The 288,358-nt window shown below is 45.9% G+C and overlaps 2 protein-coding genes across 8 annotated transcripts; both read left to right on the top strand.

Moving 5' to 3' along the window:
* Nucleotides 1-2,310: 2,310 nt before the first annotated feature.
* Nucleotides 2,311-19,327, top strand: SALL3 (spalt like transcription factor 3). The gene is made up of 3 exons (XM_060121107.1): nucleotides 2,311-2,392; nucleotides 14,328-17,806; nucleotides 18,896-19,327. The coding sequence occupies exons 1-3, from the start codon at nucleotides 2,311-2,313 to the stop codon at nucleotides 19,325-19,327; spliced, it is 3,993 nt and encodes a 1,330-aa protein (XP_059977090.1).
* A 35,623-nt stretch (nucleotides 19,328-54,950) lies between these two features.
* Nucleotides 54,951-279,120, top strand: ATP9B (ATPase phospholipid transporting 9B (putative)). Of its 7 annotated transcripts, none has more exons than XM_060121781.1 (29): nucleotides 54,951-55,080; nucleotides 69,962-70,135; nucleotides 77,558-77,708; nucleotides 80,197-80,310; nucleotides 91,459-91,567; nucleotides 107,538-107,596; nucleotides 122,684-122,735; nucleotides 136,987-137,081; nucleotides 148,029-148,109; nucleotides 156,599-156,674; nucleotides 167,132-167,208; nucleotides 201,106-201,266; nucleotides 219,638-219,780; nucleotides 232,190-232,302; nucleotides 235,549-235,794; nucleotides 251,322-251,483; nucleotides 252,169-252,261; nucleotides 253,749-253,832; nucleotides 253,940-254,110; nucleotides 256,714-256,812; nucleotides 258,766-258,855; nucleotides 261,379-261,523; nucleotides 261,710-261,774; nucleotides 262,335-262,490; nucleotides 262,591-262,655; nucleotides 268,057-268,165; nucleotides 275,383-275,440; nucleotides 276,105-276,308; nucleotides 278,581-279,120. In XM_060121781.1, the coding sequence occupies exons 1-29, from the start codon at nucleotides 54,965-54,967 to the stop codon at nucleotides 278,715-278,717; spliced, it is 3,405 nt and encodes a 1,134-aa protein (XP_059977764.1). In that variant the 5' UTR covers nucleotides 54,951-54,964; the 3' UTR covers nucleotides 278,718-279,120. The 7 variants fall into 7 exon arrangements, with proteins under 7 accessions (XP_059977764.1, XP_059977765.1, XP_059977768.1 ...); XM_060121783.1 differs by lacking the exon at nucleotides 54,951-55,080 and adding an exon at nucleotides 55,331-55,349; XM_060121782.1 differs by lacking the exons at nucleotides 107,538-107,596; nucleotides 122,684-122,735.
* Nucleotides 279,121-288,358: the final 9,238 nt, after the last annotated feature.

Raw genomic sequence — 288,358 nt, 5'->3', positions numbered from 1 at the left:
CCCTTCCTCTTCCCTCCTCCTCTCTTTGCCACTCTTTTGCCAGGAGAGTTCCTGGCCCGCTCGCCCCACAACCCTGGCTGCGAACTTTTCACTGCCGAGCGCCTCTGCGCCGGATGCGAGAGCGTCCCCAAAATGCTTGCAGCATTTGCCAAAGTTGACAGCGCACTAGCGATACAGACCTTTCTCCCCACAGCTTAACTATAAAAGCCCTACCGTGGTGTGTGTGTGTGGGGGGGGTAACTCTAGATTTCGAACATCTTTCAGATGTCATTTTTTTCTTTTCAAAAACAAAATTTCCTAAATGAATACGCCTGCCACCAAACAGCAAAGCAAAACCGACCTTCAGGGATTGGTTGGGAGGAGGGTGGCAAAAGTGGTGGCGGGGTCTCTTTGGAGATGATTCCAACCTGTGCACTTCCTTCCTCTGTATGATTTTCCTGCGCTTTTCCTGGAGCCCAAAGCTGTTGCTTCGTGAAACTTACACAATTAGAGGCGCGCGGGAGAACCGCGGCTGGGTAGCGGGAAGATTCTAGAACGGAAAAGCAGCCCTTGGAGAGCCGGGCGAGCGGCGCGGGGCCGGGGTCCAGCCGGGACGGGGGATCCCCACTAGTCAGAGCCCCGCGCCCAGCCACGCAGGGAGATCGCAGCCCTCTGGGCGCCCGGGGCTGTGTGCTCGCCGGCTGTTCCCCGCCAGCACGCGACCCTGGGGGAAGCGCCGGGAGGCCATCTGTGCCAAAGCTTCGTACCAGACAGGGCCACTTGTGAGGACAAAAATTATAAATTTAGGAAATGAAAAAAGACACGCTGGGGCGAGGGCACAGGCGCAGGCTCTGCGGCCACGGGGCCTGGAGCACATCCCAGCAGCCGCTCGCGATGGAGGACACGCGCGGGAATGAGCGCGCGGGAGTGGGCGACGGCGCGTGTGCACGTCTGCGGTGGGTTGCGCGCGCGGGGGCGAGGGCGCGTGCCTGACAACCCGCGAAGGTTGGGTGCGCGTGCGGGAAGCGCGCGGCGCCGGCTGCCCGGGGATGCTGGGCCGGTCCGAATGTGCGCTCCCCCTCACCTGCCCTCCCCCCACGTCGCCCCCGACAGTCCTAGAACACGGGGGGCCGCGCGCAGGACTTTTGTGGACTTGGAACTTTCAGTAACGCGGTCTCGGGGCACCCTGCGCCCCCTGCCCACGCCACAGGCGCCCCAGGACTGCACCCATCGGGCAAGGGAACTGGTGGGGGGGACACCGGAGCCCTGTCATCCCCTCCCTTCCCCTGGATTTAAGGAGCCGCTGGCGGCGGGGAGGCCCGGCGGGCGGGCGAAGGGCTGAGGCGGCCCCGGTGGCGGCGGCGGGCGGGGCGGGCGCTCAGGAGTCAAGGGGCCCGGGGGTGGGGGGGCGGGGAGACGGGGGTGGGAGCGGAGGGGAGGGAGGACGAGGGGAGGGGAGGGGAGGAGCCGCTCGGCCCGCGCAGCTTCCGAACCGGAAAGTTGGTCTTGCCGAAGTCCCGCCACCCCGGCGTGCGCACTCCGCTCCGCTCCGGCCGCGAGCCTCCGGGCCGGGCCGGCCGCCGGGGGAGCCCGCGGAGGGGACACGAGCCCGGAGAGAAGGTCCGGAGAGAGGGGACACCAGAGCCTGAGCGGGGCCGGCGCGCCGAGAGCCGCCGCGGACGAGTGGAGGCGACCGGCCGGCCCTCCGCGCGCGGAGCGCAGGAGGCTCGGCGCCCGAGCAGCCCGGCGAGACAAAGGCGCCGGCCGGAGCCCTGCCCGCGGCCGCCCGCTCCGGGAGGGGCGGCGGGCGGTGGCGGGGGGGGGGGCGCGGCGCGGGGCGCGGGCGGCGGTGCAGACACTCTATAAAGGGGCGAGCCCGGCGCGCCGGCGGAGAGGCGCCGCGCGGACGCCGCCAAAGTTTGCTGCCTGTGCCCGGGGCCAGGCGGCCGCCGCGGCCCGCGCCGCTCCCGGCCCGCCGGGCCGCACCGGGCGCCGAGGAGAGCGGAGCCCGCGATGTGAGGCGGCGCCGGCCGCGCGCCCGGGTCCCGCAGGCGCCGGCCCCTCCTCGCCGCGCGGCCGCTAATTGCGAGCGCGGCCTCATTTGCATAGGCCGCCCGAGTCCGCTGGAGGCCGGCCAATCGGCGCGGCCCTCCACTAATGGCCATGCATTATTCACCAGCCTAATTGCTCAGCCCCATGCGCGGCCCGCGCAACCGCCGCCGCCGCCGCCCGCGCCCCGCGCCCCGCGCCCGCCCGGCCGCCCCGCGCCGTCCCCGCTGGCCGCCCCGCTGATGCCGCTTCCCCGCGCGGGGCCCGCGCGCCGCTAGCAGCATGTCTCGGCGCAAGCAGGCCAAGCCCCAGCACCTCAAGTCGGACGAGGAGCTGCCGCCGCCGGACGGGGCTCCCGAGCACGGTGAGGGCCCGCGGACCGCGGCGGCGCCTGGGGGCCTGGGGGGAGCGCGGGCGGCGGGCGCCGCGCACCGGGGAAGTTCCCCGGCTCCTGCGAGCCAGTGTCTGCCGCGCGGCGCTCGGCCCGGGCGGGCCTGCCCGGGGACCCGGTCCTCCACTGGAGCGCGCGGCGCGGGAGTGCGGGAGAAGTAAACTTGGCTCGGCCGCCCGGAGTTGAGCTGCGCACGGAGGCGCCACGGCTCTGGGACCGCTCGGAGTCCGCGCTGCCCGGCGGAGGCCGGCGGGCCGAGCCGGGCGCTGGCGGGAGGGGCCGCGCCGCCGCCTCCGCGCCGCCCCTCGGGCTCCCCGCGCCCGGACGCTGGGGCCGGCCTCGGCGATCGCGGCGTCCCCAGGGCGGTCGCGGCGGCGGGGACGCGTCCGGGGCTCACCCACCACCGGACGCGGGCCGGGGAGGCCGCTGCCGGGACAGCTTTGTTAGGCGCCCGGCGCCCTGGCCGGTGCGCGCTCGGAGCGGGTCTGCCGCCCTGACCCCGGCTGGCCAGCGGCCGCCCTGTGTGCCCGAGGGCCGCGGAGCCCGCGGTTCCGGGCGAGCCGACAAACCAGTGATCCCATTCCGAGGACAGTAGGAAGTCGGTGTCGCCTGGCCTTTCCTAATGGCCGCCTTGGGAATTAACCCCGGGGTGAGCTGCGCAGCGGCGCGGGGGGGTGGTCCTTGCACGCGGTAGGACCCCGGCACGTTTCTGGTGCCTCTCGGTTTTCTGGGGCCTCTTCCTGTTCTTTTGGAGGCGCCGCGGGGAACTCTGCAGCCAGCTGGCGGGTAGGAACTTCCTGCCCATCCAGGAGGGAAGGTAGGAGCCACGAAAGTTAGCGCTCGGCGAGGAGCCGGCTGGCCGTGGCCGCGCCCCAGCCCGGGAAGTTAGGGCCCCGGCCGCTCCGGCCTCCCGCTGCCCGCGGATCCCCAGGGGGCGGGAGGGGCGGCCGCGGCGCGATCGCGGGACGCAGGGAGACCCTCCACTGCCCCGGAGCCCGGGCATCGAGTAGTTTGTTCCCTACAAAATAGGCCGGCCAACTTTTTAGATTAACCTATTCTAAGTGGTTTAGAGCAGATACGCGTCTTTTCGCTTTGAGAATTAGCCTGCAGAAAATAAAAAGTTGAAGAGTTTAGCGTGCGATGTCGTAAAGTTTGCAAAAGCCGGTATACGTCCGCATCGGAATGGAGAACGGGAGTAAAGACTTCTTACGCGGCTGGGAATTCAGGAATTAAACAAAATTTGAGAACTCGTGAGGGTCTTTTTGTCGCAGCGGAGGTAAGGGAGTCTTATCTGTGTCGCCTGGTCACCCAAGATTAGAACGGGAGATATGCTAAAAAGAAACGCTTGCATATGGTGGGTAGATTAAGGACAAAGAATCTTTTTGTCATGGAAATGGATTTTTTTTTTGTTTTGTTTACTTCATCACATAGAATTTCTCACACTTGGTTTGTTTTCTATTGCCCTCAATGACTACATGATCAAATGAATGGATTTATTTCTGCCGAATGAGAAAGACAGTCTTTCCTTCAAAAGAACTACATTGCATCCCAGCGAGGAATTTTAAAGCTTTATTATTGTGGCTTCTGAATAGCTTAAAGTCGGCTTTCACAGCCGCCCCAAAATGCAACAATGTAGATACTGCTCAGCTTCGTAGGGTCGCTATCGAAATGTGCAATGTCTCCTTTTATTAAAGCATATTTTAATTAATAGAGTAAAACCCCTTGTATTTAACAATTAACAAGCTGAGGCACTGCTATTCATTTTTAATTTCACTTCAGAAATGAGAGCGTGGTGAACCTCCTAGTGTAAGCGTGTGGAGGGGTCCAGAGCCCTTATTTGAAAACCTAAGATGGAGTAAATTATTCACAAGTTCTCTTTTGAATTCCCCTTGTTGTTACTGAATTTATTTAGGGGTGAAACACATTCAGGTTTTTTTTACCCACCGTGGGATTAAAGTTTCTGTCAGCCTGTGTTTTTCACAATCATTCAGGGTTGTAATCAAGATATTGCCACAGTTCCTGATCGTATTTTGCAACAGGCCAGAAATAGCCTGTCTGGGGCTGAGCCTTAGTCAAGTAGTGTGTTCCCTCGATTGTTCGGGCGAACTGTTTAAAAAATAGTTCTTTCTGATTTAATTATTCTGAAGCTGATTGTTCATGGAGCATAAAAGATAGTCTGTTCTCTCTTCACTTAAGGCACGTTCGCGTATAGATTGCTCTGTTGTACTGACCGTCATCAGGAGGAGAACTAAGTAAAATATTTTTTTAAAGCTAAATGGTTGTGAAAACTAAATTACTCCAACGTGAATCAGATATTCTCCAAATTATATTCTGTTAAATGCAGTGGAAATCAACAGACTATGCATGAAGTTATAAGCGACCTAAGTTAGGTTACAGTGTTTTAGAAACGAAGTAAATAATTCCTTTGTATTCCTTTGGATGTTACATGTTAATTAAAGCAGTAGATGCCCGCAATAAAATGGAAGGTTCTTGATAATGATATGAAACACAAATATTCTATGCAAAAATTTTAGTATAATGTGGGGGGAGGCAGTCACATTAATTTACAGTAGAAGACTTTATTTCTTTAAAAAAAAAGAAATCTGACTATTATCTTTCAGGCTTTGGTTTTTAGGCAAGCAGTGAAAAGATAGCTGTCCAAAAATGCTTCAGTGCTCTCCAAACCTTATTGCAGGAATGAAATATGATGACATATGTAGAATGAGAAAAAGTGATAAAGATTTACGTTAAAGTTCTAAAGTTATCCTGTTGTAAAAATGTGTTTTAAGGATGACTGGGACTAAACTTACATTCCCACTAGGTACTATCTTTTAAAATTGCAAATTGTTTCATTCCTGTTTCCGAAAATTTAGAAATAAATGGGATGCAGCTTTAGGATTCAGTTAATTAAATGTATGCCACAATAATGAAATCTTTTGAGCCAGACGAATATTTTTGTTCTAAGAAAAATTAATTAAAACTTCTAATGACGGAACAGCACTTACACTCCTACTAAGAGCTTTAAAAGGTGTTTGTTGCTGTCCTTCACTGGATAAAATACAGCTTAGGAAAGATACATTTTACTGCCCTTAGAAGGAAAGTATGTATTTAAGGAGAAACAAAAGGATATTATAATTTAGAGCAGTTTGCCATCCTGTATTTTGTTTGTTTTTATTTTCTGCCAACTCACAGTTATATGGCTATCTTAAAAATCCTTTTAAATGATCCTGTGATTTAAGACTTTACCAGTGGTGTTCATAGACCGTGTTTGAATTAAGGGGAAGAAGGCCCCCAGCCCTGGGTGAAGAGATCTTTTCTCTTTTATCTGTCTGTGCATGCTTTGCCTTCAGAGCTCTGGGCACTCACTCACACACTTACAATTCAGCATTCCAAAAGGAAACAATACAGAAGCCACTTTCTGACATCCCTAGGCAGACTGTTTTCTCTGAAACATGAAAGGTAAGGAGTAAGTTAAGCAGGGAGGGAAAGGAAAAGAAGAATTTGCGAACGTTTATTTTTTAAATGACATTTAAAATCCTAACCTATTTAAAAATGCATAATTTTGTGGCCAATAAAAAGCATGCCAATTAATTCTCACCTTACAGAGAAAGAGCTGATTATGTTACAGTTAAGGGGTTGTTTTTTTTTTAGGCACAATTTAAACTTCCACAGTCTACTCATAATGCAATATTTTTTGATCTGTTTAGAGCCAGAAAATGAAGAAGGTGTGGACCAACAGCAGGAATTACTTACCAAGCTGATTATGTTTTGTGTACAAGATGATGGCAAAAGGAGGCCAAAGTGGGTCAGATTTCATTTTCAAGTACAATCTCTAAGAGGCTTTGCCATTCACCCCGAGATAGCTCCAAGAACGTTTTCTTTTGGGGGGAATTCAGTAAAGGTACAACCAAGGTTTCCGTTCTGTGTACTGACCACCAGTTAGAATTTAGCATTCTTAAATGTAAGTATTTTATTTACATGAAATAAAAACCTTCTTAACTGTCAGTGAGGTCATGCCCCATCCTTCAATGCTGCATATAGTTTCAAGAAGGATAATTTTTAAATAATACTTATAATAGGAAGAGGTTTTGTTAGTTTTCATTTTCCTTCATGATTTCTTGACCAGTTGCTAGGATACGAACAGCATATCTTAGTCTTGTGAAGATGAGGGCTAATTCTACCACTTGTGGGACAGGTTTGTAGTTACAGCATATGTGAAGTTGCCACACACTTCATATAAAATCAGGCATAAGTAAAGTCTGTGTAGAAATTGAATGTTTTACTATTACCTTACATAAACTTTTACATTTGAAAAAAAGAGCCCGGTCCTTAGATTTTTTTCTCTTGTTAAGTTGAACACCTTTATGACCTAAAGTGCAGTTAACTGTGTGATTCCCAAGCAAATAAGGCGAGTCATATCGCAGAAAGTGAGATATTAATTGAAATAATAAAATAATGTAATGGGCTCTATTTATGTTAGAGGTTAGGATTTGATCTGTTTGTTGAAGGCAAGAGTTCTCTGGGCTGAACCATTGCCCACCAAAGAGACCTGAGGCTGCCAGGGTGGCGTCCAACTCCGCGGTGCCCTCCGTGGGCCTGTCTTTTCCGGTCATCCCAGATTCGTTATGCTAACCATCGGGGACCCCTCCCCTCCTAATTCCCGGGAAGCCTTGGGGCCCACACAGCGTCCAGCCTTGGTGGCCTGGGGTCTGTGGGAAGGAGGGCGTGCAGAGGGCTGGCAGCTTCCCACCCATCTCCGCGAAGGTGGGTGGTTCAGGGTGCTGCTGCGACAGACCTGCTGACTTAACCTTTGCCTGCTTTGCCCTGCCGGGGGTGGCCACTAGATGTCAAGCTCATAATACAATGAGTGCATCTGTGCTGTTGACCTTGGCAACAGGACTCACCAGTGTTCTGTTAAGTGTTAACACTGGCTCCGAGTGCGGACTGGGGACCCACGAGTTTGCTCTGTGCTGCTCGGTTTATCAAATGCCCATCTAGTGCAGCACAAGTGTTTATAGTGCTCAAAGAGGGAGAGAGAACCGTTTTCTTTTGTGTGGCTGTTACATCTTGAACTGTTTAATTAACCCTGCAGGTGCCGTGGCGCTTGGTCTTCATTCGCCGGCGTTCTCGGTCCTCTTTTCCAGAGTGCCCTCTTCACAGCACCGTTTGGTAATTGAGTTAGGGCTCTGCACTGCAGAGCCGCTAGCTTCAACCCCCCAGGGCAGGGCTTTTCCTGGATGATTTTTCGCATGTGTGTAAACTTCGCCCGTAGAAATGGAACAGTGCGGTGAGGTGATGACAAATCATGGAAATGATTTAATGACCTAACCCCGAGTGCAAGCAGTCCGAGGGTTACAGTTGATCGGCGCCTTGTTCCCGGACACCGTGTAGTTCCTGCTGCTCTGGGGCTGTTTAGACCCAGGTGTTTATACGTCTAAGTGGCTTTGCTTATTTATGTGTTTTTATGCGCGGTGGATTTGAAAAGTAACGTGTCGAGGCCCGTAGGCGCTTCCGCAGAGGGGTGTCGTGGAGCAGCACGTTTAATTTCATGTGTGAGGTTAAACCTCCGCCTCTGAACCGAAGGTGACCCTGCACAGACCTTGTTTTTCCCCCTCCCCGAGCTTTGATGGAAATTGTTTGCATTTGCCGCCGTATTCCAGGTTTGGGCGTTCTCGGTGAGGCACAGTGATACCCGTGTATTCATCGTAAGCAAGATTACAGCGTAACATGTGAGTGAAAGAACTATTGTGCAACCTTAAAGTGTAACAAACATCTTATTATTTGATGCAGCAGATAGTTAACACAAGTGAACGTTGTGGCCGCTTTCCATCTGCGTGTGTCCATAAAGGAAACAGTGTTTCCCCTCCCTGGTGCATCACCCCACAGATGAAAAACCGCAAATGTTTTAAACAGAAGACGTTTGGCGCCTGTGCCACAGGTGGTCCTTACTTAACAAATTTGAGGCGTGGGCCGCTGAGTCGGCGGAAGCGGCCTGCGGGTCAGTGCGGCTTGGGCGAGGCACGAGCGCCCTCCGCTGTTCCGCTCCGAGCTCACACGCTTGGAGGTCTAGGAAAAGGACAAAATTTTTCTGTTGCGTCTGGAATTTCTTCTACATTGTTAAACACGGTAGGGGTCTCTATTTGTCTCCTCCTGCTTCACAGCTTGGGCTCAGTATGTGATAATTCATCTTTCTTTATGGGATTCAAAGCTATCATAAGGAGTTAAAAAGAATTAATTTGCAAGAAAATAGTGTCTCCTAACAATTTGGGAAAACTTGAAAAATGCTTCCTAGATTTTTAAGGGATGGAAAAGGCATAGGAGAAAGTAAGGTTTCCTCTCCTAGAGACCCACGTGGCATTTTCAAGTTACTGATTAAAGTGGAGAAGTTAACATTCCTTTTCCCGGTAAGGAACGTTTGCTTCTCTTTTCGTTAATTGTAAGGGATTTAAAATGCGTAGCAAAAGGGTGGCAGAATAAAGGTGAGAGTTTGGGCTTGATCAGCAAAATTGTCAAACACCTGTTTACTGCCCTTTGTAATTCGGTTACTGATTTGCAAGGCCCAGCCTCCTGGAAGGAGAGAATAAGAAAGCCTTGCTGAGAACCGCAGTTTGAATTTTCTAAAGAAAGCATCTGGTCTCAAATATGCTTATCTGTGTTTCAGGCACGCTTTTAACTCGTGGCTTTAAAGATCATCGTGAGTGTAAACGTTCTGTCCGTCTTCCACCGCGTCGTTTTTATTTGGGAGGCCGCATATGCTTTTGCAGGCAGCGAAGACATGATCCTTGTGTAACATGATGCTTGTGTATTGTATAGCAGACCAGGAATCGGAGCTGAGAGAGCAATGGGAAGGGGATCCTTTCACACCCAGAGTTGTCCTAAGAATAGGGACATTTTTGCTAAACGTTTTCTGCATTTTTTATCAGTGAGAAGGAAAAAAATCATGTCATTTTAAGACTGCTGTTGGAGCTGTTTTTTGGTTGGAGGCCTCTCTGAAAGGCGGTGGCACCCTTTCCCCCTCCTGCAGCCCCCAGAGGTGGCACGCTTACTCAAGAACGTTTGAACGGTGAGGCTTAGAAACGCTGGAAATCTCAGGCATAAATAGCAAGCGTGGGGCTAGCTGTAGAAACTAATTGCACGTTTCCTCTCCACCTGAAACAGCTTCCTCTTCTAGCCTCCGTGCTTTTCGCTCCTCCTGACTGCGTTCAGGAAGACAGACCCGGCGTTACGTGCAGACACCCGGCTCACAGCCATGGCTGGTACATCCTTGGTGTTAGCAAAGTAGAGAGCTCTTTCCGATACGTCTTCTTCCTCGCATTGGTAGCCCGCGGATACAGCAAAACTGGGTGGTACTTTCAGAAAGTAACCTCAACCAAATATTCCCGTTAACCAAGAAGGGAAGACTTCTTGGCTAAGTTCTGTTCCTGGGTGCATTCATTGGTTGGCATTTTTCTTCACTAGTTCTAAGAGAACCCTGGTGCACTGTAAGGCCCCTGCCTATTTACAGTTTGAAGTCTCTTAGTTATTGAGGAGCCAGTATGCAAAAAGTAAATTATTTCGACATTAATGATAATGTTAACAGTGCTTGTTTTTCAGTTCCCCCTTAAAGGAAGAAAGAATTTTCCCATTGCATTGGAAGTAAATTTCTCAAACCTTGTACTGTTGTTGCAGTGGCTTTGACGTGGTTTCACCTTGAAACAAACTTTTTTGAGCCATGTCAACAAATGGATATAATAACTTCTATTTTTAGAATGAAAAGCCAGTTACACATGTAAATTTAATTGAAAGGTAGTTGGATACATTCGAATCCGACCTAATACTGGCTTAAAACAATGGCAGGATTAAGGGCTTTGGAAGTTGCATGATAAAATTTGGAGCTGCTGTCAGATCTCTCCTATATGGGTTTTCTAGTTATATAGACAGCATTTTTTTAAAGATAACTGCTTCCAGATGAGCACATCTACACTGTAACACGATGCACATAATCACTGTAACGGAACTGCCATCGAAGCAAGTTACAACAACTTACTTTGCATCTCGCTCTCCTGAATGTGGCGGAAGGCCGCTGCTTTCACTCTGGACTCAACTGCAGTCTTGCTGCTTCTGAAGAGCTGTGTCCCTAGTGAAACAGGCTCGTTTTGGTTCTCCCCTACCAACCAATTCAGTTGAAGTGCTTGTTGTTGTTTGAAAACATTCTTAAAATATGCACCCAAAATTTCAATTGCACACATGACGTATTAGAGGCTTTTCATTTGCATTCATTGTACTCAAGACTGTCTTGTGAAATTTGTGCTTCTCTGTAACTTTTATGGAATGCTAATCCTACTGAGATTTTGATCGTGAAACAAGTGGAAATAACAGTTGAAGTGATCACGTTATGGTACTTCATACAGACCCCAGTAAGAAAAATTACAGGTGGTGATTCTAAATTATTTGCTCCCGATAAAAAATCTGAATTGTATTGAAGAATGTTTTTCCCTCGCTTATTGTAGTTTTTAAAATATGTTTTCGTTAAAAGGCAAATTTATTATGAAACTTGGGTTATAAAATCCAACAATTATTTGTTTTGTTAGGTTCACTAACATAACGAACTAACAGGTCCCAAATGCCATTTTCACCCTATTTCCTCCCTTCGGTTTTGCTTTCCTTCTTCAATTTTAGAGGAATACAGTGGAGGCTTATATTACTTTGACAAGAATGTCTTCACTGTGTTTAGGTAACTATCAATTTGCGTTAAACAAAATGGCTTATTATTTGGTAAATAGTACTTAAATATTATTCTATGCACAGTTTCTACAATGGAGAAATAATTGTAATTTTGCTAACCTGCCAATGGGAGAAGAAGAAAATTACCTTCCCAACTTCCATGAGTTTGGAGGTGAACCCAAAATACTTAACACATGGAAAAAACCAATAGAAATGTAAAAATTTATCTTTAAAGTAAATAGAGATTTCTTTGGGCTGCTTAAGACCTGTGAGAAAAGTACAGTGTAAAATAAAAGTCCTGTTTCTCTATTTCACACGCCACAGTTGTTACAAAGAAAATCTGGGAAATGTTCCTCTGTAAAGATATAATTTATTTATAATTAGTTAATTCTTCCAACAGTCAACGCACTTTACCAGAAATCAGCCTAATTTTTAAGCATTTTCTCAGTGAATTGTCCCTAAGCACATATTCCATGTGAAAAAAAAAGTATTCTTTTATAGCACAGGGAACTATATGCAATATCTTGTAATAATCTATAATGGAAAAGGATCTGAAAAAGAATATATATATAAAACATATATATACATATATAAATTAACTGAATCATTTTGCTATATACCTGAAACTAACACAACATTGTAAATCAACTGTACTTCAATAATAATTTTTAGGAAAAAGAATTCTTTGGACACAGTATACACTGTGTTTGTGTCAAATTTTAAATGTATGTACCATGTGAATGCTTTTGTATACCATGTAAGTTATACATTTTTCTTCTCTAAGGAATAAATGTAAAAAACATTTCAAGAAATTAGCAATATTTAATTTCTTGGTGTTTTTCTTTTTAAAAAGTATTAAAATTAAAAAGCTCTGTGAAGAGTACGGCAGGCCTTCTGTATCATAGCTTTAAAGTGGTAGTGTTCAGTTATGATTAATAATTACACTAGTTCATCATGTACCGTAACACGGCTTCCAGCTTGAGTGCTTGGTGCAGAGGAACTTTTTTTTAAGGGCCACTTACGTTTTTAATATGTGGGTCCACAGGAGAACATCCCACTATTGTAAAGAAATTTAAAAGCAGAGATTCTTTGCACTGTGTGATAATGTTTAAACTACATAACTAAAATTTGAGATAGCCCCCGTTTTCTTATCAGTCATTAAGAAATTATTTACCTGAAGAGTTGAGGGGTTTTTCCTGCCCTGTTCCATAACCTTTGCAGGTTTCAGATGAGTTTTTGCATACATTGAACAAAGTTAAGTACTCCGAGTATTTATTTTGTTAACGCTCCTATCTGCAGTATCAATCAGCTGTGTCTTTGCTTCCAGCTACACTCAACCTCATTACAGACACCTATTACATTCCTCCCTCATACGGTAATGAGACTTCTTGCAGTCTGAGCTTCAGCACCGAATTCAGTTTAAAAGTCTAGCAGGTCCTTATGGGCTGCAAGCTCTAACTTCTTTTCCCCTTCAAATGGTTGAGCCAGTTGAGAAAATGCTAATTGAACACTGCTAATCATTTTTTAAAGGCAAGTATAAATTACCTGGAAATAGCAACCTCATGGAGAGCAGCCTGCTAGCCTCAAAGAATAGTTTGACCTTCTTTTCCAGTAGAGGGACTACATATTCTTACAGGATGTTTTTTTACAAATCAGATTTCTCTACTGAGATCAGTGCCGAATCCTTCTCCTAAAACTCTAAAAGAGAAAACCTGGAGCCTTCTTAGCAAATCCATTTGTCGATGTTTCAATAGTAAACGATTTCCGGGGACGCAAACTTGAGGATGTGTGGCTCTCACACTCAACTATGCACGACAACAAAGGGCCGATTTGCAGCTGTCATTTGTCTCCGTTCAAGCTGATTTGTTGCTGTCACTCCATCCACAAGTTGACAAAAAGCAGTCGCAAGGCAGTGCTACCCAGGCCGGCATGTGGAGCCTGAGGAATCGTTGAACGCTGCCTGTCACCCCAACGTCCCAAAAAAATAGGAGCTGGGAATGTCATCGGATGTTGATTTCTTGTTCCCGTATAGCTATTTATTTGATCAGGTGTGAATGAGAATTGTTGATTAAACAGGGCTGTTATTCGGCAGAAGAGGGTATAGGAGTCAGGAAGTCGCTGCCTACAACAGTAATTAAACATGTGTAACCAATTAGAGGGTTTCCACTATGGCACAAGTATATAATTTGCTATGTCTTTCTATGAGAATAGATGAAAATAGGTACAAAAAGTGTGACTACAACATTCTCATGTTAAACATGTCAGCATAAATGAACTTTAAATATATAATTTCTAGTTTGTTAGCAATCTGCAGAACACGATTGACCAGTAACAATAACATGTAATTTTGGTTCATTTAGCCAAGAAATATTGCATCTGACAGAGCCAATTAATTGTATTAAACGTGATTAATTTTAGGCCCAGACTATATTGATGGTATTCATTTGGCAAATCCTGAAATGTAGAAATGTACCCTCTCTGGAGGAAAGTATGATGGCCGAAAAGATACAGGATTGATCTGTTGATCAAACTACAAGTTGGAGAGATTGTTTTTCTGAGCAGAGATGTAAGAAGTGCTTATATATTCTTTGTTATATTTACAAATGCAAGTATTTAGCTGAAATTTCCTCCATGAAATAAATGCCCATTGATCTGAAAGCTTCTGCAGAATTACATTAAATCTCTAATGTCTCGGCGCGGCATAAAGATAATAAATCTTCGTGGTGCAAGCCCGGGAGAGTGGCAGCGGCCGGCTCTCCTGTCAGGTGCTGACGTGAGTTTGAAAGGTTACAGATTAGTTTAGCAATGTTAAGTGAACTGGCAAAGGCATCTCTAATTTTGCTGGAAATGAGGAAGCCCAGTGATCGGGGGAGTCCTAATGAGCCCATCGAAAGCTGGCTTTGTACCCAGCAGACAGGGTGGTTGCAGATTGTATGAAAATATTGGAAATCAATGGCGTCTATGGAATTTCATTAAGAAGCGGTATCCACAATTGATAGAGCCTCATAATTCGATGGATGGTGCTAAGAAAATGATTAGCTAGCTAGAAAGAGTCATAGGATACGCGTGCCGGGACGTCAGAAATGTTGAAGTGGGGTAATTTGTACAAAATAAAAAATATTGATTTTACTTATGTGCAGAATTTTGAGATGGAGGGCAGGCTGTCTCGCAAGGCCCTGGCTGATGTAATGTCTTGCTTTTCCAGCGGCCCCCGGGGAGGGCGCCGAGGACGGGGACAGCGGGAACGAGAGCCGGAGTGGAAGCGAGGAGACACACGTCTGTGATAAGTGCTGCGCCGAGTTCTTCAAGTGGACGGACCTCCTGGAGCACAAGAAGGCCTGCACCAAGAACCCCCTGGTGCTGATCGTCAGCGAAGATGAGCCGGCCCCGCCCTCTGAAGAGTTTCCAGAACCTTCTCCGGCCAGCTCTCCCAGCGAGCACACGGAGAGTGAGGCTGCCGAGGAGACGGCCCCCACAGAGGGCGGGGAGGGCGGGGAGGTGAGGGCCCCCGAGAAGGAGGACGAGCCCATGGAAGTGGGCCCCTCCGTGGACAAGAGCTTCCAGAGCCCGGGCCCCACGCACGCAGGGAAGCCGCCTCTACCTCAGGTCCCCGAACCGGCCCCCGTGGCCGCCTACAGCATGCCAAACACCAACGTGACGCTGGAGACCCTCCTGAGCACCAAGGTGGCCGTGGCACAGTTCTCCCAGAACACGAGGGCTGCAGGAGCCGTGGGATCCAGCGGCGGGGTGGCGGCCGTGGCCATCCCCGTGATCCTGGAGCAGCTCATGGCCCTGCAGCAACAGCAGATCCACCAGCTGCAGCTCATCGAGCAGATCCGCAGCCAGGTGGCCATGATGAACCACCAGCCGCTGCGGCCACCGCTGAACCCCAGAGCGGCCACGGGGGCCCAGAGCGCCCCGCTGCCCACCTCCGGCCAGCTCCCGGGGCTGGCCGCGCACTCGGCCCTGCAGCTCTCAGCCGGGGCCGCCCCCGGCCCCACGGCACCCGGCCCTGCCACCCAGCCGGCCGCCTACGAGGGCCCCCAACACCTGGCCCAGCCGGCGTCCGGAGCCAGCACTCCGCACGTCCCGGGCGGGGGCCCCTCCGGCCCCGAGCCCGGCGCCCCGGCGTCCTCCGGCGCGGCCCCGGCCTCCACTGCCCCGGCCCCGGCGGTCAGCGCCTCCGGCGCCCCCTGCCGGCCGCAGAACGCTTCCACGCCCCCCGCCCTGGGGCCCGGGCCCCTCCTCAGCTCGGCGCCCAGCCTGCCAAGCCCACTTCTACCTCAGACCTCCGCCGGCAGTGTCATCTTCCCCAACCCGCTGGTCAGCATCGCAGCCACGGCCAGCGCGCTGGACCCCCTGTCGGCCCTCATGAAGCACCGCAAGGGCAAGCCCCCCAATGTGTCGGTGTTCGAGCCCAAGGCCAACGCCGAGGACCCCTTCTTCAAGCACAAGTGCAGGTTCTGTGCCAAGGTGTTTGGGAGCGACAGCGCCCTGCAGATCCACCTGCGCTCCCACACGGGCGAGCGGCCCTTCAAGTGCAACATCTGCGGCAACCGCTTCTCCACCAAGGGCAACCTGAAGGTCCACTTCCAGAGGCACAAGGAGAAGTACCCCCACATCCAGATGAACCCCTACCCCGTCCCCGAGTACCTGGACAGCGTGCCCACCTGCTCCGGGATCCCCTACGGGATGTCACTGCCCCCGGAGAAGCCGGCCACCACCTGGCTGGACAGCAAGCCCGTGCTGCCCACGGTGCCCACGTCGGTCGGGATGCAGCTCCCGCCCACCCTCCCCGGCGTCAGCCTCGGCAGCTATGCCGACTCCCCCAGCCTCACCCCCGCCAGCCGCTCCCCGCAGCGGCCCTCGCCGGCGTCCAGCGAGTGCCCCTCTCTGTCCCCAGGCCTGACCAGCTCCGAGGTGGTGACCGCCGAGTCCCCGCAGCCGGCAGCCGGCGGGTCTTCCCTGCCCAAGACCGAGCCCATGAGCCTGCCTTGCACAAACGCCAGGGCGGGGGACGTCCCCGCCACTGGGCAGGTGTCTGCCGTGTCCGCCCTCGCGGACAGCAGCCTGTCCCCCGGCCTCTGCAGCCCGGTCCTCCCGGCCGGCGCCGAGCAGTTCAAGGCCAAGTTTCCCTTCGGAGGGCTGCTTGACTCTATGCAAACGTCCGAAACCTCCAAGCTGCAGCAGCTGGTGGAGAACATCGACAAGAAGGTGACGGACCCCAACCAGTGCGCCATCTGCCACCGCGTGCTGAGCTGCCAGAGCGCCCTGAAGATGCACTACCGGACGCACACGGGCGAGCGGCCCTTCAAGTGCAAGATCTGCGGGCGCGCCTTCACCACCAAGGGCAACCTGAAGACGCACTTCGGGGTCCACCGCGCCAAGCCGCCCCTGCGCGTGCAGCACTCCTGCCCCATCTGCCAGAAGAAGTTCACCAACGCCGTGGTCCTGCAGCAGCACATTCGCATGCACATGGGGGGGCAGATCCCCAACACGCCACTGCCCGAGGGCTTCCAGGACGCCATGGACGCCGAGCTGCCCTACGACGAGAAGGCCACGGACGCCCTGAGCGGCTACGACGATGACATGGACGAGAACTCCCTGGAGGAGGACGCCGAGCTGAAGGACACGGCTGGCGACCCATCCAAGCCGCTGCTGGCCTTCTCAAGCTCCTGCCCGCCCTCCCCGCCGTCCGTCATCTCCAGCATCGCCGCCCTGGAGAACCAGATGAAGATGATGGACTCGGTCATGAGCTGCCCCCAGATGACCGCCCTCAAGTCCCTGGAGAACGGGTCCGGGGAGAGCGACCGTCTGAGCAACGACTCCTCGTCAGCTGTGGGCGACCTGGAGAGCCGGAGCGCGGGCAGCCCGGCCCTGTCCGAGTCATCCTCCTTGCAGGCCCTGTCGCCCGGCAACAGTAACAGCGAGAGCCTGCCTTCTAAGTCCCCGGGCCTCGGCACCCAGGAGGAGCCGCCGGAGCCGCCGCTGAAGACGGAGAGGCAGGACAGCCCGCCCCCCGGGCCCGAGAACGGAGGGGCGCTGGACCTGACGGCCCCCCACCCCGGCCGGCCGGCCATCAAGGAGGAGGCGCCCTGTAGCCTGCTGTTCCTGAGCCGAGATCGGGGTAAGTGTGCGAGCACCGCGTGTCGTGTCTGTGCGAAGCCTTTTGCTTGCAGGAGCGCGCTGCAGGTCCACCTCCGCAGACACACCAAGGAGCAGCCGTTCGTCTGCGCGGCCTGCGGGCGCGGCTGCTCCACCCTGGGTAACTTAAAGCAGCACTTGCTGACCCACAGGTTGCGCGAGGCGCTTCCCCAGTTGCTTGACCCCAGCTTTGCTCTAGGTCCCGGCCAGGGCACCCCGAGCCTGGGTCCCGGCTCCGCGCCCGCCACGATCAAAACGGAAGTGAACGGGCACAGCAAGGCCGGCCCCTTGGCCGAGGGCCCGCCGCTGCCGGCTCCCATCCAGGTGCCTGCGGGGCCCCCGACGGTGATGAGCCCCGGCCTCGCGCCCATGCTGGCCCCCCCGCCGCGCCGGACGCCCAAGCAGCACAACTGCCAGTCGTGCGGGAAGACCTTCTCCTCGGCCAGCGCCCTGCAGATCCACGAGCGCACCCACACCGGGGAGAAGCCCTTCGGCTGCACCATCTGCGGGAGAGCGTTCACCACCAAGGGCAACCTCAAGGTGAGGGCCGCCCGGGAAGCCCCTGCGTCCACCTCCCGTGGTCCTGGCCAGGGGCACGGCTGCTGCCGAGCCCCCAAGAGACAGCGTGGCGTGTGGTGCGAGCGCGCTTGTGTGTCATGGGTGAGTCTGCACCGTGTGTGCTTGCGTGTGCGCGTTGCCTGCGGTGCTCCCACGCGTGTCCGGTGGCAGCGAGGAGCTTGCCTTCCACGCGGGCCCGGCCTCCCCTTGAGGGCTGGTGCTGCCTGCGTGGCTGCAGGGCGTCGGGGTGACGCTCGCTGGCTGACAGGGCAGGCCCAGGGCCGGCGCTGCCCGGAGGCCAGTGGGACGCTGACACCAAGAGACCCGGGCCTGTAGATGCTCGCAGGTGACGCCAGTGATGCAAGGCCCGCCCCGAGGCCAGGGGTCAGATCTGTGGTTCTGGCCACTTGGCTGCCACGAGGGCCCAGCGGGCACCTGGGAGAAGCTTCCCAGCCTGAGGGCCGGGGGAGGGGAGGACGGTACAGCGACGTCACGACGTCACGTTTGCGTCTGAGGTACGGCCACGCCGCCCGTTTTCCCCGGAGGTGTGGAGTGTGTGGCCGGGCACCGAGGACCCGTCCAGGGCCGTGCCCACACCCTCAGGGGAGTGTGCCGCTTTGCAGCCCACGTTAGGCGCCTGCGTGGGTCTCAGTGAGCCCTCGGGGACCTGTGGCCTCCGCTTGCTGGTAGCGTGAAAGCCGCCTGAGGGCTCTGCTGACCACAGGTGCCCAGACGGGAGAAAACCAGGCACGGGCACAGTGAAGCCAGGGGTTCTGGGGGGCGGGGCAGGAGCTTCGGGACCCTCCGGGTGGCCCGTGGGTCTGACGCCTTAGGGGGGAAATGATTCCATCCAGCTGTGCAGCTCTGTGTACTTGACAGAAGGAAACGTTGCAGGTTCAAATATAAGATGCTCAGGAAAGCTCACCTAACAAGTTTGTTGTCCCAAAGGAATGCTTAGGCTGGGGAAGAGGGCAAGGAAAGGAGCTGGAGGGAGTCCCCAGGTCCCCGGGCGTCTCTGTGACCCCAGGGCTGGGTGCACTCACGCCCAGGTGTGTCTCGTGTCCCCCGCAGGTGCACATGGGCACCCACATGTGGAACAACGCCCCTGCCAGGCGCGGCCGCCGCCTGTCAGTGGAGAACCCCATGGCCCTGCTGGGTGGTGACGCCCTGAAGTTCTCCGAGATGTTCCAGAAGGATCTGGCTGCACGGGCCATGAACGTGGACCCCAGCTTTTGGAACCAGTACGCCGCAGCCATCACCAACGGGCTGGCCATGAAGAACAATGAGATCTCCGTCATCCAGAACGGAGGCCTCCCCCAGCTCCCAGTAAGTCTCGGGGGAAGCGCGCTCCCCTCCCTGGGCTCCCTGGCTGCCGGGCTGGACAAGGCGCGGCCTGGCAGCAGCCCGCCCATCGCAGGGCTGGACAAAGCCAAGTCGGACGCGGGAGCCAGCCGGCCGTTCACGCGGTTCATTGAGGATAACAAGGAGATCGGGATTAACTAGCCACGTCCCTGCCCTGTGGGTCCCCTTCCCCATTCACCCAGAGCAGGAAAGACGTCACCGGGTGGCTGCCCGAGGTGGCCTCACCCGCTGCCCGGTGCGCCTTTCGCCGTGAGCTTGACCGTCCTCGAGAACTCGGCAACCTTTGAAATAGATTTAAGTCAAAAAGAGACGTCCTCGGAGAGCCACCTTGGGAACAGAAGGGGCTCAGAGCACATCCATTCCGTCCCTCCAAAGCCCAGCAGTGCCCAGAGGGGGCTCCCCGCCCTATTCCAGGAAACTCATTCAGTGGTTTTGTTCGAATTAGTTAGAAACTTGAACTCTGTCCTTAGAACTCTTATCTCGAAGACGTGGTCTAGTGCTCCCGGCGCCGTGTAGCATGGCAGTACCTTCGTCTGTGGTATTTATGATGTTAAGATGATGCGGGTAACAGACAATACAGCCCCACTTTAACGGAAGCTTCTGTACTGCAGAATACATCTGGCTGTGTGATTTTTGTTTTTTAAAGCAAGATTTGTTTTACTATAAATAAGTGGGTTATTTCCATGCAGGCAAAATTGTGAAGTTCTGTTAGGAAAGAGCATGCTTTTCGTGTGCAAGCACCTGTCAGTAACAAGCCTTTTTTTTTTTTTTTTTTTTTTAATTTAAATGTTTGTAGCTGCTATGTGGATATAGTGTTCTCTAGTGTGGTGTGTAGCCCAGCAGTTGGGAACAAGTTACAGACAGACACCACCGTGAATTATTCACAACGTTATAGCAGTTGTGAGTACATATCTCGCATTATCAAACCTGTACAATAAAAAGGTAATGTTTGTATAATGTGGTTGAAAACTCTTAATTTATACTCTTGCACTTTTAGTATTTTGTATTAGGGAGGTTTGTCTATAATTGGAAAATTTTAAAAGATGTAAAGTATTTTATAAATAGTACTTTGATTGAAGGAAAATGAAGAGGAAAAAGAAAAAAAAAAGCTGTTACAGTCTTAGGTCAGACGGTATGAGAAATCTGTGCTCCTTAACCGGAAAAGCCTCCAAGACTTGTCAGTTCCTCAATAAACTAGGGCCTGCTGTTTCTTAAATTAAATGATTTAACTTTTCTACGAAGCCCATTTAAAAACTTGACCACCCTAAGAAAACTTTGATGAATTCATCTTAGGACCGTGACACCAGTACACGCCAGGAAGTGAGCCAGAGAGCGCTGCGTAGGCACGGCGCTCCTGTAGCCTCTGCTCTCTTTCTCGCACGCCCCCCGAACGAGAGTTTGACTGCCTGCGAGGCCTGCTTTTGTGCTCAATAAACTGCAGAGAGGTGTCGGGTGTCAGGCAGTATAATCAGTCATAACTGGGACGTTTTTCTGAGTTCCTGATTTATTTATTATCTTCTCAGATGAAAACAAAGCACACTGTCATCTGATCAAAGCACAGTCTCGTGCTGGTGATTCTGCCCATTGCCCCGTGTCAGGAAAGGGCCCTGGGCAGGTGCTGGGCGGCGGGGCTGAGCCAGGCCCACACAGAAGTGTTGTGTGCTCTACCTCATTTTGTGCGTTGCAAGCATGCTGGAGTCTGAGACCGTGAACTTCCTCTGGCAGTGCTGTCCTAGGTCGTCGTGGGTGGCCGGGTGACAGTGCGAGGGGCTGAGTCCCCGAGGAAGCAGTCGAGCCTTCTCAGTTGAAACCGAGACATAGGACCATCTTTCCAACACAGCCACAGCAACAAGTCACATCGTGTCACTGAACAGAGTTTCAAAGACTCACAGATAAGCAGACCTAGCCGTGATCTCTGTCGGAAACGAACCCTGAACTCTCCAGCTCTGTTTCCCACGCAGGTGGGATGGCGTGTGCCCGGGGTACCCTCTCCTCTCACGGGATGGGTCGGGGGGTCCCAGCGTCGGGAAGAGAAAACAGGTGCTTGGTGTCGCTGTGTTTCAGCAGTGAATGTTCTTATTATTTATGTGTCCTTTTTGCTGTGATTTTTTTTTTTCCTTTTTGGTTAGTATTTGGTACCATGTAGTGTTCTTTCCTCGCAAAAGGGTGTGTATATAACGTAAGAAAAGAGAAATGTAAAGTGCTGTAAATAAGATGGCCCATGACGGGACAGTGAGACTGTCCCCACCCTGTGCTCAGGGCGAGGCTGTCCCTCTCCGCATGGTGAAGAGACACTATTTTTCTATTGCAACACCGTGTAGGGCCAGGGGCCTCCCTGAACCAGTGGAGAATTGTTACCCAGATCCAATATTTTTTATGATGAAATCTGTGGCTTGACACATCTACTGATTGAAATGGATGTCTTAGTCTAGGTTCCTATTTTTGTCATACGGAATTGAATAAAATGCAGGATGTAATATTATTTCTGAATGGCGTTCCTTGATTATTCTAATGGAGAAAGTGGAATTTGAGGTTACGGTCATTGATGGTGGACGTATATTCGTGGTGTTTCTCCAAGGAAAGTCACTGGGTTCTGAGAGCTTAGATCTATTAAGCCATATCTAAGCGTGTCTTGATTGGTCTCGAAATTTTCATGTTTCACCTTTTTCTAAAATAAAAGTGCAGCCTCCTAACTGTGGATTTTTTTTTTAATTTACATCTTTGATGGAAGAAGATGTAGTAGCAAATGCTTAATTATTCGAGACTATTGGCAGTGTCCAAAAACGACTACACTCTGAATTACCATCCCCTTGTCGGCATTGAGGGAAAATAACGGCTCTTCGGGTCCCTTGAAAACTAAATCGCTGTGCCTCTAGTGACAATTTGGGAGGGAGGTGCAGGGAGCACAGTGTGGCCGCTGTCGGCACCCTGCGCCTGCGAGCTCCAGGTGGAGGACGCCCTTCACTTGAAAAGAAGCTTTACCTTGCCGATAACATTTGAGAAGACTTAAAACTTTAAATCATTTAATAGCTCCTGGATTACAAGATATACAATCCATTTCTTCTTTTTAAAAAATAGCTACTGATACCTGGAAGCCACAGTAAACTTCACCTGGGAAATGCTGGGTAATTTTGAAGGCGCGATAAGGTACTAACACTAAACTAACTGCCCAGCCTCCCGGCAGGTATCGTATAATCATAAGCCTTAGGAATTAAACCCTGTGGATTGCCGAGCTAGAGAGAAATCAGGAGATACAAACCTCAGATAGTAAAGTGACTTTTTTTTACAGACGGTAAGGAAATAGCGAAGATTTCTACAATCATTTAAAGTAATTAATATAAGTTAAGATGCAAGGGAAAACAAAAGAGATTTACTTCTTATTTCAAAAACGTTTCCAACATAAAAGCAGAGGTGTTCGGGCTTCACGAGCCTGGGTATTTACTTCTTTCTGACATCAATTCTGGCTGCTCAGACCATATATCAAAGAATCATAAATGCCAACAGTCCCTAAAAATTATTTGTTTAAATATATATCTATTCTGAGTTCATTACAGGAACCGTTAACATTTCAGACTAATTAAAAAGTATCGCTTAAGGGCTAAGAAGCAATTGTTTTTAAACGCTCACTGTTTAATTTTGTCCCCGTGGAAGCTTGAAGGCAGCCTGGGTTCCCTGCCTGCCTTTCCTCTGTGCTTGGCAGACAGCGCCCAGCTCCTGCTTCGGCTTTAAGGAGCTGCAGCAAACATCAGGGGTGTTTCTTTATTACCGGGCTGCACGGACGTTTCCAGCCCAACCGCCTTCAACTCACTGTATTTATTTTGGCCGTCTGTCTAAACCGCGCAAGTCCAAACCCCTCATTTCTTTCCTCTGGTGCATGCTTGCAGTGGATAATAATGTCACATACGTGTAATTCTGTGTCCTGCCTGTCACCTTGCGAGCATGCCTGCCAACCTGTGGGCCTCGGAGTTCAGTCTTTGTGTTTAAAATCCCGTGCTCATTTGCTAATTACCGGCACTGAGGCACTCGTTCATTCCTTCAAGAAGTTTTTTAGGGACACAGTGCTTCTTTGAAAAACAGAGGCTGTGAAACGTTTCTATCAGCAGCAGGTCTCTTGGCCGATTTTTAGCTACAGGAAGAATTCATCTACAAGATATTCAATACAAAACTAGGAAAAAAATTAAGTCCCCCTTTTCTTTTGCACTTAAGTGGGAAATACTGCGTATTGTTTCAGCATTTTTTATGAAGGGAAAACTTTAAAATGAAATCACCATAGAAACATTGTCCTGCCGTTCTCCTGTCCACAGTTTTGTGCCAAGTCACCAGGCGTGAGCGTGTGGGCATCGCCCCGAGTGGCCCAGGTTGGCTGCTCCGCAGTGAGGCTCGGGCAGGGGACAGGTGGGGACAGGGCCAGGCTGCCCCCTTGCCTGGCTGTGCCCTGTGAAAGCTGCAGCCTTCCCTCCTCACTCTGCTTCCTGATCTGTAACAACGGGGGAGAATTTGATCCTTAAAATTTCCTCTTCTAAGAGCCGGTGTTTTTTTTTTTTTTTGAAAGAACTACTACTAATGTACATCTTTCTTCCCCCCGCCCCCCAAATTCACTAGACAGACTAATTGACGGTATTTGTACAGAGAGAAAATACAAATGATTACCTAAGAATATAAATATTGAAAAATCTATTACAAATGACTTTGCTAAAGAAAATATGTGGAATCATAGTTGGACCATGAAAAATGTGTTGGTATCTTTGATTTTTTTGATCATTAAATTTATTGAAGCTTTTTAAAATGCAACTATATTTAAGGTAAAATAAAGTCAATCTCTGTGAACATTATGCTGACTGCACTTTCTATCAGAAAAGAGACTTTTTTTAATGGTTTGGTTTTTGTCCTGTGCACTGTACACCTCACATGCAGCGCCTCATTGAGGTAATTAATATACGTCTATCTATACATCAATATATTCAAAAGAGGATGCAGTTAAAAGCAGGTGTTATCTCTCGTTCTTTTAGCGAAAGATTGAGAACCTAACTATTAACATCGGGTGTGCTGCCCTGATTTATAACCGCATCGGCGGTCTGTGGTCTGACTTCTTTGGAAGCCTTAGAGATTGTACTTGGGGGCCTCTACCTCACCGCCTTATGGCTGACTTCAGGGTTGCACTGAGCGCCGCACCCAAGCCAGTGGGAGATGACCAGAAAGTTGGCGAGGCAGGAAAGAGAGGAAAGGGGTGTCATCGATGTAAGAGTACATTCGTGTTCTGTTCTATCAAAGGTTCTCTACGCCACTAAATGGAAAACATGATTCGTAAGCCCGCCCTGAAGTAAAGGGATCTGTGCGTATCCATGTGAATCACTCACTGTATCTGATTCAAACGTGGAAATAAACGTCTGACTACCGTAGTCCCAAATGTGCTTATTTGTGAACACGGGAATTTTGCAAATTCCCCCAAACACTTTCTAAGCTGGTCTGTTGTGCGTATTTTTAAATCACAGTATTATCTATAAATTAGGAAAGTTGCAGAAGTGTGAGTTCCTTCACGTTCCATCTGGTACTTTCAGTGCTCTCTGATTCCATTTATTAATTTTCTTTCTGGCTTAACCTCCAGGACACCTGAATTTTCATAACTTTTTACAAGTAGAGACACAAATATTTAAATGACCAAAGTTGTCACATTTCTTTTATAACTGGCGTATCTCTTGATTATATACATGTTATAAAGCATTTCTGTTTCATTTCACTTTTTCTATTTACGGTGTCAAGGACAGCTTAGGAAAAGCTCTCGTTATGACCTAAACTTACCCAGAGGAAGAAATATGTCACACCTGCCCACAAACACCACCGCCGAGGAAAAACAGGCAGGCTTAGAAAAACTATTTTCCACCCTTCGGATGGTGAAAGTTTTAGGGATACGCAGTAGGAAAAGCATACAGAAACTTCCCCGCGCATTCAAATAATTGAGAGATAAGTTAGATTTTTGAATTCGTTTTCCTTGACTAATAAGCCTAGAGTTGTTTGGGTTTTTTCCCCCTAGGAAATCGGCTGGTCTAGGAGCAGTTCTTGGGGTAATGACTGTGCTTGAGAGCAAGAAGCACGAACACCTCCTTTAGGTTTTGTCTTTCGGCATTTCCATCCTTTATTTGGTTTCTTGTTTGGGGCTGTTTGTTCTGCTCTGTTTCTGATGTTTAGTAACAGAGCTTTAGGTGCTGCCCCTAAACGCAGAGGCGGTACGGGTAGGGCTTTGGGGTCACCGAGAAAAGGGTTCTGGAACCCAGATGTTTCCTATTTGGGACTTTAAAAAATTGTAGGTAATTGAAAAGAGGTAGGTGCTGTGAAGGCATTCTCTTCTAAAGGTGAACAATTCTCTTACGTGCCATCGTCTGCAGACACTTGGGCTGAATAAGTCACCCAGCCAGTGGATAATTTCACCCCCAAAATGACTAGAGCTCTTTATTTACTACATATGGAGAAAAGACCACCAACTTATAAAAGAAGCCAGTCTTGAAACTGTACCAGCAGTGGAAAAAAACACTAACAGAGACATAAAGAATATAACACTCACCAACATCTCAGAGAGTTTTATAGCTGCATTAACCTCATAGATTTTCAATTAAGAGCTATAGGCAATTTAGGAAAATGAAGTTGATCAATAAATATTGGTAAATGATTAGCTTTTCCTGAGGACAACTACACATTTTTCATAACCTCAGGACATTTTATAGGACTTGAACAAATCCTGGCGTATTGTTTAAGGTAATGAGTCTCCCAACTCATTTGTTACAATGAACTCCTTCCTCATCCGCTGAAAGACCCTTCCTTCATGTTTCTCCCTTTGCATTGCCGTCCCTTATCCAGAGTTTATCTCCTGGCTTCTTGTTCCTGTTTTTTCAATTTATGTTTTAACCTTGATTGTGCCACTTTTGTCAACTGTTTTGCTGGGAAACAGTAGGAGAGCAAGTTATAAATTAAAAATCATAATTCGGGGGAGTTCCCTGGTGGTCCAATGGTTAGGATTCAGCGCTTTCACTGCCGTGGCCCGGGTTCAATCCCTGGTCGGGGAACTGAGATCCCACAAGCCACGCGGTGCGGCCAAAAACTAAATAAAAATGAAAATAAAAATCATAACTTGGTTATTTTCAAGGCTGGTCCCTGAGGCTAAGCTCTGAGCCCGGTCATCTTTCTCTTCCACTGGGCTGAGTTACTCAGTTTTAGAAATATAGACTCTGTCTTCGAAGACATGAAAATCGTGGCTGGACTTGGTTATTAACTGAAGACAAATTCAAAGTTTCCTCCCAAGTCCTGAAAAGGGAAACTCGGAGATGAGTTAGCGTCCTGACACCCTCCCTTGTCTGCGGGCTTCACTTAGGCTCAAATAAAGCATCCTCTGTGGTGCTGAGGACTTACCTGGTGAGCCCCGTGGAGCCAGCTGAGAAATGCGTCTGCACGTCTCTGCAGGGAGGGGGTGAGAGATAGACAGAGGCCCGTGCGCCGCAGGGCCCATGCGTCTGCTGCCTGGAGACCCAGCCTCTTGCTCCCGCAGGACTGATACGATCCTGAAGACGACAGTGAACCGTGACCCAGTAGTTCACTTTGCCTTTCTTGTGTGGTTGATGGTATCCGACTTGATTCGCTTTGGGTGCATGCAGGGAATAAGTGTAGGCTATTTAAAATTATACGTGCATTAAAATAGTACTTGTAATCGCAGGAAAAAAAGTACCGCCATACCCCAAATCAAGCCTTAGTGAATGAACTACAAAGAGAACGTAAGTACAAGATCTTGAAGAAAAAATGGCATTGCCTGGCCCTTGATAAAGCTCACTTTTGAAAATATTCTTAAACCCCGATGTTCATCTCAGTCAGTGATAAGAACTAATTGAAGTTGTTTTGATCTTCACTATTTTGTAGAAATGTCTACTTCATTGATAATCTGTATGTGCCTGAAAACGCAGCCCTTTAAGAATCAGCTTTCTAAGGACATGCACTTAATTCAGCTTAGCAAACACCTGTTTGTCCAGAATAACAAGTTGAGCTTTTTGAGCAGAAAATAAAGCTGAGCTTAATTATTTTATTGCTGCACACTCCCTGAGGTGAGGGAACGCGAGTTTCTCTAAACTTCGTGGGCAGAGAAAACAGTCGGCGTATGTTTGCAAGGGCAGCTTGGTTGTTATGTTGGAAAATATTGTGTCTCACATGCGCTTTAAAATTGCGTATTCGGGGCTTCCCTGGTGGCGCCGTGGTTGAGTCCGCCTGCCGATGCAGGGGACGCGGGTTCGTGCCCCGGTCCGGGAAGATCCCACATGCCGCGGAGCGGCTGGGCCCGTGAGCCATGGCCGCTGAGCCTGCGCGTCCGGAGCCTGTGCTCCGCAACGGGAGAGGCCGCAACAGTGAGAGGCCCGCGTACCGCAAAAAAATAAAAATTAAAGAAATCGCATATTCGGTATGATTTGTATTTACCCTGCTTTTGTAATTAAAGAGATAGGAGCTTTTCTTTGGGTGCGTGGGAATTACGTTAGCAGGGCGTTGGGTGTGAATACAGCCTCCTCTTGCTTCCAGACGAGGCCCTGTTACACAGACGTGTAGGAACCTTCTTTTTCCCCAGCAGTGACATCACGTCCCCACCTGCTGCTTCTCTAGGAGCTGCTGGGGGTTACTTTCCATCCGTGCGCTTACTGTAGCCCGGGATCTTTAAGGTAGAGTCTGTTTCCTTTAGAAAAGTGAAACCAATCTTGAAACACTGCAACCTTTCCAAACATATAAAGGACAACACTTTCCAAAATTAACAATAAAATGGGATGCAACACAAGTCCTCTGGCCCTTGGACGCAAGGATGCCCCCGGGGTACCTGACCCTGCAGGGATGGAGCTGGAGCGCGGGTGCCCTCCTGGCTTCCGGCGGCTCCGCTCTGCCCCGCACTCCCGTGCCACGGTCCTGGCCGGGGGAGACCAGCCTCACGGCTCCTCCAAGAATCCCCCGCGCCCCGGGTTCTGCCCCCAAAGCGCTGTGTCGTCGTCGGGCGTCGGCCCCTGTGGACGGGCCGGGCCCGTCCCTGCGGGAAGAGCCCAGGCAGCCCGAGCGTCCCCAGCTGCGGGGTCGCACAGACTTGCCTTGTGTGGGCATTCGGGGCGCCCTCAGCGCCCGTCCCCGGGTGCGCACGGCGCGTTAGAACTCGGGACAGCAGAGGGTGGTGGGCAGGGCGGCCCTGAACGCGCAGGAAGCCGCACACCCACCAGCTGCCCGGAAGCGACTCGGGGCCCAAGGTCGGGCGGCCCCAGCGGCGGCCCAGGAGCCGCAGGCTCCACCTCGCCCGCGGGGTGTCCTCCCGCAGGTGCCGGGCCGGCGCCGCCGCCTCCCAGGGCTGCTGCCCAGTGGCGTCCCGCGGGTAGGAGGGTGCTCCCTGGCGCCTGGGAGCCCCGCCGTCTCGGGCAGGGGCCTCTGTCTCCGCAGGGGTGACCTGAGCCCATCTCTTGGGCAGTTTCCCGTCTCCTGGCCTACGGAGATCCTGCCACAAAGCCCACCGGTGAGCGTGCGGGGACGGCGTGGGCTCGGTGAGGCCTCTGCGGGCTGGGGGGTCCCGGGGGCCCCGCAGGCCTGGCCGTGTCCAGGCTGAGATCGTGGAATGAGCCGTGGACACGGTGAGACCTCGGCGGGGCGGCTGTGCCGCCTGCACACTGAGATTCCCGAAGGTCCATCCCCTTCGGGGATGCTCTGCCCATCCCCATCCCACAGGGCAGGGGGCTTCCCCGGGGTGGCCTTTACGAAGTGGGAACCGACAGTGCTTCCTCTTCCCGCTTCCTGATCTGGCGTCTGCTCACTAATGAGCCACACTAGTTAGCTCTGGTCACTGAACAGGATTAACCTACAAAATAAGGGCAAATTATAATACACGTACGCACAGCATAGAGGGCGGGACTCGAGCAAGAAAAGTCTGTGCCTGGGACACATAAGGGTGGTAGATACAACCAACATCTGTTCAAGCCTGTAACAGTCCTGACTGCATTCAGGAGATGAGAGGTAGGTAATAGGTAGGTAGGTGGATGGATGGATGGATGGTAGATGGATAGATGATGGCAGATGGATGCTGGACGGAGGGACAGTTGATGGACGGATGGACGATGGCTGTTTCCTGTACTGTTGGAAGGAGTAGAAGATGAATGAAATTCACTTCCTGCCCTCCAGAAGCGGCATTTAGGCAAGAGACACCCCCTGCTCGGACCACGCTGATGCCCCCCCCCGCGCCGTGTTGTTTCACCCTCAACCTTTCACACCTCCCCCTCTTTTCAGTGAGTGTTCTGTCAAGCTCAGCAGTGGCCCTGGAGCTGGGGTGCGCGTCGGAATCACCTGGGAGCTGGTTACTCCGCAGATCCCTGCGCCCACCCCGGAGGCTCTGATTCACCAGGTCTGGTATGAGTGTGGAGACTTTGCGTTTCTAATGGGTTCCCAGGTGATGTGCAGGTCCAGGGACCACACCTCGTGAAACCGCTGATGTAGTCACCAGAGCAGGGCTCTCAGCCCTAGCCGCTCATCAGAGTCACCGTGGAGATTTCCAAACCCAGCCAGCCTCTCTCCTGACCGAGTGAATCGGAACCACCGAGGGTAAAGCCCAGGATTCAAAACGGCCCCAGGCTTTGCAAAAGGATAACACCCAGCCCACCTGGGGAATCTTGTTAAAATGCAGATCCTGACTTGATGTGTCTGGGGTGGGGCCTGGGATGCTGCATTTCTGCCAGCATCCCAGGGGAGGCGGCTGCTGCTGGTCCTGAGACCGCGCTCAGCAACGACAGAGGAAAAGGAAGCTTCGAATGCTGCTTCAAGGCGGAAGCTCAGCACCACCTGGGCACCCAGAGTCCAAGTTTTCCTGAGAACTTTCTATCAGTTAAGTTTGCATTTGGCCACAAATAACAGACACCCCATCTAACAGCTTCAGTAGAGGTTTACTCTTCTCATAGAACCCAAAGGCCAGAACTGGGCAGTTGCAGGGGATGATTCGCTCGCCCATTGGTGCTCCCAGAGGCACTAATGCGTTGGTTTGTCCTCGTGCTGCTCCCTCATGACCACAAGATGGCTGCTGCTGCTCCAGGTATCGCATTCACGCTCACACGTGTGGCGTCCACGTCAGAGGCCTTCTCGTGGCCCGCAGCCAGTCACCCACCCTGGCACCTGCTGAGTGCCAGAGCCACACTGTGAGCAGACACGAAGGCGCTCGCCCTGTGTGTAGCGGCTGGTTCTGCGGGTGATGGTAACCGCAGACGTAATCTCACATTCACGAGAGGCACATTCCCGATTCTGGCTGTCACCTTCATGGCCGAGCTCAGAGTCCTGCACGTAGTCCTAGCCCAATAAATACGTGTTGGTGCACTGAAGCCAGCGTTATATGTGCAGAAAATCCTCAGAACTTTGACGAAGTTTGGGTGAACCAGGAGGAAAGCAAATCTGCCGAAGAACTTTAATATTTTCTGCGTCTCCCCCTCCCCGTGTCTCAGCAGTGATTGCTGACGGGCAATGCTGAATGGCTTTTCTGCGGTCACGTCTCTGTGTTCAGCTTAATGATATGGGAACTGCGGATGGAGGTGAGGATAACTTGAAAAGAAAAGGGTATTATTGGTAAATGTGCTGGAAATCTTGCAAATGTGAGAGGATAAATGGAAATTTTACAGGACTAATGAGTTTTTGAAAACTGTTAGCCAAGCTTGTCCAAACTGTTCTCTCCCTATTTAGATTTTCTAAATTAGAAACTCAGAAATTTTGTAGCTGTTTTAGTCCTGGAATAAATAAACAGCCAAAGTAGATGGTGTGTTTCCATTTATTAAGGTTACATTGTCTCTTGCTTCCATTATAACCTATGTGTTATTTTTATTGCAGTTGATGTGTTCAGAGCACTTGCTTTGTTGAGTCCAAATGCAAGTACTTTGTAACCATCACTGGGCTCAGCTGTCAAAAAGAAGTGAATTCTAGGCACCTTCCCACTGAATTTTTTAAAATATACTGTGGGGTCCTGGGACATTTTCACATAAGCCTAAAATTAAATTTTGAGGCAAATGCACCATAATTCTGAAATTGTTGGTTAAAAATGTTTATAACCCAGTGGTTAAAACCTTGAATTTGATTCTTGGGCTTAAGTCTTAGTGTCAAATTTGAATTACATGCATCACTGAAAACTGTTATGGACCTACAAAGAGTCACATTTATATATTTGAATCCAAAAGTCTTGCTGTAAGGGGTGAGCCTCTCATACACTTTGAACTGCACAAGTAACCTTTATTTTTATTACAGTTATCAACTGTTTCATCTGATACCACTGTCAATTGGCTTAAATACAGTTTGCCTCAATGTTGTTAATTTGATGCCCTGGGAAATTACCCCCATTCATCGGTTGAGAGATTGTATTTTACTTTGCATTTATGTGCTTCTATTATGTAACATGTAGTTGAATGTGAGGAAAATGCTAAACGTCCTTAAACATCATTTTCTTCCTAAGCAGATCATCTGAGATTATTTTGTCTTTTGAAAAAAGAAGTTATCTGTGAAATATTTTAACTCTGTTGCCCAGAAGTGTCTCAGATGTAATACAGATACATCAAAAACTGAGTTGCTCACAGTTATTGTAGTGACCATAATTTGAGAAATAATTATAAATTCTAAGTTGTGCAGGTTTGTTTGTTTATTTGTTGCCCAGGTAAAAAATATAACATAGGCATTTTGTTCTCATGAATCTTTCAGAATTTAAGTTTAATGCATTCTGTCATTTCATACTGACTCGAATGCTAGAATAGTGGATTCTGACATTTTTACCTGTCATCTTCAGGAGAAGCACTCTATACAGACGTCCCTCCTTTGCAAACTGAAACTGCGTATGCATTCCGTTACCTTTGTGTTAAAAGCGCTTTAAGAGCTTCGGCCTGAGTGCTGTAGTCTTCCAAGTGTGAGTCTTAACCCATTTGTGGGTCATGAAATCAATTTAGTGGCTCTAAACCAGCATTTGTTTTTAATGAAAGAAAATAATAGAAAGCGTTAGACTGCATGGCACAGCAAGGTGAAATGGTGAGTCCCAATTTATATCCATATATGTGTGTAGACAGGCTCGCCACGCGAAGTGGTCACGATCAAAACATTTAAAAATCATTGCCGTATGGATACATCTTTTCCTTTTTCTCTGTTCCTTTCCTCTCTCCCTCCCTCCCTCCCTCCCTCCCTTCCTTCCTTTCCTTCTTTCATCATTGTTCACTTAATAAGGATTAAAGTCTAAGGCTATAAAATCTGAAGTCTGTCAAGTTTCACATTCAGGCTCCATCATTTACTCTCTATGTAATTGCAGGCAAGTTACATACCTTTATGCCTGTTTCCTCAACTGTAAAATGGGCATAAAAATAGCACCTGTTTCATAGGCTCATTATAAAGTTATGTGAGTTCATACATGTCTTTGTAAAGAGCTTAGACCAGTGCTTGGCATATGATGAGTACCACATAAGCATTAGCTAGAGCTATTGCCAACTCTTGAGTGCAGTCTTTTGCTCTAATATTCACAAAGTAGCTTTTTTCATTGTTACTAGTTTTCCATATGCTACATCCTTGTATATTATTATTTCAACATTTCTAGATGGTGATATGTATCCCTTTATACTAGAATTTTTTTAATATTACTTAAATCTTTTGCATTTCCTGAGACAGGAACTTTATTAGATATTAAAATGAGTAATTCCTATTTGAATTTAAATATATTGAAATAAATGTAATGAGGTTTTCAATTATGGGAATCAGTCACTGAATGCATGCATTACTGGCATAATGGTGAAGGATTTTAATGACATTGGTTTTGGATTATGAATATACATGGGAAAGGTCATTAGCTACTTGGTAACAAAATGATGAAATGCAACAATTTTTAAGGCAAGATACACTTAAGAATGAAAACTAGGATCTTTTCTTGAAGTTTTTGGAAGATTATTTGTAATTCATACAGGAAATTAAGAAGAGTGGGTCTAGCTATACCAAAGAAATGGAAAGGCAAGATATAACTGTCCAACCAGAGCTGGTACAAGATTCGGAAATAAATCACAGATTTTAAGAAAGCTAAAATAAAAGAGAGGATTTTTACTTATAGTAGTTCTGTCCTGCAAAAATGTTTAAACTTTCAGTAGATAAAAACCATCAGAATCTTAACTTTATAGCTTTACCCAAAGCAGATCCTGGGAAGACTGTATTTGGTACTAATAGGCAAGGATTCCATCCTGATAAATGACTCCTCTGACTTCTGAAATTACGCTTTTCTAGACATGAAAGAAGGAAGGTAGCATAATCTGGTGACCAAAGAATTATAAAAATAAAACTCAGAAGGAGATACAAAATTGATTAATGACCTTAACTATACAAAGCTTGGCCCCGAACCAAACAATTGTCTTGGCAAATACATACTTTCTATTTTCCTGACAATCTAAGAGAAACGTTAACTTTTTGTGAATTAGAAAGAATGTGTGTGCTCACTGCTATACAAGTGAAATTTTCCACCCAAAGCTCTCTTTCCTTTGGTGCCGTAAATCTAACCCAACGGTGGAAAAGTAGCCTAAAAAGCAATCCAATATCTTCAGCAAAATGGGCACAATCAGTTGTGGAGAAAAACATATTGTGAGTTTTGTTGAGAAAAATATATTATGTTTGCATCATTGAAGCATTTAGACATGTTCTGGACTACAGAAATAACAGAAGCAAAATCCTCTTCACACAGGTAAAGTTTGTTTTAAATTCTGAAGTAAACTGATGTGGTCCCAACAGCAAAGATGAATCTTCCCAGCCTGTGGGACCCGCTGCAGGAATATGAAACTGCACCGAGGAAAAAGAGTTTAGACAAAAAGGAATGCATTTCCTAGGTAGCCACACAGAAGGGTCTTTATATTGGAAGTAAAGATTCAAAGAAGCACCAGGACAGCGTTTGCCAAACCCTGCGTTATCCAGAGAGCTCCCTCCTGGGGTGGATGTGAGTGACAGGTACCATTTCAGGGGTCTTTTGCTCAGAGGTCTCTTTAGAAAGGGAATGTCACTGATGTGGTTTGGATCCCCCTCCGAACCAAGCATGCTGTGTCAGAGGGTACATCATAGTTCCCCAGTTTCTACTTTTCAAATTGTTCCGAACCATCAGATCTTTGGTCATTCAAGAAACGACTACATCTCCTCATCTGTTGGTTTCAGGGTGAAAGATCTGTGCCTTCCGAGTGGTTGCTGGTACCACTTTCAGTGCCAAGCCTGCTTTGAAAAGAGCTTTGTCTTGGTACCGACTCCTCCTTACACCCGGATTTCAGTCTAAACCGTAGCTGGGTTGCTGCGGTCCACGGTCAGAGCCTAGATGACTTTGTATTAGATATTCCTTAAATTCGAGGGCAAAATCAACAGAGTGGTATTTCCCAAAGCAATCCTTGGCCAACTTTGAATTTCAGTGTTGGACCATTTAATTTTTAGTTTGTTTTGACCCATAGTCACAATCTCCAGGTGAAGCACCCTCCAGCTTAAGTTCTTGCTCTGATTGCTCCCCCGGGTAATTCACATCTAGAAAGAATGTGTTGGTCAAGTAGAGAAGGAAGCACAGGCAAGGGCGTGGGCCTGGGAATTATTTAGGGGAACACTTGGGGAAGTTCAGCTGCGTTTCTGCGCTGCAGGACTTGTCAGAGCCTTGAATGAGCTAAGGAGCCTCGTGCCTCTCCTGGAGAGGAGTGTAGTCTGTGTGATTCGCCGATGTGGACCACAGAACCGAGTTTAGGAAACCCTGAACTCCACACCATGGCTCTGGCGACAACCGCCATGTCCTAATGTGGACGCCCATCCCCCAAACTCACCAGCCAAAATACTCCAGACACTTGCAATGGGTCAGATCTGCCCCAGGGCTGCCAGTTCCTCTTCTCCTCTCGTCACCTCATTTGTGCTTCGTTCGCAGGCCCCGGTCTGTAGGCCAGGCTGCAGTCCCACCACCCCGGATGGGATCCTAGGGCTGGAAAACAAAGGACCACAAAACTGGCTAAAAATGAGAGAAACTCATTCTCTCACACAGCAGTAAGGCGTTGCAGGGCCAGGCTCCCAGGGGGATCTTTGTCTCCTCCAGGCTCTGGTGGCTGGCCTGTCCCTGTCCCTGCCTGCTGTGTAGACGTGTGTGTCAAGGGCACCCTGTTGCAGGGCACCATGGCCCAGTCACTGGTGTGTCCGTGGCTCGGGTGGCTCCACTTCCCACTGCACGAGTCTCACATCCACGGAAGCCCCGCGACCGAGCTCCCAGCTCTCTGGGCCGCAGTCTGGGAGCTGCCCGGGCCTCACGGTGTGACCTGTGGTCTGAGGCCACCTCTGAGGGTCACCCGCATGGGGGAGGGGGGTGTGTCCTGGCACTGCTCATCCCAACATCTGTCCTGGCAGCAGCCACGTTAACATCAAAGCATTCGCCTCGACCTTGGTTCTCTGCTTTGATTTCCATGCTTATCTTGTGGTCACCAACAGCAGAGAAATCTGCCCAACCCAAGTGGGCTTGGAAGGGCTGGGCTTCCAGGCTGGAAGGCAGGCGACCCTCAGCACCAGAGCACGCGACTCCCCAGAAACCCTCAGCACCAGAGCACGCGACTCCCCAGAAACCAGAGCGCGGGGCCCCTGAGTCAGCAGGGTCTGTCTGGTGACAAGGGCCCCTGGAAACAGCAGAGCCACCTGCCCTGGTCAGGAAGTCACAGGGACACGTGTTGTGTGAGTTCCCAGGCAGAGCCAGGCCAGAGGGAACTGCCCGGGGACCCACCCGGCCCGCACACAACCCCTTCTCATCCCCACTGTCCTGTGGCCACTCAGTAATGTCCCCTCAGCCTGAGCTGGACGCCCTCACCTCCGTCCACCCTGAGCTGCGTCCTTCGTGTCCCCCCTTCATTTCACATGCACATTCCCTCTGCGTCTCCTGGGAGCTCGTCACAGGACAGAGAGGGTGAGGGAGGCCACCTGCTGTGGCCTTCGGGTCGTTGTCGACCTTGCTGAACCAGGTTTCCCATCTGGACGAAGGGGGAAGACCACTGAGGTTGTACACGTTGTAAACAGCATCGGGGTGTTTTGTAGTTTAAATGCATGACGTTTGTGCCTAGAACTTGGTAGGTCCTGTCACGAGCTCTGACGCATCAAGGCGTCCACATGCCCACAAGCTCACACGCTGCCCGGGACAGGCTCCGGGGTTCCGGGCGCCAGTAGGAGACACATGCTCCCCGGTCAGAGATGGAGAACAGCTCATCATTTGCACCAATGGCCAGCGGCCCAGCCTTTGGCCCCAGGTCTCCAAGCCCCGTCCCCACAGGCGACACCCGCACACACAGGAGAGGTACCCTGAGCTAGGGCACCCGAATCTCTTAGGACGGGCAGGGAGCCGGCCTGCCCCTTCCCCGGGGTGGACGCCCTTCACGCCCAGGCTGCAGACATTCTTGAAAAGCTGGTCTAGAGCACAGGGCACCCAGCACTCCACCCACAGGATGGGTGGAAACAGGAGAAATCCACTGAGAACTGTCTCCCAGCACTAACTCAGCCTGGTCCATGGACGGCTTCATCTCAGGGAGAGACGCGAGCCCCTGCTAAAAATGGGTGTTTGCACAGCATTTCCAACACTGTCAGATGGTTTATAGGTATCCAGATTCTGACTCTTATTAGAGAGAGAGGTGTTGGCCTTATGCCTAAAAATCTGAAGAAACGCCCAGATGTATGACGCCTCTTCCCTAGTAGGTGAACCAAATACGGTCTTCAGACCCATTTTCTCCTTTTGATTTTCTGTCATGAAACATAACGTAGAAAATAAAACGAAAGCAATGCAGTCACCTCAATCTTGTGGCGAGATTGGCTAAAACTGATACAATGACGACATTAAGAGTATTTCTCACAATTGTCATTGCCTAATTCACCTTCCCAGAATGACATTGAGGGAAAATTCCTTTCAAATGGATGACTTTTTATGCTGAATCCACTTGGTTGTAAGAAACAGAAATGAAATTCGATAGCTGGATGAAGCAGGGAAGCATTTCCAACAGTGTCACTGTGTAGAAAATGTTTCTCCCTGTTGCGCTCATTCCTATTATTAAGAAACATTTCTGCCCAAAGATGCGTTTCTTTGGGAGTTATGCTGACTGAATAAATCATAGGAAAAACCAGCTGGACTTGTTGCTGCATCCAGAGTGCCCACAGGCTTGAGGCCCCTCAGCGCTGCCAGGGCTTGGGCCCAGGGAGGCGTCCGGTCCGGCTGCTCCAGCCCCACCCCCCGCTGCCCAGAGGGAGCCTCAGCCCAGCCTCAGGAGCTGCCCTGAAGGCAAAGGCAAAGGTGCCATGCTTGCTTCAAGGGTACCTTCAACCTGTGGTTACCCCTAATCACCCACCTAGCACAGTCCCACCAAATGAAATCACTGAGTGGTTATTAATTATTTTTTGAATTTTATTTTATTTTATTTTTATACAGCAGGTCCTTATTAGTCATCAGCTTTATACACATCAGTGTCTACATGTCAATCCCAATCTCCCAATTCATCCCACCATCACCCCCCACCACCACTTTCCCCCCTTGGTGTCCGTACGTTTGTTCTCTGCATCTGTGTCTCTATTTCTGCCCTGCAAACTGGTTCATCCGTACCATTTTTCTAGGTTCCACATGTATGCGTTAATATACGGTATTTGTTTTTCTCTTTCTGACTTACTTCACTCTGTATGACAGTCTCTAGATCCATCCACGTCTCTACGGATGAACCAATTTCGTTCCTTTTTATGGCTGAGTAATATTCCATTGTATATAGGTAACTAAGCGGTTATTAATTATTAAATAACTAATAATTGTAATAATAATTATATGGTTTTGCTGTTAAACACAAGTTTCTATGATTAAACTTTCTGATTTTAAGCCAACTTCTGAGCGAGGCTCTGTGAACCCCAGCATGCTGGGCGCACGGGAAAGGCAGTGCAGCCCCAGCCCTCAGAGCTCCCTAGCGTGTGCCCACACCAGTCACACCTGCGTCCTCAGCAAGGAGGCCGGGCACGGGGAGGCCAGGGAGAAGCAGGATTTGAACTTGGGCCCCAGTACACAGATTTGCACATCATCCTTTTGTAAGACGGGAACAGAGGAGGATTCTCTGTTATAAAGAAACTGAGTGGAAGACACCTGTCTCTAATGAGCATAATGAAAGAATGAAGCCAGATGGTCCCTCGCTGGGCATCCTGGGGACCTTGAGAAGTCTCTGACTCCCTGAGCTCACGGTCTGAGGGATGATGAAATAAGCACAAACAGTAACGCACTGGGAATCCTGGCATTTGCCTCTTTTGCTGCCTCATGGTCTAGTCTGCCTTCTCTAATCGAGCCCCCGTCAGTAGATGCTTGAGACATAGACATGATCTTAAGATGCTGGTACTCCGAATCCTGGAACAGAGGAAAAGGCTCTAACCTGCCTGATGACTAAGTGTAATGTGGGGTCCCGAGCAGGAAAAGGACCTCAGAGGAAAACTAAAATATAAAGCACGCACTTCAGTTCATATCAGTTGTATCAGTATTGGCTCATTAGTTGCAACAAGTGTGTCAAACCAATACAGAGTGTTACTAATAAAGGAAACCGGATGTGGGATGTATGGGGATTGCTTGTACTATCTTTGCAATTTTTCTATAAATCTAAAACTGTTCTAAAATAAACCTTTATCTAAAAATAAACCAATTAAGGGGCTTCCCTGGTGGCGCAGTGGTTGAGAGTCCGCCTGCCGATGCAGGGGACGCGGGTTCGTGCCCCGGTCCGGGAAGATCCCACATGCCACGGAGCGGCTGGGCCCGTGAGCCATGGCCACTGAGCCTGCGCGTCCGAAGCCTGCGCGTCCGAAGCCTGCGCGTCCGAAGCCTGTGCTCCGCAATGGGAGAGAACGCAACAGTAAGAGGCCCGCGTACCGCAAAACAAAAAATAAATAAATAAAACTAAAAATAAACCAATTAAAAGAATGGACTGAACTGAGTCATGTCCGACGTTATGGGTCGTGACAAAAGGTGTTGAATCTCTCTCAGAAATGCGGAAACGATGCACACGCGGAAGACTACGGATCAGAAATACGGCAACGATGCACACGCGGAAGACTATGGATCAGAAATGCGGCCACGATGCACATGCGGAAGACTATGGATCAGAAATGCGGACACGATGCACATGCGGAAGACTATGGCTATTTGTTGGCGGAGGCGTTGCATAACCTCAGGTCACAAACCCTTTCCTGCATGAACAGGAGGCAGTACGTGCGCCTCGGGACGCCAGACAGCAGCAAGATATAAACAGAGCTGGGACGTGCTCTGCATCCCGTTTCCAGAGCCCGAGTGGCTTTCACAGAATTCTGTCATAGGGGATAGCACCCACATGTGTGTCCACACAGGGCCCATGAACCAGCCCGTTCAGCTAGAAAACCATCCAAGCTGGTTGCTCGAAACCTCTGGTTAAAAACCATCAGCTGCTTCCAGGTCACCTGTGGTTAATTTCTACAACTGACCTTGCGTTGGAGGAAGCTACCTGCAACGTCTCTACTGGATGACAAGTACATTAAAATTTCAAAAGAGCGGCCTCTGATCCCGTCTCCTGGGAATGTTTTCAGAGCCTTCCGGAACCAGTTGAATGGGATTGATTGTCTAAAAGGCATATTATCCTCCGGCTGCTGTTCTTAATGGTGCTTTAAATATATATTTACATCAAAAAATCTTTCTTCTTACGTAAACTCATTCCTGTTTTTAGGAAACATGGACATAATATATTAGTCCACTCACTTCTTATGACCTGCAAGCGTATCTAATAAAACTACAGATGGAAATTACAACAAACACCCATAATCACGTGACTCTATAGGAATATTTTAAACCATCTGTATGTGTGCATCGTGATGTTTTAAATATACACATTGATACATACATTATTCATAAGCATAGAAGATACCACTTTGCAAAACTCCGTAAGCAGAGCGCATGACATAAAATCGCACTAGTTCCAGACACAGACCGTGAACCACTTGCAAAGGAAGCGCCCTGGGGCAGAGCTGTGCCCTGCGTCTGCACGGCAGCCATTATCTTTTCTCACAATTTAACCCGCTCTATAAACAGACACTTCCCTGATTGTGACAAAGACGTTGTTATAACGGCAAATACCACAACCTTGGGATCTTGAAGTACCTGTTGACCATCAAAAGACTGATTTACCCACGTCGTCCAAAGAAAGCCGCTCTATATTCAAAAGCAAAGGTCGACATGAGTGCTGCCACCTTGTCTGACTCTGAATGAAAGGGTCGTCGAGAGACGTTACAGGAAACCAAGGCACTAGTGGTCCACTCACCCCAGCACCGCGAGGTGTGGTCACTTCCCAGGAGCACGATGCCACTTCCTGCTGCGCCCACCGGAAAGTTCTTAAACACAGACGTACCTGACGCCCTGGGTGGCATTTCCATTTTCCACAAACTCCCTGCAGCATATGAAGATCTTTGTAAATGGAGGGAGGAAAATAACTTCAGAGAGAGAAGTCACCAACCCGTGGAGTGTCCCCAGATGGTGTCACTGTGCAGAGTAACACACATGGGCTCCCCCCCAACCAGGGATGAGCATGGCGGTTCCTCATGGTAGGAGGTCTGCTGTCCCCTCATCAGCTTGGGCTCCACCTTCACAACTGGACTCAAGCTTAGCATGCCATCCCGACCCTGTCTGGCACCGGCAACCCTGATTCACATCAGGCTCAGACACACCCCTGGGAAAAGGCGTCAGAGTCCTGGGTCTGGGGCCCTCCCCTCACCAAGGCTCCCTAAGGAGGCCTGGAGGGCTGCCTTTGTCATCTCTTGAGCCAGAGCTTGCAGCAGGAGTGCGCCCGGGGCTCGGGCCACCCCAGATCTACAGGATCTGAGTAACAGGAGCTCTTACCAAGAGCGCCGTGACAGGCCCCTGCCTTCTCCTCCAGCTACATAACTGCCCTCCTGTAAAGAGATTCTAGAACTGCCCGCCTGCGAGGACAATTCAGCTATACTCAGTTGTTCTGACCTGTCCCCCCAAAGATCCCCAGTTGGTACCTGGGGGGTCTGTGTGTGGAACCATCATCTTAAGTATGGTTCCAGGCAATCTGGCAAAGGTGGACCGTTCTTTGAAAACCTGAGACCCAGAGCCACCTAAAGATGGATTCTGGAGTCGAGAACACCGGGTAGTAACAGTTGGGATCTAAATCGTCAAGACGCTCTGCATAAGGAAGCTGCTGGCCCAGGCTCTGACGGGGATTCCAGGCTAAGACACACCATTAAGCCGGGAAGTAGATACGGACACCAAAACACTCGGAGAATCTAGAAAAACCTCATGTCCTGATGTCTCCAAAAATTATCTTTAGGATGTGGTCCTTGAATATGAGTTTGGATTTAATCTAAACCTAAATATCATTCAGTAGTTTACTAACAAGAAGCTTGAATAAGCTTAAAATTACAAAAGATATAAAGGACCATTAGCTTAGGAATATTCTCTCTGTGGCCAAGGACAGAAACAAACGATGTGGGAAGCACAGGTACCGGGATGAAGCCAGGGAAGCACAATGAGACGTCAGTGAGGGGGGATCTGGACAGGAAGCTCAGCCTATAGGGTCAGTGTTTCTACGGATTTCTCCCTTAACAGCTCCTGGGGTTATTGGTGGAAGCCAAATTATCCGGCCCAACTTTCGTGTGTTCCCGGAAAAGTCCTGCTAAGGACTAACCGGCTGCCTGCCTCTCCCTTGGTACGGGCTGTTGTGTTCCAGAATTGTCTCTATGAAAAATAAAATACTTAAGGTCTCAAGAGCTGCTTTTAATTAAGTCGCCGAGTTTCCCATTGGGGGTTATCTGCAAATTATGCTGCTTTCTTTTTTTGTGTAAAATGATCATCGTTCAGTGGGAAATGCCGTGAAACCCGGGTCTGTGTCCCAGCCTGCCTGGAAGGGTGTGGACAAGTGAATCACACTGACACGCTCACAGACCGCCAGAGGAAGGGGGTCTGCTGTGACGGAGTGACAGTTACGGAGACATGTCCCCGTAGGTGCAAAGTGCAGGCCCCTCCCAATGCAGGTCGGGAAATCTGAAATGCTCTGAAAACCAGGAGTGGTTCTGTTATTTAATGGATGGTGACCCTGACCCGAACTAAAGTGAAGTCATTTACAGGAGGTGTGTGTGTGTGTGTGTGTGTGTGTGTGTGTGTGTGTGTGTGTTGTACACATGTGTATGTGGCTCTGCATATTCTCTGGTTGTGCATGTTCATGTCTCACTGCAGACGTGTATGACTGACTGGCTGTAGGACTCTTACCTCCCTAGATGCCACTGGAGGTGTAGGTAGTGCATGTGTTACTTTTCTCAAATCCAAAAAATCTTGAATTCCAAAGTGAAAGATCTCAGTAAATGGAGGGATGTTCCATGTTAGTGGACGGCAAAGATGCCCATTTCTCTCAAAATCGATCTGTAGATTCAGGACACACCCAATCAAAATCCAGCACTATTTTATAGAAGTTGGTGAACAGATTCTAAAATGGAGACGAAAGAGGGACTTCCCTGGTGGCACAGTATTTAAGAATATGCCTGCCAATGCAGGGGACCTGGGTTCGAGCCCTGGTCCCGGAAGATCCCACATGCCGCGGAGCAACTAAGCCCGTGCGTCACAACTACTGAAGCCCGCGTGCCACAACTACTGAAGACCGTGTGCCTAGAGCCCGTGCTCTGCAACAAGAGAAGCCACCGCAATGAGAAGCCTGCGCACCACAACAAAGAGTAGCCCCTGCTCACTGCAACTAGAGAAAGCCCTCGTGCAGCAACGAAGACCCAGAGCAGCCAAAAATCAATCAATCAATCAATCAGTTTAAACAGTAAAATTGAGACGCAAGAGTAAAGGGCCAAGAGCAGCCAAGATGACCTTGAAGAAGAACAAAGTTTGCAGACTTGTTACTGGATTTCAAGACATGTTACAAAGCTTGGCTGACCACACGGTGTGGTCTCAGACAGCAGAACAGAAAGTCCAGACACGTCCAGGTAATTGTAGATGGACGATCACTGTATGACAGAGTGGCAGTGCGGAACAGCAGGAAGGATGTCCTTTTCAGTAAAGACGGGGGTTCGTGTGTACACCCATATGAAACTTGACCTCTGCAACCCCACACCAAACCAAACAAAAAAACTCCAGGTGAATTATAGACCTAAACGTGAAAAGTAAAATAATAAAGCTTCTAGAAAATTACATAAGATAAAATACCATTATGGGCTAAGAGATTTTTCAAAACAGAACATAATAATGACTAAAAAAATTGGTCAAAATCAAGAATTTGCATGAATCAGAAGATGAAAGAGACAAAAACGTCAAGCTACAGGTGAGAGGACATTAGACCACATAATTGCGCTTGTGTTTCTGGGAGGAGGAGTAGACGTGCTTTTCCTGTTTCCTCTTGCTAAGGACAACAAAAACCATGGATGTTACACGTAAAGCAAACAGGGGAGACTGAAAGGGGGAAGAGGGCAGAGGGGCCGGGGCCTCAGCCTGGAGGGGCAGCGAGCTGCTGGCTGCCTTGGGTTTCCCCAGACTCAGGGCTAAATTGTCCGCCACCCAGAAGCACCAACGGGCAGAGACTAAAAGTGCCCAAAGGAGCTGCTCCCTCCAGACGAGTACCAGGAAGGGGCACCTGGCAGGACAACGTTTAGACCCCCGTACTCCAGCCCCCCAACCATGCCAGCAAAGGGCGAGTGGGGACCCGGATGCTCACCGTCTCGAGGCTGTCACAGCACCCCAGGGTGGCCTCAGAGCATGTGCAGTGGGGGGCAAGGCCCCCCTCCTTCCCAGCCAGAAACCCTCGCAGCGTCAGGGCCTGGAGCCCACCCACCCGCAGCGCCCGCGAGGCGCCCGACTCTTATGGACCCTTCCACGTACCAGCGGCGACCGCGGGAGCTGGAGTCCCCACGGCTTTCCCGGCGGATGTTAGGGACAGCGGTAAGGGGTCTACTCTTCGGCTGAGCCGGTGAAAGGCTGCCGTGGGCTGCGATGGCCACCTGTGTATGAAGTGATACCCAGAACGATCACTGGCAAAGCTGCACAAGGAAACGCCCTCAAAACACCACGGGGAGGGCCTCCCTGTGGCGCAGTGGTGGAGAGCCCGCCTGCCGATGCAGGGGACGCGGGTTCGTGCCCCGGTCCGGGAGGATCCCACGTGCCGCGGAGCGGCTGGGCCCGGGAGCCATGGCCGCTGAGCCTGCGCGTCCGGAGCCTGTGCTCCGCAACGGGAGAGGCCACAACAGTGAGAGGCCCGCGTACCGCAAAAAAAAACTAAACAAAACAAAACAAAAAACACCACGGGGAGAGGGCAGTTCTTTCTTGATAGTGTCCTTTGTAGCACAGAAGTTTTTACTTTGATATAATCCAACTTTTCTATCAAAATCATACCTCTTGACTCTCTCTCGTGTTCTTTCTTTCCGATCCCGCAGGTCCATCACCTGCTAGTAAAGACCCCTGAAGAAGAAAACCGGGACTTAGAACAATTCAGAAAGATGAGCTGCATGGCCAGGAGTTTCTCTGGTCCTGACGCTGACCTCCACGTCGGGGAGCGGGGTCCCGGGTGGGCTGTGGGAGAGACGGGGTGTCCCCGAGTGCCCCTCTTCTGACAGTGCTGGTCTGGGAACAAACGCGAGGAGCACGTGCAGATACGTCGATGTGGCCAGCCCTTGCCCGGCCCCAGGGTCTGGGGCAAAAGCTTGCCATTTCAGTGACAGTTGATCACTGCCCCCCTCACTTCACACCTCCGCTTACTTCGTTATTAAAAACTTATTTTAGGGAGCTAAAAAATGAGACGCGTAAGAGGGTGAGTTCCTCTGCTACGAACACGGAAGCCTCTAAGGACTTAAGGCCACGGAAGTAATCCTCACTTTACTGATCCCAGATTCCCCTGTGAACCTGCAGGCGCCTGAGTCGCCAGGATGCTGACACGCGCACTTTTTATATTCCTGAACGGTGGTCACTGACATCCTAGCACGAGGCCAACATTAGTATTTTCATCAGGTCAACGTGAGCAAGGTTACCAGACCCTGGTCTCATCGTTACTTGATTATTAACCGTCACACATTTAATTCTGTGCAGGGAACCACGTGAAACAGAATGAGTGGACAGAGGACAAATCCGTGTTTCCACATGGTCCAAATTCCATCTTGGCCACAGGTTTGACAAAGGCCCACATTTCTGTCTCAGGCAAACACCGTTTTCTGTGAACCTGTATCTCCGCTCTGTCCCGAAACACTTGGTGGGTGAGGGCCTGTGCCCGCCCTGCGGCCCCTTCCCCCACCGGAGAGGACCCTGTTCCTCCTTGCTCTGTGGTCTCTTTACAGTAAGTACATCTCCTCCAAGGGTTTCTGCATTTTCCATTTTATTCTTTTTCTTTTTTGCGGTACGTGGGCCTCTCAATGCTGTGGCCTCTCCTGTTGCGGAGCACAGGCTCCGGACTCACAGGCTCAGCGGCTGTGGCTCACAGGCCCAGCCGCTCTGCGGCACGTGGGATCTTCCCGGACCGGGGCACGAACTGGCGTCCCCTGCATCGGCAGGTGGACTCTCAACCACTGTGCCACCATGGAAGCCCTCATTTTATTCTTAACAATGAAATTTAGAAGAAAAATTTCTCTGCAATGAAATTTCTCTTTTACAAGTTTTTTCCTTCCAATTTCTCTGTTATTCCGGTTCATTGTAGAAAATGTGGCAAATATAAGTAAATATATTTGAAATGTGAAATCCACCGCAAACCCCACTACTGCTGATGCGTTTTGCTAACATTTTCGTGTATCTCCTCCCAGTCTTTCTCGATGTACATATATTCCATCTATGCAGACAGACAGCAGCAGCTGCATAGCACAGGGAGACCAGCTCGGTGCTTTGTGACCACCTAGAGGGGTGGGACAGGGAGGGTGGGAGGGTGACGCTAGAGGGAGGGGATATGGGGTTATACGTGTACATAGAGCTGATTCACTTTGTTATACAGCAGAAACCAGCACACCGTTGTAAAGCAATCCTACTCCAATAAGGATGTTAAAAAAAAAAAAGACAGCAAGGTATCGTGCTGGCCCTGGACTTTTGTATCTTGCCGGCTGACTCTAGGTTTGGGAACGTGGGCCACTGCCTGGCTGTACCGATGCTGATAGTTTCTGTGGGATCTTCGTGGCACAGGGGCCCCTGAGGTTCTGCGATCACCGTGAAGGTCATTGTTCATAGGTTTCCATGATGAGGTGACTGTCCCAGAGAGACTGAAAACATGCCTGTGTGGCTCCCGCAGGGCTGGCCAGGGAATAAACAAAATAAACTCAGAGTGCGGTGGTCTGATAGGTTCTTCGAATATCCTTCTACCCTTTAAGGACGAAATACTGGAGCTCAGATATTGAAAAGGAAACTGCATCTATGTCCATCAACCATAAATATATTAAATGATGATAGTTGTTCTGGCCACAGGTGTTTGAGTTAATACTTGCCAACACACATTATAATGTACATGCCTTGCATTTTAAATATATGGGCAGTCATTTCAAAACAATGTGGTCTCTTGCAACAAAAGCTATTAAACCTACTTTCCCAGTGCCTGTAGTTTTATTTTGTGTATCTAGATCTTTTCACACCATCATTTATTTTCTCTTGAGAAGGAAAGTGCTGTTAACACACAATATTATTTTTCTGTATTACGCTGAAAGATCATCTGGGTGCCCATCCATACTCCACAATTATCCAGGTTTTGACTGAGACCAGGTGAGCATCCGTAGGAGGCTGGCGGCCGACGGGGCAAAGCTCACCTGGATGGGGGTCAGAGCCTCTATTCCGGTCCATGCCACCTCTGTTTAATGGCGCTGTCATTTACACGTCTCAGTGGACAGAATCAAAGGGTGATCTGAATTTATTCCAGGCAATTTCTCCTTTTGCTTTTCTTAATTCATGAGTATTAATATTCTTTAATAAGGATCTTTTATTTTGAGACTTTTTTTTTAGGGAGGGAGCTCTGCTTCCCTCCTTTCAGAGTGAGGAGCATTAGTGAACTCTAAGTAATGGAATGTTCTAGCAACTTTCTATAAAGCGGAGAGAGGAGAGGTTCTCGAATGACAGTGGGTGACAGTGTAATTCTAGGGTCTTGGGGAAGTAATGTCATGCAGCGATGACGGTGACAGTCTGATGTCCTGTCCTGCAAGCTCTCCTGTAAGGGGCAGATACTTGGCCCACAAATATCTGAGCCAGGAAGCGAAGGGCAGGTGGTGCTAAGAGAGGATTCAGCAGTGTAATCACACGTGGGCTGCTGGGTCCAGCCCCGTGCTAAGTGCTCTGTACGCATTCTCACACTTCATTCTCACACAAATCTTTTGAAGTTGGTACTATTATTATTATTCCCGCCCTTCGAGTAAGGAAGTTGATACTCGGAGTTTAAAACTGGCTCAAGTTCACAAGCAGGTAAGTGTGAGAGAAGAGATTAAAACCCATATGGCTTCCTCCCAAACATCAACTCTTGGATGGTAAGCTATATTCGCTCCTAGAATTTAATAAAGGCATCACCACGCCCTAAAATACATCTGAAAATAAATTTGTCATATTCTCTGATGGGTGTTAAGTTTCCACAGTCAAAAATTTTTGCCAAAAATTTTCAGTAGGAAGAGTGGAGAGTTATTAATAAAAAATAACAAATGTGAAAATAATAATAAACATCTGTAGAGTGTGCTTTCACAAAACAAACTTAAAGTTGTTGGAAAAGTTAAAGTTTCTGGAGCTTCTTCTAGAGAGGAGAGGTCAGCGGGGGCAGCAGGGGGAGGGATGGAGGGAGTGTTTGTAGATCACTGAGGGACATCCACCCTCCAGCCGTTCTCCATCCTAACGGGAGCCCAAGACACTCGTTGGACGGAGGGCTCTGTTTAAATGTAAGACGTCCCTGGCACTGAGGGTGGCTGAACACTGGAATGCGTCTTTGAGGGGATTTGTGAAGTCTTTCCAGATAGGCTGTGCTTCTGCTGGTCATCAGGCCGCGGTGTCGCCCGGTCGACCACTCCTGGGGCCTGGGCCCTGGGATATTAATTCTAAGACCTGTTCTGATTTTTACAAGTGTATCAAGCACATCTGAAAACTCTCAGTTATAACAACTTGGTAAGTCTAGACGTCTGAAAACCCCAAAGGAAAAAGGGTTTCAGCATTTGATTTATTCTATTTGACTATTAAAATAAAATCAGAAATACTCCACATATAATATAGGAAAACATATTATCGATAAAAACTAACATAGGAAATTAATGGGAATAAAGTTAGCATTCATGCAAACAGTAACGGTATAAACAGAACACAGAGAGCAGTATTTCTGCCCTGTGCCGATGATCAGTGCTGTCCACGATCAGGAGGAAGAGAGATAAACGCTTCACAATGTATACAACAAATATTTATCAGCCACTTAGGCTGGGTGAGACTCTGGTGGTCACTAGAGGAAACAGATAAGATATAGTTTCTTTCTGCACGGAATGAATAAGCCAACTGTACAAACAGCAAAATACAGATTTGACTGTGCTATGGACAAGGGAAGCCCCACAGGTGCTATGGGAGATCAGAGGGGAAGAGCTATCTCACTGAGAGGGTCCCCCAAGATGCCCCGGGCAGCGCGGCTGCCGAAACAGAATCTACAGCTGGGGGCCCATCATTAGAGACGCTGGGTTCTCACCGTGCCGGGGGCTGCAAGTCCAACATGTGGGCCCCGCGGATCCTGCGTCTGGGGAGGGGAGGACCCTCGTCTTGGCTCACAGACGACGTCTTCTCGCAGTGTCCTCACACGGCGGGGGGTCAAGGGAGCGCTATGCGGTCTCTTACGAGGGCACAAGTCCCATTGGGGCAGGGATTCCACCCTCATGGCCCAAGCGTCTCCCAAAGGCCCCGCCTCTAACAGCATCCCCCTGGAGGTTAGGTTTCAAGGTGTGCATTTTCGGGGGACACAGACGTTCTGTTCATAGCATGGGATATTGTGGGTGGTGCTGGCGTTTGAGGGGCAACTTGAGGCGATTTCAGCAGAGACGGGAAGCACGAGGGCTGCGGGAGGGCCAGGAGCTTTTCCGGAACTGCCCTTCAACTCCCGCCTGCAGCTGCTGACTCTGTCCCCGGCCTAGAACAGAGCCTGGCGCAATTCACGGGGTACGATCGAGTCTGTGGATGAATCGTTCGTGATTCACGCTTATAATGTGAAATAGTTTACGTAAGGGTCTCTCTGGACTGCCGGCCAGCGGCCGGCCGCTGATGGGGGCTGGGGGGGGGATGGTAAGGCGGGGGAGAGCTGGGCGGTGGAAGGGCTGGAGGGGGGCGCCGGGAGCACCATCTGAGGAGCGCTAGCCTCCTCGTGGAAACCCAGAGACTCGGTTTTCAAGAAAGCAGTTCATGAAGAAAGCCAAAAGGTGTCTCAACTATGTACCTTTTCAATGACAATGAATGGAGTTCAAGCGCTTCTTGGAGTTTCAATAATTTAAAGTATCTTCTAAACGTGAACAGTCAGAGCCTGACAGCAGGGTTCATTCAGCCGGGGAGTTCAGGCGTGTCTGTGTTACCGGTGAGTTTGCACGTGAAGGGTGAGCCTGGGCTGGGCGCCGGGCCTCCGCTGCCCTGTGTGCTTCGGACTATCTTCCCACGGGGGGCAGTTCCTTGGGAATTTCACCCAAACGGTGGTCTCTCTCTGTCTCTCTCCAGACTTCTTTATCTTTGATACGGCTCCACATTTTCCCGGTCATCCTCAAAGCACCACAGACGGTGGTGAAAGGAAAATCAAAACAGAGTTGTGTCACTCAGAGAGTGTCTAGAAAGGAACTGGGAGGTCATGGAGGGTGACTTGTGCATGTCCCAGCCGAGGGGATCTGACCTGTTGACCTGATGAAGTCATCCAGAACCCCTGCCGGAAACGGGGTGTATTATTGGACCCCCTACCCTAAAACAACTCGTGATTCCTTAAGGCCAAATATTTCCTGAGTCAAGTCAGGGTCAGGCACAATTCTCTCCAGGCGGCTGGTAACAACCTCGTGGCTTCTTGTCCTTCACAAGCCCATGATTTTTCCTCTTCCTTGAAACACTCTCAGGATTACCCTGAATCTGCATCTCCCGAATTGCCATTATTAAAATAACTAAGCCCTCTTGTGATGTGCAGTCCAATCAGGGGCAGCAAAGGCAAAGGTCTCCCCTTCCTGCTCCCCCCCGCCACCGCCCCCCAGCCCCGTGGACACAAGATTCCCGCGCCGCTGGCCTCACCTCATCCATTGACTCTGGGCCTGGAGAGGTGGCCGCTGACAACACAGGGCGCAAATAGCCCGAAGGAGCGCTCTTCTGTCTGATGCTTTCTCGGGCTCCTGGGAGATGGGGTACGTCACCAAATGCCCCAAGGTTACGCGGACAAGGTAAGGATGCCGCCCCCCGCCCTGGGAGTGTTCAGGTCCCTGCGTTTGTCAATCGGAGGAGGTGGTCAGGGGTGAGTCGTCCTGTGCTGGCTGGGGCGGGAGTTGTGAGCTTGCGGGGAGAGGAAGGTGCCCACACTCTGCCCCCACCATGTGTCTGATGTCTTGGTTTGTTGCTTGTTTTCTGTTTGGGGCTGGGAGTTATTAACGGTGCGGTATGATGGGGCTGGGGCAGGGGCACCTAAGTGTCCATCGATGGTGAATGGATAAAGAAAACATAATCTAACTCAACCTTCAAAAAGAAGGAAAGCCTGCCATTTGCAACAATGCGGAACGGCCTCCTTGAGCGTTGGTGCTAAGTGTGATACACCAAACGCAGGCAAACACTGCGGGGTCCTACCTAGCACCACCACCCTCGGACACGCGCCTTTATGAACACTGCCAGTTGTCCCTAAACCCGAAGGCTGGGCTGAGGTTAGAAACCCTGGCAGCCAGGGGCAGGTAGAGCTTGGGTTTCCTTTACTTCAGTGGTGAGAGGCAGGCCATTTCTTCCTCCAAATCTTGCACAGATGGAAAGACCTGGCAACATCTACTGTAGCTCCTCTGCTATAAGGTAGAGTTACAAAATCCACTACCAGGCTTTTCTTCTCCCATTAGTCTAAGAAAAATCTGAAAGGTACATACACTTTAATCTCTTCCTCCACAGATATGTGTGTATATATAAATATACAGTAATTTCATTTTATATGATACTCTTAATGGAAACACTACTTTTACAAAATGAGCAGACTGATTTCCATTTTTCCAAAATAAGATACTTTCTACACATTATGTACATTATTCTGTGTATATATTCTGTATATAAAGTGTTATATACAGAATTCTCCATACAGAATTTTCTGAACATAAAATTATAATATGGTGGTACCTGGTATTATACCCTCTCTTCTGAATTTTCAAGAGAATTTTCCATCATTATTGAGAACATCCTATACAGTATCTTGCAGGCTTCCACAGTTTGCAATGAATATACTCAGTATGAACAATTTCATTTTAAGAATTTTGAAGTGATTAGCTTCACCTGCTTGAAGTGGTAGAGACAAAAATGAAACTTCAGCAAAAGAATAAACTTCCTCTAGAGCCACTTTTAGACTTTCTACTTCTGTCATTATTACTATTATCTGTTACTGAAGTATAGTTGATTTACAATATCATGTTAGTTTCAGGTGTACAGCCCAGTAGTACAGTTTTATGTATATTGAGTATAGTCCCCTGTGCTATACAGTAGGTCCTTGTTAGTTATCTATTTTATATACAGTATAGTAGTATGTATATGTTAATCCCAACTTCCTAATTTATCTCTCCCCCCCTTTCCCCTTTCCCCTTTGGTGATCATAAGTTTGTTTTCTATGTCTGTGACTCTCTTTCTGTTTTGGAAATAAATTCATTTGTATGTTTTTTTTAGATTCCACATATAAGCAATATCATATGATGTTTGTCTTTGTCTGGCTTACTTCACTTAGTATGATAATCTCTAGGTCCATCCATGTTGCTGCCAATGGCACTATTTTATTCCTTTTTATGGCTGAGTAATATTCTATTGTGTGTGTGTGTGTGTGTGTGTGTATATATATATATATACCACATCTTTATCCATTCATCTGTCAATGGACATTTAGGTTGCTTCCATGTCTTGGCTATTGTAAATAATGCTGTAATGAACATTGGGGTGTATATATCTTTCCAAATTATGGTTTTCTCCAGATATATGCCCAGGAGTGTGATTGCAGGATCATACGGTAGCTCTAGTTTTAGTTTTTTAAGGAACCTCCATACCGTTCTCCATAGTGGCTGAACAATTACGTTCCCACCAACAGTGTAGGAGGGTTCCCTTTTCTCCACACCCTCTTCAGCATTTGTCTTTTGTAGACTTTTTAATGACGGCCATTCTGACCCCTGTGAGGTGGTATCTCATTGTAGTTTTGATTTGCATTTCTCTAATAATTAGCAATTTTGAGCATCTTTCGATGTGACTTTTGGCCATCTGTATGTCTTCTTTGGAGAAATGTCTATTTAGATCTTCTGCCTAGTTTTTTGATTGGGTTGTTCCACTTCTTATCATTATTGAGACTATGGTACTGTGCCTAGAAAGATTCTCAAGCATTAAAATGAAAGGTAGAAAGACCTTGTCAGCCACAAAGCTGTTGATACTGAACAGCCTTATTGATTCCAAATCCCAACCAACTGTAACGAGACTCCACAGAGTAAAGCTTGTTTCCAGTTTATTTATTCTTTAGCTAACCCTTTGAAACTCTCCATGAGAAGCTATTAATTGCATTCTTTCCCATTTTGATAGAATAGTTGAAACACCTATGGTTCATTACAAAGCAGTAATTGAATGAGTGGTTTAAAGGAAACTATGGACCCTCTACATACATTGATCTAAATGTACTTCAGCTGGATCCTAAACAGCCAGGAGTTCTTTTTCAAGTTATTGGTTTTCTAGGGTATGGCTGAAGTTGCAGGTGCGGAATAAATGCCACATATACATGCACCTACTCACATACACACTCACATGCTCACACACACATTTTTGTGGTTGACTTAAATTCTTCCTTCAGAATATGAGAAGGTAGAATAAATGACTGCACAAAAATACATTCATTTTAAATTATGAACTAGCTATAATTAATGTGAGAGCATTGTGTGGTGAATTGAATAAAAACCTTATTCTGTTGGAGTTACATTTTTCTCCTTTATAAGAAATCAAGGCATCATAAATCTGGAGGGTACTTAATATTTCCTCTTTAAAATATATTTCTATTCAAGGAATGAAACATGATGTTGGAAATCTTGTGTTTTGGTCCACGTTGGGATCTTCCAAATCCAGATATATGTTAGAGGGGGTGGGAGTGAAGATTAATTTTGTTTAACTTCCCATCTTCCATCCCCTAGGTAACCTGTAGAGAGAAAGAATGCATTTCTCTAGAGGGAGAGTTCCATGAGAGCAAAGCAAAGAAAGTATCAGGAAGAAATCATAGTGCTAAAATTGGCTTATAAAAGATATATTTAAAGGCAGATTTTTACAAGATTCATATTTTATGGTAGTTTTTTTTTTTAAAAAAAACTGCATTACGATAGCAGTCTTTGAACTTCTTTTTTGTTCATTGACTCCCAAGAATTTTGTAGAAGTATGTATTCCTTCACACATTTTGTACTGATAGTTCAAAGTTTTAATTATAAGTGTAAATAGTTACAACTGATGCATTTTTGGCATTTAGTATTTACATTTAAAAAACAGAACTGTGACATCACTCTTTCAAATGTATTGAATGGCATTTAAATTCCATGATTCGATACCCAGTCATCCGTTTTTAAAAATACATAAGGAAGCTCTTTTACAATATTTGAAAATTTGCTAAAGTATAATTTTCGAGAGGTAAAACAACTCTCGTGAAGATACATAATAAAGATGGGCCAAAAATTTTATTCAACTTATTAAGAGGGAAGATACAGTGAGTCAGATATTGAGATCAGCTCAAAGAGTATTGCAGGACCGAGGTATTTAGAGGCGATTTAACATAGGAATGTTAGGGTAAGACTGCTGGGTTATACACAAAACTGGCTAACAGCCTATAGGACAATAAAGTATATCCTTCAGCGTTGTCAGCTGTTGAGAGTGGTGATCTAGCCGGACACTCAAGGCCCACATGCTATTGTAGCAACAGGCACTGGCCACCAGCTTCATTCACCACAGGGGGGACCTGCAGGGACCGCGTGAGCAGGGGCGCCGCCGGACGGAGGAGGGAAGGCCGGTCAGCCCCGCGCGGCGTCCAGGTTGCGCACTGCGCTAAGGAGGTGGGTCGGGCTCCGGTGCGATGGGGTGCCAGGGGTGGGCGGCAAGGCCCTCGGTGCCCCGCACCGGGCTCTCAGGGAAGTCCCCATGGGCGGCGGCACACCGGCACTTCTTACTAGAAAGCGCTGCGGCTCATGCGCGCTCAGCACAGTCCGGCCAGCGGCGCATGCGCGCACGCACCCGGCCCAGCCCGGTATCCCTCGGCCGCCGCTCTTGCCCTCGCCGCGCGGTGACGTCACCGGTGGCCGACGCGCGAGGAGCCGGGCCTCCGAACGCCACCGCCTCCCGCTCGCGCCCTCGCCGCAGGTGACGTCACTGGCCCCGACGCGCGGGGGGCGGGGCCTCGGGTGCCTCCGCCTCCCGCACCGCACCGTCACTGACGGCGTTGTCATCGGGCCCCGACACGTGGTGACGCCATCAGGCCTCGACGCACGGTGAAGGGGCAGGGCGCGCGGGCGGAGCCTCAGCGGGGTCGGAGCTGAGAGGAGAAGGCGGGGAAAGGCGACGAACTGAGGGGGATCGGGGAGGGGTGGGAAGGTGGCGGTCAGAACATGGCGGAACAGATCCCTCTGTACCCGGTGCGCAGCGCGGCGGCCGCGGCCAGCTGCAAACGTGCGGCCTACTTCAGCGCGGCGGGGCCCGGGCCGGGGGCCGAGCGGTCCAGCAGGTAACGACGGTGCCGCTCCACCGTTCCGCCCAGGCGCCCCTCCCCGCCCGGCCCGGTGGGGTCCGCCCAGGGCGGCCGGCTCCGGAGCCCCGCGGGTGCGCCTGACCCGGGGAGGGCGTCCACGGTCCGGGAGGTGCCCGGGCGCTGCCACGACCCCGGTGTGCCCCGGCGCCGGGCTGAGCGCAGAGGAGGAAGAGCCTCTGGTTCGGGGGGCTGCTCCCTCAAGTAGCACTGGCACCGCAGGTCGCACGGCACCGATCACGCAAGTTGTTAGTTTCCGAGACCTGTACTGTGTCACCAGAGAAATCGCGAAGATGGCAGATACAACTTCCAGTTAGTTTTAGAAATACAAATCTTGTTGGGAATCACTTTCACAAGTGTAAAGAGCAAGTGAAGACATTTCAGTTTGTTTACTAAGTGCACGTTTTACTTGAACGTGTACATACAAAGTACTTTGTGTTGACAAGAATTTTTGCTCTTAAGAATGGGAAACGGAGATTCAGAAAGGTTAAATTGTTACAGTTAGTAAGAGGTAGAATTAAACAGTGCAGACCTTTGATTTAAAATGGAAGTCTCATACCCTGGTTGGTTTTAGTTCGTAACTTATTTCTTACCCAAAGGGAAGAATACTACACTTATAAATGATAGAGTGGTTAGAAAAAGAAACTTATAGGAAGGGGAGATAATGCTTTTCAGAGTTGTTAAAATTTTATTCCTGGGCAATTGTAGAAGCAATCAGTCTTTAGTACATAGAGTGAAAAAGCACGGGTTTCAGTATCCAGTTGCTTCAGGATTCCAATTTTAGAACAGTTTTTGGTTTGCGCTGTTTGAGAGGCTGTAACATGTAGTCAAAAGAGTACATATTATGATGCTACAGAGCTGGATTGAATCTTGGTTCATTTCCGTATTAGCTAGCTGTTTGATCTTAGGTAACCATACGCCCTAATTTCCTCTGCTGTAAAATGGGGGGGGGCAGTATGTTTCCTCACAGAATTGTTGAGGGTTACAGGAGAAGTTAGTAAGGTGCCCATTTTTAGTGTTTGGCCCTGAAGTGAAGTATCGTTTCCTTTCTTCCCTGATATTACCTGGAAGAGTAATTGCATAGGTAATCTTCTAAGTGGTTGATTTTAGGAGATATTATTTGAAAACGTGCCACCTATTTCACAGTCGGTTTCCATCACAGTTCACATCTGTGAGTTTTTGCCTTATATATTTTAAGGCTCAGTCATTTGGTAAATACACGTTTAGGATCTCTGTGTCTTCAGGGTGGATACTTCTTTTATTGTCAGGTAATATTTCTCTTTTTGTCTCTGGAAATTTTTTTTACTCTGGAGTCTACTTTAGTAGACTGGTGTAGCCACATCTGCTTTTTGTGGATAAATGTTTGCATGGTGTTAGCATTCAACCTATCTAAGTTGTTGAATTTGAAGTGAGTTTCTGTTGGGTCATGTTTCTCCATTATTCAATCCGTCAATCTCTGTCTTTTGATTGGTATGTTTAGGCCATTACATTTCGGGTAATTATTGATACATTAGAGTTTTTTATTAAGTTTTTTTTTTTTGATGTGGACCATTTTTAAAGTCTGTATTGAATTTGTTACAATATTGCTTCTATTTTATGTTTTGGTTTTTTGGCCCTGAGGCATGTGGGATCTTGGCTCCTGACCAGAGATGGAGCCCATACCCCCCGCATTGGAAGGCAAAGTCTTAACTACTGGACCGCCAAGGAAGCAAGGAAGTCCCCGATACATTAGAGTTTAAGTGTGCCACTTTATTAATCTGTTTTCTGTTTCTTTGGATTCTCATTCTTCTGTTTCTCTTCTTACTTTCCTTTTACTTGAACGCTCTTTTGATATCGCTACAGTGTTTTTTGGTGTAGGTCTTTGTATAGTTTTTATAGTGTTTGCTCTGGGTATTACAGTATATGTATGTGACTTATCACCATAGTGTATTGGTATCAGTATTTTACTATGTGGAGTGATTTGTGGAAACTTCATTTTGGTTCCTTTACCTCCCTTTTCCCCCCTGCAATTTAAGTATCATGTCCTGAGTATCAGATGGTGTTATACTTTTTGTTTAAATCATCAAATATGGTTTATAAAACTTGTGATGATAAGGATAGGTTATTGTATGTACCCATATTTTTGCTCTTTTTTGTTCTTCCTTCCTGATGTTCCAGGATTCTCTCTTTTTTCATTTCCTTTCTATTTCAAGACCTTCCTATAGCCCGTCTTGAGATTTCGTCTTAGAAGGTCTTTATTTCTCCTTTATTCCTGAAAGATAGTTTTATTGGATGTAGAATTCCTGGTCACTTCTTTTCTTAGTACTTGGAAACTCTTGTTCCACTTCCTTCCAGCCTTCATAGTTTCTGCTTAGAAGTCCACTGTCATTCCAGTTGGTGTTCCCTATAGGTAACTCATCATTTATGTCTGGCTGCTTTCACGTTTTGATGTATGTTGGTATGATTTCTTTGGGTTTAACTTGTTTGGTAGTCACTGAGCTTCTTGATTCTGTTGTATTTTGTTTCCCCAAATTTAGGGAGTTTTTAGCCATTATTTCTTCAAGTCCTCTTTCATTTCCACCCCTTTCTCCTCTTCTTTCTGGACTCCAGTGATACAAATGCTGGATCTTTTGTTAGTTTTATGTAATTCCTTTAGGCTCTTTTATTTCGCAGTTTCTTTTCTCTGTGTTGTTCAGACTGCGTAAATTCTATTTACTTGTTCTCAAGTTCCCTAATTCTGTTCTCTGTCATTTTCACTCTACTATAGATCCCATCCAGTGGGGTTTTGTTTCTACTATTTTATTTTTAAGTTTTATAATTTCTTTGTTTCAAGAGAATTTGAAATTGATTGTTGAAGCATACTTATGTTCGGTGCTTGAAATGCTTGTTACATAATTCCAGTATCTGAGTTCATCTTAGTTTTGGTGTCACTTGATTGTCTTTTCTAATTCCCACTGTCAGTGTTTTGGTTCTTTGTATGATGGATGGTTTTTGATTGTTTCCTGGATATTTCATCTATTAGGAGAATGTGGGCCCTGTTTATATCTTTTATTTTAGCAGATGATCACCCTGTTTAGATTTAGCACGTAGGTCCTGGCCTACCTTTGTCGGCTGTGGTTCCAGTGACAGTTTAATTCTCAGGGTTGTGATTTTTGGTGTGCTTGGTTTATGTGGTGCTACTGGAGCTCTTACTTGTCTCTACTTATGCTGCTGAGGAAAAGAAGGGATTCCCCTAGGCCCAGTGTCTTTTGGTGAGAGGTGGTTGTGTCATCCCATGTGGATGGTGAGGCTGTGTTGGCTGGGCAGTGGCTGTGGACGTGCCCCCTCCATATGTGCCCCCTGACTTTCCTGGTGTGTCTTGGTAGGAGAGGAGACTCAGCACCACTGTGGCCAGGAGGCTTTCTGTGCCCAAATCCTTTTTTCTGGTGCCCCTGGCTGCTCTGGCATCTTGGGGAAGAGGAGAGGCCGTGGAGAGAAGCCATTTCCTGAGCTAGCTGCTTCAGTCGCGGGGTTGCACTTGTTGGTGCTGCTGGCCGCCCCCCAGCCTGCTGAGAGAGGGGTGCCTCAGGCTCATGGGGACACGGAGGCTTCCTGAGGCCTCTAACCTCTTGTTGTGGCAGGGACCCTACCTGGTGCCACGTGGATGCCCTCGTGTCCCTGGGTGGGATAGGGGAGTCTCAGGCCCGTGGGGAAGGATGCCAATTCCCATGGCTACTTGTCAATTTTATCTTGCTGGTGGTGGTGGACTCTTGTTCTGCCAGGGGAGTAATGGCCTTCCCGGGCTGCCTTTTCTTGCTAGGTTGGGAGTTAGGCAATGCCGAGCCTGTGTCCTTCCTTTTGTCCGGTGGGGGCATGTAAGATGTCCTGCCACTGTGTTCCTCCAGTTCTGCATCCCAGATCAGCCCAGCTCTCTTCCTCTCACTGCTGCCTTCTTCCCACCTTCCAGAGCTCTCCTGTGGTTGGCTCTTGCTTTATTTCCAAGGTTTATAGTTGTACTTAGGTGAGAGGAGCAGGGAGAAATGGATTGTGACTGGAAGTTGTGCTTCTGCATTATTTTGTGAAGTTCGGCTTTGGTTGTATTTTATCATGGTAACATTTACGAATAGTTTAAAAAGTTAGTTGGTGGTAAAAGGCTTATGATAAGATACTGTGGCCCTCACCCCTCATCTTCATTCTCCCTTATCCCAGCCTCTCATCCCACAGGCAGTTACTTTGGACTCTTCTAGCTGTTTCTTCTGGCACTTACACATCTCCGTTATTTCAGTGGCGTTATTCCTGACTTTGTCAGCATCTGAAATGACTATTTCTAAAGGCTTCCTTGATCTCAACCCCAGCCAGGATAAAATGGGATGCTCCTGCCAGGCTCCTGTAGGACTCTGTTTCCCCTCATACCACAGATTGCACTTGACTATAACTGCTTCTCTTCTCATTAGACTTTAAATTCCATGAATAGAGTGGCAGTGATGGTCAGATTTTACCCCTGTTACCTGGCCCCACGAGATGCGTAGGGAAATGTTCCCCTTCTCTTTTACTTTCTGGAAGACATTGTGTAAAGTTGGTGTTACTTCTTTAAATATTTGCTATTTTCCAGTGAAACCATCTGGACGTGGCGATTTCTTTTTAGGATGTTTTAATTTAAAATTCAGTTTCTTTAATAGTTATTGAGCTATTCAAATGACCTATTTCCTATTTGGTGAGTTTTGATAGTTTGTGCCCCATGACCAATTGGTTTGTTTCAGGTAAGTTGCCGTATTTATGTGTGTAGAGTTGTTTGTAGTAGTCCCGTATTTCCCTTTTGATGTTGTTTCATTCAGGTGTTGGTGGTTTGTGCCTTCACTTCTATTTGTTGGTCATTCCTGCTAGAGGTTTGATCTTTTCAAAGATCCATCTTTATTTTACTTATTTTTTCTATCGTTTTCTTTTTTTCAACTTCGTTAATTTCTGCTCTTTATTTTTTCCTTCCTTTGCTTACATTAGGTTTATTTTTCTCTTCCTCTCATTTCTTAAGGTGAGAGCTTGGATTATTGATTAGAGACTTCTTTTTAGTATAAATGTTTAGTGCTGTAAATTTCCCTCTTGGTACTGACTTATCTGTGTCCAACAAATTCTGGTATTTTGATTTTCTCTGAGACATCCTCTTTGACCCATGGATTATTTAGAAGTGTGTTTGGAAAATTTACTGTTATCTTCCTGTTACTAATATCTAGTGTGATTCCTTTGTGATCAAAGAACACACTTTGTGTGATTTCAATTATTCTAAATTTGGTGCAGTTTGTGACTGAGGATATGGTCTGCATCAGTAAGAATTCCTGGGGCTCTTGAAAAGAAAGTGTATGGTGCTGTTGTTGGGTGAAATGTTCTGAAATGTGATTAGATCTTGTTAGTTAATGGTGTTGAGTTCTTCTCTCCTTCCTGGTTTACTGTCTAGTTGTTGTATGGGTTGTTGAGGGTGGGTAGTTGAAGTCTCTTGAGTGTAATCATGGACTTGTCTATTTCTCCTTTTAGTTTTTTCAATTTTTGCTTCACATATTTTGCAGGTCTGTTGTTCGGTGCATTCGCGTTTGGGATTGCTTTGTGTTCTTGAGGGCCTGACACTTTTATCCTTATGTAATTTCCCTGTCTGTCTCTAGTAATTTTATTGCTCTGAAGTTTACTTTTTTTTTTTTTTTTTTTGTGTTACGCGGGCTTCTCACTGTTGTGGCCTCTCCCATTGAGGAGCACAGGCTCCGGATGCACAGGCTCAGCAGCCATGGCTCACGGGCCCAGCCGCTCCACAGCATGTGGGATCTTCCCGGACTGGAGCATGAACCCGTGTCCCCTGCATCGGCAGGCAGACTCCCAACCACTGCGCCACCAGGGAAGCCCTGCTTTCTTTTGATTTATGTTGGCCTGGCGTATAATTTTCCATCCTTTTAAATTCAACCTACTTATATTTAAAGTGAGTTTCTTTTAGTGTGTGTATGGTTGGTTTATATTTTTTATCCACTCTGCCGATCTGTGTCTTAGAGTTGATGTATTTAGAACATTTACATTCATTGTAGTGATGGTTAGTTAGTGCTTACATCTGCCATTTTACTTTTTGTTTTCTGTGTTTTTTGTTTCTCTGTTTTCTTTTTCCTGATTTCTTGTGGGTTACTTTGAACACTTTTTAGAATTCCATTTTGATTTACTTATGGTGTTTTATGTTGGATCTTCTCTTTGTATAAATACTATTTAGCAGTTCTAGATATTATATTATACATACATAACTCATCACAGTATACTTGTGTTGATATTTTATCAATTTGAGTAAAGTGTATAATTCTTACCATACATCCTTTTATTCTCCCCTATTAGAAATGTAATTATGGGCATACCTTGTTTTATTGTGCTTTGCATTATTGTGTTTTTTACAAATTGAAGGTTTGTGGCAACGCCGCATTGTTAGATGATGGTTAGCATTTTTAAGTAATAAAGTATTTTTCAATTAAGACACGTTTTTTTTTTTTTTACACATATTGCTGTTGCACAGTTAATAGACTACAGTACATTGTAAACGTAACTTTTATAGGCACCAGAAGACCAAAAATTCATGTGACTCACTTTATTGCCATATCTGCTTCATTGCAGTGGTCTGGAACCGAACCCACAATAACTCTGAGGTATGCTTGTGTCTTGTAAAATTATATGTAAATTTTACATATGTAAAAGTACTTAAATATTTCCCTTACATACAATTAGAATTGCACATCAGACAGTGTTATAATTTTTGCTTCATCTCTCAAACATAATTTAGAAAACTCGAGAGGAGAAGGATGGTCTGTTATACTGACCCATATTTTTGCTATTTCTGTTGTTCTTTTATTTCCTGATGTACCGAAATTCTTTATTTCATTGTTTCTGTTCTGCTTTAAGAATTCCTTAGCTATACTTTGAGGGTAGGTCTGCTGGAAACAAATCTTTTAGTTTTACTTCATCTGAGGATGTCTTATTTCCCCTTCATTCCTAAAGGATATTTTCACGAGATATACAGTTTGGGGTCGAGCACTTGAAAAATGTTATGTCACTTCTTTTTGGCCTGCATGATTCTTGATGAGAAATCTGATGTCATTTGAATGATTTTTCCTTTGTAGGTAAGATATCATTTCTCACTACTTTCAAACTCTGTCTTTAGTTTTCAGTAGTTTGATTATTATGGGCCTTAGCGTAGATTTCTTTGAGTTTATACTGTTTCACTTAGTTTCTTGAATCTTTTGTCAAATAGAAGTTTTCAGCCTTTATTTGTTTGAATACTTATGTTTGTTTTGGGACCTTCTTTTTTCTCTTCTTCTGTTACTCTAGTGACACCTTGTGAGATCTTTTCTTTTAGTCCCATGTGGTCATGAGTTCTGTTCATTTGTTTTAAGTCTGTTTTCTGTTCAGATTGGGTGATTTCTGTTGTTCTGTCTTCAAGTTCATTGATTTTTCCTCTGTCTCCTGCATTGTGCTGCTGAGCCTGTCCATTCAGTTTTTAAGTCTCTGCTATTTTTTTTTCTCGTTTCAAAATTTCCAGTTGATACTAATTTATATTAGCTGTTTCTTTGCTGAGTCGTTCTATTCTTTTGCATATGCTTCAACATGTTTGTATTGCCTGTTGAAACATTTTTATGATGAATGTTTTAAAACCCTTGTCAGATAATTGCAACATCTGCATCATTTTGATGTTAACATCTCTTGATTCTCTTTTCTCATTCAATTTGAGGTTTTTTGGTTTTTGGTGTAATGAGTGATTTTTGCTTGTATCCTGGACATTTTGGTGTTATGCTATGGGGCTGTGGACCTTATTTAAGTCTTCTGTTTTATCAGTCTCTTTTAAAAAGAGACTCATGCTGAGAACAGATGCCTGTTGTCTGATTATCTCTAAAATATTAGTACGTTTCTTAGTAGAGGCAACACAATTTTTTTTAGTGTTTTCTCATTGAGTGTCTACATACAATTTTCTCTGAATCTTAAAAATTTTACAATTATCACGATGATAAAAAAATATTTTACAATTTGTAAAGATGAAACTTTTCCTTTGCTGTGATGGTTTGCAATTGAAAGCTTTTTTAAAGTACAGAATGATTAGTAAGATAGCATTTATCCAAGTACCCAGGCCCAGGATTCCTTGGAATCAGAGACATAGTCTTAAAATTTATAGAATTAATTTCCTTTACGGGGGCTGTAGTTCGCACATGTTTACGACATTCTTCACACTTGCCAGCATGAAAATGTCTCACTTAATTTTCTAAACCGACAGTGTCAGCATGAAGATAGAGTTGGTGATTGGGATAGCACATTCTGGGCAACTGGAGTGTGTGTCCTGAGCTAACTGGGCTGCTCATCTGTAAATTTCTAGATTGACATTTACATATATTAGATATCGCACCATTAACTCTGATTCAGAAGTTTGTCTCCATTTATGTATAGCATTAGTGTAATTTCTTATTTGAGAAGGTGGTATTCTCATCTCTTACAGAACATTGTGTAAGAGGAGTCAGTAACTCCAAGGTTACTGCATAAACAGTGTGTGGCCGGGGGCCTCAGCTCGAGGGACTGCCTGACCCTTGTCCCTGTTGCTTGTTTTTGCTGCTGATGTCAAGGCATGCTGCTCTGGTGCTGTTCCTTTAAATTTTTTTTTTTTTTTTAAACTATTCCCTTGTTCATCTCCTCTGCTGCTGTAGGAAGGAAGGAGTTCCAATTTTTCAGAAGTTCATACAGTTTTGCTGCTCATTAATGACTCATCAGTGACACAGTTGAACTTGGAAGCTCTATTTGATGAAGAAAATATGCACATTTCTCTATAGCATTTTGTCGCTTTGTTTTTCTGCGTTACTTACATGTAGGCAAAGAGGGAGTGTTTATTTTTCTTAAAGAAGGTTTAAGCATTAGGTATATTTTAAATGTTTTTCTCCCTTTAATATCAGTTGACTCTCAGAAATGTTTCTCATCAAAGTGGAAACAATAAGGCTGTTGGATACTTAAGATAAAAATGTGAGTTTAAGATAGTTATTGTATTGACCTACTTTTACTTAGATACATGTAAATTATTCGTCTTCCAGTACTTGAATGTTTTGTTGAAAGTTCCTAATTTTTTTAAACCTTTGGCAGCAGCTAAGATAGCTGTCTTCAGTTCTTACCGTGGCGGTACTCTTGGGTTCAGTATCATCCATTCTGTCGTCTTTGTTCACATTGTTGTTACTCATTTTAAAAATATGTTTCCAGAATTATACTTAATTGCTGGAAACGTTGATCTTTCTTGAGTGACAAACCAATTAAGTGTGTATGACACCAGGCAACAAAGACACTTAATATTCTCTGCTTATCCTGTCTCTGAAAAATCCATTATTCATCATCTTATTGTTTTTAAATACTGAGGTAAATTTTTCAATACAATAGGAAAATTGCTTTGGAAGTGGAATAAATTGCTTGCCAGTTCAAAGTCTCCATTTCTGAAGTTGAGGTTACTAAACATGATGTTGCTTATATTCATTATCTTTCAGACTCATTGTACTGCTTTTCTAGCATTAAACTTGATAAGATTGTGACTTTTGCTAAAAAAACAACACAACGGCTAAAAGAGCTTAATGAAAAAGACTAAAAATCTCATTTTGTATACTATGTTATAATATATTTAAGTGGTGTTTTGAATTTTAATTGCATTTTGTATAAATATTCATTTTCTAGTTGACTGTTTTAAAAGAAGTAATCTACACAGAAGTAAGAAAAAAGGAATTTTTGAGAGGAAAAATATTAGTTCTGTTTTAGATTTTATGTAATTTTTTGCCTGAACCATCTCAGATGATAGGTCACTTGCTGTAGGGATGTTTGGTGATGGTATCAGTAGTAATTGCAGTTGTTTGTAGAAGATTACATGGAGAGATTAAAACGAGTATCCCTTTGATCAGTGGAGTAAGGTGTTCAAAAGAGAGGTGAAAATAGTGACTGCTACTTCTCCTGACATATGCTTTCAGCTAGAGGTCTTCTGCTCTCTTGCTTTTAGTGATGATATGGTATTCCATCATGTATTAAAAGCAACTCTGATCATTGATAATGAGGTTTTTCCAGGCTTTTGGGGTGCACAGCACGGTGATCATTATCTTTGTAGATATATCTTGTATATATTTTTAATTTTATGAGATAATAGAACCTGTGCGTTAAAGTTTAATTGCATTACCAAAAAAAAAAAAAAAGGCTTTCGATGCATCTTCACAAATTAGTCTCCCAAAAGTTGTTCACATTCTTACCAGCAATAAGAGTCCCTGGTTATCCGAGACTGTTGTCCATGCCAAATGTTAAGAATTATTTTTTCAGTTGTTTTAATTTGCATGTTTTAAGCGTCCTTTTTGAAAACAAAAATTGTTCCCAGGCTTAAAGCCTTCCACTGCCTTCCCCGCCTTCCACTGCCTTCCCCTCCTTCCACTTTGAATTCGCATTACGCTCTTCCTTTTGGCCTTCCAGTCTGTGGGGCTTGCCCCGCTGCGTCTGCAGCTGCATTTGCCGCAGCTCCGCCCGGCTCGCTCCCTCCAGCCACACTGGCTGTCTCTCCTCCTGCAGCCCTCCAGGCTCTGCAGCCCCTTCTAGGTCTTCCTAGACCTTGGTGTGCTTGGCTGCTTTTCATCCAGGTGTCGCTTCTTGAGACTCAGGCTCCTGGACAATCTGAGGAAGACCCCTCCTGTCACTTCTGGTCTCATCATCCCCTTTATTGTCTTCCTAGCACTTTCCCCTTTGAAAATAGTTTACGTCTTGTTTTTGTCCTGTTAGTACCTAAGCTGTGTATGAGCAGGGGCTTCGTGTGCCTCTTTGCTTCTGTCCCCCCAGGGACAGTGCTAGCACGTAGTAGACGCTCAAGTGTTTGTCGTAAGGTCCTAATGTGGTGGAGTGTAATTTTCTAAGTATAGCTGTATTTCTTCCTTTGTGAATTGTCTTTGTTCATGTGTCATTCAAAGTGTTTGCTTTTTTATTGATTTTTATTGATTTGTGAGAACTGCTTATAAAGAATCATTTTTTCTGTCACGTGCTGCATATTTTCCCCCATTTTCTCATTTGCTTTAAAGTTTTCTTCTTTGATGATGCAGCATACAGACCTCCAGAGTGCCTGGCCATAGTAAGGACTCAGTAAACTTTAGCCATCCATTTTCCCGGGCTCCTTCGTCTAAGACGCCTGCAGGAGTTCTTTTTCATTCTGGTTTATTGTCTGATTGACAAGCCTGTTCCCAGATGATGGATCTCTTGAGTAAACTTGCCCCGTGCGTAAGGGTGCAGCACACTGACTGTGGCAGCTAGCAGGAGCACGAGGAGAAAGGGCCCTGTGCTAAGTGCGGGGAAAGCCGTGTTGCAGGAATTAGCTCGCGCGCTGGGGGTGTGGGTAGTGATGAGGGGATATCCGTCTTCCAGTGGTTACTTGGCTGCGGGGGAGCAGGGTGTCATCAACAATAAGTACAGAATCTGTTCTTTTTTAAAGAATTGTGGTAAAGTATGCGTAACATAAGAAATACCATCTTAACCGTTTTTAAGTGCACAGTAAATGGCGTTAAGTACGTTACCGTTGTTGTGTAACCGCCACCGCCATCTACCCACAGAACTTCCATCTTCCCAAACTGAAACTCTGTGCCCCTTAGACACTGACTTCCACCCTCCCCCACTGCCCGCTCACCTGTCTTCCTCCTGTCTCTGGAGTTGACTGCTCTTGGGACCTCATGTAAGTGGAGTCATTCAGTGTTTGTCTTCTCGTGTCCGGCTTATTTCACTGAGCATAATGTCCTAAAGGTTCTCGTTGTAGCTTGTATCAATTTTCTTCCTTTTCATGGCTGAATGATAGATATCCCATTGTATGTATGGTCCGCGTTTGTCTATGGACATTTGAGTTTTTGTTCTTTCTTATAGTATGGTTTTCTGTGTTAATTGTCTAAACATGGGAATTAAATGAATATACGTGACGTGCCTAGATTACTGCCTGAGAGTCTGAGCTCTCAGTAACTGTTCAGTGCTGGTTTCCTCTCCTTTAGATCAGCAGCATTGTCCCTTCAACAGTGCATTAGTAATCAGCAGGGTAGTGGGAGGGACAGGTTGGTGGCTCCTTCACTGAGTCTTCTGTTTTCAGCACAGCCTCCCTTCCCCAGAGGAGGGGAGGGCTGGTTGCCTAGTTGGGTGGGAGGGGGGCTACAGTGTAAGGATCCAGATGTTTCTTTCAGAGCTTTCAGTCGGTTCTTATTTCAGCGTCCCTTCAGAGCGCTCCCAGAGGCACCCAGCGCTGCCGGTCTTCAGCCCTGCTAGGGTCCTGAGGTTCCAGTCCCTTGGTTCTCTGGTTTCTTCACTGCTGGCTTCAGACTCCATTTTCATGGTTCTGCTTAGTTGTTTACCATCCATACATCTGCTTCCCCAGCTTCTTACATTTTGTTATCTCCTCTTTTGTTTTCTGTTCTTGTAGATTTACGCTTTTTAAAAAAAGCAATATTTTGCATATTGAAAGTAGATTATGTATTTAATCTTCCATGAAAGATTAAACATGAAACATTTTAATCTTGAAACATGAAACAAGAAACATGAAACATTTTTTCATTTTACACGTATCTGATTCGTTCTTCTCTTTCAGAAGACTGGTTTTCTGGTTTCTTACTCTACGTACTGGCATAGACCTCCAACAGCTCCTATCACAGGAGATAGTAGCTTTAGTTATCGAGGGAGACTGCCGCCTTTTTCTCAGCTCCAGTCGCAGAATTTTCCTGGACAGCTGTGGCTTAGCTTGGTTGGCCGCCTGTCCCCGACCAACCACAGGAGGGTTTGAGGGTCCCAGGCAGCTACACAGCAGCCCTTCCTGGGTGGTGGGCGGAGTGGGCCAGGTTCCTAAGGAAAGAGGAGCTGGTGACCTCCCAGCTCCTGCCTGCCCTTGGCAGGCCAGCTCCGTTTATAGCAGCTGCCTGCGTCGTATTTCAGAGACCGCAGACTGAAAATGAATAAAAGCAGACTCAAGATTCTCCCTCTGCTGCCAGAAGCCTGCTTCTGCTAGTGTTTTCTGTCCTACTGAGCGGCACTGCCGTCCTTCCCGTATAGGCCGGTCATCCTTAGGCTCTTGTGTCCTCTGAGTTCACAGTCAAACATCACCTGTCTGTGTGCTCTAGCTCTTAGATGCCCTGAATCTACCCACTTCTCTCCTGTTTCCTCCAGCTCCTTTGTTCAAGCACTGTCTGTCTCTGTCCTGGACTCCTGCAGCGGCCTCCTAATTGGCTCCAGCTCTGCCTCGACCAGTTCTCCAGGGCAGTCAGAGTGCAGAGCGAATCTCATGTTTGCCTCTCACCTGAAATGGTTGTCTTTCCTGTGATTTGCAAGGGCCTCCACTGCCAAGTTCCTTCTGCCTTTCTGGGCTCGCAAGAGGCCCTGATCTTACGTCTGCACGGGCCACCCCTGCTGCCCCTTATCTTCTGAACTGCGTCCAGCTAAATTGAATTTTCCGTACGAGAGGGGAGCAGCCTCGGCCATAGCTCATTGGTGGTGTAGGGCCCGTGTGACACCAAGGTGCTCTCCTTCCCTTAAATGAGTAAATGTACCCGCCCCAGTCTGATAAGGCTGAGGTAAACTGCTTCTCGTGTTTTTGGTATCTCTCATAGCTCTCATATTGGTGGGAGTTTAAATTTGCAGTTTGGCAATATGTATCGAGTGTTTTACAGCTTATGACTTTACATAACAATTCTAGTCCTGGGAATCTCTGAAAGAATTCATCTAAAATATGGGAGAAGTGCTATGCACAGATATATTCACTGAAATATTTTTTAATGGGGAGTTATAAATGTCTTCCCTGTAGGGGATAACTGAGTAACCTGGTAAATCCTTTCGCTGGACTATTTTTTAGTTACCAAATGTTGAGAAGACGGTAGAGAAACTTAGGTGGGAGGTTGACATTGGCCTTCACGTCCAAGGACTTTTTTCCATCACTGAATTCCATTTGGGCTTGGGTTCTTGACAGCTAGGCCCTTATTTTAAGAATAAAGTCTCATGAAGACAGGCTTTGGGAATCTTGCCTGCTGACCTTTTCACAGAATCCTAGTAGGCAGAGTGGTACATGGCACCGTTGCCACACACTCACATGTGCACTGGAACACCCAGGCACCCACCCACCCGTGCACAGGCCACACACACGTGCACACACACACTTCCCTGAAGGATTCTAAAAAGATAGCTAACTGCAGATACAAAGCTTGTTATAAACTGTAGGAGATGCATTTTACTAAAGTTCAGAGCAGAATGGAAGTTCTGCTAGTGCTGTTGGATATTCTCGATTCTCTGGAGTAGCACCCGTCATCGTCCGCCCTTCCGTAGGCCTTCATCTCCAAAGCGTTGGCTCTCGAGAGTGACAGGAGATCTAGAGAAAGAAGATAGTAATGATGGAGAAAACGACAAGTGTCCAGGTGACCACAGGTCTCAGAGGCAGTGGCAGGAGAAAAGATGGAGAAGCTGTAGATAGAAGTAATGGAGAGTGGACATCTATTCTAGTCTTAAATTTTTTTCCCTTGAGTATAGTCTCCCCAGTTGCTCATTATAAGTTATTTCAAGCATACAGAAACATCAAGAGAATGGTCTTTTATGTAGATACAACAACTACACATGGAAGGCTGCTTGGAGGGTTCCGCTCACGGCATGGTAACGGCAGCTTCCTTGGACAACCTTTCCTTTCCTGCTTACCTTGGTTAAGTTTTTTGCAAAGGAAAGTAGCATTACTGTGCAGTGTTATTTGTAATGCTTTGCTTCCCCTGAAGACAGCTTAGTACGAGGGAAAAAGAAAAGTGTGATTAGTAGAATTGGGCCAGCTCTTGCCCTAAGCCAGACCCGTATCATATACAGAAGACTGCTTGGCCTGCCTCAGTGCTCTGTTCTTTCCTTTATCCAGGTACCAGCTGGAAGATGAGTCTGCCCATTTGGATGAAATGCCATTAATGATGTCTGAAGAAGGCTTTGAGAATGATGAAAGTGATTACCACAAATTACCACGAGCTAGGATCCTGCGAAGAAAGAGAGGCCTAGAGTGGTTTGTCTGTGGAGGATGGAAGTTCCTCTGTACCAGGTTTGTTCTCCATTGCTGCCAAACCTACACACCAAGGTTACACAGTTATTTATAAGCTTAGCTTCTAAACACATTTGTTTCTATATCAAACTAAAGAAGCCACTCTCTAAATGACATCATGGAGAGTATTAATAACCTTAGTCAAAACCAAACAGTGCTAATCCCAAAGGGACAGAAAGCCAAATTCACTTTTTTGTGAGATGTTTTAATGTTTAAAAGATGGAGAAAATTAGTGATTTTGTAATTACTGCATGGTAGAATTAATTCTGGTCACTGTACTGACATTTATAAACTGTGTTCCTTTCTTTTCCGTCTGTGACTATAGAGGCGTCCCTTGGTATCTGTGGAGGATTGGTTCTGAGACCCAAATCAGTGGATGCTCAAGTCCCTTTATTTTTTCAGTTATACGTATATATATATTTCTTCAGATTCTTTTCTATTGTACGTTATTACAAGATATTGAATATAGTTCCCTGTGCTATACAGTTGGTCCTTGTTGTTTATCTATTTTGTATATAGTAGTGTGTATATGTTAATCCCAGACTCCTAATCTACCCCCCCACCCTGCCCTCCCTGCTATCCCCATTGGTAACCGTAAGTTTTTTTTCTATGTCTCTTTCTGTTTTGTAAATAAGTTCATTTGTGTCATTTTTTACTTTCTACATATAAGCAATATCACATGATATTTATCTTTTCTCTGACGGACTCGCTTCACTTAATATGATAATCTCTAGGTACATCCATGTTGCTGCAAATGGCATTATTTCGTTTCTTTTTTATGGCTGAGTAATATTCCATTGTATATCTGTACCACATGTTCTTTATCCATTCCTCTGTCGATGGGCATTTAGGTTGCTTCCAGGTCTGGGTTATTGTAAATAATGCTGCAGTGAACATTGGGGTGCATGTACCTTTTTGATTTATGGTTTTCTCCGGATATATGCCCGGGAGTGGGATTGCTGGATCACGTGGTAACTCTACTTTTAGTTTTTTCAGGAACCTCCATACCATTCTCTATAGTTGGAGTTGTAAATTGGTTGTACCAATTTACATTCTCACCAACAGTGTAGGAGGGTTCCTTTTTCTCCACACCCACTCCAACATTTATCATTTGTAGACTTTTTAATGGTGGCCATTCTGACTGGTGTGAGGTGATACCTTATGTAACTCTGTCATGTACTGGATTGGTCTAAGACAGATAGTTCTGTCAGATCCAGAAGCAGGATCTGGACATGTAGGTTTGAGAGTTGTTGTTACTGTAGTGATAGTGGAAACCACCCGGAAGGATGACATTCCTAAAATGGCAGCAGTGTGGTAGAGGTCTGTGAAGGAAGAAGGAAAGGGACCCTTTGGGGAAAAGGACAGTGTTGGAAAGGAAGGCTAATAATCCTTTTCTTAGGCAGCAGAAAAAATAGGGGAGCAAGTGTGAAATAGTGTTGGAGAGGATGACTTTTATCTTAACCTCAGTTGGGAACATTAGTTCATTTAAGTGAGGAGGTGTCTGGGATACACATGAGGACTAAAAAAATGACAAAATTGGTCCTGCCTTGGTAGAGATCATCAGTAATCACACATCTGTATTGAACCCAGCATAATTTTATTACTGTTTGTCCATCAAGGAGAAACGTGAGCCATTACAGAACCAGCTGTGGAAGCGAGGGTGTGGGCAGTTACGGTGGGAAAGGTGGCCAGTGTTGTGAGTTGAAGAGACGGCTGCGGCAGAGGAGCTTTGGGCGGTGCCGCAATTGCAGTTTGATGGATGTGTGGTGTGTGTTTTCCATTAGTGTGGGGTGGAAGAAAGAGTGGGATCAGACCCAGTTGTGCTGTTTGAGATGAGCATTCTCACTGCTGTTTACAGCCGAGAACTAGAAGAGGCCCTCTCCTGATAGCTAAGGGCCAAGCCCGAAGTTGAGCCAGAGTCTGACTTGACTCGCCAAAGCCTTTCCTTGCTCTTTGCTCCGCCGACTGGGAAAAGTGCTAGGACGAAGAGGTGTGCTCCAAATGCGATAGGTCCTGATTTGCACTCTTCAAGCAGATAAGTGCCTGGTCTCACCCTCCTCAAGGGAACCTGACGTGAAGATCAGTGGGACTGAGAAGGCTGAGAATCTTACCTACTGTGCACGGAGGATCCCTGCATGACAGAGTTGCTAGAAACTGGGGACGTGGGAGTGGGTACTGATGGACCTGAAACTTTAAGGTCATAGTCTCGTGCGCATGGTGTGGACTTCAAGAGGGCAGGCCATGTGTTGGAAGTGATACTTATCCATACCAGTGAAACGGTTGCCAAGAACTGTGGACATTGTTGAAGGCCGAGTGCCTTGTTGAATTAATTATTTTTGGTCTTTTACAGGATTTTGTTTTTACCAAATGGAACATAGCCAAGTTTTTTATTTCATTTGTAATATTCCTTTTCTTAAGGAAGATATTAAGAATATATTTGAAAATCTAGGTGTTAGTGGCAAAAACTAACATGTTTTGGGGATATTAAAACAGCTCAGTAATATATACTCGACATGTATATATAGTCTTTATCTTAGTGAATGGTGATCATGTGGGCAGAGCTGACCGAACCATCGTGGTGGCTTCACTCACGAGTGTCTCTTTCCATGTGGACGAGAGTGACCTGAGACATGGCCACACTTCGTGTTCAGTGTGCATCCACTACACCAGGAAATTGTTATGGAAATTAAAACTGCACCTTACAGAACAAACTGTACAGTTAGCAACTTAGATGGGTCTTATTTTCTTTATTATAAATTTCCAGTTTTGAATATTTGCTAACCTTTTTATTTTCTAAATACCAGGCATTATAAAAGTCAGTGTTATTAAGGTTATTAGGCGAAGGATCAAAGAGTAGAAGATATATAAAATTACTTAGTTTAATTGCAGAAGAAAACGTCAGTGAATATTGTAGTAAAGATAGATAGCAAATGATATTAATGAGTTGCAGATATTTCATTGTATTTTTATTTGTAGATTCTGTGAGTAGTCAGGTTTATTTTTAAATTATTCTTCTTCTGGGATTGAGTAGGCTTTAATTTCTTCATGGCTTAAGACCTGCCTTCTCATTTTTATTATTTGGCAAAAATTCCAACTCTGAAAAATTTGACTCTGGAAAAACTTTTTCTGTAATCTGTCTTCTAAACCTTTGGGTGTCCTCCACGTGGGTTACCGTGATGCACACCGGTATGTAGTTCTGGGGGACAGTAATGCCTTTCTCACGAGGTTTACATTTCACTTGCTATCAAAAATCACTTTGTCCCCATGAAAGTGGAACCCTTGAATGGCATTTCCATATGAAGGGGGGTATCAAATGCTAGGATTGTTCCCGGTCCTAAATGGCCTCTACACTTTCAGTTAATCGGCAACACATTTGGAGTGCAGAAGCATGGGAAAATGCTGATCTCTTGAGAGGACATGAGTGCTGTGTTGCTTTTGGCTTGGTAACCAAAGGTACCTGTTGGATATAATTATTTATTTATTTATTTATTTGGGAAGGAGGCTTTCTAAATTTTGGAAGTTATTTAATTATGGCCCCTTAAAATTTTACAAGACAGGATCTTGGCATATAAAGATGTGCTTTATTGAGTATTGGAGTACTACTTTGATTGTAGAGGCATTTGCAAAAACTTACTAATCCTAAAATGTTTTAAGAAAAAAGTATAGTTTGTACACTATTGGATTTGGTTTCAGTTTGCCTTGACAGTGTGAGGCGATTTACATATAAATGGGAAAGTGTCTTCTGAATACAGAGTAACTGAGGAAACGTGCAGTGCGCATAGAAATGTTCCTGGGTAAAGCTTCTGGTTTCTTTCTTCCAGGGACTCCTCTGCAGCTCCTTCTCACTTACCGGTATTTACCAGTATGTTTTACTCTTATTACTTTGCCTTCAAAAATTGCCCATAGTTTTACTTTCTCCCTTAGCTCTACAGCTCTATAAGGCTTACTTACACGTATTTTTTTGGTTACAAGTATTTTCTTTATGTGGGGGGTTTGTCTTCTCTTTCTGGTCATATTTTCTGTCTGCATAATCCAGTGGCAATGCTGGCAGAGCCCCAGGCTTTTAAAACTTCGAGACTGTGTATTCATTTAATATTGTGGAATAGCGGGTGGTTTAATAGTGGCTACCTAACCACTGCTTGATTCTGTCTTTGCATGAAGAAATAATAATAAGATTTTAATTTGGTAATAGTAGTAGCAAAGTGTTATGAATAATTTAATTACATTTTGGAAGTCTAGGAATCTTAGTTTTTTCTATACAGTGTTATAGAGAAAAACTGAACTGTTGAGTATGTGTTTTTAGCCCCTCGTATTTAATTTAGTTTCTAGAGTATGAAGCTTTGAAAGTTAATGGGATGTTAGTTTCATGTGCTGCTGACAGTGGTGTAGATGTTGAGGTTTTTATTCTAGCGAATGTTTACAGTGTCATGTGATGAAGACAGTGGTTTTGCATTTATAGAGCTTTTTGCCTGTAGAATATGCCGATACCAGCCTAAACTCTGGAAAATCCACATTTCCTAAGTTTTATTTATATTTTTTCAAACACTGAGCTTTGGCTATCCTCCGTTTCATCTTAAGACTTGTCTGACTTTTGCACATTAAACCATTAGATTAGCTAATTATGTGTTTCAGGAGAAAAATTCATATCTGAATACATTCCTGGAGGATTTTTGCTGTATTTGAAATGCTGAAGGAAGTGTGCACGCGAGGACTGCTGTCCTAGCTGTCGTGCTTGCCTGAAGAGTGCTTTGTGTGTACCAGCCCTGCTCCAGCGCTTCCCTGGGATGCTGAGAATATTCTAGATCTGTGACGTCCAATATGGTAGCCACTGGACAAGGTGGCTGTTGAGTCCTTGAAAGGTGGATAGGGTGACTGAGGAACTGGACTTTTTATTTTACTTAACATTAATTAATTCCCACTAAAATAGCCACATGTGGCCAATGGATGCTTTATTGGACAGTAACTTTTTGTGCCAATTAGTGTTATAAGTTTGGAGACATTCTGAATGTGACAGCGAGAGGCAGCACAGTGACAGCAGAGCTCTGAGTGCTTTCCCTGTGGCAGGCATTGTGTCAGGAGCTCAGAGCGTGTCACCTGTAACCTCATCAGCGCTTCTGCGGGTGAGGAAACAAAGACTTAGACCAGGGGACCACCCCAGTGCCACTTGCTGGGAGTTGTTTCCAAAAGCACTACCTTAAAGTCCACATTTTTCCCATGGAGTCCTGTGGCCTGCTCATGCGTTTTTCATTTATTTCCATCGTCTGTTGAATGGCTGCCGTACTGTGTGCTGTGCTAAGCACAGGCCGTCTGTGAAGATGAGCAGGCGCCGGCCTGCCTGTTGTCCTCGCGGCAGGAGGAACACGGGGTTGAGTGGGGACTGAGGTCCGGGCTGTGTGTCAGCCCTGCCCAGCTGTTGTGCGTACATCGCTCACTGACCTCTGTGGACTCCGGTTTTCCCTTGTGTACCGTGTGGGAGTTTGTCGTCTGTGAGTGTGGTTGCGGGGGTCTGAGACGAGGAGTTGGTGTTGTAACTGGACAGAGGTGGGCAGTGTGCGCCCTCCCTCCCGGCTGCGGGGAGGTGCCCCAAGGAGAGGCGCGGGTCCGGCAATTTGGTTCCGTGTGGGTGTTGGTGAGGGAGCTTGGGCTGGAGGCAATCCAGGTCCTACTGTAAAAGCAACAGGAAGGTGAGAAATAGTAGTTTGAAGCTTATTATATTTTATTTGAAGCCTTATTTAATTTTTGTCTCATACAAGCATAAACAAGATAAAATATTACCAATATTGACTGAGATCTACTTGACCAGTCCCCTGTCCCCCACCAACAAACAGTAAGGATGGGAATACTTATTTTGACAGTCTTAAATCGTTTAGTAATACTGTGATTTATAACTGTTGGGGATTTAAAAGTATGCTTTATGCGTGGAGATGCTCTCCGTTCTGATTTATTTTTTAAAACGTGATGGCAAGCAGTGATAAGAAATTTCTGCTCTTGGAGAGTTGGGTCTTCTTTGCTCCAATTGAAGCAGAAGACGGGGTGCGGAGAATGTTTTAGAGCTGATCTGCTTGGTATGCATTTGGCGTTCCTGGACCCCCCATGGGGTAGCTCCTCAGGGCGGCAGAGCCTGACACTCCTGTGGGCGATGAGCTGTGCCCACGCCAGGAGGACTCGGCAGCTTTCAAAGGGCAAAGCCCTGTCCTTCCAGGATGAAGGTTTTCTGAGCACAGCCAAGAACTAGGTGGATACTTAGTAGGGATATACTGATTTCAGTTTAAACACATAATGTATTCTCTCATACGGGGTGCTGCTGTGGGTGATTTATGAAGTAACACATCTGAGTGTGTTAAAGGGAAGAAAGACATGCAGTGAATTTGACACATAGTCCTGAGGGGTCAGCCTCATCTTATAGTCACACCTTCTAAGGCTGTCATTATCCTGCAGGATTTCAGGTTAACTCTTGAGCTTGCTTTGTCCCAAGTGAAGTTAGGAATTTCCGCCTTATCCTTCTGGCTTGCAGTTCTAGCCTTGGCTACGTTCAGAAGATGACGTTTAATAACTTCCCTTCCCTTATTAAACCTCTCGGAGTCTTTCTCTGCATTTTGGAAATTTTAATTAAACTGAATTGTTAATACTGAATTTTAAATTCAGGATTATTTTATGCTTAATAGAGGTGAATTTGATACCTTTTCATCATTTTCTGAAGTATTTTAAGAAAAGTTATCCCACTAGAAACTTTATACTCTCTATTCAAATATGGTGGTTTGGATGTCCAGGAAGGAGAAGAGTTTGTGCTCCTGGAACCCTGAGCAGGGTTGGAGCAGGGTAGATTTAGATTAAAATCTTCGTTGCATAGATGAAGGTAGCCACATGGAAATACAATCAAGCTTTTAAGCCATTAGAATAGTCCATTAAACATTGGTATCCTTTCTAAATACTGAATTGAGCCATACGTCTTAGTTTTATATTAACGCGATCACTTAAAGGAGGAAAAAAGTGACTACTTAAGACAAGGGCGTGGGTCACATCCTAGTTAATTGACGTCTGAGAGCCTTTATCACTGAATCATCAAGTGGTGTATTGAGAATTACCCATAACATATGGCGATTCTTTTCTCAGCATGTAAAGCATTGACTGCTTCAGAATGTTAATGGTTTTATTTTGCCAGTAAGAGGGTCTAAACGGGGAGGATAATTTCCCTGAGGTTCTAGGAGTCATTGCACACTTATTCAAGCTCCTTCAGTATCTTCATATCAAATTTAAATTAGTATAGCTGACCTGTTTTAAGAAAACCCTTACAGATTAACAGTAGATATGCTATTGGTGTCTGGTAAATACAGAAACAATCAGTATTGGCTCTGGATATATAGAATTAATTCAAAAACTTTTGAAAAAGCATACGCAATATGTATCTTTTGTTTCATGCAGTTGCTGTGATTGGCTGATAAATATTTGTCAAAGAAAGAAAGAATTGAAAGCTCGTACAGTGTGGCTTGGATATCCGGAAAAGTGTGAAGAAAAACATCCCAGAAATTCTATAAAAAATCAGAAATACAATGTATTTACCTTTATACCTGGGGTAAGATTGTTAAATTCTTGAAAACGGGCTGCATATCAGAGATTGCTAACTTTGTTTTCATTTTTTTCTCTCATTAATTCTGTCGTATCCAAATCAGAGTCCTTTTGCTTTGGAACCATGGGTGTTTCAAATAATTGTTAAGTAATTCATATGCATTTGTAATAGCCACATGATAAGGGTTCAACTCAAGAAAGTTTATAGTTTGATTATTGCCTTCAATTCTAGATAAACATCACATTTATATTATTGTAGAAATAATCAAGTAAAGCTAAATAAAATTATCAGAAAATAAGTCATAAATTTTGTTTGGCTGGGAATTTGTTCGGTGGGAAAAGTGGAATGTATCTAATGTTTAAAGCCTGCCGAGGCTGTCACAATGAAAGTAAAATAACTTTTTACACAAACATGACTCCATAACAAAATATCTATAAGCATTTATAGATTTCTTTTCTACTTCACATTGTAAATTTCAGGCCTTGTTGTATTGTTATGTCAGTAGTTATCTTTAATTAGGTATTATGCTAAATTTAAATTCTGAAGTTTAAATATTTACTACTTTTTTTTGTTGCCAGTGATATTTGTGGCTTAAATTATAAAACTGCGATTATATGTATTTAGATTAGTGGAATTATTTTTGCTTTTTGTGCATCATTCCCTATTTTAATAGACAGATTTATTTATCTTTCTAAAGGCAAAAGAAAGCTGGGACTGATTTATGTTTCCAGTATCAAAGTTTTTGATATGTTCTAGGTGTTAGCTCTTACGCTATTTTGCAAAAACCCCCCTTGATTATGTGAAATGAGGGCTGCTTTATCTTGCATGTTTTTATTTAAATAACCATGCTGACTTGATATTGGGCATTGATCAGCCCTCACCCCCCCCATCCGTCCAATAGTTGTCAGATGCTTGATGTCTAATATGCTCCTTTATTAAAACACACAAAACTAATGGCTTCATAATTAAAAGACTGATCTTTTGTTAGGACAATAAAGTGTAAACTCGCTTTCAGGCAGATAAATATTCTCATCTTTATTGAATGAAGCTACTGTTTTCTCCTTAGGTTTAAATTATTAAATACTCCCACGTTGGCTAAGTGTTGTACATTTTCCTAAAGCCCTCCAGAAGTTCACTCAGCAGACAATCACGTCTTGATTGCAGTGGTTTAAGGTGGATCGGGCAGCTTAGTTTTGATCCGAGTGAGTTCACTTGGCTACCAGGACGGCTGTCCAGAAGAGACCTGTTGATGTGTCTGTACAGCTGTTACCGTGGGAATGACTTTTTTCTTAGATCGTCTCTTAAATTAGTCTTTTCATCTAAAACGTAGTATTTTAGAAACATTTGGTAATTGCACAGTAGGAATTCTATGCCATTTTTAGCACGAATGGCAATTTCTGAATTGCTACTAGATATAATCTATGCTAACTGAGATTTGAAAGAAATCACTGAGGAAAAAGAGTTTTCTCCCCTGCTAAGATTAATTTATGAAATAATTCAAAACATTTTTAGACCGCAGTTGAACATGATTATGAATATAAATGTGTCATTGATGTAACTGATGCTTTTAGTCATACACATAACTGTGTGATGACGTGTATAACTTCATTATATAAAAACTGTGGTCCCAGACTCTTTAAGTCAACAGTAAGTACTTAACGCATTGCTCTGCCCGTGTGAAAATTTCAGTGCCTTCCACGTTGTATCAGAAAATGGCATCCCAGGAGGTTTTGATCTGCAGTTTGCAAGTCTGTAAGTTTCATTGTAATTGTAGTGTTGAAGGTCAGCTACCGTATATCAGCTATCATATAAAGAATATGCAGGTAGCTGTCTTCCTGAAAATGGGTCTGCAATTTACGTATTTTTATATTTTATCATTTCTTATACTTTGAGGGAAGTAAATACAGGAGATTAAAGTAGGTTTTTTTGTGTGTGTGAAGTCATACCTGTACATGGTTTGCTTGTTCACTCGATCTTTGTAAAACTACCTTGATGTCCACATTCAGAAAACGTGGCTATCATGTTTTATTGTTTACCATTTCATAAATACAAGGTTAACACCACTTTTCCATAAGATTTTCTGAGTTGATATGAAGAGATACATTTGTATATCTATATTAACTGACTTACTAACATTGGGAAGGTTTTGCTGTCTCATTTGGTGTGCATGTAAAGATTTATAGAAGATGAGTGTGGGAACCTGGAAAATTGCATGCAAGAAAATAAGAAACTTTTAGAGGACACTTAACATAGTTGAAAGTTCTAATTGTCTTTTTTTTCAGTTTATTTTAAATATAATTTGGGGTAACCTTAGCTCTTTTTTGTGATTTAGTTATTGGAAAGCCATTGTCAAAATTAATGTATTGTGACTCAGGGCATGTTTTCACTGTTTGATGGAAATACAGTTAGATATTATGTTGATTTTAATTATTTAATTAAGATATGAAAGATTTTCCTTGAAGAGATTATGTTAATTTTTTCTTTTTCTTTTTAGGTTTTATATGAACAATTCAAGTTTTTCTTGAATCTCTATTTTCTGGTAGTATCCTGCTCACAGTTTGCGCCAGCATTGAAAATAGGCTATCTCTACACCTACTGGGCTCCTCTGGTAAAAAGAAAAGATTTTTGAAATTAAGTGAAATTATTAAGTATTTAAAATATAGCTTTAAGAGTGGAGATGGTTAAAAGATAAATCAATCGTATTTTTAAAATGTGATATGTTGCTGTGTGTCACTGAACTTTTGTTACGAGGTTTCACAGGAGTGTGAGGGCAGCGTGCGGCGCTAGGTTGGCTGGAGAAGCTACAGAACACCTTTGCTGGTGGGGCTGGGCGTTCTGTCGGGCCCTAGGGTGGCAGCTGTGTGTCCCCAGCCCCGCTGCCCCGTACTGGAGGAGCTCTTGGGAGAGACGGGGCGGGCCTGTGCGAGTCTGCCCAGCGCCTCTGACATCCTGACGGGTGGGCAGCTTTTCCCTCTGCCTGATGGCGACAGTTCTGAAGCATCTCAGTGAAGTCTGGCAGCCGTTGGTTGACAGCTTGGGGCGTGACATTTTTGGGAAGGCAAATGATGTTTGTCATTGAATATTTCCATCTCAAACATGCTATCTTGATAGTTTTATACTGTTTGCAGATAGTTTTCATTGCTTTTCAGTTTACAGAGGTAAGAGGTATGTCTCCTTCCTTCTTTTCACCTAGAAGCGGGTACTGCTCCCTTTGGTGTGCTCCCTGCTGGGCAGATCACCAGTGTGATCTGGGCAAGAAAACGTGGCGAGTGAGATGATTCCTGTAGCGAGGGAGCAGGGCAGTGCTCAGGTTTCCCGCCCTCAGAACTGGAGATCGGAGCCCTGTGCTCTCCAGTTGATCTGTTCTGCTTCGTGCAGCCCTGCTGCCTCTGAGGCTGTGCTTTCAGGTGCGGCAGGAGGGCTGGAAGCGGGGGTAAGTTTAAGTCCCTCTCCGGTTCCTGTTCACGTAGACTTTAGGGTGGCGTGGGTCTGAGCAATGAAAGCAACTTATGTGTAATCTAGATACAAAATTACTGAATAAATGGATACCTTTTCCACTTGTTGTATTCGCCAGATCAACAGAGACATTGGTGCTGATGATGTGAAGCTGTGATTCTCATCCACTGTTGTGTAAACATAAATCTATACAGCCTTTTTTTGGAGGATAGTTTGGAAATATATATAAAATGCCTTATAAATGGATTCAGCGTTTCTATTTGAGGAATTTATCTTAAAGCAATAATGATCAGTCATAGAGTCTAAAGAATGTCTTTACTAATGTCTATTATTATTCTTTTAAAAAATATTTATTTATTTATTTGTTTGTTTATTTATTTATTTATTTATGGCTGAGTTGGGTCTTTGTTGCTGCGCGCGGGCTTTCTCTAGTTATGGCGAGCTGGGGCCACTCTTCCTTGCAGGTGCGCGGGCTTCTCATTGTGGTGGCTTCTCTTGTTGAAGAGCACAGGCTTTAGGCGTGTGGGCTCAGTAGTTGCGGCTCGCGGGCTCTAGAGCGCAGACTCAGTAGTTGCGGCGCAGGGGCTTAATTGCTCCGCGGCACGTGGGATCTTCTCAGACCAGGTCTCGGACCCATGTCCCCTGCATTGGCAGGCGGATTCTTAACCAGTGTGCCACCAGGGAAGCCCTATTATTCTTGATGACAAAATTATTTGAAAAGTCAAATGTCTAACTGGATTGTTTAACTGTGCTTTATGCCATGCATTGTTGGAATACTGTGCTACTGTGTACCTTTGAAAATGATGTTTAGAAAAAGTATTTAATAACACTGAAGGTGTACATATTAGAAAAATGGGGAAAAATGGGTTAAAATATGTATGGAATGAAATACACAATTCTTTGATCAGCCCCCACTGAGTTCGTTTGTGTCCAGCACTAGTGAAAGCAGTGTTGATTCAATTGTGAATAAGACAAACCCTGTCCTAATAGAGCTTATATTCTGGGGGAGAAAGACAATTTAAATGATCCGTCATGCCAGGAAGCCTGCCATGAAGCCGTGAAGCCGAAAATGTGAAGCAGGATATGGGGGTAGAGAATGACCGGGTTATTTTAATAGGGTGGCTAAGGAAGTCGCCTTTGTTGGGGTGGCATTTGACGACATCTGGATGATAGGAGGGAGTGAGTGGGCCGTGTGCAGAGCAGGTGTTGCAGGCAGAGGGCACAGTAGTTGCACAAGGTCTGGACGCCCTGGAGTGTGTGGACGTGCAACTCTGGTGGGAAGGGGGCCCGGAGGGGCGGTGGGCGCTCAGATTTCATCCTGAATAGGATAGGGGCGTGTGTCTGTGTGTTGCATATGTCACACGAGGGAGAACACTGAAGCTTACACCACAGTTTTAAAAGTTGATTTTCAAGCCACACAGCCATGGAGAGGGAACATAGGTGACTTTTCCTTCTTTCTTTTCTCTCACTTTTCTTCTCATTGGAGGTAACCTCTATTCTGAATTTGAGATTAAATTGCTGTGTATCTCTTAATAATTTTGCTACTTATGTTTGTATTTTTAAAACAAGATGCACTGTTTTGGCATGCTTTAAAAATTCTATGTAACATTTGTCTTGCTCTAAGTATCCTTTTGTAACATGCTTTTTTGACTTTACATTGATTTATAAAATTGACCCATGTGGACACACATATCTAGTTCCTTCGTTTTTCACTTCTCTAAAATATTCCATTGTGTGAATGTATCACAATTGATTTGTCCATCCTCTTGGGAAAGGAGACTTTTAGGTTGTTTCTAATTGTTCTCAGTTACAGACTGCTGCACGATCAGTGGAATTGTGTGTTATTCCTTACACACTTGTGCCAGAAATTCTGTAGGCTGTATGTGCCCTCCTTAAAAGTGCTGTTTATTTTGTCCATTTTCTAATAAAAGCAGTCTAGCATTACAGAAATTTTAGGACATAGAAAATATACTTGCTAATGCTGAAAACAAACTTATTTATGGTTTTCATGTGTTTATTTCTAGCCCCTATTTTCTATTCCTAGCAGTATTTACCATTTAAATAGTATTTTCTACCTTGGGTTAAATTAATTTTAACTCAAACAATGAGCATCTGAGAACACAAATTCTTCTTAAAAATCTGAAGTAAAATATATTCATTTGTATCTTGCTTTTGTCTCCGGCCTTTTTAACTCTGATTTAACTAGCTTTTAACCAAAGAAAATGTTCTATTTTGATGGATTCTTTTCGAAGAATTCAGTGTTATCTGTTCACAGATTGACCTTGTTGGCCAGGCTTGGACTGAGTGCACAGCATACATGGGCCTCTCTAGTTTCTCTGTTCTCTAACGAGAGCTCATTTCCAGTTCTAGATTGGATTTTAGGTCCTTTAACTTGAATTGTCAGGTTTTTTGAAGTACTTTATCATTTTTTTTGGACATGAGAAATAAACTTTATTATATTTAGATAAATACCTCAGTACGAACCTCAGTATCCACATAAGGGGACCATTATTCTGCTGTGATTATGCGTTCGTGCTCCAGAGAGCAGAGAAAAGCCCCTCCCCTTCTTCGATTCGGGCAGGGCCTCGACACGCGGGCCGGGCGGGCGCTCCCCTGCTCCGCTCTGCTGGCCGCCACACCCTCAGACCTGGGTTCCCACCCTTCCCTCTGCTCCTGGGTTTGGCAGCAGCCACAGGTGACGCCTCTTCTCAGAAAACACAGAATGAAGGTTTGTTAGTATCTTTGCTTGCACTTTTTATATGCATTTTGACCTTTGACTTGGCAAGAATCTCACAAAGTTGATGTGCGCATTGGGCTCACTTTTGAATCCACGAAGCTGACTTAGTATATTGGTTCTTTGATCCAAACTCACCTCACAACACCTTTTAAATTTTTGAAAAGTTAGATACTATCTGTAGAAGATCTTTTTTATTAATCTGGGCAAAGTTAAAGAACCTTTAAACTAAATCTAAAATATACATGTGTATTTTTTTTTTTTTTTCTTTACCAAGGGAAGTATTCTTGATTTCTTCCTAAGCCCTTGTTCTTTCTACGCCTGTGTATCTTACCCTGTCCCATCCCAGGGCCTAGAAGAGCAGGGATCTTCATATACACATTGAAGCTTTTGACATCTTTTCTCTGCTTGCACTCTAAGGTTCTATAAGTTGCCCAAAAGAGGAATCAGTTAGCATTTGCAGTTTTCTCCTAGCCAAAAACCTGCCAGTGAAGCATAAAAAATCTTAAAGCTGGTGATTATGAAGTCTTATGTCTGATGTCCACTCATTTTAAAGAAAACAAGTTAATGCAAACTTAATCCCTCTGCTCTCTATCTAAAATTAGGATGTTTCTGAAAACAGTGATAGCTTAATTAATAATCTTTCTATTTCAATTACTCCTGGCAGTGTTGTTTACTGGCTTCAGGTCTGAACTAATTTCTGTTATATTTTGTTATATAATAGGAAGAGTAAACTGAAAATAAGTGATTTCATTACATTGTATCAGAATGAATATTACCCTTCATACTGTTCAGATTTCAGAACACTTCTTCAAGGCAAAGCTGCTGTAATCAGAGTAACAAAATGGGTTGTAATGCTTCTATCAAAATTAATAAGGTGGAGTAGATCTATCCATACAAAAGGTTTTTAGATAAAGAAAATATGGATTTTTAATCTGTACATCTTCCATATAAAATATCTTCCTGGTGCTCTGTTAATACATAATTGGAAACCAGATAGGCTGTGTAGGTTGGAAATCAGTCCTGTGGGGGACTCTGATTTTCAGTCTGATTTTAAAATCCTTCCTTCTATCCACCCTTTCTTGTGAGTGTCTCTGTGAATTGGAGGTGTGGGCAAAGTATGAAAAGGAGAAAACAAAATCAATCATTTGGAACCCTGCCATCCAGAGACAACCACTGTTTACATGAACTTTGTGACCCTGACTGAGTTACTTTTTCTTTTTGTATTTCAGTTTCCTTATTTGTAAGTTAGAGCTAAAAGTACACGTCTTCTAAGGTTTTTGTGACATTTAAAAGGTAATTCATTTAAAATATGTAGGAGTGTCTGGCATATAATAATCCCTCAAAGGTAAACTGATGTGGTAACATAATAAAATCTTTTTTCTCTTTGCTAAATTATATATTGTTTTGACACTCACTCCATATGGTTCCTGGGTTATATGGAGAAATAGAAAAGAATCCCACTTTGTGATGTAAGATTTCATCACGGGCTGTGGACAGGCCATGCGAGATATTCTTGTCATCAGTGCTGATGCACCAGTGCTGTTGATTCTGGGGGACAGCATGTCACTGTGACCCTCTTGTGTGCAGTTTTGGTTTTTCTGGGTAGCAGTGCTGTAGCCGACATCTCTGACCTGGTGGGTGCTGAGGTCATGGGCAGGCCCAGCTGCTCCTGCAGGAGACTTGTGTATCCACATCTTCCCTAAACCACCCATCTGTTATGAGCCCAGACCTCTTCTGAGGTCTTAACCTCAGAAGATGTAAACTTGAAAGGTAGAGGCCCATTGGTTGTAACTCCAGTGGTCAAGAAGGAAATGGTGGCATCAGCTTGCCTTTCCTTTGATCTGTTTTATGTTCCTAGGCTGGTCACTGGGCGTCTTCTCAGGATATATGTGCTAGAGGTGGGCATGACGGTGTGGGAGGGACCCCTCTTGGCTGTTTCTGGTCCTACCCGTCTATTATGTATCCAGAGGAACCTTAGACTTGGAATGAGGCCTGGAGCAGCTTAGAGCTGTCAGTAGTCCTTGCCTGTGACCGGGACTCTGCTTCCTCTTAGGGGTGTTGAACTCCTGTCTTTAGAAGTTGGAACCTGCCCCTCTTTGGTGCATCTTCTCTGATATTATCACATTAGAAGAGGCAGCTTGCGTTCACTCCTTGAGTTCTTAGGAGCACTAGGAACTAGCACAGTTTTTGTGGTTTATAAACTTAATAAATTCAGAGGTAAATTTTGCTGTCTTTAAGCTGTAGGTTTAAAGGGTAAAAATTAGATTCATCTGGAGAGTTTAAATACCATTTGTATGTCGGGGTGGGGGAGGGGGTCAGTTCCCTGGAGATTAGAGGTAAAGGTACATATTTCAGGTAGGGCCTGAGCAAATCTGTGTTGCAAACAGTTGTCTGAGTGATTCTGATATGCCTGTCTGATAGAAAGCACTTCTTTAAAAATACTGTCTTCATTGTATAAATGAAGCATTCCTGACACTCACTCTCCTCTTGTCTCTCAAGGTGAGTCAGTCACAGGTAGAGTTTTAAGGAATTACTTCCACACCGTCACATGAGTCTGTAACCGTAAATATTCTCCTACACGAGAGTGGCTGCATAGAACTGTATTTTTTGGATTCATAGATGCATATTTTTCATGTTACTGAAATTGTGACTTATAAACGGTTTATGTATTTAAAGTGATATTGTCTTCCCACCAGGACTGTTACTAAATTAATAATGATGTATCTTTTTTTTAAATAAATCTATCTATTTATTTATTTATTTTTGGCTGTGTTGGGTCTTTGTTACTGCGCACGGGCTTTCTGTACTTGTGGTGAGCAGGGTCTAGTCTTTGTTGCGGCGCGCGGCTTCTCCTTGCAGTGGCTTCTCTTGTTGCGGAGCACAGGCTCTAGGCACGGGGGCTTCAGTAGTTGTGGCACGCGAGCTCAGTACTTGTGGCACATGGACTTAGTCGCTCCATGGCATGTGGGATCTTCCTGGACCAGGGCTTGAACCTGTGTCCCCTGCATTAGCAGTGAGATTCTTAACCACTGCGCCACCAGGGAAGTCCCAATAATGATGTATCTTAAAATCAACAGCATCTTTGAATTAGGGAAATAAAATATTTCATCATATAGAGTATCATAAATTTCTTATTTGGACTTTCAGGTTTCCATTTTTTTCATATTCAGTGCTGGGATCCTTGGTTTTATTTTATTTTTTTCTTTAGGCTAAGTTTCTAGAAGTGAAGCTGCTTGGTTAATATGTGTATAAATTTTAAGGCTTTTGATAATACTAAATTTCTTAAAGCTAATGTTTTTGATATTTGATGCTTTTATTTTATTTTATTTTTGTCTTACCTTTGCTAACCCTAGCTCTAATAAAATGATGAATTTGCATTCAAGATAAGAGTACTTCTCTGCCCCCAACTAATAGTTTCTTTGACGACCACTTTATTTCATCACTGCTTTGTCATGACAAGTCACCAGCTTTGGAGAGGCTGGCCATTTGTCCCTAGAGCACATACTTCCCTCTAGTATGGAGATTCTTGGTCATAATGTAGAAATCTCTCTTGTTCTTAAAATTTTGTACTTTGCACAGCTAACATACTTTTAATGGTAAAAGACTGGATGCTTCCCCCTAAGGTCAGCAGCAAGACAAAGATGGCTACTCCCACTGTTTCCATTCAACATTTTATTGAAGGTAAAATGAATAGTGCAGTTAGGCAAGAAAAAGAAATAGGAGGCATCTAGATAGAAAAGAAGAAAAGCTATCTGTCTCTATTCGCAGATGGCATGATCTTGTATATAGGAAAATCTAAGGAATCCATGCACACACAAAAATATTGGAACAAGTTAGTGAGCTGTAGGGTACAAGATAAATATACAAAAATCATTTGTATTTCTACACACTAGCAATGATCATCTGAAAATGGAATTAGGATAACAATTCTGTTTATAACAGCATCAAAAAGGAAAAAAGGAATAGATTTAGCTAAAGTGCATATCAAAAACTATAAAACATTTTTGAAAAAAATTAAGATATAAGTAAATGGAAAGTCGTCTCATGTTCAAGAATTGAAAGACTTAGTATTACAATGACAGGACTCTCCAAACTGATCTACAGATTCAGCGCAATCTGAATCAAAATCCCATTTGGCTTCTTTTGCAGGCATTGACAAGCTGATTCTAAAATTCATGCAACAACGGAAGGGTCCCAGGGTAGCCAAAACAACCTAGAAAAGTAGATCAAAGTCGTAGGACTCATACTTCCCCATTTTGAAACTTCTTACAGAGCTGTAGTAATCAAGAGAATGTGGTACTGGCAGAAGGATAGGTATGTAGATCAAAGGATACAATAAACATTTATGACAAATGGATTTTCAACAAGGTACCAAGACGGTTCAATGGAGAAAGGGTAGTCTCCAACAGATGGTGCTGGGACGTTTGGACAGCATGTGGGAGGGAATGAAGTTGGACCCCTACCATAGCATACACAAACCATCACTTAAAATGGATCATAGACCTAAATGAAGCTGAAACTGTAGGACTCCTAGAAGAAAGCATGGAAGTAAATCTTTGTGATCTTGGACACTAAGAGCCCAAGTGACAAGAGAAAAAACTTGAGTAAGTTGGACTTCATCAAAACTAAAAACTTTTGTGCATCAGAGGACAGCATCAAGAAAGTACAACGATAACCCAGAGTGGGAGAAAGTGTTTGTAACATCATATTTGTAGGTCACATATTTGACAAGCACTTGTATGCAGAATGATATAAAGGGCTCTTCCAGCTTAACAACTAAAAGATAAGTTGAGCCAGTTATAAAGTGGGTGTAGGATCTGAATTAACATTTCTCCAAAGAAGATATACACATGGGCAATAAACACATGAAAATTGGTGTAATCGCTTTAGAAAACAGTTTGGCTGTTGTCAGGAAGCTAAACGTCGAGGTTACCGAATCACCCATAATAGGCAAATCCACAGAGACGGAAGGTAGATTAGTGGTTTCCAGGGCGGGGACCGGAGGGGGAATGGGGGCTGGTTGCCCTTGGGGTTTCTTTTGGGGGTGATTAAATAAATAAATAATATGCTCTAGATGGTGGTGATAGAGGCACAGCTCTGTAAATAAACTAAACAAGTGACGTGCATGCTTTAAAAGCATTTTAAGGTATGTGAATTAATCTCAACAAAACTGTTACTAAAAAAAAATGTGTGTTAAAGGTCCTGCTACGTGAGGGTCACCCTGCCCATCGTCAGCTGTCCTCAGGCGGTGATGGCAAATCCCTGGCACGTGCCGTGCCTGCCTTCCTCTCTGTGGGTGGTGCCCACCAGCAACTGCTGTTCACGGCTTCTCTTTATGATTCCAGGAGTAGCTTTGGAATACTTCTTAAAATAGTGCTTTTAGCAGCCACTGGAAAGACACTGGCAAAGACCGGATGGGAGGCGTCATGCTGTTGCAGGAGACTGCTGATAGTGTCCTGGCGTTGGAGGATAAAGGCGGCACTGAGTGGGCCACGAGGCTAGAGGTCTGTCCTTAAGGCTGTGCTTTAGCGAAGGAGCGTAAACAGCGGGGACTGTTGAGGTTTCAGGCAGTGAATTGCTGGGCCCATCCCTGGAGGAGGATTTTGCCACTTATTTGTCAAATTTATATTGCAGAAGAGACTTTGGGAACTGTGTGGAGGGATGACTTTGAGGGGAGTGAGGCTGGAGGGCGGGAGGCTGGCCCAGTAGTGATGGTGGCCGTGAGAACCAAGGGGGCCTGGGCCAGGCTCCCACATCACCGCTGAGAGTGGTCTAGGCCTCAGGCGTGCTGGGAAGCACAGTCAGCAGGTGGTGATCCGTGATGACACTGAGAGTCAGAGAGCAGTAGTGATGCTGCTTACTGGTGGTGCCTGTACCATGAACGTCAAGACTGAAGGCTACTGAGTGAGTGGAGAACTGGGCCGTGTGCACTGAGCCTGGAGCCTCACACCAGCCTTCAGGCACAACTGCTTAAAGAGGACTGCACTTCTGAACACAAGAAACATTCTCCAGAGGCCTACTTACTTTAGCCTATTGGTTAGACAGAAAAAAACCTATGTAGAGCTGATTCACTTTGCTGTACGGTAGAAACTAATACGACATTATAAATCAACTGTATTCCAGTAAAAATTAATTAAAAATATATAAAACAATAAAAGCGGGATGGTGGACTTCCCTGGTGGCGCAGCGGTTAAGAATCCGCCTGCCAATGCAGGGGACACGGGTTCGAGCCCTTGTCCGGGAAGATGCCACATGCCATGGAGCAACTAAGCCCGTGCACCACAACTACTGAGCCTGCACTCTAGAGCCCACGAGCCACAACTGCTGAGCCCGCATGCCACAACTACTGAAGCCCGCACACCTAGAGCCCATGCTCTGCAACAAGAGAGGCCACTGCAATGAGAAGCCTGCGCATCACAATGAAGAGTAGCCCCTGCTCGCTGCAACTAGAGAAAGCCCGCGCAGCAACGAAGACCCAACGCAGCCATAAGTAAATAAATTAGTTAATTAAATTAAAAATAAATAAATAAAAGCAGGGATGGCAAACCATGGGCCAAATCTGGACCTCCCTCTGTTTTGTACAGCCTGAAAGCTAAGAATGGTTTTTAAACTTTCAATGTTTGAAAAGCATCAAAAGCAGAATATGCTATGACATATAAAAATTATATAAAATTTAAATTTCCGTGTCAATAAACAAAGGTGTTCTTTTAATTCAAAAAAAACCAAAAACAATAAACCTGGAATAAGAGATTATTGTACTTTCAGTGGAAATACATCCAGTGTTGTGTAATTTACATGGTACGCTGGAGCATGTTTGTCATTAAAATGAAGCCTACTGAAGAGGTCTCTCTTTAATCATAGGGAACTTGACTTGAAGAATATTCTTGTATTGTGTGTCAGAAAATACATATGTAGCCTTTAAAAAAGATGGACGTTAGCCATGTGTTAGTAACAGATTTCACAATAGATTACAAGTATACAGAAGTTTTATTTTGATAGCATCAAACTCATCTATTCAGGTTTTTGCTTAACAAAATGAGAGAAAAAGAGCACTATGGCCATACCTGTGCTCTCAAATGCATTTGCATGGTAATGCATGATGTAAGGAAGTTGATGTGTAAGTGTCATATATGGGAGTTGTTTTGTGTTCCTAAATGCTTTTATTCTATCAGAAAGATTTAAGTGCACGTATTGTAAGATTTTTATGTCAGTCTTTGTTAATGTGATATTTGAATGCCTGAGTGTTCTAAATATAATTCATGGGTTTATTGAAGATTAATTTCTTTTTCTTTGGGTTATTAAATATTTTCTGATGTTTAGCTTGAAGTATATATTAAGGTGTGAATTTTTTAAGTTTTCTGGGGTATAGTAAGAATTGTAAATCTTTCACTATGCATTACTATGTTCCTTTTGTAGTGTTTGTTACTTTTTGTCTTTTTTTTTCATTTATTGTATATTTTACAACTAATATAAATTGAACGAAAAAAAGTAAAGCTAAACAGTAAAAGAATTTTCCCTTTTTGTTGAAGTCCAGTTTTCTCAAATACTTTATTTTGTTTAAAGGGGTTTGTCTTGGCTGTTACTATCATGAGGGAAGCAATTGATGAATTTCGGCGTTTTCAGCGAGACAAGGAAGTGAATTCACAACTATACAGCAAGCTTACAGTAAGAGGTGAGCAAGATACTTTTAATTCAGTTTATCATTGTTTAATATAATCATCATTTTAGAATTAACATAAATGTAAGAAAACGTCTTAATTTAGTTACTGAAAATAGTATTATGCGATTGTGTGTTGTCTAATTTTCTTATAATACTATAATGCATATAATTTCAGGGTAGCTTTTTATTCATTCTCTAGATGCTTGGATGTATGTGTTTATGAATATTAATATATACACAAACCCTTAAATACATGCATGCACACATACATATACATAAATATTAATAGTTTTAGAGTGCGCTGTTACAGTTTGTATATAATGCACGTGTCCTAGAGACACGTGAAGCTCAACTGGTGTGTACGCATTGTCTGTGAAGGGTAGTTATCACTTCCTCTAAGGTCTCTCTTTGCTTTATATTTTAAACACAGTCATTAAGGTCAGACATCTGGTATCTTGGCCTTGAACTATACTTAAGGAAGAGGGCTTTGAGCAGCTGAAACAAATGTCATGGTCCAAAGTGGTAACTGATGTGCGCCGATCCCCCTGCAACGTTCATTTAAGGCTTTAACCCTCGCCCAGTTTATGTTCTTGAGAGTTGTTTATTTGGTTTTTCAGTCCATTGTAGAAAAGAAGCAATGTATTAGGGAGAGAGTGGGTGAAGGTATTACAGGTAAGCGTGATGACAGTAGAAAGTGACAGTGAAAAACTAAATGGATATTCATAATGACTCAGAGCCTGTTTAAAAATGGAGAAGTTTAGAGTGGAGTTTATGTCTTCTGTTTATACGTGGACATTTGTACAATGAATTATTATTATTTTTTAATTGTCCAAAAAGTGTTTTTATGCTTTATTGGAGTATTTTTCACATAACATAAAATTTATCCATTTAAAATATACAGTTCAATAGTTTTGGGTATAGTCACAGAGTTATGAAACCGTCACCACCATCTAATTTCAGAACGTTTTTAACATTCTAGAAAGAAGCTCTGAATATCTATTAGCAGGCATTTCCCATTCTTGCCGCTTCCCTATCCCACTCCAGCCCCAGGCAACTACTTTCTATCTACTTTCTATCTCTATGGATTTGCCTGTTCTAAACATTTCATATAAATGGAGTCAGGGAGTGTGTGGCCTGTTGTCACTGTTTCCTGACACTTGGCATCATGTTTTAAAGGTGCATTCATGTTGCAGCACATACCAGTACTTAGCGTCTTGTTGCCAGGTGATATTCTACTGTATGATATATCATATGGATGGACATTTGGGTTGTTTCCACTTTTAGGCCATTATAAATAATGCTGCTGTGAACATTTGTGTACAAGTTTTGTGTGAACATTGTTTTTATTTCTTTTGTATATATACCTAGGCATGAAATTACTGGACTGCACGGTAATTCCATGTTTTTGAGGAATTGCCAAACTATTTTCGTAATTGGCTGCACCGTTTTACGTTTCCACCAGCAATGTGAGAGGGTTCCAGTTTCTCCACATCTTCAACAACACTTGTAGCCATCCTAGTGGGTGTGAAGTGGTATCTCACTGTGGCTTTGGTTTGCATTTCCCTAATGACTAGTGATGTTAAATGTCTTTTCATGTGCTTTCTGGCCATTAGTATATCTTCTCTGGAGAAATGTTTATTCACATTCTTTGCCTGCTTTTAAACTGAGTTATCTGTTTTAATTGTTGAGCTGTAGGAGTTCTTTCTATATTCTGGATTTAAGTCCCATGTTAGATATATGTGATTTGGAACTGTATTGTCTCATTCTGTGGGTTGTATTTTTTCTTTCTTGATGGTGTCCCCTGATACACAAAAGTTTTTAATTTTCATGAGTCCGAGTTCATCTGTTTTTTTCTTTTTGTCGCTTATGTTTTGGGGTTGTATCTAAGGAACAGTTTGCCAACCCAAAGTTACAACGATTTACTTCTGTATTTTCTTCTAGGGGTTTTATAGTTTTAGCTCTTACATTCAGGTCTGTGACCCATTTTCATTTTGTATTTTGTATGTGATGGGGCTTCTCATCCTTTTGCTTGTGAACACCAAGTTGCCCCAGTATCATTTGTTGAAAAGACTGTTCTTTCTCAACTGAATTGAAAAATTAATTATTAAAAAGCTTTAATGCATAAAGTATTGGCATGGTAGAGGAAAGGTGTGTTGTAGAAAATAAGGTAAGCTTTAGCTTTGGGGAAAAGAGTCTTCAGAATGGCCAGGTAAATTAGGTGTAACTTTGGTTTGTCTATTTTGGAATACAGTATAGGTCCTGGCTTATGTTTTAAATTGTTTTGTATTGTGGAATTTGGGCTGAGCAGAGATTTGTTTCTGGGCACTAATTGTATCATTCACAAATAAATGGTGTGGTGATGTCAGCAAAAATGACAGAGTACGCAGCTCCACAAATCAAGCAGAATGTGGCAGAGCTAACTTCGTCAAAACTCTGGAAACAGTCAAACTTTACAGCATCCAGGTGATTGTTGCATCCAGGAAAAGGCCTCCTAAAAATCGTAGGAAAGCCTTTTAATATTTTCACCTGCCTTTGCTCCACCCACTCCGTGTCATGGCAGCCGCCGGGAAGACAAGCAGCAGCCATGTTCCCAGTCTGGGCTCTGGACCCGGCCCTGGAGGGCACAGAGCAGGACGAGCTTGCAAAGCTTTGTGTCTGTCTGTCTAACCTGTCTGGGGGCTACTTGAAGGACTGACCCAGTTCACTCGCCTGTCTTTCACCTAACTTGGAGTTCAGGGCAGGAAGGCTGAAAAGCTGCAGGCGTTTCTCCTTGTGTCAGACTCGGGTACAGCCGGAGTCGCCGGGCAAAGATTAGTTGGGGTTCACACACGAGAGTGTCACTTCCAGGCAGGAAAAGATGCGAGAGAATCCAAAGTGCCCCTGTTTGCTCGGGGAATTTTGAAAGCTACATTCAAGGCCAGAGCTGGATGCAAGCTCAGAAAAGGCCTGAGAAGGTCTTTTGCTTCTGACCAGTTTCTAGGCTCAGGACAGGCGGAAGTGAAGGCTGAGGCAGAGCTGTAAACAGCCGGACTAAGCGACAGGGTGCCCAGCACAGAGCCACAGTCTGCAAAGGCGGAAGAGGCTGTTCTTCCTTTCTGTCGTCTTCCCTCCCTCCTTCCCTCCCCCCTCTTTGTCACCTTATGTGACAAAGAATACATGCTTCACAAAAATAGTTTAGAAAAGTCACTAAATATACATGGCTATGGCATATACCAAGCAGCAAAACAAATCCAGAAGAGGGGGGGATAGCTCATTTCCTGGGTTACCAGATTATAATACTCAAAATGTCTAGTTTCCCACAAAAAATTACAAAGCATGCAAAGAAAGTGTAGCCCATTCACAGAAGAAATTAACAAAAACTTTCTCTGAGGAAGCCCAGACATTGAACTTACTAGACAAACACGACGTCATCCGCCTCAGATATGCTCAGGAAACTAAGGCAAACAATGGACAAATTGCTAAAAGATACCAGAATGAGATGTTAACAAATGGAGAATATCAGTAAAGGTATGTAAGTTTTAAAAAAAGAAGCAAGAAATTCTGGTGCTGAAAAGTACAATAGATGAAGAGAGAAACTCACTAGAGAGTTTCAGTAGCAGATTTGAGCTGGCAGAAGAAAGAATCAGTGAACTTGAACCTAGATCACTTGAAATTATCCAGTCTGAGGAGCAAGAAGTAGAATGAAGAAAAATAAACAGATCCTAAGAGACTTGTGGGGTAGCATCAGGTGTACTAAGGTACACGTGATGGGCATCTCAGAAGGAGAGGAGAGAGAGAACACAGAGAGAATACTTGAAAGGATAATGGCCATTAACTCCCCGAATTTGAGAAAAGACGCAAATCTGCACATTCAGGAAGTGCACTGAACCCCAGAAGGATAAATGCAGAGATCCACACTAAGACACATTACCATCAGACAGTTGAAACCCCAGGACCAAGAGCACACCCTGCAAACGGCAAGAGAGGCGGCTTAGCACATGCAGGGGGTCCTCAGTGAGGTGAGGGGCCATCTGCAGACTTCTCATCAGAAACCTTAGAGGCCAGGGGGAAGTGGGGTGATGTTTTTAAAATTGGGAAAGGAGAAACCGTCAACAGAAAATTCTATGCTAGTAAAACTGTCACTCAAAAATGAAGGCGAAATTAAGATATTCCCAGATAAATTTAGAATTAAAAATAGGGACTCAAACACAAATACACATATACCCATGTTATCACTGCACTGTATACAATTGCCAAAAGGTGGTGATGACGGTCCAGATGTCCATCAGTGGGTGGATGGATAAACAAATTATGGTCTCTTCATACATTGGGATATTGGGATATTATTTAGCTGTAACAATTACTGAAATGCTGATACATGATAGAATGTGAATGAACCCTGAAAATACTATGCTTTGTAAGAGAAGCCAGACACTAAAGGTCATATATTGTATGATGTCATTCTTTTGAAATATGCAGAAGAGGTAAGTTAATAGATGAAGAACGCAGATTGTGGTTGCCGTGGCCTGGGGGAGTAGGGAACTGGCAGCTGCTTAATGGGTATGAGGTTCTTTTGTGGTGATGAACGCGTTTTGGAACTTGATAGAGTTGGTTGCACAATACTGTGAATGTACTAAGTGCCGCGAATCATTTACCTTAAAGTGGCTGACTTTATGTCATTTTCACCTAAAATAGTATAAAATGATGAGGAAGACAGACTGGTGTATGTCTTTTACAATTCTGTAATATTTGAATTCAAAATACTCTAAAAACAATTTCAGTGGTTTCATTTCAAATGCAAGTGAAAATTCACGTTTTTTAAAAAAATCGGTCCTCATTGCCTGTGATCTGAGAAATGGACATTTCCCATGTAGATAGATGTCGGTAGCGACAGCTGCTCTTTTGGACTTCCGTGTGTGTCAGAGCACTTTCCCTGTGCTCATTCACATAACCACCGCCCAGGGGTGGCTGGTGTGGTCTCCAGTGACAATGAGAAGCCTGAAACTCATGCTGAATAATTTGCCCAAAGTTGCCATCCTTCTTGGCAGAGTTCGTATTTGAACCTGGACCCTCTGACCTCAAATTCAGTGTTCTTTCGGCTGTGGCACATTGCTTTGTGGCTGGTTATTCTGATGTAAATGACTGATAAGTAAAACTTAGTATATAGAAAGTGCATGTGTATGCTTATTATTGAGTATAGTTTAAAATTTATTTTTGGAATGGCATTGATTTCTTTCTGTGATTTATTGTAGTTTGTTGTATCATTTTACAGCATGTGAACTTTTTATATTTAGAGTTCTGAAGCACATTCTTGTAGAAATACATTGAGAAAATGTTCTGTGTTGTTATTTTTTTCTTTTGAAAAGGAAAGCTACTTCCACTGTTAAATATGCTAACGACTTGAAGGTGCTGTGTTTGGAAGCAGAGAATATTTTAACTCTGGCATATGACCTTAGTGAGCACCGAATGATTTTTAGTTTGCCCTTTATTTCATTGCCTGATAAGCTGCTTTTCTTGCATGGGAATTTTCCATACCTGTTGCTGCTAGCTTCCTTCCTTTCTCTTTATGACTACTTCTATTCATTGTCTCCTAGTGAACAGCACCAGAGGCAGAGGCAAGGAAGAGAAAATAACGTAGATTTTCCTACTTCCTGGCAGCTTTTGCGAAGAGTTGGAATTGTGTGGCCATTCTACTTTTGGCTTCTTGGAGACAATGCTGTTTTTTTCCCTTGTTGCTAGGGAGTCATGTATAGATTGTGTACCTTGTTTGTAATCATCCAGATGGCTAGTTCACAATTCATTTCCACAGATATTTACTAAGTACCCACTGTGTGTTGGGTACCGTGATAACTTGATGAGATTCAAATATGGATAAGTCCTGAACTAAGCTTTTTAAAGAGCTCATGCAGTCAGTATTCTAGCAGATAGGATCAATTCAGAAGTCTTCTTTTATTTGTGTTTTCATCAGCTGCCAGATCTCAGCAGGGCTAAGTTATGTCAACCACTATTAGTGTATTTCCCAAATTTAAACCTAAAGCTAACATGGAACTTGATATTTAGAAATGAAACTTGAATTAATTTTGTGCTGTTGGGTCCTTCATACAGCTCGTGATGATTGTTTTCCAGTATATCTTAGTTATTTCTTTTTTATTTTTTAATAAATTTATTTATTTTTATTTATTTATTTTTGGCTGCATTGGGTCTTCGTTGCTGCACGCGGGCTTTCTCTAGTTGCGGTGGGCGAGCGGGGGCTTCTCATTGTGGTGGCTTCTCTTGTTGTGGAGCACAGGCTCTAGGCTCGCAGGCTTCAGTAGTGGCTCGTGGGCTCTAGAGCGCAGGCTCAGTAGTTGTGGTGCACGGGCTTATTTGCTCCGCGGCATGTGGGATCTTCCTGGACCAGGGATCGAACCTGTGTCCCCTGCATTGGCAGGCGGATTCTTAACCAGTGCACCACCAGGGAAGTCCCTTAGTTATTTCTTTTACTAGTTCTGGCGTTTTGTCGTTTAACATGTTTTCAAGTATTCAGACATAGGAGAGAGAGAAAAATGTCTGTGACTTGAGCCTTATGTAAAGTACTTGTGTTTGCGTATTCGTGTGTGTGTGTGTGTGTGTGTGTGTTTGAGAGAATGTGAGAGAGAACATTTGCATATTTACATGTCTCTTGTGGTCCAGTTTCCTTGCCAAAAAGGAAGCTTATCTGTGTGGAGTATAGAAATTCTTTATTCCTGTGTATTTTAGCATCTTTGATTCATATTATCAACACTGTGTTGTCCCACACTTGTTAACATTCTTACTCTGTTTTTTTTACGTTAAAAAGATTTTTATGGAATGTCGAATGAAATTTTGCCATCTTTTAGTGAAATTGACTCCATTTGTCAGTAATAATCATTCCTTGAAAATCAAGAGATTTTAAAATCCCTCGTTAGTGCCTTTTACATATTGTCTATGCAATATGTCGCTTTCACTAAGTCATCTTTCTTGTCTGTGATCTGAGCAGCATTTTAAAATACCCTCTTCCAATGCTCATTCCAGAATATTCAGCATACACTATTGCATTTTTACTCTAAGTAACATTTATCAATCCATTACTATATGTCAGGCACAAACACTTTACATACGCTCCCTCATTTGTTTGGTTCTCTGTGGCTGTATCATGGTGGACACGTATCCTCAGGACTGGATAGATAGGCAAGAGTGGATGTACATACTCATTATCTGCATAACTGGTATCTTTTCTTAGGTCACCCTAAGAGGACCTGTATGAATTCATTTCTTCATGATATTAAGTGTTTAACATTTTTTATTGCATTGTTTGGAGATTAGGGCCTGGAACCCATGAAACATAACTTTAAAAAATACTTGCTTACACAGGGTACCTTCTCACACAGACGGGCGTTTCGTGTATGTCTGGATGCTGGTAGCATCCTCTGCTTCCCTCTAGTGACTGGCATCAGTAGTTACCTTTAATGACTGCTGATTACCTTTAATGACTGAACTCCCAGCCACACGTTTTTTTAAATTTCCAGTTTGGTGAAAAATGCTCTCATTGTGTTTTCTTGTTATTTATCTTTTAGCACTTCACTGTTTGTTTCTTATCCTTTATGGAAGTTTATTCCGCCGTTGTTCCTATGTTCATCTTTATCTCATAATTTCTCTACTAAGATAAATTTATCACATGTGGGAAATACTTTTATCTTGCTTGATTAATTTTTTCATTTTTTTTAAGATGTAGATAAATTTATATTTTTCATGTAGGCATATCTTCTGATCCTTTTCCTTTGTGGTTTTTACCTCCATCATAGGAAGTCCATTCAATACCAATATATTATAAGTGACTATTTTATTTCTTTTAATTAAAAAAATATTTATTTTATTTATTTAGTTATGGCTGTGTTGGGTCTTCGTTGCTGTGCACAGGCTTTCTCTAGTTGTGGCGAGCGGGTCTACTCTTTGTTGCAGTGCGTGGGCTTCTCATTGCGGTGGCTTCTCTCATTGTGGAGCACGGGTTCTAGGTGCGCGGGCTTCAGTAGTTGCGGCACGTGGGCTCAGTAGTTGTGGCTCGCGGGCTCTGGAGCACAGGGTCACTAGTTGTGGCGCATGGGCTTAGTTGCTCTGTGGCATGTGGGATCTTCCCCGACCAGGGATTGAACCTGTGTCTCCTGCATTGGCAGGCGGATTCTCAACCACTGCACCACCAGGGAAGCCCCTAAGTGACTATTTTAATTTCCTTACAGTATTTCTGTGTTTTCATTTTTTGTACTTGAATTTATTTATTTATTTATTATTATTATTATTTTTTGCGGTATATGGGCCTCTCACTGTTGCGGCCTCTCCCGTTGTGGAGCACAGGCTCCGGACACGCAGGCTCAGTGGCCATGGCTCACGGGCCCAGCCACTCCGCGGCATGTGGGATCTTCCCGGACCGGGGCATGAACCCGTGTCCCCTTCATCGGCAGGTGGACTCTCAACCACTGCGCCACCAGGGAAGCCCTGTACTTGAATTTTTACCCCATTTGCAGTTTTACGTGTAAAAGTATGTATTGTATGGAGAAGGGATCTGACTTTTTTTTTCTCAAATGGTCAGTTAGTTACTTTAAAACCAGTTATTCAAGTTACTAACTTCTCTCAGATCTTTGAGAAATATGTTAGATTTGTTTTGGTCCTTTCCTCTAGTTTCTGTGCTCTTCCACTGATTCATCCAAATTTCCATGCCAGTCTCATACCAGTTTTAAATGTTCCTTTACAGTACATTCTGGTATCTTGGGAAACCTCTCCGTTCCTCCCTCCTCCTCTCCCTCCACCAGTTATTTTCATTTTTTTCTTGTGTTCTCTGAGAAGCATGAAACTCTCTAAATATAAGAGTCCTGGGGAACTTTCTGTCTGCTCGTGACTTAGGCCAGTGGCCCCTGGCCCTCCAGCATCCTCACAGCTGTCTTGCCACCTCCATCTGTGGATTTCTTCACTGTCTCCAAGTCTCCACACTTAGGTGGATTGAGAAGTAAACCACTGTCATGTGGGTTATGTAAACGTTAGAGGAAAAGAGAGACCAGGGACTGTCTTGACCTGGGTTTGCTCACATCTCTCTCCATAGTAACATGACCGTACACACTCAGGTAGGACACTTGGGGTTTGTCCATGGGGTGAGTCCATGGTAGAGGGAGACTGCTTTTTTTGTACTGTTTCTGATTTTAGTGATTGAGAGTCTTAGAACTTGTTAATTACGAACCATTCATATTAACAATATTTTGTATCTTCACCTTTGATAGATATTTAAGAAGCCTATGTAACTATAGGAAACAAAGGTTAGAAATTTCTTTTATGCAAACAGCAAAGGGCTTAATGAACACTTTGGAGTGTGTCCTCTCTTTATTGATACCATATAATTTCTATTTGTATCTGTTAGTTGGTAAAATATCTAACGTTTGAGATACTTATTAAAATTTTCAAACTGTTGTGATTTTCTGCAAAATCTTTTATCTGGTGAATGCAGTGAATTACTGTTGATACTTATTTCAGTGTTAGGTTCTGCATATAGCTTTAGGCAAAAGCACGTGCACTGGCTGGCTGTAAAGCCTGCCTGATAGCCTCCTCTGACAGCCCCTGGAGTCTCCCTTGGCAACTTGCATAGATAGCTTGGACTCCCTTAGCCAGTGAGAGGCTAATATAGTTTATCCGGTGAATAACATTCAGTGTTTTATCTTTAAATATTTCTTATGGTAATGTAGTATTTCATTATTCCAGTATTCCTCCCAAAGCTATTCCAGCTCTTTTTTTACTGATAGTAGAGGAAAAAGAATTGATTGTGTTTAATTTGAGCATCTTAATTTTTTTGTTGTTGCTTAGGAATGTTATTAAATAATACCTTGGTTATTGCTAGTAAATGTTTAAGAGTAAAAATTGGTTACTTTTGGCAAGATGCTTTATAATTCTTACCCCCAGGCTGTAGTATTTCTTTTTTTTTTTTCTTATTTCCTAGGCTGTAATTATACAGTCCATTTGTTGTTATATTTTATTTCACTCTGCCTTACTTAATATTGCTAGAATATAAGCTACCCATTTTGTTCCCACTTATGTCCCTGGCCTGTACCGGGGGAAGGGTGTCCACGTGCCCTTGAGTTAATCCTGACTTCCTCTGGCACCCTCAACTTCGTCAGCCGAGGTCAAGGGGAAGCCTGTGCCCTGCCCAGCTTCAGCCGGGGTCAAGATGGGGTCCTGGGCTCCCCGGGCCTCTCAGCCTGAGCGCAGTCTTGGCCTGTGTACCGCAGGACTAGCCTCACGGGACCTTCATCTTGGTTCGTGTCTCAGACTTTAAAATCACTCATCATCTTCTGCGTTTTAATCACCACAAGATTCTGTACATCTTCATTCTTAGCATTGCCCTTTTTTCACTGTGGCTTTGGAATTCTGGTTTCTTCATCACCTGAACCTTTCCATCATCAGGCTCCTCTGAATGTGCCTTCTTGCTTTCATTAAAATGTGGCTCTTCTGTGAGGGTCCTGCTTCCCCTGCAACTCTCCTAAATGTTTGCTATTTTTCTCCCGTAATCTTGGGGCCACTTGACCTGGAATTAGAGTCCTTCCTATCTTTGTAGCTTATTCCCTCTTGCACCTTCTTCCGGCTATTTTTCAACCGCCAGTTCATTGATCTTACACCTTTGTGCTGTTCCTTGCCCCTTTGATATTCTAGTTGATGAAGTCCAGTGTATCAGTTTTTTCTTTTATGATTGTGCTTTTGGTGTCCTATCTGAGAACTCTTTGCCTAAACTCAAGTTCACAAAGATTTTCTGTTACATTTATTTCTCTGATGTTTCTTCTTCTAGAGGTTTTTTAGTTTTAGGATTTGCATTATATGACAGGTCTTTTGAGTAAAGTTTTGTATTGGTACAAGGTGTGCGTGTTGTTGTTTCTAGCACCAGTTTTTGAAAAAGTGATCCCTTTACCACCACATTGGCTTACACTTCTGTCAACAATTAGTTGTCTTTCATGTGTGGGTTTATTTCTAGACTCTCTCTTCACTCTGTTGATCTATTTGTCTCTTTTATGCTAAAACAGTGGTCTTTTGATTACTGTTGTTTCATAATAATTCTTGAAAGCAGTAGCGTTTGCCCTCCAAGTTTGTTTTTCCTTTTTAGAGTTGTTTTGGCTAGACTAGATCCTTTGTATTTCCATGTGACTTTTATAAATTTATTTATTTATTTATTTATTATTTTTGGCTACGTTGGGTCTTTGTTGCCACATGTGGGCTTTCTCTAGTTGCGGTGAGCGGCGGCTACTCCTTACTGTGGTGCGCAGGCTTTCCATTGCGGTGGCCTCTCCTGTTGTGGAGCATGGGCTCTAGGCGTGCGGGCTTCAGTAGTTGTGGCATATGGGCTCAGTAGCTGTGGCTCGCGGGCCCCAGAGCGCAGGCTCAGTAGTCGTGGCGCACGGGCTTAGTTGCTCCGCAGCATGCAGGGTCTTCCGGGACCAGGGCTCGAACCTGTGTCCCCTGCACCGGCAGGGCAGGCAGACTCTTAGCCACTGTGCCACGAGGGAAGTCCCTCCATGTGACTTTTAGAATCAGTTTGTTAATTTTTATTAAAAAAAAAGCCTGCTGAGGGCTTCCCTGGTGGCGCAGTGGTTGAGAGTCCGCCTGCCAACGCAGGGGACACGGGTTCGTGCCCCGGTCCGGGAAGATCCCACATGCCGCGGAGCGGCTGGGCCCGTGAGCCATGGCCACTGAGCTTGCGCGTCCAGAGCCTGTGCTCCGCAATGGGAGAGGCCACAACAGTGAGAGGCCCGCGTACCACAAAAAAAGAAAATAAAAAGCCTGCTGGGATTTTGATTGGGATTGCATTGAATCTATAGATAAATTTGGGGGAGAATTGACTTTTTAATAGTATTAAGTCTTCTGATCCATGAATGAGGTATATCTCTTCCTTTATTTAGGTGTTTTAAAATTTCTCTCAGCAATATTTTGGGTTTTTTTCAGAGTATAGGTCTCTCTCTTAATATAATATGATGTGATATAATATAGTATAGTATAAAACTTATTTCCCAACTACCCACTTTGCTTCATAATCTGGAGTTAGGCTCCTACCTCCACACCCACTTCAAATGGTGAGAGAGTTGGGGGAGAATGCCATTCCCACCCAAATAATGAAGACAAGCCCAATAACTTGCCAATTTCACGGGTGGTGGTCTGCCCAGGAAGCAATATGTGTTAATCCGAAGTGACCTTCTAGAGGGCTCCTTATATGCGATCAAGTGCTTTTTAAAAAAGTTGCTTAATTATTTGTCACCCTTATCTCCTTGTGTGTGTTTTGTTGGGAAATAAGTAATTAATACCTTTTCATCCTTATTTGGTAATGTCTGTGTCTAGTTAGATGTGGTGTTTATGGTTATGCTCTCTTTAATCCATTCCGGCATTTGACCCATTTTAACTGATTAGGGGTAGAATGGTTATCAACTCCTGTTCTTTTAAAATGGGTTAAGTTTGGATATGCATTTGCGAAGAACAAACTAAATGTCCTAAAAGTGCACAGGATCTGAAATTTGGTAGACACTCAGGTGTTTGAATATTTATAGCATTATAGCATTTTAAGCACATTGTGTAGCAGTGTGTATAAAATCCTGCTGATGCTTATACAGGTTACAGAAGGCTTCATGGGGTTATATTTGCTGTGCAATTAAGGAGGTCTGGGGAGGGAGGGATTTCAGTCAAAAGGAGCAGCAAGTGCAGAGAACCTGTAAGAATAAGCAAGGGCCTTACACGGTTGTCGGATAAGGTGCCAGACTAACATAGAGCAGGAGCAAAGGGAAATAGTAGGTAAAGCCGGAAAGTCAATTTGAGATCAGCTGTGAAGAATGTGTATACATGCTGCAAATTTGATTATCTTCTAAGTAATTGTCCAGTAATGGAGGGTTTGGGGTGAGGATGAACATAATCCTTAATTTTTCAACTAGTTCGTTTGGAATTATGCTGAATTCAGAAAATAATAACAGTGGCGACCATTTAGTTGTGTCTTGTTTCTACAGGTGATGCTGATGAGTGGCAATGAGAGTGGTAGACAGGGCACGTGGTTAGACACTCTGCAGGAAGAAGAGTGGCTCTTGGAGTGATTTTTGATCTCTCTTCGGAGGAGCCAATAAAACTTGGTTCATGGGGCAAGTGAGCTAAATGCTTGCCTCCCGTGATAAGGCACACATAAGCCATCATACTGTTGAGGCATAGTGGCAGGGAACGTTTATTGCTAGAAGAAGGATTTAATGGAAGGATTTACCTGCAGTAGTTTAGAGAGAGGAAAGGACTGCTGTTACCTTACTTGGTAATAGTCACTATTCACTGTTTCATCAAAAGAAAAAGGCTGGTAAGGTACGACTTCCTGAGTATGTACTTGACAGTAAATGGAGTAGGATATTTTTAAGGAAAACTGTCATTAGGTTTAAATACTGCTGTACACATTGAAGTATCTTTGTTACTCTATTTAGAACTTGCTTCTATCAAATGGAGCTCTGAAGTTACTAAGTTTTAAATGCTCATTCAATAAACACTTTGTGTTGTTGATGGTTCCATTGGTTTGTGAGAGCAGGTGGCCGTTGTGTGTCTTCTATGTGCTGTGACCTGTAAAACTTAAGGAATATCTCTTGTTACCAGTCTCTTCCAACTCTGATATTAGTATGTTGCTAGCTAAGATCAGCTATCCGTTCAGCTCACAAAGGGTGGCCAGAAATCAAACCGTTAGTGGAGGCGTGGACTCTGCAGATTAGGCTGCGGAAGGTCATGATGCTGGGCTGTCAGTGCTGGACAGGTGCATGGGGAGTGGGTGGCTTTCCTCCATCTTTTCTGTCCGATGCCTTCGCTGTTCTTTGGGAAAGAGAACAGAGAAGAAGTCCGTGAGTTCATGTGACAAAGGCTGTAAAGGAAGTGCAGGCAGTCCCTTGAACACAAGATCAGAATTATTAGAGAATTCAGAACTGTTGAACAATTTGACCAATTCTTCAAAATTTAGACATGTATACTTTGAACAGATAAGTGAGGCAGATTATCATACTGATTTGACACTGTGCTGTGTTTAGCCTTCTCGTATTTTGTTCGTGTTGTAATATTGTGTAAGAGTTGAGAACTTTCAACAGTGCGTTTTACCATAAACTGTTTTACTTAAACATGTAATTGCTAGTAAGTTCCATAGAAATGAATAGTGATCACAATTAATGCCTTAAAAATTAAAGGCTATTAAATATAAATTGTGTCTATTACCATGTGAGAGAATAATAAATCTCTCAGAAATGTAAGGTCTTGATTAAGGAGTCAAAAAAGGATGCGTTTTCTTTGTTTCAAAATAGTTTAAAATTATTTACTACATCTTATGACTGCAACCATTTCTTTTTCTCTCTTTTTTAAATGTGTCTATTAAAATGTAAAAAAGCAGAAGGAAGGAAAAGTGGATTGGAGAGTAGGAGAGAAAATAAAATTAAATGATAAGACAGGAATTCTGCTGAGTTAATACTCAGGGAGTATGAGATAAGTAATATGTCTTTACTGCCTGATGCTTAGCTATAAAAAACATAATAGTGGGAGTACAGACCTGAAGCTTGAAGTGACCAACTGAAAAAAAAGATTTAAAGTAGACATTCTTTTGCAAGTATGTTTTTTGGCTACTAATTGATGTATACTTATCACTTATGAAAATATCGTAAGATTTGCTTCACATGCAATTCTAAAGAACTTTGCTATTTTATAATATGAATAAAAAGTAGCTTCATCTCCCCCCTGAAAAGTTACTCCAGCCCTTATGTATTTATTGTATAATTGAGGAAAATGGAAAAATATAACAGCAAAAATATAATATTTACAAAACGTTTTGATATCCTCAAAACAAATTGTTAGGAACTGGTATGGTTCTATTGAAACTCAGCTGCTTTAAGAGGTATTTAGGAAATAAGGCTTTATAATAAGTTGAATTGGTCTAAAAGTCAGTGTAATGACTGGTAATGTTAGTATTTGATAATGTAATATGAACTTAGCTCTTGTTCTGTGAGCTTTCAGAATAAACTGAATGTAAAAGAAGTGGACCTTTTCCCATGTCAAAACAGTAGTTACAAAAATGTAAAGGCAGATCCATAAGGCTGTTGCTGGTTTCAAAAGGGAGATGGACGGAGGGAGGGAGACCAAGATAGGGAGGTGGGGAGAGAGGGAAGGAGGGAGAGAAACAGAGGGGCGAAGGGAGGCAGGGAGGGAGGAGACACAGGGAGCGAGAACTGACCCAAGTCTTGTTGCTGCTTCAGGACGGTGTCTCCCATTGTCCACGCCAGCTTCTCACCTCCTCTCTGTGGCACTAACATGATGTAGATGTTGTGTGTTAGATTTTGTAAATGATTACAGTGCACTAGATACTAGAGAGACAGTTTAAGAATTTTAAGTTTAAGTTTAAGACAGTTTAAGTTTAAGTTTAAGTTTAAGACAGTTTAAGAACACAGTATACCATGTGGAAGCATCACATTTTGTGTAAATCTCTAGACCTTAGTTTTCAGTCCTGACCAGTGTCTGTAAAGCTACTAGTGGAGGGTGGTTTTACATGTAATTTTCTTCGTTTCTTTTTTCTGTCAGTTATGTGCCAATCAGTGCCTCCAAACATTAATGTAAGGAATTTACATCTACATGTTACTCAGCTTCAGTCATCAAATTATTTTATTTAGTGATATTTTTGATCATCCGTAACTTGACTCAGACCTGAAATAATGGCAGATGTGGGAAGAACTTTCCAGATGGAATCCTCTTCCCCACTCTCGCACGTCTTTTATTGGGGGATAGTTAATTGTATTTGGGAGTTCACTAGGAGAAGTAAATTTTCAGCGACTGTGTCTATCTGAAATAAATTTATTTTGAAAGTATAAGTATAGATAAATTTCTAAAGTGTTATTTTTTTCTCCCAAAGTTATTTCTAAAGTATTATTTATCAACTGAAAGTTTAACTCTGATGTGCTATTATTTCCTTGAGTTGATTATACTTCTTCTTTCTTTTAAGGTAAAGTGCAAGTTAAGAGTTCAGACATACAAGTTGGAGACCTCATCATAGTGGAAAAGGTTGATGCATTTTTAATATCTTTTAGACATGTATATGCCAGTTATGAACATTTAGCCTGATTGCAAGTAACTTTTGAATCTGAAGGAAATTGTTTGAGACATGTATTTTAAATCTTAACATCTTTGTGTAAGGTTTGATATATGTGAAGAAAAAAATACAGGTTTCTGTGTAGTCTGTTTTGCTAAAGTACGTTTCAGTGTGTGTAGGTAGTCATATTTTGTCTAAAATAAGACATGTTAACTGTTTATTGTTGCATTATCAGAATTATATCTTTTGACCAAAGAATTATATTAGTTAGAACCTATTTATAATGTTTCAGTTTCTAGAGCTTCTTTTTATAGACAGATATATATGTAATTATTGGATATTAATTCTTATGGCTTAAAAACTTAACGAGGGGGCTTCGCTGGTGGCGCAGTGGTTGAGAGTCCGCCTGCCGATGCAGGGGACACGGGTTCGTGCCCCAGTCCGGGAAGATCCCACATGCCGCGGAGCGGCTGGGCCAGTGAGCCGTGGCCGCTGAGCCTGCGCGTCCGGAGCCTGTGCTCCGTAACGGGAGAGGCCACAACAGTGAGAGGCCCGCGTACTGCAAAAAAACCCCAAACAAACAAACAAAAAAAACAACTTAATGAGGGAAAGGTAAATGGAAACAAGAGGATTAGAAAGAAAAAGTTTAGGTCAATGTAGGAAGAAGCCATTTTAAAAACCCCACAGTGGTCAGACGTGGCTGTTGGCAGGCCGCTACTGGCCCGGAGTCTGGAGGCCTGGGTTGTCTGCCTTTGCGGAGAAGCGTTTCTGCCCGCACAGCCTTCCTGAGTAACAGTGACTGAGGGCATAGTCTTTTTGTTTTTCCTTTTTTAAGGCTCTAGAACAACATTTAAAAAAATATAGAATGAGAGGTTTTCATAAGGCCTCTTACAGAGGAGTGTGAGCCGCTGGTACCAGCTGATAGCCACATGGGGACCCATGGGAACATACCCATCCTGAGCCGCCCGTGGGGAGGTTGAGTGAGAGCCTTCTCCTCAGGAGGAAAGCGGTCTTCATCTCATTGCAGTAAAAATCTGTACGCAGAGAACGCTTTGGGCTGGCTTTGTCGGATTTTACGGAAAGGAGAAAATTAAACATACTGATTTGCAGCTTATTTACGTAGTATTCAGTTATATGGATACTGTAAGTTACTAACTTTTGATCCATTGTTAGATTTTGGATGGTTTCTCTTTTCTGCTGTGAGAAGTGCTGTAATGAACATTCTGGTACACACATCCTTGCAGGACTCTGTAGGATAAATGCTGACAAGAGGGATGGCTGAGCCGTATGTTAGTCATATAAATTTTGATGCAATTTTTAGGAAACAGCAACCTTTGTTTTCTCAGGTTTCTGTGGTCAGGCATCTGGATGCAGCCTAGCTGCATCTCCTGGCTCTGGGTCCCCCTTAAGGCTCTCAGTCAAGTTGTGTCAAGGTGTCAGCGCAGTGGCCATCGCCTCCGAGTCCCACGGGGGCGGAGCTGATGCCAGTCTCACTCTTGGGGTTGTTGGCAGGGCTTGGTGCCTCTTTGGACGCAGGGCCTCAGTTGTACGAGCTTTAGGCCTGTGGCCACGCTCATTCCTGGACACATGGGCCTCTCACCGGGCAGCCCACCACCGGCCTGCCAGCAGGAGGGGAAGAGAGAGTGTGAGTGCTAGCAGGAGGGTTGCACGGTCTCCGAGACCTGGACTCCAGAGTGATGCCCAACACTTTGTTTTCCTCTTGACTTTTAGGGGCATATCTTGTGTTTGTTGTGTTGAAGGTTAGGATAGAATCTCTCTTTGTGAATCAGGTGAGTACTGTTTGGCCTTTTCATTCTTTCATCTCTTATTTCCTCCTTCACTTTCCTATTTACCCTTTTTTTCCCTTACCTTTGCTGTTTAGTTTGATGTAGCAGTACACTCACCTTCCTGTTTTCCCTCAGTCCTCCCATTTTTACTGAGTAACAGGTGCACCCTTCTTGGCCATCTCATTGGTCATACAGGTAGATGTGAAAGAGAGATCTACATCTGTGTCTGGGTGTTCCTCTTCAGTGTCTCTCTGGCCTCACAGGTGTCTTCTCCATCAGTAAGAAAGATTGGTGAGGGACATAGGCCTCTGTAGACATCCAGGTAAAGGTTTCCGTTTGATGTGGAGCTGCACCACATCAGCTTTGTTTGTTTGTTTGTTTGTTATTTTGTGTTTGTTTGTTATTTCAGTGTCCAGTGGATAGCACGTTGTGGATGGCGCACCAGTGTTACATGTATGTGAGCATGTGTGTGGTACCCTGCGCTACTCTGAAATGTAAAGGTTTGGTGGCAGAGCCAGAGGGAAGGCTTCTGACTGTTCTCGCCAGCCTTCAGGAAGCACTGCTGCCACAGCCTAGGGCGGCACCACCTGCCTCATTCAGGCTTTATATTGCCAATTGTACTTTCATTTTCATATATTTCAATTCCCTGGAAAACATTGAGTATTCTGAAGTTTGATAACATAGTTTCCAGTAACTACTGGGAAATGATAAATTTTTAGTAGTAGGTTCATGGTATTTGTCAAACCAATTTTGTGATTTTTGTAGTGATAAAAGGTTTTTTTCTTGCCAGTTGATATAATCATCATAAGGAAATAGCAGAGATCTGGCAGCAAATGGCTTTGTCCTTCTACTTTTTTTTTTCTTTTTTGCGGTACGCGGGCCTCTCACAATTGTGGCATCTCCCGTTGCAGAGCACAGGCTCTGAACGCGCAGGCTCAGCGGCCATAGCTCACGGGCCCAGCCACTCCGCAGCATGTGGGATCTTGCTGGACCAGGGCATGAACCCGTGTCCCCTGCCTTGGCAGGCGGACTCTCAACCACTGTGCCACCAGGGAAGCCCATATTTCTCTTTTATTTGACCATATTCCTATTTATAAATTAATGTTTGGATATTTCCATGGTGGCTTTTATGTTATAGGATAGTTGTAATTTTTTATCTTAACATGGAATTAAAATTAGTACATCGATATTCATTTTATGGGTATTTAAAGAAATAATGCTAATCAGCTTTGGCTCAGTGTTATAGATGTCAGTAGCCGTAGAACATGGGAGAGCAGCAGCCTGGGACAGAAACTGGAAAGAGGATGATGCGGCCTTCAGTGTTCACTGCGTCTAGGTTTAAACTCCTAGTTCTCCAGTTTCAAATTCAGCCTAGGAGAAGTATGTGTTTGACATGTATGTGGAAATTGGGAGGGTAGGACCGTTCAGAGTCAAGGTCAGATGATCCTTTATGCATGCAAGGTGAAGCAAGAAATTCCAAAGATTATCTCCCAGCTTAATAAGGAAACCTGAACAGTAACTGAATTCTTACACAGATGTATGTATCAAAATCTCAGCAAGGTTTTTTCTTCGTTCATTTGTTTTGGTTTTAAAGACAAAATAAGATTTTTCTAAAACTGATTTGGCAAGGCACAGGCCCTAACATGGCAAAAACAACCTTGACAAGGAGAATAAAGTGAAAAGAGTCACTCTCCTAATGTTAAGGCATACTTCCTACTATATTAACATAGGGCAGAAGAGGGGTAGAAACAAAGATAATGAAACATCAATGGAGAACCCAGAAATAGACCCACCCAAATATGCTCAAGTGATTTTTGACAAAGTGCAAAAGCAATTAAAATGGAGGATGGATAGCCTTTCAACAAAACAGGCTGGAACTAGTGGACATCCTTGGGTAAAAAATGAACCATAATCTAAATGTCACACCTTAGATAGATATTAAATCGAAGTGGACCAGGGACTTAAATATATAATGTAAAACTGTAAAACTTTTAGAATAAAACAGGAGAAAATATTCAGAATCTAGGGTAGGAAAATAGTTTTTAGACTTGACAGCAAAAGCACAATGCACATAAGGGTGAAATTGAGATTGCATCATTAAAATTAAAAATTTGTGCTTTGTGAAAGAACATGTGAATATGGTGGAAAAACAGACTGGGAGAAAGTATTTGTAAACCATATATCCACAAAGATTTGTATCTAGAATATGTAAAAATGCTAAATACTCAACAGTAAAAAAAAAAATCAAATTAGAAAATGGGCAAAAAAAACCCCATTTAGCCAAAGAAGACATACAGATAGAAAATAAGCATATGAAACGTTATTCAACATCATTAGTTATCTGGAAATGCAAATGAAAATACAGTGAAATATCACTACACATATAGCAGAATGACTACAATGAAAACTGATGACAGCACAAATGCTGGCAGTGACATGAAGACAGTGGATCACATGCAATTCATGTGGGGATATCAAATGTTACAGCTATTCTGGAAAATCATTAGACAGTCTGTTAAAAAACTGAGTATATGACTTCCGGGAAGATGGCGGAAGAGTAAGACGCGGAGATCACCTTCCTCTCCACAGATACACCAGAAATACATCTACGCGTGGAACAACTCCTCCGGAGCACCTACTGAACGCTGGCAGAAGACCTCAGACCTCCCAAAAGGCAAGGAACCCCCCACGTACCTGGTTAGGGCAAAAGAAAAAACTAAACAGAGACAAAAGGATAGGGACGGGTCCTGCACCAGCGGGAGAGAGCTGTGAAGGAGGAAAAGTGTCCACACACTAGGAAGCCCCTTCGCGGGTGGAGACTTCGGGAGGCGGAGTGGGGGAGCTTGGGAGCCGCGGAGGAGAGCACAGCAACAGGGGTGCGGAGGGCAAAGCGGACAGATTCCAGCGCAGAGGATCGGGGCCGACCGGCACTCACCAGCCGAGAGGCTTGTCTGCTCGCCCGCCGGGGCGGGTGGGGCCTGGAGCTGAGGCTCCGGCTTTTGTCGGAGCGCCGGGACAGGACTGAAGTTGGCGGCGTGAACACAGCCTGCAGGGCGTTGGTGCGCCGCGGCTGGCCGGGAGAGAGTCCGGGGAGGGGTCTGGACCTGCTGAAGAGGCAAGAGACTTTTACGTCCCTCTTTGTTTCCTGGTGCACGAGGAGAGGGGATTAAGAACGCTGCTTGAGAGAGCTCCAGGGACGGGCGCGAGCCGCGGCTAAGAGTGCGGAGCCCAGAGACGGACATGGGACGCTAAGGCCGCTGCTGCCACAGCCAGGAGGCCTGTGTGCGAACACAGGTCACTAGCCACACGCCCTTCCGGGGAGCCTGTGCAGCCCGCCACTGCCAGGGTCCCGGGACCCGGGGACGGCTCCCCCGGGAGAGCGCTCGGCTCGCCTCAGGCTGCAGCGTCACGCCCCGCACTCCGTGACCCTCCCTACCCCCCGGCCTGGGTGAGCCAGAGCCTCCAAATCAGCGGCTCCTTTAACCCCGTCCTGTCTGAGCAAAGAACAGACGCCCTCCGGCGACCCACACGCACAGGCGGGGCCAAATCTAAAGCTGAGCCCCTGGGAACTGTAAGAACAAAGAAGAGAAAGGGAAATCTCTCCCAGCAGCCTCAGAAGCAGCGGATTAAAGCTCCACAATCAACTTGATATACCCTGCATCTGTGGAATACTTGAATAGACAACGAATCATCCCAAATTAAGGAGCCCTGTGGCTGAAAGGCTCTTGGTGCTGCAGCCAGGAGTCAGTGCTGTGCCTCTGAGGTGGGAGAGCCAACTTCAGGACACTGGTCCACAAGAGGCCTCCCAGCTGCACATAATATCAAAAGCAAAAATCTCGGAGAGATCTCCATCTCAACACCAGCACCCAGCTTCACTCAACGACCAGCAAGCTACAGTGCTGGACATCCTATGCCAAACAACTAGCAAGACAGGAACACAACCCCACCCATTAGCAGAGAGGCTGCCCAAAATCATAATAAGTCTACAGACACCCCAAAACACACCACCAGACGTGGACCTGCCCACCAGAAAGACAAGATCCAGCCTCATCCACCAGAACACAGGCACTAGTACCCTCCACCAGGAAGCCTACACAACCCACTGAACCAACCTTAGCCACTGGGGACAGACACAAAAAACAACAGGAACTACGAACCTTCAGCCTGCAAAAAAGGAGACCCCAAACACAGTAAGATAAGCAAAATGAAAAGACAGAAAAACACACAGCAGATGAAGGAGCAAGATAAAAACCCACCAGACCTAACAAATGAAGAGGAAATAGGCAGTCTACCTGAAAAAGAATTCAGAATAATGATAGTAAGGTTGATCCGAAATCTTGGACATAGAATGGACAATAGAATGGACAAATTGCAAGAATCAGTTAACAAGGACCTAGAAGAACTAAAGATGAAACAAGCAACGATGAACAACACAATAAATGAAATTAAAAGTACTCTAGATGGGATCAATAGCAGAATAACTGAGGCAGAAGAACGGATAAGTGACCTGGAAGATAAAATAGTGGAAATAACTACTGCAGAGCAGAATAAGGAAAAAAGAATGAAAAGAACTGAGGACAGTCTCAGAGACCTCTGGGACAACATTAAACGCACCAACATTCGAATTATAGGGGTTCCAGAAGAAGAAGAGAAAAAGAAAGGGACTGAGAAAATATTTGAAGAGATTATAGTTGAAAACTTCCCTAATATGGGAAAGGAAATAGTTAATCAAGTCCAGGAAGCACAGAGAGTCCCATACAGGAAAAATCCAAGGAGAAATACGCCAAGACACATATTAATCAAACTGTCAAAAATTAAATACAAAGAAAACATATTAAAAGCAGCAAGGGAAAAACAACAAATAACACACAAGGGAATCCCCATAAGGTTAACAGCTGATCTTTCAGCAGAAACTCTGCAAGCCAGAAGGGAGTGGCAGGACATATTGAAAGTGATGAAGGAGAAAAACCTGCAACCAAGATTACTCTACCCAGCAAGGATCTCATTCAGATTTGATGGAGAAATTAAAACCTTTACAGACAAGCAAAAGCTGAGAGAGTTCAGCACCACCAAACCAGCTCTACAACAACTGCTAAAGGAACTTCTCTAGGCAAGAAACACAAAAGAAGGAAAGGACCTACAATAACGAACCCAAAACAATTAAGAAAATGGGAATAGGAACACACATATCGATAATTACCTTAAATGTAAATGGACTAAATGCTCCCACCAAAAGACACAGATTGGCTGAATGGATACAAAAACAAGACCCATATATTTGCTGTCTACAAGAGACCCACTTCAGACCTAGAGACACATACAGACTGAAAGTAAGGGGATGGAAAAAGGTATTTCATGCAAATGGAAACCAAAAGAAAGCTGGCGTAGCAATTCTCATATCAGACAATATAGACTTTAAAACAAAGACGATTAGAAGAGACAAAGAAGGACACTACATAATGATCAAGGGATTGATCCAAGAGGAAGATATAACAATTGTAAATATTTATGCACCCAACATAGGTGCACCTCAATACATAAGGCAAATACTGACAACCATAAAAGGGGAAATCGACAGTAACACATTCATAGTAGGGGACTTTAACACCCCACTTTCACCAATGGACAGATCATCCAAAATGAAAATAAATAAGGAAACACAAGCTTTAAATGATACATTAAACGAGATGGAGTTAATTGATATTTATAGGACATTCCATCCAAAAACAACAGAATACACATTTTTCTCAAGTGCTCATGGAACATTCTCCAGGATAGATCATATCTTGGGCCACAAATCAAGCCTTGGTAAATTTAAGAAAATTGAAATTGTATCAAGTATCTTTTCTGACCACAACGCCATGAGACTACATATCAATTACAGGAAAAGATCTGTAAAAAATACAAACACATGGAGGCTAAACAATACACTACTTAATAATGAAGTGATCACTGAAGAAATCAAAGAGGAAATCAAAAAATACCTAGAAACAAATGACAATGGAGACACAATGACCCAAAACCTGTGGGATGCAGCAAAAGCAGTTCTAAGGGGGAAGTTTATAGCAATACAAGCCCACCTTAAGAAGCAGGAAACATCTCGAATAAACAACCTAACCTTGCACCTCAAGCAATTGGAGAAAGAAGAACAAAAAAACCCCAAAGCTAGCAGAAGGAAAGAAATCATAAAAATCAGATCAGAAATAAATGAAAAAGAAATGAAGGAAACAATAGCAAAGATCAATAAAACTAAAAGCTGGTTCTTTGAGAAGATAAACAAAATAGATAAACCACTAGCCAGACTCATCAAGAAAAAAAGGGAGAAGACTCAAATCAATAGAATTAGAAATGAAAAAGGAGAGGTAACAACTGACACTGCAGAAATAAAAGAGATCATGAGAGATTACTACAAGCAACTCTATGCCAATAAAATGGACAATCTGGAAGAAATGGACAAATTCTTAGAAATGCACAACCTGCCAAGACTGAACCAGGAAGAAATAGAAAATATGAACAGACCAATCACAAGCACTGAAATTGAAACTGTGATTAAAAATCTTCCAACAAAGAAAAGCCCAGGACCAGATGGCTTCACAGGCGAATTCTATCAAACATTTAGAGAAGAGCTAACACCTATCCTTCTGAAACTCTTCCAAAATATAGCAGAGGGAGGAAAACTCCCAAACTCCTTCTACGAGGCCACCATCACCTTGATACCAAAACCAGACAAGGATGTCACAAAGAAAGAAAACTACAGGCCAATATCACTGATGAACATAGATGCAAAAATCCTTAACAAAATACTAGCAAACAGAATCCAACAGCACATTAAAAGGATCATACACCATGATCAAGTGGGGTTTATTCCAGGAATGCAAGGATTCTTCAATATACGCAAATCTATCAATGTGATAAACCATATTAACAAACTGAAGGAGAAAAACCATATGATCATCTCAATAGATGCAGAGAAAGCTTTTGACAAAATTCAACACCCATTTATGATAAAAACCCTGCAGAAAGTAGGCATAGAGGGAACTTTCCTCAACATAATAAAGGCCATATATGACAAGCCCACAGCAAACATCATCCTCAATGGTGAAAAACTGAAAGCATTTCCACTAAGATCAGGAACAAGACAAGGTTGCCCACTCTCACCACTCTTATTCAACATAGTTTTGGAAGTTTTAGCCACAGCAATCAGAGAAGAAAAGGAAATAAAAGGAATCCAAATCGGAAAAGAAGAAGTAAAGCTATCACTGTTTGCAGATGACATGATCCTATACATAGAGAACCCTAAAGATGCTACCAGAAAACTACTAGAGCTAATCAATGAATTTGGTAAAGTGGCAGGATACAAAATTAATGCACAGAAATCTCTGGCATTCCTATATACTAATGATGAAAAATCTGAAAGTGAAATCAAGAAAACACTCCCATTTACCACTGCAACAAAAAGAATAAAATATCTAGGAATAAACCTACCTAAGGAGACAAAAGATCTGTATGCAGAAAATTATAAGACACTGATGAAAGAAATTAAAGATGATACAAATAGATGGAGAGATATACCATGTTCTTGGATTGGAAGAATCAACATTGTGAAAATGACTCTACTACCCAAAGCAATCTATAGATTTAATGCAATCCCTATCAAACTACCACTGGCATTTTTCACAGAACTAGAACAAAAAATTTCACAATTTGTATGGAAACACAAAAGACCCTGAATAGCCAAAGCAATCTTGAGAACGAAAGAAGGAACTGGAGGAATCAGGCTCCCAGACTTCAGACTATACTACAAAGCTACAGTTATCAAGACGGTATGGTACTGGCACAAAAACAGAAAGATAGATCAATGGAACAGGATAGAAAGCCCAGAGATAAACCCACGCACATATGGTCACCTTATCTTTGACAAAGGAGGCAGAAATGTACAGTGGAGAAAGGATAGCCTATTCAATAAGTGGTGCTGGGAAAACTGGACAGCTACATGTAAAAGTATGAGATTAGATCACTCCCTAACACCATACACAAAAATAAGCTCAAAATGGATTAAAGACCTAAATGTAAGGCCAGAAACTATCAAACTCTTAGAGGAAACCATAGGCAGAACACTCTATGACATAAATCACAGCAAGGTCCTTTTTGACCCACCTCCTAGAGAAATGGAAATAAAAACAAAAGTAAACAAATGGGACCTAATGAAACTTAAAAGCTTTTGCACAGCAAAGGAAACCATAAAGAAGACCAAAAGACAACCCTCGGAATGGGAGAAAATATTTGCAAATGAAGCAACGGACAAAGGATTAATCTCCAGAATTTATAAGCAGCTCATGCAGCTTAATAACAAAAAAACAAACAACCCAATCCAAAAATGGGCAGAAGACCTAAATAGACATTTCTCCAAAGAAGATATACAGAGTGCCAACAAACACATGAAAGAATGCTCAACATCACTAATCATTAGAGAAATGCAAATCAAAACTACAATGAGATATCATCTCACACCAGTCAGAATGGCCATCATCAAAAAATCTAGAAACAATAAATGCTGGAGAGGGTGTGGAGAAAAGGGAACCCTCTTACACTGTTGGTGGGAATGTAAATTGATACAGCCACTTGGAGAACAGTATGGAGGTTCCTTAAAAAGCTACAAATAGAACTACCATATGACCCAGCAATCCCACTACTGGGCATATACCCTGAGAAAACCATAATTCAAAAAGAGTCATGTACCAAAATGTTCATTGCAGCTCTATTTACAATAGCCCGGAGATGGAAACAACCTAAGTGTCCATCATCGGATGAATGGATAAAGAAGATGTGGCACATATATACAATGGAATATTACTCAGCCATAAAAAGAGACGAAATTGAGCTATTTGTAATGAGGTGGATAGACCTAGAGTCTGTCATACAGAGTGAAGTAAGTCAGAAAGAGAGAGACAAATACTGTATGCTAACACATATATATGGAATTTAAAAAAAAATGTCATGAAAAACCTAGGGGTGAAACAGGAATAAAGACACAGACTTACTAGAGAATGGACTTGAGGCTATGGGGAGGGGGAAGGGTAAACGGTGACAAAGCGATAAAGAGGCATGGACATATATACACTACCAAAAGTAAGGTAGCTAGCTAGTGGGAAGCAGCCGCATAGCACAGGGAGATCAGCTCGGTGCTTTGTGACCGCCTGGAGGGGTGGGATAGGGAGGGTGGGAGGGAGGGAGACGCAAGCGGGAAGAGATATGGGAATATATGTATATATATAACTGATTCATTTTGTTGTGAAGCTGAAACTAACATACCATTGTAAAGCAATTATACTCCAATAAAGATGTTAAAAAAAAAAAAACTGAGTATACAACTATCATTTGACCCAGAAGTTGAACTTTTGGACCTTTATCACAGGTAAATATTAATTTAGATTGGCACAAAAGCTTGAACATGAATGTTTATACCTGCATTATTCATGATAGCCAAAAATCAGAAACAGTTCAGATATCCTGAACGGGTCATGGTCAAAGAAACTGCTGCACATTATACCATGGTAATTTCATATTAAGAAAACACAGGTCCCTGCTCCTATATTGCTCAGAGTCTTGAGAGGAGGGAAAAATAAAAATATCCAATAATTATTTTGAAGTTTCTAGTTTACTTATTAATGCCTCATAGAAAATAAAACAGGATAAGGGAATAAAGGGTAGTGGTCTAAAATTAAGAAAAAAATTCCATGTATGATAGTATCAAAGGAATAAAATACTTATAAATAAAATCATGGTTAAGAATAAACTTAACAAAAGAACAAAACTTGTACTTTGAAAACTACAAAACATTGTTAAAACACAGTAAAGAAGACCTGGATAAACAGAACGACGTCCCATGTTCATGGATTGGAAGTATTCATATGTCAAAATGGCAGTACTCCCAAACTGACCTACAGGTTCAGTGCAGTCCCTCTTAACATCCCAGCTGACTTCTTTGCAGAAATTGACAAGCTGATTCTAAAATTCATATGGAAATACAAGAGATGCAGAATAGCCAAAGCAGTTTTTAAAAATGTGAACAAAATTGGCATATTCACACTTCTCCAATTCAGAACTTTCTACAAAGTTAACATTAATCAGGACAGTATGGAATTGGCATAAATTAAACATTGAGAGTCCAGAAATAAAGCCTTAAATTTCTGGTTAACAGATTTTCAACAAGGGTGCCTAGAAAATTCAGTGGGATGGGGCTGTGTTTGGGTGGGTGCTTATTTTTGACCCAATACTGATTATGAGAGTCTTCATTTTGTTGTGTGCAGCTGTAATTCATTCATTTTGTGGTTACATAGTATGCCTTGTGTCCATTCTACTGTTGGTGGGTATTTGGGTTGCTTCTAAGTTTTGCCTGTTAGGGTTGATACATCTGAGTCATACTTGACCATGTCTTCTGGCTCACATGTGCACACATTGCTGCTGCATGTGTACTGAGGAGTGGACTTGTTGGATTTTGGGGTGAATGTGTATGTTGCACTTGAGTACTTACTGCAAATGATTTTGCAAAGTGATGTATCAAATTATACTCAGATCGACAGTGAGTAAGAGTTCCCATTCCTTCATGTTTGCCAACACTTGGCATTGCCAACCTTTTAAATTTACCATTTCCAAATTGTACATAGTGGTTGTGGTTTTAATGTGCATTTCTGTAAAGACTAACAAAGTCGGACACCTGTTCATATGATTTTGGATATTTTTCTCATTTGGGAAAAGCCTGTGAGAATCTCTTGCTGTTTTTCTTCAGAGTTATCCTTTCTTAACAGTCTGCAGGCCTTCAAGTACTCTGGATGGGAGTCCTTTATTAGTTTTATGTTGTGAATATCTTTTCCTTCCTACTGTGCTTTGTGGAACAGAGATGCTTAATGAATTCAATATATTATCATTCAAAGAAAAATTCTAATGAAGTCAACCTTATTAATCTTTTCATCTGTAATAAATTTTTTTAAAAATTTGTGGTGGTAGGGGGAAGGAGTCTTGTTTAAGAAATCTCTTCCTACCAAAAAGTCATGAAAATATTCTTCTGTATTATCTTTTAGGTTTTATTGTTTTGACTTTGACATTTTTTAAAAATTTATTTATTTATTTTTGGCTGCGTTGGGTCTTTGTTGCAGTGATTGGGGGCTACTCTTCATCACGGTGTGCGGACTTCTCACTGCGGTGGCTTCTCTTGTTGCGGAGCACGGGCTCTAGGCGCCCAGGCTTCAGTAGTTGTGGCACATGAGTTCAGTAGTTGTGGCTCGCAGCCTCTAGAGCTCAGGTTCTGTAGTTGTGGCGCACGGGCTTAGTTGCTCCGCAGCATGTGGGATCTTCCCGGACCAGAGCTCGAACCTGTGTCCCCTGCATTGGCAGGCGGATTCTTAACCACTGTGCCACCAGGGGAGCCCCTGACTTTGACATTTAGAAGTATAATTCGTTTGGAATAGATTTTCGTGTTTCGATTGAAGTAGAGGCCAGGTATTATCTCTTCTCATTGCCCATGGGTATCTAGTTTTCTCAGCACTGTTTATTGAAAAGATGTCTGCAGTGCCAACTTTCTCATAAATCTGGTGTCCATGGATGTGTGGGCCGACTTCTGGATTCTCTGCTTTTACATTACTATAATCATCCATCTTAGTGGAATACCATCTTGTCTTAATTATTCTATTTTAATATTTAGTTTTGTTATATTGTACAGACAGCTCTCCATGTTGTTTCTCACACTTGTCTAGTCATTCTTGGCCTTTGCATTTCCCTGTAAATATTAGGAATATCTTGTCATTTCCCACCAAAAAACATGTTAAGATTTTGATTGGGTTTGTGTTGAATGTATAGGTCAGTATATGCACACTTCACATCTTTGCAATACTGTATATTCTAATTTCAGAACATGGTGTTTTCTATTTCCTTAGGCTTCATTTAATTTCTTTCAGTAATGTTTTACAGTTTTTTGTTTAGAAGGCTTGCCCATCTTTTATCAGTTTTATTCTATTGCTAGTTTTTTCTTATTACCGAAATGGGCATATTTAAAGAAATATTTACCTTCTTGCTGTTTGTTACTGGTATGTATGTTTTTGTTTCCTGTGTCATTAATTTTGCTCTTATATTTCTTTACATCCTTGTACTTTCTTTGGGATTTATTGGCTGGGTTTTTTTTTCCTGCTTTCGAATGGATATTTAGTCCTTTGTATATTTTTAGCCTCCCTTTTCTGTTGTATGCAGTTTAGTCATGTATATTTTCCTCTTATCATTTTCCTGACTTCGGCTGTGTTACACACATGATATGTTGATATGTTGAGTTTTTATTACCATTTCATTAACAATATTTTCTAGTTTCCATTGTGATTTCCCCCTTCACCTAAAGGTTCTTTAGATCTTAACAATTGCCTAAAGAAATGTTAGAAATAAGTAGCTCTGTTCTACAGCATATCTTCTTTCCGCTTTAACAACTTATGTTTGTTTTTGTTGCTTGCTGACTGACAAGTAGTTCATTTCTTTACTGTGTGTAGATAAATCTTAACTTAGGTCTTAAAGAATATAAATAATTCATGAAACTATGTGAAGTATTCTTATTATAATTATATTTTTCTTTTAGTTTGTATAGCTTTCCCAACTAATTAATGCTAATTAGTATTACTAATTATTATTAGTAATACTAATTAATACTAGTATTAGTAATAGTGATTAAATAAATGTATGAATAGTGACCTTTGAGTTTTTCTCCTTTCCTGCTTTGTAAAAAGAATATCTCCTCAAATTTGTGGGGTTTTGTTTGCTCAGTTGTACATTTATTCTTTCATTCAACATTTATTGTTTCGTTTTCGATATGCTCTGTTTTGTGTTAGGTGTTGGAAGAACACTGTCCTCACTTTCTAGGTCATTAGTCTGATAGGGAGGCCATCATTTTTTTATAAGGCAGTAACTGTTATATTGTACGTGTGAGTTGAGGTACCACAGAGGCCACAGAAATGGTAATATTTAACATTTTTCAGGAAATGAAGTAGTTTTCAGGTCATCACTAAATGCCATTTACGTGGTTCATTGATGCGGAAAGAAACTTCGAGGTCTAACTAAAATATGAATTAAAATATTCATTTTTATTATACAAATTATGGATGTTAATTGTTTCAGCATAGAGTTGAAATATAACATTATTTTAGTTGTTTTTAGGAGCTATTTCTCCTTTGGAATGGAATTGTGTTAATTTGTAGACTTGCATATAGATAATTAATATTTTATATTACTCTGCAGAATCAAAGAATTCCATCGGACATGGTATTTCTTAGGACATCAGAAAAAGCAGGTATTTTTATTTTTATTGCTGATGATTGGTATTTTGGCAGTTTAATTTTCATTTTGAAAGATAAAAGTTAAATTTATTCTTGTAAGAATTTTTCTTTGATAATATATTGAATTCATTAATTTCTAAATCACATTTAACTGTTTATGTTTAAAACAATGATTTTACTGTGTAATATGTTGGTTTAAAAAATATCCTTTCCTATATCAAGTGAAAGTTTTCATTCGAATCCATTTTGATATCCAAATAGATGGTGATGTTCCTCAAAACTTGATTGCTATTCTGCATTTGCACTTTTATTTCTCATTCAGCAAACATTTATTTAGCACTTACTATATGCCAGGCACTACCTGTTGCTTAGAATACAAAAGGGAGTAAAACCGAGTTGCTCTCTTCAAAGAGTTTATGATCTACTTATTTATGGAAGTACACACATTGACGATTAGCAATACTCTGATTGTATAGATAGTATAAATATTAAAAGGCATGTGGAGGGCTTTGCTGGTGGCGTAGTGGTTAAGAATCCTCCTGCCAATGCAGGGGACACGGGTTCGAGCCCTGGTGTGGGAAGAGCCCACATGCCGCGGAGCAACTGAGCCCGTGCGCCACAACTACTGAGCCTGTGCTCTGGAGCCTGCGAGCCACAACTACTGAGCCCGCGAGCCACAACTACTGAGCCTGCGTGCCACAACTACTGAGCCCGCATGCCACAACTGCTGAAGCCCATGTGCCTAGAGCCCGTGCTTTGCAACAAGAGAAGCCACCACAATGAGAAGCCCACGCGCCACAACGAAGAGTAACCCCCGCTTGCCACAACTAGAGAAAGCCCATGCACAGCAATGAAGACCCAATGCCGCCAAAAATAAATATACAAACAAATAAATAAATAAAAGACATGTAGGGGTAATGGGAGGGAACAGACAATTTGCCTAGGTGAGTTGAAATGGGCTTCACAGAAAAAATGATACTTATATGACCAGAGCTTTAAACAATAAGAAGAAGGTGCAAAAGGGGTAATGAGAAGGAAGCCTCATGTGGTCAAGGAAAAAAAATCCATTGGTTGGAAATCAGGAAACCTAAAATCTAGTCTGCTTTGACCAATTTCTAATTATATGACCTAGCCACGTGGTCATACATTTTCATCATCTCTAAAATGATGAGAGGTTTGTCAAGTAATATCCAAAGTTCCTTCTGCCTTATATTTCTGACTTTGTTGCATAAATGAGCAATATTTTTATGGGAAGCTCAGCATATGTATTATTATTTGTAGCATGAAAACTCTAGAAAGGACATGGTTAAAATTTAGAGTTGTTGATTTAGTTTTTTCTCCATTTACAAACAGTGGGGGGTTTTTTGTTGTTTTTTTGTATTTTTTAAAAAATTTATTTATTTGGCTGTGCCGGGTCTTATTTGTGGCATGTGGGATCTTCATTGCCACATGCGAGGTCTTAGTTGTGGCACGCAGGATCTAATTCCCTGACCAGGGGTCGAACCCGGGCCCCCTGTGTTGGGAGCGAGGAGTCTTAATCACTGGACCACTAGCAAAGTTCCTAAACAGCGTTTTTTTAAAAGGACATTTTAAGTCATGAGAGAGAAGAAAAATGTTTTCTCTTTTCACCAACTGTAGTTATGATTACTTACATCGTAAGATGAGGCTGCCATTAACAGCAGAATTCAGTTACACCTAATAATCAAGTGACCTCTGTACACTTGATACCTTTACTTTATTGTGTGCTGTTTAATGTGTGGTTTTGTTTTGCCCATAGGGTGGAGACTGGAGAACTACTTTTCCAGTCCATTTCCCTTTCCTGTCCAGTTAGATGGGGCCATGCCCTGAGGTATGGCCGAAGGAGGGTGGCTGAAAGTCATGTGTACCACTTCCAGCCTCGGCTTTCCCTGTACTGGCTATGTGTCCATGACCAGGGTAACCTTGGAAGCTGCCTGTTGAAGATGGCAGAGCTTCCCTCAGTTTAGGTTCCTTAATGTCTGTGTGGAACAGACTCCCCTCCCATTCTGTCACCAAGTGGACTCTGTATGACAGAGAAGTATTATTAAGTACCAGAGTTGCAAGTTTTATCTTTTACAAATAGCTAGTGTTCCCTTAACACCTGCAGAGCTGTGTCAGGCAGTTAAAACTCTGCCTTTGCCTTCACTTGCTTGTACAGAGCCTCAGAGTCAGCCAGGTGTGAGAGATTCGGGCCTCTCGGGTTTTCAAGGGCATTGTGTGCAGCCCTGCACTGGCAGGTGGCCTTCTAGGCTCTTGGGAATATGATAGAGCTTTTGCTCCTTGTTATCTGATTTTTCTTTTAAATTTTTTTGGTCAGCTTGTTGTTTACCCCAGCTTTAACCACCACCCAAGGTAGCTGTGACATTAAACAATGGCCACTGTTTGTTTTTGACAAACATTCCAGGGAAAACACATTCTTAGTGAATGAACTGTGGGTTGAGTCAAATCCAGACAAGCTCTACCTGATCAGGTGGTTACAGTTGTCTGGGGGTGGGGTTTGGGGAGTCCTAGCCCTGGTTTCTTCCCCTCAGTGGCTACCAGACCATTGGTTTGCTCAGCTACTGTGGAGTTTGACTGGGGGCAGGGTACTGGCAAAGGGACAAGTCAAAACACCACACATCTCACTCATAGCTAGATTTAGCCGTGTTTCTTGAATAAGTGCACCTGGGATTGTTGCAAGTCTTTGATTATTTTCCAGAGTTTTGAAAAAGTTGCTTTAGACAATTTTTGCTTATGTTGTCATTACAGTTATGGAGGAACGGGTTTTCAGAGATGTTTACACTGCCATCCCTACTTATTTATGATTTCTTTGTCTTTGTTTGTAAATGTATTCAGTATAATGAATAACAAACAGTTTGCATTTGGGAGATACTTTCTTTTTCTTTTTTGGCTGCACCACTTGGCATGTGGCATCTTAGTTCCCCGACCAGGGATCGAACCCGTGTGCCCTACACCAGAAGCACAGATTCTTTTCTTTTTTTTTTTTTGCGGTACGCGGGCCTCTCACTGCTGTGGCCTCTCCCGTTGCGGAGCACAGGCTCCGGACGCGCAGGCTCAGCGGCCACGGCTCACGGGCCCAGCCGCTCCGCGGCATGTGGGATCTTCCCGGACCGGGGCACGAACCCGTGTCCCCTGCATCGGCAGGCGGACTCTCAACCACTGCGCCACCAGGGAAGCCTGGAAGCACGGATTCTTAACCACCGGACTGCCAGGGAAATCCCGGGAGATGCATTTATATTTAATTGCCCTTGTAGTGATCATGGTAGGAATATATGTAAGATGAAGAACATCATGCTCAATGTGGAAATGGCTTTAGGTAATTAACGTAGAAGAAATAGAGTATACAGACTATGTGAGGAGGCAAAGTGTGGGCAAATCCACCTCTTCAAAGCTGGAAGGTTGTTAGAAGTGTCCATTTTTCAGAGGAAGACTCTGAGGGCTAGTAAATGTTTGCTGAAGTTTCAGAAATGGTTCTTCAGCCACCGTATCACTGTTACGGCGTAATAAGATAGCAAAGCATGCAGAGAATATGGAGAATTAGGCAAGTGAGACACTCCCTGATGTGCCAGCTACAGATAAATAACGTTATGTCCAAATTGATTATGTTTTAAAAATGTTTTTTCCCTCAAATTTTGCTTTGTATTCTGTGCTGTAGGGACAGTTTCTTTCTGTAGGGTAATGATATTTAATATTTTGGAGGTCATGGGTCTTTCTGAGAATCTTAAGAATTATCACTTTGTTCCTCAGAAAAATGTACATAATATACACGTATGCTAAATTTTTACTATTTAACATATTCCTGGAAGGTTATTAATGGCTCCAAGTTTAGGACCTTACCGTCATCTGTTTTAACCTGTGGTTCTATTATATTCCTCAGTTTTATGATTTTTTTCTGTCAAATTTAAATTGTTAAAACAATTACTGTTACTCTTATGGAGATACCAAATGTCAGATTACTGTTTCATGATGTTTTTCTTCTCTTTATAAAATGGACCAGACAGCTTCCCAGCTGTAAAATGTGTCATAACACTGCTTTCAATCAAGGTTTCTTAGCTTTAGAAATTCTGTTTGTGTGACTTTACATAATTATTTAAGGTTTTAAATTAAAGCCTTGTTTTTAAACTTACATGTTTAGAATTTTTTATGTATCTGCTAACACTGTTAATATTACTTTATTATTTTTCAGTTTCAGTTCAGAAAACCCTGGTAATACACTGTCTGTTATAGTAAGAATCTCTAAACCCTAGCCAGTGTGCAAGTCTTAAATCTACACAGCGTGTTGAGTTTGGACGATAGCCACTGGGCGTTTGTCAGTACAGCTCAGTGAGTCCCTTCGTGGCATCATATTGACTGTGTATTAATACAGGGTATTCTGTTGGGCCGTCAGTTGATTGTTTAGAATGTAAATGAGGCTGTTGATGGATCTGGTGACTGATGGCTTAAATTCCAATTAATCAATTGCTTCATCAGTTTCTTAATTCAGATCAAATATCTCCTGAATGCACACAATTCTTTTAGTGGTATTAAGAGAAATTAATGCTTTAGAACTAATTTTCATCAATCTCTTATAAATGCCAATATCTTTTTCACTTGCCTCCTAAGTGATGGCATTATCGTTTAAGTGTTTGGGACATATTACAATAGCTCAGCTGTCACTTGTTAGAGGGCGAGGGGTAGGTAAATGACACTGTACTCATCCACATTCTCTCCATGGTGCTATTCATCTTGCCACCAGCTTAAAAATTTCATGCAGAGTCATTAAGCCATATAAATGATTTAGAAATTAAGTTTAATGGCAAACGATCTGGTGTTATATATGCAAAGTCAATGTCTATTTTTCTTTTCTTGGGCACATACTGTAGCTATCTCTTTCAGACCTATTGGATTTGTGAGCTGTTGCAGGCAGTCTGCTAATATTACAGGGTAACTTATTACAACATATGACAGACTCATGTGCCCTGTGTCACAGTGTCCCATCAATTACTTTATCACCACTTGATGCGGCTCTCCTAGGTGACATATACACGAGTTGATCTTCATTTGATTGTCATTAAACCTGTCCTTTGCTGTCAACTCTTGTCAATTATACCAAATAAAATCAAGTATTCATAAGAAGTCAGTAATAGGATATAAGCAGACCAATTTAATAATTCATTTTTACCGAGCCTTAACTGACATCAGTTGTAGCTAGTGCTTGCTGTGAAAAAATTACTAGATATACTTTGTGTAAGACAAGTCAAGTTGGCCATACTTCTGATTTTGCTGCAGTTCATTCCCTCTCTCTGTCTTTCTCTCTGTCTCTTTAAATCATATCAGTTACTGTGAGCCTAGTAATGTAATTGTACTTGAAGATAAGTAATACGTCAGTTTCCTCTAAATTTTAAAAATAGTGTGTAATTATTTAACATGAGGCATACCCTTTTACTTTTAAGAATGGCAAGTATATTGTTTCCAGTGTTTAATAAGTTTATAGACATCTACATAAGGTATTAGTTTCACTTTTAGAAACACAAAATGTTTGAAACTTAAGAGACTGTAGATATTCTCACCTTTTCCTATTTTCTATGTTAGAAAGCAAACCTGGAGCAGAGCTGTTGGCATTGATGTCTCAAAGTCTGTGTCATACAGAATCTAGAATCCAATCCCTTTTAAGTTGCTTTTATACTTTATAAAACACACACATCCAGATATATATAACCATGCATATATTTAAGAGGGAAAAAAATCAATCTTGAGTAAAAGGTTTAAGTGTAAAATAATGGATACTGCAAATTTCCTAGTACTCCTTTTTAGTTGAAACCAGTTATTCTCCTTATCATAAATCTTTTTTTTTTTTTAATTTATTTATTTTTTATTTTTTGTGGTAAGTGGGCCTCTCACTGTTGTGGCCTCTCCCGTTGTGGAGCACAGGCTCCGGCCGCGCAGGCTCAGCGGCCATGGCTCACGGGCCCAGCCGCTCCGCGGCATGTGGGATCTTCCCGGACCGGGGCACGAACCCGTGTCCCCTGCATCGGCAGGCGGACTCTCAACCACTGCGCCACCAGGGAAGCCCCATAAATCTTTTGACAAGTAATACATAAGAAAATTTATTTACATAACTAGATATATTTTTCAAAGTGCATGAAATCAGATGAAGGTCTCATAGATATATCTTCAACTGATAAAATAGGTGATTGAAAAATCTTTTCTTAGCTCTCTATCTTATTATGTCTTACAGAAGTGACTTAACCTGTATGAATCTCCTAGTTTCATGTTGGCAACACTAATGCCTGTGCCATCGGTAGTTAAAAGGACTAAATGCACTTGGTTAAGGAATCAGTGGGGCGCATTTCAGATGCTGAATTGCTGGTGGCTGTAATTAGTTGAAAGTGCATTGGCTCCAAGAGAAAAGTATTTGGTATTTACGCAGAGTAAGAGAGCAAGGAAATGCTTACAGATGTGCAGGGGTCCATTTCTTCTAGGGGTGGATGTGGATTCGCACGGACCCATTTTAGTTTTAGAACATTGTGCAAAAGGTGCACTGGACTAAGCTGTGTAAAGATGTGTTCTTACATAGCTACCTTAGCTAGTTCCCCAAATTTCAGAAATAATCAGCTAAGGAATTAATAGGTTCCTGGTGTATACCATTCGCTGGCAGATTTCAATAGATTTGCCTCTAAATTTTACGCCACCGCTCCAAAGTAAGTCTCATTTTTTCCGCTGTGCACATGAAAACCTTCATGAGGTGAAGTACCTGGACAGGGAGCTCAGTGAGTGGGTTTATTAGGCAGTGCTCAGCCCAAGACTGGCTCTTCCCACTGCTACACCAGCTTTTAAGTTTTGAATTGCCTTCAGTACTGTTGACGTTTGGGGCCTGGTATTTATTTCTTTGTAGTGGTGGCTTGTCTCTGCCCTGCAGGGTGTTGAGCAGTATTCTTGGCCTCGACTCCTCGGGTGCCAGGAGCACCCTTCCAGCCCCCACCCCCAGCGCCTACTGTGAAAACCAAGTCTCCAGACGCTTCCTGAGGGCAAAATCGCCCCTGGTTGAAAATCACTAGAGGATTGTTTCATCGAGGAAAATCCCTAAAATAAATCTTCAGTATTCAGTTGTATATCTTTTGAAAGTAATTGTTTTAATATTCTTCAGAGATCTTTCTTGATAAGAACAGATTGATCCTGTGGAATTTTAGCCATGACCTACCCCAGTTCCATGTGAAGGAAGCTTCTGCTCTAGGCCAGTGCAGCCGAGAAATCAGGGCCTCCATCTCCCTGCAGCTCCCAGGCGAAGGCCAGGGCCTCACCCTGGAGGGGTACCCACCCGTCTAATGCTTCTGTTTTGCTGTAGTGATCACTACTGAAAGCTGACCTGGCATACGGCAACCTCTTCCTCTGGAGAAAAGGGAAAAGGCCATGAGATAACTTGTTGATGAAATTAGCTGCTGAAGTGGAGAGGACATGCAGTGTGAGCTCTACTGCAGGACCACGTTTGCAGTCAGCTGTTCACCAGAGCAACACTGGTGCTGAACTGCGCTGATCAGTAGTATAATTCTACATGAAATTGATGGATAGGAGCAAACACTGATAGACAGGGGAAGGGGAGCTCGGAAATACAGATATGAGAAAAGTACAATGGAAAGTAGTCTCCATCTTTGCGGGTGTTCAAATATAAATTTAAATGTGAATTTCTGTAGTGCAGTTTCAGTTATTTGCAGTGTTCTTTTCCTGCAAAGAAAAAAGTTTGTATAATATGTTTGGTGTATATTTTCTGTGTTAATCTGAATATGTTTCTTAAAAAATTTTTTTTATTTTGTACATTTTTTAAAATTATATTTATTTTTATTTGTGGCTGTGTTATGTCTTCATTGTTGCGTGCAGGCTTTCTCCAGTTGTGGCAAGCAGGGGCAACTCTTGGTTGTGGAACGTGGACTTCTCATTGCGGTGGCTTCTCTTGTTGTGGAGCACGGGCTCTAGGAGTGCGGGCTTCAGTAGTTGTGGCACGCGGGCTCAGTAGTTGTGCCTCGCGGGCTCTAGAGCGCAGGCGCAGTAGTTGTGGTGCACGGACTTAGTTGCTCCGTGGCATGTGGGATCTTCCCGGACCAGGGCTCGAACCCGTGTCCCCTGCATTGGCAGGCAGATTCTTAACCACTGCGCCACCAGGGAAGCCCTGTACTTTATTGTTTTAAGTTCACAAAAAAAAGTGAGAAGGCGGTACAGAGATTTCCAGTACGCCCCATGCCCTCACACCTGCGTAGCTTCCCTCATCATCAGTATCCCCCACCAGATGATGCATTTGTTGCAGTTGATGGACTGACGCTGACACATCATCCTCACCCAAATTGCATAGTTTACATGAAAATTCACTCTTGGTGTAGTACATTCTATGGGTTTTGGCAAATGTGTAATGACATCCATCCATCATTATATATATCATACAGAGGATTTTCACTGTCCTAGAAATTTTCTGTGCTCTGCCCATTTACCTCTACCCCCAACTCCATCCTGGGCAGCCATAGATCTCTTTAGTGTCTCCGTGGTTTTTTTCTTTTCCAGAATGTCACGTAGTTGGAACCACATAGTATGCAGCCTTTTCAGAGTGGTTTCTTTTACTTAGTGATAAACATTTAACGTTCCTTCTTATCTTTTCATTACTTGATAGCTCATTTCATTGTATCGCTGAATAATTCTCCATTGTCTGGATTTACCATAGTTGATCCATTCACCTACTGGAGGACATTTGGTTGCTTCCAAGTTTTGGCAGTTATGAATAAAGCTCGTATAAAATCTGCATGCAGGATTTTGTGTGGACATGAGTTCCCCAGCTCTTTCGGGTAAATGGCAAGGAGTGCAATCGCTGGATCGTATCGTAAGATTATGTTTAGCTTTGTAAGAAACCACCAAACTGTCTTCCGAAGTGGCTGCACCATTTTGCATCCCCACCAGCAATGATGAGAGTTCCTGTTGCTCCGCATCCCCGCAAGCCTTGGTGTTGTCAGTGTTCTGGAGTTTGGCCATTCTCATAGGTGTGGAGTGGCGTCTCGTTGTTTTACCTTACATTTCCCTGATGATGTGATGTGGAGCATATTTTCATATGCTTATTTGCCATCTCTGTATCTTCTTTGTTCTGGTTTGGCCCATGTTTTAACTGGATTGTTTTCTTATTGTTGAGTTTTAAGACTTCTTTATATATTTTGGATAACAGCCCTTTATCAGATGTGTCTTTTGCAAATATTTTCTCCCAGTCTGTGCCTTGTTTTCTAATTCTCTTGCTGATATGTTTGCAGAACAGAAGTTTTAAATTTTAATGAAGTCCAATTTATCAGTTTTTGCTTTTTTTTTTAAATAGATCACGTCTTTGGTGTTGTATCTAAAAAGGCACCACCATAGCCAAGGTCATCTAGGTTTTCTCCTAGGTTATCTTCTAGGACTGTTATAGTTTTGCATTTAAGTCTGTGATCTATTTTGAGTTAATTTTTTATGAAGGGTGTAGGTCTGTGACTAGATTCATTTCTTTTGTGTATGGATGTCTGGTTGTTCCAGCACTATTTGTTGAAAAGGCTATCTTTGCTCAATAGTACTGCCTTTGCTAGTTTGTCAAAGATTACTTGACTATATTTATGGAGTTCTATTTAAAGGTTCTCTATATTCTATTCCCTTCATCTATGTCTACTCTTTCACCAATACCACACTGTCTTGATTACTGTAGCATTATAGTAATTTTTTTTCAAGGTTGGTGAATGGTTTTACTTTTGAAGTGAATTTATTTTTTTTCTTTTTTACTGTGTTCAAACACACGTAACATAAAATACACATAAGCCCCAGCCCTGGTGCCACCGTTCCACTTTCTGTCTATGAATTGGACAATCTAAGACCCTCAGGTAACTGGATTCATACAGTGTTTGTCTTTCTGTGACTGGCTTGTTTCACTGAGTGTAATGTCCTAAAGGTTCATCCATGTTGTAGCATATTGTAAAATTTCTGTCCTTTTTCAGTCTGAATAATACTTCATTGTATGTATATACAACATTTTCCTTATCTATTCATCCATCAGTGGACACTTGGGTTACTTCCATGTTTTATTTATTGTGAATAATACTGCTATGAACATGAGTGCACAAATGTCTCTTTCAGACCTTGCTTTCAGTTCTTTTGGGCCTACACCCAGAAGTGGAATTGCTAGGTCATATGGTAATTCTTTAAAAAACTTTTTTAGAAACTGCTGTACTGTTTTGCATTGAATATCTTCTTCCATCCTTTCACTTCCAGCTTCTTTGTATCTTTGTATCTAAAGTGAGTCTCTTACAGACAGCATGTGCTTGGATCGCGCCTTTGTCCATTCTGCCAGTCTCTGTCTTTGGTAGGAGTCTGAATAATATTTACCTATTTACCTATTTATATTTAAAGTCATTGCTGATAAGGAGCAACTTCTTTCATTGTGCAGTTTGTTTTCCTTATGCCTTATAACTTTTTTTTTTCCCCTCCATTTCCTACATTACTGTCTTTTCTGGTTGATATTTCGTAGTAAAATACTTAAATTCCTTTCTCATTCCCTTTTGTGTATATTCGGAACTCTGCTCCTTTATAGTTCTATCCCCGTCCTTTCAGGTGTTGATGTCACAGAATTACATCTTCATACACTGTGTTCCCAAGACATAAACTAATAATTATTTTAAATGCATTAACCTTTTAAATTATGTAGAAAACAAGATTAGAAGTTACAAACCAAGTTACAGTAATTCTGGCTTTTAGACTAATAATTTCTTTAAATTTATTAATCTCTTAAATCGTGCAGAAAAAGTGCAGTTCAAACCATTCTTACAATAATAGTAGCTTTTATAATTGCCATGCATTAGTAACCTTTACTGAGATCTTTATTTCTCCACACAGCTTCACGTTACTGTCTACTGGCCTTTCATTTCACCTACCAGACTGCCTTGAGCACTTGCAGGGCAGGTCTAGTGGTCACCAGCTTCCTCAGCTTTTGTTTACTTGAGACTGTCTTGATTTCTCCCTCACATTCAAAGGGCAGTTTTGCTGGATTGAAGATATTTGGTTGCAGTTTTTTTCTTTTAGCACTTGGAGTTGATTGGTTCACTGCCTTCTGGCTTCCATAGAAATTCCATCTCTTTCTGATGAGCAATCTGGTGGTTATCTTACTGAGGATCCCTTGTATATGATAATTCTCTTTTCTCTTGCAGTTTTCAAGATTCTCTTTGTCTTTGAAAGTTTGATTATAATGTGTCTTGGTGTGGGTCTGTTTGAGTTCATATTACAGGCATGGTTTCCTGGTGCTTGTAAAAGTTATGTTTACACTATACTTCAGTCTGTTAAGTGTGCAGTAGCATTATGTCTAAAAAAAAGTACAACCTTAATTAAAAAATACAAAACAAAAACAATAAGTTTTGTCTTTGTAGTAACAATTTTACTACAATAGTGAAATCAAAGAACAATGATCACAGATCATCGTAACAAATATAACAATAGTAAAAAGTTTGAAATATTACAAGAATTACCAAAATGTGACAAAGAGATGCAAATAGAGCGAATGCTCTTGGCAAAAATGGCCCTGATAGACTTGCTTGATGCAGGGTTGCCACACACTTCCAATCTGTGAAAGAACATAGCATCTGCAAAGTGCAACAAAAGAACGTATCTCTGTGCTTGGATTTTGTTGGGGTCCTTGGGAGTTTATATTCATGTCTTTCATCAAATCTGGGAGGTTTTCAGCCATTATTCAGATATTCTCTCTGTTCCTTCTTCTCTGTCTTGTCCTTCTGGGCCTCCCACAGTGCATATGTTGGTCCACGTGACAATGTCCTATGGGTCCATTTGTCTCTGTTCACTTTTTTCCCATCTTTTTCCTTCTGTTCCTCAGGTTGGATCACTTCCATTGTCCTATCTTCAGGTTTGCTCATTCTTTGCTATGCCTCCTCAAATCTGCCTTTGACTCCCTCTAGTGAAATTTTCATTGCCCTTGAATTTCTTTTTCATTTCTTTTTGGGTTTTCTCTCTCTTTATCGATATCTCCATTGTGTTCATACATTGTTTTCTTGACTTTCTCCACATCTTTCTTTAGTTCTTTGAGCATCTTTTTAGACAGTTGCTTTAAAGTCTTTGTTTAGTAGAACTACCATCAGGTCTTTTTTGAGGACAGTCTGTTGATCAAGTTTTTTCCATTAAGTTGGCCATACTCTCCTGTTTTTGTTTTTGGTTGTTTGTTTTTTTTTTTTTGAACACTGGACATTTCTATCTAATAATGTGGTAACTCTGGAGATTGTCCCCCAGTGGTGGGACAGCTGGAGACTCTATAATAATAGTAATGGCATTGGAGTGAAACTCCTCAAGTACTGGAGCTCATTCAGCACACACAAACACACACACACACACATGCATGCACGCACACACACGTGCCTAATTGGTCTCCTTCTGAGGATGGCAGGGTACTAGTTCATTGCCTTGAAATGTGGGTAGATAACAACAGGAGTCAGTGCTTTCTTATAGGAACTTTCCCACCAGGTGAGCCAACTGGATCCAAAGAGCAGAGGCCTCTCCTTTTACATTTTATTCCAGGTAAAAGGTGAAAAAGAAGGATAGACTGCTGCCTTCTGCACCCTCTGGTGCAGTAACGGGTACCTAAGTGGGCATTAAGCATGAAGCGCTGTTGGCATCAGAGAAGAGCAGGCCATTGTACCTCTGGACGGAAGCAGGGCAGCATTGCTGAGGGTCAGTGGAGTCTGAGCTGGGCTCTGTGTGCAGGAGCCAGCGTCGTAGGACCCACAGAGGGAAGGGGAGCAGGCTGGCCTGGACCCTGAGTGTTCAGTCAGCAACACGCAGAACCAGCCTTTCAGCAGACAAATTGGAAGGAGGGGTGGGGAGGGCCTGGGGTGAAAAGTGACTTTACAGACATTCCCAGAGTGGGCTCTGCAGTGGTGCTAAGGATGTACATCTGCACAGGGACGTACAACTGACAGTCCTGCTGCTTTACAAGCAGGGAAGGGGCTGCAATGGGGTCGGGGCACATGCAGCATCTCCTAAGGGGTCTCACAGTTGTGCACAAGATATTTATCTTGTGGTAATTTGTAAGGTGTACATATGCTTGTGTGGCTTTCTACAACTATTTTATTTTACAGTTAAATTTTTGAAAAACCTCAAAAGTCACTTGAATTCATTATGTGGTTAAACTACTAATTTGTTACTTTGTTTTATCTGATTCCTTTTATATTTTCGGGGTCACTTTTTTAAAGTTTGATGTGATTTGGCTTTTTAATTATGTGAATCATGTATGATCTCAGAGTGAACAGTGTAACATGGGATGCACTCCCAAAGGTGTTGCTTCTGGCCCATCCCTCCCCTTTCCCCTTCCTTCCTGTGGGTAGTGTCCCTCCCTGCATACGCGCATACAGACACACACACTCACGCTTTCCCCACCTTGATCTCCAGTAGCTGGTGTTACTTTGTTCCCAGTGTTGTGCACCTGGCTTTTTTCATTAGATGGTATATATCCTAGAGAGATTTCTCAGTAGAAATGGAGGCCTTTCTCATCTCTTTTTCTTTTTCCTTTCTGTTTCTTTTTCCTTCCTTCCTTTCTTTGCTTTTTTTTTTTTTTCACTGCTGCATGTGCTCCCTTGTATTCAGCTGATTCCCTGATTTTGTGTTCCCACTCCTTTGGTTATGATTAATAATGTTGCACAGTTGCCCTGTATGTATGTGTTTTGTGCTTTGCTGTTGTGTAAGAGGATACGTTATAAGAAATGGTGTGACAGCATGGGCAAAGAGTAAATGGACTTTTGTAATTTAATATTTTTTATGTTTAAAATTGGATGGGGTTGTGAGTATGACAGTAGCTCTTTTCAGGCTTTAACATTTTAGCTGTGCTTTTATTATTGAGCATATGTTTTATAGTGATACATCATATATTTTATTAGCAAAGTTATATCACACACTCTTGGGTATTTTTGTATATTTACTTATTATTGTGTTATTATCAAAACATAAGCTAAAGGTAGAAATGATCAATGTAGTCTTTCTAAAATAAAGTAAACCTTTATTACTAGTAAACCTTAATAGTCTAGAACACCAACTAGGAGACAAGTGAATAAACAATGACTTCTATCTTTTCAGCAGACTCATTTTGTGAGTCAAATAAATAGTACTTTTAAGGATTTTTTGTTAATGGGAATCTGTAGATATATCATTTCTGTATCCCACTGTGCTGTGAATTGTGGCTTTAAAGTACCTGTAACTTAGGAGTTTTTCCTCTCTTATGCCAAGGTTCATGTTTTATTCGAACTGATCAACTCGATGGTGAAACTGACTGGAAGCTGAAAGTGGCGGTGAGCTGCACGCAGAGGCTGCCGGCTCTGGGGGTGAGTGTTGCTGTCATTATTCCATCATTTACTGTAGTGGCCATTTCTGTGCAGTAGATACAGTTCTGTTTATACCAACTTACTTAATTAATGTGTTGATATTGTTTTAAAATAATTTCTTCGTTACTAAGTTCATTGAAAATTATGCCCACGTAATTTCTCTGGTGTCTTAGCACATAACCTTTTTGAGGTATAGTTTTAAATGTTCCTTTTGGCTTGACTCTTAGGTTTTCTTTCTTTTCTTTCTCTTTCCTTTTTGTTTCTGTTTTTAAAACCCCCCTCATGTGAGTAATCTTTGAAATCGAGAACTCTTGGTGGGGTTAGCTACATCCATTTTTGGTAACTGACTGACTCCCAGGAGGCTGTTCAGATACTGCTTTGGTAGAACTCACGGGGGCTTAGCCCAGCCTTGGACACCAGCCTGTCCACTTCAGCTTTTCCCTTTGAAGGTGGAGGGGAAGTGAATTGTTCCTTCCTAGGGAGGGGGAAGTGTTCCTGTGTGTCTCGGCAGAGTGAGAAGGGGAAAGACACCTCTGGACTTCTTGCTTGGCCTTTACTGCCTGGGGAACGGGCAAGAGGTGGGACCAGAGGGCACAGTACTTAACGGATCTCAGTGTTTTTAGTGATCTCTGAAACAGATCTCACGAGCGCTCAGAACCTCCTAAACTGCTATACATCTTTTTTTTTTTTTTTTTTTTTAAGTCAAAATCACGGTTGTGGTCATTTGGTGTTTGTTTTGTGTTATACGTATGATTTATCTGAATGAGAGAAGCTTTATCTTACATGATTTGCTGATATTCACTGGAGAGTAAAGAAAGATTGAGGGTCTTCAGAATGACCTTGGACCCAAGCAGTTGTTGGTTAAGGGAAAGGAAATTGAATCCTCTGGATTTGGTCACTTTCCTTAGATGGGTTGGATTTGATAGGAATAGCTACTGCACATAGCTTACAGTTAATTACTGTGAATAGCAGGAACCTTCCTTATTGTAAATATTGTACTTTCTGGAAACTAAATCTGTTTGGCATGTATAAGGCTTGGCAGTATTTTGTTTCTTTAGGTATCTTCCATTGCCTGTACTTAGGTAGTACCAAGGTTGAAATTCATTCCTTGCTTAGAGTTTGTTGGTTTCTTGGAGCTGTGGGTTCCTGGTTTTCTTCTCTTTTCCGTCCTCCTTTCTGCGCAGACCCCTGTCTCTGGGACATGAGCGACAAGTGTGTTAGACTTGCTGTTCCTGCAGGTGTCGAGCTTCTGCTGGTCTCTTCTCAGTCTTGTTCTCTTTCTGTGACTCAATTTTGACAGTTTCGGTTGCTCTTTTTTTTTTTTTTTTAGTTGCACAGCTTTTGGGATTTTAGTTCCCTGACCAGGGATTGAACCCAGGCCCTCAGCAGTGAGAGCACGGAGTCCTAACCACTGGAGCATCAGGGAATTCTCATTTTGCTGCCTTTAGATTCACTAATTTTATCTTGTGCAGTGTCTAGTCTTCTGTTAAGACCACCCAGCTCATTTTTTTTATTCCAAATCTTGTATTTTTAATCTCTGGAACCAGGTTCCACCTGGTCACCCATTTTTGTTATTGTTTGAATACTTTTCTTTCCTAATATGTTCATAGTTTCATTTAAATCTTTCAGCAGTTTACAACACTTATTCTTCGTCTGTTAATGCCATTGTCTCTGTTATTTTGGGCATGTTTCTTCTTAAAAAAATGTTCTCCTTGTTACAGGTCACACTTTCCTGCTTCCTTGCACAGCTGGTAATTTTTAGTTGGATGCTGGATATTGTAAATACTATATTTTTTTCTTCCTTCAAAACCTGTTGATCTTGATTTTCTTAGTTCAGTAACTTGTGGATAAACTTGATCTTTCCAAGAGTTGTTCTTAAACTTTGTTGGGGTGGCCATGGCTCACGGGCCCAGCCGCTCCGCGGCATGTGGGATCTTCCCGGACCGGGGCTCGAACCCATGTCCCTTGCATCGGCAGGCGGACTCTCATCCACTGCGCCACCAGGGAAGCCCCTGTTATGTGTTTTTAAAGAGGTCTTTATATATAGTTTGCGAATCATCTTTCATTCGTTTTAATCTCTTCTAAATATTTTCATTTATAGTTTCTGTTGTCCGTATAAAAGTTCAGCATCCTTATATAAGGTGACCTAACAGTAATTTTACAATAGTCTTTAAAATAGTTACTTATGTAATGTGATAGAAGTGCTAATTATTACTATGGTGATGATCATATCACAATACGTAAATGCATCAAACTGACTTGTACACCTTAAATTTATACAGTGTTATATGTCAAGTATATTTCAGTAAAAATATTTTTTAAAAAATAAATAGTTACTGCTTTTGGTTTTATGCTTAGACCATTTCCACTCCATGACTATGTTTTAAATGGTTACTTTAAAGTCACTCCTCCTTTACACATGAACTCTCCAGTCCAGCTAGCATTTGTTTGGAGTCGAGCTCTGAGTAGGAAATCAAACGTAAAACAACCTGCTGGCTGGTCGTAGCAGTACTGTTTGCTGAATAGCTCACTGTTTTAGCACAATTTTAAAATTGCCCTGGGAGGTTCCAGTTTTAAACTCTCGCCCTCAGTGTATGAGTGTGCAGGGTTCTCCAAACCTTTGCCGAGTGAGTACGTGTCGCAAACCTATTCCCCCAGCCTGTTTCCTGACTTTTCACTTTAAAATACCTTTTGCCATATAACTTTGTTTCGGTAAATATTAAAATTAACTTTTGTTTAGGTAAATATTTATACGTTTTCCTTTTTGTTTGTGGGTTTTGTGTCGTGCCAGAAGGCTGTCCCCACCAGTGTTCATTTATCATCTTAGCCACTGTCAGTGTTTATCAGCGGGTAGTCTAAAAGTGAGAGGCTGGCCATTAGCACTTACTGTCTTGTAATTATTAAAATATTCCCCGCACATGGACCCGTAGAGAAGAGAGTTCAATCACATCGTGAAATCTGTGTGGCTGAACGATAGATTTATGAGTGAGGTCGAGTAAGCCCTTGTTAATAGAGCCTGCAGCTGGGCCGCAGTTTTCTCTGCCCAGGCTCTTCCTCTCTGCTCTCTCCAGCCTCACTCAGACTCCCAGTGTTTTCTGTGTGCTCTTCCTTCTCTCGCGTGGTGAGATAAATCTGTGCTGTCGCCTTGTCCCTGAAGACACCCAGCTTGCAGTTCTCACGCTACTTGTTAAAATGGTTAGTTTTCATCCTGAGACAGTCGTGGAGCCTGTTGACTTTCTAACGTGCTTTGAGCCCATTGCTGGGCTCCCGCTGCTCTTGCGCGCTTGCCTTTTTCCTCCTCTTTGTGCTTTCTCGTTTTTCTAGTGCGCGTCCTCAAGTGGTCTCTCCAGGATTGAAGGGGGAGGAAAGGTCACGAACCCCAAGTGACCGGAGGGTTTCTGTTTGCCATCAGGCTTGGAGGCTGCACCTCGGAGTCTGTCCCTCTGCACCTCACTTCCAGCAGTCACAGGTGCTCCAGGGCACACTGGGAAGCAGTTGCACAGAATAATCCTTTGTAGCAGATTTAATTCGCTGAGAGTGTTAGAAAAGAAGTGCATTGTTAAGATACTGTATTAGAATTTTTCTGAAAGAAAAGCCGAACGACGAGTATGTGGTATGTGATGGCATTACCTGGATTCCAGGAGAGTGGGTCAGCTGTGACAGAGGCTAGTGTCGGGGAGGGGCGTGCAGAGGACTGCTAGAAATGTCCACCCCTTGGTCCTGGTGGTGTCGTTGGTGCGTGCTTGTATTCCAATGCAGAAAATTGTACACTTTAAGCATGCATAATTTATTGCTTGTAAACGATATCTTAAGAAACTATTTAAAATTCCACTATGATGTTATCTATATTTTTGAATATTCCCTTTGCTGTGATCACAGGAGGTACATTTTATTATATTCAATATTATAAGGATGTTTTCCTCATTTTTATTAGTGACAGATATGTATAAATTGCAAAATACTTAGAAAGTCAGAATATGCAATTCATACAGTGCTACTTGTAAAATTTTATGGTTGATACACCTTGATAAAGAGTGTGTTAAGCATTTGGGTGAAGTAACTGGAAAATGAAAACGTTTTAAGTTTTGATATTATCATAAAACCAAAAGGCAATATATTTTAGAAAACAGGAAATTTAGCTGAATTTGTGATTCATCCATCAATTTATTTATTTATTTATAAAATTTATTTATTTATTTTTGGCTGCCTTGGGTCTTTGTTGCTGCACGTGGGCTTTCTCTAGTTGCGGCACGCGGGGGCTACTCGTTGTCGTGGTGCGTGGTCTTCTCATTGCGGTGGCTTCTCTTGTTGCAGAGCACAGGCTCTAGGCGTGCAGGCTTCACTAGTTGTGGTACGCGGGCTCAGTAGTTGTGGCTTGAGGGCTCTAGAGCGCAGACTCAGTAGTTGTGGCACACGGGCTTAGTTGCTCTGCGGCATGTGGGATCTTCCTGGACCAGGGCTCGAACCCGTGTCCCCTGCATTGGCAGGTGGATTCTTAACTACTGTGCCACCAGGGAAGCCCCATCCATCAATTTAAATTTGTAGCTTCATATAATTTGACATATCAGGTATAGACTTTTTTTCATAGGAAAGAAAGCTCTAATTTCATTATGGACATAGACAAGGCAATTTGGTTTTTCATCAAATAGCTTACGCTGTCCATAACTGTCACTCATTTTGACTTTTCTGTCTCTAATGTGATGGACCTGGGGAGTGTTTGGTGACATTCGCTGTTTGTCGCATCATCAGTGGAGCATTGTGTCCACAGTGACACCAAGAATGATTAAACCTACAATCCTTAGAGCTCTTTTTAAAGAATTGAGGATGCCACCAAGAATAAGCTCTCGAATTCTGTTGTGTCCAGAGCACCTAATGTGATCAGAGAATTGAAATTTAGTTGGAGCGGTGCTGCCGATCCAAACCTGTGACGGCAGGTCCGGCTTCTTGCTGTCGCGGACATGGAGACGTGTGGGAATGTGTTTCTGCTCTTATGATCAGGCAAATTTATTAACGACAGTGAGGGCACAGTAATTTTCAATAAATCATGACTCGCTGATGTATTTCAAAAGATCCATATAGGAGTAAACAATACCATTTATATTTAATGAGTTTTATTGAACGAAAGGCAATTTTATTGGTAATCAACCACATGTTATGATTAAGGATGTATTTTAATGACCTTTAAGTAATGCGAACAAATGTTGCCCTTGACCTAATAGCAGAGGCTTTCCTACATTATTGAAAACTTCAGAATGATTTTTAAATTATCATGAAAAGCTTCGAATGACATTCTCATTATTGTGCCATTATTCAGTCATTTGATGTCTAATGTACTAGATGAAATGCATTCCTCTAAATGTTCATGTGCATGTGGAAATACGGGGGTTGTTGCTAGGCGGTTCTTTATTTCCATGTATCAAAAGGCAGTCTGTTATAGGAGAACTTCATTTTTTGAAAATGACTGTGACGGTATAGGACTTAAATGACGAGTGATCCTCCAGCTTGCCTTGTGCCAGGAGTCGGTTGGCTGTCTTTTCACAAGTCTAAAATTATTACGCAATGCATTTCTTCTTGTGTAAACTAGCCTGGCTTAATTAACTTGAACATAAATTTTTATTAGTTAACATATAATGTAAGCTGCAGTAGCAGACCCACTGTGGTGAGCTGGTGTGTTCACCCTTCATCCAGTGCAGCGTCTCTGTTCTTCAGAACCTTAAAAACTAACCTGCACGTATTTTGCAGGCCCACTTGAAGGCATGTGAATGAGCTTCCCCAAGTTTAACGAGCTCTCAGAGAACTCTCACGGCAGGATGGGAGTGAGCTGTCCCTCTGCCCCACTGGCATTCTCAGCTGGCAGGTGCTGTCCTCAGCCCCAGGGGTCTGTGTGGTAGTTGCTGTGTAGGCAGTGGCCTCCCTTGCAGCCTGGAGTCATGGCTACTGGTCTGGAACTCAATAGTGGCCGTGGTGTTTTCGGTAGAGGATCATTCTGAGAGTGATGTTTGGAGGTTCAGTCATGAGCTCAAACCTTCCTAAGGCTTTGGAAGCACTGCATTCCATGTGTTAAGTCCCTTTCTGCTCTGAGATCTGGAGTGATACATCCCAGATCCAGAGAGACGTTTCTTCTCCCTCACCTAACAGCCCAGAGGTGGGTGGTCCCAGCTGAGCGCGCAGCTCTGTCCTCCGCAGTCAGTGACCTTCAGCCGCGTCCCAGTGTCTGCTCCCCTGCAGCCTGGCCAGCGGGAGCGGAGGGCACGGGGATGGGGCAGCAGCCTCGTCACCCTCCTCCCTCCAGGTGAGCAGTGTGGGGAGGGCTGGCTGTGACCGTACTGAGGGGGAGCCACGCGCCCACGCAAGGTCGCAAGTTCCGTCTTAAAACGGCGACGGGAAGAATGGTGGAGAGTGGTCTCTGTCATCATTCCTTCATTTTGTTTTCCATCGAGTTTCTTTGAGTACTTCCTACGCTTCTTACTGGGTGGTGTATGCTAACGCTTCTCCGTTGGTTCTCCTGGAGGGTTTACTGCCCTCAGAGCAGGCTGCTCCATGTAGAACTGTTGTTACGATTACCATTTTTATTAGAGTCACTTGTTCTCCAAGGAGCTTGAAGCAACATGAAAATTTGTATGTCCCTCAGCTACGTTAGAGTAGGAAATAAATGAAATGTAAGTGCCAAACCGTCCGTATGTCTTCTAGGAAGGAGAGGAGCCATATTAGTTGTAGAGTGTTGCCTGTTCTCTGTTGAAGAATGTTTTCTTGAAGGGATGGAGCTTTCCAGACAGCCCATCAGGCAGGGCTGCCCTGGCAGAGGAGCTCTCCTGGGGAAGAGCCCACAGCCAGCTGCCCCTCCTGAGAGCCGGTGGGCGGCCGGGAAGGCAAGACCCGTGTCAGCCGAGCCCTGAGCCTCTGTGAATGTGGAGCGGCAGGAGCAGAGGGAATGAAGACGGGTCTCGAGGTCACTGTGAGAAATCTGGGAGGACATTAAGTCCAGACAGGAGCTGTGAGAAAAGATCAAGAGCAGAGTAAGACCTCTTGGAAAGACACGTGATGGCAGAGGTCCGTCGAGTATCAGGACAGGAACGTGGCTCAACAGGGGAAGCAGAGTGGCACTTCCGGGTCTAGCTTGGTCCTCAGCACCACCTGTCCTCCTCTTCTGCGTGTTGTTAACTGTCCCGAGGTAAAATTGGCATACAAAAAAAAAATTGCCCAGAATTAAACTGTGCACTTCGCTACACCAGTGAAACCATCACAGACAAGATAGGGAAACCCCTGTCACTGCCAGCCTGTCATCCTTTGTGTGTGTGTGGTCAGCTGGGGTTCCTCTTTTCGATAGCAGTGCTTTCCCACTTTTCCACTCTCCTGTAATTTCTGCTCCACCCGCCTTTCTCTCATCAGGTGATCTTACCTTGCAGAGAAAAAGCATTAAATCAAATGGAAATCCCCTCCATTTCCCACCCTCCCGGCACCTCACCCCCCACCTGCTGGTGCAGCGAAGCCGTGTCCCCTCTCCTGTCTGAAGGGAAGTCTTCCGCCGCCTTTGCCTACCCCTGCTTTCTCGAGACCTCCACCTGCCGGTTACTCCCTGCCTCGCCTTCTCCTAGCCTCTCCCTCTGCCGACCCCTTTTTCTTAGCCCTCAGGCCTTCAGCCAACTCTAGTGTCTCAGGTGGCGCTTCCTCAGGTTTAGGTTACTTGAATATATTTAGAAAGCTGACTTGCTTTGTTCATTGGCTTTTCAGCTATTCTACCTCTTTGCATGTTTTTACTACTTGCTAGAGATGGCAATATGCATTTAACTAAAAGTGTATTGTGAAAACTTCACGTTGTATCACTTCACATTAAATTAAGAACCTTGTAATTGAATAGATCCATTTACCCCACTCATTTTTGACGCTGAAGCACATTGCGCATTTTTTGTGTGCGTATATATTTGTATGCATTTAGATACTTTTTGTATATGCAGTGTATCTACGTATATCATAAACTGTTCTGTTTTATCTGTATCTTAAAGAAGTAAAGTGAAGAGACAGGATTTTTGTTTTTCTTTTGATATTAACCATGTTTGTTCCTTACCATTCCTTCCTAAAGATCTGAGTTTCTACTGGATATCATTTCCCTTCAGCCTAAAGAACTTCTGTTAGCATTTCTCGTAGTGCATGTCTGCTAGCAGTGAATTCGCATTTTCATTTATCCGAAAATATCTTAGTTTCACCTGTCCTGTTTTTGTGAAGTATATTTTTGCTGAATATTGAATTCAGGGTTGACCAGTTTTTTCTCCCCACAGCACTTTAAATGTTTTGTTCCATTGTGTTCTGCTTTCATTATTTGTGATGAGAAATCAGTGTTATTTTGCTAGTTTTTGCCTGCATGTAATGTGTCATTTTTCTCCAGGTATTTTTGAGATCTTTCTCTATCTTTGGTCTCTTATTATGCTGTGACTTTGATTGTTTAAAATTTTACTCATCTGTCTAGGGTTCGCTGGGCTTCCTGAATCTGCACATTTATGGCTGTCAGCCAGTTTGGCATATTTTCAGTCATTGTTTCTTCAAATACCTTTTCTTCCTCATTCTCTCTGTGTGCTGCTTCCAGGAACCCAACTGCAAACAAACTCCTGCTGTTCTCTCAGGGACACTGCGCCCATACTCACTTTCAAGATCTCTCTCCTCTGTGTTCTTCAGATTCATCATCTCTTGACCTGTCTTCAAGTTCACAGACTGTTCTCCAGTCTGCTGTTAAGCCATCTAATGCATTTATTTCAGGTGTATTTTTTTCAATTATAGAATTTCCAGTTGGTTCTTTTTTTGTATACGTGTTTTCTTTTTCTCTGCTGCGGTTTCCTGTTTGTTTATTGTTTATTAGGAGAATGTTTTCCTTTAAAAATTTGAGATGTTCTAGTAACTGCTTTGAAATTCTCATCTCTTAATTCTGATGTCTAGTCATCTCAGAATTAGTCTTCTTTGATTGGACTCTACTTGAATGTGGATCCTGTGTTCTCATTTCCTCCTGTGTCTGGACATTTTGATTGGATCTTCAGCATTACTGATGCATTGTAGAGACTCTGGATTCTATGATGTTCTTCTGAAGAGCATTGGGGGTTTTGTTTGGTTTTGTTTTGACTGGTGGTAACTGAGTGAAGTCAGACTGCCAGCTCCATCTTCCCTTCAGTGAGGAGCGGCGGAGGTCTTTGTTCCTTTCTTCTGGCCGAGCCGGACTGCCTGAAACCTGCCTGCACAGTGGCTTGGGCTGAGCATCAGAGCGCGCACAGCACTGCGGCCCCCTGAGGCCGCCTATTCCTCTCACACGTCAGCGGCTGTGGTCTGACCTTTGTTCTTCATGTCCGGAAGGCTGTGTTTTCTAAGTGTTAGCAGCCATGAGGCAAAACCAAAACAAAACAGGAAACAAACGAAACCTATAAAAATGGCAAACTGTCTGTGACGGGGGATCCTCCAGACGCCCCCAGTTTTGATGATTCTCTCGGAGGGCTCCCAGGGCTCAGCGTCTTGTCCTCCTCGTGGCCATGAGTGGTTACAGTGAAAGGGCTCAGAGCAGTCAGCACAGAGAACAGGCACAGGGCGACATCGTAGGAAAGCAGGCAAGAGCTTCCAGACTCCCCTCCCAGGGGACTCACACAGGACACGCTGAGGTCCCCACCATCATGTGGGAACACGTGGGAAGTAGTTTCTACCAGGGAAGCTCATTAGAGACTCACAGGGCCTTTACTGGGGGCTGGGCCTGGAGGCACCCTCTGCCTGGGACGTACCACGCGCCAGATGCACCCCCCCATATCCCCCGCCCCCCGCAAGAAGGAAAGTGGGTGTTCGTCATGAGCCGTGTTGCTTGAATAACTGGTTTAGGCACTCTCTTATCTAGGAAGGGTGGCAGCTCTCCTGGGATCCACATTCCCAGACCGCAGCCAAGGGCCGGCCTTGCAGGCAGGGCTTTCTCAGGCCTGCTATGTGAAACTTCCTGCACAGCCCACTTGCTTGGCCGGGGCGTATTGGCAGCAAAAGTATACACAGCATTGTTATCCTTAGACCCGGCGCGGCCGGGTGAGACCAGCCCGCACCCTTGGTGTCGGTGAGCCCTTTGGGAGGGCTGAAGCAGTGCCCGTGCACCGTCACCGAGGAGCCCGAGCTGTCAGGTGTGCCCAGCGGCCCCTTTGGGTTTCAGGCGCCGGCCTCTGGCAGAAGCGGTCAGGGCAGTGCAGGTTTCCTCAGCGGGAGGGGAGCCTGCGGACGCTTGTGGGAGGCTCAGCTGATCTTGTCCTCTCTCTGCTCCTCCCCAGGGTCAGGGCTTTGTTCCTTCTGTCATCACAGGATCCTCGTGCACCAGGCGGCAATCCTAACTCTGTCTCTTCAGACATCCCTTCCTCCCCAGGCCTTTCAGCTGGAAGGGTTTTAGGCAAGAAACAAAGTATTTTTTGCAGGAAAATATTTTCCTATAACTTAACCGGGAAGACACACCATGTTCAGGATTTGGTCAAGAAGAACGCTGAATCCTCAGACTTTTTCAGATGGCTCTCCATAGCTCCCACTCCTTCCATCCTGAGCGTTAATCTTGGGCGTGGCCCAGGACAGGTCACCCCCTTGCTGGGACAGCTCTCTTAGTAATCAGACCGCAGCGTTAGGTGTGAGTCTCGGGAGGGGGGGCAGGCTTGCGGGCCGCGGGGCTGCCTCGGTGCCCTGTGTCTTATAAGCGTCGCCGGCTGCTTCTGACACAACCTGCCAGGGGGCAGCAGTTGTCCATTGGAGTTGGGAGAGTCCGCACACCTCCGTTGGCCTTAAAAACTGTTCCTTTGAGTTCTCTTCCATCCTCATCCGTAGCGTTGGCAACAAAACATAAGAAAACCGTCACTTTTGGTAAATAAGATATGAAAGTATTAATTGGTAATTGGAAAATTTCCAAGTCATTTTGTTTAATTATTATGGAATTAATTCAGATATTCTGTTTTCCAGGACCTTTTTTCTATCAATGCTTATGTTTATGCTCAGAAGCCACAACTGGATATTCATAGTTTTGAAGGCACATTTACCAGGGTAAGTTAAGTCTTTTGTTAAACACAAATGTATTCACTATGTAAGTTAAAAGTAGCAAACCTTTATTTTGAAAAAGTAATTAAATCAATAATCAATTCAAACAAGTTCTGAACTAAAAAGTGAAGAACTAGAGAATGTTTCAAGTTCTTAAATTTTCCTATAGCAAATATTTCTTTGGGGTACATTCAGTACAGTTTTTCTATTTTTAGCATATTTACTCTTTTTTTAAAATATTTATTTATTTATTTTTGGCTGCGTTGGGTCTTTGTTGCTGTGCGCGGGCTTTCTCTACTTGCAGTGAGCGGGGACTGCTCTTCGTTGCAGTGTGGCGGCTTCTCCTGTTCCAGAGCGTGAGCTCTAGGCGCGTGGGCTTCAGTAGTCGTGGCACGCGGGCTCAGTAGTTGTGCCTCGCGGGCTCTAGAGCGCAGGCTCAGTAGCTGTGGCGCACGGACTTAGTTGCTCCGCGGCATGTGGGATCTTCCCGGACAGGGAACCAAACCCATGTCCCCTGCATTGGCAGGCGGATTCTTAACCACTGTGCCACCAGGGAAGTCCCAGCATATTTATTCTTCATAAGATCCTTTTCCCTTAAAATATTATGAGTCAGTAAAATGAAGTAATTCAGCTATTTCAGTTTTGATTTTGGATAATAGTTAATACATTATGATACCCACATCATTTCTTGATTTTTATTAACTGGTTGGATGGATATCTGTATGTGCACGTCCATTTCCTTATATACACATATGTGTGTTTCATTCTACATTCTCTTCATTATTATGGCGTTTTGGTATAGCCATCTACTTCTCTCTTTTTAGAGTTGATACTTTGTTCTATAAAACCATTAAAGTCAAAAGGAAAACTCAGTATTCCTGGATTATCTATTTCTGAGTTAGGCAGCTTTTATCTCTTTACCTTGAACGGCTACCCTGGTTGTAAGCACAGGGTGGTTCCCTGCCGGACAGTTTTCTGTGGAAGAAACAGGGAAGGGTGCTGGTGCTGCAGCCAAGGACTTGGATAAGCTCCTGTGTTGTGAAGACTGTAATGATGGTGTGGGAGCCACTGGGTGAGAGCTTGATTTGGTTCCTGATATATTTGGAAATTTATAAATATATTATCACCATTAGTATAAAACTATATAAAAATAAAAAGTTTAAAGGTATTTAAAAATTTAATAGCCTTACCATCCTAATATAAATAGTCATATTATTCTTTTGACTCTTCCCCTTCAAATTGTTTCCCATGTACGTACATACTGGAATAATATAAGCCTCATTTTTTTCCCCGCTTAAGATATATATTTCCTTAGTATTTTCTATATTGATGCAGCCATATAATTATCAATAGATATTTTTAAGCTAAAACTACTAAATGCAGCAAGTGTAACATATTTTACTTGACAAACTGTAACTCCTAAGGGACTTTGAAATGAAGGCAAAAGTGTGTGTGTCTCTGCAGAAACAGAGAATGGCCGTGTGCTGGCTTCAGAGTATGGAGTAGACAAACCCCTTTAATCAAGGGCTGTCTGCGGAGCTCCTGCATTTCAAGACCCAGTTTAAGTACCATCATTTGGAAGGCTTCCTTGTATTCCCTTTTCTTTGATATTGTTGCACTTCTGCCTGCCTTTATATTTGCCCTTGGGGTTCTATTTTGTCATTGTTCTGTGCTCGTTTAGCTCTCACATGAAACCAGAAACTACTTAGGTGAATGGCTGTCTTACTTCTTCTCATAGCTCCAGTTTCTAATACAGGACTTGGTGTATATTCAGATACCAAGTACACATCTGAATGAATTGAAGAACTCTCCTATTTACAGATGATATAACTAAGGCACAGTTAAAAGAAACACCAGTTTATAATCCTAAAGTGAATTGTTTCTTGAGGAATAGCACCCCACCTGTGTGGACAGGTAGGGTTGCTTCTGTGTTTTAGCTATTGTGAATAATGCTGCTGTGAATGTGGGAATACAGATATATCTTTGAGACCCTCCTTTTAGTTCTTTCAAGTATATACCCAGAAGTGGAATTTCTGGATCATATGATAATTCTATTTTCAATTTTTGTGGAACTGCCAAAAGCAGTTCCACAGCGGTTATACTGTTTTACATTCTCACCAGCAGCGAACAGCGGGTCCAGTTTCTCCACATCCTCACCAGAACTTGTTGTTTTCTGATAGTAGCCATGTTACTGGGTTTGAGAAGTTACCTCATTTTGGTTTTGATTTGCACTTTACTAGTGATTAGCAATGTTGAGCATCTTTTCATGTTCTTTATGGCCATTTGTATACCTTCTTTTTTTTTTTTTTTTTTTTGTGGTACGCGGGCCTCTCACTGCTGTGGCCTCTCCCGCTGCGGAGCACAGGCTCCGGACGCGCAGGCTCAGCAGCCATGGCTCACGGGCCCAGCTGCTCCGCGGCATGTGGGATCTTCCCGGACTGGGGCACGAACCCGTGTCCCCTGCATCAGCAGGCAGACTCTCAACCACTGCGCCACCAGGGAAGCCCTGTATACCTTCTTTGGAGAAATGTCTATTCAAGTCCTTTGCCCATTTTCAAATTGGGTTGTTTGGGTTTTTTGTTGAGTTTTAGGAGTTCTCCATATATTCTGGATATTAATTCCTTCTCAGGGACTTGATTTGTACGTATTTTCTTCCATTCTGTGAGTTGCCTTTTACTCTGTTGATAGTGCCTTTGAAGCACAAAATTCGTTGATCTTCATGAAGTCCAGTTTGTTTATTTTCTCCTTTGTTACTTGTGACTTTGCTGTCTTATCCAAAAAATCATTGCAAAACCTAATATCATGAAGCTTTTGTCCTATGTTTTCTTCTAAGTGTTTTATAATTGTAAGTCTCGCATTTAGATCTTTGATCCCTTTTGAGTTATTTTTGTATATATTGTTAGGGAAGGGTAACGTCATCCTTTGCATATGGATATCCAGTTTTGTCAGCATCATTTGTTGAAAAGATTGTCCTTTCCCCATTGGGTGGTCTTGGCACCCTTGTCAAAACATTTAACCTTATATGCAAGGGTTTTTTCCTGGGCTCTCCACTTTATTCCATTGGTCTATATGTCTGTCTTTAGGCAGCACTATACTGTTTTGATTACTGTAACTTTGTATTACATTTTCAAATCAGGAAGTATGAGCCCTCCAGTTTAGTTTTTCTTTTTCGAGATTGTTTTGAATATTTCAGTTCCCTTGATATTCCACAGGAATCTTAGAATGGATTTTTCTATTCCTGAAAAAAATGTCGTTGGGATTTTGATAAGGGATTGCATTGAATCTGTAAATCACTTCGGGTAATACTGACATATTAACAATATTCAGTCTTCTCATCCATGAACATGGGATGCGTTTCCATTTATTTATGTCTTTTTTACTTTCTTTTGGAAATATTTTGTAGTTTTCATTGTACAAATCTTTCACTTCCTTGGTTAAATTAATTCCTAAATATTTTATTGTTTTTGATGCTATTATAAGTGGAATTGTTTTTGTAATTTCTTTTTCAGATAGTTCATATATAGAAACGCAAGTGATTTTTGCATGATGAATTTGTATTCTGCTACTTTGCTGAATTCATTTATTAATCCAACCATTTTTTTGTGAACTCTTTAGGATTTTCTACGATCATAACATCTGCAAACAGAGATAATTTTACATCTTCCTTTCCAAATTGTGCCTCTTATTTCTCTTTTCTGTACAACTGCTGTGGCTAGAACTTCCAGTATTATATAGTATGTTGAATAGTTGTGGTGAAAGCAGACATTCTGATCTTAGAGGAAAAGGTTTTAGTATTTCACCATTTGGTATCGTGTACCCAGTGGGTTTTTCATATATGGCTTTTATTATGTGGAGGTAGTTAGTTCCCTTCTATTCCTAGTGTGTTGAATGTTTTTTATCATAAAAGGGTGTTGAATTTTGGCAAATGTGTTTTCTGCATCAATTGAGATGATCGTGTGGAGTTTTTCTCTTCATTCTGTTAATGTGATGTATTTTGTTGATAGATATATACGTTGAACCATTGTTGCATTTCAGGAATAAATCTCACTTGGTCACAGAGTTTAATCCTTTTAATATGCTGCTGAATTTGTTTTTTTGGTATTTTGTACAGGATTTTTGCATCATTGTTCATAGAAGATATTGGTCTGTAGTTTACTTTTCTAGTAGTCTCTTAGTCTGGCTTTGATATGAGGGTTGTGCTGGCCTCACAGAGTGAATTAGGAAGTGTCCTTCCTCTTCAATTTTTTGGAATAATTTGAGAAAGATTAATATTAATTCTTTAAATTTTTGGTAGATTTCACCAGTGAAGTCATCAGATCTAGGGATTTTCTTTGTCAGGAGATTTTTGAGTATTGATTTAATCTCTACAAGGTATAGGTCTGTTTAGTTTTTTTATTTCTCCATGATTAGTCTTGGTAGATTTTGTGTTTTTTAGGAATTTGTCCATGTCACCTAGGTTATCCTGTTTGTTAGCATATGGTTGTTCATAATACTCTCTTATAATCCTTTTTATTTTTTTAGAATCATAGTAATATCCCTACTTTCATTTCTGATTTTAGTAATTTGAGTCTTCCTTTTCTTCTTAGTCCATCTAGCCAAAGGTTTTTCAAATTTGTTGATCTTTTTGAAGAAGTAACTTTCATATTTATTAATTTTTCCTGTTCTTTATTTTGTTTATCTCTACTCTGTTCTTTATTTTTACCTTCCTCTGCTAACTTTGGGTTTAATTTGTTCTTCTTTTTCTAGTTCCTTAAGTTCTAAAGTTAGGTTGTTGATTTGAGATCTTTCCTGTTTTGGAATTTAAACAATTATAAATTGTTATAAATTATATAACTATATAAGCTAGAAATTTCCCCCTTAGCACCACTTATGCTGTAGCCCATGGGTTTTTATAAATTATATTTTCCTTGTCACTTGTCTCTAAGTATTTTCTAATTTCCCTTTTCATTTTAATTCATTGGTTTTTTTTTAACATCTTTATTGAAGTATAATTGCTTTACAATGGTGTGTTAGTTTCTGCTGTATAACAAAGTGAATCAGCTATACATATACATATATCCCCATATCTCCTCCATCTTGCATCTCCCTCCCACCCTCCCTATCCCACCCCTCTAGGTGGTCACAAAGCACTGAGCTGATCTCCTTGTGCTATGTGGCTGTTTCCCACTAGCTATCTATTTTACATTTGGTAGTATATATAAGTCCATGCCACTCTCTCACTTCGTCCCAGCTTACCCTTCCCCCTCCCTAATTCATTGTTTTTTAAAAAGAATGTTGTTTGATTTCCACAATTTTGTGAATCTTCTGTTATTAATTTCTAACTATATCTTGTCATGGTTGGAGTAGATATAGATACTTTGTATGATATCTATTTTTTAAAATCTATTGAGACTTAATTTGTGGCCTAACATAAGGTGTATCTTAGAAAATACCCCATATGCACTTGAGAACAATGTGTATGCTGTTGTTGGGTGGAGTGTTCTATATATGTCTGTTAGATCTAATTGGCTTATTGTGTTAAGTTCTCTATTTCCTTACTTCAGTCTGGTTGTTCTGCCCATAAATGTGAGTGGGATATAAAAGTCTTCAACTATTTCTCCCTTCAGTTCTATCAATTGTTGCTTCATATATTGTCTTTTATTAGGAGCATAATGGTGTATAATTATCATATCTTTTTACCTTATTGAACATTTAATTAATACATAATGTCTCTTGTGATCCTTTTTGATTTAACATCTGTTTTTTCTGACATTAGTATAGCTACCCCTGCTCTCTTTTGCTCACTATTTGCAGGGAATATCTTTTCCCATACTTTAACTTTCAACTTCTTTGTGTCTTTGGATCTAAAGTGAGTCTCTTGTAGATAGCATATAGTTGGATCATTTGTTTTTATCCATTCTGCCAATATCTGTCTTGTGATTGGTGAGTTTAATCCATCTATATTTGAAGTAATTAGTGATAAGGAGCAATTTATTTCTGTCATTGTACTATTTGTTTTCTATATGGCCTATAGTTTTATTGTTTCTCATTTCCTGCATTACTGTCTTGTATTTTGTTTCATTGATTTTTTTTTGTAGTGAAATGTTTAAATTTGTTTCTCATTTCTTTTGAGTATACTCTGTAGCTGTTTTCTTTTTGGTTACCATGGGGATTACATTTAACACCCTGAAGTTATAACACTCTAATTTGAGTTTACACCAAGTTAAGTTCAATAACATATTAAAACTCTGCTCCTTTACAGCTCTTTCCTCAGCTCTTTCAGTTGTCATTGTCACAAAATTATATCTTTATATATTGTGTCCTAAAAATATCAACTAATAATTCTTTTAAATGCATGAGTGTCTTAAATTATGTAGAAATAAGATTTGGAGTTACAAACCAAAGTTACAATAATACTAGCTTTTAGAATAATAAGCTTTTTTTCTCTAAATATATTAGTCTCTTAAATCATGTAGAGAAGAAAGCGTACAGTTACAAACCATTGTTACAATAATATTTACTTTTATAATTATTCATCTGCATTGAGATCTTTAATTCTCCATGTGGTTTTGAAGACTGTCTAGTGTCCTTTTATTTCAGTCTTCAGGACTCCCTTGAGCAGCACTTCTTGCCCGGAAGGTCCAGTGGTCACCAGCTCCCCTCAGCTTCTCCCCTGCTCCCCAATTTGGCTAAGCATGCATTTTTAAAAAACTTGTTATTGGAGTATAGTTGATTTACAGTGTTCCTCAGCTTTTGTTTATCTGGGAATGTCTTGATTTCTCCCTCACTTTTGAAGGACAGTTTTGCTGGATATAGGATTCTTTGTTGACAGTTCTTTTTCTTTTAGCACTTTGTCTATACCAGTGCACTGCCTTCTGGCCTCGATAGTTTCTGATGAGAAATCTGCTAATCATTTTATTGAGGATCGCTTGTATGTGACGATTCACTTCTTTCTTGCTATTTAAGATTCTCTCTTTGTCCTTGTCTTTGGAAAGTTTGATTATAATGTGTCTTGGTGTGGGTCTCTTTCAGTTCTTACATGGATTTGACTGAGCTTCTTGAATACTTACATTCATGTCTTTCATTAACTTTGGGGGATTTCAGCCATTATTTCTTCAAATAGTCTCTCTGCCCCTTTATCTCTCTCTTCTTCTTCTTGGATTTCCACAATGTGTATACTGGTTCGCTTTTTTCTGTCCTTCAGATCCCTTAGGCCCTTTGAACTTTCTGCAGTCTCTTTTCTTTCTCTTTCTCAGCCTCAGTAATTTCCATTGTCCTACCTTCAGGTTCACTAATTCTTTCTTCTGTCTGCTCAAAACTGCCTTGAATCCCTTTAGTGAATTTTTCATTTTGCTCATCGTACTTTTCAGCTCTTGAATTTCTTTTGGTTTCTGTTTGGGTTTTCTATTTCTTCATTCACATTTCTGCTTTGTTCATACATTGTTTTCTTGACTCTCTCCACATCTTTATGTCTTTGAACATCTTTAATATTTTTCTTTTAAAATCTTTGTCTAGTATAACTGCCATCAGATCTTTTTCAGGGATAGTTTCTGTTGATTTATATTTTTCCTTTGAAAGGACCATACCTTTCTGTTGGTTTTTATGCCTTGTTATTTTTTTGTTGAACACAGTACATTTGAATATAATAATGTGGTAACTCCAGAAGTCAAAACCAGGGTTCGTTGGGTTTCTGTCATTGCTTTTGTTTATTTTATTTTATTTTTTGATTGTGGTAGGCTCTCTCTCTGCTGAGGCTCAGCCTGAGGTATAAACTTAATGCTTTCTTATGTCTTTTCTGAGCCTTTCCTGGGCATGTGCCATCATTTTCTGTCTTTTCATGTCTATGCAGTTGTTTTTCAGTGCCCTAGTCTTTAATGTCTGTCTTCCAAAAGGGGGAAAAGAGAAAAACAAAGGGGGATAAACGGGGCACTCGCCCTTGAAATCCACTTGGTGGGGGAGGGGTTTGCAACAAGGGGGGAGGTGTGGCAACAATGGCCACCTGCCTCTTTGGCTGCATCTCTGCCATCTTAAGCAGCATCAGAGCACAGATTCCTGATATTGGAGGACAAGGTCCTTTTGGTCCACCCTGGCTGGCTTCTGCAAGCTGCTCTAGAAACACGTGTATGGCCTCCTGCCATGTGGCTGAGGGTGGGATGGGTAGGTGCTACGTGCTAAGACCTGAAAGTCACCACAATTGATTGCAGTAACCATCCAGTGCTTCCTCTGGAACTTGCAAGCCTTAACCAGCTCTGGATTCTAAATTAGTTACATCAGACAGATTCTGTCCCTGTAGTTGTGGCCCAGGTTGGGGGCCATTCCTGGTGCTTCTTGCTCCGCCATCATCCCAGAATCCTCTGTGTAAATTCCTGTCTTTTACCCCTATTTTTCACTGCCTTTTCACTGCTCGTTAGCTGGATCCAGCTGGTGGACTTGTTTTTAACACTGTGGATATCTGAAGTACGAGTAATAAAAAAGTTGCTAATTTGCTTTTTTCTTACTTTTTTCTCCTTGAACAGGAAGATAGTGATCCACCCATTCATGAAAGTCTCAGCATAGAAAATACCTTGTGGGCAAGCACTGTTGTTGCATCAGGTGAGAAATAAGCTCTGTTTTTCACATGAATTCGCACATATAGGAGACGCTTTGTGTTTTTAAGTGACTCCAAACAAATGTTGTCAAAGTGCTTTGCACCACAGGGACCTTATTAAACATATACTCCCGTTCAGTGGTTGTGGACCAGGCCTTAGAGTCTGCATCTCAGACAAGCCCAGGGCGAGGCTTGCGCTGCTGCTTATCACGCTTGGAGGAGCTAGGCTGAAACAGCTAAGGAGGGTGCACCCTTGTGTAGCAAGGCAGGGGGCATTTGGCTAGTTTTGACATCTGTTTCATGGCAAACTTGTCAGTGTGCCTTAAAGACAGGTGGCACAGCAGAACCGGGGAAGCAAACGGTGACTTCAGAGGGCTCTGACCACTTCTCATTCATCTAACAGCTGAGGAGGTTGGTGTGGTCGCTTGTCTGTGAGGGAGAGAAGTATTAGATGAGACAGGGACCTTAGGAGGGAGATTGGGTTGGGCCTTTAGGGGCCACGATGAAGGTTCTTTTAAGTAAAATTGGAGTATGTTGGAATATTTCCAGTGGTTGAACAGGGAGGCCACTTAAATGTACATTTTGTAAAGTCAATTTCTCTGAGAGGCATTGAAAATCTAAGTGATTATCACCTTTTCAGAAAATGATTGACCTTGTGGATGGTACCAGGAGGTACCAGCAGGGAGCGTTAAGGGTGCTGGTGGGATAGGATGCGGAGAAGCACTCAAGGGAGGAATGTCTGTCTCAGCATCTGTCACCAGTGTTGGCAGCGCTCCCCTTAGAGCACAGTCCTCCTTCTGGGGTTGTGTATGGGATCTCCACTCCAGACCTGGCGCTGGTGATACAGTGTGGGACAGCTTATGGTGAGAAAGAAATGAAGAAAATGAGCCAAAGGGAATTCCCTGGTGGCCTAGTGGTTAGGATTCGACGCTTTCACTGCCAGGGCCCAGGTTCATTCCCTGGTCGGGGAACTAAGGTTCTGTAAGCCGCGTGGTGCAGCCGAAAATAAAAAGAAAGAAAAAGAGAGAAGTCATTTGAGCGATGCTAAGTATCTCAGAAAAGTGCAGGGTGCCTTGAAAACAAAGAAGTGAAAACCTTACCTGGTCAGGGTCTGGAGGAGGCTTCCCTGAAGAAGAAACACGTGAACTAGATTTTAAACCACACAGACGGCACTGACTGTGTGCAGAGGCCTCATGCTGAGGGGCACAGCAGGCTGAAGACAGGGTTCCGAGGGCCATGTGCCTGGCACGTGGAGCAGGAGGGGCTCAGATCCATGCAGGGCACTTCAGCGTTTGTGCTAAGATGGGGCGTGGGTACACAGAAGGGTCAGGGAGCTGCTAGACCAGAGCACATGTCCCCTGTAGAGGACAGGGAATGAACAGTTTATTTATTTGAATTTTTGAATTTTATTTATTTTTTATACAGCAGGTTCTTATAAGTTATCTATTTTATACATATTAGTGTGTACCTGTCAATCCCAATCTCCCAATTCGTCCCACCACCGTCCCCCCTGCCACTTCCCCCCTTGGTGTCCATACGTTTGTTCTCTACATCTGTGTCTCTATATCTGCCCTGCAAACCGGTTCATCTGTACCATTTTTCTAGGTTCCACATATATGCGTTAATATACGATATTTGTTTTTCTCTTTCTGACTTACTTCACTCTGTATGACAGTCTCTAGATTCATCCACATCTCTACAAATGACCCAGTTTTGTTCCTTTTTATGGCTGAGTAATATTCCATTGTATACATGTACCACATCTTCTTTATCCATTCATCTGTCAGTGAGCATTTAGGTTGCTTCCATGACCTGGCAGTTGAAAACAGTGCTGCAGTGAACATTGGGGTGCATGTGTCTTTTTGATTTGTGGTTTTCTTTGGGTAATATGCCCAGTAGTGGCATTGCTGGGTCATATGATAATTCTATTTTTAGTTTTTTAAGGAACCTCCATGCTGTTCTCCATAGTGGCTGTATCAATTTGCATTCCCACCAACAGTGCGAGAGGGTTCCCTTTTCTCCACACCCTCTCCAGCATTTGTTGTTTGTAGAGTTTTCTGATGATGCCCATTCTAACTGGTGTGAGGCGATACCTCATTATAGTTTTGATTTGCATTTCTCTAATGATTAGTGATATTGAGCAGCTTTTCATGTGCTTCTTGGCCATCTGTATGTCTTCTTTGGAGAAATGTCTATTTAAGTCTTCTGCCCATTTTTTGATTGGGTTGTTTGTTTTGTTAATATTGAGCTGCATGAGCTGTTTATATATTTTGGAGATTAATCCATTGTCTGTTGATTCGTTTGCAAATATTTTCTCCCATTCTGAGAGTTGTCTTTTCGTCTTGTTTGTAGTTTCCTTTCCTTTGCAAAAGGTTTTAAGTTTCATTAGGTCCCATTTGTTTATTTTTGTTTTTATTTCCATTACTCTGGGAGGTGGATCAAAAATGATCTTGCTGTGATTTATGTCAAAGAGTGTTCTTCCTATATTTTCCTCTAAGAGTTTTATAGTGTCTGGTCTTACATTTAGGTCTCTAATCCATTCTGAGTTCATTTTTGTGTATGGTGTTAGGAAGTGTTCTAATTTCATTCTTTTCCATGTAGCTGTCCAGTTTTCCCAGCACCACTTATTGAAGAGACTGTCTTTTCTCCATTGTATATCCTTGCCTCCTTTGTCATAGATCAGTTGACCATAGGTGCATGGGTTTATCTCTGGGCTTTCTGTCCTGTTCCATTGATCTACATTTGTTTTTGTGCCAGTGCCATATTGTCTTGATTACTGTAGCTTTGTAGTATAGTCTGAAGCCAGGGAGTCTGATTCCTCCAGCTCCGTTTTTTTCCCTCAACACTGCTTTGACTATTTGGGGTCTTTTGTGTCTCCATACAACTTTTAAGGGTTTTTTATTCTAGTTCTGTAAAAAAATGCCACTGGTAATTTGATAGGGATTGCATAGAATCTGTAGATTGCTTTGGGTAGTACAGTCATTTTCACAATATTGATTCTTCCAATCCAAGAACATGGTATATCTGTTTGTGTCATCTTTGATTTCTTTCATCAGTGTCTTGTAGTTTCTGAGTACAGGTCTTTTACCTCCTTAAGTAGGTTTATTCCTAGATATTTTATTATTTTTGTTGCAGTGGTGAATGGGATTGTTTCCTTTATTTCTCTTTGTGACATTTTGTTGCTAGTATATAAGAATGCAAGAGATTTCTGTGCATTAATTTTGTATCCTGCAACTTTACCAGATTCATTGATTAGCTCTAGTAGTTTTCTGGTGGCATCTTTAGGATTCTCTATGTATAGTATCATGTCATCTGCAAACAGTGACAGTTTTACTTTTTCTTTTCCAATTTGTGTTCCTTTTATTTCTTTTTCTTCTCTGATTGCCATGGTTAGGACTTCCAAAACTATATTGAATAATAGTGGTAAGAGTGGACATCCTTGTCTTGTTCCTGATCCTAGAGGGAATGCTTTCAGTTTTTCACCATTGAGAATGATGTTTGCTGTGAGTTTGTTGTATATGGTCTTTATTAGGTTGAGGTAGGTTCCCTCTGTGCCCACTTTCTGGAGAGTTTTTATCATAAATGGGTGTTGAATTTTGTCAAAAGCTTTCTATGCATCTGTTGAGATGATCATATGGTTTTTCTTCTTCAGTTTGTTAATACGGTGTATCACATTGATTGATTTGCGTATATTGAAGAATCTTTGCATCCCTGGGATAAATCCCACTTGATCATGGTGTATGGTCCTTTTAATGTGTTGTTGGATTCTGTTTGCTAGTATTGTGTTGAGGATTTTTGCATCTATATTCATCAGTGATTTTGGTGTATAATTTTCTTTTTTTGTAGCATCTTTGTCTGGTTTTGGTATCAGGGTGATGGTGGCCTCATAGAATGAGTTTGGGAGTGTTCCTTCCTCTGCAATTTTGTGGAAGAGTTTGAGAAGGATGGGTGTTAGCTCTTCTCTAAATGTTTGCTAGATTTCACCTGTCAAGCCATCTGGTCTTGGACTTTTGTTTGTTGGAAGATTTTAAATCACAGTTTCAATTTCATTCCTTATGATTGGTCTGTTCATATTTTCTATTCCTTCCTGGTTCAGTCTCCATTGGAAGGTTATACCTTTCTAAGAATTTGTCCATTTCTTCCAGGTTGTCCATTTTATTGGCACAGAGTTGCTTGTAGTAGTGTCTTATAATGCTTTGTATTTCCGCGGTGTCCGTTGTAACTTCTCCTTTTCCATTTCTAATTTTATTTTATTTTTTAAATTAATTAATTAATTTATTTGTTTTTGGCTGTGTTGGGTCTTCGTTTCTGTGCGAGGGCTTTCTCTATTTGCGGCAAGTGGGGGCCACTCTTCATCGCGGTGCACGGGCCTCTCACTATCGCGGCCTCTCTTGTTGCGGAGCACAGGCTCCAGACGCGCAGGCTCAGCAGTTGTGGCTCACGGGCATAGTTGCTCCACGGCATGTGGGATCTTCCCAGACCAGGGCTGAAACCAGTGTCCTGTGCATTGGCAGGCAGACTCTCAACCACTGCACCACCGGGGAAGCCCCTCTAATTTTATTGATTTGAGTCCTCTCTTTTTCTTGATGAGTCTGGCTAAAGGTTTATCAATTTTGTTTATCTTCTCAAAGAACCAACTTTTAGTTTTTTTGATCTTTGCTATTGTTTTCTTTATTTCTATTTCATTTATTTCTGCTCTGATATTTATGATTTCTTTCCTTCTACTAACTTTGGGTTTTGTTTGTTCTTCTTTCTCTAGCTCCTTTAGGTGTAAGTTTAGATTGTTTATTTGAGATTTTTCTTGTTTCTTGAGATAGGCTTGTATTGGTATAAACTTCCCTCTTAGAACTGCTTTTGCTGCATCCCATAGGCTTTGGATCATTGTATTTTCATTGTCATTTGTCTCTAGGTATTTTTTGATTTCCTCTTTGATTTCTTCAGTGATCTTTTCGTTATTTAGTAACGTGTTGCTTAGCCTCCATGTGTTTGTGTTTTTTACGGTTTTTTTCCCTGTAATTTATTTCTAATCTCATAGTGTTGTGGTAGGAAAAGATGCTTGATATGATTTCACTTTTCTTAAATTTACCGAGGCTTGATTTGTGACCCAAGATGTGATCTATCCTAGAGAGAGTTCTGTGTGCACTTGAGAAAAAAGTGTAATCTGCTGTTTTTGGATGGAATGTCCTTTAAATATCAATTAAATCTATCTGGTCTACTGTGTCATTTAAAGCTTGTGTTTCCTTATTCATTTTCTGGCTGGATGATCTGTCCATTGGTGTTACTGAGCTGTTAATGTCCCCCACTATTGTGTTACTGTCGATTTCCTCTTTTATAGCTGTTAGCAGTTGCCGTATGTATTGAGGTGCTCCTATATTGGGTACCTATATATTTGTTATATCTTCTTCTTGGATTGATCCCTTGATCATTATGTAGTGTCCTTCCTTGTCTCTTGTAACATTCTTTATTTTAAAGTCTGTTTGATCTGATATGAGTATTGATACTCCAGCTTTCTTTTGATTTCCATTTGCATGGAGTATCTTTTTCCATCCCCTCACTTTCAGTCTGTATGTGTCCCCAGGTCTGAAGTGGGTCTCTTGCAGACAGCATATAGATGGGTCGTGTTTTTGTATCCATTCAGCGAGCCTGTGTCTTTTGGTTGGAGCATTTAATCCATTCACGTTTAAGGTAATTATCGATATGTATGTTCCTATTACCATTTTCTTAATTGTTTTGGGTTTGTTTTTGTAGGTCCTTTTCTTCTCTTGTGTTTCTCACTTAGAGAGGTTCCTTTAGCATTTGTTGTAGAGCTGGTTTGGTGGTGCTGAATTCTCTTAGCTTTTGCTTGTCTGTAAAGCTTTTGATTTCTCCATCGAATCTGAATGAGATCCTTGCCGGGTAGAGTCATCTTGATTGCAGGTTCTTCCCTTTCATCACTTTAAATATATTGTGCCACTCCCTTCTGGCTTGTAGAGCTTCTGCTAGAAATCAGTTGTTAACCTTATGGGAGTTCCTTGTATGTTATTTGTCATTTTTCCCTTGTTGCTTTCAATAATTTTTCTTTGTCTTTAATTTTTGTCAGTTTGATTATTATGTGTCTTGGTGTGTTTCTCCTTGGGTTTATCCTGCCTGGGACTCTCTGTGCCTCCTAGACTTGGGTGGCTACTTCCTTTCCCATGTTAGGGAAGTTTTTGACTGTAATCTCTTCAACTATTTTCTCGGGTCCTTTCTCTCTCTCTTCTCCTTCTGGGACCCCTATAATGTGAATGTTGTTGCATTTAATGTTGTCCCAGAGGTCTCTTAGGCTGTCTTCATTTCTTTTCATTCTTGTTTCTTTATTCTGTTCTGTGGAAGTGAACTCTACCATTCTGTCTTCCAGGTTACTTATCCGTTCTTCTGCCTCAGTTATTCTGCTATTGATTCCTTCTAGTGTAGTTTTCATTTCAGTTATTGTATTGTTCTTCTCTGTTTGTTTGTTCTTTAATTATTCTAGGTGTTTGTTCTTTAATTCTTCTAGGTCTTTGTTAAACATTTCTTGCATCTTGTCTATCTTTGCCTCCATTCTTTTTCCGAGGTCCTGGATCATCTTCACTATCATTATTCTGAATTCTTTTTCTGGAAGGTTGCCTATCTCCACTTCATTTAGTTGTTTTACTGGAGTTTTATCTTGTTCCTTCATTTATCTTGTTCCTTCATTTAGTTGTTTTTTTGGAGTTTTATCTTGTTCCTTCATCTGGTACAACGTCCTCTGCCTTTTCATTTTGTCTATCTTTCTGTGAATGTGGTTTTCCTTCCACAGGCTGCAGAATTGTAGTTCTTCTTCAGAGACGAAGTTTTGCACTAGTGTTTTAACATCATTAAAAAAGCATGAAAGCAAACATAATTTTAATAGGTGGAGATTCTCTTCAGTTAGTAGATGTTGGTTTTTTGTCATGATGAATTTTTAAAATTTCTCACAATAAAAAGAGAGCGGAAGTAAGTGTAGCACACTGTCAGAGACATCAGAGAGGGCAGGCCGGTCCTTCTTGAGGTCCAGGTAAGGGCTGTGGCTCAGAAGGCCTACCATTGTTAGCAGGGTCATGTACCCAGGATTTGATTCCAGGGGTGCTGTCCTCCATGGCCTTTGACCTTCAGCACTTAGCATGTAATAGTTTATAGGAAAATACTTACAGCATACCACATTTACATACCTGGTCACAGATTTTACATTTTCTATATCTAGTTGTATCTAGGTGTTGTATCCTATTTTTTTTCATCATGTTGATATTTATTCTTTTTAATAAAGAATCAAGATTGAGTTCACTCATAAAGATATTTGAAGATTCTCTTTTTAAATTTATTTCATCTTTTGTTTCCTGTATGTTAGAATGTTGTTACTGATCCCCAGTACTATTGATTTTTGGCCTCTCTTCTCAAAGAGCCAGAAGCAACCCAGGCTGGAGGCTTGAGGTATCCTAGATAATTCACTGTGCACAGTGTTTCTCTCCTGACCTTCATTCTCAGGATGACCTTGGCAAGTGGTAGCTCCTGCTTGTGAACTTCGGCAACACAGACACAAATGTAGGCATCATAACACATTTGCCGCATAGATAACCCTTTCTTATTCTTCCAGAGATAGAATTCAGTGGCCAGAGTATTGTATCTTCTGAGAGAGTATTTAGGTTGTTTAAAACAATCGTTCCACAAGTTTAAATAAAGTGCCTTTAATTTTAAATTTTGTTCAGTCATTTTTGAAATGCAAGCTTTTTCATGGATTTCAAATCTTTCAACACATGCTTAACTCTATTTCAAAGCCTATTAATGTGAGCAATTGCTAGACTCTCTATATAAGCAGCCTTCCGTATACTGAGATATGTTTGAAGTACTTTGGATTTCCAGGAGTAATACAGCAATTGCTAGACTCTCTATATAAGCAGCCTTCCGTATACTGAGATATGTTTGAAGTACTTTGGATTTCCAGGAGTAATACAAGGGCTCTTATCTTCTTTACACTGGATTACAAGTTGAGAGGGAAAGACCAGGATTTTTAAAAATTTTATTCTTTAAAAGTTATGTGTCACTACTATATTTAAAATAGATAACTAATAAGCACCTACTGTATAGCACAGAGAACTCTACTCAGTACTCTGTAATGACTTATATGGGAAAAGAATCTAAAAAAGAATGGGTATATGTAGACGTATAACTGGTTCACTTTGCTGTACAACTGAAACTAACACATCGTAAATCAACTCTACCCCAATACAGATTAAAAAAAAAAGTTATGTGTCGATTGAATTCAAGTTGCCTCCTGGTGAAGTGAGCTCAGGCCTTCCTCCCTGGCTGTAGAAACCAAACGCATGGGAGCAAGGACTCAAGTTGACACAGATAGATAAACAGACACAAGGACTGAGGGCACCAGAGAGGCAAAAACACGACTTCCCAGGGTGCCATGCTTCTTCCCCTTGTTGGTTCAGAGAACCAGGAAACTTGCCATGTTTCAGTAATAGGTGGATATGGGAGCATTCGGATCTTAAGTTGCCGGAGCCTGGAAGGAAGGATGAGTCCTCTAGAGTCTGCTGGACGTATGTGCTCAGATGGGGGTCCAGGCTGAGCCCCAGAGCAGGACTGCAGGTTCTGTGCGCAGTCAGGGGTCCAGGGCTGATACTGATGGTAGAAAATACAGCAAATGAGAGTAAACTTTTGGAAAATTTATAAGAATTTGATGAAGGAATTTAATGTTAAGAAGATTGGAACATATGTTTTGTCAAATTTTTTTTGTTATTTGTTTCTCTTAATAATTTATTGATGTGATATTTTGCAAAACTAGGCCTTGTGACCAATTAGAAATTTAAAAGTAAAACCTGTACCACACATAGTTTGCAAGGCTTCTGCTTTAGAGAAAACTTAGTATCTGGGATCGGCCAGCAGGGGAACCCGTCCCACTCGGGCGTCACTCAAGGGGCTGGACCCAGAGAGCTCTGGTGCAGGGCCACAGAAGCAGCATGGAGTCTGAGAGGCAGGACCAGTGGGGGCGCTGGAGCGCGCAGCAACCTGCAGCTCGCTGCTTCTCAAGCTTCGGTCTCACGGGGCAGTTGTTGTGGGCTGGGAAGTGGGCGACGAAACTCGGTTCCTCACTTCTGGGGTCTTGCTCCTTGATGCTCCTGATGCGCCATTTGCAGCCCAGCTCAGTGCAGGTGTCACCAGTCGCTCTCTGTGTCCTCCGTTGGTGGAGTGGAGGTCCATAGTCACATGGGGCCGCTCTGCTTTGAAGAGCGCAGTAAGTGCAAGCCTCACAGCTTCCCAGGGCACACAATTACAAAGGGGGAAAAAAGAGATGCTTATTCTAAAAAAGAGCAAACACGTAACGTCTGCAGCTGTCATTGCTGAGCTGTACGTACCCTGGCATCTTCTGTCTTCCTGGGCGTTCCGTGGAGGAGGCTTTTGGTGGTGTGCTGAGATGTGTGGTGCACAGCTGTCATTGTTATGTAGACCCGAGATCACCTCGGTCACATTTACTCCACAGGTCCTGCCTTAGGACTCACTAAATTCCACACATTACATTAATGTGACATCAAAGAGTTTTTGTATAATTATTAGGGTTAATTCTGCAGTGGTTGTTGATTTCAGTGAGTATTATGGATATATCATCTTTCTCACCTTAATTGTGTTTCTCACCTTCAAATTTTGTGAAAATTAGAAATATAAATTATGCACAGCAGCAGTTCTAGAGGCGGACTTCCATGGTTTTTAATTTGACATTCCAGAGATGAATGCCTCTGATCTGAGCCTTTGTAATGTATAGATCGTTCTAGGGGTATTTTACTGTTCTTTTATCTTAAGTTTGATAGACCGCAAAATTATCATTTCTTCTTAACATGTACAATTAGAAAACCAAACTTTCAGGAGACAGGAATAAAAGAGACATAACATATAAATTCAAAATCAAATATTGTCTTTATAATACTCCTCTTACTGTTTTCATTGTCTGTGTCCTGAAATGTGAGCAGAGGCTCTTGTGCCTGGTTGTCCTGCATCTTTACAGTGAAAGGATGCTCTCAGACTCTTGTTCAGAGAAACTGCCCCCCCCCCACCGGTACCATCTTGTTTGGGATCGCATGAATTGATCAGTTAGAATGTAAGCTCTCTTAATGTAGCTTCAGTGTTAGAGTTACCATTTTAATAGGCATTAATGAGTGAACAGTGTCACGCTCTCTATTGCCAGTGAAAAGAATATTAGTACATTTTCTAATGTTTTGTGTAGGTAAATTAGTATCACTTAAGAAATAATTTGAGTTTTTCAAAGTTTATTTTTAAAGTTGAGATTAGATTTTCTAGAACTACTGAAATTAAATATGCTGTTGGATAAATCTGTATAAAATCAAATGGTGTCATAATATTTTCCATCAAAACGATTAATTAGCAAGTGTTACTTCTGTGCATATCCTTTAAGTTTATCTGTAAGGACCACTTTTGTGTTTTGCAGGTACTATAATAGGTGTTGTCATTTATACTGGAAAAGAGACTCGAAGTGTAATGAACACATCCAATCCAAAAAGTAAGGTAGGCTAGCTTGAGGACTGACTGCTTGACTGAACTCACCTCCTCCTTTCAGTGAGAGAGCACGTGTAGTTCTGAGTAGCTTGTTTGTGAAACAGAGTTTCAAAATGTTGGTGATTCAGGATATGAATTCTCTGTGTTTGTGTAACAGCATGCTCGTGTAGAAGAATTTTCAAAACTATTTTTTCTTGGTTAATCAGAGTTTTATATGTCTCTTAAATTTTCATTGTTGTATATATAATTTGCCCATAATTTAACAGTTAATTGTGGGTCTTTTAATTTCTCCTCAATCTATTTATTTTATAATTTGCACTCTATTTTTATGTTGATGATTCTTTTTTAAAATAAAGGAATCTGTATTAATGTTTTTATGGTATGTAATTTGACAGTGTTTTATTGTTAAACCAGTTTTATTTGTTATTTCCATTTCAGAAGAAGCATATTGAAAACCAGATTTTAGTTTTTAGACTGCTTGATTATATTCCTAAATTAATTATATTCCTGTTACAGTCCTAAAATTGTTATTTATGCAGTCATCGTGTTTGTAAGTTAAATCATAACAAAAGGTTAGTTTGAATTCTCAGTAGTTATGATTTGAACAACACATTTTGTATCAAGTCATAATATGTGTTAATATCTACTGAATGAGAAGCTCTTTCTAACTGTGCATTTTACTTACTTTTCTTTGAAATATAATTTGTGTGTATCTAAGTAGAACAAAAAAATCCTCTCATGGAGTCACACCTTGCTTTGTGAGTAATTCATAGGACAGATTGTCTTCTGCAGGAAATTTTATAACAAAGCAATAGAAATGAAATAATTCTTTGAAAGATATCTTTTAGGGCAAGATGTGTTTCATTTTTTCAGCTAAATACCATTTTAAAAAATAGTTAACCCTTCAGAAACTAGGGACGCATCACTGACGCTGTGAATGCCTGGACCTGCGTGCAGTGCAGCCGACTGTGCTTCCCGTGTGGAGCGCATCCCCAGCTGCCTCCCAGGGCTGCATCTGGTGACACTTTATATTCCTGTATTTGTTAGGGCTCCAGATGTCTGTGGGTGACATGTTTACAGAAGTCAAAGAAAAATGTTGTGCTACTATTATTTTAGTATAAATTCTGATTTTGATAATGGGGGAAAAATTCTCTGTCGATTTATATATATATATATAAAACTTGGCTTTAATTTGAGTAAATCAAATATACCCAAGTCAGTAATTCTACAGTAGAGTTAAACTATTTAAAAATAAATTACTAAACTAATGGCAAGAGTTAGAATCGCATACATAGTTATGTGTGTTTTCTGGCAAGTATGGTGTTTTTCTTTAGTAAGCAAAACTTGGACGTCTAGTAACACATATGTGATTTCTGGGGGGGTTTTCCTTAATCATTTTACTTTTACACTTATGATGGTATTTGAGGGTAAATTTAATTTTAACTATTAAGTTTAAAATCTGAAAACTTTGTAATCCAACTGCTTTTCTTGTTCTCCCTTTCCCTTCTGTGCCGCTCACTTGCTGTCACTTTCTCACCGTCTGTCTACACACAGCCACTTCTTTCCTCCGGGCACCTTCGGTTTTGGCTCACGTGCTTGTTCCCTTGGGTGTTGATCCAGAGTTACTTAGGTGACCTTTCCCAGGTTTCTGACCGCAGTGAAGAACTCTGGCGCTGGAGGTTGACCAGCCTGGGTTAGAGTCTGGGTGTTGCACTGACCAGCTCTTTGACTGTGGGCAAGCGGCTTAATTCTGTGCCTTATTACTCGGTAGATGCTACCTATCACCGTTACCTTTCTACAAAGTGAAATGTGAAATATGAATGAGTGCCGTGGTTTTTCAACCCCACCCTCGTTATCAGTCAAGACATGCTCCCTGAGCAGTGCCCAGGCCCTGAGCAGCTTCAGAGCTGCCCGCCTTTCAGGCCCTCCCCCCGCCCTCCCCTCCACCCTCCCCCCACCCTCCCCCCTGCCCTCCCCTCCGCCCTCCTGCACCCCCTCTTCCTCCTCGTCCTCTCAGCCTCCCTTCCTCCTTCCCGGTTTAGACAGCCTTCCCAGTTTCCTTGGCGTTAGCAAAATCTCTCTTACAACAGGAAGAACTCCTTTGGCGTCTTGCAGGATTGGGCTCGGATCTTCGCTCTGCCGCTTGACAGCCTCACGTGGGGAGCAGACGTGCTCTTTCTGGGGCCGAACCTTTCTGGGGCTTGATCAGCGTTTGCTGCTCCCCTTCTGGTTGAAAGCCCTAGGGAAGCTCTCACACAGGCAGGCACTGATCTGAGCACTTTATGTCCATTGTGCCATGAGTCTGCATGGCAGCCCCCGGAGGAGCCGGAGCCGGCTGCTTTCAGAGCAGGGCGACTGCAGCTCAGGGGGCAGCCTCGTCTGCGTGGGGCTGCCGCTCCCTCAGGGCACTGCGGGTGGCAGAGCTCCAGCCTGAAAACCTTCTTGTAAATCAAGGGATCATCTTAGGAGAGAGAGAAAATCTCTCAATGCGCATATGTCATTAAATCTTTCTAAGTGTTAAATGCCGGATTTATAAGAGCAAAATTCAGGAAAAGGTTGCAAGCATGCTGCAGTGGACAAAAAGCAGCAGATGTAATTTATCTAGGGCAAGTATTGATATGTGCTGAAAGAAAAGAATGCGTGATGTTTGAATCCTAAACAGAGGGAAGACAGAAATTATGTTCGCTGTTTGTAAGACGTTATTATCTGCAGACAACATCTCAGTGTTCTTCTGTAGCTTACTAAACCAGCAAACTTCTGGATTTCACAGAAGGCTAGTGGAAACAAAAAGCAAACATTTAAAATGCTTTGAATCATTTGCCTGAGTTTCTTTGGATTTCTTTGGGGAAGCCACACTGTTCCTAACCCTCCATTCTGAGCGCTGCCCTATGCGTGGAATGCCTGTGGGGATAGAGTGTCAGGTGAAACAGCCCTGGAAGCACAGTGGCGCACACACGAGAGGTTCCTTCTCTCCTCGTGTACATGTCTGAGATGTGGGCAGGCGCTCTGCTCGGCACCATTCCGCGGGGGCCCCTCCTGGAAGCGCGCCTTGGTGACCGTGGGGATAAGAAGAAACTGGCGTGGCAGGTTCCACACGCCTCCGCGCTCAGCCGGTCAGCGGTGTGGGCGTGTTTCCTTGGCCAGAGCACTTGAATGGCTTCACCGAAGTTGGAGGAATTAGGGACGTACAGTCCTACCCCAGCCGTGGAGGAGGGAGAATTGGGGATGTTTAATGACAAGCACTGCCGACCACCCGCAGTGCGCTTATGGGTGAGAGTTTCCAGCCTTTCACAGAGAGTTAGAAACAAGGAGCAACGTCGTAGAGCCCTACAAGTGCCAGCAGCGAGGGTGAAGCAGGGGAGGGTAGCCAGGGAGGGGGGCTGAGAGGACAGCACTTGCAGAGTGGCCGGCGGTTGGCAGCAGGCCATGTGGCAGAGGCCCCGGAGGTGAAGGGCTGAAGGGTCCGCGGACTAAGCACATAGAAGTCGTGGTGAGGTGAAAAGCTCGGGGGGAGGGCAGATGCAGGGGCAGGTAGAAGCCTCCGAAGGAGGGCTCTCGGCCATGGCTGAGCAGGGGAGGCCGGACACGCTTTGAGGCAGGGCCCAGAGCACCAGAGAAGCCGTGGTGGTAAGAACTGATTGATGCTGCCCTGGGGAAGGGATTTTATTGATTTTGTTTCTGGTGAGAAAACCAATATCAAAAAACTACTGATGCTTCCAGTAAAAGAAGAGAGGGTCTTAGTTTATAAAGAGGAAAAATATTCTTTGGAAGAATAAGTTTCATAGGCATCTAATAGTAACTTAAATATATAAATACAAAATTACTTAAAAGGGAAATTATATACTGTTATATGGAAAACAGCTACCATAGAAAATATGATGTGGCCTCTTTGATTTTGCAGAAAATATTTACGCTCACAGACGTAGAAAACTTACAGTTACCAAGGGGAACGAGGGGAGGGGAGGGATAAAGTAGGAGTTTGGGATTGACATACATACACTACTGTGTATAAAATAGAGAACCAACAAGGACCCACTGTATCGCACAGGGGGCTATACTCAATATTTTGTAATAACCTATAAGGGAAAAGAACCTGAAAAACAATAGATATATGTGTATAACTGAATCACTGTGCTGTACACCTAAAACTAACACGAAATTGTAAATCAACTATACTTCAAAAAAATAAATTAAGAAAAATAAGAATAAAGAAAGAAAAGATTTACAGTCATCTGTTAATCAGCCAGTATCTTCCCCCCCCCCTTACTCCATATTTCACTATGGGGTATACAGCAGCATCATGCAGATCTGTAAATTGCTGTAAGTTCCTAGGATGGAAAACGCTACAGTTAAAGCAGTGCTAATTTAAGGGAAAAAAAGTTAGTGATAATAACAATAATTGATGTAGTGAAATTAATGCAGAACATGGTAAGAATTTGAGACAGTTCCTAAAAGCATTGAGAAAGATTATAGCCTAACAATTTAGGCTCATAAACTATTGGGCAGTGTTAGGGCCCCAGCTGAATCTTAAATTTCTCATGGAGCCAGTAATGAGTATGTGGCTTTCTCAGGCTGCTGTTCAGGAGCCCCCAGGCAGAAGTGAAGAAATGGCTGGTCTAAAGTTCCAGGTTGTGGGGTGGGAGGGTCAGAGGAACTGCCCACAGATGCCCCCGGGAGACACAGGGGCCCTGCAGGTTATGCCACTGTACTTCATAGCGTTCTTAGTACTCACGCCCGCTCGCAGGGCCCCCTTCCCCTGTCCTGCGCACAAGTTCGCGTCTTTGGTGGCGGCTGTTCCGAAGAGCCGTCTCCCTCTGACATTACCACGGCCGCCTCTGCTGCCCTAGGAACGTGAGTGTCACTTCCCTGTTGAGGCTGGGGCTACTTGTGGACCAGCCTGGGCACGTTGTAAAATGTCGTCCTTGGGTTGAGCAGATGGCTGTTAGCTAAGTTGACCAGTTCGTATTGGTTGTTTCATAAAATGTATCTTAAAAATTACCTACTCAGCTAGTGTCCGAAGCCCGTTTTGGGCCACTCTCCTGTTTGTCATCGTTTTGTCCATCTTGCTCTTCTCTAGCTGCTTTTTTAAAGACAACTTCAGACAGAAAAGGAAGGAGAAAAGTATGATCACTCATATACCCTGAACCAGGTTTAACACAAATTCCCTCCTAGTTTCATCTTTTTCTGTGGTTACAGATGTCATGCCACTTTATCCCAAGTGTGCATTCTTAAAAAATAGAAAGTCTGGGACTTTCTGTAGCTGTGCCTCAGCCCCGCCTTACTCTGTGGCTCCTGACCTGCACAGCCCAGTTGAGTGGCCCTGGGTTGGCGACATCAGCTTCACATCTGGGGCACTGATTCGACCCCCTAGAGTCCCTCCCCTCAGACTTCCTGAATCCGAACCTCTGGGGGTTCTGACACACACTAGAGACTGAAAGCTACTGTCCCCTCGGTGGACACCGCAGTCGGAGATACACAGAGAATCCTGCAAAATTGATCACACTGTAACTGAATTCTATGACTGTGACAGATGTCCCACATGAATTCATCCTTTTAGAATGGCCTTGAAGTTCGTTCTGGAAATCCAACTTGCTAATTTTATGTAATCAGCATATACAGTTTTACCCGTATTACAGGAGCTTATTAGAATACTTTTTAAAATGTAGCATGTTTTATCCAGACATGGAGATTAGGAATAAATCCTAAAATGTTGTTAGGTGGAGGAAAGTTCTAAAGTGTTGAGAAATTCCTAAAGCTCCTTCTCAGGGTTAGAATGTGCCCCTCATAGTGTTAACTGAGGCAGGTGTAAAGCAGGGATTGGGGTCTACTCAAAGTTTGAAAATTGTATTTTAAAACTTTGAACAGATCAAAAGTTTTTATTACTTAGCCATTACTTTTACAGTAATATTTGGTGAAAGTTTAACTTACAAGGACTACAACTTGAGTAATGGGTTGTTTTATAAAACCTAGCTTCGGATATATTTAATAAGATGATACTTGATTACATTTAAGAGGGAACAAATTCTTACAGGAGGTTAAGAAAAATCAATTGTGACAGGTTGCCATTTTCATGCCATTCATAATAATAAGTTGCTCAGAGCAGAAACAGCAAGGATGAAATGATAATACAAAGTGCTTCCAGCAGTTACTGTAATCCCTTGGGCATATTGATTTGTGTTTCTAATAAAAAAGAAGCTTTCAAATGTCTCATTGACAGACAGACAGGTGATACGTGCCATTATGTGAATTAGAGCCGCTTCTTGTTATCTGAATGGTTGTAAAGGCATTTTCAGATAATAGAGCAAAATAGAATCAGCTATGGTGTACTTGGCAAGTTGAAATATCAAGGCTGTTTGGAGAATAGCTCTTTTATTTTAAAAAGGGCAGTTTATTAATATTTTAAAAGTCGTGTTGATTTATATTAAAATTTTACAGTAGAAAGATGTATTATTCTCTCTTCTTGTGGTTGCATACCATCATCGCAGCCCTTAATTTTTTTAATAGTTGCCTTCTTGAGTAACAAAATATTCTTGAATTTAAATACTTGTTTAAAGATGGGATCATGTGGTTCACAAAAGAGCTATATGTTGTGGAATATGGTATTACAGTCAATCTACATAGATAGATAGACTTCGGAATGCTTTTTTGATAACTGTTATTAATATTAACAAATCATGGTGTTTCAAAGCCTCACCGGGAAGAGATTAACTAGAGAAACAAGCCCCAGTAAAGTCATTCAGTGGCACGTAGACAAGGCCCAGTGTGGCTCTCGGGGTTGTGACAGCACACACACTGCCTCACTGCACTTGTTCAGCTGTACACTTTGATATTACAGCTGCTCACAATTAAAAGTTGTGTTTCTTCATCAGCAGTGTGAATATAAATAAACTTATAATTTCAGGAAGGCAATAAAGAGGCAAGATGCTGAATGGAGAAGCAGTGCTAATGATAACCTCTGGGACGTGATGCTCTATCAGAGTACATAGCAAATATCTCAACCGGAAAACTTGGATTCAGCCCCTCATTCCTTTTAAATATGAATTTGATTATAAAGCAGGTGTTCTAAATAGGAAACACAGCATATTTGTTATTTAAAGTAAATACTTTGTATCACTAAAAAGACTTAGTTTTACATAAATTTCTGAATGAAAAGGGCTTACTCATCACCTGTATATAAAATAAGAACTAATTGATTGTATTTCATCATTTCTGAGCAGTACAGCTAAATTCCCTATAATCAAATTCTTAACAGAGAAGTATAACTTATTCAAGAAGCAATTAAGTATTTTGCTTTTGTTTTTTGAAATCTTTGATTCCTTATCCTGAGGCCATAATAACTGTTAGAAATTAGTGGAACTTGTGATGACTTATTTATCATGGCATTTCCATCTTAATTTATATATGCTCACAAAACTAAGTATTTATCACTCCCAGGAAGCATTTTTGATGAAAGCCTTTCTGAATGGGTGAGAATATGGTCTGAAATGTCTAGTGAGGTTGAAAATGAGAAGCTTTCAGAACTTCTGTATGAACTAGAGTGGGTGGATGATTATGCTGTCAACGAAGACACAAGAGGAGTATCATGAGATTTTCCTGTTGTTTTCAGATTCTCTCAGTAAATATCACCTTCCCAGGCGGGCTGCAAGCCACCAGGCCCTGGTGGGTACGCGTGGTGTCAATGTCCTAGGTTATTATGCAGAGCGGGTCCCTTCATGGTCATTGTGAAGAGAAATAGGTCGTGTGCATGGCCGGGGTTCAGAAGCAGACTTGGGGAAAATGCCAAGCCCGAGGTCAGCTGGAAGGGAAGGTCGCTCGGTTTTCTTGCTGTGCCCTGGGAAGGCCTGGGACGGGCAGGACTCTTCGGCCCCCACTGTGGTTCCTCCTTGAAAGGTCAGGGGAAAACCAACGTCACTGCACATGGCAGGCCGTGCGGGGTGCTTGTCCTTGGGGCTGCCGCTGGTGAGGACACCAGTGGGGGCGTGGGAGGCTGAGGTCAAGGCCAGCCCTTCCCCGCCCGCCTGCTGGCTCCTTGGGCCGGGAGCCCCCATTCCGCGGCCGCCACCTGCGGCCACAGCGACACTGGTCTGGTGCCCTCTCCGAAGGCAGGCCCGGGACCGGCACCCTTTCGTGGTCGTGGCATCAGTTGGTGTCTCAGCCTCCGGCACGGTGATGACACATGTGTTGAGTGATCATGTTACTTTTCTTAGGAGTAGTCCATGGTTTTTCCCCTCCACAGTTACCTTTTTCTAAGCAGTAATTTAAAAAGAAGTATATTCCTCAGAAACAAATCTTAACACATCTGGTTTCAACTTAGTTGTCTTTTCATACGTCTGAAAATATATTCTGGATACTAATTGTTTTTTTAATTTGGGTTGTCGACAGTTAGAGTAGCAACTGGACCAAACTTTCTTTTTTAAAACCTCATTAACTAAAACATGTATATAATACATTTAACATGAAATTAAATAGCTTTCTTTTCCCCTATGCAATTAGCATTGTCAGCTAATAATTACCTTTTGCAAAACTTTAAAATACATCATGTGAGTTTGAGTTTTCCCACTATAATAAGCTCTTAACTGCGTGAGATTTCTTTTTGAGGGACAGTTATCCATATCAAACATTTCTGAAAGGCTTGTTTTTTGTTTGTTTATTTTTTTAAGTTTTTATTGGAGTATAGTTGATTTACAATGTTGTGTTAGTTTCAGTTGTACAGTGAAGTGAACCAGTTATACATATACATATATCCACTCTTTTAGATTCTTTTCCCATATAAGCCATTACAGAGTATTAAGTAGAGTTCCTTGTGCAATAGGAACAAGTAGGTCCTTATTAGTTATCTATTTTATATAGAGTAGTGTGTATGTGTGTCAGTCCCAATCTCCCAATTTATCCCTCCCCCGACTTTCCTCCCTGGTAACCGTAAGTTTGTTTTCTACATCTGTGACTCTATTTCTGTTTTGTAAATAAGTTCATTTGTACGCTTTTTTTAGATTCCACATATAAGCGATATCATAGGATATTTGTCTTTCTCTGACTTACTTCATTCACTCAGTATGGGTTCTTTTTAAACTGCTTAATACCATCAGAATCAAATATTTTTTCAAGGCCTTGAAGTAAGAATGAAATTTTTTGAGCTCTCTTATTTGAACAAAGTTAGAACACAAAACTTCTATGGGATAAATTACCACAGTGTAATAAATGTTAATTTATCTATGGGATAAATTAATTACAATGTAAATTGGTGTGCCAATGTATTTTCAAGAGACAATAGGAAAATGAGCCCAAAACATATTAGTGAAGGTTAATTAGTCCCCTCCACCAGTGAGCAGAGCCTTCTAATTAGAAGGCTTCAGTACAATATATGAGTTCAGATATTTGCCGTTTAATATTTTTAAATTGTGGGGTGGTGGTGACATCTCTGGAAGAGCTCTGGATGGGGCAGATGGGGCAGTGTCCCTCCCAGTGTGCCCTCCAGGTGTGCCCCTCCTGCTGTGTCTCTGTGCCTGCGACGCTTGCGGCACTGCCGTGTGGAGAGCATTAAAAGCAGGGGAGGTACGGAAGGAATCTGGTCTGATGGGGATGCTCAGAATCTGTTAGGTACTTCACTTCTTCTGAACAGCTCCATCCTGTTAGTTAACAGTGCTAGATACTGTGTGAGCTGTCTTAAATCAGGTTAGTTAATGAGGGTGGGTTAGTTCAGTAGACTGGAGTGAGTGAGCTGTTTTGCTTGGTTGATTAGAATTTGTGCTAAAATGAGGCCTCGGAAGACCAATGTCCGCCCTGCTGAAGGCTCTTAGTAGTAAAGGTCTGTGGAGTTACTTCTCATTTCTGGAGGAGAAAGGAGTGCTGGGAATATTTGTTTTGACAATGAAAGGCCAGATAGGTGACTGTGATGAGATGCTGATGGTGCGGCACAGGAAATGGGCACCACCTGGGGCACCTGGGCCGCTTCTGCTGCCCTTGAAACTTCTAGATTTCTGAGCAAGCAAACGAAACCCGGTTACAGACAGACTGTAACTCAACAGTCCTTTTGATTCTTATTTTTTGAAGCAGATTTAGCTTACAAAATTTTATGCTTTCAAAACAGATAAAGGAGAGGAATTATTTACATGAAAAGTTTATGAATTTATTAAACGGTTGCACCCTAACACTCTAAGGATTTAAAATTATGTTTTTGGTCGGGGGGTGGTGCGGAGAAGGAAGGATTTATTACTTGCAGCAAGTAAGGAGAAGGCCGGGGATCTTCCCCAAAGCAGCGTCTTGGATTGAAAATTCTCGAAGTCCTGTAACACACACAGTCTTTGTGTGTTTTATACAGACACACAAACATGTTTGTCCCCGGAAATTTGAAAATGCAATTAGTGCCAGGTTGCCAGTCACGTTTTTGTAGTGGTCTCTTCGGCAGGAGATGAGGTAAATTTAAAACGGCGCCGTTTATCTGGAGCCGCCGGCTCGCCGCCCTGGCTCCGGCCGACCCCGCTGCGCGGGGCACGCCGGCCGCCGGGCTTCGGGGCCACTGTGCGCCGACTGCGCGTGCGCACCCTCCCTGGCGGCCAGCCTCCGGCTCCACGGGATCCGAGTGCGGGCAGGCAGCCTTGTCTGGGATGCCGCCTCCGTCAGGACCCTCCCTCAGCCTGGGTGACTGGTTTCCCGCAGGCGGAGGAGGGCGCCCCCGTCCCGCGTGCCCCCGTCACGATCCGTGCTTCTCCCGTTACAGCACGCACGGGGCACCGTCCCTCAGATCCCTCTCCTCCCTCGTCCGTGCAGCCTGCGCCCCGGGGCCTCTCCCTCTGTGCTCTGCGCACCCAGCGCCGCGTTTATGCGACAGACGGGCCAAGGCTAGTCCCCTGCCTGGGCTGTTGCTCTGGTGGCAAACATCGGACCTCCCGGCTCTGCTGCTCAGGCAGCGCGTGAGCCTGACTTGGTGTGGGCCGCTGGCTGGATCTGCTGTTGCTTGGAGATTAGGAATAAACACTGCCTTTAAAGAGATTGTAATCGAAAGAGGGAATCTCTCATAGAGACATTTGTCTTCTGCCTCTTTCCTTACACTTTGTACATGGTAAACCCTTAATAAATAATGACTGGCTTTAGGTGGGACTTGCTGTGCTGGCATTAGGGATAGTTTTTTTTAAATGCCCCAAATTAAGTGACTTCAGAGTGAACAAACAGATTTAGGAAGCTAGGCCTAGAAGTCAGACTTATGTCTTCTAGCTAGAAGTCATAGCTAGCTTTCTGTTCACTTTGCTGTTAATACTGATGTGAAAGAGAAAGCTTTTTCTTCATTGCAGTAATGTTGACAGGTGATGCTGTGTTACGTGCAGCCGTGTGACTGCAGTATGGACAACCCCCCCCGCCCCCCAGGGGCACAGAGTGAAGGCGTAAAAATAAGACAGAAAAAAGGACAGATTTAACATCACTATGTACAGTTCATTAACCTGTGGAGATGAGCAGCTTGTGTACCATACGATTCAGAGAAGGATTTGTTTTGTTTTGGATGAATATTTAGTCATTTGAGCAACAGTTTTCTTAAGTTAAAGTCAATAATTTGTTTTTTTATTACAATTACAAAAATTGTTTCATAGCCTTAAGATACACACATGGTCTGACACACACAATATAGAGAACAGAATTTTCACAATAGATCAATTTAATGTTTCTAATTCTAAACAATATAAAGAAAAATGACTCCTTCCATGGTTTACTTTCAATCTAAGATGATGCCTTTGCCCCATACTTGAGGTGAATGTGATGCCATTGCGGCAGCCTCGTTTCAGAGGGTAAGTGCGTGCCCTTCGCCCTGTGAACAGTCAGCTCAGGTCACTGCGGAATGTGCTGTAGATTCAAGAAGGAAATCAGATTGAAGTGTTCTTACAGTCTCGAATTAGTAATCAGTCCTTACTCAAGATACGCGCTTAAATCTTGGCTTTCTGGATTAAGAATCATAACAATTTTGAAGGTGATTTATGGTTGCTAATTAAATAAAATAAAAATAAATAGGTTCTGGACATTTTAAAGTATCGTGTCATTTGCACAGTTTCGTTCAGTACACATTTTAAGTCATTGTAAGGATGTGTAACATGCCAGGTTGTAATTACATGTTCTCTTTTGTCTTAACGCTTAGTTAGTACATTAAAGACGAAGCAGGACGCTCAAGATCCACGTCTCCTCTATAAAGTAGGAGTAACGTCAGGAAGGACATTCCGTATGTAAGCTTTAAGAGTGACTAAAGGGTGGTTGAATTATTTTCCCCCTAAAATGACTATAATTAGTTCAAAGAGTACAACAGTGTTCAGCTTGTTATTTTGTTAATGGTACAGTATTAGTTTTTCAGATTAAAATGTGAGTTGCTTGGCCATCCTTTTGTCACCCGGGAAGGCAGGGTCCTCCCCTTGCTGGTCCAGCCCGCTCCTGTCTACTGTCTGACCTGAGTTTCTCTGTTAGTTCTCGTTGTTGTATGCTGGTCCAGCTAGTTGCTGCTGTTACTAGTTAATGTAAAGTTGTTTATCCTCTTTTGATGTCAATTTACCATATAAGTTGTGTTTCACACTAACAAATGGAGTGTAAACTCTCTGCGGGCCACTTAGTGGGTGACTTCTCTCCTGAATGCCCTGGAAGGCTGATGAGCTGCTTCTCATGCACTCAGCAAACACGTACCTGTGTGGGTGCTTCGTGCGGTGCAGTAAAGACACAGGTGCGTGAGCATCTTTCCCTCAAGGAGTTGTCGTCTGCTGATGTGGCAGACACAGTAACAGATCACTTAAAAGCTAACTTGACCTTGACAGTCTTTGTGTTGGTAGGGTGTTTGGGGAGCACTGAAAATTGGCCCTCACAACCTGGCTTGTTAGGGAGACCTGGCCCGAAGGGAGCCAGACCTGCGAGGAGGGATACACGGTGGCCCAGGGCAGCGGCCCGGGCCAGAGCGGTTCAGCTGTGCTGGCGTGTGTATTTCGGAGGGAGTGGCGGGAGCCGGGGTTGAAGAAACGGTCGAGGGTGGATCTTGGAGGGTCTCCCATGCCTCTGATGCCTGAGCCGCATCCTGGACCAGGGCCACGAGCCCCGGCGGAGGTGCACGCTCCGCTTGCTCTGAGAGCTCTGTGGAGGGCTGATGTAAAAGATGAGGCGGAAAACCCATTGGGCCCGCGAGACGCACTTCAGACGTTGAATGTCGGAGTCGCTGCAGCCTGTGATCAAGGACGCGTCGCCGGGCACATCAGAGATGCTCAGAAATGTAGTTAGCAGCACAAGAGAACTGGGAGTTTTAAAATATTAATGTAAAGGAAAAATATAGTAATCTGGTGCTCAGCTTTTGAGTTTCTAACTCCAGGCGTACCCCAGAGATACTGTGGGCTTGGTTCCAGACCGCTGCAGTAAAGTCAGGCACGCAAATTTGGGGTTTCCCGGTGCGCGTAAAAGTGATGTTAGACGACACTGCAGTCTAGTGAGTGAGCAGTAGCTTTGTGTCTGAAAACACAGTGTACACGCCTTAATTGCAAATGCTTTCTTGCTAAGTGCCAACCATCATCTGAGCCTTCAGCGAGCCACAGTAGTGACGTCAGAGATCAGTTAGCACAGACCACCCTAACAAACGTTAGTGATCATGAAAAGGTTTGAAATACTGCAAGAATTTCCAGATTGAGACAGTGAGCAAATGGTGTTGGAAAAATGGCACCAATAGCCTTGCTGGACACAGGTTGCCACCAACCTTCAACTTGTAAAACTCACAGTATCTGTGAAGGGCAATAAAGATGAGATGGGCCTGTAGGTCTAAACAGATTTGACAGTCCTGAAAACCGAGACTTTGATTTGCAAGAGCTGGGTGCTGTGGAGGCTGAAGAGGCCAGGGGAACAGAGTAGAATCGAAAGCATGAACAGTGACAGAGACGGCGCAGACCCCCGCCGTCGACGCCCCGGCCTCGACGGGAAGCAAGGAGGATGGACGTGGTGTGGGTTTCTTGCCTCGCTTGGCAGCTCCCCGGACTGGGGGAGGACTCGGAGGCCTGTCCCGGGCTCCAGGCTCATGCAGGACGGGGCCCCCAGGAGGAGGGTGCAGACTGCAGAGAAGGGGCCTGGGCCTGCGAAGCATTCAGTGACGAACGGGAAAGTGCCCTGTGTGGTGAGGGACCTACGCTCCCAGAGCTGACATCACACGGGGAGCGGGCAGGGAAGGCTGAGAGTGTCTCCCTACTCTCAGAGGCCACTAAGTGCCCATCATCCCGTCTCACAGGTTAGATGTCGGGGAGGGGAGACGGACTGGCAAAGGCCCGAGTACAATTTAACTGAAATCCGGAATCCTAATTACTAATCTTCATGAGTTAGCTAGAACGTGACCGGATTATATTCCCTTAGAATAAATGTTAAGAAATTTATTTTAGGAAGATAAAAGACTTGGCACATCCAAGCCTATGTCCTATAAAAATGATATCCACTACCTAAAACGTACCAAATGTTGACCTTTTGAGGTGCTTTTATCCTTGCAGGTAGAGAACCTAGATGCAGTGAGGTACGATTCTGCATCTCCTGGTCAAGATAGAGACTAGAGGGTCAGGTGGAGTCTAGGGGGTGGATACTGTACCCATGGAGACCGTGTGAGGAGGGGCAGGGCCAGCAGAGGAGGGCCCGCGGTCAGGCAGAGGCAGGAGCCGAATCTGAAATGGAGAGAAGTCTCGAGACCCGAAACGGCCGCAGATGTCCAACGCGGCAGAGCAGTACAACCTGGACTAGAAAACAGTTACGGGACTGACTGGAGGACTTTGGTGAGCTCTGGGCAACAGAACTTTCAGGAGATGAAGGTGAAGCTAGCTGTAGGGCAACAAGGGGGTCGGAGGTGGACGCGGTGAGCGGATGTGCCGAGGCCCGGGGCGGAGATGGCACGGCCAGGTTTCAAGGCCGGGCCAGTAGCAAGGGAGGCGCTGAGGATCCCAGAGAGGCAGAGCCACTGGAATAAAAGCCCAGCGGAAGCAGCAGGTGTCTTCAGCGAAGAGGAGCGGTGGCCCCGAGCTGGCGGAGGGACCTGACCTTCATGAAGCAGGAGGCGCTGTGGGCGGGAACAGGTGAGTTGAGGCTCAGGCGGTCCTGCAGTCGGTCGGTCAGGGGCAAACTGGGGAACGTGGAGAGGGGAGGCTTGGAGGCCAGCAGGCAGAGGAAAAGGACATGGACGGGCCAGGTACCGAGGGCCCAGCAGAGGCTGGAGACGCGGTGTCCAGGAGAAGTGTCTTAAATTGCTGCGTGACTTTCCCCAGCAGAGCTGTGCTGCTCAGATGGAGAAGCAGTGACCCAGGTTTGGGATTTGCTGTCCAAGTTCTGAGGGGGGCGATTCGGAGGGAGGCGGTGTGCAGTAACACACGGTGCCCACGTGCAGGGTGGCTCGTGTCCGCGGGGAGCGCGCTGCTCAGGGTGCTGCGGCCGTCCTTGCATCCCCGGGCCCTCGGCCCTGCTTCCGCTTCTAGAGGAGCTGGGGGAGAAAAGCACCGTCACAGCCAGCCTCAGCCCCGGCCCCACGGCGGCAAAGAGCTGAGCACACAGAAAGTCCCCGGACAGACACATCAGGTCGCAGCCCAAGCCTTTGGGGCCGCCAACCAGTAGGAAAACCAAATGCTCACTTCGACACGCTGCTGGAGGGCGAGTGCCGACTGGTGCACGTGAGAAGCCCTGGGGGCCGCAGTCTGGGCGGCTCCGGCTGCAGGAACTCGTCGGGGGCCGGGGTGGAGGTCTGAGAAGGGGCATATCCTCCGTCACAGGGGCTTACTTGTGGGTGGGGGTGCCCATCCCTGCCCCATCCCACCTGGGGAGGGCCCTTCTCCTGCCCAGTCCCCTCGTCCGCCCGGCTCACCGGTGGGGTGGGGGGTTGAGAAACACCTGTGCAGGTGGCCTGGATGGGCCATGGGATCGCAGGAGGCTCCCCTCCCCACCTTGCACCCCGGTGCCGGCGGGACTCCAGCAGAGGGAGGCTCTGAGGAACGGCGTCTCAGAAGCCCAGAGTCAGCAGAGGGACACACGGGGCACCGGCGGACTTGGCAGCCTCTGTCTCCCACGGCTGCGGCGACGTCAGACACACCAGCTCCTGCCCAGATGAACATAAAACCCCCCACCGAGGCTTGTTTACCTCTCTTCTTACTACCTCACGCTCATCACATGTCCTGCTGCAGACAGGCATTACAAGCTGTGTGCCGAAGGGTAGGGAAGACGGTCTGGAGAAGCAAAGCAAGCATCAGGCCCAGACTCAGGTGTGGCACAGCTTTTGGAATTACCAGACAGGGAACGTGAAAGAACTGTGAGTAACATGCTAAGGGCTCTGGTAGAAACAGTAGACGTCATGCATGGGGAGTGTCGTCGGGGTCATGGAAACTCCAAGGAAGACTCAAATCAAAGTCAAGCATAACAGGAACCAGGAGTGCCCGTGATGAGCTCTCAGCAGCCTGGACAGGGCCAAGGAGGGGACCTGTGAGCTGGAAGACACGTCGGGGGAAGCTTCCCAGGCTGAGGAGCAGAAACAAAGGAGAACAGAAAGGGGGAAACAGAAAATGGGACAGAGCATCCAAGAAGCTTGTCACAGTCTCAGCAGGTGTAACGTATCTGTACAGGGCACCAGCAGGAGGAGAGGGAAGGGGCAGAAGAAATATTCGGGGTGAACCTGGCTGAGGGCTTTCTAGACTTGATGACAGACACCTAATTACAGACCCGGGAGCCTAGAGGACACCAGGCCAGATGAATGCCCGAAAGTCTAAGCCCGGTGTAGAGCCTTCCCACTGCAGCAAACCACCGGCAAAGAGGGAACCCGGAAGAAGCCAGAGAAATAGAGGCGTTGGCCTGGAAAAGGCGCGGGACACTTCCCACCACATGGGATTGGGGGAGGCCTGGCTGGTGTCATCGTCATCATGCAGGGGGGGCGGTGGTGGGAAAGGAGTTGACACAGCCTGGAGCACAAGCAGGGAAGGTCCTGATGACCCGAGGGTGGCGAGGACTGGCTGGAGGCTTTGGAGTCCAGAGTGAAAAGGAGTCAACACATCCAAGCAGGTTAGGAGTTTAGAGCGTGGGATTCCCCTCACCTCTGCCCCCTCCCCAGACCCACTGTGCCCAGAAACCGTGGTACTGCCAGGCCTCCCCCCGGCAGTCGCTGGTCAGGGTCGGGGCTGGGGGTGTGGGCTTCCTGCCAGCCTCGCCGAGCCTGCTCTGCCTGCAGTCTGTGTGGTCCACTGACCGTGTTCAGTTTGTGGTCACGGAGCAGAGGCTGAGCCGGTGGGTAGGGTTTCCTCCGTTGACTTCTACCAGCATTTCTGTATTATAATCTTAGATTAATGCATATGTTATTTCCTCAGCTGCCCACTCATTTTCTGAGGTTTCAGAAATGCTTTTTATTTAGCAGCTGTTAGGTCATCAGATGCAGTTTTGCACCTGAAATAGTCCTCCAGGTGTCATTTGACTGACACTTATGCCACAAGGCAGCGTAAGCTGTGCTCCCATGCAGCTGTGAAGCTTGTGGTCAGCACTTGAGTTTTGCTTAAGAACAATACTTCATTTCTGTTATACTTTTTTGGTTTTTGTTCTTTAATTTTGGTTGACTTAACATAATACACAAAAGTATACCAACTTTAAAAAGCATGGAACTCGCTGAGTCACCACAAAGCGAGCGCGCGCCCCAGCCCCTGACGTGGTCAGGAACTAGCGCTGTGCCGGCATTCCAGAAGCTTCCCTCTCTGCACACCTGCTCTCCCAGAAGGGCGCTGTCCCCGTGTCTACTTGACTGGCAACTTTTGTCTGTTTCTGAAGGTTACAAAATGCGGCTGTACAGCGTGCATTCTTCTGCGTTTGGCCTCCTGTGTACAGTGATGCGCATGGGGGTTTTGTCCACGTGTCACATGTCACAGGGCTCTGTTGGTTTGCGTGTCTGTGCACCATCCCGCCACAGGACTGGCCGTAGCTGCTCGGAGAAGCCATCCTGCAGCTGATGGGCCCTCCGCTGTCCCGAGTCGCTCTGCCCGGGCGTCTGTGTGCACCGTGTCTCAGTGCAAACACGTGCGTTTCTGCCGCGTACGTGCCTAGGAGTGGAGTTGCTGGGTCACGGATACGTTTACATTCATTTTGTGGAATCCCGGTCCTCCAGAGTGATGGCGCCAGTGTTCACTCTTCCCTGCAGCGTGAGGATTCAAGTTCCTCTATGACCTTGTCCGCACTTGGGTTGTCCGTTTTTTTAAAAAAGTGTTTAATGTTCTATTGAGGATGTAGTAATGTCTTATTGTGTTTTTAGTTTCCGTTTCCCTGAGGACTAGCGAGGTTGCATTTCCTCTGCACGTTGATGGGCTGCCTGGGCATCTTGGTTTGAGGATCACTTCAGTGCGTCTTTTGTGCATTTTCCTGTTGGATTGTTAGTCTTTTTTCATTATTTTGTAGGAGTCCTTTATATATCCTGGCACGAGCGCTCGCTGGTTATGTGAGTATAATGTCCTCCCTCTCTGTGCCTCCTTACTCTCTTCAGTGTGTCTTGACAAATAGCCATGCTCAGTTCTAATGGAGTGCAATTTATCAGTCTTCTCATGGTTTAAGAAATCTTTCTCTACCCTGGGTCATGAAGGTACTCTCTTATCTTCTAGAAGTTTTGCTATTTACCTTTCTCAGTTAGGTCTCTAGACGTCTGGGATTGGGTTCTGTGTTTGTTATGAAGATGGGAAGTTTCCATTTTTTCCCCATGTAGATTTCCAGTGGACCCATAACCAGCTGTTGCAGGTCCATCCTTTCCCACCGCAGGTTCCGGCATGAATCATACGTGCACATGCGGTGGGTGTGCATCTGGACCTCCTCTCTGATTGGTCCTCGATTCCCTTTTTGTGCTAATCGTCTGTAATTACTATAGCAAGTTTAATTGGGATTGCATTTAATCTCTGTAGGTCTTCGAGGAGAATTGATTTTTAAATTCTGAGTTTTTTAATCAATGAATATTCTGTATCCTTTGTTTGTACAGGTATTCTTTAATTTTTTCAATAATATTTTATGATTCTCTCTGTGTAGAGCCTTTGTATACCGTTTGTTTGATTCATTTCTAGGTATTTAGATTCTGTTGATGCCGTTTCATTCATTATCTTTTAAAATTTATTTTCTGTTTGCTGCTATATAAAAATACAATTGCAGCAAAGCTTTTTATTTCCAAGTTGGTTTCCCATTCAAAATATTAAATATATGCTTTGCACTTTAGTTACAGGCTAAGTCGATGTTGAGCTCTGTCATCTCAAGAGCTGACCCTGTCTGGCTGACTGATGGGTTTTTCATGAGAAAGTTGGCGTCTCATCCGCAGTGACCCCCTCCCTGGGTTAGTCAGATGCTGCTGCCTCGAGGCCACTGGGGGTCCGTCCGTCTTTATGGGAGCAGGTTGGACTGTGGGTACCTGCAGCACGGGAAAGAGGCCATGCACACACTTGTACTCCTGGTTAGTGTCAGGCCAGGGTGCAGCGCGACTCTGAGGACTTGGAAATCAGGTCGGCCCCGCCATGTTGATTCTCACTCGTACACGCCCAGATCACGGGAGTGGTGGCTGGTTGCTTCGAAGCTGCTCCGCGTGGTCCAGATGTCCCCCAGCCCCTCTCCTCACGGAACTGTGAGGCGGGGATCGCCTCTGATCTGTGGGCACAGTGTACGGAGGCCCCTGACCGTCCTGGCCCTGGACTCCCCTCCTCGGGAGCTGCGGGCGGGCGGCAGGTAGGGTTTATTTGAAACTGGCTTCCCTCCTCTGCCTCCTGTGTGGGGATGGTGGCCAGTGAGGAATGGCTGAGGGGCTGGAGCTGAGGCGGCCTCCCTCCCGCGGGAGACCGTTGTCGCTGTACTTGTCTGGGCTTCAGAAGGGGGAAGATCTGCAGTGTCAAGTTCGGGTGTTATACAGCAGCATTTTCGCGTAGACTTGAAAGTAAGTGGGGGAAATAAAAGTGAAGGTAACAATAAGATCAAAGGAGAAAGACATGTATTTTTATCACATCAGTAAGAAGAAGAATGATCGCAGTGGGCATTTAAATGAGCAATTACTGTGTGTCGGTTACATGCCTAGGACAGGAAGGTGGCTATGGAGCCCGTCCTGAGTCATCAATACAAAGGGTCAGAGACCCAGATGTGGCCAGAGCTATTTCGCCTCTTAAGAGCTTCAGAAAGCCCAGCTGGAAGGCGCGTGGGGCAGCTTCGTGGTCATGTAGAGTGACTGGTCCAGACGGGGCTCTGGCATTGGCGCACGCCCACCCGCGGCCCCCTCCCTCCACTGCCCCACAGTTTCGTGCTAGGTCTGCATCCTGACACGGAGACAGGGGTGGTGGATCTAAGGACAAACCAAAGTAAATCACTGTGCTTCACACGGATGCTGCCACACCTGCCCGTGCGCACAGACCCTTCCCGTGAGGCCAGCCCAGGGTGAGGCTCCGGGCCTGTTGTGGCGGTGACAGAAGGATGGCAGGATGCCGTGAGCCTGCCACGTTACGGCACTTTGCGCAGTCCCGGAAGAATTCACTCGTTTGAATGCCGGTCATTATGGTGCCATTTCTTACCATCATGTCCTACTTATTTTGAAAGGAGATTGAAGGAAAATTAGCTTACCTGCAGTGTACCGTTGTTCAGGAGAGATCTGATGACCAAGCTTACTTCAGGCAGTTTCTCTTTTCATTTAAAATTGTCTTCCTGTAAGTTATATGATTCCCCTTTAGGAGGAGTGTGTTTCTCCCTTGCTGTTTCTTCAGAAAGGGCAGTTAATCATCAGTTAATTATCATTGCTCTGAGAGATATTGGAAGACACCTAGGATGCAGGTTACACCTCTGAAAGTCTGGGATCCAGGAGAGTCCTGCTGGCCTGGCGTTTCTACACAGGAGAGGAGACGAGCGGCCGCTGCCTCCCCCGGCCCCCGCCCTGGCTGCTTCCAGAACAGCAGAGCCTCAGGGTCCACACCCACTGCCACTGCCCCACTGGTGCTGAGTAGAGGCGTCCACAGGAGAACCTACGTGTAGCACAGGAAGAGCGCCCGTCCAGCAGAAGGCTCAGCACAGAGCATGTAGGTAGGATGAGGTGCTTTGTCCTTTAACTGCTTCACCAGGCAAAAGACTCTCAGCTGAGTGTTTACTTCCTCGGTCCTTGTTTTGGTTACAACATTTAATCACTTTGTTTAATCTGTTCTTCTTTTCCCAAAGTATAGTAACGGCTGCCAGTTGAGCAAGTTTCACCACTTTTAAATAGAAATAGTGAAGGAGAACATTCTGATAAGCAAGATGTGGCCAGTCTTCATTTCATAAACCTAATGGGAGTCTGTGTAGTTAATGGAAAGTACAGCTACAGATCTCATTACGAGAGTGGGAATAATATCATTTCTGTTCACATCAGCCAGCCAGGGAGGCCCGTCTGCGGCAAGGGGACGGAAGCCGCAAGCTCGGCCATACACCTTAGCTCCCTGGAAGCGAACCAGAAATTTAACCAGGCTGGAGCTAAGCTGAGTAACAGAAATCATGCAAAAGCACTTTGCAAGTTGTAAAGGCTATTGGCTTGGAAATTGCTAAGGTCATAAGCGGTCAGAAATTAATCAGTTATAAACAATTTAGACCAAAAAGAAGCCATTTTATGTGTTATTAATGGGAACTCATCTTGTTAAAGTAAATTGGTTATGCATTTCGTTTGTTTGAAGCATTTAAAAAAATTTTTTATTTATTTAATTCATTTATTTTTGGCCGCATTGGGTCTTCGTTGCTGCACGCAGGCTTCCTCTAGTTGCATCAAGCGGGGGCTACTCTTCGTTGCAGTGCACGGGCTTCTCATTGCGGTGGCTTCTCTTGTTGTGGAGCTCGGGCTCTAGCCGTGTGGGCTTCAGTAGTTGTGGCTCGTGGGCTCTAGAGCGCAGGCTCAGTAGTTGTGGCACACGGGCTTAGCTGCTCCGCGGTACGTGGGATCTTCCCAGACCAGGGCTCGAACTCGTGTCCCCTGCATTGGCAGGCGGATTCTTAACCACTGCACCACCAGGGAAGCCCTGTCTGAAGCATTTTCACCTGCATTTTTTTTTCACAGGGAACATGTCAGCTTCACCTGAATGGCCCGTGAGGGGTCCGTCCCCCCTGCGGATGCCACAGTCTGTCTAAAATCGTACCGCCTTCTGTCTCCTGGCTTCAGCCAAGCTGCAGCGACCTAAGACTTTAGTTTTGAGCCAGAAGCCTTGACAGACCACCTCGAGATCTGAAGTCTTTTCTTAGCTCACCAACGCCCTTTCATGGTGACGCGTGTCCCGGGTCCTTGGGGGCTCTCCTCGCCTCCATGACAGGCCAGGGTGCCAGGGGTGTCTTGTCAGACTCCTGCTGCGTGGCTGGTTCTTGCTTTGGCCGTAAACGGCCTCCACCCGAGTCAGAGCCTGTTGGGTATACTTTGCCCTACGACAATTCACTAATTACTAGAATTTTAGCTCTTTTTGTGTAGGGCCCCCTCTCCGTCATTAGGTGCACGTTCTGAACAGCTAATATGTGTAATTACGTTTAAAATAAGTGCACTCCAAGTGATTAACAGCATTTTGATATCAGAGTTGTGACCTAGCTGTTGTCTTCTGGTGGCTGAATAATTAACTCGTGTCTGAGAGCTTTCGAGTGTGATAGTTGCCTAACACAGGGCTTCCTCGTGGAAGGTTTGCTGGCTTCCGGTGACCCTGAGCTGCCATCTGGTGCAGACTCTAAGTGCTGCTGTCATCTGCTGCTAATTGCTGTCACCTGCCGTTGCAGGCCCTCGGCGGAGATGGCGTGAGCAGGCGGCCTGTCGCCATCGGCGCGGGTCCTCGCAGCACGTGCAGGTGCGCCCCGGAAAGAAAGCAGGGCGGCGGGCTGGGCTTGCTCAGTAGGAGCACTTTTCAGTTAGTTTGCATTTTAATACACAAGGTGGGGAAAATGGTGACCGTCTTGTGAAGGTTATTACTTCACTAAGTCCAAGCGTGTTGCCTGTTTTATGATTTGTTTTAATGGTTCTGGCGCTTAGGAGCCTATTAGGCTGGCGAGGTTGTTTCCACGACGTTCTACAGAAGACTTCTGTAATCCTCCTTCGCAAGCGGCTAAGCTTCGGTCGGGGCACTCGCCTGTAGCACCATATTATAGTAACGTATTTTACTTGTGATGTAGAGGGCAAGAAGGATGCCCTGATTTGCAGGCTAAGCTGTCCCCTGTGGCGCTGGTACAGCTGATAATCGCGGGCCAGGAAGGTGTGCACATCCAACAGTTTACAGAATGAAGCCAGCTGTGTTTCCCTACATACTGTGGCTTCCTGACATGCATCAGTAAACCTTATTAGCTACTTCCTTTCACAAAGATTCTTGTAGTCTTGAACATTGCATATTAACATTTTCTGCCCCTCCAACTGGAAGTTATTTGCTTTATTGTAGAGTGTCAACTTGCTCTGGTTTCTGATGCGTTCTAATTGGTACTTTAGAGTATAATCATCGTGAGATACCACGCCATGCATTTCTTTACTTGGAAATTAATACAGACCTTTTCACCGTATCTGTCAATCTGGGCAACTTTTCACACAACTCCCAGCTCTTGGGATTGCTTACAAGCCATTAAGTATGAAATGGTTCATAAAGTGTCCTTGAAGACATAAAGTAACACAAAAATTTTAGATGGTTGAAAGTAGTGCTATATTTTGCCAAGATCCCAGTAATAAACCTCTTAAGTAGACGGTTAATAACAAAAGGGTAGTTAAGGAGATGAAAAGTTATTTAACCATATTATGCTTGTCATTTAAAAATTTCAGCAAATCTCCTGAATTCCCTTTTCCTTTCAAAAGAATGCAAATCATGAGAACTATGGATTTTGAAAACTAAGTAACGTTGATTCAAAGTTAGGTGTTAGGCCAGTATGATAACTTTCTTCATTCTTTTTCTCTCTGTGCCATTCTGTGTCTGCCGTTCTGCTACGCTGCCTTAAAAATTAATTATGTTTACCTACTGTTAACTTTCGTTTGTTAGCTAGTTATGCTGATATGTTGGTGGGACAGAGAATGGACAAGATAATAGCAATTCTGAGGTGTTTCAAACACTGACCAGGGTTTTCTGTATCTTTTCACATGTTTAATATAATCACAAAGAGGTGATATGCATTTCATTGAGACAGAATTTCATGAGTTCAGTGAAACGGTGATCATAGTTTTGTTTCCAGTAAATATCTTAGACACAGATCTTGTCAAGTCAGCTAATGACTCTTGATTTAAAAACCCTACTGAGTGGTTTTATGTTGTGATGGGTGCCAGGTATCTGGAGACTGGGGTGGAGACCTTAAATGGTCCATAAATTCCCACATATTTACACAATAAACCAACAAGCGGTGAAGGGGGTAGTGACACCATCGCAGCCTTTGTGTCTCTTCGCGGGCTGCACAGTCCAGTGTACATTATAGTAGCGCCACGCTGCCTGCAGAAACTGAGACGTGAAACATGCTAAGCTAAGCTCTGCCACACGCAACACTTAGGCGTTGAGGATTTTTCCTGCCGATTGTCTTTTTTTTTTTTCCCCCCTAAGATACTGTTACTTAGAATTAACAACTTTATAATACTGTGTATGGGACTGAAGTAGTCCTTAAAGAAACCAGACTTTCTGGAATCTATTATTATATAGAAAAATTGTTAACTAATGTCTAGTAAATTCCCTGGCACAAACCATGAAATGCATTTTACTTGTTGGTATGCCAAAGAAAGAATTTAGATGGTAACGTTTTGAATCACCGAACAAATCTCGGACTTTGTTATAGAAATTCATCTGTATCATGACCTCTTATGAGGAAAATCTAGGGCTGGAAATTAAAGTTTCATATAAATGAATGACCTTGTTTACTAATAAAAATTTAACCATTCCCTTTCCCAGAATTTTATTAGGAAAATAACCAAGCAGGTAGAAGGGTGTCTCCCCGCCCCCGCCCCCCCCCCCCCCCCGCCACCAGCATCCCATGCAGTTTCTTTAAAGAAACGCAGCAGTTCTTCTGGCCCTGTCCCAGGCAGGCTCCAGGGAGAAGGGCAGCCCTGGTACCTGCCTGCCTGGCCATTCCCTGTGCCTCCCGTGCTGGGGGCCACCAGGTACTGGCTTTCCCTGAGAAGGGGCTCTGATCTACTCCCGTCACCTAAATCCCAGTCTTTCCCGTCATGTACGGTCCAGCAGTTTCAAGCCACTAACAGGAATGCGTCCTTCAATATGTCGCTTCCTGGGTGTTAGAAAGCCACCAAATACTTTTCCAGCTCTTTGAAGAGTTCAGAGGGTGCCCTGAAGGGATGCAGTCACTGTGCTGGGGAATTTTGGGTGCAATAGTGTTAGAAGCCCTGGCTGTATGTTCAGCCATTTCTTTAGCAAGCAGTGACAGAGCCCAGATTTTAACAGCATTATTATTGATGTGCTTAAAAATCTAAGGGTATTTTCTATTCAATAATATATTTTATAAATTATATTTAAATGAATATTTAAGAGTATATTTGAAGGGTGTTTCTAAAATGCACACATCCACAAACAATATTTAAAATAAGGGACTCGCCACATGCAGGAGAAATAAAGACACACACACACACCCATATCTCCCGGAAGAAAAATGTGCTAAATAGTATAGCCTCCTCAGTATGAAAAATCGACCAGAAAATGAAAGGTGAGGACTGTCCCATATTTCAACAGATTTACAAGAAGCCATGGTCTGCCCTTTCTCTCTGAGTCTGTTAAAATTTTAAGACTCCTAATAAAAGGCTTTCTTTCAAAATATCAGAACCATTTAGAGTTCTTATTAGAAAAAAATCTATTTTTCATGTTTCTAGGGAAAAAAGAATTTCCAAGAGTGTGGGGACTTTTAAAGTCTTTGAAGAAGCATAATATAAAAGTCACAGTTCCTGAGCATATCGGTGACCATGCACAGAATCTGCTCTTGCTGGCATTTTTCCAGACTTTTTTTTTTTAAAAAACACAGTTACTAATCCCTAAACTCATGGATATTGTGTTTTTGGATAGTAAGGATTCGAAAGTAGGTTAATGCTACTTGTAAAATATCTGTTAAAATAAATATAAAATTACCAAAATAAACTGCTTATTTAATTAGATTAAATTGAAATCAAATGCCTGACCTCAAATTTCACTTACATGACTGATGTTGAAGGTTGAGGTTTCTGGTGTCGGTAGATAGCTCAGTGTTGAAGTAATCATTTTGAATTGGTGGGTGGTCTTAGCAAAACCATTTAAAACTGATAGCTTTCTACACTGTTAAGACAAAAATAAGGTAAATATATGCAGGATCTCTAAACCACTAATGTAAGTTGTTGTTACAGCTTTATTGATTTAGTTTGTAGATCTAAATCTTTAAAAACAGAAAAGCCATAGCACTATACTACTGTACCGATTACCTACAGTATTTTGGTTGTCATATCTTTAAATATGACAAATATCAAATATCCTTATTTGATAGTAGATTTTTATTTGGGAAATTTCCTTCAATATAATTAATTCATCATGTTAAAGTCTATAAATTCTGTCTTGGATTCTTCATGACAACATAGATATTTATGGTAACTTTTTTTGTTGTTAATAAAACTAAGACAACATGTATTATATATACTGAATTGGCTGATCGAAGATCGAAGTTCTGCTTTTATCAAAAGCAGGCTTTCAGCTTTCGAAAAACAAAAAAAGCAACAATCTTGAGCGCCCTCTGCTGGCGAATCCGCAACATACTGCACCTTCGCTTTTGCTTTCTCTCCCCAGCTAAGAGAAATGTTTTTATAAAAGCAACAACGGAATATCAACAGGAAACATGACAGCAGTGCACACAAATCATATTCAGCATAGTGTTGGGCTGATAGTGGTTTGTGTGGTGTAGTCTCCTTGCATCCCTGGTTTTTAAATAACCTGTGTGGACTGTTGTAAAATAAGGCTGGAACTACTGTACATTAGAAAATTATGGTCTCTTTGAAATATTCAGTGCTGTATTTTCATGTAGTTTGTGTACATAGAGTACAAATTAAATTTCCAAACGGTTTCCAGACCGTTTTGCATATTTGTGCACACTCATCTTTGTTTTAAACATGGCTTCGATGTGTCTCAAGTTGAGCCTATTTGAAATAGTTTATAGTAATTATTAGAAACACAAAATTAAACTAACCACTTAAAGTCACTATATTGCTTTAAATTTGATGACTTTTTAATATACTGGTTACGCCTTAATAAAGGCTCTACTGTGACAGAGGCTGTCAGACAGTAACAGCCTTGACCAAATTGTCCTGCATGAATATAAAAGTAAGTCTGCATTTTGCAAAACCAGACCTGACGTGTGTATATGTGTATGTCCATATGTCCATAGATAATGTGCTATTTTCTGGCATTTTTGATGACTATAAAATGTTACGTGGATATGTGTTATAGCAAATGCTCAAGCCACTATTGAAATTTCTCAAATGATCTGGTAGGTTGATGGCTTGAGAAGACTGCCACATTCTGCACTCATGAAGCCCCCTTCAAACTCAGCAAGTAATATGTTTGTAGATTTTAGGAATAATTTCACCCTTAACAACATGTTTATCGTGTCTAGCGGACAGAGTGATCTGACGACGTGCATTGTCCTAAACACGGAGCTGATCGGTACCAAGGTTGTGTAAACTAGGTGAGGGCTTGCACTGGGTCCCCCCTCTCCTGAGTTTCTCACATTAACATGGAAAGAGGCTGTACTTCCTTGCTGAGGAGCTGAGCTTTGCATTAAGACTTTTTTTGTTTATCTAAAAAATGTAATAACCACATTTTCTTTTCTTTTTTTTGATTTTTTTTGATGTGGACCATTTTCAAAGTCTTTATTGAATTTGTTACAATATTGCTTCTGCTTTTATGTTTTGGTGTTTTGGCCACAAGGTATGTGGGATCTTAGCTCCTCAGCAGGGCATCAAACACGCACCCCTGCATGGGAAGGTGAAATGTTACCCACTGGACCGCCAGGGAAGTCCCCCCATTTTATTTTTAAATGTTAAATATTCAAGAAAAAAATATCTTATGTGATAACTATTTGGTAAGCAAGGAAGAAACCTTAAATGCTGAATACAGAATAGTCACTCAAAATTTATTTGCAGGTAAAAATGTAGAATATGAAATATTCTTTCAGAATAGACTTTTAAATGTTTATTGTGTAAATATAGATTTTGACTTTTAAAAATTAAGGTGATATAACATTAAGAATTATCGTGCTGATACTTACTTAGGGAGCTTTTAAAGCACAGATTATTGAGCCAATAGACTAGAACGGCTAAAAGAAGTGCTTCTTATTTCGCAGATCACTGGGGCAGTAAATGATAATAGCCAAGTTGTCTATGGGTGGGTGGCGCCTGCGTGCAGGACAGACACTTAGGACTGAGGCGTTCATATCCAAAGATGAATGAATAAATAAACTGGAGAATAAGAAAAAAAGGGCTACATCGCATCACTTTAAAAAAAAACAACTAATACTTTTAATTTAAACTCCAAACTGGAAAAAAGTTATCGCTGTAAGATTTAGGAGTTAGATTTAGTGTAAGAGTTTCAATTATTTGAATTGAAGGTATGTACTTATTTTTTTCTTATTTTTAAGATTCTACTAAAAGTAGAAAATATAGGACCGATTTGTTTCAAAGATATTTAAAAGAAATGTGTTTTTTAATTTTTTATTATTTTTTTAAATAGCACAGCACCTGACATTTTTTTTTTATTAATTAATTAATTTATTTATGGCTGTGTTGGGTCTTTGTTTCTGTGCGAGGGCTTTCTCTAGTTGTGGCAAGCGGGGGCCACTCTTCATCGCGGTGCGCGGGCCTCTCACTATCGTGGCCTCTCTTGTTGAGGAGCACAGGCTCCAGACGCGCAGGCTCAGTAATTGTGGCTCACGGGCCCAGTTGCTCCGCGGCATGTGGGATCTTCCCAGACCAGGGCTCGAACCCGCATCCCTTGCATTGGCAGGCAGATTCCCAACCACTGCGCCACCAGGGAAGCCCCAAGAAATGTGTTTTTTTATAGGAATTTCAACTAGGTTAAAGCAGTAGCCCTATGTCAATTTTGTAGTCACAATCCAAATTCTGAATGATGTGGGGCTGATGGGCTGATCCGAGAATAGTTTTGCTGCTAAAAGATAAACAACGTTAACGGTAATGTTATAGTTTCCCCTAAGTAGTCTCTCACGTGTGAAGCTGTCTCTCTGTCTGTGTAGAGTCGTCGTGAGTGCATTTGCTAGTAGATTGGAGGCGTTTGTTTTTCAAATTGAGATATATTTACAGGGAAAATATAGGACAAATTAAAATGATATTTAGCTTTCTGCAAGAGTTTAAATTGGCTTTTTCACATTTTGCATCTTATGGTTTTGCTATACTAAAATACTTTCACGTAGCAAGTAAGGAAATGTGAGTTTTAGAAGCAAGGTTACAGTAATTGGATGTTCACATAACATTGATCCAGGGGTAACATCACGTGAGGAGCAGTTGGCAGTGCTTCCTTTTATGCCTTTTGTTTTCTCTGCTACTAAGTTTTTATAACACGAGGCTCCTACATTGATTTCTTGGGGACTTAGGGGGACTTTGAGATGGGCTGGAAACGCATTGTGTTACTGAGATAAGGTGGGGTCTCCTTCGTCCATGGGTGCCTTAAAAAACCTGACTGATCTTTTCTTGATTAAGCAGGAGGGTACTGTATTTACCCTTCATTGTTGGTATAAACCATTATTTTACTGAGAACCATTAGCTGTTTAAAACTTGGTACATAAATTAAAGAGGAGCTAAGTGGATCTGTGATCGTTGCCATTAGTAGCGTTTTAGATTATACAGGCAATTATTGTGTTCATTATCCCAGAGCAGCCCCTTCCCAGAGCCATTGTGGCATCTTAGACATTATGCACAGATTTTCCCTTGGAGATTAAAATTTCCAGTAGCGTATTTAATTTTGTTATCACAGTTGTTTCAAATCAAACAAATATTATGACAAGTGGAAGAAAATTTGCTTTACTAATATAGGAAATTACAAAAATGTTGAAAATTACTTCCTAGTGTACTTACCTTTTCTTATACAGTCATAATTACTTCAACTGATCAATAATATACCTTAGGGGTAAAAAGGTCTTGAAATCATAGTAAAAGCTCTCTGGCCGGTTCAGATGTTCTAGGAAATTTTTGAAAGAAAGAAGAGTTTCACATCAAAACTCAGGCTACCACCTTCTTTATAGAATTTGTAGCTTTAAAGTTAACTAGCTTTCATATTGAATAGTTTTTGAGTCCAGATTGCATTTTAGACAAGTTGAAGAAACTTTTAAGGGTGTTCTAGTGAAATGAGTATAAAATTGAAAGTGACCTTTAAAAAAATAGTTGAAGTATCTCTTTTCTTCTCACTGTGCTTTGTTAGAATTGACCACCCCCCCACCCCCACCCCCACCCAAAAAAAGATCATACTATATACTATAGCTCAGTTGCAATTATGTTCGAGGAAGAATAATCATAGTTCAGGAAAGGCTCCTGAAAGAAAGCAGGGAACAGCCCATTACTGAGAAGCTGTGTTTTCTCTGCTAAACCTTTCATTCGTCCTTTAAATCAGAAGGGTTTGGTGAAGACGACATTCAGTTATAGTCACTAGTCAGGCAGTTGACCACATGTGTCCTCGTCAATTAGAAAGGTATTAATACTTTGAATTAGCTGAATATCAATGTGCAGTGGGCTGCTTGTAATGTTTCCATCCTATATGGGTCATTTTTTCAAAGGAAACTTTGTCCTCATTCCTGACTGTTTTGTCCCAGCTCTTACAGTCCTTCACTGCCATGATGCAGGGGAAAGTGTGAGGCAGTGGTTATGCATTTTGCAAGACAGTGATTCTTTATTTTATTACAAAAAAGGCCAACTCTGGAAGGCCAGATTAAATCATTCCTTTCACTTTTTAATGGGATTTGGATGAATAGAGTAAAATATGCACTTTGCATTCATTGATAGCATCTTTACGTTGAGGTAATTGAGTCTTTTTTCCCTGACTGAATGAGTAATGACTTCATCTGACCCTCCGCAAGGCTTGGAACTTAGGCCGTCTTTGTCACCGCAGAGGGCCCGGGCTTTGAAACATGCTCTACTTCCCTGGCTTAATTTTTTTTCATTTTAATCCAAAACCCTATTTTTCTCAATAATTCAAGCATAAACTATATAGTAGTTGAAGTAGCGGAAATTGCAACGTATTTGTCCTGGTTCTGCCGGTTTTTAAATGGAGTTGATAAATCAGGCGCCATGGCCCTGGCCGCCGCTCTCACGGAGCCCAGTCCCGCTCCACCGGGGAAGCTTCCAGAACCGTCGGCGCGGTCCTTCCTGCTGCTCGTCCCGGCCCAGAGGTGGCGAGCCCGGACCGGCTGGCCCCATTGCCCACTCGCCCGGTCACTGCGCTGGAAGTGACCGCTAGGGCGGCAGGGCGCTTCCCGCAGAGCCCTGCCCGCAGAGCCCTGCAGACACGGCCGGCCTGGCCGGGAAGGGTCTCATCTGCGCACAAGCTGCGCACAGGAGACAGCGCATCTCTAGCACTTGCCTAAAGTCTCTGGGGTTCCGAGTCTGAAGAGTGCGCGCGACCAGAGGAGGCCGCGGGTCCCAGGCGAGGGGGCGGGGCCTGCTGGGGTGGTGGCTGTGGAGAGGAGGGGCCTGGTGAGGGGAGGGACTTAGTGGGGGTGGGACCTTGTGGTGGGGTGGGGCCTGGAGGGGCGGGACCTCTGTGGGTGGTGGCTTGGAGGCGCAGACGCTGCAGAGCCGCCTCGCCCCTGGCCCCGCTCCCACCTCCAGGGCCCTTGCAGGTGGGGACCCGGGGCTCCCAGACCACTGCGCAGACCCTGTAGTGTTGGGATTGGTGTGGAGGTAGGGCGAGTGCGCTAGACAGACTTCCAGCGGTGTAGCTTCTGGGTCCCTGTTGTCATTCCCGTGGTTTCTGGAGCCTCTAAAGGCCGTTAGGTGTCAGCCAACAGCAGTGCTGACGGGCAGCTCTAAGAAGTGACTTCCCCCATAAGCTTGGTTAGAGATTTCTCCTCTATAGGGTGTATTACTGGTGTTCGCCTTATACTTCCTACTAGATTGGCTGTCTCTTGAAGGGTGAAATCTCATAGTGGACGCATTTTTCATAACCATAGAGTTCAGCAAAAAATGTAGTAGGTATTTAAACTTGCTTGTATAATGAGTGAATTTTCTTCACTGCTGCACTTAACTGGGTTTTCTGACAAAGTGTTGTGCTTTCTTTGTAACTACAGGTGCTAACGTTCTCATGAACCTTTGTGGCAAACCCTAATCAAAAGCAGATATAAACTAAACAGTGAAGTGTGGAAAAGGCTAGCTTTTTATTGGCCAAAGACATGGTATTCAAAAGGCATTCCAAAATAAACTGGTATTAAGTAGGTTAGTAATTCTAAAAGTTTTAAATTTGAGAATAATAGTATAGTTTTGGTAATCATGTTTTCTTATTTAATTTCTCTTTTTCAAAATTTGTACCAGATTCAGAAGAAACTCAGATGGCAGATGGACAACCTGATAGGATTCAGTCTTCTGCTAGTGTCATATAAATTACATATAAGCAGTTCTGTTAAGCACCTGCTGTGCCCTGGCCTGAGCGTGACCAGTAGTGACAGTGAGCTTTGCCACATGTTTGGGCTTCTCCAGGCACCTGTTAGGGGATGGGTGACAGCAGTTTACAGAGGAGGAGAGCGAGGCTTAAAGAGCGTAAGAGCATTCCCCAGGGTCACACAGTTAGTAAGCAGAGACCCAAATCCAGGTTTTTAATAATAATAATAACAATGATAATAGTAATGACAATAGTAGTAGCATGCATGCAGGCTTGCTCTCTACCAGAAGCTGTGCTCCCTGTGCTGTGCGTCCTCTCTTTCCCCCCGGGTCCTGTCAGGAAGACATGTTTCAGCCCATTTTACAGATGGGAAAGCTGATGCTCAGCTTGCCCAAGGTTGTGCAGCCAGGTGGCAGAGCCAGACTAGCCTAAACACAGAGTCTTGAGGGATCTTAACTGCCGTACGGCGTCACTTGTCCTCTTTGTGGCTCTAAAGCCCTTCTACAAAGCCTGGCACCGCCCTCCCCGCTCCTCTCTCTGCCCCCCACGCTGCATTGCCCGGTAGTCTTTCAGCAATGACACTAAGCACGGAGCAGGACTTGGTGGAGGTGCTGGGCTTGAAATTGAAGCTGCATGCTTCAGAAGAGCTGTGTTCTCTTCACTTGTAGAATGGATGGTGTCTGCGTATCTCGTTCTTACTGTCCCCAAGATCCCACACAGGACGCACACAAAAAAGGAACTAATTCTTATTGACATAATTCTCCCTCACGTTTTGCTCAGCTGGCAAATGACCCACAGGATGAACTGGAGTGTGTGTGCCTTACCGGGAGGACCTAACGTACAGGACCTCCGCGAATTAACAAGCTGTCATTGCAGGCTAACCACTCCCCCTGTTGCTTTCCTTCTTAATTAAGAGAAGTTCTTTTCAGGGAGGCTCTTGGCAGAGAGAGATGACAGACATACTGTCCTGCTCTGAAGAAAATCCTAAGTGATCCCCTGACGTGGCACGTGCAGAGGAAAAGGCGCGTGTGCTCCCGGAGAGCTGGCCGGGCTGCCGGGCCGTCCGTGCGGCTCTCGTCCCGCATCCCCTTTTGTCCACTTGCTGGTCGTAACCTCATTATCTAGAGAAAGGATCTGAGTTTTTTGTGGTTGGATACTCAAGACTCGTGTTTTCTCAGTAGACTCTTTCTGGAAATGCTCTGGGGACCATGGGGCACTTTCAGAAATTCTCCCTAAATCTCTAAAAGGCTTTTCAGAAAGAAGTGTGAATGTCAGGAGAAGTTTTCAGAAGAAAATGTAAAGTTAGTACATTTTTGTATTTCAGTATAATGAAAGCTAGTACAAAAGAAAATTTAAGAATGTGGTTCTGTCCTAACTCTTCATTTTCTTTCAGGTTGGTTTGCTGGACCTTGAGCTCAATCAGCTGACCAAAGCGCTGTTTTTGGCGTTGGTTGCCCTCTCGGTTGTCATGGTGACCTTGCAGGGATTCTCAGGTCCCTGGTACCGCAGTCTCTTCCGCTTTCTCCTGCTCTTCTCCTACATCATTCCCATAAGGTGGGTTTAAGAATGAAGAAAAACAGATGTCTGGTTTCACTGAATATGATGTTATTGAATGTATTGTTCTCAGTGTGAAAGAAATGATCCACCTAGAACGAAAGAGGGAACCCCATTGACCTTGCTGTGAACCCCATTGACCCTGCTGTGAACCCCACTGCCTGGTGTGAACCCCACTGACCCTGGTGTGAACCCCATTGACCCTGCTGTGAACCCCAATGCCTGGTGTGAACCCCACTGACCCTGGTGTGAACTCCACTGACCCTGGTGTGAACCCCACTGCCTGGTGTGAAGCCCACTGACCCTGGTGTGAACTCCACTGACCCTGGTATGAATCCCACTGCCCGCTGGTGTGAACCCCACTGACCCTGGTGTGAACCCTACTGACCCTGGTGTGAACCCCACTGACCCTGGTGTGAACCCCACTGCCCGCTGGTGTGAAACCCACTGCCCGCTGGTGTGAACCCCATTGACCCTGCTGTGAACCCCACTGCCTGGTGTGAACTCCACTGACCCTGATGTGAACCCCACTGCCTGGTGTGAAGCCCACTGACCCTGGTATGAAGCCCACTGACCCTGGTGTGAACTCCACTGACCCTGGTGTGAATCCCACTGCCCGCTGGTGTGAACCCCACTGACCCTGGTGTGAACTCCACTGACCCTGATGTGAACCCCACTGCCTGGTGTGAAGCCCACTGACCCTGGTATGAAGCCCACTGACCCTGGTGTGAACTCCACTGACCCTGGTGTGAATCCCACTGCCCGCTGGTGTGAAGCCCACTGACCCTGGTGTGAACCCCACTGACCCTGGTGTGAACCCCACTGCCTGCTGGTGTGAACCCCACTGACCCTGGTGTGAACCCCACTGCCCACTGGTGTGAACCCCACTGACCCTGGTGTGAACCCCACTGCCCGCTGGTGTGAAGCCCACTGCCCGCTGGTGTGAACCCCACTGACCCTGGTGTGAATCTCATTGCCCCGTGGTGTGAACTCCACTGACCCTGGTGTGAACCCTGCAGCCCCATGTGAACCCCACTGCGAGCCCCACCCAGTGCCAGCTCAGCCGGCCTCCTGGGACTGAGTCTCAGGGTCAGCACCGCCCATCTTAGCTGTTAACCCAGTCCTTGCCGCATGTCCTTCTGCAGCTGCCAACAGACAGCTCCTATTCCCATATCTCTTCAGCACATCTTCTTTTCTTGGGAGTTCCCAGGGTTTTCTCCTTTGCTTTCATTAATCTTGTTTTTCTTCGTTTCTGTTGCTTGTATCAGTTCTGAAATGTTATGTGCTGTCACTTCACTACTGTTTGTGTTGTGTGATGCGAAAGGCCAGGTGAGAACTCTCTTCCTTCTTGTTTCTGGGGCACTTCTGTCCTTAACTGATAGAAACCATTGAACAATATTCAACTTTTATTTTTTTAATATTTTATTTAATTCTCTTTATTTATTCTCTTTATTTTTTTAAATTCTCTTTAACTTCTTTCTTCAGTAAACTGACAATGTCAGTATGTATATCCTTTTTTTTTTAAGAGTTTCCTGTGCTATACAGCAGGTTCTCATTAGTTATCTGTTTTATACATAGTATCAATAGTGTATATATGTCAATCCCAATCTCCCAGTTCATCCCACCTCCACTTCCCCCTTGGTAACCTTAAGTTTGTTCTTTACATCTGTGTCTCTACTTCTGCTTTGCAAGTAAGTTTGTCTGTACCATTTTTCTAGATTCCACATATAAGTGATATTATACAATATTTGTTTTTCTCTTTCTGACTTACTTCACTCTGTATGCCAATCTCTAGGTCCATCCACATCTCTGCAAATGGCACTATTCCGTTCCTTTTTATGCCTGAGTAGTATTCCATTGTATATATGTACCACATCTTCTTTATCCATTCATCTGTCGATGGACGTTTAGATTGCTTCCATGTCCTGGCTATTGTAAATAGTGCTGCAGTGAACATCAGAGTGCATGCTTTGTATATCCTTTTAAAAAGTCTGTTTATATGGGACTTCCCTGGCAGTCCAGTGGTTAATACTCTGCGCTTCCACTGCAGGGGGCACAGGTTCAATCCCTGGTCAGGAAACTCAGATCCCACGTGCTGCATGGTGTGGCCAAAAAAAAAAAAGTGATTACAAAATGAGAAAGGTACAAGGCTTTCTGCAAATCTGGCTTGTTCTAGTTTTTCCATCAACAATTTTCTATTTAGGGTAACATGTTCGGTCAAGCTTGGAGAGACTTACTAGACAGAATTATGACTGTACCTCTGTTTAGCTTCATAATATCTCATGCCTACTTCAGCACGATACTTTTCCTTGTTTTTCACAGTCTGAGGATGCAATTATACAGATTTAGCAGAGAGATGAAAACCATAAAACATAAAAAGTATAGAGGGCACTGATTTAGGGGCCTAAGGCTTACATTTGACTCAACCAAGTTTGTTTTCCCATTGCAAAGTTTCCATTAAACTATGAGTAGCGATACTTTTAGTATTTACTAAATACACTTCTGCATTTAATAAAGAATAGATTAAAATTTTTTTTTGTTTTGCAAAATACACAATTCTGAAAAGTAAAGTGCTTTTTCTTCTACTGACCTAACACTTTTTTTTGAATTTTATTTTATTTATTTTTTTGTACAGCAGGTTCTTATTAGTCAGCAACTTTATACACATCAGTGTCTACATGTCAATCCCAATCGCCCAGTTCATCACACCACCACCACCACCCCCCGTCACTTCCCCCCTTGGTGTCCATAGGTTCGTTCTCTACATCTGTCTGACTAACACTCTTAAAAGGCTTTTCCAGCTTAAGGAAGAAAAGCTGTTTCATAGAAATTCTCTACAGAATTAAAGATGTTTGAGTCACCTGATCCAGTTTACTTTGTCTGTCAAGGAAAATAGTACAAGACGTAACTCCTGTAACTCTAAAATGAATGTATGTTCCGTAGTTCGTTGTGTCACTGACAGCACAAAGCAAACGATCAGAACACTTTACGGGGCACGTCAGATTCCCTCAGGCCAGCAACTTGCAGTTACATGTCTCTAATGATTATGTTCTTTGCGCATACGCGTTAAAATGCTGCATAAGTCTAGCGGATCAGAAACAACCGTCTTGCCAGTGCTGGGTCAGGAAGGGTTTACCCACGTGAGGCGGATGTGGGCAGTACAAGCACGATGGTGTTCCACGAGGCGACAGCGCGTTCCTTCCGAGCAACACTTGAGAACCTCTTGCCAATAGGGTGTGTTTCTGTAAACGCTGATGTCGATGAGAGCTTGTGTGGCTTGGGAGGCAGTTTTCCTCTCATGTTCTGTAGGTTGGGCGGTCGGATCAGCGGGTGTGCAGGAGGCTTGCCAGGGAAATGCCCACACGCACATTCCACCATGTGCCCGGGGCAGCGCCTGGTGCCCTGCTCAGAGCCCTGCTCGGTCAGTACACCAAGAAGGGAGTGTCGAAAACGTTATCTACACAGGTACAAAATTCGCTTCCAAAGTTGGAATTAACTTTCCTGAAGTTTTGTTGAAGGAAGATTCTTAGGAGGTTTTTGTCAAGTTATTTACAAATCAGGTGCCCTTTCTGCGACATTTTACAGGTTTGAGCTAACCTACCAGATATTTTCAGTAAGGCCTCATTTTCCAGGAAGCATGCTTGGGGAAAAGAGTTCTTTCAACCTTACTTAGACCTAGGAATGATATTTAGGTATTGATGGCTTGGGAAATTTTTAGCCTATCCAGGTTGCAGAAGATGCTAATATTAGAAGATTCAGCGTTTGGAAAGCATGCACAGGAGAGAAGTCCAAGGATGTGACTGGACAGCCTTTTGCTGAAGAGATTAGGTGTGGTACTCATGGACCCACTTAGCCATCTCAGCAGAAGTGAGGAATAGATGGGGTTGTCCAGCAAAGACCTGTGGAGGAGCCTTTTGTGTGGACGTGTGGACCCCCATGACACACACGAGAGCCCCACAGAGATTTTGAGAATATTACACCAGCAGTAACACTGCCAGCTTGGACTGGAAGGAACAGAGACAAGATCAGAAGCCTGTCAGAATCCCAAATTCTGCAGGCTGAAAATGGACTGATAGAGCTTCCTAGCTGTAAACATGTGCTGCATTTTGAAAAAGGAAGAATAACTCAGAGACCAGAGCTGGCATGGGTCAGGCAGAGGGCTGTGGAGCTCTAATGCTATACCTACCTTGTATTCTTTTGGGGGAAAAACACAACTTGGTCATGGTATAATACACCTTCATGTATTACTAGGTTCCATTTGCTTGTAATTTTTGTGAAATTTTTGCATTGGTTTACATGAGTGAGATCGACATAACTTTCCTTCTTACATCATTCTTTTGGTGTTTAGTATCAAGATTATGCTATTCTCATAAACTATATTGATGAGTCTTCTCTAAAATATTTTTGTTTAAAATTGTAATTATTTATCCCTTGGACATATTTACATCAAGGAGGCCATGTCAGCCTGAACTTCTTGTTGTGGAAAGATGTTTGACAGAGTTGATTTCTTTACTAGTTTAACTATATTTCTGAACTAGTTATAGTTTAAACAGTTAACTTTAAAGAGTTAGAAAAGCTGCTTTCAGGCTTTTAATTTCCTCTTGAGTCAGTTTTGGAAAAGTTACGGTTTTAAGGAAGTATGTCAACTGTACCTAAATATTCAAATTTTTAAAAAAATTTAATTTATTATTTTTTTGGCTGCGTTGGGTCTTTGTTGCTGCGGGCTTTCTCTAGTTGTGGTGAGTAGGGGCTACTCTTCCTTGTGGTGCAAGGGCTTCTCATTGTGGTGGCTTCTCTTGTTGTGGAGCATGATCTCTAGGTGCATGGGCTTCAGTAGTTGTGGCACATGGCTCAGTAGTTGTGGCATGTGGGCTGTAGAGTGCAGGCTCAGTAGTTGCAGGCATGGGCTTAGTTGCTCCACGGTATGTGGGATCTTCTGGGACCAGGGCTCGAACCTGTGACCCCTGCATTGGCAGGCATATTCTTAACCACTGCGCCACCAGGGAAGCCCTCAAAGTTTTTAAATTAAATTTTGTTAATAGTGTTTTCTTGTTATCTCTTCTTATATGTAGGATCTGTGATATTGATCTTCTTCATTCTTGATACTTATTTCTGCCCTTTCTCTTTTTTTTCTTGATTAGTCTTCCAGTGGTTTGTCAACTTTAGCAGTCTTAAGGTTGAGTTTATTGATTTTCTATGCTATATAATATTTTTCTATTTTATTAATGTTACCTTACCTTATTTCTTTCCTCCTACCTTCTTTGGTTTCTATTATTCTTACTTCTTCAGATAGATGCTTAATTCACTAGTTTTCACGGTTTTTCCCCTTTTTGAATATATGCAGTTGAGGCTATAAATTTCTCTGTAAGTACTACTTTGGCTGCATACTAAAAGTTTTCATATGTATAGTGTTTTCGTTATTGTCAACTACCGAATATTTTTAAATCTCCACTGTGATTTCTTCTTTGACCCATAGTTATTACAAAGTTATTTCTTAGTTTACAACCATATTTGACTTTTCTAAGTATGTCTTTGTTCATATTTGACTTAATTGCATAGTTGTCAGAAAACATAGCATTCATTATTTCAGACCTATGAAATATGTTGAGACTAGTTATAGGGCCTGATATTTAGTTGGTTTTTGTAAACATTCTCTGTGTGCTTGAAAAGAACATGGAATCTGAATTGTTGGCTGCAGTGTTTTATATGTCCGTTAGGTCAAGATTGTTCATCTTGTTTTTCAGTTTCTGTGTACCCCTGCTTGATTTTGTTCTTTCTTTTCTAACAGCTACTGAGGATTGTGTTTAAATCTCTGATCAGTATTGTGAATTCATCTATTTTTCCTTGGAATTCTGTCTATTTTTGGTATCATATATTTTGTGACTTTGGCATTGACTATATACAAATTTTTTTTAACATCTTTATTAGAGCATAGTTGCTTTACAGTGTTGTGTTAGTTTCTGCTGTATAACAAAGTGGATTAGCTATATGTATACATATATCCCCATATCCCCTCCCTCTTGTATACAAATTTAAATTGCTATATATTTCTTCTGAATTAGGCATTTTCTCATTACAAAGGGACTTTCTTTATCTCCGCTAAAGCTTTTTGCATTAAATTCTACTTTGTTTTATGTTAATATAGTAATGCCAGCTGGCTTTAATTTGCTTGGCATGTCTTTTTCCATCTTTGTACTTTCAACTTTTCTGTGTAATTATATTTATATGTGTCTCTTGTAAATAGCATAAAGTTTAATTTTTATCTACTCCCATAATTTTTGACTATTTAGTGCATACACAATTATTGTAATACTGTTATATTTTTAGTTTAAATCTATCATTTTATATTGTGCTTTTAATGTGACTTAACTATTCTATATTTTTCTACTTTCTTACCATTTTATTTATTATTTTTTATAATTCCACTTTTTTTCTAGTAGTTTGTAAGTTTTCTAAGCAGTTTCTGTTCTTTTAGTATTCTAGAAATTAAAAACATTCTTAATTTCTCAAAGTCTAAAGGTAATCATTTCCTTTGCATGTCACCTTAGAAGTGTTTAACTCCATTTACCCCTTCTGACTTAATCCATTTTTGTCATTTATTCTAATTGTAGTTATTCTTAAACTCCAAGATATTACTGGTTTTTTTTGTTTTTTTTAATTATTTATTATTTATGGCTGTGTTTGGGTCTTCGTTTCTGTGCAAGGGCTTTCTCCAGTTGTGGCGAGCGGGGGCCACTCTTCATCGCGGTGCACGGGCCTCTCACTGTCACGACCTCTCATTGCGGAGCACAGGCTCCAGATGCGCAGGCTCAGTAGTTGTGGCTCACGGGCCCAGTTGCTCAGCGGCATGTGGGATCCTCCCAGACCAGGGCTCGAACCTGTGTCCCCTGCATTGGCAGGCAGACTCTCAACCACTGTGCCACCAGGGAGGCCCAATATTACTGTTTTACACATTCCCTCTTTTAAAAAAATATATTTATTTATTTATTTTGGTTGTTCTGGGTCTTAGTTGTGGCACTCAGGATCTTCGTTGCGGCATGAGAGATCTTTAGTTGCGACATGCAGACTTCTTAGTTGCAGCATGCAGACACCCAGTTTGCAGCATGCATGTGGGATCTGGTTCCCCAACCAGGGACCGAACCTGGAACCCCTGCATGGGGAGCGCAGAGTCTTAACCACTGGACCGCCTGGGAAGTTCCTACAGATTCCCTCTTAATTTTGGTTTATCCATGTTTTGTTTTTCTTGTTGCATTTCACACCTTCCACGTAGAATAATTTTTCTTCTGTCAGAAATTTATTTTTTTAGTTTTTGTTTAGTGCTGGTCTTTGTTGGGAACTCTCTAGATTTTTGCTTGGCTTTTCTTCTTGAAAAATAGTTTCACCTGTGTACAGATTTCTAAGTTGTCATGATTATTTTACTCTCTTTTGGCTTCCATGGCTACTGTCTACTAGCTGTCATTTAAGTCTTACTCCCCTGTGACCCTTCCAGCCTCTTTCAGATTTTCTCTCTGTTGTTGTTGTCCTGCTCTCTGATATAATATCTAGATGAATGTTTATTCTAGAATCTGTAGATAGGTTTCTTTCATTCATCCAAGAAAATTCTTAGTTTGTCTTTTTAAATACTGCCTTTGCCCTATTTTGTCACCTCTCTTTCAAGGTTGGTTAGATATCCACACTGTACCCTTTGTTTCTCCTGTTTTTACTTTTGTATTTCCCACCTTTTTGTCTCCGTGCTTTATTCTATTAATAAATAGTATTCCTAGTGCCCTGTCTTTCAAGTCACTAATTTCATCTTTGGCTGTGTCTAATCAGCTATTAAACCAATCAGTTTCTTAATTTCAGTTATTGGTATTTTTTTAGTTCTAAAAATTTTATTCAGTTTCTATATCACATTGACTATTTCATTTTTATATTTGCCTATTCCATGCAAGTATTCTTCTAATTGTTCTTGTGTATCCAGGTGTTTTATAGTTTGTGTCTGTCACGTGTAATATCTGATGCCTTTCGTAGTTTTGTTCTCTTGTATTTTTTCCTCGTGGCTCTTGTTCATGGTATGTTGTTTGGGTACTGTGTGGTGTTTGCTGTTGTGTTGTGCTGTGGTTTATTTGGGTTTTGTTTGTTTGCAATTATATTTAAAAAGCTAACTATAGGAATCATTTGAAATAAAAGATGAAAATATGTTTTTCCAACACAAATACCCTGCTTCTGAACTGTGTACTTGGAGGTACTGCCTGTCTTGGAACATCTTCATCCAAGTTCAAGGTTCACAGTTACTGAATTATTCAGGAAACGTGAGCCTGGCTCCATCTCCACGTGTAGGTGCCTTGGTCCAGGTTCTCTCTAAATTTGAGAGTTAGCCCTTCATGGCCCCCCACGTCATGGGAAGGAGGCCCTCTTGTTGGACCTCCACCTTTTGATGTTCCTGGTCTTTACTTTTGCTCCTTGCACAGGTGGACTATGGAAGAGCAAGTCCAAACTCCTGGGGAGGGCGTGTGCTCTCAGGGCAAAGGAGATTGTATGGTCGTCCCTGACCTCTCTGGTAGCTGATTTGGATTTAGTCCAGAAATTTCTCGCTATCTACTCAGTTCTTTATTTCTTTTAAGAATTAAAAAAAAAATTATACAGTATTTCTTATTGTTTTCAGTGGGAACATTGGTCAAATAAAATACCTCCCGTTACCCTAGGTCACAGAACTGTTTTGCAATTTTTCTTTTTTTTTGACTGTGCTGTGCAGCTTGTGGGATCTTAGTTCCCCACCCAGGGATTGAACCCAGGCCACGGCAGTGAAAGCGCCAAGTCCTAACCACTGGACCACTAGGGAATTCCCTGCAATATTTGTGTAAAGGAAGTTATACAAATTTGATTAACTTCCATGGCAGTACTTCCCAACCTAAAATTTTGAGGTCTCAAATATGATAAACCTTATTCTTGAGAATGCACCAAGCTTTCTTTTAACAACAAAATACAACTATATCATAGAAAACCTGGGAAATGAAGGCTTGTATAGTATTCTATACAATGAATGCTATCCATCAATAAAAAGGAATAAACTGTTGATCCATATAACTTGGACATAACATTCTTGAAGTTACAAAGTGTAATGGTGGAGAATACATCACTGGTTGCCATGGGTAGGGCTGGGACAGGTGTGACTCGAGGGGTAGGGGTAGGAGGATCCTTGCTATGATGGAAACGTCTGTGTCCTGGGAGAGATGGGTGGACAGGGTGGTGATGGGAATCTCTCCGTGGGACACAGAGCAGAGAGTGCGTGTAAAGCTGGCAGAGCTTGGATCAAGTCTGCATTTGAGTTAACCGTATTGTCGCATCAGGTCTGTGTTTGGGTAACATGCAGTGGTCGTGCAACATGTTACCTTCAGGGGAAGCAAGTGAAGAGCACACGGGACTCTGTCCTGTTTGCCACTTCTTGTGAATCTAAACTATTTCAAAGTTAGAAGTCATTAAAAAGCACCCTTGATCTAGGAGAGTGAGTATCTGTCTTAGAGGCAGACTGCAGGCTCTTGAATCAGGGGGTGTGAGTCTGCTTTCTTGCGTTGATGCCATGACAGCTCTGGCCGCGGGCAGGTCTCCCAGCCTCTGCACCTCAAGCGTTCTCACCTGTTTTTCCATGGGGCGAAGTTGTGTATAAAGCAGCGCGCCAGGCGCGTGACTCTGCTCTTGGTGCCTTTGTCCTGGCTCTTCTTACATTTCAGCTTCTTGTATCAATTGGTGTTGGCTTTTAATAGAATGCTGAGTACCTCTTTCGTCTTATCAAATACATTTACTACCTCATTTGCCTTTTAACTAGACTATGGTGTTTCTTCATGAAAGAGCTACTGATGCAGTTTTTAGATGATGTGAGTGTAAGGCAAAGGGGGATAACCGACGTGCCGAACAGCCCCTGGGGAAGGACAGCCGCTGCTGTCTGGGTGTGGCTGGAACAGGGAGCCCGACGTGCCCTCGGGCTCTTGCCGCGCCTGTGGACTCTGCTTCCCTCTGGCCAGCACCCTCCTCACCTGGCTACACAGATGGCGTTGGAGGCCTCGGGCTCATGTTCTGCCTTCTTAATTACACTCGTGAAAAGCGAGTACTTCTCTCCAACCCGTTGAGGAAAACTCCCGAGAGGGGCACCAGCCTCCCGGTGCCACTGCTTGCCTGCATGCAGTGTGGACTGTCCAGGCCCAGCACGGGGGTGGCCGTACGCACTGGCCGGGCATGGCAGTCTCTGAGAGCGCGGGGCCACCTCCTGCCAGCCCCGGGGCCCCGCTGCGTGGGTTCACCGTGGGCAGTGTTCCCTTTGGGACGAGAGCCGAGCTGAGCTGAGCTTCTGCAGCCGGGGAGGCTCCTGACTTTCTGCCCCCGCCTTTCCCTCCATCAGCTTCGTTATTAAGATTCTGCTGGATCTGGCGTGTTTGCCCTGTTTCCTTTTGCTATTCCTTCATCCTTTGACTTTTGGAGACATTTTAAGGTGTATCTGTTAAATTGCTTGTAATTAATATATTGATTTATTTGTTTAGAAACTGAGAGACGTGCTATTTTTAATAGGAATATTTACCCTCTCACGTAATTGACACAGACTATTTGGCCTCACTTCTGCTGTGTGTATTTGTACTGTTGCTACACAGATGTTTTACATGCACGCGTGCACATACAGCCCGGCAAGCCCCCCCCGCCCCCCCGCCCCGCATGCGGCCTGAAACCACTGTGAATGCTGGGAGAATCCTGAATTCCTCTGTCTCCATTCACCCCAAGATTTGACCCTCTGATCAGTATTTGGTTGTTGTGGGACCTGAGAAGATGGACTGATTCTCCCTGAAGAACCTTCTGGGTTTGTGCCTGTCCTCCTGATGTGGGAGACGCGGTCTCAGAACTTCAGGACCCGTGCTTACCAAGCCCACGGCCTGTGCCACCTCCTTACTTGCCTCTGGCCTCCAGGCTTTCTTTGGTTCCGTCCACCTTGAACACTGAGGCTCAATTTATTTTTTGAAACACTACTTTATTTTGAATCCCCAGTCCACCCACGCCCACTCCAGAACTTGATGATGTGGTTTAGAATTTTGCTTCTACCAATTTCAACTACCTTCCATACTTAACTAGATTTTCTGTTCCTTGGGACCCAAGACTACATTTTGTTTATCCTCTTGTGTGTTGCAGTGGATACAAATCACAGGGGCAGTTAGCCTATTGGGGGGAATATCCGATCCGCCAGTGGCGGAACGTCCATGTCTTCTGAGCCCCGGAGCCTGGCTGACCCCCTGCCTTCCTAGGTGGCACCCACGTGCTGCCCACCCCCATGCTTTCCATTTCAGCTCTGCCTTTTCTGTGAAACCTTCTCTGGCTGTTCAGGGCCAGTGATCATCTGCTCCACCAGCATGACTCTCAGCCACCCGCTTTGATGCGCTATTGCTGACACGTGGCATTTTCCAGGTGCTGTTACCAAGGCTCCGAAGGGTCAAGTCTGTCATCAGCCCAGATCATGGAACTAGTACATTTGGGAATTAGGAATCCATACAAGTCATATGTAACATCATTCCTGTAAAATTCCATTAAGCCGTGCTTCCCCCCAGTGCGGCAGCTTCAGGGGACTTTAGGGGGTTGATGTGACAGGAGTGGACTATCTGGAAAAAGGAACCTAGAGTCACTTCCAGTTTCTGGCTTGGGTGACGGGTAGATCACACCATTCACTGGTAGGAGAAGCGTCTCCTCCTTGAGCAAGAATAAATTTGCTCTTATTTTGTTTGGCACAGGACGGGGAGGAAGTGGGAAAACTAGCTCCATCGTGCATATATTCATTTAAAGGTATTTGTGGTAAATCTAAGGTCAGATACCCTGTAGGCAATAGAATATGCAGTCTGAAGCCTGGGAGAAAGGTTCAAACCAGTAACAGAATATTACCATCCCAGTGCATGGCCGTGGGTGAATTCACCTAGTGAAAACATTTTGGAACCATCCCTTGCCATCGGTGGTGTCAAGAAAATTTTAAAGAATCACAGAATGAAAAATTTGGGGGGGAAATTCAGATAAAATAGCATCTGTGCTTTTTCCTTTAAATGACAATTTACAGGAAAAGGTTTTGATTACTTTAGATAAAACTTGTCATTTAAATGACTTTTGTTTGCTCAGATTAGGATCCAAACATACGTCTCACTTCAGAGGAATGCGTGTGAATTATTTCAGGTAGATTCACTCCCTGCGGAGCCTGGTGTGAGCTGGGGCTGTTTCACCTGGTTCTGATAAATGCTGCAGGTTTAATTGTAACAAATTAAGTTGAAATGTAGTAGGCCTCATGGGGCGCCAGTGGGGTCGCACTGCATGTTTTAGCAAAGTACACCTCACCTATTCAGGGTCCAGGTTGCCTCCTCAGACACTTTTGTGGCTGTAAGATGAGACTGTTTGGAAAAGGCAATGCCACCATTAGGATGATCTTATGTCTAAAGTTAACCTCATGCTTTCTCTGTAGTGTAACGCGGGTTCACACACGTTCCTCTCGGTGGCTCCCCTGAGCACCCTGGCCCATGAAGATGCTTTATTTCATTTTTCTTACTTTATAACAGTAGAGGTCACAACTGCCTCTGGTTCAGCTGACCATCTAAAAATTGCAATGACTTTTCCACTTATTTGGAGTAGGTCTCTAGATAATTTCACAGTTGTAAATTAGCAACATAATTTAGCTTAAATATATATATGGTATCTATTACCTTATAATCTGTTACTGTAATACTCAAAATAGTAGGCTTAACATATATTTTTTTGTTCACAAATCATGTAACTATAAAGTACTAGTCGAATAGAGGTCTGGGTTTTTAAATTCCATTAAATTAGAACATTACTAAAAAGTAAGTTAAATATGGTGATGATAATTACTCTGTCAACTTGGTGTTTGAAGTTTGAGCTAGAAATTTTTTGCATTAAAAAGCAAACTATTGTACTAACTTTTTTTTTTTTTTTTGGCGGTACGCGGGCCTCTCACTGTTGTGGCCTCTCCCGTGGCGGAGCACAGGCTCCGGATGCGCAAGCTCAGCGGCCATGGCTCACGGGCCCAGCCACTCCGCGGCATGTGGGATCTTCCCGGACCGGGGCACGAACCCGCGTCCCCTGCATCGGCAGGTGGACTCTCGACCATTGCGCCACCAGGGAATCCCTGTACTAACATTTGATCAAGATGTACCGTGTGAATCAGAGTAAACTTAAGCTCTACTTCCTACCTGTATGGTATTATTGTCCTAGTTGAAGGTATTTTTCCTTTTAATAGTTTTTCACTTGTAAACCATGAACTTGCGTTCTGCAGTAGTTCTGCTTTATTTTTCTGAACGTGAAGGTTATCTCCATTCCCTTTTTCACTAGTAACTACTGCTTTGTACATTCCTTGAGGGGATTTAGGTTTGTAGTCAACCTAAACTATTCCAGTGGTATTGATTTGTGATGTAGTATTTCATGAAGTATTATATTCTTACAGTTCTGTACAGCAGTGGTTGTATTAGTAAACCCTCTCTGGCCCGGATCTCAGGAGCACGACCTGGAGGAACCTGAGAGGTGCTCCTTTGGCTCCCGCTCAGCCCCATGCCCAGTGCAGACTGCAGGCTCTTGAGAAAGGCCCGTCCGGCTGCAGATAGGAACCCACTTGCCTTGAGATCCCTGAGGCAGGCTGATGTCTTCAAAAGTAATTCGACCAAAAGCTGCAAGGAGACCACAGCACACAGAGAAGAGCCCTGTCTTCCCGACTTCAAGGAGCCAGCTGGGCCGTCTTCACAGGGGTCACATGCCCCGCCCAGGCCTTGCCCCTGCTCTGTGCCCACCAGGCTCCTGCTCGTTCGTTGGCCATCTGGCCTGCGTGTTACCAAGTGACTCTGACTCTCACTTTATTCCCTGACTCCTAGAGACTCTGTCTTATGACCACACCCAAATCACAGATAAGTCCCTGTAAAATCCTTCTTTTTTTCCCTTAAATTTATTTATTTTATTTTTTATTTATTTATTTAATTTTTGGCTGCATTAGGTCTTCGTTGCTGCACACGGGCTTTCTCTAGTTGTAGCGAGCGGGGGCTACTCTTCGTTGCGGTGCACAGGCTTCTCATTGCCGTGGCTTCTCTTGTTGCAGAGCACAGGCTCTAGGCCTGTGGGCTTCAGTAGTTGTGGCTCATGGGCTCAGTAGTTGTGGCTCGCGGGCTCTAGAGCACAGGCTCAGTAGTTGTGGTGCATGGGCTTAGTTGCTCTGCGACACGTGGGATCTTCCCAGACCAGGGTTCGAACTCATGTCCCCTGCATTGGCAGGCAGATTCTTAACCACTACGCCACCAGAGAAATCCTGTAAAATCCTTCTTTTTCTTCTTCCAACCTTCCTAGCACCCTGAACTCTTCCTGGGCGGCTGCTACTTAGTGCCTGTTGGCAAGACGCTCCCCAGTACTTTGCCAGCCTTTCCTCCTGGCTGGCCACCCCTCCGAGCGCCTCCCTACAGCTGATGGGAGACCCCTGGGGCTCACACAAGCCAGGTGCTGTGTGCAGGCGATGGCACATCCTGGACCAGCGCCCCTGGGGCAGGGGAGGCCCGGGGACTGCGGTGCTCTCCCCGCAGGTCACCTTTCGCAGGCCGTGTCCTCACCCTCCTAGCAGGGTTCGGAAGAGCCGAGAGCTAGCGAGGGGCTGCTTTACAAGGTCTGTGTCGCTGTCAGTTAGAGATTTTCTTTCTGACGAGTACAGGTCTTATAATCTGTAAGATGTGAAGGTTATGGACAAATGAACTGTGATTCTTTTATTTGAATTTCTCTGACTCGCCTGCAGGCTTTCTTCGCTGACTGACTCCTGGAGATCGCCTTCCAAGTGTGTGTTTATTAATAGGCAGGTCGCAGGGTTGGACACGAGCAGCTTCACCACATGGAGTTTGTCCGTCCTGTCTGCTGCTTTCCTGGTAGAATTAAGTCAGGTGCAGAGTTCCCGGTAGAACTTGAAGCCTGTCTGAGTGGTCTTAGGTCTGATTGTTAATGAGGACGAACGAGGCCCGGCTGGTGATGTACAAAGGTATAATTCCTCTGTCCTTGTTCTACCTGGTGATAGTCTGGGGCTGAGTGACTCCTTGCTGACTAAAGGGCTTCACCAGCCTGCCTCGGAGGCGTGCAGAAGGGCTGCCGCTCACCCACCCACGTTTTCGTGTCCTACCTGCCGTAAAAGTGGCCGCCACCCACGCCCAGCGTCCTGCCTTGAGGGACAGTGGCACCCGCACCCCTGCGCCAGGTGTTTGGTTCCTTTACTGTGATTGGATATTTTCTTTACTGGCTCTCCAAATTCTAGCCTCTTGAACAAATGAAATTTTCTTACCTCTAAATCTAGGCCCTGTTTTCACCGTTGCTAAGGGGCCTCTCATTTGTTGGTGGTTCTTACTTTTCGCCGAAACCCTGGGAGCCCTTCCTGGTTCATGGGCTGCTTCTGTGCTGGCTTCTTCCTGGGGGTATCTCAGCGTTAGCTTGAGCCGTGGCACATTTCCCCGTGCCAGCCCCTGTCGTTTCAGTGCAGTATTGTTCCATGTCCCTGGGTGTCTGCCTGCCTACGTGCACCCCCTGGATGTCTTGGATTTCCTGGTTTTCGTCGCCAGATTTCACTCTTTTTGCCACACTTATAGTTTGCATTTCATGCCTGTGCATTCTTTTAATCAAATGAAATAAAAATCTTGTGAATAAAAATATTCTGTGTAAAAAAAATTAGACACAGCTGAACATTTTTGACACACCTGGTATATAGAGAGAGCTGCTCTGGGAACAGCTAGCAAGCAGCCCTCCCCGCAGTGGTACGTTCTTAGCGCGTGTCCTTACAGGGGGCTCTTTAGAATTCCAGGCTTGGAAGGTCTCTATTCTAGTCCTGTGCTTTCGGGCAGGATTGCAACAAAACTGTCCAAGGTAGGATGGACCACCATTTGTTGTAAGTTGCAATCTTACTATACAATTGTAACCTATGAAATTTCTAAGGTAAGTAAAAGGTCCAGAGTCTAGTGACAAATGCCCTTGTGTTTGCCATAGATTTAACATGTTCAGTCTTTGTTCAGATCCTTTTTCTTTTTAAGAAGGTAGATGTCATAAAGTCATGGACCTTCCCTCTCTCTGCTCCTGCCTTCCCCAGAGGTGATTTTTCTCCCGAAATTGGGGTGGGTCCTTTCTGTTCATGTTTTTATGGCCTTGGTGCATATGGTGGGACCCGTGAACATTATAAAGTTTTGTGTATTTTTAAAACATTCATAAATATGATTGTATTAAGTGTATTTGTACCTCGGTTTGCTATTGCCCCAATTTTAACTATACTGTTGCTGGGTGGCTTGGATGCTTTCATGATCAGTGCTACACGGACGGCATCCTGGTACGTGCTGCTGGGCGCACGTCGGGGCTTCTCCTGGTGGCCCGATGGCTGGAAGAGGTACGGCTGGGAACACTCTGGCCGATCTTCATTTCACTGCGTGCTGCCAGGTCCTCTCTAAGTGGCTCCGCTGTTACACTTCTACTTGCAGTTCATTAAAATACTTGTTTCCCCACATCCTCACTAATGTTTGCTGTTGTCAAGCTCTTCTGTTTTGTTTCACAGTTCTCTAATATCCTAAATATTCTGAACTCGTGTTTAGAATAACTTTGTGGTTATCCACGAAGATGATGGTGTGTGGTAGAGGCATCAAAGGGAAGAGGGCTTTTATTCAGGCCCTTGCTGGTTGGAAGCAGAAAAGGGGTGAGCAGTCTGGAGCCCCACATGGGACCCCGATGGACTGTCCACAGAACAACGTCTGCCTCCGTGGGAGATGGCGGTATCGCGAGGGTGTCCAGGGAACAGGTTTCAGACGTGGGGAGTTTGTGTATGTGGAATTTGGGTTTTGGAGAAAGAATCACGGGGAAAAGTTGGGTCAGAGGGTAACACGTAGACGTCTAAGGTGACGGGAGTGTGTGGGGAGACGCGAGGGGGACAGGCGTGTGCAGCACGACTCTGGATGCGGGCTGCCGGGGAATGCCGGTCGCGGTCCGGGTGGCTCCATGGGCTCTGCAGAAGGCTTGTCCCAGGGGTGCTGAGGCCAGAGGGCAGCGGACCCTGCACAGGGCAGAGCAGTCCCCGGGCGGAGCGCCTTAGCCGGTGTCCTGCAGGCCCTCCTCCTGGACCACCGGCCCGCGTCCTGCACAACGGGGCTGCTTAAAAATGGGTCAACGAGAAAAACGAATTTCGACAAATCATACACATATGTGTTTACGTTTTACATGAATTCATAGGAATGTGTGTTCATTCCCCAGTCTGTTCATGTAGAGCTCTGGCCCTTTTTTTAAGTATGTTTTGAAAATCTGCGTTTTCCTCATACAAAGAGGTATTTGTAGTGCATGGTTTATAATTTCCACTTTGGATTTCCTTACGGCGGAGGGAAAGTGATTTTACAGATCTGTCTGGTGAGAATTTTCCTGAAGATTTAAGTTCCATGTTTTTTGTCTCACTCACACCTTATTAAAAATATTTTTTTAAAACAATTCATCACTATCCAATCTTTCAAAACCATTCCATTTCACTGAAGTGGAAAAACATCTCTTGATTTCTGTTAATAATCCCATTTCATCAAATTACATAACATCAGTGTGTACACCTGGCATGGGTGGGCCACAGCGGCTCTTGGTCGGTGGAAGGAGACGGTCAGTGTTGTGTCGGAGGGCAGCTTACAGGTACTGGTGCCGTGGACATCAGTCACCCCAGCAGAACGGTGCATGCCGGGCGGGTGCGGGACGGTCCACCGTAGGCGTAATTCGGGCCGTGGCTCAGCCTGCTCTGGGGTCGTGGCTCTGACCCTGAAGTCCAGGCTCCGCGAGGCGGGCTGGCCCCGCCCCCCACTCTCAGCCTTTCTGGTCCTCTGGTCTCAGGGCCTGGCCCAGGGGCTCGCACGCTCAGAGGGCCTTCCGCCTGCCCGGTCCTCCCGCGGAGCCTGTTCCCCTCCCGCAGGGCGCTCATCACACTGGGGCCACTTCTTTGCTTTTGTAAAATGACGGGCCAGATATCCAGACCCGTTTCAGATGTTGATTCCCAGGAAGGCCGGCGCCTTCCTTCCACATGGTGCTCTCCCCTTTGAGCCTGGATGGGGAGCTGCGCTGCGTCCACCTTTCCCAGGTCCGGCTGCCGTTGCAAACCGGGCTGGAGGGCCGAGTAGGGGCACCTGCTTCACCGGCATCTGCCGACACACTCTGGGCGTGGGAAAAGACGCCTGTTGACTCAAATGTCAACATGTTCATTTATCTTAAAGTCTGAAATCCAATATGATCTATTTATTCCATGTAAATTAAAGACAGTGCATTTAAGTAAATAAATTTATATGGAAAACCTGGACGTGAGGTGTTGGATCACACTAATGACTGCGATGGGTTTTCTTTGGCAGTTTGCGTGTGAACCTGGACATGGGCAAAGCCGCCTACGGGTGGATGATTATGAAAGATGAGAATATTCCAGGCACAGTGGTCCGGACCAGCACCATCCCGGAGGAGCTGGGGCGCCTGGTGTACCTGCTGACCGACAAGACAGGTACCGCTGTGCGCGCGTTCACCTCTGGAGGCATCTAGTGGCGGGGGGATCCTGGCGTGTCTGTGCCCACACACGTTTATGGTGTGTGTGTGTGTGTGTGTGTGTGTGTGTGTGTGTGTGCGCGCGCGCGCGTGCGCCTGCATGTGTTTGAGAAACAGAGTATTGAATTCATGGTTAGAATTCCCCAGACTCGGGACTTCTCTGGTGGCACAGTGGATAGGAATCTGCCTGCCAATGCAGGGCACACGGGTTCGAGCCCTGGTCCGGGAAGATCCCACATGCCGCGGGGCAACTAAGCCCATGCGCCACAATTACTGAGCCTGCACTCTAGAGCCCGCGAGCCACAACTACTGAGCCTGCGTGCCACAACTACTGAAGTCCGTGGGCCTAGAGCCCACGAGCCACAACTACTGAGCCTGCGTGCCACAACTGCTGAAGCTTGCACGCCTAGAGCCCGTGCTCCGCAACAAGGGAAGCCACCACAATAAGAAGCCCGCACACCGCAACGAAGAGTAGCCCCTGCTTGCCGCAACTAGAGAAAGCCTGTGCGCAGCAATGAAGACCCAAAAATTAATTAAATTAAATAAAAGAAACTCCCCAGACTCAGCCCTTGAAACTGGCCTCCAGCTAATCTTCATCTTCTAACATAAGAATATCATAAGAATTAGCAAAATGTGACATTCTTAGAGATTTAAAAGATATATTTCTGTATTTTGAACTTTCTACAGCCTTACAGTTGTGTTTTTGTTTTATTTAACTACCTGTATTAACACCTCTCTATTGGCTTCTTAAGAGCAAAAAGGGCTTGTTTATTATAGAATGATAGTTATGAGCTATTAGAAGAAAATAACAATAAGATATGTGAATTTGTTATTTTAACAGTGACATTCTCCTAAAGAGCTGCACCACAAATGATTTATCCCACCCTAAGTTTGCATGCTCCAAATTCTCTTTGTCCTTATTTCATTTATTTCTTCCTTTCATCAGAGAATTCTTGTCAATCCATAACATACTAAGTAAAAGACAAATTGAATCCAGAACTATAACAAGAGCCATATCTAAGGGTTAAAATCCCTTTTTGATTTGTTGATTCATGGTATAAAATCCTAGTAATTCTTAGCGAACCAGAAATAAAAGAATATTTATATAAACGGTAAAGAAAATATGTCTTGAATAAAATTAAAAACTTTATTTTTAATAAAATATTAGATGAGTCCTCACTATAGTCAGGAAGAAGAAAGACTAATCTGTACCATGCTTTGATTTAACATTTATTACTCCAGCCACTGCTGTGAGACAGGAAATAGAAGGTCCACAACCAAAAGAAGAAACATTTTTACAGATATAATGATCAACCAAGGAAATGAACTGCTAAAAATAAGAAATCAGTAAAGTGGCAGCTTACAAATTAAAATAACAATAGCAGTAAAAATAGCTCCCTTATGTGTAGAATAGACTGAAGAAGAAAGATCCCATTCACGATAGCTCAAGTACATGTAAAACATGTGGGCATAAACTTGGGGATGAAGAAAGTGACCAGACCTGACAGAGAAACGTAAAAGACTGGCATTAGTGGAGAGGTGTACCGTGTCCCGAATGTGAAAATTCAGTATTCTATAGCAGCCAGCCTTCATAAGGAATTTGTAAGTTTACTGCAGTTCAGTCAAAATCCAGTTGTTGGATCGTATTTGGTTTTCATTAGGACTTGTCTTGGTGGGACATTGAGGAATTGACCCGTAAGGTAATGCTCCATAAATCAAAATAACTCAGAAATAACAACTTGAGGGCCTCAGGGTCAAGAAGGTAGACAGAGGGCTTCCCTGGTGGCACAGTGGTTGAGAGTCCGCCTGCCGATGCAGGGGACACGGGTTCGTGCCCCGGTCCGGGAAGATCCCACATGCTGCGGAGCGGCTGGGCCCGTGAGCCATGGCCACTGAGCCTGCGTGTCCGGAGCCTGTGCTCCACAACAGGAGAGGCCACAACAGTGAGAGGCCCGCGTACCGCCAAAAAAAAAAAAAAAAAAAAAACAAGGTAGACAGAGAAAATGCCTTCCCAACTCACTGCACAGATGGGAAAAACTTTAAAGGATAAATCTTTAACGATACTAGAAATCAAGCAAAAGTGCCATTAGATGATCCAGAAATTGGAATTCGTTTGATGGAGAAGCAGGAACACAGCAAACCCAAACTCAAAATGGCTCGTGAAGAGATCCTACAGAAATGTACGAAAATGTCTCCAGAACAGAGTCCTGGGGAGATACTGAATTCATAGCCAACTTGGATCTGCAGCGAGATACAGGGGGTCATGAGGCTGCCCATCATCAGGAGAGGACCGCCCCGAGCCCCTGGCTACAGCACCAGGCAGCCTGGCCTCTATTGACACATACAGTCAGAAACCAGGAGCCACCAAGATGAGATCCGAGTCCAATTCAACCAGGAGAACTGTTCCCAAAGAAAACAAATTCAATGGCTTTTTCACACAGACACCAAGAAGAGCCATCAGGAAAATGTCTAGAATTGTAAGAGTTCAATTACATATATCAACTCAGTATTCAAAGTTAAACTGCATTTCTCTGTACCAGCAACAATTGGGACACTTAATTCTAGAGATGCCAATTAGAATAGCAACAAAAAAGTATAAAGTAATTAGAAACAAATTTTAACAAGAAATGGGTAAGAACCATGCGGATGTATGTTTTTAAATTTTAAAAGACCTTTTACAGAGACCTAATTCAATGGGTGGACACCCTGTTCTCGTGAGTAGGACACCTTAATGCAATGAACGTGTCATTCCTCCCGCATTAAAAATCTGACGTGTCTGCAAGTACAGGACGAATGGGGAGGTCCTCCTCACTGTTGGTGGGAGCGGCACGTGGCACACTGCCTTGTAAAGTGGGTCTTGGGCATTTCGGCCCAGCGTCTGTTCCCTAAAGAAGCATCTGCACCAGGAGATGTACCAGGATGTTCACAGCGATGTTCTGGCCACAAGAACAAACGGTCGGATGTGACACAGAGAAAGTCACCACCAGGACAACGGCACACTGTGGCATGTCCTTACAAAACACACAGCAGTGACACGGAGTGCAGGCGTTTACCTCCGCATGGACGGGCGCCGCGGGGAAACGCTGAGCAGGGGAAGGGTTGGGGGCAGGGATGCCGGATGCAGCCCTGGGCTCATCCTCGGGCCTGGGCCCCACCAGCTGCCTTTCCTACCACCTTTCAGAGGCCTCCTGCGGGCACCTCCTGCACCATTCCTGAGCTTGTGGTCGTGCTTATCCGGGGGAAGCAGGTCTGGTCTGGACCAGAAGTCCTCTTGTGGACATTTTAAATCTGCCTGTAATGGTCCTATAGTGATATTGACCTATTATTTCATCTTAATTTACAAACAGAAAGCACATGCCTGAGAACACACAGTAAACGCAAGGCTCTGTGTCTCTGGCTGTTTGATATCAGTAAGTAAAGGTTTTGTGACATTATTTGTCCTTAAAAGGCTAACTTTTATTTTGCATTTTAAACTATAATTGGTTTATTGTTCTGTAGCTCCTCCATTTTTCTTTGTTGAATTGGAGTTACTTTCAGGGTAAGGATAAGTGGTTTTTGCCCAGAGTCATAAAGACAAAGTCTCATTTTTCCCACATTTCACTCTGTTGCTTTTAAAAGGCAAGAACATCGCTTCTTAAGGTTTTAGCTTAATAAATAATCGTGGTTCCTGAGATTTTTTTTAAAAATCACAGAAAAATTATATAAAATTTATTAGAGAAAATATTTTGCATTTCATTTTCTAAAAGGCCTTTTTATGCTAGAAGTCATCTGTTCTGATGTTGAAGCCACGCAGAGGTTTTTTTAAGTTTTTTGGTCTAGAATTTTTTTCAGGCCCTTTTCAGTAATCCCAAGGTGAACGCCATCTGTGGAGCACCTCCTGTCGGTGTCAGAGGCAGGGGAGGAAGGCAGTCTGCAAACATCTCAGTGGCCCAAGCGTCAGCCAAGAAGGTTAGGAATGAGCTGTTGGCAGGAGCCTTCCGTGGCTCCCGAAACTGTGAGGTGGTCCTTCGTGTGGCTGTAAATTGGGTTTGTGCTTCATCGATAAGCTTTCTGACGAGAAGCGTTCATCACAGTGTCTCTTATTTGCCACAGCAGAATAGAAAATGAGGTATCCCAGTACTTGCATTCTAGTTTCCTTCTCGTGGACAAGAAAGCGATGTGCTATAATTAGATTTGATTGGAGTGCACGTTTCCGGTAAGATCTGAAATTAATGATGTTGCTATAGTGACACATCTGCGGCCACCAGTGCGTGAAACATAAAGTAATTCATTCGACAGGAGTAGACATCTGTTAACTGCCAGGATGCAGAGCGTATTGACACTGACCAGAAATACTAGGCGTTATGTGCTCAATGCGCAAACGATGCTGAACCCGGAGGACAGATCGTTTGCGCTGAACCTGCCGGGAGGACCTCCACCTCCTCCCTGGCTACCACGACAATGCCATTGTTTGAGAACAATGCTGCCGAGGATTCATAAATTTTAAAACTTGACTCAGGTGCAGCCTATTAAAGCCATATATTAATTCCTTTGTTAGTTTTTATCTTCGTGTAGAACAAAGCCATTCCTGAAACACCCACGGAAACAACAGGTTTCCGGACGCATTTTAATTATAGCATCCATTACCCAACACGCCACGTTGTTTAGACTGGAATCACGTGTGAGTTTCATAGGACGGCATCATCGTGTTGGGGAAGCGCTGTTTCCATGGTTTCCAAGGGCACCAGAGCACGTGTGTGCCAATCAGTGCGCACACACGCAGCGGAGCGTGTGCTGATGTCCTTCGACCGGAGGACCACTGCGGCCTCTCCTGCCTAGTGGCCACCACTGGGGCCTCACTTACGACGGGCGTGCACAGTCTCACTGATGCAGCTGTTTGCTGATGCAGGTGCCGGGATGTGAGGGAGTCTGACGTTTGGGGTGGTGGGCCAGTCGAGGTAGCACACACATACAGATGCCAGCCGTTCAGGGCTCGTGGTCTTTTGAGAAAGCCTCACATACAGCAAAGAGAATATGTGACTCCGCATCAAAGAATGTCGAATAATTTTTAAACGGATGCGTATTCTGCAGTCTGGTAAATTAGTCACTACTTTTTAGAACTTTTGTTTCCATTCCTGCACCATAAGGTCTAAGCAACCGTGTGTCAATACAGCCATTGACCGTGTGTGCTTGTCACTTTGCTTGACCAGAATCTTTGCAGAAAGACCTGCCCGGTGCAGGTGGGCCACTGTCCCGCAGCCGCTCCTCTGCGGCCTGCAGAATATTGGTCTCAGGCCAGATCACAGCCCAGGAAGGTTTGACCAGAAAGCTTTGTGTCTGCTTCTCCGACGCCTCCTCTGCATGGCTGTGAGTCACATCTGTCGCCACCTGGAGAATGGTGCCCGCAGGACTTTTTCTTTGGAAACGAATTTTCTTTTTGCCTGCTTAGCTCATTGTAGCCCCAAAAACTGCTTTGTTAAAGAGCCACAGCTTTTTTTTTTCCCCAGGAATCACAAACAAACCTTTTGTCACATTTTCTGTCCACAGGGAATCATGAAGTCTTATTTAAGATAAGACTTGAAAAATCATTCTGCATTGCTGACTCTTTAGTAACCAGGAGAATCTTATACTTACCTGCTGTCAGGAGGGCACAGAAAGCCCGAGACTAGCACTGACCTTCCCGCTCAGCACTTTGCAGAGTCAGCTGCAGAGTAAAAACACCACTGAAATTTTAAAAATATTTTGATGATTCATCTTAATATGTTAAGTAATTACATGTGTCACATGAAGGACTGTCTGCATAAATATTACAGTTTCTTCAACCCAACAGGATGTGAGTACATTTACTCAAGTGGCAAAATAACTAATATTTTATTATTTATTTGATGAGGAGTGCTAGTCATTTGTTCAAATGTATCAGTTCTAAGTCATCGAAAACATGATTTATTAGCAACTTAGATACTTTGGAAGATGCCACAGTCATCACTACACAGTGTTGGATTCAAGTGACAGAAGTGAGGCTGTGTCGCCCTTAGTGTTTGGTGTAGCTTCTGAGTTTCCAGTGTCTGGTCTCCGCACACCCCCGCCCAGCCCACGTCGGCCAACTTCCCCATCCTCGCCTTCCCCACCTCCCAGCCCTGGTAACCCCTAATTTCCTTTCTACCTCAATAGATCTGCCTGCTCTGGACATTTCACAGAAATGGAACCATACAATACGTGGCCTTTTCTGACCAGCTTCTTTCACTCAGCATAACATTTTCAAGGTGCATCCGTGTTGTAGCCTGTGTCAGTAATTGCTTCCTTTTCATTCCAGAGTAACATTCTGTTGCACAGGTACACCACATTTTATTTATCCATTTATCAGTTGATGGACATTAGAGAGTTGTTTCTGTTTTCTTGTCTATGATGAGTGACACTGCTGTGAACATTCAAGGTCCCAGCCAAGGCAGTTAGGCAAGAAAAAGAAAAAGACATCCATATTGTGCAGGAGAGCAGAACTGTCTATTTGTGTGGGACACGGTCTTCGTGTAGACAATCCTAAGGAATCCCCTAAAAATCTACTAGAACAAGGTCAACAAACAGAAAAGAATTTTATTTCTATACACTAGCAATAAACTATCCAAAAAGAGAATTAAAAAAACAATTCCATTGACAATAGCAGCAAAAGATAAAATCAGTACTTCATAGTATTAAAATGGAAACAGTGTTTCCCAACTTGATCTGCAGACTCTACACAATCCCTATTAAAATCCCAGCTGCCTTCTTTGCAGAAATTGACAAGGTGATCTTAAAATTCATACGGAAATATAAGGGACCCAGTGTAGCTGAAACAGTCTTGGAAAAGGAACAGAGTTGGAGGACTCACCAGTTCCTCATTTCAAAATGTACTACAGAGCTACAGCGATCCAGACGCCATGGTGCTGCTGGGAGGGTAGGCATCAGGGCCGAGGGGACAGAAGTGAGAGTCTGGGAGAAAATCTAACACTTACAGTCAGTTGTTTTCAGCAGAGTGCCAAGATACTTAATGGGGAAAGAGTAGTGCTTTTAACAAACGGTGCTGGGAAAACTGCATATCCACACACCATGTAGAAAAGTTAGCTCCACATGGATCAGAGACGTAAATGTAAGCACTAAAATGTCATCTTTTTAACTTGCTCAGTTTTCAGAAGCTATTCTCAATTTGTTTTCTATTTCATTCTCCCCAACTCCATTAAGCAACTGAATAAAGGACTGTCAGGTATCTACCCAAACAGAAAGCTTTTAAACATAACCCAGAAGGAGAAAGCAATAGTTCAAACCTGGGCTTCAGTTACCTTTTAAATTATTTTAAACTATACGTGTAAGTGCAACAATATATTCAGCATGTTAGCGTCTGCTCGCGTGTGTCTGTGGTGGCTCTCCGCCTGCCCTGTTTCCAGGGATCTTCGTCCGTACGTGGAATTACTCTCGCGATTCCTCTGACTGGTAGGAAGTAACAAGCCAGGTGAAGCAGCACAGTCGAAGCTGGAGCCTTAGCGCTTGCAGTGCAGCTCATCCAGGTGTTAACGCAGCAGCCACTACAGCCCCCGATTCCCCGCCTAGAAGTCGTCTGTGAATGGAGCACCGGAACCACATGCTTTGGCTGTGGAAAGTACCTGTCACTCGCGTGGATGCAGCATTCAGGAGTGTCAGATTTTTGTCTTCAGTGACCTCTGGCGATCTGATTCAGGTGCATGCCACTTTAAACCCAGGGCGGATTTACGGGCCTGGGGACTGACCACCTGCGGGGGCGGCGGGGAGGTGTCGTGCCCCTGATAGAGAACCCCCCCCACCCCGTCCACCCCGCGTGCGTAGTGGGCTCCAGAGCCATCTCTGCAGCCTCTGTCCAGCGCCGTCACAGCACATCCCGGGCCTAGAGGGAACGCGTGAATCAGCCCCAGGGCCAACGAGCCACCAAGTGCAGACTGTGGGGAACTGAGGCCCTCGGGGAGTTTCTGAGGACAGAGCTGGGGGTCGGGCTTGGGAGACCTCGCCAGGTCCATGTTCAAACCACAGTATAAAAGCCCGACACACAGGAGACGAGACAGCTGGGAGTCAGGACCGGCCTGCCGTGTGATGTTGAGAGGTTAGGGTCATTTCTGGTGTGATGGCGTTGGGGTTGTGTTTATTTTAAGAGCTCTTCTTTTATTTGTCACACGGACGTGCTCGTGGATGAGGTGGTATGTTTCTGATTGGCTCCCGCTGTGACGGGGCAGTGGCTGGGGCCCTTGGGGACCCTTGTGGAAGGGATGACGGTGCCGGGCCTGTCGTGACGCTGCTCTGTCCACTTGTGTGTGTGCGGTGCTCCCGTCAACAAGTGCAGAAGGTGGGAAGGAAGATTACATTTCTGACCTCCAGTCCCTGGCATTCCATGTTCCTCAAATTTGTAGTTGAAATTTCCTGCGCGTTTTGCTTTACTCTGGCTGTCGGTGTGCACTTGCACACACACAGAAGAAAGGGGGTGTCCAGGCTGCGTTTCCACGTGTTTCCAGGAAGGAGGGGTGGTCGACAGGGAGGCCTCCACACCCACGTTTTTCACTGCGAATCGGCTCCCCTACTCAGTGGAGCAGCAAGCACGCCTTGGCTGCTGGAGTAGGACTGGCCCATAATCACATTTGTAACTGCCAGGTCATCCACTTCGGCGGGAGAACCTTTTGTTTTCAATTCCTCCAGGAGAGCTGTGTGAATATTAACATCACATTAAAAGCTTCATCTCAGAAACTTTGTGAAGTTTTTCCTGTTCCTCCTTGGCCCCCGTGTGTACCTGTAATCGTTCAGACGGAAGAGAGAAACAGAAAGAAACGGCTCGCTCTCGGGTCGGCAAGTGGGAGGAAGGTCTCTGGTAAGAGCGCAGACTGCGGAGAAGAAGTGTAACGTGTGTTCGTTCTTTCAACTAGAATGTGTCTTATGGAAAAGCACATTTACCTTACTTTTTGCCATCATTTCAGTGATATCCCTACTAGCTGTTATTTTTTAAACTGGGGAACTATAATTACATAGCGATCCTCTAGCGTTTCTTGTAGCCAGAGCCCAGGCGTGTCCCCTGGCGGCTTCCGCTGCAGGAAGTACGCAGCTCAGGAGCGGTCCCTGCGCTCGGCCGCCAGGTCCTGGCCGCACACAAGCGGTCCCACAGCCCAGCCGTTCCTTCCAGCGCTGCTGTGAGAGTCAGGGAAGATCACTGTGAAAGTAGCTGCTGCCGTTTACTGTGCGCGTGCTGGCTTTCAGGGGTAGATGTCCAAGGTGAGCGTGTGGCACGCTCCAGCTGGAGGGCCCAGCCACTCGGCAGGCCGGACGGCATGTCCCAGGAGGGGGCCTCGCGGGCGTCACACGAGCAGTAGCCTGCATCGCCGAGTCCGCTCACACGATCGCTGACACGCACAGCGTTATTCCTCCCAAACACCTCTCGCTTCCTCAAGTGGGTTTCACGTTGTGAGATAGAAGGTTCATTCTGTGCACCTCTGTCGTGAATTTTCTTCCAAAAGTTGTAGTTGTGGTATGATGAGTACGAGATCGTTCACGTTATGTAAGTGTGTTTCGCTTTAATGTTGTGATTATTTTTCTTGACAGTTTTCACTCCCACCCAGACCTCGGCACACGCCAGCCGCCCTGCACCTCGTCACCAGCACGGGGACCAGTCCCTCTCACGCGGCCAGGTGTCCAGCACGAAACCAGAACCCAGAGGCACGACATGCGTCGTGATCTTGGGGATTGGGCACATCGTGCTCCGCCTTCCCTCAGCTCCCCCGCCAGCCCCTCGCCTGCGTCCTCGCCGTCCTCGTGGGCGGCTGCATGGGTGCCGTCCTGCAGCCCCTCTTCCTGGCCGTCAGCTTCCCCTCACCCTTTGTGTCTCAGGCACTTTATATGCTTATTTATTCTTCGCCATGTCCATGCGGGACCGGTGGTAATTTCTCTGGTTTGCAGACAAGCACTGAGGCCTGAGAGTTTAAAGTATCTCCGTGAGGCCCACCAAAACCCAGCATGGAGTGAGGCCTCATGAGGGTTCTTTAGCCCAACGAATGACTGAATTCCAAGTTCACTAGAGACGTGTGGGAACGTGAGAGCTGCTGGTGTGTCTGGAGAATGGCGGCCATGTTCCAAGGCCGGGTGAACTGTGGCCTGTTTATCTAGGGTCTTTCTTACCTGTACGAGGTGGTTTTAAAAACCTAGAGAAATAACAGTTCATTCTTGGTGGGAGCTGTACAGGGTTTGTTGTAATGTTCTTTAACTTTGCTGCACAGACTAAGTTATTAGTAATAAAAAGTCAGGTTAAAAGAAGTGTCGTTAACCACAGTCCTGTTTATAAACTGTTGAGCGTGTGCGCCTACTTACCATCCCCACCGTAAGCTACTGCCTCACATTCAAGGTATATCAGAGAAAAAAAGTCTAAATGAAATTCTTCAGTTACGTCAGTTAATCTGATACGTAAACTATTTTTAATTTAAATAATGTATTTGATCATTTCTCAGAGAACTGTCCATTTGGGCGCATGTAATAGAGGTAAACTTCATACTTACTCTAATAGGAATCAGTGTAAAATTTCATTATCTTTTGACCATAGGTAAATAATAGAACTGTTGTTTTCATGTCAAATCTTTGAAATAAAGCATTTATAGAACTTCCTTATTTCATTTGGAGGCTGAATTGTTGCTAACTACATTATTTAATATACCCTAGTATTTAAGTTAGTTATTCTTTATTTAATTAGGATGGCATAACCAGCAAAAACCCTTTAAACTGCACTTCTCATGTAATTTTGATTCTGTTAATCAAAGAACCGTAGGAGCCATTTATTAAAGGGGCTACAGAGAATTTTGTAAAAGGCAGAATTTATGAAACTGACAAGCGTCCCTGACAGTAGCTGCTCTTTGGAATTTATGAAACCCTGATAATATGTTATATACACTCTTTAGGGAGTGTTTGCTAAAACAATCTCTAAATAGTCATTGTAAATTATAGATTTTCCCTTTATTTTAAAATAACCTCTGAGTGCTGGGGGGTGTCCTGTCAAATGAGCTATTTTGCTTTGAACACTAGTCCTAAGTAATGGGCACGGAGTCACAGGTAGATATGAAAACAGTTTGTATTATATTTTCAACATTGTGTGGGCCAAAGAAAACAAAAATTAGTTACTGTGGTGTCTCATAGACACGTAAAAGGTCCGACTTTTACTGTGACCGCGTGGCTCTCTGTTCATATTCACACCCGTAACTACGTCGGTGCCCGTGGGTGACCCTTCTCTGTGCTTTGAAACAAGTGCAGAAATCCCGGGGACAGGGTTGGGGGGGACAGCTCGTAGCTCGCGGTGCCGGGGTTACAGGGAGTTCTCCCTGCACCACACCGTGTGGCTCTCCTTCTGTAAAACCAGAGCAGCCAAGGCTGTGTGCGCGTGTGTTTTCATATTAAGTGCTAGATGCACGGTGTTTAGGGTCTCCTGTCAGGGTCACATGATCAATAACACTGGGAACTTATGTGCCACTTTTTTTTTTTTTTTTTTTTTTTTGCGGTACGTGGGCCTCTCACTGTTGCGGCCTCTCCCGTTGCAGAGCACAGGCTCCGGATGCGCAGGCTCAGCGGCCATGGCTCACGGGCCCAGCCGCTCCGCGGCATGTGGGATCTTCCCGGACCGGGGCACGAACCCGTGTCCCCTGCATCGGCAGGTGGACTCTCAACCGCTGCCCCACCAGGGAAGCCCTTATGTGCCACTTTTAATGGAAGTTCACCAAGTTTTTGAAATACACGGCATTACCTCTGCTGCTCCTCTGTTCATTGCTGCTACTTCACTGCATTTGGTTGTGTATCTTTTGAATGGAAGCTGAAACCTAAAACTGACCTGCCCGGGTTGGTGGGCAGTGCCAGGGCAGATGCAGAGGGCCCGCACCGGGGCTCACAGGCTAGAGACCAGCTGGAGAGAAAACGCCTCTCCTTCCTCACCTCCTCTCCGTACGACACACGTGGATGCCAAGGCCTAAATGCATTGTTTCTGTTCGACGAAAAATACTTAATTTTTCGAAATAGACGTATTTGAAACGGGCCGACGCACTGGTCTCTCAGGCAGCGTTCTAGGGTGTAGTTACAAAGAGAGTGACTCAGAACTGGAAGACAGAGTCCAGACCTTCTCCACAGAACCAGAACGCTTGCCGTTACTAAAAGTTACTGAAAGGGGAACCTGACGTTCCAGGAAGAAAGCTCTGGTCCTCACTAGTGAAATGAAAGCATAGTGCAGGTGACGCTGGAGGACACTTTGTGTGGCCGAGCAGCGTGTTCACAGGTGCAGAGCGCATCCAGCCCTGGGCGTGGGGCGTGTGGGATGCAGCCTCGAGCTGCCTGATGGGCCACCCGAGTTGACGGTGTCCTTGCTGCTTCTGTCCTAGGAACCCTCACCCGGAACGAGATGGTATTTAAGCGGCTGCATCTGGGCACCGTGTCTTACGGGACGGACACGATGGATGAGATCCAGAACCAGCTCATGAATTCCTACTCACAGGTGAGCCGGTTCAGTCCTGCAGGGGATCTTCTGGCAAAAGTACCCGGTGCTGCTGAGTGACACGGAGCCTGTTACCTCCTTGACCTGCAACGTGGCACCTTCTCTGATGATGCTGAGGCATTACTCATCATTCGTTTATAAATCAAGAAACAGTTTTTGGACTAATTTTAAATTAAAATTTCTATATTGTGTAACCGTAGGCTTAACGACCTTAAATCGTTTATTCTTATTCAATTTTCTTAGTGGATTATTTGTATAAATCACTCAGTAAACATAGTATTTTTAAGAGTATCGAGTGGAATCCTGCATCAGATATGTTTCTTAACAATCCCTCTGTTTTTCCTCATAATTAATAAGGCTTTCTCATATTTTTTAAAGGTACATATTTTTAACCTTTTTAGTAAACAAAAGTAGGAACCGTAATTTTTCTGCCCTTCAACTTCCACGATTATCAGCGCGCAGCTGATCCTGTTTCATCATAGCCATTGTCCTTCAGATTGTTATTTTGAGGTGAAACTTGAATATAATATCACATTAGTTCATCTGTAAATATGTAGTCTGTATCTCTCATAGATAAGGACAGGGTTTTTTTGTTGTTTGTTTTTTTTGTTCTTTTAAGACAAAACCTCAATCTTGTCTTTTTCACCGGAGCTTCTACAGGAAGAGGAGTTGTTTCTTTCACGTGAGGGCGCAGCCTGGTGGTTACAGCATCCGTTCTCTGCCAGGGCGTCTGGGCTGGGATCCTCCCAACCTTTCAGGCTCCCGACGTTAGGTGTGTCAGGTCCGCTGGGTGCCCAGGTCAGGCGAAGACCATGGAGCGGTGAGGACATAAGCCACCTTCCAGTTTATTTTCGTCTGTGTGGTTTCCACGGCCCTTTCCCAAGTAGGGCTTGTGTTTCAGTCACTGGGTTTCTTCTTACCCATTGTATAACTTGCAGTCACTGATTCGGTGTCATCAAACCCAGCCATCCCAGGGCATCGATTCAGGACCACTTCCTGAGGCCTTTTCTCTCCTGAGGAGCTGAGCGAGGTGTGTGGGGTTGGCACGCACAGAGCACTCACGGGCTGTGATGTCTCCCTGCTGCCACCAGGCTCCCTGGGCTGCACCAGCACCCTCACCTGCCGAGGCTGGCAGGTTCTTGTTTGCAGGCCTTTGTTTCCCACTTGATTTCACGAAGACTGGACTGAATTACCCTTGCCCTCTGCAGTTCTTCTTTGTATGTTGTCAGCCTTATATTCAGTTTTGTGAAAACCGTCTCTTTTTTCTGTAATGTGCACCAGTCTGGCATGTACTTTACTTTTGAGATGCTGTCAAATGAAAACAATCTTATATGAGTATGTATTTATTATATGTGTGGTCATACGTGCCCAGAAGCACACATACGTGCATGAACACTTAAAACCAAGCATTTTGTTAATTTGGATGTCATTCGTTTTAATACAGAGTATTTTGTAACCTAGAATATTTATTAATAGAATACTTTAAAGGGGAAGGAATACGACTTCCCTTCTTGTAATCTATGTCTAGATTAAATAGTACCAGGTAACATCTGTTTTAAAAAATATGAATTTATATTACCCATGAATATGATTTTAATAATTCCAAATAAGTTATTTTACTAGAAAAAACATTAAAAGCAGAAAAGATGAGTCGTATAAATACAGCGAATATAACTCCATCTAAGAATTTAAAAATCTTTTTACCAAAAGCTGTGTGTTGGTTAGCTAGGCAGACAGTCCTTTCACGCGAAACTGATTTTATTCCTTACGGTTCATGTTTAAGATGATAATTGCCTGCTAGGTCCACAGTAACGTAACACAGATCTTGTGTAACCCGATCATGTTTACCCACTGGAAGCATTTGGTGATGAGGACATGGTCGTGAGTGAAATTTGTGTGGAGTGAAACAATACAGCCGTCAGTAAACACGGCACATTCAGCAGGAAGAGGCCGCTGCATTGCTCGGCTGCGCTAGCGGTGGGGCAGGCAGGACGCAGGTGTGGGTCGGAGGCGCAGGCTGGAAGGGGCACCAGCTGAGCAGAGGAGCTGCCCCTCATTAGCCGGCACTGTGATTTGATGGGCTCTGCACAGCTGCCCAGAAGCAGGGGCCTAGCTTTCTAAGGGTTGTCGGGAGCTCCCCTGAGGTCTGAAGTGTCTGATGGGCCTTGGGGTTGGGGTCCTCCCAGGCCCTCCCCAACCAGGTGAACGCCAGCGGAGACGTCTGTCCAGGGCTGTCAGGCACATCCGGAGGAGTGGGTCGTGGCTTCAAGGGAACAGTTTTGAAATATGACGGGAGGGTCGCTTTTCCTCCCACAGCAGTGATTATTGTATCTGATGATTATTATCTACAAACCAGACACTCTAACTTCAGAGACTGTTGCAAAGCTGGATGAGTTCATAGTATTAAGGGAACGTTCATAATCATGTTTTCCTGCTTTTAGCTTTATACTTTTTTTTTAATAAATGTTTGTTTTTTTGGTTTTTATTTATTTATTTTTGGCTGTGTTGGGTCTTCGTTGCTGTGCGCGGGCTTTCTCTAGTTGCAGCGAGCGGGGGCTGCTCGTCATTGCGGTGCGCAGGCTTCTCATTGTGGTGGCTTCTCTTATTGCAGAGCACGGGCTCTAGGCGCACAGGTTCAGTAGTTGTGGCTTGCGGGCTCAGTAGTTGTGGCACGTGGGCTTAGTAGTTGTGGCACGCGGGCTTCAGTAGTTGTGGCTCGCAGGCTCTAGCGCGTAGGCTCAGTGGTTGTGGCGCATGGGCTTAGTTGCTCCGTGGCATGTGGGATCTTCCCAGACCAGGGCTCGAACCCGTGCCCCTGCATTGGCAAGCAGGTTCTTAACCACTGTACCACCAGGAAAGCCCAGCTGTATACCATTTTATGCCCAGCAGTTTTTAAAGAGAAACTTTGTGAGTATCCTATTCCATTCTGGTTTTAACTTTGCTTTTAGAAAGGACTTAGCAAATTCATGCCATGGTTACAGTAAATCTACTCAAAGGAGATGGTGAGATTTTGAGTATTATAGAAAATATTTTGGTTACTCGACGACTGGGAAATGTCAAAGCACTTTGTAGTACAAGGATAAAAGGGTAACTTGTCACCCCAGTGGGGTGCATGGCAGAGGTAATCGTCTTGAGCTGGTCTACTTACTCCTGGCTAAGGCTAAGCAGCCCATCAAAGTCATGCGTGTTACTCATCCCAGCATCGGCTCTGCTGTCTCTAATTCTTTGGCGTCCTGTGTTTGACAGACGCAGTCTCAGACCAGTGGAAACAACGCCAGTTCAACACCCCCAAGAAAAGCCCAGTCCTCAGCGCCCAAGGTCAGGAAAAGCGTGAGCAGCCGGGTCCACGAGGCCGTGAAGGCTGTCGCCCTGTGTCACAACGTGACCCCCGTGTACGAGGCCCGCGGCGCGGTCGGGGAGACCGAGTTCGCCGAGGCCGACCAGGATTTCAGCGACGACAACCGCACCTACCAGGCCTCCAGCCCCGATGAGGTCAGTCGGGCCGAGCGGCCCATTCCTGACGGGTCCTCGGGGTGCAGACGGCGCCTCTCCGAGGGCTCATCGGGCTCCGGGCCTGAGGAGTTTCTTGTGGGGTGAGGAGGGGGCTTGACGGTGGTTTTCAGTGCGGGCTTTCACCACAGGCCAGAAATCTGGCCAGCTCCCTCCTGGTGGGACCCCTGCCCTGACCCAGGCCTTGCGTGGTTGTGCCCACACGTCCCAGAACAGCCTCCAGTCAGTTCCAGGAAAGCCGTGAGCGGACTCGGAGCTTACTGACTCCGTAAGGTCTGCAGGCTGCACCCTCCGTGTCCTCTTCTCTCCAAGTGAATCTTCAGATTTGCACGTTAAATTTCCAGTTATTTTTGCCAGAATTTAGATACGATGTATGTGTTTCAAAACAGAATTAGGATGTAAATAATTTCAAAAATCTACAGAAGACAGAAATGGTAAAATCTTAAGTGTGATAAATGAGTCATTTCTGACTTTACATCAGTCATTCTTTGATTTTTAGGTTGATAAAAATTATTATTAAATTAATTTGTCCACTTCCTGTACAATCTTAGTGTACTTTTTTTTTTTTTTTGCGGTACGTGGGCCTCTCACTGTTGTGGCCTCTCCCGTTGCGGAGCACAGGCTCCGGACGCGCAGGCTCAGCGGCCATGGCTCACGGGCCCAGCCGCTCCACGGCACGTGGGATCTTCCCGGACCGGGGCACGAACCCGTGTCCCCTGCATCGGCAGGCGGACTCTCAACCACTGTACCACCAGGGAAGCCCCCTTAGTGTACTTTATGTATAGTTTTCTCATCTACCCTTTGCACTCAGGGTTCTGATAATTCTGTAAAGTCATCAGACTTCTTCAAATATCTTGTAAAACTGGATCATATAAGTAAGTAACCTCTCAAAAAATGCCTTCAATCAAAGGTTTTAAGAACTCTGACCTAATGTCTTCAAGAGAGGACCCTGCCGATCCCATTAACAAGTTTATTTCCAAAGAGAAGAGTCCTTCCTCCCTGACAGCACTCCCGCAACCCCTGGCTCTGCGTCCAGGGGCGGCCCCTCTGCTGCCCACGGGCAGGCTCCTCTGTGCTGTGCAGCCTTCCTGCTCGGCAACAGCCGGCGGTGTCCCTCCTCTGGTTTCCACGACAGTACTCTCGTTCCCAAAAGTGCCCGCACGGCCTCGTCTGCAGACCCCTGGGGGCTACAGGTGGACCACCGGCACGGGTTCTTAACCCTGTCTACACATCCCGTGGACTACTAGCTTTGTTTTGTTTTTTTCATACTTGCCGTTCTCTATACACATCCTCAGTTCTAGAAGTGCTGATTTTCCAGCAGGCCTGGTGGGACTGACGTTTCTCCATTCTGAAAATCCAGTAAGTTGCACCCACAACTGAGAACCACTGAGTCTTGTAAATCTTTCCTTTTGACGTGCTTTCAGGATATGAGGTGAGGCCCAGTGCTGTCAGCAGCGCCCCTGACAGTCTCAGGGTGCAGAGTGCAGGGGCCCCAGCTAGGGCATTCTCGCTCCCTAATGATAAACCCTGAGTGCACCAGCAGGCTCAGGGCATTTACCAGCTCCTAACACAGCTTTATTGTTCGAGAGCAAATTTATTTTTGAAGCTTTAGTCACATAGGTATTTCCTTTTCTTTTTTAATTGAAGTAGAGCTGATGTACAATGTCATGTAAGTTACAGGTGTACAGGATAGTTAGTGATTCACAATTTTTAAAGGTTATACTCCTTTTATAGTTCTTGTAAGAGATTGGCTGGGTTTCTTCCCTAGTGGCGCAGTGGTTAAGAATCCACCTGCCAATGCAGGGGACACGGGTTCGAGCCCTGCTCTGGGAAGATCCCACATGCCTCAGAGCCTCTAAGCCCGTGCACCACAACTACTGAGCCTGTGCTCTAGAGCCCGTGAGCCACAACTACTGAGCCCACGCACCACAACTACTGAAGCCCACGTGCCTACAGCCCATGCTCTGCAACAAGAGAAGCCACCACAACAAGAAGCCCATGCACCGCAACGAAGAGTAGCCCCCGCCCAGTGCAGCCAAAAATAAATAAAAGATTATTTTTTAAAAAAGATTAGCTGTATTCCCCGTGTTGTACAATATATCCTTGTAGCTTATTTTATACATGATATTTTGTACCTCTTACTCCCCTCCCCCATCTTGTCCCATCCCCTATCCCTCCCCACACTGGTAACCACTAGTTTGTTCTCTATATGTGAATCTGTTTTTTGTTATATTTCCTAGTTTGTTGTATTCTTTAGATTTCCCACATATAAGTGGTATCATACAGCATTTGTCTTTCTCAGTCTGACTTATTTCACTTAGCATAACACCCTCCAAGTCCATCCACGTTGCTGCAAATGGCAAAATTTTATTCTTTTTTTATGGCTGCATAGTATCCCATTGTATATATATACCACATCTTCTTTATCCATTCTTTATCCTGCTGATGGACACTTAGGTTGCTTCCATATCTTGGCAATTGTAAATAATGCTGCTACAAACATTGGGGTGTATGTATCTTTTTGAATTGGTGTCTTCGTTTTTTTCAGATATATAGCCAGGAGTGAAATTGCTGGGTCATATGGTAGTTCTATTCTTAGTTTTCTGAGGAACCTCCATACTGTTTTCCACAGTGGCTGCACCAATTTACACTCCCGCCAACAGTGCACAAGAGTTCCCCTTTCTCCACATCCTTGCCAACGTTTGTTATTTCTTGTCTTTTTGATGATAGCCATTCCGACCGGTGTGAGGTGTTGTCTAATTGTGATTTTGATTTGCATTTCTCTAATAATTAGCGATGTTGAGCATCTTTTCATGTGCCTGTTGGCCATCTGTATGTCTTCTTTGGAGAAATGTCTGTTCAGGTCTTCTGCCCATTTTTTAATCACGTTGTTTGTCTTTTGATGTGGAGTTGTATGAGCTGTTTATATGTTTTGGATGTTAACTCCTTATCGGTCGTATCACTTGCAAATATTTTCTCCCATTCACTAGCTTGTTTCGTTTTGCTGATGGTTTCCTTTGCTGTGCAAAAGCTTTTAAGCTTAATTAGGTCCCATTTATTTATTTTTCCTCTCAATTCCTTTGCTTTAGGAGACATCTAAAAAAATAGTGCTACGATTTATGTCAAAGAGAGTTCTACCTATGCTTTCTTCTAGGAGTTTTATGGTTTTTGGTCTTACATTTAGGTCTTTAATCAGTTTGAGTTTCTTTTTTGTATGTGGTGTTAGAGAATGTTCTAATTTCATTCTTTTGCATGTAGCTGTCCAGTTTTCTCAGCACCACCTTTGTTTTGTCAGTTTAGAAATTATAACATGTTGTTAGTCATGTCAGAGCTTAGGTGGTGAAAAAACAGCCAAAAAGATGAAAGTTTGGTTTTTTTTCAACATGGAAAGCTGAGAACATTCCCACTTGGTCCTTCATCTCCACTGAAACTCAGCGTTTCCTCTTTTCTCTGTGGTTGTCACCACTGCTGTGACCTCGGGGTCACGCATCCAGTCTTGGTGCCCAGAGTTAGGAGGCAAGGGCACCTGCCTTGAGGACATCTCTCCAGGCCCAGCCCCCTGGCGCCACACCGCAGGACAGGCCTCCCTCCCCCAGTTCACTCTCCAGGGCTCCTGCGCGCAGCTGTGCCACTGTCCCTGGCACTCTCTTGCTGGCAGCCGTCTGCTCCAGAGCCCGTGGTGCCTGCCCCGTGCCTGACACCTTCCCGCTCTACGAAGTGGGCCTGGGCCTCATGGTGATTTCCAGATATGAGGCCCTCAAGTCCGGCCACTCACGTGGTGCCCACGGGCCTGACCTCTGCCCCGGCCTGTGTCCAGTTCTGCCCGATGCCAACACTCGTCTTGGTCTCGAGCAGCTAGTGGGCTGGGTGCACCCCTGTGACGGGGGTGACGGGGACGTTCTGTTTTCCAAGCACTGTTTATTATTTGAAGCGGTTACAGTAAACTTAACTGCTTTTATAATGAGTCAGAATTTTGGTATTCAACCAGAAAGAATGAAAAAGCTGAGGGAAAAGCAGCAGCTCTGCACCTGATCTCAAGTGACTGTGGCCCTCGCCAGCTTTGCCCTCCCAATGCCCTCTGACGTTTCGTCCGTGCCGTGTGACGTGTCCCAGCCACGCGGTGCTTCTGTCATGTGCAGAGTCTGTGCTTTCATTCCGTCTTCCGGGACCTGGGCTCTGTGCATCGTGGCAGATGGAACCCCAGGCCTGGGAGGTGGTGGGACGGCACTGCTGATCCGATTGGAGCGGGGCCGGAAGGTGTGGTGGTGACCTGAGATAAACCTCATCGACACGGGGCCTCGGTACCATATCCCCATCACTGCATCCCCAGCTGGTCCGGGAGGAGCTGTCCCTGTGATTTAGCCGGGCGCTGTCTCGGAGTTAGATGCTTTTCCTTTTTGTGAGACACCATGCCTCTCTTCCCAGGAAGTGTTAGGAGAGCCCGTGGAAACTGGGGCTGCCTGCGGTGTGGTCAGTTGCTGAGTCGCTCCACAGGGTAGCTTAGTCACTGTACAGAGGGGAAAGCAGGGGGTGTGGAAGCACCCCGCTGTCTTCAGGGCGCATATTCCAGGCGCCACGTCCCAGGTCAGTTACGCGGTGGGCGGGAGCTCAAGGTCCCCTTCATCATCACCACTGCTGTTTTATAGATTATGTTAACCAATAGGTGTGTGAGAATCTCTTTGCAGCCACAGCTCAGTATGACTTTTGGAATCGTGTGTGTGTACCAGATGTTTTTACTGGGTGACGGGGAACCTAGGAGGACGTGCACAGCTCAGTGGTCCCAGCAGATGTGGCGGCCTCGGCTGATGGGGTGGGTGGTTAGAATGCACAGGAGCTGCACCTGTCATCCTGCCGCGCCCTGTCGGCCTTGAGACAGGTACCGGGTCCCGGTGACGCTCTTCGAGAGGACATGCACCACCGCTTTTTCTTACAAAGGAAGGGTTAAGCACATTGTTTTTCATAGTCTAGCATTCTAGAGATTCTCTCAAGTTCCACGTGATTACATACTGAAAACGTGTGCTTGTCCCGTCCTGAGTATGGGAAACTTAGACCACAGATGTTTCCCAAGGAAAATTTCATTGGAAGTTTCAGAAATCCTGTATTACGTATTTACCTTATTACCTCCCAAAAGTAAATAAAAATTTTGTTGAAAATACCTGGGATTTTTTTATCTTTAGGTTTTTATGTTACAACACTTTTGAAATCTTAAAGCAAGACTTCACAGCAGAGAGGGTTTCACTGATTCCAAGATTCCCAGAACTAGATAGAAACTGCTAATCTTATGTTTAAAGTTTTTACTTCAAACTTTCTTCCCACTTTGGAAATTGGACCATGATTAAAAGTGCAAAGCATTAAATAACGTTTAAGAAATCCCTAACACGTGCTTTACATCTAAAAATGAAAAGACTCAACTTCATCATAATTTTTAAAGCACTCTGTTGATGCAGTGTTTGCAGGTCCCCAGAGCCCGAGGAAGATCATCTGAACGGTTCATTATTTCGCCTATTGAACTTCGCTGCGTTAGGTTGACGGATGATGGCGGTGTTTCCCAATCACCAAAGTACTGTTTTAAAAGCATTTTTTATTGAATAAAGTGCTTAGAATATTGCACCCTGGAGCTTTTTTCAGGGAAATGGCTCGGTTGATGTTCTCTGTTTGCCCTCAGCCTTGACCTATCACAACGTGTACAGTGAATAAGCAGCCTTTTCCGTTTAGGAGACTTAACTGGCTTTGCACACTCTGCAGCAACACTATTCTCTTATTTTCCCTGTTTGCTTATGGCTCTTGTGTCATCTCATCTTAGTTTGCAGAAAGAATGTGACTTATTGAGTAGAACGTGCTGGTTTTTGAGTCTCTGATCTTGCAGCAGTTCTTCATTTTCACTTTCCTGAAAACAGAGAGGCTCTCCTACCTTACCCTGCGTGTGCACAAATGCATTTTATTATACAGATACTGGAATTCTGGGGAATTGAAGCTGGTAAAGGCTTTCTGAGGCGTGGTCACTGGGCACTTTGCAGTGACGTGTGTGTTTGGAGCTGTCACCTGCAGTGGGTGTTGGAGCGTCAGAGCGGGAGGGGTGATTTCGGATTCAGAACCTGCAGCCTACTTAGGCCCCGGTCGCTGTTTCTTTTGATAAGTGATCAATATTTCATTTTCTCCAAGAGCGTGGAAAGTTTCACTTGCCTGTCACTTTGCAGCCTCAGCATAGCAGACTCCAGCTTAGCAAACTTTAAATGTTCCTGGAAATTCCTGGACAAAGTTAAAATCCGGCCCTCGTGAGCTGTGTGTCCAGTGCAGCTTCAGGAAGCTGAGACGGAGCCAGCGTTACCAACAGGCGCCACCGAGTCAGCTCAGGGGCAGCGCCTCGGGCGAGCTAGGCCAGTGTGAGGCAACCCCAAGACCCCTGCCCGCGTTGGTTCAGAAAGATTGATTGGCCGTGATTTTCAGTGACTCTTAAGCCTGTAAACTTGCTGTCTGTTGGTAACATCCTTTCTCCTCTGTGGCCATGTCCCTCACATATGTAATTTCTATATTAAGTATTATTTCAGGGTGTAGGTATCATCTGCTCATGTGGACATTTGTGTGCAAGAATCAGCTAAAGTTTATGACAAACCATGAGTGGATGACTTAAAAACAGAAGTGCGTCCCACCCTTAACAGCACTGCTTTTGATTTACTCTAATGTATGCAGTGTGCTGTGGATTTAAATTCACTTTATCGTGTCTGCTTATTGAAGCAGGACTCACTGTGGTGTGGCGTCAGCATGTCTGTGGGGAGCAGGTCCCTGTCTGCGACGTGAGCCCCCGTCCGTGACCCTCAGGAGCGGGACAGCATGCGAACCACACGTCCTGCCATGAGTATTGACTGGCAGCTTTTCCAGGCGAGCAGGTTCACGTTATGTTCATAATTCTATTAAATTATAACAGTGATGGTAGTACCACAATTGAAAGTGAAGACATGTCAGTGATCGAATTATGATTTATAAAGTACACGGTAAAAAATGTGTCCCTGGGGGCTTCCCTGGTGGCTCAGTGGTTGAGAGTCCACCTGCTGATGCAGGGGACACGGGTTCCACGGGTTCGTGCCCCGGTCCGGGAAGATCCCACTTGCCGTGGAGCAGCTGGGCCTGTGAGCCATGGCCGCTGAGCCTGCGCGTCCAGAGCCTGTGCTCCGCAATGGGAGAGGCCACAACAGTGAGAGGCCTGCGTACCGCAAATAATAATAATAATAATAATAATAATAATAATAATAATAATAATAAATGTGTCCCTGGAGTAAAGCTGGCAGCTATGCGGGTGTAATTGCTAATATGGTAAAGGAAACTTCTCCCAAGCTTTTCAAGAATGATAGCACAGGACTTCCATGGTGGCGCAGTGCTTAAGAATCCGCCTGCCAATGCAGGGGACACAGGTTTGAGCCCTCATCCGGGAAGATCCCACATGCCGCAGAGCAACTAAGCCCGGGCACCACAACTATGGAGCCTGCACTCTAGAGCCCACAAGCCACAGCTGCTAAGGCCTGTGTGCCTAGAGCCCGTGCTCTGCAAGGAGAGAGGCCACCGCAATGGGAGGCCCGTGCACTGCAACGAAGAGTAGCCCCTGCTCGCCACAACTGGAGAGGGCTCACGCGCAGCGGCGGAGACCAACGCAGCAAAAACTGAATAAAAAAATAAAATAAATGTACAAAGCAAGAAAAAAGGAAACTTTGATTAAAAAAAGAATGATAGAACAGAAATTTCTGAATAATGGAATTGTAGAGAAAATTAATTATAAAATCTTGCCCTGCACGAGTTACTTAGCATGGAGAAGTGTGAAAGCATAAACTAATTGCCTGTGACAACAATTACCCAAGTGTGTTGCTAACGTGGCCTCTGGATGAGATTTAGCTTAGGCTCCCACTTAGATATGTAATTTTTACACTCACATTTTAATTATTTTGACCTTTGTATTATTGTCAATAATCACATTGTTAGAAATGTCTTAAAGCTAAGTTAGAGAAATAGTCATTCTTACATGGCCTGTACCACCACTGAAAGCATCCAAAGGAAACAGGAAGAGGTGGCACCTCCTCTGCCCCTTGCACTGGGAGGGCCACACCAATGGGGAAAGCAAGCAGCAGTGTGTTAACTGCTCCTGAGATGAATTCTGAGTCAGAGACCTAAAAATTCCACCTGCCCCCAGCAGCTTTCTTGTTCTGTTAGAAGGACCCCATGTAGCGGCAATCTGACCCAATACGGGGATAACATCCCAAGAGGGGCTGTGGTCAGGGGAAGCCAGTGGTCAGAAGCAGCCTCCATGCGAACACCGAGAGTCTCCCGCTAAGACACCACCTCCTGGGAGCCGTCAGCAGATGGAAACTCCACCTCCACCGGCTTATGTGTTAGGTAGTGCCTTGCAAATCATACCGGAGCTGTGCACTGGGAAAAAGAAACGAAACAAATGAGGTTGGCATCCAACTAAAACGTTTAGGAGAAAAAGGCAAGACAAAAGGAAAGTAAGAGAAAGAAAAGATAAAGGAAAACGTAAAAGTTGGATATATACTGATTGAATATACTGATTGAGTCCTGCTTCAATAAGCAGACACGATAAAGTGAATTTAAATCCACAGCACACTGCATACATTAGAGTAAATCAAAAGCAGTGCTGTTAAGGGTGGGACGCGCTTCTGTTTTTAAGTCATCCACTCATGGTTTGTCATAAACTTTAGCTGATTCTTGCACACAAATGTCCACATGAGCAGATGATACTTATACTGATTGAATAAGCAGTAAATTCAAAAGCTGATCCTTTGAAAAGTAAATAAAATGGAAAAACTGTTGGCAAAAATAGTAAATAATACAAAACAGTGAATGCAGACTAAGAATACACACATAAAATTACACATATGAAGAGTGTATAATAGATGAGCTTAAATTTTTATGAGAGTATATTAAAACACAGCCCAAATGCTATTATTTTTGAAAACCACATTAAATAACCATGTTCAGGAAAAATATATATTAGCAAAATGGCATCTAAAGAACAGCATAAAACCTCGGTAGACCAGAAAAGAGGAAGAAACAAAACTGTCTCTTGTTTTAATAGGTGATAAGATTGTCTCCATATAAAATCCCAAAGGCTCTACCAAAAATTTAACTCTCTACTAAGATTTAATAAGTGAGTTTACCAAAGTTGTACATTATGATAGCCATATACAAAAATTACTCATGCTTGTATATACTAGCAATGAGCAATTAGAAACTGACATTTAAAAATGTACCATTTATAAAGCACCAAAAAAAAAAAAACCCATGAAATGCTTAAGGATATATCTAACAAAATATGTGTAGGATTTGTGTGCTGGGAAGTGTAAGACAATGAAGAAAACTCAAGGACAGTCTATATATGAGAACCATATTGTGCACGTGGATTGGAAGACTTTCTGTTACCAAGATGTCAGTTTGTTACCAAGATGTCAGTTGATTTTTTATACAGATGCCAAGGAAATCCAATGCAGAAAGGATGATTATTTAAATAAATGGGACCCAGAACATATTTTTTAAACATCTTTATTGGAGTATAGTTGCTTTACAATGGTGTGTTAGTTTCTGCTTTATAACAAAGTGAATCAGTTATACATATACATATGTTCCCATATCCCCTCCCTCTTGCATCTCCCTCCCTCCCACCCTCCCTATCCCACCCCTCCAGGCGGTCACAAAGCACTGAGCTGATCTCCCTGTGCTATGCGGCTGCTTCCCACTAGCTATCTACCTTACGTTTGGTAGTGTATATATGTCCATGCCTCTCTCTCACTTTGTCACAGCTTACCCTTCCCCCTCCCCGTATCCTCAAGTCCATTCCCTAGTAGGTCTGCGTCTTTATTCCCGTCTTGCCCCTAGGTTTTTCATGGCCATTTTTTTTCTTTTTAGATTCCATATATATGTGTTAGCATATGGTATTTGTTTTTCTCTTTCTGACTTACTTCGCTCTGTATGACAGACTCTAGGTCCATCCACCTCACTACAAATAACTCAATTTTGTTTCTTTGTATGGCTGAGTAATATTCCATTATATGTATGTGCCACATCTTTTTCCATTCGTCTGTCCATGGACACTTAGGTTGCTTCCATGTCCTGGCTATTGTAAATAGAGCTGCAATGAGCATTGTGACTCTTTTTGAATTATGGTTTTCTCAGGGTATATGCCCAGTAGTGGGATTGCTGGGTCGTATGGTAGTTCTCTTTTTAGTTTTTTAAGGAACCCCCATACTGTTCTCCACAGTGGCTGTATCAATTTACATTCCCACCAACAGTGCAAGAGGGTTCCCTTTTCTCCACACCCTCTCCAGCATTTACTGTTTGTAGATTTTTTGATGGTGGCCATTCTGACCGGTGTGAGATGATACCTCATTGTAGTTTTGATTTGCATTTCTCTAATGATTAGTGATGTTGAGAATCCTTTCCTGTGTTTGTTGGCAGAGTCTGTATGTCTTCTTTGGAGAAATGTCTGTTTAGGTCTTCGGCCCATTTTTGGATTGGGTTGTTTGTTTTTTTGATGTTGAGCTGCATGAGCTGCTTGTAAATTTTTGAGATTAGTCCTTTGTCAGTTGCTTCATTTGCAAATATTTTCTCTCATTCTGACGGTTGTCTTTTTTATGGTTTCCTTTGCTGTGCAAAAGCTTTTAAGTTTCATTAGGTCCCATTTGTTTATTTTTGTTTTTATTTCCATTTCTCTAGGGGACCCAGAACATTTGAACAGCCATATGCAGAAAGAGCCTAAACTAATCTCTCTCACTCTTATAAAAATTAACTCAAATTGCTCATAGACCTAAATGAAAAACCAAAAGTATAAAATTTCTAGAAGAAAACCTTTGTAGGCTTGAGTTAGTTAGGCAACGATTTTGTAGGTCACAAACAGTACAAATTGTATAAGAAAAGAATTGATAAACTAGACTTAAAGGTAAAAATCCTACGTTCTTCGACAGACATTGTTAAGAAAATGAAGGCAAGGCACAGGTTTGTAGGATATGTTTGCAAAATACATATCTGATAAATGACTAGTGACCAACATAGATGAAGAACTCCCAAAACTCAATCGTGAGAAAACGAGCACTCTGTTTAAACAGAAGCCAAAGATTTGAACAACTGCATCACCCAAAACAGACGTGGATGTGACCGTGTAAAGCCACGGAACAGCAAGCCTTGGAGCTTCGTTCGGGTGACGGGCACTTTGCACGTTAAGAAATGGTTAGAGGTGAACTAGTAATCCAGGGCGAGAATCAGGTTTCTTACGCTCGAAGCCCAGATCACACTGGACTAGCGCTTCATCCCCATCTCTTCCTGGGTCCTAGGAGACTGCCTCACACAAGCCAGCACCCCAAAACTGCTCCGGCTGTGTTTTCACGCCTGTCTTCAGTGTCCCGTTGAACTTGCCACTGTTAAATCACCTTAAATCAGCGATTGTTAGTTCTCGCTGATTGAAGGAATGTCTTGTGCTGGTTCCTGAGGGTAGAGCAGTGAGCACAGCAGGCATCGGGGGTCTCGGGGCTGCTGGAGGCCCGGGTGGGGGACATGGCAGCGTGGCGGGAGGGGGAGCCACAGCGGAGAGAGCGGGGGGTTTGGGGGAAGGTGACGGGGAGCCGGCAGGCAGCCCCGGCGAGGCTGGAGGACGACTGGTGGCGTGTGGCCGCAGAGGCCCAGGCGGCCGGCGGGGGCGACCCGAGGCCATTCGCAGGCTCGCCACGCTGTTGTCCAGCTCCGTCACTGGACGTTCAGCTCCGTCACGGGGGACACCGAGTGGACTGTGCCCAGCGGGTCTGCACGGGGCTCCAGGGGAGGCCTTGGCCGGCACAGCCTCCACTCCCCACTGTGCTCCGACCGCCTGGCGAGTCTCCACCCTCGGCAGCCGTGCTGTTCATTTTGCTGTAGGGAAGGCATCATGCTTTCAAGACGTGTGTTTGGTCTAATCGCTTGAACGTCCTCAGGAAGAAAATAGAGTCAAACTGCCCATTCCTTAGAAATTTTCCTTCCTCTGATTTCGACGTTCAGTATCACTGGATGTAAGTGACCCCTCAGAGCCTTCTGGAAAGAACACCTCTAGTTTATTTCAGACATACAGAGGGAACGGCCCGAATGCTGACCTGCTTTCCCCCAGCCCCGCTGCGCTCCAGGGCCAGGTGGCAAAGCTCGAAGCCGCAGGGGGACCCTCCGGTCGCCGTGGGCGTCGTGGCGGCCTCCACTGAGGTGCTGAGCGCGTGGCGGCCAGTTCTGCACGTTCGTGTCCCCCCTTCGTGGCTGCTGGCTTGTAAGTCTGTTCAGAAATGTTACATTTTACATCACCAGAGAGAATCCTGCCCAGCGCTAAGCACTGACATTAGAAGACTAACGGAAGCGCCCGTCGTGTTGAGTGTGTGAACGCTCTTCTCCTGGTCGGCATTATATAGCGAGACCTCGACATGCTTACTGACTAGGAACAGCTGTACAGATGCTGGGCCAGGCAGCAGTAGCCCAGCGGACTCCTCTGATACGTCGCTACCCCCAGTGGGTTATGAAACCAAGCATAAACTAAACAATAAACAGGTGTGAGTCACCAAATAGAGAAACTCAGGTCCTGACTGCAGCAGGACCCAGTGAGATGAGAGGGTGTTCGCAGGGAGATACAATTTACAGGTCAGAATGTAATAGTAACCTTTCACTGTGTAAACCGAAAACGAAACTTGGGGTCTTGGGTCATCTGCAGACACAGAGAAGTCGTATAGAAATAGTCTATGGAGTTTCACGTTCGTTTTACATTTGCACTGGGGTTGCAGAGCTGTTGACTTGCCCCCTCTCGACGTGCTGACGTCCAGGTGTCTTCTTTTAGAGCTATAATTTGGAGTATATCACTGATGCTCTAAATTATAGTACTGTATCCTCGTGGCGTCATGTTAGGATCCCGGCCTGCTTCAGTATCCTAGTAATGCGCTGGAAAGCCAGGGCATGCGGCTTCTAATTCGAGCTCCACGGTGACTCACTGTGTCACATTTAATGCGTTCGTGGGACCCCAGAGCTGACAGGGCCCCTAGAAAGCTGATGTCATCCGCCCTGTAAGCCAGCAGCTGGACTCCGGTGTCAGGAGTATTGACAGGCGTCTCCACTGCTGCCAGCAGACCAGGACTGGGGCTGGGAAGAAGCCGTCTCAGTGGGCACTGGCACGGGGTCAGGAGTCCGGCGGGGCCCGGCCTTCAGAGCCCGCTGCGCTCACGTGTCTCGTGGAGACCCTGGTTGCAGCCTCGTGGACTGGCTGTGACGCCCCGCTGCCGGGCGGTATGGTGGCCACAGCCAGTGTCCCCTTGGGCAGCGGGGCGGGAGCGTCCGCCGCGGGCGGCCTTGCTGCGGCCTCGGCCGCTGGGCTGTCGGGCCGTCTGGTGCGGCGTCGGTCTGTCCTCTCCTCTGCTGGAAGCTCCTGTGCGTGAGTGCCGCCCCTCGGGCTGCCCAGCTGCGGGGAGGATGTCCTTCCTTCGGCTCCGCCTTCTCTGTCCAGGGTGGGCTCTCACTCCCGAGCTGGCCCGGCCCACCTGGGTGGGCTTGGGGGCTGGGCTCGCTGGCGGTTGCTGGACGCGCATCCTGGGCCTGGTCGGCGCAGGGCTCCCTCGAGACGCCAGCTGCAAGTCCGGGGCCCCGGGACCCCCCTCAGCATGACCCTCAGCATGACCCTCACTCCCACTCCTGCTTCTCCGAAGCTGCTGTAACCTGTTTATCACAGGCCGACTCTACCATGTACACTTTTTAAAATACCAGAAGTTTTTATAAGATGAATTCTGATGCATTGACTACGTATAAAATAAGACGAAATTGTAATTTAAAACCGTATAAAAAAGTATGTCTTTACTATTCTGAAACAGTCGTCCCGCTTGTCTGTTTAGGTCCTTTGCAAAATCCTAGAAAATGTTTGGGAACTAAAGTCACCCTTTCCGGGAGAGGCTGGGTACCATCTGTCCTGGACCCCTTTCAGGAAAGCCATGTGGGAGTGTGTGGGGAGCCAGGCACCAAGGGACGGGCACAGGCGACTTAAAGTGTCGCCCTCGGCTGTGCCCCAGGGCATCCCCGCCCCACGGGGCGCCCCTGCAGCCCCAGAAAGTGTCTCGCGCCGGCTTTTTCTGCCTCGCTGCCTTCGGACGCCCTGTCCACCCGTAGCATGCGGCCCACCCCACAATGTCAGACACTTGACAAGCTTGTCGGGACTTTTCTCCAGTTATATTTGTGGAAAATTACTTGGAAAACCTCATTCGTAAAGTGATTCCCGCTCCGCCTAAATGGCTTGCGTGAGAAAGGGCGGAGGGTGAAACCCTGACATTGATCATCAATGTGCCAAACGCCCCACGGGTGGGTCAGACCTCAGCGTAACCCTGGGAGGTCGTCACCATCTTATCGACGAGGAGACCGGGGCTTAGGGGTGCAGCCTGTCACCCAGATTCACGGAGCTGGTACACGGCAGCTCGAGGATTCCGAACTGAGCGGTCTCACCTCGGCACCAGAGCTGCTGAGGATCTCGTCAGACGGGAGTTTTCAGGAATGACTAGGAGAGAACAGTAACATCTGCACGCTAGACAGAATTTAAAATGCTCTTGAGTGATACGATTTCTCAGAACCCCAGGTCAAACGCTAAAAGCACAGGTGGTGAAAGGAACTGCAGGTGAGGGCGAGGCGCCAGGGTCAGGAGAGGCCCAGAGCCCCCAGGGGGAAGGAGCCACTGCTTGCGGCCGCGGGGCCCTCACCTGCACGGCGGGGGCAGCACGTCATGAATTTCTTGCAGTGAAGTTGCTTTTAGAGACAATTTTTTTCTGAAAACACTTACTGTCATAAAAATTACTATGCATAAGTGGTGAACTTTAAAAATTATTTTTCCACCTAGGATTTTTACGTTTAAATCATAAAGGATTGTAAGTAAGAATACTTTCTATTTTTGAGTCCTTGCCACATGCCAGGGAGCCTCCTCTGATCGTTTCCCCTTTAGAACAGTTTGCAAATACATCTTCCACAGAACAGGCAGGTGAGCCTCAGTACGCAGAGGACCAGGTCACGGGGCTTCCAACTATAGGAGTTGGGCTTGGCGCCCGGGCCTGCCCTCCCTGCAGGCGTGCTGGCTGTGGAGCCCCCAGTCGCCAGTTGGTCCGTGATTGAGACACATGAGGGATTCAGGGCATCACTGTCGCGGGTGTCCTCGAGCCCAGCCCCACCTGCTGTCCGAGCTGTCCAGCCCGGCGGGCGCTCCGCATAGATTTTAAACCCTAGCTGTAGGCAGCTGGTAACACAAATCGCAGCACAAGTGTGCTCACCAACGGCCTTTATCTTAGACGGTAAGACCAAGGCCCTCAGTCTCGCTGCGTATCGCTTCCCTGTAACGAATACTAGACGCGGCCTCAGAAACAGCAGGGCCTGGATGTGGTCAGTTTCGTCTCTTGGTGGCATCTCGGCGAGCTCACTGACCGCTGGCCTGATGTCCCCTTCCCGGGGAGCGAGTGCCCTCACGTCTCGCTGGTCTCCCGCAGGTGGCCCTGGTGCAGTGGACGGAGAGCGTCGGCCTCACTCTGGTCAACAGAGACCTCACGTCCATGCAGCTGAGGACCCCCAGCGGCCAGATCCTGACCTACTGCATCCTGCAGACCTTCCCCTTCACGTCGGAGAGCAAGCGGATGGGGGTCATCGTCAGGGTATGCTGGCCTCTGACCCCGAGCTGGGTGCCTCCTCTGGTCACTGTGAGGACACTGCAGCGGTCTCTTAAGGCTCACTCCAGGGCTTTATGCTCGTCACAGTGTTTTGTAATAATAAAATCCAAACTGATAATTTATGCTGAGAAGCTGGTGTGGCTCTAATAGTCATGATTTAAAACAACTTTCCTAAGACGGCTGAGGCAGGATAAGTAGATGCTCATGAATGTTTGAAATCGGCTCGCGCTGCTTTGTTTCCCACAGCAGTCGCAGCCGGAGTTCACCTGAAGAATGATTTATGACCATAACGTTGCTAAATATACCCCTATTACATTTTTTGTAGCGAATACCACAAATACATCTTGGAAGTTGGCTAAACTAAGAAGCTTATTCACTCAAGCTCTGGAAATTTGAGAGAATTTACCTTGCAGTCCAAGGCGTATATTCATTTACAGATTTTATTTCAAAACCCTCAGCACAGCATCTTGAGAGCCACAATTACGCTGTCGGTTCCTGGTGGCCTGAACATGTAGGGAGGACACAGCCCTGCCTAGAAGGTGTCTGAGTAACTCACCCAGGGGAGTGGGTTCACAGAGAATTGCCCTCCTGGTGCGTTCCCGTTAGAGCAGCCCCCCAGTAGCCGCAGCGTGGCCTCAACATGTCTGTGTTCACTCCCGTCTCGTTACAGGACGAGTCCACAGCAGAGATCACGTTCTATATGAAAGGTGCCGACGTTGCCATGTCCACCGTCGTCCAGTATAATGACTGGCTAGAGGAGGAGGTATGAGCTGTCTCACATTGTGCAGATGTTTTTATGAAACTCAGGGCAGTGACAGAAGCACGGCGTCCTTTCTCCGACTTGTAGGTACTTGCTGGTGTCACTGGAGTGAATCAAGATGCCAGGTTTCACACCAGACACTGTCGGTTCATAAAGCAGAGAGGATAGGAGTACTGTCAATTATAAATACTGTACTTTCTGGGTGAACAACTACTGTTTTTGGTTTCTGTGTGAATACATGTAGATGTGTGCAAGTGGGTCCTTATGAAGAAAATTTTATTTTGGTGTAAAAACAGAAAGCATCCCTAATCATTCACTAGAATATTCTGAATAGTATTGTGCATGTAACTAGAGTTATACTTTAACATGATAGTTATTTTGTAACCTAAATTATTTACCAGGATATTTTAGTTAGAATTTAATTCTAATACGTACATAGGATTCACTTTAAATGTGGAGATAAGATCCAAATATAACCAATCCTATATTTTCCTCAAATTCTCCCTGAACAAATACGATTTGTATTTAGCTTCATGAGATGACTTGTTGTTTGCATTTATGTATTTGTAAAAACTTAGATTTCAGAGTAAAACTAAACCACTGAATTCATGAGTGTGACCCCCTTCACTGTGCGCATGTTGTCGGTGGGGCTCAAGCGTGTCCACCCCCCTTCAGGCCAGGAGTCTGTCAGTCCAGGGGCCACAGCCCACGTCCATGACGGTATTGGCAATATGAATCAATAGCTCCTTCAGGCACTGGATTTAATCAGGGACATGAATAAATTAAACTCCCTGAAGACCTAGTAAAATGCCATAAAAATTACTTTGGGTCATAATGATGTGCAATTAATTATAAAATCCTTGTTTAATTTATTTAGCTTTATGAGGTCAAATCGATAAATGTCTTGCAACAGACAGATAATGTCAGACTGTTTTTCAGATAACTTTATTAAAAATCCTTTGTGCATTTATTTCCAACATTGTAGTTTCTCCCATCGATAAATCTTTCCACACCCTCCCACCGCAGTCTTTGTTGTTAATACTCTTGTCGTGGGGAAAGCCTTTCACTTTATCCAAAGCCAGCAGGTACTCAGAGCCTGAGTTTACAGGGGGCTGTTCTGTGTCACAGAAGCTCCCAAGCTGGATTCTTGGTTATCAACGTGTGTTCCCCAAATACTAAGAAAACAAAACACACCTACGCTGTCCGTCATGCAGCGGAAAGGGCGATTTTGTAAAGCCTGCAGTGCGAGCCCATCCTCTGTGTGGACGTGATGCCCGCGAGCCGAGGCGGCGGTGCCTGGGGGGCAGCCCCTTCCTCTCCGCGCAGGCTCCCCTCTTTGCCCCCAGATGTGTGTTTGTTAGAAACGAGACGGAGCTAGGACTGGGGAGCAGGGCGGGATGAGCTAGCGGAGGACGTGGCCGTGGCTGCAAGGAGCGGTGGCCGAGGCTGCGGGCCGGCCGGGCCGCGTGTGACCTGCCTCTCTCTTCCAGTGCGGCAACATGGCCCGCGAAGGCCTGCGCACCCTCGTGGTGGCCAAGAGGGCGCTGACAGACGAGCAGTACCAGGACTTCGAGGTGAGCGGCCGTGGCCTCGGGGAGACGGTGCACACGGGGGCGGCGCCGCGGGTGTCCCCGCCTCGGCCAGCCCCGCGCGAGTCACAGCACCACCCGCCTGTCCTCAGAACCGCTACAACCAGGCCAAGCTGAGCATCCACGACAGGACGCTCAAGGTGGCCGCCGTGGTGGAGAGCCTGGAGCGGGAGATGGAGCTGCTGTGCCTGACGGGGGTGGAAGACCAGCTGCAGACGGACGTGCGGCCCACCCTGGAGATGCTACGCAACGCGGGCCTCAAGGTACCGCGAGGGAGCGGGCGCCCCCTGGAGGTGGTCCCGGGAAACCCGCCGAGGTGGAGGGGGTGAGGGCCTTGGTGAGCGGAGGTCTCTACGCGTCCCGCGGAGCCCTGGCCCGCCCCGCCCGTCACCCAGACGCAGCGGTTCTGCTGCCCCCTTCCCGGCGGCCGTCTCCTCCTGGCTGCCTTCCCGGCCACGGGCGTCCTCACGGCAGCCTGAGGCCTGTCCCGGCCCGAGCTGCTCCCCACGGCGCCTTTTATCCGCGTGGGGAGGTTTGCCCCGTAGACCGCATGATGCCCCCTGCCTGACCTACTGACCTGCTGGCTTTTTCTAACGGTTTGTCCTCTTCGGGTCCAGGGGAGATTAGCAAGTTGTGGTGTTTTAGTTTTCAGCAAACTGGTTTCTTGCCTTACTTACCTGTGCTCTCACGAAAGCTGAAGTTCAGTTACAGATGGCTGAGAAAATGCATTTCAGTGCTGCCTCGAGGACTGAGAATGGAATAAGTACAGCTTGCTTTTAAAAGAAATACTTGTGTCTAACTGGAGCAGAGAGAGAGAACTGGAGGAAAATGTCAGAAGGCAAAGCCGTGGCCGGCTTCAAATAACAATACACTCAGCACGTTTTGATGAGGGCCCTGTGACGGGCACGGCAAGGGGGCCCCTGCCGTCCAGGCCTCTGGGCGGGGGAGATGTCGGAGCCTCCCCGCCCGTTCAGGGCCGTGGCAGGGGCGGCCGCTGGCATCTGCGTGTGCTGTCCAGGTGCTAGTCAGAGTGGAAGAGAGCAGTTCAGCCTCAGAACGGTGACCCGATCTAAGCCTGTGCGACAGAAGCTTGCGTGGAGGAACATGATTGACTAGAGGCAGACAGCCTGCTCGTTCCATTGTGGGTTTTCACGAGCTCCCCGTCAGTCTCGCTCTTGGGTGTCGCTGCTGGCTTGTCAGCACAGCCGAGGCCTGCGCGTTTCTTGTGTAAAGATTTGGGTGCTTTGTATTAGCTGCTTGCTAAGCTCTGAAGTCAGTAAGACTTGCTGGGCTTCTGCCCTTTTCCCTTCTCATGCTCCGTCAGGAGAAGCAGACTCTTTTGTCCCGTTATAGTTCAAGGATGTGGTTTCAGCCCATCCTCTGAGCCCGAGACGTGGCGCTCGGCCAGGCCACACTTGTCCCTGAGTTATCAGCAGCGGGACTTCTTGTTCTATGGGGTTAATTGTCCCCAACTTGGTCACGGTGACGTGTCGTTGTCTTAGATCCAGGCTCAGTAAAGTGAATATTAATGTGTAACATAAGTAAAAAACACAAAGCCTCAGACACTGCAAAGAGCCCCAGGTAGATTGTGCCTAAGCAGAGAACCAGTATACCGTGTAAGTTCCCAAAAATGCGTATTTATGTATGATACACGTGACACATCTGAAAAGTCAGATGGTAGCAAGAAATTGCTGCTGTTATAGAAAAGATACGTAAACCATCCTGTTCTGCATGAAGTGTCCTGGTTTTGCTCTCTTTTCAGTCTAGGGACGTTTACACATACAATATGTGCATGTGTTTGATATTTTTAAGTAAAAGTGGTGTTCGGGAGGTCCCTGGTGGCCTAGTGGTTAGGATTCTGGGCTTTCACTGCCGCGGCCTGAGTTCAATCCCTGGTCTGGGAACTGGGATCCCACAAGCCATGCGGCGTGGCCAAAAAATAATAATAATAAATAAAAAGTAAAATAAAAGGGATAGATTTTAAAAAAATATATTTTTTTAGTGGTGTTATTAGACATGACTTATTTGATACGAAACAACTTTCAGGTTAACTATTGCCCGTTTACCTATTTTGAACCTCAGTTTTCAACCGAAAAACTCACACAAGTGACAACGAGGATGTCAGGGTCCCCCTAAATCTGCAAGCCCTCGGCCTGTGGTCCTTGGGCCTGTTTGCTTGGCCTGCGAGGCCGTGTAGACATGGCCTTCTGACATACTCAGGCGTCCTCCTCAGTCCCAGCCGCGAGGCTCCTAATCGCCTGTCGTTCACCTGCCTCAGCTCTGCTGCTGTGTCTAAACGTCACTTTGCTCTTACCTGTTTCAGTTAAGCAAGTTGGCAGAGACTTTTATTGTGGTAAAATGTGCATGATGTAAAGTTTACCGTCTTCACCATTTTTAAGTGCACGGTGCAGTGGCACTAAGTACATTCACACTGTCGTGTAACAAGCAGCACCCTCCGCCTGCCTTAACTCTTTATGCTGTAAGACTGAGACTCTGTCCCCGTGAAACGCTAGCTCCCCCTCCCCCAGCCCGGGCACCCTCCATCTCCTTCCTGTCTCTAGAGTCTGACTCCTCTGGGGACCTCATTCAGGTGGAATCATGCGGTGTTTGTCCTGTTGTGACTGGTTTGTTTCTCTCAGCATAGTGTTGCAGGTGTCAGATCCCCTGCCTTTTTAATATTCATTGTATGGATGGACCACATTTGGCTTCTCCATCGTCCATCCGTGGACTCACACGTTGCTTCAGGTTTGGCTGTTGTCAATAGTGATGCTGAAAACACGGATGTGCAGATATCTTTTCAAGGGCAGACACTTTTCAGATGAACACGTGATAGCGTTGGGGTTCACCAGCTGAAACTGTTTCTTAGATATGGATGCTGACGGGCGATAAACTGGAGACGGCCACGTGCATCGCCAAGAGTTCTCACCTGGTGTCTCGAACGCAGGACACACACGTTTTCAGGCCGGTAAGTGCACGTCCACATCACTTTGAATTTTAAATGTTTTGAATTGAAACTTACTGGTTTTGTGAGAATGTATACGCAGTTATTTATTAATTAATAGATACTATTTTAAAAGAGAAGTAAGTTTCTTACTCAGTTTATAAAAACACGTTAGAAATAGATTTCTATTAGTTACATATATTAAATGTGATCAAAAAGCTGCTTTTGGGCTTCCCTGGTGGCGCAGTGGTTGAGAGTCCGCCTGCCGAGGCAGGGGACATGGGTTCGTGCCCCGGTCCGGGAAGATCCCACATGCCGTGGAGCAGCTGGGCCCGTGAGCCATGGCCACTGAGCCTGCGCGTCCGGAGTCTGTGCTGTGCAATGGGAGAGGCCACAACAGTGAGAGGCCCGCGTACTGCAAAAAAAAAAAAAAAAGCTGCTTTTGGTAGAGTGAAACAAGGTCTAAATTCAAGAGTATTTTTCTGTTGTACTATTAGAATTATTAACAACTAAATATCTGTTTTAAAATAGACATACTGCAGTCATTTTCTGTTCAATTTATAAAAGTATATATTGAGAAAAAAATGACGTTTGTCTATTAGTTAGACACAATACATGTGGTCCAGAAGCTGCTTTTGTGAAACAAGCTTTAAATACAAAGTAGAAATGTGTTTTTAATCTACTGCCATCTTCAAATTAAATGATCTTCCTCAATTAGATCAAAGAAAGTTAATAGAAATGATCGAAATTTGTGTGTTTACTGTATCTACGAGTTATGATGAAATTTGATTCAAACAAAAAATAAAAGTTTCTTGGGTCTTGATTGATGGCAGCTGAACAGACATTGTGTGTCTCTGTTCCGAAGGAAGCCCTTGCACCTACAGAAATAGTGATTTGAATATAATTTACATGTAAATGTAGTTTATTTCGAAGCATCAGAATCACAAATTAGGCCCTGCAGACGACTATTTGCAATTAAATTATTAATGATTCTGATAAAGCTTCAGATCAATTTTTGTTGACTTTGCAGTGTTATAGCCCCACAAATAAAATTTCCACAATAAAGCCTACCTATTTAAAGATGAGTCTGGATTGATTAACCTGGACCCATGAAGCTTTTTATTTCAGTCCTGTAATATATCATTTCTTTTATGCCCCATAAAATCTCCACAGAAAGAATGTCAAAAACTAGTATGTTGGTTTCTGAAATATTTTCATTCAAAAATTAACGATACTTCAAGATTATGACTTGATTTTACTCTTTGCCATCATTCAATCTTCCAGATAACTCAGTTTGCTTGAACTGATAGAATAAGTTGAAACCCATGGTAGAGACAACAGAAACAGTTTTATAAAAGCATTTTGTATCACTTGGCATGTTATGAAAAGAGGCGTCTTTAAATGAAGCCTCGATTTTAGGTCATTCCGTCCCTCCCTGCTGTGTGGCCACGAGGAACTCAGCTTCCTCGGGCTGTGATGCTGAGGTGTGTTGACCTGTGACTATGCAGAACGGCATCCCTGGCGTTAACACTCACACACACCCCCACTGCCCTATGAAAGTAGAGAGACTTTCAGTTAACGGTCATCATGCTCTCTTACCCGCGTATATTGAGAAAAGCCAGTTGTCTTCCCCAGCTACGCAAAGGCGCCTGTTAGCTCATGGGGGCAGTGGTGGGGGGCCGTTTGTCCCTCTTTCTTGACAAGCCAGTTCTGTTCACTTTGTCTTACTGTAATTGTGGTACTTGCCCTGCACTTTACAGTGTACGTTTCCTGCCTTGAGTTGCCACACGTTGGAAAGCAATTCGTATTAAATTAGTAGGTATTTATTCCCATCACTGTAGGAGAAATTTGAAAGAGCGGCTGGCTATGGAATTTCCTGTGTAAAGCACTTTCCGGTTTTAGGAGTGTCTAAAGGGCTTGTTTGACTGTGTGGCTTAAACAGTGTTGTAACTGGGCACTTCTTCCCCTTTCATGGAGGTAACCAGTCGGGGAGAAGCCCATTTGGAACTGAATGCCTTTCGAAGGAAGCATGACTGTGCACTGGTCATATCCGGGGACTCCTTGGAGGTGAGACTGGGCCCTGACCAAGCAGGTGTCTGTGTGTCTGTCCTTCTCCCTGGAGATGAGGCTGGGCCCTGTCTGTCCAGTGGACTGTGGGCTTCCTCAGTCAGACGTGTTATCAGCCTGCGTTGCCCTCTCCACTGGTTTTGACGTCTCTGCTCACAGCAGTGATGTGTGCAGGTGGAGCCTGAGAAGAGGCCAGGGCCATGTCGCAGTGAGAACTTGGTCCTTACGGCTTTGGCGCTGGTCTGTCTTGGGCTCGTTCAAAGCTCTTCGGGCGCTTGGAGGCCTGCTCTTCGTTCCTGGCGTGGCCGCCTTGGAGCCTGGCTCTGGTAGCCATGATCTCAGTTTATCCAAACGCGTGTTTCCAGCAGCGGCCCTGGTACCCAGGACCCTCTGCTCCTGGAGGCCCCACGTGGGGCTGGGCGGCCCGCTTGGCGCCAGGGTCGCAATGGCTGGAGCCGTCGGGTGGGGGGTGTGCTGGGGGCCCCTCCCCCTGCAGCTTTTGCCCGCGGCTCTCTCAGATGTTTCCAGAAGTCTGGGCGGAGCAGCGCAGCCTCTGGTGACCCAGTCAATGTGGCCACTGAGGCCAGCCTGGCGGGGGCGGGGGGGCTGGGGGTTGGACGGGACGTCAGGAGCAGCGGAGACGGTGCGACCTCTGTGGCCACGTGCGTGCAGATGGCGCCGTGTCCGGCTGGCTCTCCCGCCTGCTGCATTGCCGGGGCCGCGCATCCCAACTCTGCGTGGCTGCTTCCGCGGAGCCACCGGGACCGCGGGGCCTGGACAATGGGGGCCAACGGCAGCGCTCTCACCCGCCCGTGCCCAGGATGGAGGACTTGGAGGGCGCCCCGTGCTCCCCGCCGTGCCGTCCCCACAAGCTGACCCCGGGGACGCCCCCAGCCTCGCGGGTGTTCACTGCGTGTGTGTTGTTTTATGGGAGCCGCGCGGGCCCCTGGCTGACTGCCCAGCTCGCTGGCTGAGCTCTGGCCTCACGTTTGCATTTCTCTGTCTGCGCCGCGGCGTCTGCACAGCTGCCGCGGCCTCCTGAGTTCTGCTCCTGTCCCTCTCGCTGCGTGTGCGGGACCCGGGACCCCTCGCCGGCTCGGCACACCCCCATCCCTGCAGCGCTGTGAGCTCACGCTTGGGTCGCCTGTTTCCGTGGTGCCCGGTGCTGCGCGACCTGCCCTCCGGTCTCCCCGGAGCCCGCGGTGTCTGGTCCCCCCCGGGCTGGGCCCTCCATCCAGCCGCTGAGTCGGTCCAGCACCTGCTGGTCCCAGACTCCCTGAGCCCCAGCTCCTGCCCAGTGCAGCGCCCTCTTGATGGTGCCAAGGAGTGCGGTCCAGTCCCTGTCCACGGATCACACTTCCTTGGTTCTGGGGGACGAAGGATGACTGTCCCCTCCTTTCCAACTCTGGCAGCACTGATTGGGGCCTGAGCCGGCCTTCGAGCCCCCTTTCCTTTCCCGCCTTCTGTCTCTTCGCTCCGCCTCCCGCCCCTCGTCCAGAGGGTGAGGCCGGCCTCTCCAGGGCAGAAGGGCTCCGTTTCCCCCCCCGGCCCCCCACCCCCTGGCTGCGCGTGAGGAGGGGTGAGGGGCCTGGGCCTCGCGTGTTCTCGGCTGGTCCCACCGCTGGCTTCAGGTTGCTCGCAGCCGAGCCGCGTGCACGTGGCTGTCTGCTTTCCAGCCCAAAGCGTTTTGCGAATTTCCCCTCCGTTCTAGCCCCTCCTTGTAGGTCGATGTCTTTTTTGAAACCTCTCTGTAGTTGGGGCTTGGGGAGGGAGCAAAAGTAGCTACTTGTGTTAAGCACGCTTCTGTGAGTGTGTTTTTATTGAAATCCTTTTGCTGTTTCTGTCCCCCAAATCCACATGTTCTTCCTGGCAGCCAGCCGGCCCCAGGGAAACCGCAGGCTGGAGCGCACATCCCCCCTCCCGCCAGCACCCCAGTCCCGCTCCCCAAAGGTGGCGTCGCTGTTTCTGCTTCTGGGTCCTGCGGTGGTTCCTCCCCTCAGCGGGGATACTGTGTCCGTCTGTGCTGCTGAGTACCTGCCGTGAACGCGGGTTTTCGCTCACCACCCAGGTTTTAGGTGGCAGAGGGCCTGGGACTGCGTCTTGACCTCTTCACGCGGGGCACGGGCGCCCACACGGCTCTCCTGCAGGCGGATGTGCTGTTGGTGGTAGTCGGCGCCCTGGGGGCTCAGGACCCTCATCTCTGACTCCTGTCCTTCGTGTGGGGTGACTCTCGGGGTGTCCAGCTCAGCAACGGGACCCCACAGACTTCAGGCAGCTTTGGGGAATTTTTATTTTCCCCACCAAGATGGGGAACTAAGGATCGTCGCTGAGGGTATTGTGTGCTAAAGACCAAAGACCTTTTCAGCCAACCCCGGAAGGTGGTGCTGGCATCCCCTGAAGGCAGATGGGCTTGTCCAGGGCTTCCCTGGAGCCCTCCCCACAGCCTGCGTGCGGGCTCCGTCCACCCGTCCTCCGGCCATCTGTCCGTGCCCTGAAGCCCGGCCTCGCTCCTGCCGCCCCCAGGTCTGCCTGAAGTACTACGAGCACGAGTTCGTGGAGCTGGCCTGCCAGTGCCCGGCCGTGGTCTGCTGCCGCTGCACGCCCACGCAGAAGGCCCACATCGTCAGGCTGCTGCAGCAGCACACGGGCAGACGCACGTGTGCCATCGGTGAGCGGGGGCGTCTGGGGAGCCAGGGTCCTGAAATGAAACGCGCGGGGACGTGCGCCCGGCTCCCTCCTGCCCGCCCGGTGGATTCCCCCCGTCTTCCTGGGTGTTGAAACCCCGTCTGCCGGTTGGCGAGGAAAGCCGGCCCCTCGCAGGTTCCCACTTCACGTCCGCGTTCCGTGTTTCCAGGTGACGGAGGGAACGACGTGAGCATGATCCAGGCAGCGGACTGCGGGATCGGGATCGAGGGGAAGGTGCGTCTGTCCCTTGTCCCCGCCAGGCCCCTGGTCAGCCTGCTCACACGCGTGGCCGGGGGCTGGGGGGAGGCGGACCCACGCACTGAGGGAGCAGCTCCACGAGGGCACGTAGAGGACAGGCACGTCCTGCCGGGACTCGGGCACCTTCCTGGTCCCCGAGCTGTGCGGGGCTGCACCTGGGCCGCTCCCCGAATCCCCGCAACCCTCTCTCAGCCTCACACACACGGCCCGCGCTCGGATGTCCGGGTCTCCCGGCCGGTCGGGAGCTGTGGTCTGCCTCCTGTGCTCACGTGAAAACACCCAGAGAGACCTGGACACAGGCTGGATCCCGGGCCCCTCTGCTTTGTGAATCAGGCCACAGTGCTGAACCCGCAGCCGCTTGGCGGGGTGGCAGGTTCAGAGAACTGTCTTGAAGATGCCCCGGTCCCTGCTTAGTTTCCGTGACACCGTCGGTACCAGGCCGGGTCCTCCCAGGGTGCTGGCGGGCGGCTCCCGGGGCGGGGCCCGCGCTCTGCCTCTGTCCGGCCCTTAGCCCGGCCCCTCTGCCTTGGTCGCAGGAGGGCCGGCAGGCCTCGCTGGCGGCCGACTTCTCCGTCTCGCAGTTCAAGCACATCGGCCGCCTGCTCGTGGTGCACGGGCGCAGCAGCTACAAGCGGTCGGCGGCACTCAGCCAATTTGTCATGCACCGCGGCCTCATCATCTCCACGATGCAGGTGCGGCGTCCGGAGGGGCCTTGCGGGGGCGCCTGGTGCCTTGCGGCCTGCGCGCATATCGGCCGACCGTGAGTCACGGGCGCTGCTCTCCTCCCTCCAGGCCGTGTTTTCCTCCGTCTTCTACTTCGCGTCCGTCCCTCTGTACCAGGGATTCCTCATGGTGGGGTAAGTGGGCCCATCACGCGCAGGCGTGGCATCGGCACGTCGGGAGGGCTTGTAGCCCGGGGGCACGTGCAGGGGTTTGCTTGCGTGGCTCCCACACACTCAGCCGGAGGACGAATCGACTGCTGTGCGGAGCCACGAAGTGGGGCACCCAGAGGCGGCACGTGTCCGCTTATCCCTCCTACGACGCTGCTGTTATGGTTCTCATGGAATTTCTGTTTATGTGGGGCAGCGCACCTGGGTCGGGAACTGTGTCGGAGCCGGGACTTTCTCCAGCCCTCGGCGGCGGCATGGGGGGTGGGGGGTGACTGGGTCGCTCCCAGGCTGGGGAGCCGCTGCCTGAAGCCTGCGCCCTCCTGGCTGGACACGGTTAACCCTGATGGCGGCGTGAAGTTGGCAGCAGAGACCTCGAGAACGGGTGGTGCTGGCGCGGGACCTCACGTTCCGGGACAGACTCCGTAAGGCCTCCGCGGCAACAAAGCTCATCCTCAGGGCGCCCGCCCGGCAGCTGGGAAGCCCGTCCGCAGAGCGGCGGCCCGGGGCCCGTGGCGAAGGCTGTGCTCGTTGCGCTGCCAGAGCTACAAGGCGGGAGGCCTGTGTCAGACAAGAGTAGACCGGAGTTTCTTCCCCTCACCCTTCGTGACGGCGCCAGCAGGTAAAGCCAGCGTGGCGGCCGCTGTGCACTGAACAACGCGCGCGGCTTCTCTCCTCCGCGAAGCCCCTCAGCCGCGGGCCGGGCCCCTCCACCGCGTGGTGAAGGCGACAGCGGTTAGCACACGTGTCCCAGCGCCGTCCTGAGCGCCGTCCTGTCCCCCCGCATCCCTAGGACACGGGTCTCCCGGCCTCAGCGTCTTCCCGGGTCGGCGGAGGACAAGCCAGCGGGTTATCGCACCCCGTGGAGCCCGGTTCAAGGGCACGGTTACATGCGTGTCGCCTGGCGGCTCCCTGAACCCCGAGAATCCCGGGGATTTCAGCGAGAGGCATCGGGGCATCAGGGGCGCAACGTGGGCTGATTTCAGGGCGAAGCTGGGCGGGCGAGGTCCTGTCGCGAGTGACGGGGCTCCCTCGGCCTCCCGTCCTGTGTCCTGGCCTCCTGCCCCCGGGCCAAGGGCGTCCGCTGCCTCCGCACGCCCGTGTCTGCAGAGTGGACGTCAGAGCGAACCGGGGACCTGGTGGGACCAGCTCTGGGGGTGTCTGGGGGCGCAGGGCAGGCGGGAGGGGCGGCGGGAGGCTGGCGAGGAGTGGGCCGAGCCCGGGGTGTGGGCGCAGGAGAGCTTTCCAGGAAGAGGGAGCCCTGGGGCGGGTGCTTGGGCCCCGAAGAGGACAGGGCGCTGAGCTCGGCAGCGGGGGGCCGGGGCAGTGGCGGGGGTGTGAGGTGAAGGTGCCGCTCTCCTGCCACGTGGACGCATCCCTGAACGCCCGGCTTGCCGCCCAGGAGCCGCAGGGGCTGGATCCCGGTCCCCCTCGCCCCGGGGCTCCATCGTTTCTCCCCTCCGCCCCTGGCTCCTGTGTGGCTTGAGCTGTTGAACAGGTTAGGTTCTTGTGGAAATTAGAGCCTATCCTTCCCCACGGAACTCATGTGGACCCTGCCCAGGTCCCTGGAGGCGGAGGGGAAGCACTGCCCCTCCCCCGCCCCCAGGCCCAGGTCAGGATAAAGGCTTCACTGCCACTGGCTGTGGGGCGGGCCTTGGGCCAGTTCAGGCAGCCTGCCCTTAATCGCAGCAGGAGTTCCTGGAGTCCTTCAAAGAGAGGGAAAAGCCTAAAGGTACAGAAAGCTACAAATTTTTTTACATTTTTCCGTTGCTTGCTTAAGTCTTTGCAATAATTATCACGTTAATTACTCTAAACAGCACAGAATTTGCACAGTAGTGCTGGTTATGTCTTGAGCTTGTCCAGTGCCTTTCTTCCTCGGAGGCCAAAGAAAAAGCATAACCATTCTCACTTTCCATTTTTCAAAGCGTGGATTTGGAAGTTTAAAAGGAAATGTCAAGGGGCAGAGGTGTTACTCCTTAGATAAGAACTGCCTGAGTTCGTGGAATTACACCCCTAGGCCTGATTTCCCGTCTGCAGCCTGAGCCCGTCAGCGTAGCTCGCGTTATTTTTAAAGCTCCTGTTTATCATCAGACTTCACTGAAAGTTTTATTTGAAGTTTCTCTGCATGTCCATCACTTAAACGAGGCGCCTGTAATTCTCTGAAGCATTAGTTCCTTGGATTTGGCAGGAATGGAGGGAGATGCTTCGAAGTTAAGCTTCTTCAAAAATAAATAATAAAGTAGTTTTGCCCTCACCTAGAAAACAAATATAAAGAACTGGGCGGGAAGCAATGTGGTGTTTTTATCAAATAAAATCTAACCAGACCAAACTACTGACCTTCCATGATGGAATAACTGGCTCTAGAAACTACAGGACAGTTGATAGCATTCCGTTCCACCTATGTACGGTTTTTATCCGAGTTCATTTCATTAGCTTTCTAGGGACTGGTGACCCAGGTGAGGCCCACCCGCACTGCTGGTTACTTCACGGAAGGAAGCGCGTGCCGAGGCCGCCCCAGTTCCCCCTGGAGCCCACCAGGCGGCACCTGGCCCACTCCCCTCACTTAGCCTTCGGTTGCGTCTGCCCACATACCTGAGGTCCTGGGAGGGGCTGTGCCCTACCTCCACACGCCTCCCTCGGCAGGTCCTCTGGGGAAGCACCGTGCATCCTGGCCCCACTTAGCGTTCACAGGCGTCAGCACATCCAGGGTTCTGCGAGACCCGCTCCACATGGTCGAGCCAAACCCCTCCTTTGCCCGCCAGCTGCCGACGTCCCGTGTTCAGGCAGCATCCTTGGAGACACGCAGGTCTGCTCTAGCTGAGGTGTCCCTCTCGTGATGGCCATAGCTCCCAGAAGGCACTCCCGGGCCATCACAGGTATGCATCCTCGCAGGGGATTTCAGTGGGGAGCCTGAGGATGCACGTGGGAAAACTACCAGATGCCGTCTTCACGGGGTGCCAGGAGGGCACGTGACATCTGAGGAAGAGTCCTGAGCTGCAGGCAGGAGCATGGGCGAGTGATGAGGACGTGGGCTCGCAGCCCGTCACCGAGGGGCACCACGGAGCGGCAGGAAATGCCCTGTCCTCCCAGCCCACGCGACTGGAAGACAGGGTGAGGTACAGGGAAAAGCTGTTTTCGGACCGTGGACACCAGGCAGCAGGCACTGATGCCGGAGACAAGGGAAGCTGGCAGAATTCACAGCTGGAAATCCCTGGAACCTTGGGGGTAAAGATTCCTTAGGCACAAAATGCGTGAACTGTCACAGGAGAAATTGGCAAGATGGACTTCATCAAAATTAAGTCTTCGCTCTTCTAAAGACAATATTAATCAAATGAAAAGGCAGGCTGGGAAACAGTCTTTTCAGTACCTATATCTGATAAGAGCTCTGTACCCAGAATGTTTCATGATCTCCAAACAACTCAATTTTTTAAGAAAAGGCTAAAGATTTGAACGTACATCACAAAAGAAGATGTAAGAATAGCCAATAAGCACACGAAAATATATTAACATCATTAGTTACAGGAAATGGAAATTTTAAACCCACCTAGAGGCCAAGTTAAGACAGACCGCGCTAAGTGTCAGCAGGAAGCTGGGGCTCCCGGGACTTACAGCTCCTGGCCGGAGCGCACAATGGTGAAACGAGCCTGGAAGACAAGTTGGTCGGTTTTTCATACGATTAAGCATATGGCCCAGCAACCCTCCCCTCCGAAGCCTGCTCCTCCTTTATTTGCGGTGAGATCCACCGCGCCACGTCTCTACCGCCCCCGGGGGGTCGGGCGGGGTGGGGGGAGCCAGAGAAGCAGCAGACGCCAGGTCCCTGCGGCCCGCGGCCCAGCCTGGGGGCTGGTGGGGGGATGGGGGTCTGCGCTGGGACCCTGGAGGAAGCCACCCAGTCGCATGCTGGAAACTGCCCTCAGCAGAATCAGCTGATGAAAGGGGTGGTGATGATGTTTGTGATTTGGTTGTAAAGCCGGAGGAGTTTCTGCACAATAACAAGGTTCTCATCGACGCTCTTTACGAAAATAGAGGCTCCTCGGGCCTGCGCTGTGACACTCGTGAATCCCGGTGCAGGAGGGTCACTGGGCCTGGCGCACATGCAGCTTGGTCCTCGTGCGTCGGTTGGCTCCGGGGGATGTGGGCCAGGTTCTGCCTGGGTTCCTTGGCCCTTTCAGCCCCCTGAGTCCTAAGGGGACTAACAACAGCAATTAGAGATTTAGAGGAAAGTAAGGAGCATGTGCTTGTTGACCTGATGCAGAAGTTAGAGGCTGAACCTGTAGGTAGAGAATCGAGCCATCAACGTGCAGGCTGACACTGGACGGCAGACGGGAGACTTGAGCAGGGGACTGGGGACGGCAGACGGGCCCGTGACGAGGCGGTCAGTGTCATCAACCACCAGGAAATGCGTATTTTAACCACAGTGAGCTGCCCCTCCACGCCTGTCAGAATGGCTGAAACACCTGTGACAGCAGCAAATTATGGCGAGGACTCAGCATCCGGACCCCTCATACGTGCTGGCAGGGATGTGAACTGGTGCAGCCGCCCTGGAAGGCGGCTTGGCAGCCTCTTATAAAACTAAACATGCAGCCGCCCTATGGCCCAGTGCCTGAACTTGTGGACATAGGATCCCAGGTGGCACCCGTGTCTCAAATAAGTGCAACTTACTTTTACAAAAAACCTGGGCAGTGGATGTTTATAGCAGCTTTATTTGTAATAACCGGACCCTGGGAACGACCCAGATGCACTTCAGAGAATGCCCGGGGTGCAGAGCTGCTCTGTCCACAACCACGAATGCTCCTCAGCCACCAGAGGACGGCCTGTCGTGTGGCCACACCTGGGTGACCCTCCAGGGACTGGGGCTGAACGAGAAGCCAAGCCCCAGGCTCACCTGCTGTGTGGTGCGTGTGTGTCACCTTGAAGTGACAAAAGTTATAAGATGGAGGACAGTTGCCAGGGGTTCAGAGGGGCTGGGAGAGAAGCAGGCTTCAGGGGTCCCTGGTGGGCTTGGGTGCTGCGTCTGGACCATGTCAGTGTCGGCGTCCTGCTGGAGATTGGCTGCAGTTTTGGAGATGCTGCCTCTGGGGAAAGCTGGTTGAAGGTCCCCGTGGTCTCTGTGTTACTTCTGGTAACTGTGCTCACCTCTGCCGTGATCTCAAAATAAAAGCTTTAATTAAAAAAGGATCCTGCTGCCTGTCCGCATTTGTGGCTTGTAGACCTTGCTCCTGTACTGTGGGTAAGTACTCAGTTTTAGGACAAGTCGTGCTTGGTTGCCAACTTGTTTTTTTCTGCTTAGGGTTTGACCTTTGGCCTCTGGTTCAGAGGTGTGCTCCTGGTGGTGCCGAGTCCCCCGTGTAACCTCCCTGCTCTCCTCCAGGTATGCGACGGTCTACACCATGTTCCCTGTCTTCTCCCTGGTGCTGGACCAAGACGTGAAGCCCGAGATGGCAATGCTGTACCCAGAGCTGTACAAAGACCTCACCAAGGTGCGGCCTCAATTAGGCATCAAAGGGGAAAACGGCGTTTGCTCGAATGTTTGCAGTGCGGCTCTGATATCACGCGTCGAATTATAATTGCGAAGCGTGCTCATAACCGTTTGTGGAGCTTCTGTGGACTTAGAACCGTGGCTGAGGGCTCCCTCTTTCTGGGTGAAGGGTGCTTTGAGCGGGGGCTCCCGGTCAGCACTGCGCAGTGGGTGGGGCCGGCTCCCGGCCCACCTGGAGCGGCCCGGCGTTCGAGCCGGTAGGGACCTGGAGCCTGGCCGGAGCCCCTCTGAATGCCCACATCTCCGGCCATGGGCTTCAGAATTTTGTCTGAAAGGGATCTGCAGTATGTTTCCGTCCCTGAGACCCGCGTGCTGTTGTCACGGTGACGCTACTGAGGTAGAAGTCCACTTCCCCGAGCTGCGCAGGCTTCATTCACGCAGCCCAGAACTGCTCTGGGACAGTTAAACATTCCTGAAAGAAGTTTTAAATTTATCGTGTTTTTTTATGAAAACATATCTCTGTAGCATAGAAAACATGCTCCACTGGGTGGAAGACATGCCCAGCTCCCCACACACAAACCCTGGTGACCTCAGAACCTTCCAACACTGACATATATACACTAATATGTATAAAATAGATAACTAGTAAGAACCTGCTGTATAAAAAATAATTTAATTTAATTTTAAAAAAAAGAACCTTCCAACACTGAGAACAAAGTCCACGGACCCCCAATTAAATTTAGGTTTACAGTTGATAACCTGAAGTTACCGACTGATTTTTAAAGCTGTAGCCGTATGTTGTAACGGAGAAAGAATCAGATTAGGCATTAACAGGTAGACTCGCCCAGCTAACCTCTAACCAGGCCCAGTGGTGTTGGGTGAGTCACGTAAATCTTTGGATTTGATGGTGTTATTGTCAGAATTTGATGAGATTAAGATTTTTTTTAATTTTATTTTATTTTATTTATTTTGGCTGTGTTGGGTCTTCGTTGCTGCGCACGGGCTTTCTCTAGTTGCAGCGAGTGGGAGCTCCTCTTCATTGCTGCACGTGGGCTTCTCATTGCGGTGGCTTCTCTTGTGGAGCGCGGGCTCTAGGCGCGTGGGCTTCAGTAGTTGTGGCACGTGGGCTCAGCAGTTGTGTCACGTGGGCTCAGTAGTTGTGGCTTTTGGGCTCTGGAGCACAGGCTCAGCAGTTGTGGTGCACGGGCTTAGTTGCTCCGCGGCACGTGGGATCTTCCCAGACCAGGATTGAACCCGTATCCCCTGCCTTGGCAGGTGGATGCTTGACCACTGTGCCATCAGGGAAATCTGAGATTAAGACTTTTTCAATCCATTGAAAAAAATAGAAAATGCCTGTATTACTTCTATAATCAGGGCAAAAATAAAGCTAGCTCAACAGTATAGTATAAAATAAAATAGCAAACATTATATTTTATAATATATTTTATTTGATAATAAGATATAGATGTGAGACATATATAAAGCATTATTATCATGATAAAAATATCATTGTGAATATTACAAGTAGAAGAAAAACTTTCTGGTTTAATATCCTAAGATGGTGAAACCATCATCATTCAGTGAATCAGAAGAGGCTCAAAGACCCACGAACCACAGGAGGCTGTTGCGAATGAGTGTGACTTCAGTGGATCGCGTGTCTCCTTATTTCCAGTGGCTCCAGAAAGTCCCCCTAAACGCCGCCTCACAGATACGGGGGGACCAGCTCCTGATGGACACCAGTGGAGGGCTCGGCGGGTGCTCAGGGTTAGGGCCACTGCGGGTGAGGCCAGGTGATGCTGCCAGACGTGGGAGGGCTTCCTCGCAGGACTTCAGTGTCCCCACCAGCGGGGGGCCCCGCCGCTTTCACTGCTGCCCACCAGAACCTTCTTTGTGGGTTGCCACGTTACTCTAGTGATAAAAGCAGGCTCCCGGGGTCACAGGTGTCCGGCGCTGAGTCCCAGCTCCCCTCTGACTGTAGCCGCGGGGTGGTGAATCCACACCATTAGCCGATACATTTGAACTGGAGGGGATGTTAGGAAACCACGTCCAATTCCAAGTAAGTTGGGTCTTGTTAAGGGTGCTGGCTTTCCATTCTTGTTAGGGTGACCAACAGTTAGAATACTTCAATATCCTAGAGTCAGGACCGCATTCCTAATCTTTTTGACAAGAGTTCAGTCACTTATTTTCTCTAGACGCCTTTTCTTCAAGATCCGGAATCTGTACTTTTTGTCTTTAAAGTATATATTTCTTTAAAAATTGCATACACTCGAAATGCTTTGAAAATAAAGTAGCACTGAGGCACTCAGCCAGTTAACTTGCTAAGAAGTGAGTATTTTTCCTATTGAAGCTAGAGAAACATTCTGAAGCTTTACATTGCTTCTGAGCCCAGCACTTTGCACCCGCTGGGGACAGGCAGTCTGTCCGAGTCCATCCCTGTGGGTGGCACGGTTGAGGGTCCCGTGCCGGGCACTTGTAAAGACCTAGAAGGCTCTGCTCCTGGTCTCCACAAGCCTTCAGTCGGGAAAAGAAAACATGAATTCGGGGTAAATTAAATGATGGTTGGACAGTAGCAGAAAACAAGCCACGGGCTGGAATGTAAGTGACTGTCCAACAAATGATTTATCTTGTAAGTTCTGAGCAGAAATCTCAGGTCACAGTAAATTCATTAAATACCACAAAGGTAATCAAGGGAAGCAGCGTGCACATCCCTTGTAAAACAGAAAGGAAAGAACTCTACTTCGAAATAAAATATCCTGGTTTTATACTTATTTCATAGCCAGTCTTTTTTTTTTTTTTTTTTTTTTTTTTTTGGCGGTACGTGGGCCTCTCACTGTTGTGGCCTCTCCCGTTGCAGAGCACAGGCTCTGGATGCGCAGGCTCAGCGGCCATGGCTCACGGGCCCAGCCGCTCTGCGGCATGTGGGATCTTCCCGGACCGGGGCACGAACCCGCGTCCCCTGCATCGGCAGGCGGACTCTCAACCACTGCGCCACCAGGGAAGCCCCATAGCCAGTCTTTTTATGCTAAGAGTATAAATGCTCCAAGCGTCACCAATCTGACTTAGAGTTCTAACGAGATTAGGCTCTAACGAGCCTAAATAAAATTAACCTTCTAACAAGATCCTGGATGTAAACATTTGTTCTCCGCTGTGTCTCCAGGGCCTAAACCTGGACACAGTGTCTGTTCCGTAATTGGTGAATGAACGAGGGAGGGAATGAATCAGTTAAACAAAGAGACAACATTTCCTTCCTCTTCCTAAAACCACATAGTTCTCATTCCTTACAGAAAAGGATGTATTTGTAACGATGTTTGGGTCACGTTCTGCTTTGAGCTATTAAGCTTTACTCATGGTGAGTGCAGTCACTTCTGGTTTTCTGGTGCTGCCAGTTAGCGGGGAAACGTGTACTCACCCCTCTCCTAACCCTACAGATGACTATTTGTCCTGAATGCTCTGTGGCCTCTTATGAAAAACCACCTGAGCCTGAGCCCTGGGGTCAGGACTTAGGTGACGCGTGGTCAGCTGAGCCGCCTGTGTGTTCCTGAAATAGTTCGGTCTTGGAGCTGTGAGTTCAGTTACCAAGTCACAGTGTTATATTCGTGATAAATTAAACTACTCACTACAGAGACACCTGAGTTATAGTTGTACTGACTGTCAAGATACAAGTAGGTGATGTACAGTCATTCCTAAAAGCCCTTGAAACCATTAGACGTTGAACTATTAGGACTACATCACTATTTTCATTTTCTGTTGAATAGTCTGAAAATGGTTTTAGCTTTTGAAATGTGTATTTGTATCCTTGTATAATTTTAAAAATAATAGTGATAAGGAAAGGAAATTCAGGGTATAGAAATTAAAAAGGAAGAAATAAAAATGTCTGTTTGCAGTTGCCAGAATTGTCTATGTAGAAAATCCCAAATAATCCACAAAAAAACCCTCCTAGACTAGTAAGTTTAGTAAGGTTGCAGGATACAAGGAAAAAATATTTTTAATTATTTCTAATTCTGTATAGTAGCAATGAACAATTGAGATCTGAAAACAATTTTAAACACTGTTTATAACAGCATAAAAAAGTGAAATACTTTGGTATAACTAACAAAATATGTGCAGGATCTCCATGCTGAAAATTGTAAAACTGGCTGAAAGAAATCCTAGAAAGGAATAAATGAATGTTCGTGGATTGGAAGTATCAGTGTTGTTGAATATTGACAACTGATTCTAAAGTTTATATGGAAAAGCAGAGGAGCTAGAATTACCAAAACAAATTTGAAAAAGAAGAACAAAGTTGGAAGACTCCCAGTACCTGGTTTTTATCACTGGCAAAGGATAGACACACAGGTTAGTGGGGTAGAACAGAGAGCCCAGAACTACAGCCACGCATGTCAGCCGGTCTTTGACCAATGTGAAGGGAAATCCAGTGGAGGACGGTCGTCTTCTCAACAGACGGTGTCAGGAGAGCTGGTCACCCTCGGTCCACACCTCAGGTCTTACACAGAAATTCACTCACAGTGGGTCATAGACCTAAATGTAAAATGTAAAACTATAGACCTTCTAGGAGAAAGTACAGAAGGAAATGTGCATGACCTTGCGTTAGGCAAAGAGCTTTTAGATATGAGGTCATAAAGGAAAAAATGGATAAATTGGACTTTATCATAATTACAGACTTTTTTTCTGTGAATGACACTGTTAAGAAAATGGAAAACAAACCACAGACTGGTAGAAAATATTTGCAAATTACACTTTTGATAAAGGACTTGTATCCAGAATATATAAAGAGCTCTCAAAACTCAAAAAGAAAACAACCCAAGTTTTTAAATGGGCAAAAGACCTGAATTGACACCACACCAAAGATGATGATGTACAGACGGCAACTAATCGCTTTTATGAAAAAACGCTCAACGTCATTTTTCATTGGGGAATTGCAAATTAAAATCAGATGCCACCGCAGTCTGTTAGAATGGCAAAAATGCAAAACCGACACCAGCAAATGCTGGCAGGGGTGCTCAGCCGTGCTGGTGGGAATGCAGGCTGGTGCAGCTGCCCTGGAAGACAGCTTGGCGGTTTCCCGTAAAGGTAAACGTACACTCATCACGTGACTCAGCAATCCTACTCCTAGGTGTTTACTCAAGAGAAATGAAGAGGCACGTTCACACAAAATCACGTGCAGAAAAGTTGATGGTGGCTTTGTCGTAATTACCAAAAACTGAAACGACCGGCTGCCCTTTCCCCCGTGAGGGTGCAGCCGCACAGTGGGATCGTGTCCGTGACGGGAGAAAACCCGTCCGTTCAGCAACGCAGACGACTCTCAGATGCATTTTGCTGCACAGAAGAAGCCAGGCTCCAAAGTGAGTGTGGCCCCAGTGATCTGCCGCTCCGGGAAGTGCGCAGCTTTAGGGACACAGGACAGGTGGGCGGCCGCCCGAGATTTGGGGTGGGAGGGCATGACTGGAAGGGGGCAGCGCGGCAGCTTTGGGGTTAGGGACTCTTCTGTCGCACTGTGGTGGGTGGAGACTGGACCTCTGCCACCACAGAACCGTCCACCCAGGAGCTGGCACGTAGACTGGGACAAAGGGCTCCAACCGCAGTACACATGAGCCACAGAACCACGGCGGGGGTTGCTGCCCTAAGAAGCCTGGGGAGGGCGTCCATGAGTGCCTGCGGAGGGGGCTGGAGACAGACAGGCCGCCGCCGGAGACCGGGCTCCCGCCACGGGACGCCGTATCGCAGGGCCCCTGCACTCGGCGGGTCGGCGGCGGCCTGTCTGCTGCAGGTACAGAGGCAGGAAGGGGGCTGGTGCAGGTACAGACAGAGGCAGGACGGAGGACCTGTGCGCACGCATGCCAGGGTCTGTCCCTGAGCGTGGCTGTTTTCTTCCTTTAAAAAGCAATATTGCTTGGGGCTCCCCTGGTGGGGCAGTGGTTGGGAGTCCGCCTGCCGATGCAGGGGACGCGGGTTCGTGCCCCGGTCCAGCACGATCCCACATGCCGCGGAGCGGCTGGGCCCGTGAGCCGTGGCCGCTGATCCTGCGCGTCCGGAGCCTGTGCGTCCGGAGCCTGTGCTCCGCAGCGGAAGAGGCCACAATGGTGAGAGGCCCGCGTACCGCAAAAAAAAAAAAAAAAAAAAAAAAATTGCCTTTTAACAAATGATGGCATATTGGAAGGTTGCTCTCCACTCAAAGGCAGTGAGGCCTCGGGCTCAGCCAGGACGTTCTCAGGTGGCCCCTCGGGACCAAGCTGCTGCAACCGTCTCTTTCAGAGGTGTCCGTGGACGCCGGGTGGACGGGATTCAGCCTCTGGGTGTCCTTGTGCTGGCGCCTGCCCCCGTCCCATGTGCGGTTTGTTCTTCCCTCGTGCCGTTTAGCATCACGTGCCGCCTCCTGGCGGGGATGCCCCGCACCCCAGCAGAGCCTTGGTCTCCTCCGTCAGGCCTGGCTGCAGCGCGGCCTTCGGGAAGTCTCCAGCTGCGCTGCTTCTCCATCCATAAACGGAAACGACGTCTGTGGGCTGTGCCGGCGGGCGGGAGACGCGGGGGACGAGCGTGAGGGTCTGGAGTCCCGCGCCGCGGCCTCGCCGGGCTTCGTCCCGACACCCTCATCACAGGCCTCGGGGACGGCGCTGCCTCGGCCAGCCCTTGGCGGGAATGGGCTGGGCGGCGACTTGTGGCCCCCGTCCTTCTCGGATAGAAGCGTCTTCGGGAGTGTGGCCGGACGGACGCAGGCTGAGTGTTCCAGGTGAGGGTTGCTGTGCCGGTAACCCCTGTCTGCGCTGGGCTTGTTGATGTGGCATCTTTTCCAGAAAGGACCGCAGGGCCCAAATTCTGACTTACGGTGTGATAGACCGTCCTTTGTCACCTAAGGAACTAAGAAGTAGATATAGGAAGATTTGTTCCCAAGAAGTAAAGAAGAAATAAAGGGAAATTGTTTTTACTATGCAGAATAGTGCGTCTCAATGTTTGTTTTATACACGTCGACTCCTGGGTCACTAGGAAGCCCGGGAATGGAGAGCCGTGGCTTAAGGTCACCAGAGGTCAAACAGGAGACCGCTCACCCCTTTACCATAAGCTGAGCGGGGCGGGCGGCCCGGGTGCGCGGGAGGAGGACGGTGGCTGGATCGGTACGTGGGTTGGGCTGGGGGCCTGGGGTCTTGACAAGTCACCCGCACACAGCTACTTAAAAACGTGTGTTCTGCTCTGTTAACTAAACTGCCCCACTGTCTACCCTAGGGAAGATCCTTATCCTGTAAGACCTTCCTCGTCTGGGTTTTAATCAGTATTTACCAAGGTAAGACGGACCCGCCTTCTCCTGCACTGAAGCTTTTTTGTTTTCTATGGGCAATATTGTTTTCACCTCCCAGTTAAGTTCCAAAAGCTTAACATTTCATCAGCAGTTGAATATTGCTTTCAGTTTATCTTGTGAATCGATACCCCAGCAGCTGGTCCCGCAGGCCTCTTCACAACGCAGCGGGGGTTGGCGTTTTTACTGGTGCAGGTCACCTAAAAACTGACCTGTTTTTAAATAAAAGACAATCCAGAAAAATTTAATCAGCACTTACCACGCTGCCTACGCCCCGCAATGGCTTTCTTTCTTGGCATGATAGCCGGACTTCGAGAAATATGAATTAGGAAGTCCGCAGTCACCAGCTGCCCCCGCTTGGTGTCCCAGACAAACGGGAGCCTGTGGGAGTGGCCAGCAGGCGGCCCCGGAAGGCGGCAGCCAGCGCGTAGCTGCTAACCGGCGCACAGGCACGGCTCCCCCCCACACTGCCAGAATCCACGTCTCACTTTGTCCCCGGTCCAGAGTTTACATGGATCACTGGGTGCGGTGTGCACAGCCCGTGTCTGTCAGTGTCAGCGGCTCTCGCCCCTCATACAGTAACGGAGCGGCCGACCCGAGTAGGAAGGTGGTCGTGTCCAAAGCCACACCGCCCACCCCGGCTGTTTTCCAGGCGGCATCCTCATGTTTGGGGCCCTGGTGCTTTTCGAGTCCGAGTTTGTGCACGTGGTGGCCATCTCCTTCACGGCCCTCGTCCTCACGGAGCTTCTGATGGTGGCCCTGACCGTCCGGACGTGGCACTGGCTGATGGCGGTCGCCGAGCTGCTCAGCCTTGGCTGCTACGTGGCCTCGCTCGCTTTTCTAAATCAATATTTTGGTAAGTTGCTTTAGACTTCTTTTCTGAATAGCTGTCTCTTACTGGTTTTTAAACGTTTTCTTTGTTGCTTCTAATACGTTATCTTAGATTGCAGATCGTAATAAAACCCACATCAGACAGCTTCACAACACAGAGGTTATTTCTGTGGAAAGATTAAACCCCTTGCAACAATACGTGAAGTCGTGCCGAGTTCTCCCCACAAGAGCTGTATTGTTTGTCCCTTTTCCTGACGGAGGCCGCTGAGGCTGCAGGGAAGAGGGCTTCCAGGATGGGGCCTGGCGCCGCCCGCCCTCCTTCCCCGGAGCCATGGGGCCCAGCTGCCTCGGTCCCGAGCGGCGTCAGAACCTGCAGGCGGCACGTGGCCCGGGTCGCTGCGCCCCTGCCCCCTTCTCGCCCGCCCCCGTTACCAGCAGGGCCCTGAGGAGGGGGGCTGCTTGCTGGGTGTGAGCGCTGGCTGGAGTGGGAGGGAGGGCGGGTCTGGGAGGGGAGGGGGGGTCACCCAACGTGGCCCTGGGGGAGGGTTGAGCCGCTCTGGGTGCGTTCGCACGGCCGTCCCCAGTCCCTCTCCAAGACTCCCGCTTCCCGTCCACGGCCGGCGCTCTGATCTCGCCTCACCTGACGCGCCTCATCAAACCCAGCTCTTCACTCGCCACCGTCGGAAAACTCATCTAAGGCAGAGCCCTGACCCTTGAAGTCACAAGTCGGCATCTACTTCCTGTTCCTAACACCAGCGACTTGGGACGAGCAGGCTTCACTGGGATGAAAGATGAGAGCCTCATATTTCTGTGAAGTGGAGGAGAGCAACGGACCACAAAGTTATTTTTGGTGAAAAGTGATGGTAACATCACTTTTCACGTATTGTGAAAATATCTCCATCCTTCACAGCAGAGCTATAAATTACAAAATGAATGTTTAGGCAAGTTTCAACAGCGGGAGTTTATGAATTGTGTGCCCCTTCCATAACTTTAACGTATTATAGATGGTAGAGAAGTAAAAAGAATTCCATCATAAAAGCAGAAGTTGGGTGAATTCACATCCAAGTATCTACTCAATGGTGAGTACGTACATAGGAAAACTATTACAGATTCGTGTTTTTGCATTAAAAGAAACATTCACCAAAAAAATAGCCATGGCACATAAGAAGTGGTTATTTTCAAATTACAATATCTTGGTTACTTTGTTTTGAGAATGGACGTTTGCTTTCCTGTGTGAACGCGAGTTGACACTCTTGGACGGAGCGGTGTTGGCTTCTTCTCGGGCGTTTCCTGGGCCCGCAGCTCCTTCTCCCAGCCTGTGTGCACAGAGCACAAAACAGAAGCTACAGCTGGGACACCAGCAGCAGGGCCGCCCGGGGCCCCGTGTGAAGCAGACACAGGCAGGGTGTCTCGTGCAGCCTTCTCCGGTCGTTGACGCTACCACGTCCTTCAAGACTGCAGAAACTTAGCAGAACGCCGTCACTCCAGAGGCTCGACTGATAAAGAGCCCCGCCTCCCCTCTTCGTGGCGTTTGCTGTGGGCTCCTCCCACCTGGCGACAGCGCGGGAGGTCCTGGGCCCCGTCGGGGTTCTGCGGCTCATAAGAGGGGACGGTGCTGGGTGTCCTGCGTCCGCCGATGAGCACCCGAGTCCGTCAGGCGACCGTGCGTCGTCCCCGCAACATTTTGCCGTGAATTTTTAGTGATTGGACCCCTGGAAAACACTTCCCGGGTTTTCTACAATGTGCTTAAACACAGCCTGGGACCCCGTGTGCCCTGCATGCAGACCCGGGGTTTCCCTGCCCTTTTCTGGGCCTCAGCGGCCATGCGCCTACCAGGCTGCTTCGTCCCACTTCCGACGACAGTCTCCAGGGATGGCTGTCCTAGGATCGGCCGCCCGTCGGGCTCTCACACGGCTCTTCACCCGCAAGGATTAGAACAGCCGTTAACCCTGGGGACACCACCCTGTGGTGGCAGGACGGAGGGGCACGGGAGGTGGGCTCACGGGGACAGCTCTGCCAGCGGCCTCAAGGCCCCGACGCCCAGGGTCGCCTGTCCTCAGGACGACGCAGATGAGCCCGGACGGTCTGAGCCGGCCCCAGGCTGCCTCTGGACCGAGCCCGCGGGCCGTGCAGCACCGGCCCTGCGCAGCTGGGGCTTTGCGCCTCCTGTTAGAGGAGCCCCTGCCCGTGGTGTGCAGGGAAAGCAGTGCTGTAACCCAGACCCCGAGGCTCCACGAGCCCCGCCCCTGGGCGCCCTGGGCGCCTCTGACACCCGTTCCCGGATTTCTCTCCCACAGATGTTCCTTTCATCATGACCGTGACCTTCGTGTGGAAAGTGTCCGCGATCACGGTGGTCAGCTGTCTTCCTCTCTACGTCCTGAAGTACTTGAAGCGGAAGCTGTCCCCTCCCAGCTACTCCAAGCTCTCCTCCTAGGGCCACGCACCTGCCACGGAAGGTTCCGGCACCTTCGGGCCCGTTTCCGTGATGCAGGGTGCGCGGCGGCGGCTGCCGAGAGAGGGCGTGAGGCAGGAAGGGCCCGGGAGGGGGCCAGGGTGGGGCTCCACAGACAGTCGTGCCGCGGCCGGATTTCCTTTCCTTCCCTTTTTATTGTTTCTCCAAGTTTAATTTCCATGTCGAACCAGCTTGACTTTATGTTGAAAATGCGGCCTAACGATTTCACTGCTCCTGTAAAGCATCCATCTTTGTCTGCTGTTCTGAGAACTGAAATGAAAGGCCGCTTAATGTTCTGCAGTTTCCTAACATTCAAATTCTTTCTTTGATGTTACAATATGGAAAGCCTCCCCGCTTAACCAGAATAAAGTCTCGATGCTGTAAAGGCCCGTGTCTGTGCCGCTCCCTCCCCGCCTGCCCCTCCCGCGGGCCACGCTGGTCCCGGCGGCGCCCACGGCAGCCACGTGGCGCAGGGCGGGGCATTTGCCCGTAAGTCCACGGCAGCAACTCAGGTACGTCCCGAGGCTCTGCTGTTAGTCAAGCCCGTTTCTGAGTTCCCATCCTTTCGACATTTGTGAAATCACACAACTGCACACCTCGTTAGCGCCTGGCTCCGGCCGCCTGGGCCCCCCCCCCGGCTGTGGGCGCAGCGCCTCACTGATGCGGGGCTGGAAAAACGCTTTCCTGAACAACCGAGTTCTTTTGTTCAAGGGGCACTTCTGGGCGGGCAGCGGCTCCACCGCTGGGAGCTGCCCGGGGTCTGAGCGGTGTGCCGGGACCTCGGTGTGCCCGAGGCCCCCAGGGCTGGGTCCCAGAGGAGGAGGGGTGATGCCCAGAGCTGCTCAGACTGTCCCACCAGCACCTCCCAGGTGGCCGGTCCTCCCCTGCCCACCGGGCGTCGCTGTTTCAGCTCCTCGCAGAGCTGCGGGTTTGCAGGGATCTGGGGCCAAGGGAGGAGCTTGTGCTCAGGACCCAAGGGGGACCTGGGGGAGGCCGGAGCAGCTGAAAGGGGGCAGGCGAGGCGGGCTCATGGGCTGTGCCAGCCACGTGCCCTGAGAAATCCTGGGCGTCTCAGCAGGGGTTGGGCGCTCACCTACGAGGCCTGACGGGGGCAGGTGGACGGGCACCCTGCCTTGGAGGGGCGGGGAGGGGGCGCCTGGGGTGGAAGGGGCTGGAAGGCCCTCGTGCAGAGTGAGCAGGGCCGCGGCCGGCCGTGAGGGAAGGGGTGACAGGACGCAGGCGACCAGGAGGCAGGGGCTGTTTGCAGGCCGGTAGGTGCGCCCTTCAGAGGATGTGAAGCCGACGCAGCGGCGGGCGGGCGGGCGTTCTCCCTGAGAGCCCAGGTCCGGTCTGTAGTTTGTACCTGCGTGTGGGGACCGCTGGTGACGGAGGGAGGGCACGGTGGGTGTGAGGAGGGCCCAGTCTCCACCACCGTGTCCCCAAGAGCCTAGACGCCACTGGCCCCCATTACTGTGTGACGTAGACGGATGGGGGGGTCAGATGGACAAGTGGAGGAAGGGTGGGCAGGTGGATGACGAGTGGAGGGGCGAGTGGAGGGATGAGGGGGTGGGTGGGGGGTGAACGGCTCTTCCGCAGCCCCTGGAGGTGGCCCCGTCCTATTCCAGACTCGTGACCGTCATCAGTGTCTCTGAGTCAGGGCTGCACCGTGTCCGCCGAGCCTGTGAACTCGCCCGGTGGCGCCCCGGGGGACGGGGGCGTGGGCTGCGGAAGTGGCCTCTGCTCCTTCCAGCTGGGACGGCCTGCGTCGCCTGCCCGGGCCCTGCTGGGCCTCCTGCTGTGGGAGGGCTCAGGGACCCCCCCCACCAAGGAGTGCACCCCCCGCCCCGTGGGAGGGTGGCCGGAGCTCCCTGCACCTCAAGCCCGTCCCCTGAGCCACGTGGGTGCAGGCGTGTCCCCACGTCCTGTCCGGGGGTCCCTGGGAGCCCTCCTGCTGGGCCCCCACCCTCGCTCCACCAAGAGGCCCTGGAAAGGCCCCTGTGCTCTGCGGACCAGGGACTGGGTCAGGGCTTGCTGTCTTGTCACCCCGTCCCACCAGAACCCCAGATGGCCCAAGGGCAGGACCTCGAACAGAGCTGGGGCCCCTCCACCCCCTCAGGCTCTGAGTACCCCAGAACGCGCGAGAGGCCCAGCCCGGGCCCTGGGAAGGGGTCACCCGCTCGAACCCAGCATCATCCCGCTGGACGCGGCCTCGGTCTGTCCACTCGGCCTACCAGGCCACGCCTTGGGGGGGGAGGTCACTGCCCCGGTGACTCAGTGCCCTGGCGCCCCCGGCCTTGACCCATCCCAGGACAGCGCCGGACAGACAATGAGGGATGCGGAGACTGAGGCTTGGGGAGGTTTAAGGGATTCCCCACCTGGCCCATGGCAGCATCCCCACCCCGTGCAGGTAAGGGCTGGGCGGGGACTCCGGGGCTCTCGGGCACAGGGTCAGGCTGTGTTCCCCTGCAGCCACCGCGACCACACCCCCGCTTCCTGCACGCGGGCCGCCTGGGGACACCGTGGCCAGAGGACGGGCCTGGCGTGTCCTCGATCCCAGACACGCCTCGGCCTCGGGGAGGGGGAGGGTCCTTCACTGCCACTTGGTCCCCCGGCCAGGTCCCCACAGTCAGGCCAGCAGCCGCAAGCCCCTCAACACAGCCCAGCCCCTCGCTCAGGAAACAATCCTGTGTCCCCCAAACAGGCGGGACCCTGGGGCGCTGCTGGGCGGCGGGTCCACACCTGGACGGGACCTTCCTGCATGTTCTCTCCTGAAAGCTCTTTATCTTGGAATGATTTAGACTCGGAAAGCTGGCTGTCCATGCGAGGAGGACCGTGCTGGGCTCCCCGACTTCCCAGTAAATCCTGGTCTGAGCCCTCCGGTCGGGAAGGTTCCTCGTGGCCCTCTCTCCCAGCCGTGGGGAGCTGGGCGGGGAGCCCGCGCCCCGAGCTTCTGGGCAGGGCTGGGACGGGCCCGGGGCACGGCGGGCAGGTCGTATCGGTTTGTGTCCTTAGGAAGGGGGTGCGGTGGCTGCTCCCCTGCGATCCCGCAGTCGCCGGGCACTTCGTGGCCCAGCGGGCCCTGCTCAGCCGAGCTCCGGCCGCCTGGCTGGGCTCCGATAAACAGGAAACGCCTCGGCCACCGCGCCCTGGGGAGCAGCTGTAATTCCGGGAGATTCCAGCAGGCGGCGCTGGAAGCTAAGAAATGCCGCCCACGGCCCGCAGGGTCCAGGCTGATGCCTGGGCTCTTAGGCTCCGGGCGTCTCCTTGGGCTGGAACAGCCGAGCCCAGAAAGTGTGATTCCCTGAGGGGCCGGGGTTCGTCGCCTTGAAGAACCTGCCTTCACCCGGGCGTTTGTGTCCGCGCGGCGTCCACTCTGCCTGCGTGGGGCCCGGGGTACCTCCTCATAGTAAAGCCCAGGCGGCACCTCCCTCCGTCCTCCCGGGAAGACCCCGCCAGCGGCCCCGCGGCTCCTGCCCCCGTCCCAGTGGAGGGGGGCTCCCGGTGGGCCCGGAAGGCTCTGGGGCCTTGGGCCTCGGAGACGACGGCTGAGCGGAACCGCGGGGCCCAGGAGGACCGAGGTCTGAAGACAGTCCTCCCTGAGCTGCAGGATTTTCCCAATTTTTAAAACCAGAGAACAGCCCCACTCCAGCCCCGGTGCCCTTTTCCAAGGCTCTTCCCGGAACTGGCCGCCTGGGCTCCGCAGCTGCAGCCGCAGCCCGTCCCCGCGCCGCTTTCGGGGTCCCGGGGCCCTCACGGCTCAGGGAGGCCGGGAGGCCGCAGACGCCAGGCCTAGCGCGCGGCAGGGGCGCCTTGAGGGCACTTGTGGACGTGGACGGCCCCCCGCCTGCCTCTCCCGTCCCCTCTGCCGGCCGCGGGGGGGCGGGAGGGACACCGTGGACGGCTCTGAGCCCCGGGGGACGGGCGTGACGTGGCTGCTACCGGGCCCCCAGGGTCGCAGGAGGCTCCGCCCACCGCGGGCCGCCCCGGGACACGTGGCAGCCGGCGCCCGCATCGGTCATCCATCTGGGCCCCTCCTCGGGCCGCCTGGAGCTCCATGTCTGTCCACCTGGCGGGGTGGCCAGTCAGTTCCGGAGGCAGAGCCGGATTCGCGGCTAGAAGGCGCCGGGCTGAGGCCTGGGCAGAACTTTGGACCCTCTGGGCCGACGATCAGACACGACCTGTGCAAAGGATGAAGAAAAGGCCAGAACCGGCAGGGGAGCGGCGCGGGGGACGCCACAGGGCCCTGCGGGAGGGGCTCCCGGTTCCCGGGCGCGGACGGGCCCCCTCGCCCCCCGCAGCCCAGCAGAGCCCCTTCCGTGTTCACTCGACACGATGCCCTCAGCAGAGCCCGAGGGGCCGTCGTCCCAGCCGCGACCCCCAACGTCCTGGGAAGGGGCCCCCAGACAAAGCAGCGCCAGCCAGGTGGAAGGACGGAGGTTCACCCCCTCGGTTCTGGAGGCCGGGAGTCGGCGTGAGACGGTGTCCAGGGCCGCCCTCCCTCCCAGGCTCAGGGGCCCCGCCTGCCTCTCCCCGCCTGGCCTGCTGCGCTCCTGGCTGTGGCCGCGGCGCTCCGCCGACCTGTGCCCGCGCCCTCAGCCCCGCCACCCCCCGCGTGTCTGTGTCCAAAGCCCCGGGTTCTCTGACGACGCCGGCCAGTGGGTGGGGCCTCGCTCCGGGACAGCCTCATCGTGACCGAGCCCATCTGCAAAGACTCCTCCCAAGTCCTGCGATCCCGGGTGACCTGCAGCGGGTGCGGGACACCTCAGCAGTGTTGACTCGGAGTGACTTGATGTCATGCAAGGGGTCCAGTCTCTTCCTGACCCGAAGGTGCAGAGAAATCGCCAGCCAGGCACTGAGACGGTTTTAGTCTGTGATGGAATCAGGTGCCAAGGTGCGGGCTGCGCCCTCGCGGCCACACTGTGCCGGGCACCCAGCCCTGCCACCCGACCCCGAGGAGCTGGATCTTGAGAAAAGTCAGACGCCTGCGTGGCTGAGTGGAGCCTCGGCCTTTAACCTGTTGGCTCCCGGGAGCCGCCGGGGGTTTCTGTAAAGCTGGGGGCTTCTGGGCACACCTGCAGGGGGTACCGTCCACACACAGGTGAGCTGCACTGTGGGACGTCCCCTCAGTCCCGACGTCCTCCCGTCCTGAGTGGCCCTGACTGTCGCTCCGAGGGGAGCGGGGGTCCTCTGGGCGTCTGGAGGCTGTTGCCGTGACGACGACTTTGGGTCTCGCCCCAGGACAAGGGGTGCTATCCTTCTTACTGTTTTCCTCAAACAGGAGAGGAAGGCCGCTGCGCCCCCAGACCCACAGCCCGAATGGGGCGACGTCTCCCAGCTCGGCGTGCAGCCTCCTGGCCCATGAGCCTGGGTGAGGCCCCCGCTCCAGCTGGTAAGTTCCACGCTCATCCGAAACCACAGAACAGAGGAACCAGCAAATGTCGCGTTTACCTGCCCGCCCCGGGCCCGGCCTGAGCACCTGCCCTGCGGCAGGTCCCGAGGAGGTCCTGGAGGAGGGACACCGTCGTCACCCTCCAGCCACACGTCTCACTGATGTCCTCGGAGCAGCTCCTGTTTCTCTCTAAGGATCTGTGGTTTTCAGTCCCCGAAGGTCGTGAGGCTGCGTCACTGTCACGGTGCCGAGGCCACTCGGGAAGAGCCGCCAGCTTCCTGGCGGAGGTGATGGCCCACAGGTGGTGGGTGCGTCCCGCGCGGCCACCAGCTCGAGCTCAGCGCTCCCACTTCCAGGCCCCACTTGGCGGGATGTGAGGCGCACGTGCCCAGCAGACTGGATGGGCCCCTTGGTTCAGGCGCCACCGCCCCGGTGCCGAGGACCCTGGGAGCCTGGGGGGCTCCGGGGCGAACCTCCCACTCCCCGGCCACCCTGTGTCCTCGGCCCAGCCCTGAGGTCCCACTGCCCGGCCGCCTGGAGCCCGTGCCGACGGCGGGGCTGTGAGGTCCCCAGCTGGCCGTCCCACCCCCCGCCGCCTCTGGGCGTGAAGCCTGTGGCGGGAGCCCCTCGGCAGGGGTGAGGGGCTCCCCCCGCGACCTGAGGGGGGCCACCTCCTAGCAGCAGGGCGTCCTGGGGGTGCCGGGGACCCTCCTGCCCACCGCCTGCCACCCCACGTGGGCACACATGCAGGGCTGTGGATCCCGCCCCCCTGAAATCGCTGCAACATTCGGACTGATGCCACCCCGCCCCTCAGGAGTTCTCTCTGCCCCCGACCATCCCCCCAATTTGTGACAAAATGAGAAGAAGCTGAAATGGCAGCAAGAAGGAGGCAGGTGACCCGGGCAAGCCGAGCTCCGTGTGCCGTGCGGGTCGGGGTTCGGGCAGCTGGCGGCCGAGCCGGGTCTCCCGGTGCAGGCTGGAGGGGTGGGCCCGGGGGTGGAGCCCACGGGGGGCGCGGAAGGTGACGGGCGCAGCGGCTGCCCGGTGCCGGGACCCGGGGCCAGGCTCAGGCTGGTTGGATCCAGACGCAGTGCTCGCAGGGTGACAGGCCACCAGGATGTGAGGGATGCCAGGCGTGGCCAGCGTTGCTAACCCTCCCTGGGGGCTCCCCACCCTCCCACCCCAGCACGTGGCCCTAGCGGTCTGCAGGACGTGCTGCCCTCGGCCCAGGGACCCTGCTTCCGGAGCCTCCAGCTCGGGGCACCCACGTGGGTCCTCAGGAGGAAACTGGGGAAGGTGGACGGCGGGTGGACACCCAGCTGGTGAGCCTGGTGGGAACCTGTAGCCATTTCAGCAACCGTATCCCCCAGGCTGGTGGGTGAGCCACTCGGCTGCAGAGCCCTCGCCCGGGACACAGGGGCCATCAAGGGCCCCGTCACACTGCCCAGTAGGGCAACCAAGGCCCAGCCCACCCGGCAGCCTGGTGCCCAGCGTGACCAGATCAGGAGGACACCCTGTGAGGACCACAGCCGAGAGCACGGCTACGTTCATCATTAAAGAGCAGTGACGGGGGCTTCCCTGGCGGCGCAGTGGTTAGGAATCCGCCTGCCAACACAGGGGACACGGGTTCGAGCCCTGGTCTGGGAGGATCCCACATGCCGCGGAGCAACTAAGCCCGTGAGCCACAACTGCTGAGCCTGTGCGCCACAACTGCTGAGCCTGTGCTTTACAGCCTGCGAGCCGCAACTACTGAAGCCTGCACGCCTAGAGCCCGTGAGCCACAACTACTGAGCCTGCGCACCTAGAGCCCGTGCTCCGCAACAAGAGAAGCCACCGCAATGAGAAGCCCACGCACCACAACAAAAAGTAGCCCCCGCTCGCCACAACTAGAGAAAAGCCCACGCGCAGCAACAGAGACCCAACGCAGCCAAAAATAAAAATAATATAAATAAAAAATAAATTGAAAAAAAAACCAACAACGATGACGAGGGAGGGACAGAGACAGGGAGACAGAGGGGGGCCCAGCCATAGAGCCACTCCTGATGGGGACGAGAGAACCCCCGGGTTATTTCTTTGCTCCCCCAGGCCCAGAGCCCGCGAGGCTGTGGCCACGCCCTTTGTCCTTGGGCCCCAGAGGCCTTGGTTCTCCACCTGCACTGGGACGGGCGCTGTGTCTTCTTTGGAGCACCTCCAGCCTGGAGCTGACTGCACCCCAGGTGCCTGGCCTGGAGGCCCCCCGCCGCCCTCCCTGCTGCCCCAGGCGCTGCCGAGGTCTGGCCACCAGCCTGGAGGTCTCACCGGAGCGCAGACCCCCGGAGGGAAGTTGTCGAGAACCTGTCCAGAGCGGCCACCGCGATGCCACGTACAAACCGAGCACAGGCCACTGGTCCCTCGAAGAGCCCAACTCAGGAGCACCGTAGGGTCCAGAAACCCCACGTCCGGGCGTGTCGCCCAGAGACCGAAGGCAGGGTCTCGGGGAGTCCGCACCCACGGTCAGGCCAGCACCGCTCCCACCGCTGAAAGGTGGACACGACCCAAACACCCGGCCACGGACGAGCGCGGAGGACAACGTGGGCCCTGCGCACGACAGAATCTGATTCAGCCTCGAAGGGGAGGAAACTCTCACCCTGGTACAGCCCGCCTGGACCTTGAGGACATGATGCTGAGTGAAATAAGCCGTCCCGAAAGGACGAATCCTGTGTGATTCCACTTACACGAGGGGCCTGGGCTAAGCAGGCGAAGTCAGACAGAGCGACGGTGGGGAAGGGCGGGAGCGGAGGCGCTCGGAGACCGAGTGTCAGTTTGGGAAGATGAGAAGGCTCTGGAGACGGATGCTGGTGACAGTGTGAAGGTACTTAACGCCAGTGAACTGTACACTAAAAATGGTTAAGATGGTAAATTTCTGTTATGAGTATTGACACAAGTTTTAAAGAGACAAGCACAGTACAGGCTCTCTTGCTGTCTGGGTACCTGAGGCCCAAATGGGGGACAGCCAGAGGGCTGTGCGGGGGTGTCAGCCCCATTCCCCCACCCGCCTGGGGACCCAGCAGCCCAGGGCCCTGCGACAGCCCCAGGCTCTTGGGTGTGGGTTTGAAACAGCATCGTCACTGAGGGATCGCGTCCATTTACACGCTGGCAAGATGCCACTTCCTGTTTCCAAGAAGGAAAAAAGGCCAAGCAGGCTTGTAGAAAGCTGCCTGTGCTTCAGAATCAAACAGCTCAACACGGCATCGCAGCGAGCTGAGTGTAAATGAATCAGAAGCACGTGGATTAAATGTCCCTTGAAATTCACTCCGGTTTAGAAATTAATGGAAAAAGTGGCTGGCAGAACTTGTTTAGAGCTTTATTGAACCAAAGACACTTTAAAAATAGTTTGGGAAGCCCGGCAGCCCCAAGCCATGGGCAGATTCCACCTCGCCGCGGGGTCGGAGCCCTGGGCCCGGGAGGGGCGGCTGGCCTGTGCACCCACCCCTGAAAACTGCGCCGCATGTAAAACGAAAGCCAATCAGAGCAGAGACAGGGACTCGGCAGCCTCCCCGTCTAAGGCTGCGGTGAAAGCGGCGCGCCCTGGGTTGCTGCCTAATTTAGCAAATTTGCCGCCAGAAAAGTGTTACTATTATTCCTCTTACTCTTTCACAAAAGGAAAGCATTGTGAGCTCCCAGATGCAGACCCCGACACTCGCCAGAAACAAGAGGTGGAACCTAGTCCCCTCCGGCCAGGTCGGTGGCCAGAGCAGACGCCGCGACGGCCAAACAGGGGAGCTGAGTGCCCTTCTCTTCCACACGTCCTCCGACTTCTCAGAAATAAAGGACAGGGCTCACCAAGCCCGCAGCTGGCCTGAGGCTGGCAGGGAGGGCGCGAGGCAGCCGCCCGGGGCTCAGGGCAGGGGGAGCTCCGGCAGGTTTCCCAAGAGAGCCGACGTGAAGCTCGAGGACCCCGCTCAGCGGGGCGCTCGCAGCCTCCGCCCTCACCCATCCGTCTGCATCCGCCTCCGAAGCTGCCGGTCCCTCGCGGGCCTGGCGGGGCAGGGGCGGAGCCCGGGTGCCAGCCGCGGCTCCTGTGTGGCCTCGGGTTCTAGCCGGGGCTCTAGCCGGGGCTCTAGCCGAGGCTCTAGCTGGGGTTCTAGCCGAGGCTCTAGCCGGGGCTCTAGCCGGGGCTCTAGCCGGGGCTCTAGCTGGGGCTCTAGCCGGGGCTCTAGCCGGGGCTCTAGCTGGGGCTCTAGCCGGGGCTCTA

This window comes from Lagenorhynchus albirostris, chromosome 14 (assembly GCF_949774975.1).
Source record: "Lagenorhynchus albirostris chromosome 14, mLagAlb1.1, whole genome shotgun sequence".
In the NCBI taxonomy this organism is placed as follows: Eukaryota; Metazoa; Chordata; class Mammalia; order Artiodactyla; family Delphinidae; genus Lagenorhynchus; species Lagenorhynchus albirostris.
Note: the sequence above shows the minus strand (reverse complement) of the source record. Positions and strands in the feature narration are given on the sequence as shown.

Excerpts from the sequence above, each read along its gene's own strand:
- SALL3 (XM_060121107.1), top strand. The coding sequence starts at position 2,311 with ATGTCTCGGCGCAAGCAGGCCAAGCCCCAGCACCTCAAGTCGGACGAG. Across the intron at positions 2,393-14,327 it reads GGACGGGGCTCCCGAGCACG|CGGCCCCCGGGGAGGGCGCC; the intron begins GTGAGGGCCCGC and ends TTGCTTTTCCAG. Across the intron at positions 17,807-18,895 it reads CCACCAAGGGCAACCTCAAG|GTGCACATGGGCACCCACAT; the intron begins GTGAGGGCCGCC and ends TGTCCCCCGCAG.
- ATP9B (XM_060121781.1), top strand. The coding sequence starts at position 54,965 with ATGGCGGAACAGATCCCTCTGTACCCGGTGCGCAGCGCGGCGGCCGCG. Across the intron at positions 167,209-201,105 it reads CATCCAATCCAAAAAGTAAG|GTTGGTTTGCTGGACCTTGA; the intron begins GTAGGCTAGCTT and ends ATTTTCTTTCAG. Across the intron at positions 258,856-261,378 it reads TATCCGGGGACTCCTTGGAG|GTCTGCCTGAAGTACTACGA; the intron begins GTGAGACTGGGC and ends TGCCGCCCCCAG.